Source organism: Vulpes vulpes, chromosome 4, assembly GCF_048418805.1.
Source record: "Vulpes vulpes isolate BD-2025 chromosome 4, VulVul3, whole genome shotgun sequence".
Lineage (NCBI taxonomy): Eukaryota > Metazoa > Chordata > Mammalia > Carnivora > Canidae > Vulpes > Vulpes vulpes.
Window position 1 is genome coordinate 91,340,649 of NC_132783.1, and position 288,358 is coordinate 91,629,006.

General features: G+C 39.8%; 1 protein-coding gene, 1 long non-coding RNA gene, 1 other non-coding gene and 1 pseudogene across 18 annotated transcripts; 2 read left to right on the forward strand and 2 right to left on the reverse strand.

The window, feature by feature from the left end:
- Window positions 1-2,595: 2,595 nt before the first annotated feature.
- LOC140598630 (uncharacterized) lies at window positions 2,596-36,187 on the reverse strand. Its single transcript, XR_012001136.1, has 3 exons — window positions 36,051-36,187; window positions 14,414-14,532; window positions 2,596-3,441 (listed from the first exon to the last, which is right to left on the reverse strand). It is a non-coding gene; the product is annotated as an uncharacterized lncRNA (long non-coding RNA).
- Window positions 11,924-13,244, reverse strand: LOC112925064 (heterogeneous nuclear ribonucleoprotein A3 pseudogene; annotated as a pseudogene).
- A 1,529-nt stretch (window positions 36,188-37,716) lies between the features above and the next one.
- Window positions 37,717-224,678, forward strand: CCSER2 (coiled-coil serine rich protein 2). Of its 16 annotated transcripts, none has more exons than XM_072756389.1 (12): window positions 37,717-37,817; window positions 79,393-80,842; window positions 81,969-82,165; window positions 127,909-127,999; window positions 135,501-135,663; window positions 147,929-148,124; window positions 173,804-173,887; window positions 179,653-179,739; window positions 191,577-191,666; window positions 206,904-206,988; window positions 212,409-212,448; window positions 219,883-224,678. In XM_072756389.1, the coding sequence occupies exons 2-12, from the start codon at window positions 79,432-79,434 to the stop codon at window positions 219,944-219,946; spliced, it is 2,508 nt and encodes an 835-aa protein (XP_072612490.1). In that variant the 5' UTR covers window positions 37,717-37,817; window positions 79,393-79,431; the 3' UTR covers window positions 219,947-224,678. The 16 variants fall into 16 exon arrangements, with proteins under 16 accessions (XP_072612490.1, XP_072612483.1, XP_072612484.1 ...); XM_072756383.1 differs by lacking the exon at window positions 37,717-37,817 and adding an exon at window positions 38,251-38,435 and having other exon boundaries at window positions 206,904-207,036; XM_072756388.1 differs by lacking the exon at window positions 37,717-37,817 and adding an exon at window positions 38,251-38,435.
- LOC112929028 (U6 spliceosomal RNA) lies at window positions 114,271-114,377 on the forward strand. Its single transcript, XR_003236839.1, has one exon. It is a non-coding gene; the product is annotated as a U6 spliceosomal RNA (small nuclear RNA).
- Window positions 224,679-288,358: the final 63,680 nt, after the last annotated feature.

The window sequence follows — 288,358 nt, forward strand, 5'->3', positions numbered from 1 at the left end:
TCTTGGCTGCTCTGGGTGCAGAAGCCTGATGTCTAGTGTTTTCTACCTCAAATGATGATGTGACTCTACGTGTCTCCTTGAGAGAAACACAACTGCCTGCCCAACAGCCAGAGGCCTCCCCACGGCCCTACGGAGCTCCCCTGTCTTTGCCTCCAGAACAGTCACTGGAAACCTACCAAATGTAAACCTCTAAAGTCTTCCAGCACATTCCAAGCACTATGCTCCGAGAGGCAGCCCGAGCCTCAGCGAATGTGCAGGAAATGGCATTTGGTGATGGTGATGTTTCCACGGTAACGGGCACTGGAAGAGCCTTGGGCGGAGGCCAAATCCTAATCCCTGAATCTTCGCCTCTTCTTGGTGGTGGCAACTTGCTGTTCCCCTCCTAAGCTGTTCCCTGGCCCTGACAGCGCACACCTGTTCTTCCTCCATCCTCCCAGGCCGCTCCCACAATGGCCCGCTGTCTCCCTGCCAGGCGCCCTCAGCCCAGCTGCCCATCCCTCTGCAGCTGCCCAAGCACACGCAAGGCCTTTGCTCCTTAGGTGAGCGGCAGCAGGGCAGCTCAGAAGGCGCTCAGGTTCGGGTATTGGAGAGACCCGGGCATGACCCCGGGACGTGCCTTTCATTCAGTGCCCCAGTTGGAGCAAGGCTCTTATCTCTGAATTTATTCCATGCCCCCCCCCCCCCCCAAATGAACTCACTGGGGCAGCATAACTTAAAGCACTTGGCACATAGTGGCTGTTCAACAAACACTAGACTCCCTCCATCAGGGACCTTACCTGCTATTTCTTGCTTCCCCCTGAATTTTCCTATTAGTCACTTAAGAAACGGGTATATAGGAAAATCGTGGTGGAGGAGTGACGATTATATGCAGCATCAAAACCACTACCTCAGTTAATTTCCCACACACCCTCAGAGTTCTCACACTTATCTGCACATTTGAATCATCTGGGTCTGGGCGATTCCAAGTGTGGTCTCTGGACCCGAAACACCACTTTCACCCAAGTGCTTGTTAGAAAGACTCTCAGGCTCCGCCCCGGACCGAATCGGGATGTGCTTTTTAACAGCCCCCCATGAGGTAATCTGTGGGCACTTAGAGCTTGAGAAACGTAGCGGAGATTTACAGACTACTGACGTCTGGGTCCACCCCCACCCCCCCGAGACAACGGTGTAATTGGTCTGAAGAGCTGACTGAGCGTGAGACTTTTGAAAGCTCCCAGGTGGTCTTATTGTGCAACCAGGATCAAGAACCAGTGATGGGAGGCGGAGGGGGGGGGGGACGGGGGGGGGGGGGTTCGGGAAACAGCCGTCTTACAAAGAGTGATTTAGCTGAGATTTACTGAGTCATCTCCGAGGCCATTCTCTGCTGTTTTATATGCACGTCCACATCCACACATGTGCATATTAATATATGTGCACGTATGCATATGCAACACATACACACATGCATATTAGTATATGTATATCACATATACACAAATAACACATACACACATGCATATTAAGACACATGTGCGTATCACATACACACATATGCATATATAACACATATGCACATTAATATATGCACACCCATACATAATATATGTGCACACACATGCATGTATGATATATAGACACATGCATATATAACATACGTGCCTATGTGTCTACAGCACACAGGCGCATACATATTGGTATATATTCACACCCATATTAATATATACACATGTGCATATATAATATACACGGGCATGCTGATAAATTCACACATGCGTGTTAATATGCATACATGTGCACGCACATTTTCCTCCGGAAGCCTATGATTTGTACTCTTCTCCATCCTGTCCTACAGTCTGCTCTCATCTTTCTCTTACTAATTCCCCAAATCCCAAAGATCGTAGACCAGCAGATCCTCAGCCCAAGGCTTTTTGTTTTATCACCATGATATCATTTACAAGCTCATAGGGTCGGGCCTTGTAAGTAATGGAGAGACCGGGGCATACAAAGGTTGGACACACTGCATAAGGTTTCCAGGGCCTGGGGAAGCTCCCCGGCTGGGGGGTTCCGGGCTATGGGTGCAGAGGGAGCCTGAGTCCTCTCGTCGTCAAGCAGCGTGCAGGGTCGCGGGGGTCTTGTTAGGGGCAGAGTCTGGCTTGGCAGCTCTGGGTCGGGGGGAAGAGGGACGAGCTCCCCAGGCCGGGGACGGTGATCGGGCCTGTTCAAGGGACACGAGGCCATCGGGCCAGGGCAACAGGGGCTTCAAGAGACGGCACCCGGCGGGGCTGCAAGGTGAGAGGCGGGAGGTGTGGACACAAGGATGGACTAGGCTGGACGTTGTTGCTGTTGTTGTGTTAAGAACAACCTAAAATCTTGGAAAGGTTTTAATCAGGAAAGCGGCCAGATCTGGTTGCTATTTTTAACTCGTGTCTCTGTGTGGCGACTTCGTGGGAGGAGGCAGCAGGGGAGGCGAGGGGTGCCGACGACCGTGAGGCCGGTTCCGGCTGGAGGTGCTGCGGCGTGGAGGCCAGGACAGTGACGGTGATGGTGGTGGCGGCGCTTATGGTAAGAACTGAACGGACACGACACAGGGTTTTGGAAGCAAATAGAACAATTGGCTAGTGGCGTGGATACGTTTATTGGTTTGAAATCTTTCGATTTCAGGAAACAAAACTCCATCAACTTTCTTCCGAAAATAAGGACGATTTACAGACTTATAAAGTGAAAGCTATGATGGATGTGGGCTTCAAGTAAGGTTTGATCAGGGCTCTAAATGTATTCTTCTGCTTCTCAGTCCCACTCCGTCTGTCCCCCACCCTTTGTGCGTCCCTTTATCCTTACGCTGAGTCCATACCTGGATGTGAGTCCATACCTCTTGGCTTCAAGAGCAAGACCTATACATGGTGGCAAGATGGTCTTATTTGCCTGGGGGAGGGGCAGGCATCGTTCCAACAACTGTAAAATAAAAATCCTGATCTCGGATTGATTGAGCCATCTCTAGACAAATGCCCATTGCTGGGAGAACGGGCTAGGGCTAGCTTCATACCCCCACAATACATCTGTTGCCTGCAGCCTCATTAGCTTAGATGGACGTTACCAGACACGGCGTGGATGAGGGATGAGATTACCCTTGTTGGCTTGGACCGGGGAAGGTATGGGAGTGAGCGGCCCTACCCAGACGGCATAGGGGCTACATGGCCGTGAAGAATCACATGGTGTGGAGGAGGAACTTCCAACTTCCGTTACTGTCAACTATATTAGGTTTGAGGGCATGAAAGAACATGCAGGTGACACCTGTGTTTCTGGAGGTGTCGTGCTGAGATGGGGAGGACCGCAAGCCTTGGAGGGGAATAAGCACAGGTATCTCCTAGACACTCAAGCATCTGAGTCCGGTGAGCATTGGGACATATAAGCAGGAGCCAAAGGGCATCGTCCTGGGTGGAGTCATTCACGTCACATGGCGTCCTGGAGGTATGGGACAGAGGGACAAACGTCAGGCCACGGATGCAGTATCCCCTTGACTCCTAGCCCAGGGATTGGTAGGAAGAGAGCCGTGGCCTAGGATTCTGATTAAAGGTTTGGGGCTAGTGATCTTCCAAACCAAATAGAGCCGTGAGTATCCATATTATGCTACTAAGGGAATGAATGGTGGATCTTCGTAAATGTCTGGATGAAAAAAATTAGAGTGAAGAATCTTTTCCATGTCTTTTATTTCTGTGCTGCTTAGAATAACAAGAGGAGAGAGAGCAGGGAGGGGATTTGGAGCCCCATCTTTTCGATGAAAACAATGAGATTCATACAAGTTAACTGATGACACCAGGTCTTGTGTTTGAACCCCACCCTCTTGATTCTAATTTTAGCTCTTTAAACACTGTAGATCCAAGTGTCTATGGTCAGATAAACGATTATTGGAGATGAGATATGTACATGACTCAAGACAGGGGTCACAGCAGATAAGATGGGAAAAGTCCTGTACTCCCAGTCAGAACAACAGCTACCTTGGAGCTTTGCTGCTCTCTTCCTGTCTGATCTTGGGTGACTCATTGAATTTTTCTGCTCTGTATTTTTCATCTGTCTAATATGGGGTTTGGGTTAGGTTCATTGTTTTCAAAGTTAAAAACAAACAAAAAAAACCACTTTTTTTTTTCTCTCCAAGAAAAGCCATACTAGGAAGTGTCAATAAATTAGAGAGCTCTCAGCACAACTTGCCTCCCATTCTCTTCCCCCAGGACATCATCCTGGAAGGTCTGGGGACCCCTCTGTTTTGCTTTTCAGGAGTCTGTAGGGTTGCTTCTCTTCCTAGGTCAGTCCTGGAGTTCTTGCCTCCCCCAGCTTCAAAGCCTCCAGTCCTCCAGGAAGGCTGCCTCACAATCCCTGACTCCACACCTGGCCAGCACCACAAGGCAGCAAATTTTTTCTGTTCGGAGCCCTGTCAGTACATGAGCCCCATTGATGAAGCACCTTGGTTGTTCCACTTGCATGGGTTTCAAAGAAGGCCTTTGTGGAAGCTCAGGCATGAGGGAGTTGAAGACAGCATTGTTCATCAGTTGCTGTTAGCAGGTGCATTTGCCAAACCCTTGCTCAAATTAAACAGGAAGTGATTAGTTTCCTGGAGTTAGGAAAGGCAAGAATAATAAACACTCATAATTATGAGCAGCATTGCCTTCCACTGTGCTATGGGCTTTATATGTGTCATCTCATCTAATCTTCTGAACCATACTAGGACCACAATGTTATGATCTTAAGTATTATTATCCACGTTGCAAAAATATGGAAAACTGAGGTTCTAAATGATTATGAAAACTGCCTTAGGAAACTCGATTATAAAGTGCCACAATTGGGATGGAAATGACCAGAATTGTCTAGATGCAAATGCAAGAATAGTTTTTCCAGAATTCTCTAGGATTAAGAAATAAGACCATAGTACTCTAAGTTAACATAAACTTTTCCTCAGTGGTTAGCTTCCTTAGGTGTTCAATCACTCATTGCTTCAGCAACAGCCTACTATTTTCCAAAGACCTGGATTTGCTCTGGAAGGGAAAAATAAGGAGGTGAGTGAGACACAATCCTTTCCCTCTAGGAGCTTGCAGCCTAGCAGAGGAATAAAGTAGGTCATACATACCATTTGTTATAAGCGCTATAATGGAGGTTAATTCAAAATGCTATGGGGACACTGCAATGAGAACACTGGCAAAAAAATTAGAAAATCAGAGTTATTACAATCCTGGACATCCACCAAAATCTTCCAAGAATCCAAGAAGTGTTTATTAAGGAAATTTTCCTAAATCTCATTTCCAACAGAAAATTATAAGGCACGCAAAGAAACAAGAAAGTATCTCCCATACCTAGGAAACTAATACAAACTGTTTGAGAAAGCTCATATATTGGACATACTGGACAAAAACTTTAAATTGGATATTTTAAACATGTTCAAAGAACTGAAGGAAACTACAAGATCAATGTCTCACCAGGTATAGAATGTCAATAAAAAAAATTATAAAAAGAGTTAAATAAAAATTCTAGAGTTGTGCAGCGCCTGGGTGGCTCAGTCAGTTAAGCGTCTGACTCTGGATTTCTGCTCTGGTCATTATCTCAGGGTTGTGAGATCGAGCCCTGGATTGGATTCTGCTCTGACCATGGAGCCTGCTTAAGATTCTCTCTCTCTCGCTTTCCCTCTGTCCCTCTCCCCACCTCTAAAAAAATAAATAAAAATTCTAGAGTTGAAAAATACAGTGGCTGACATGAAAGATTTGCTGGGGGGTGACTCATTGAATTTTTCTGGTCTGCATTGTCATCTGTCTACTAAGGGGTTTGGGTTAGGTTCGTTGTTTTCAAAGTTAACACAACAAATTTGAGAAGGCAGAAAAAAAAAGGATCAGTGAACTTGAAGATAGACCACCAGAGATTTTCAAGTGTAAACAGTAGAAAGAAAAAAGAATTCAGAAAAATAAACAGAGCCTCAGAGACCTGTGGGACAGAGTGAAGAATATCAACATGCACATAATGGGAGTCCCAGAGAGAGAGACAAAAGAAAGAAGAGGCAAGGAGAATATTTGAAGAAATCAAAGCCCAAATTTTTATAACTTTGATGAAAAACATTAATCTATCTTCTTAATAGACATAGAATAAGCATTTAACAAGAAGCCAAGAACTTCTTCTGATAAAAAGATTCAACAAACTAGGAATAGAATGGAACTTCCTCCAACTGATAAAGCATATCTATGAAAAACTCACAGTTAACATCAGACATGGTGATGAAAGGATGACTTCTTTCTGCTTAGGATCAGGAACAAGGCAAGAGTGTTCACTCTTACAGCTTCTCTTCAATATTGTGCTGGAGGACGAATAGGCAAGAAATAGAATGCATCCAGATTGGAAAGGAAAAAAGTAAGACTTTCCTATTTTCAGATGACCTGATCTCATATTTAAAAATTCTTAGGATGCCCCCACACAGACACTATTAGAGGTAATAAACAAATACAGAAAGTTTGCAGAATACAAAATCAGAATAAAATTAACAATTGATTTCCTATACAACAGTAGAGAACAATCTGGAAATTCAATTAGGAAAACAAGTCCATTTATAATAGCAACTGAAATTTTAAAAAATATATACTTAGGTATGAATTCATCAGAATAACTGCAAAATTTATACACTGAAAGCCATAAAAAAGTTGTTGAAAGAAAGTAAAGAAAACCTGAATTGATGGAAAGACAGACTATAATCATGGATTAGAAAACTTAATATTGTTAGAGTGGCAGTACTTTCCGAAGTAGCTTTCAAATTTACTTCAATCCCTGTCAAATCCTGGATGACTTTTTTTGTGTGTGTGCAGAAACTGACAGTCCGATCCTAAAATCACATGGAAGTGCAAAGGACCCAGAACAACCAAAATGATCTTTAAGAAGAACAACATTGGAGGACTCACACTACCTGACTTCAAAACTTACTCTAAAGCGACAGCAATCAGAACTGTGTGCTACTGTCACGAGGGCAGGCATAAAGATCAATAAATACAATCAAGCCTGGAAATAATCCTTACATTTATGATCAACTAACTTTCAACAATGATGTCAATAGAAATCAAGAGGGAAAGAATAGTCAACAAATGTGCTGGGACAACAAGGAATCACACGCAAAAGAACAAAGTTGGACATCTGCCATATACAAAAATTAACTCAAAATGGACCGTTGACCTAAATGTAAGAGCTATAACTATAAGACTCTTGGAAGAAAACACAGACATGTATCTTTGTGACCTTGGATTAGGCGCTGGTTTCTTAGATAGGATACCAAAAATACAAGCAATGACAACAAAAAGAAATGGGCAAATTGGACTTAATGATTAAGAACTTCTGTGCTTCAAAGGATATTCAAGAATGCAAAGGCCTCTGCAGACTGCAATAAATATCTGCAAACCATATATTTTATAGGAGATTGGTATCCAGAATATATAAAGAGTTCTTACAATTCAATAATAGGACAAATAATCAATTTTTAAAAAAACAGGCAAAATATTTTTATATATATTTCCCCAAAAAAGATATACAAATAGCAAATTATTCCCCTGAAAAAAATGCTCAACATTATTAGTTTTTAGTTAACAATACCAAACCATAATGAAATATCATTTCACACCTACTGGGACAGCTATAATAAAAAAGATTGACTATCACAAGTGTTCACAGAGATGTGCAGATCCTGGAACCCTCATATATTGCTGGTGAGAATGCAGCATTTTGGAAAAACAATTTGGAAGTTCCTCTAAAAAAAGCTACACAAACAGTTATCATGTGACCCAACAATTCTACTCCTAGGTATACACTCAAGAGAATTGAAAACATATTTCTAGACCAAATATTGTATGTTAATGTTCATGGCAACATTATCCATAATAGCTAAAATGTGAAAACAATCCAAATACCAACCAGCTGACACGTGGATAATGTAGTGTATTCAGCTAATTAAATATGATTCAGCCATAAAAAGGAATGAAATACCAATATATGCTACAACATGGATGAAAGTGGAAAAAGCCAGACACAAATGACCACATTATATATTTTTTCATTTATAGGAAATATTCAGAATTGGCCAACACACAGAGACGGGAAATAGATTAGTGGTTGTCTGACTGGGGGAATCGTGGAAAGGAGAGTGACTGCTAATGGATACGGGGCTCTTCTGGGGATATTGAAGCTGTTCTGGAATTAGATAGTGGTATTGATTGCCCAACTGTGCGAATATGCTAAAAACCACTGAATCATACACTTTAAAGGGGTGATTTTTATGGTCTGCGAATGATATCTCAATATATATCTTCCGATATACCTTAGTTTTGGGGTATGCGAGTTGAAAGTGCTACGGGAGCTCAGAAGAAAGTCAAAAGTTAAAGGGAGGATCCAGGAGGGCTTCCCTGAGGAAGTGACGCAGGTTTTTCTTTTCCTAGCTCACAGGTCTCTGACTATCGTTGGCTTATAATCGTGTCCCAAAGCAGAGCCTCTCCAGAGCAGAAAGGTCCCACTTTGCACTCTGATACTCCTTCCTAGTGCTTTCCTTTCCTCTGTCCGGGCTTTATTTGCATCACATTCACACAATCCAAGGCCCACTTGTCCATCCATTTGTCAGTGGACGTTTCTTCTACATCTGAATACATTTTTTTTCACAGTCATTTTTATATTTTTTGATTTTCCATCATCCTTTTTTGAAATTGAAGTCCAGGTGACACACAATATTTTTTTGGCTTCAATTATACAGCACAGTGATTTGACATTTACATACATTATGAAATGATCACCATTTTAAGTCCAGTCGCCAGAGTTGTTGCAATATTCTCTAGTGGAATTTGTAGCAAAGACATTTCTAGCAAAATAGAACACTTTTAGACAATGACTGGCCCCATTCAATCAAACACCATGGAAAAAAATTATGGTTCCCCTTCCTCACCCGCACTAAGAAAAAATGAGCGAGGAGACTATACTCCCACTCTTGTGAAGCTGTAACAATGCACCCGACTGCTCCTGCCAAGGTGGTATCAGGAAAGGTCAGGGGGAGAGCTAGCACTTTCCTCCTCAACTAAGTTAACCCCCAGGGTATCAGCGGAGAACATGCTGGGAGCCTGAGCATCCACCTCCACCTGGCAGCAATGTAGAGCCTTCTCCCCACTTTGGACACGAACAGAGTCCAGATGGAAACCCTGAACTCCTTCCTCCACCTCTAAATAACAGGGAGGTGTCACCATCCTCTGCCAGAGAAAGACAGATAAAACAGATCCAGAGGCTCCTAACGTAATATGAAAACGTCCAGCTTCCAGTTGAAAATCACTCATTATACAAAGAACCAGGAAGATCTCAAACTGAATTTAAAAAAATAATCAGGGGCACCTGGGGGGCTCAGCAGTTGAGCATCTGCCTTTGGCTCCGGGCGTGACCCTGGGGTCCCGGGATCGAGTCCCACATCGGGCTCCCTGCATGGAGCCTGCTTCTCCCTCTGCCTGTGTCTCTGCCTCTCTCTCTCTCTCTCTCTGTCTCTCATGAGTAAATAAATATATTTTTTAAAAAAATAATTAGTAGATGCCAGGACCAAGATGAGAAGGAAGTTAGGATTATTAGACAAAGATTCCAAAGCAGCCGTGATAAAAATGTTTCAGCAAGCAACTAGACACACGCTCAAAACAATACATATAGCTAGCAAACCTCATCAAACAAGTGGAAGATATAAAGAGAAACCAAATGGACACTTCAGAAGTGAAAAATAGAATGACCGAAATGACAAGTTTGGCAGATGGGCCCCATGGCAGAATGGAGGGGACAGAGGAGAACTTACTCGAAGGAATTCAGGAGGAGCTACATTAATGTCAGATAGAGTTTGGAGCAAAGAAAATGACCAGAATTTTATATCATAAGAAAAGTATAAATTCCCCAAGAAGACATAGCGACCCTAAATGTGTTCACAAAACCCCCTAGCTCTAAGGTATGTGAGTGAGGCGCAGACTGCTAGAACCGACAAGGAAGCTGGAAAGACAGAGTCCAGTGGGAAACAGCCGCGACTCCCTGTCCGTGGTGGGTGGACAAGTGGGGCGTTAGCCGGGATGCAGGGGAGCCCAGATGCCGCCAGGGAACACCTCGGGTCTGCAGGTGCAGGGCACCCCACCCACCGGCAGCGGGATACGGGGTCTTTCGAGCGGTCACAGAACATACACCAAAGTAGACCATGTCTTGGGCCGTAAGATACGCCTTAACAAATTTAAAGCAATTAAACTCCTATACGGTGTGTTCTCGGATCACAATGGAACCAAATTAGAAATCAGTGGCAGGAAGATAAGAGGAAAACCTGCAAATACTTGGAAATAAACACTTCTAAATGATCCATGAGTCCAAGGAGAAGTCTCGAGGGAAATTTTTATTTTTATTTATTTTTTTTTAAGATTTATTTTATTTTATTTATTTATTCAAGGGAAATTTTTAAAAGGCATTTAACCCCAATACAACACATGAAAATGTGTGAGATGCGGCTAAAACAGTGCTGAGAGGGAAACCGACAGCACTAAGTGCATTTATTAGAAAAGAAGAAAGGTGGAATGCAGCGTAGAGGTCCCTCAAAAAATTAAAAATAGAACTGGTACATCATCCAGCAATTTTACTTCTGAGTATTTATCCAAAGGAAACAAAAACACTAACTCAGAAACATATCTGTACCCCTATTTTCATTGCAGCGTTATTTATGAGAGCCAAGACCTGGAAACACCCTAAGTGTCCATCGATGGAAGAACAAGATGAAGAAAATGTGGTGTATACACAATGGAATATTATTCAACCACAAAAATGAAGGAAATCTTGCCTTTTGCTGCAACGTGGATGGAACTAGAAGGCATTATGCTAAGTGAAACAAGTCAGAGAAAGACAAATGCCATATGAGCTCACTTACTTGTGGAATCTTAAAAACCAAGTTCGAAAGAAACAACCCAAGCTCACAGATCTAGAGAACAAAGTGTTGGGTGCCAGAGGCAGGGGGTGGGGGCGGGCAAGATGAGTGAAGGTGGTCAGGAGGCACAAGCTCTCAGGTATAAAACAGGTAAGTCACGGGGAGGCAATGTACAGCATGGTCACTGTGGTTAACAATACTCTGTGGTATATTTGAAAGCTGCTAAGAAAATAGAATTTAAGGGTTCTAAACACAAGAAACAAATCTGTAACTGTGTGCGGTGATGGATATTGAGTAGGCTTATTGCGACGATCATTTCACCATATGTACGTATACGAAATCATTATGTTGAATGCCTGAAATGAGTGTAATGTGACATATCAATCATATCTCAATCTAAAAAATGAAGAAAGGTTTTTTTTTTTTAGGAATTTTGAGATTTTTTTTCATTTGAAGGTAAATCTTAATGCTATATCAAATTCACACATATGCTAATTTAAATACCCAATTCTATTTATCTAAAACACACATTGCAAACATACAAATATCTATTCTCTCCACATGTCAGAGCCCATTCATTTCATGGTTTGGAAATGTAGAGAATAGATTTCCCCCTTAAACTGCAAGTCAGCAGGTATTTCTTTACAGTTCACTTTAGCAAAATTCATACACAATAGTAATTAACAATGATCTTCTTTACTGGTTAACTCACAAAGAAACACCTTCAAAACTGCATTTTGTTAAAGTTTCTGTACTAAAATGTAGAAACACTGAACTACACAAATATTGAAAAGTTAAAAATTCCTTAATTTTTTATTCCTGGTACCATGACCACAATTTACAGGGCAATATACCTGATGTAATGAAAAGAAAAAGACAAAGCTACAAGAGTTAAAGGACCTTGGGGATGCACATCTAATTGACACTACAGTGCATTAATCAATCGATGCACTTTCTGCAAACTGTGGCTATGACAGTCCTGAACAAGAAGGGCTCCTGTTGAAGCTGCAGTAACTTTTCTGACTATGGATCATCGTTCCTCCTGTGGCAGATTTTTATGGTTCCTCTAATGCATTTGGGACGACTGTCTCAAAGTAACCTGTAGCTTTCCTGACAACTCCTCGCTCTCTCTCCTGCTAAGAACTATAGCCCTTTCCTGAATTTTTTTAAGAGCCTTCTGCTACCATATCCACCACTCCCACCACCAGATCCATAACCACCACCATAGCAACTGCCTGAGCTTCTTTCACCAAAACTGCCCCCCTTCATGGGTCCATAATTTGATTGCTGTTGTCCGCTCTAATATCCAAAATCATTATAGGTCCCACCACCACCATAGTTACCACCTCCAAAATTTCCTCCTTCATTGTAACCATCATATCCTCCACCACCACCACATCTGCCTCCTTGGTTTCCATATCCTGCTCCACCACCACCATAGCCTCCTCTACTACCATAACCAGGACCACCACCATAGTTGCCACCGTCACCTCCAAATCCATTAAATCCACCATCGCCTCCTCCATAACTACCTCTGCTGCCACCACCTCCACCACCATAGCCTCCTCTTCCACCAAAGTTTCTACCACAGCCAACATTACCACCACCTCCAAAGTTTCCTCCACGACCCATGAAGTTGCCAGATCCACCTCTGCGGCCTCTTTGTGATCCAGCAGACTGCATCTCTTGTTCAGAAAGGGCCTTTTTCACTTAACAATTATGCCCATTAATAGTGTGGTATTTCTGAACAACAATTTTATCAACTGTATCATGATCATCAAAAGTCACAAAAGCAAATCCTCTCTTTTTTTCCACTCTGCCTGTCTTCCATAACTTCTATGGTTTCAATTTTGCCACACTTTTCAAAGTAGTCTCTCAGATTATATTCATCTGTATCTTCTTTAATACCACAACCAAAAATTTTCTTCCCTGTTAGATGGGCACCAGGCTTTTCAGAATCCTCTCTAGAAACAGCTCTCTTTGGTTCCACTACACGCCCATCAACCTTGTGTGGCCGGGCACACATTGCTGCATCCACCCCTTCAACTCAAGAGTAAGTCACAAACCCAAATCCCCTGGAAAGTCTTGTTTGGGGGACTCTCATTACCACACAATCTGTAAGTGTGCCCCATTTTTCAAAATGTTTTCTTAAACTATCATCTGTAGTTTTAAAGCTCAAACCACCAATAAATGGTTTTCTCAACTGCTCTGGTTCCTTTGGATAATGGCCCTCCTCCCTGCAGCAGCAGTGGTGATGGCTGAGTGGGGCTGGGGGCGACCGGGCTGTGGTTTTACCTCCATTTTGAGACCAAAAAGAAAGGTCTTAACTCACTTATCTAAGTTCTCACCTCAAGAATCTACAAATAGAAGAACAAAATAATCCCCAAACAAACAGAAGGAAGGAAATAGTAAAGAGAAGGGCAAAATCAATTTAGTTGAAAACAGAAAAATAATACAGAAAATCCATAAAACAGATTTTTAAAGTCAATAACATTGACAAAACTCTAATAATAGTGACAAGAATTTAAAAAAAGACACAAATTATCAATATTAGGAATGAAACATGAGTATTGCCACAGACTCTGCAGATAGTAGAAGAATTAATGTGGGAATACCACGCACAACCCCATACACATAATTTCACAGCATAGATGAAATGGACCATTGTCTTAAAAAGCACAAACTACTGCAACTCACTCAATATGAAACGATAATTTAATAGCCCTACAACTATTAAGGGAATTGAATTTACAATTTACAGTCTAACAGAAACAGCATCTCCAGACCCAGAGAATTCTATCAAATGTTTAAAGAAGAATTAACACGAATTCTATGCGATCTCTTCCAGGCAATAGAAGAGGAGGGAACACTTCCCAGTTCATTTTATGAACCTATAATTACCCTAGTACCAAAACCAAAGAGAAAACTATAGACCGATATCTCATTCATGTAGATGCAAAAGCCCTTAGAATATCAGCAAATAAAAATCAACAGTAAATGAAAACGATTTTACATCATGATCCAAGAGGGTGAATTTCCAGATACAAGGCTGGTTCAATATGGGAAAATCTATCAATGTAATCCACCAGATTAAACTGTTGAAGGATAAAAAAAATCACACAATCATATCAACAGATGTAGAAAAAACATTTGATAAAAATCAGCACCTATTTATAATAAAAACTCGCAGAAAACTAGGAATAAAGGGAACTTCCTTAACTTGATAAAGAACATCTAAAGAAACGTAGAGCTAACATCATATTAAAGGCAAAAAACCTAAATGCTTTATCCCCAAGATCAGGAGTAAACTCAATATAGTGCTAGAAGTTCTAGTCAGTGTAATAAGGGCCCGAGAAAGAAATAAACTGCATACGGATTAGAAAGGAAGACACAAAACTGCCTCTATTTGCAGTTGGCAATGATCTACATAGAAAATTCCAGCAAATGTACAAATGTACTCTTAGAACTAACAAGTGAGTTCAAGAAAGATCGTAGGATAAAAGAAAAACATACAGGGGTGTCTGGGTGGCTCAGTTGGTTGAGTGTCTGACTCTTGATTTCAGCTCAGGTCCTGATCTCAGGGTCGTGAGTTCAGGCTCATGCGTTGGACTCTGTGCTGGGCGTGGAGCTTACTTTAAAAAAAAAAAAAAAAAAAGGAAAAAAGAAAAACATACAAAAATCAATTGTATTTCCATATATTTGCATGTGAAATTAAGATACAGTACCATTTACAATTGCTCAAAGACAATGAAATACTTAGATGTAAATCTAACAAAACATATATAGGACTTACATGCTGAAAATCATGCAATGCTCATGGAAGAAATAAAAAAAAGATCTAAGTAAATGGAGAAACACATCATGCTCATGAATTGGAAGGCTTAACACAGTAAAGATGTTCATTCTCAGGTATAATGCAATTGCTGTTAAAATCCTAGCAAAAATTTTTTTATAGATATAGATCTTTAAAAATTGTATGTGGAAAGGCAAGGGAACTTAAATGCCTTAAAATTTTTGAAAAAGAAGAATAAACTGGAAGGAATCCATTCACCCAATTTCAAAGCTTATTATAGAGCCACAGTGATTAAGACTGTCATATTGGCAGAAGTACAGTCACGTAGATCAGTGGAACAGAACAGAGAACTCAGAAAAAGACCCATTTCAGTAGGTCCACCTGATTTTTGGTGAGGGAGAAGTGGTGCAATCGGACATCCGTAGGATTCAGCAAACAAATGAATAAAAATGAAACTTGACCTAAGTGTCACACTTCATACAAAAATCACTTAAAATGGATCATGGACATAAATATAAAGTATAAAACTATAAAACTTTTAGAAAAAAAAAAACAAGAAAAAAATCTATAGCATATAGAGCCAGGCAAAGTATTCTTAGACTAGATAGGCACCAAAGGGATGATGCATAGAAGGAAAATCTGATAAATCTGACTTTATCAAAATGAAAAACATTTGCTCTGTGAAACACCCTGTTTCAAGGGATTTTGACAAGAACACATTGAACAGTCTCTGGAAGAGACAGGGAACCTTGCTTCAGGTCAATAGGGGTTGTCACTTGGGATCCCTGGAAAATGACCAGTTACGACGGTCTCTATGATAGCGCTATCCTGCCCCCACCGCTTGCGTCTGTCGCTGTGGTAACTAGGAGGTGCTCACCTCCTGCCTCGCTGAAGGCCAGACACCACCGTGTGAAGCGCTTCTTTACTCCGCCTGTCTAGTGATCCCATCACAAGTGGCTCGATGGAGTCTAGTCTTGTGCATGGTGTGATTTTCCACACTGTACACTCATAACAGGTGGATGGGACAAATGATCTAATTAATAAAGAGCTGCTTTCAAAGTCTTCCATCCCAGACCCAGTTATATGTCTGTTAGGAGGAAAACATATGGCATTTTCTAGTTGAGAATCCTTGGATTTAAGTCTCCGATATGGGCCTTGGAGGGCATACAGAGCACAAGCCATGGCTTCTTCTTTACCCACATATTTTTACAAGGTGAAGGTTTGTTAACCGCTCACTGTCTTAGGCTCTCCATATTAAAGTTTTGAGTAAAAAATACAGTCTGTGATGTGAAGGGCACCGTATCTTCCTCCTTGGAACTCATTTGTATCGTTGATACTATCAAGGAATCAGTTGTCAATAATCAGAAGTACTGTTATTTTTGAAAAAAATGCCTTCGCTTCTCCTGCCTTCCTTGTACACTGCTCTGAAAATATTTCAAATACTTCCAAGACAACTGTCTAGGGAGCAGTCACAGAACATTTTCCTTCCACCTGGATATTAACCCAGCAAGCAGCAGCTTCAGAATTATGCACCTGTGATCAGACCAAATGTAGTGGAAGCATTTGCCCTTGTCTCCTCAGGGGCAAAGAAACTCTTATTTTGCACATCAGCTTTGTTTTTGTTTGTTTGTTTGTTTGTTTTGTTTTGTTTTTCTCTCTGCTCAGAGACCCAGCCCCACCCCATGAAAAGGCTTTCTATTTAATCAGAGAGACACAAAGTTGGCTTGTGCAAACCAAGCATAAAAGACACAGGAGCAATTTATTCTGGTTAATAAGCTAGGGAGACACATGTAGAGGCCAATTGTACGGTGGACACAAGAAGGGTTTCTTGTCTGGAGAGTGTATAATGTGGCAGACAGTGTCATTTGTTTTTGCTTATCCAATGGCCACCCTCTTTTTTATTGCTTAGAAAAATACTATTTGCTACAGACATCAGGCAGGTGGCCATGGGATTTAGGAGAAAATGATTTGCTACCAGTCCTCTTGGATGAGTAAACTACAATTTCTGTATACAAATTTTGGCAGGCAGCCTTCAAGAACTTCAAGTAACTCTTGCCTCCTGCTATTGACACCCTCATGTAGTCTTCTACACAGAATAGGGCTGATGTGTGACCCACAGGATGTTGTGGAAATGCAGCATTTAAATCTGACTTTCAAAGCTAAGTCATCAAACACATTGCAGCTTTTATCTCACTTTCTTGGATTATTCATTCAAGAGGAACCCAGCTCTCAAGTGGTGACAACATTTAAGCAATCCAGTGATAAAGTCCATGGGGCCAGGAACTGATGCCTCCTGCCAACAGCCAGCATGAAATTGCTGGCCATAGAAGTGAATCAACTTTGCTCAGATCCTCCAGCTCTGGCTTCAGACTGGAAGTCCAGATGACATCTTGCCTGCACTTTTATAGGAGACTCCAAGCCACAACCATGCAGCCAAGTCTCTCCCAAATTCCCGGCCCAAAGAAACTATGAGACATAAGGCACACTATTGCTTTAAGCCAATAAATTTTGGGGCAATTTGTTATGCAGCAATAGACAACTAGTATACCAACCATGTTAATTCCCACTTCCCCTGTGTGGTATAGAGGTGGTTAGAAAAGCACAGACGAAAACCCAGAGGCATGAATGAGAGACTTTGACATTGCCTATGCCTTATTCTGACAGCCTGAGCCAGTGGTGTGCTCATATGCTTTATTTCTCCAATAATTTAGAAGCTCTGGGTTGTAGTATTTATCTTGTTCTGTGGTATAAGTATTCCCACCATGGTGAAGCTCATGCTATCACCGCAGTTGGGAAAAATTGCACACAGTGAGCTCTCTTGAGCCTGTATGAATCAGCTCTAGCAGTGGTGGAAGAATTTTATTCCAGGTCTCTTTTAGTTCAGAGCTCCAGCTCCTCATACTCTGGCTGCTGCTATTTCCAAAAGTTGACAGCACTGTAGACTCTTGACCTACCTAAGAAGAACTAAAGAGCATTTGGATGAGGTAATACATACTTGGGATTACTTCTTATTGTAGGGGTCTGATTGAAGCCAGGGGATACTTCTTCCTCCATAACCACTTCTTCAGCCCTGAGGGGAGCTCGTCTTGGTGCTACAAGGAGCCAGCAAGTAGTTACATCCCTACTCAGTGGGAGAAGGTAAGATCAGCCCTTGAAGATGTGGACTGGCAATGTCCTAAGACAGTGACTTAAGAGCGCCAGTGCTTGACCACAGCCTACGGATATTCTGGTGTGTGGTTAGGTTACCAGTGATTAGAATCGGCTTCACAAACTAAGACCAGGAACCCACCTTGAAGCCTGAGACGTGGTTGGTTCAGCAATCAACAGACATACGGAAAAACCTTTTGTGGTAAGATAATGTGGTGGTTAAGTGTCAACACAGATTGTCTGCATTCACACTGTTTCCACTAGATGTGTAATTTGGGGGCATTTACTTAATTTTATAAGCCTGAGCTTTCCCATATGTAAAATGGGGATAATAGGGTTGATCATGTACAATTAGCTATGTTATGTGCTTGGCCTATGAAAAGTATATAATAAAATGTAGCTATGAGTAGTAGTATTATTATCATTACCACGCAGTGATGCAGGTCACTGAAGGAAAAGTCGCAAATTTTTGACAATAAAAGGGAGACACTCCTTTATATGTCTCTATATTTGCTGAAGTGGAGCTGGAAAGACAAGATGGATAGGGCCTCACTGCCCCAGGCCCTCCCTGTTGAAGTGTCAGTGACATTCCTCTGCAGAGGCAGCCCCACCCACATCCTGAAATATTTCCAACTAGGACAGGAGGACATCACAGCCTCAACCACCAGCTGGGCCACAGTCAATGCCCACTGAATCCCAGGCTACGCCTTCTCTTGTCCTTGTCTATCTGACCTGGTTTCCAACTCATTTTCTCTGCTGGACACTTGTCTGGGGCTGGATCCCCACCTGGATCCTGTGGTCTTTTCAAGAGGTTGGGGGAAGAGTGATGGCAGCTGAGCTCACTCCTATGTGAGGAGGTCAGAAGAAGGATGGCATTATCTGTTTAATGTGTCAGCTGTCCCTGTGACTCCCTCACCCAGATGAGCACTTGCCACCCCTCTGTGGATCCGCAGCTGCTTTCTAGAGAGGCTCTCCAGTCCTCGGAGACCTAATCTGGCATCCTAAGCTTCTCCACAATTTGATATTGCTAAAGTTTCTGTGGATCTTGTAGATGTCCTCACACAGGACATCTATACACAAAGGAAGCTTGTTGTGATTAAACAGTCTTGTTCTTCAGTCCCTGGCCCCTACCTCACACCAGGTTGCAGTCAGCCATCTGATTTACCCACGTGAGCCAAAGGGAGTCAGAAGCGTTCCCATCCATTAAAGCTACCACCTTCCATAATGTTCCACACTTGAGCAGTTGTAGTAAAGCACAGCCTCCCCTCTCCCTCTGCTTGCCTTTCCCCTCCCCGTGCCTGCTGCCAGGCCAGCCTGTGTGCTCTTCTTGATTTTAGCATTTCTGATTGCTATAGGAACAGAGGAAACAGCAGCCATAGGAGAATCTGAGTTTGATTTTGGAATCTAAAATCCTTATAACCAGCCTTGGATTTGGGGCTCGGTATTGCTACAGAGGAATTACTCAGTGGATGCTTGTTAAAAATGACAAGACAGACTTTACTTGATACCATTGCAATAGAAGAGACTAAACTCAGCTCCAAATACAAACAGGGGCAAGTGGGGATTTATAGCCAGGGCGTGGTGATGGAGAAGACACAAACTTACTAGGAGATATTTGGTTAGGTATCAAGTGCAGAGGAAGAAGAGCTTGACTGGATGGTGGGTGGATTCTTTGGTAAAACTGGGCTGGGCAGGTCAAGGATGGGGCCTAGTCAAGAAGAGGACCCAGTCAAGGCTGACTAAGTTTGGCCAAGGAGGGAGTCTCTGCCACGGTCAAAATTCTCTAGAGAAATAGAACCAATAGGTTATATGTATATGGAGAGAGAGTAAGGAGGGTAATAGATGTAGGGCAATGGATGTCGGGGGTGGGGTGGAGAAGGAGGAAGGAAAGAGAGAGAGAGAGAGATTTGTCTCAAGGCATCAACTTACATAATTGTGGAGGCTGGCCCGTCAGAAATCTGTAGGGCAGGCCAGCTGCCTGGAAATCTAGGCTGAACTTTGGGTACAGTCCCGAGGCAGAGTGTCCTCTCTGGGAAATGTCAGTTTTTTTCTCTTAAGGCCTTCAACAGATGGGATGAGGCCAAGTCACATTTTGGAGGGTAATCTGCTTTGCTTGAAGTCAATGGACTATAAATGTCAATCACACCTACAAAATACTTTCATATCTAGACTAACATTCGCCCGGACAACTGGAACGGTAGCTTAGCCCTATTGACATAAAATTATCCATCACAGCATCCAAAGAAAGTACGTGGAAGCCAAGCTGAGCGTGTCAGTCCACGTTGACTTCTGAGGGGGTGCTCACCAGTCTCCCGATTCCATTTTTAGAGAGGACAATTCTGAGGAGTCCCTCCCCCTACAACACCCCTCTTTATAACCTAGAGATAAAAATGAGGTAGAAAGTATTTGCTTCTTGACCTCAAGTGGACATCTTATACCCAGAGATCCATGGTCCAGGGACCCCTGCCGCCCTCATGCTGACTACTGAGCAATGATGTTTGGCAAAAATGATCAGAATACCTAAACAGGCATCATGAAGCTGTCTGGAGGGAAGAACAAGGACAAATTAGGCCACAGGCCTAACAATCAGGGATGATCGAAGTGGCAAGTTCCACTTTCCGTTACAGTTTTGTCTCCTCACCTTCAAGAATGAGCTATTATTAGACTTGGCAAGGTGGGGGAAAGGCAGAAACTGCACTGCCCTCCCCCCAAATAGGAATATTTAAGAGAGCATCCTGCTGACCGTGAATTTTAACACAGCGCCTGAGGCAGGGAAAGCTAAGTGGCTCAGAACTACTCAGCTGGCTCCCTGCCTCACTGAGCCCCTCAGCCCCCTGGGGTGGGCTTCACCTGGCTTTGGGCGGGGCGGGGGGGGGGCATTGCCAGAGAGCACGTGTGGTCTTTGAAGAAGCAGGGCAGTGAACATACCTTCCCTACCTTCTGTGATGCCTGTTCTTGGTGTAGCTGCAAAGCAGGGGGTTGGTCTCCAGAAGTCCCTCAGCTTTACTTACAACACCCTGTTCTCCCAGAACTTTGGGTATTAAACACTGGGCTGAAGGGACAAAGCTGAGGAGGCCAGCCCTGGCCTCCTCCCGAGGATCAAGCTCCACCTGCGGGAGTTCCTTGTCTCTCACTCACTCACCCGTGCATTTGTTTAATTTTAATTTTATTTTTTTAAAGATTTTATTTATTTATTCACGAGAGACCCAGAGAGAGAGGCATAAACACAGGCAGAAGGAGAAGCAGGCTCCATGCAGGGAGCCCAACGTGGGACTCGATCCCAGGACCCCGGGGTCACGCCCTTGGCTGAAGGCAGATGCTCCACCCCGAGCCACCCAGGCACCCCTCACCAGTGCACTTTAAAAACATACTTTGGGGGCCCACTCAGCACCAGGCACTTCTGTAGGTGCTGCGGGTTCAACAGTGGTCAGTCTGTGCCATCACGGAGCACTCATTCTTGGGGAGTAACCTCTGCTCCTATCACCCCAGGGTCAAACGTGTCCAAGTAGACTTCCTTCCAACTCAAACTCAAGATAGGTTCTTTTACTCCTGCTACTTGATAGATAGATTAGATAGATAGACAGACAGGTATTTTTTAACATTAAAAACATTTGTTAGGGGCAGCCTGGGTGGCTCAGCAGCTTAGTGGCACCTTCAGCCCAGAGCATGACCCCAGGTTCCCGGGATCAAGTCCCCCATGGGCTCCCTACATGGAGCCTGCTTCTCTCCCTACCTGTGTCTCTGCCTCTCTCTCACTGTGTGTCTCTCATGAATAAATAAATAAAATATTTTAAAAAAATTTTGTTAGGTAGCATCTCATGGTAGATACCTTTTTTAAAAGAAGAAAATGCAGAAAAGTATAAAAAAAGAAAAATGATCACATCTATATCCAGACCTGGAGATAACAACTGCTAACACACATATGCATTTCCTTCCAGTTTCTTTTTCCCACTATACAGAAAATTGGAAATATACCACACATCCCTCTAATGGGGAGAACTGGCCATTATCTCCCTTTCCTTCTTGGAAAGGACTTGGGGGACCAAAGACCCTTGGGTGAGAATGAAATGAAGGCATTGTTGGGTCATTTCACAGCCCCTCTCGGGATAACCCAGGGGCCCCTCCAAAGGGTAATACGGCTTCTCTATTTTTCAGGCCAGCCCCAAGAAAACAAACCAAATAGGACATCCCATAACAATGCAGCATAATGACTCCCCAGAAAAGGAGAGGTGTGCTACTAATTATAAGACTGGTCAGGGAAGAGCCCTTTCCTCATTGTAGGTTTGGGGACTGTCCCTGACAATTAACATTGGTATATGTCCATGGGACATGTGGGTGTTGGCGCTGGATTTAATGGGTGTATCATTTGAGGAAGCAGAAGAGCCCAAGAGCAGTAGGAATGTGACAAAGGAAAGCTGACCGGATGGTAGGCAGCATACACTTCTGCCACTGGCCTCTAAAGACCAAAGCCCCTCCTTGCCCAGGATTCACAGGGGACTAGGTTATAGGGTAGGAGTTCCCCATCATTTTGCAGAAGCCCAGGGGGCTGCTTGAGATGAAAGACCCAGACTTGCGCAAATGCTGGAGCCATATAGGTTGGGCATGGGGAACAAGGCCTAGCTCCTCGGATGGGGGCTGTGTAGCTCAAATGGTGGGTGGAGGTTTGAAGAAAAGAGACCACAGGGAGGCAGGTGCAAGCAGGAGGCCCACGGCAGGATGAGGACCTGGGTCATGCCCTGAGTGGCCTCCTTCCTGAGGAGCTCATTTCCTTGGTGCTCTTTGGATTTTAGGGAGAAATGCTAATTACCACCTTCTACGAGACACATTTTCTTCCTCCACTGTCCTAACCAAAGCCTCTCAGTGACATCAGGGCTCAGGCCCAGGTCAGAGGAGGCAGACAGATGCCCTAGGAGAGGGCTCTGTCTCCTGGTCAAGGAAGGAGATGACTCCCTACTTGATACCATGAGGCTTTGTCTTTGTGGTTATTATTTAATGAAAGAAAAGCATGTTAGGACTGCAGGAGAGAACGACACGGAGCCATACAAGAAAGGGAGCGGAGTCATAACCCTCTCCCCAGCTCTACGAAGAACATTGTCAACGTAGACATAATAAAGTAGCCACCGTTTATCGATTTAACCAAAAATAGTAATAGAGCTATATTGGGAGAATGGAGGGAAGAGCAGGTGACGTAGGAGAGCTCAAATCTATAGCAAGTGAAGAGAGAATATCTAAAACTAATGTTGTGATTAAAAGTGGTTGTGCGGGGAGAGCTGACGTGCGGTCAGGGGTCCTGCAGGGTTTTGCTTCATCACTGTCATCACCATCCTCTTTGCGCTTGTAGCCACGTTTGCACAGGACTTTTATAAAAACTGTTAAAGCTCTGACGTTATTGAGGAAATGGACGTGCGCCTGCCGAGGGAGCCTGAGAGGATTTCGGGAGTCCTGGCATTGCACAAGAGAAACAGGGGGACGGGCTGGGGGAGCGCTTTGTCTGGCTGTCCCTCTGAGGGGCATCCCGTGCCCCCTCCGGGCCCCTAAAATGATGTGGGAGCTCCCTGTGAGAGGCACCCTTCTGCAGGACCAAAGGGGAAGAGCAACACCAGCTCCCTTTGCTCTAGGCTTCCTCCCTGAAGGGGGTGATTTCCCCCTGTCGTCTCCCCCCCCACCCCACATAAACATTAGAATCCAAATGTGGAGACTGGTAGACCAAGAGCACGGGCACCTGACCCTTTATGTATCTCTCTCTTACCTCTTCCCCACGCCACCCCCAGAACCTTTCAGTGATTTCCCCTCTTGTCTGGAAATCACTTCTCCAGTGTTAACTCCTCCTTCTTCCCGTGGTAGACACTTGGCCACCTTCCCTGGAGCCTTAATGGCAGGGTGGCTGCTGGGGAGCCTGATTTAGAGGACATCTAGAGACACATAGTGCAATGTCTTCAAAATATTGTCCTTAATACATGTAGAAATTATGTTATTTTTTTTCTTTATTAAATTTCTGGACCTTCTTCTATGTGTTTCTGCTTCTTGACTTGGGTTTATTTATTAATTCTACCCTTTTCCTATTTTCAGATTGAATAATTTTGTTAGCTTTATGATACTTCCACCAATGATTCTGGTCATTTCTTTTCTGGTTGTGTATTATTATTATTATATAATTTTTATTTATTTCCCATTTTGAGTGGTTTGGGTTTTTTGTTTGTTTTTGTTTTTGCACAGAATATAATATTGACAAACTCTACAAGGGAGGGGTCCTTAGGCGGCTCAGCCAGTCAAACGTTCGACTCTTGATCTTACTCGAGGCTTGAACCTTGGGGTTGTGAGTGGAGCCTACCTCAAAAAAAAAAAAAAAAAAAAAAAAAAAAAGAAAGAAAGAAAAACCACGCAAGGGTAGAGAGTGAAATAAAGTCTTTCATGCTACATCCCTCAGTAATGGAATCCCCCTTAGCGAAAGCAACCATTGTTAACATTTCTTGAGTGTATCTTTTGGGAGATGGCCTTTGAATTTACAAATATTTGTGCATATACCTATATTTCTTTTTTCCTATGCAAATTGTAGCACACCCTACAAACTACTCCGCACCTGGCTTTTCCCTCTTTCCTTCATGACTTGGAGAGAGCTGCTCATTCCTGTTAATGCCATTACGTTTCTTTGACTTTGACTTTTGGAAAAATGTCTTAGGTCATTCTGAGGACCTCTCAACCTGCCGTCTCTGCTCCCTACATTGCAGCTTCCAGTAATAGGTACCCCTTGAGTTCTCCCAACCCCCAGACACCACCCTACCCCTCCCCACCCCCCACTCAGCGGCTGGCACCCTCCCTGCAATTCTCCTGCTTTCCTACCACTGGTGGACGAGAATGAAGCAGTTCTAACCACAGCACTTTAATTTCTCCCAGAACAGCTGAGCTGAAAAGGGAAATGGCTCTTTCTGGAAGGGAGTCTGTGGACCTTCAACAATGACATGCTGACGCCTGGCAAGGAGCCCAGAGTCACAAAACCTCCCCAGCCATAGCAGACAAATAGCATTTATACAGCGAGGGCAAGGCTCAGCAGTATCAAATCAGCAATCCTTTCTGCTTTATCAGAGTGTTTATCGTGTAATATAAACAAGGGGTCACTTTCCACAAGTCACGGTCAGCAACCTTCTCAGGGCCCAGGGCCGCGAGATATCTCAATTTCCTTACTCCTTGATCATGCAGGTTATGGCATTATCACTTCCTAAAAAGTTAGCCTTTTCCTCCCCAACTTAACTAATATTTTTGAATGCTTACTACATTACAGGTAATTCTAGGTACCAAGAATATAATTGTATAGGAAGGCATGGTCCCTTTTCTCAATCTAGTTTATGGTTTTTTTTCTTCTCTAATCTTGCCTTTTATATGCTCTAAAACCTTCTGGTGGCTGCTTCTTGTATTCTAGTTCCATTAGAAAGCAACTTGATGGGAAGGATGGAAAAGTGCTCAGTCTTTCTGCTTGCTTTCTGTTCCTGTTCCTGCCCCCAGTGATTTCCATGGCTCAGGGGGAAATGGAGGCTCCTGCCTCCCCTGGCTTTGTGTCCTTGGTGCTCAAGATGATGCAAAGGAGTGAAAGGAGTGAAGGCAGAAGGAACCAGACACTGCACCGAAGTCATCTGTGGCAGAGACTGCCCCTGATACACACTCTTCCTTTTTAAAAAAAAAAAAAAATTATTTATTTATTCATGAGAGACAAAAAGAGAGAGGCAGAGATGTAGGCAGAGGGAGAAGCAGGTTCCATGAAGGGAGACCGATGTGGGACTCGATCCCAGGACCCCAGGATCACGCCCTGAGCCAAAGGCAGACGCTCAACCACTGAGCCACCCACATGCCCCACCCTCTTCTTCCTTTTCTTCGGTGGTTATAGATTTTGTATCTGAGCACAGAACTGCAGAGAAGAAAGAACACATTTGCCAGGCTCTCATAACTAGTTGTGATCGTGAATAAAGTTTGGTGGAGGAAATGTAAGAGGAAGTGTCCTGTGGCCACTTTCAGGAACCCACCTTAAGACACTATGCCTTTTGCCCTTCCTTCCTTCCTTCCTCTCTCTGGCCTGCTGTCTAGAACACAGTTGCTGACTTAGACCTTGAAGATGAGGGCCACACCCTAGCGATGGTAGAGACCTGACGGAGTCACACTCCTCCTACCAATGTGGGCCTACAACACCCCTGACTCTTCTACGAGGGAGGAATATTTTTTGGTCTAGTTCCAGCCTCCATCAGGTTGAACTTTGCTGACTTTTTTCTCATCTCTACTCTATCCTAACTAACAAACCACCATCCTTTCTCAGAATTCTCAAGGGATAGATTTTACTGTCTATTTTTAAATTTCTGCTGTTAGTAATGGCAATGGTTAGTGTATAGATGTGGATTTTAAAAGCTATCAGCCATTCTCAGCCCTGTCTTTCCCACCGACGTGGTAAATCCTTCAGCGTGAAACCTCAGGCCTAGTCAGCGGGTGAGCCAAGCGGCGGGTGTGCAGTGTGCATGTGGGGCAGGGCAGAGGGCTACAGGGCAGTTTGAAATTGGTCTTTTGGGAGGCTGGATTCCAACATGCTCGTTTTTATGGAGGTGACGCCTTGGACACTTATGTATTCAGACCCTCAGCCTAACACCTGCCTGACCCACAGAGTCAGAGGCAGACTTCTTGCCTGTCTGTCATGCACAGACCACTTATTCTCAAGGGCACACATCCTCTTCTAATGTCTGTTAGAAGAACCGACTCCTGGCCGGTGGTCTGGGATGGATATCCTCTCCATAATCAGTCCCCAGAACCAGGGAAACTGGAAGCAGATGTGGCATAGGAGCCAGTTGGGATGAAGCGAGAAAGGCCGCCCATGGGCCACTAAGCAGATGGTTTCCTATCACTGGCACCACTGTTGGCTGCTGATGCATGGGCATATTTACCCAGCACCCTGCTCAGCTCTAAATCAGAGGGGTCACTTGGAAGCGCTCAGCTGCTGCCCACAACTTAGGATGTCCATATTGCTTCAAGAAGCTGCCACTAGGCCAGACTGAGGTGCACACCTGCTTCTGCGTAACTCCTGCTACATACGCAGCATGCTCATGGAGACTCCTGTCCCTTCTTTGAGAAGCCCTGTCAACAATGTCCTCAATGACATGAGCTTTGGAATCACCCCTCATCCTTTTCCTCCCTGGCCCATTGTTTAACCACCTGCCCAGGATCACAGACACATTTCAGAGGGTCTTCTGTGTTTGCAGGACCTAAAGAGAGACTAAGTCATCCAAGGAGAACTAGGGAGCCCCATATAAGTCAAGAGAACTATATCTGCTGTTACCTCCTCTGCAATCCTCTGTGAGGGGGGCAGAGGAGGCAGGAGCCATCATGTTTGAGGATCGAAACTCTTCCCACCACCGTGAAGTCTTGAAAGCTGTGGCCCTCCCCCTTGCCCCCATACCTTCCAAGATACCTTCTTAGAGAGAGAGAGGCAGGGAATGGAGAAAGCCATGGAGATATTAGGCCTTTTTACCCAGAATTGATCCAAATTCTTCAAAGGTACTGTTTAAAGGATCAGCTATGTCCAAGTTTTAAACAGTTTGATATTTTAGTAATTTTTTTCCTCCTAAAAAACATCAGGTAAGGACTCAGGAAAAAAAAAAGGCTAGCTTAGTTATAGTCAAACAAAGGAATTTAAATTTCTCTGCTGTTATGGGCTGACCTGTGTCCGCTTAAAATTCACATGTTGGAGTCCTGACCCTGAGGACATCAGAATGTGACTATATTTGGAGACAGGGTATTTCAAGTGGTGATGAAGTTAACATGAAATCTTTGGGGTGATCCCTAATCCAATATAATGTGTGTGCTTATAACAAGAGGAAATTAGGGCACAGGCACAGAGGAAGACCATGTAAAGGATACAGAGAGAAGATGACCGTGTACAGGCCAAGGAGAGAGGCCTCAGAAGAAACCCACCCTGCTGACTCCTTGATCTTGGACTTTCAGCCCCCAGAACTGTGAGAAAACACATTTCTGCTGTATAACCACCCAGTCTACGGTACTTTGTTACGGTAGCCATAGCAAACGAATATATCTGCATATCTGAATAACAGTTTAAATGAATTTACAACCCTGTCACATCTTCATTATTTTTAAATATACTATAATATCTAGTTATTTAGCATTTCCTATGTGGTAGGCATTGTTCTAAGGGCTTATATAAATTAACCCATTTATTTTATTTTATTTTATTTTATTATTATTTTTTTAAGATTTTATTTATTCATTCACGAGAGACACACAGAAAGAGAGAGAGAGAGGCAGAGACACAGGCAGAGGGAGAAGCAGGCTCCATGCAGGGAGCCCAATGTGGGACTCGATCCTGGGACTCCAGGATGATGACCTGGGCCGAAGGCGGTGCTAAACCGCTGAGCCATCCAGGGATTCCTCCCCCCTTTTTTTATTTTTATATATAACAACTTCATTTAATCCCCATTTACGGGTATGAACACTAAAGGACAGAGAAAGTAACTTGCCTAGAGCTTCCCAAAGCAAAGTGTCAAGTGGCAGAGCCAGGATTCAGAGCCAGGTGTTTGGGCTCTGGAGCAACGCGCTCCATCAACGCAGGGAAACTTGGGTGGTTTTCCTTAAACTTAAACTTCCTGGTGGTTTTCCATATCAGTACCCATATAGTCACCACATTTGTTTTAAGAGTCATATGGAATTCTGTGTTTTATTCCAGGGCATAAAAATTAAACCTGCATTGGTGTCTTTGCTGCTTTAGCAAGTGGCCTTGTGCCCAGCGTCAGGAACAGTGACTCATCTAGAAAGAATTAAAGCATTTCCTCTCACCCCTGCAGGAGCAGAGTGGCCATTGTGTTTCTAAGGATTGGTAGGTTCTCCTTAATTTAGCAGACACTTTTGCATTGCTAACAGAACTCCTTTTTGATAATTTTTGCCTGAAAGGACTTTAAGCCGTGTTAGGACAGAAAAGAAGCAAAATGAGAGTTGTTTTTTTCTTTTTTTAGGAGTGATACTAGATGGATTTGGAGTCAGCATCCTAAGAAATGTCTGAGGATAGAAGACAGGAAAAAGATCTTTGGGGCCTGGGGTCCTGTGCCTGGCCCATCTGGGAGTGGTCTCATCTGATTGGAAAGGGTCAGATCTAGTGTGAACAGGGGCAAAGGACCACAAGGGTTTGGGCTGGAGTGCCCAGGAAGGATACCAGACCAGTGAAGGGCTGTCCTGCACCCAGAGGCAAACATCCAGGTCAGGCTGCACAGTGGGAAAAGGAAACTACCGCTGGGCACATACCCTGCCTGCCCAGCCTCCTGGGAGAGCTTACTAAGCCCTTATCCCACAGTGAATCATCTGTGGTGAGGGGCTTCCTCTTGGTAGCTGAGGACTTTGGCAAACTTTACGAGATCTAATTAAATCATTTTATCCCCTACATTCCATCCCTTTTTGTGTTTGTATCAGTCCAGGAGATATTTTTCAACTTTAATTTTCCATCCTTTCTGTTGAGTTTTCAATTGTTGCTGTATCTCTTTCATTTTCAAGGGTTCTTTTGTGTTTTCAGGACATTTCTTTTTTATAATACCTATTCTTGTTTCATGGACACAATATTCTTTCTTCTCTGCACGTATTATTTATAGTTTTTTGGGAGGGGAGTATATGGAGGGGAGTTTTCTTCTTCCTGCAGTTTCTGGTTCCTTCAGGTCTTTTTGTTTGGGTCTCTGTCTTCAATGTTAAAGGTTGCCCTCCAGTGTCTTACAGTTTTGGTTTTCTGTCCATTATTAAGTGGGAAAGATAGATCCTATAAAACATACTGAATTCTGTACCTATAAAGAGAGAATATGCCTTTTTATACAAGTGAATATGGAATATTCCTGAAAATTGAGCAAATGTTATGCCACCAAGAAAATCTCAAGAAATTCCAAAGAATAGAAATATACAAATAACATTCTCTAATCATAATGTAATAATACTTCTAGAAATTAATGACAGAGGGGCGCCTGAGTGGCTCAGTCAGTTAAGTGTCTGCCTTCAGCTCAGATCATGATCCCAGGATCCTAAGCTCCCCAGGGAGCCTGCTTCTCCCTCTCCCTCTGCCTGTTACGCCCCCTGCTTGTGCTCTCTTTCTCTCTTTGTCAAATAAATACATAGAATTTTTTAAAAAAGAAATTAATGGCAATTTCTTAAAGTTTTAATTTTCTTTTCCCTGCTAAGTTAAAAATGTTCAAATAATTACTGGGATAAAGGGAAAATAAAAAATAAAATGGCAGAATTTCTTGAAGATAAAAATGAAAACACACACACAATCTCTGTGATACTGCTAAAGCATGTATCATGTATCACAGGAAAACTTATAGCTTTAAATACCTGGTACAGTCAAAATGGAAACATAAATATAACTTAACATCCAAAATGAAAAGCTAGAAAAAAATTAGATAAGCCAAAAGAAAGAAGAAAGGAATTAGTAAAGATGAACTTACAAATAATAATTTCAAAAACAGAAAAGAGAAGAATTAACAAATCCAAAAGTTGGTTATTTGAAAAACACAAATACAGAAACCATTAGCTAATTTGAGCTTTAAATAGGGAGAAAGCACAGGGCGCCTGGGTGGCTTAGGGTTAAGCAGTTGGGTTCTGCTCAGGTCATAATCTCAGGGTCCTGGGATTGAGCCCCAAGACAGGCTCCCTGCTCAGTGGGGAGTCTGCTTCTCCCTCTGCCTCTGTCTCTCTCCCCGACTCATGCTCTCCCTCTCCCAAACAAATAAATAAAATCTTTAAAAAAGGGAGAAAGCACAAATATACAAAAATAGAAATGATAAGGGGGAAATAGCATGAAAACAGAGAATACGATTTTTAAGAAGAAAATGCTTTGTATAACTATGCAAATAAATGTAAAGACTTAGAAGGCATAGGTATATTTTTAGGCAAACACAACTTACCAAAATTGATCCTAATAGAGAGACATACAGTCGAAAAAACTAGTTAATGTAAAAGAAATGAAAAGGCTGAAAGGTTATTCCCCCAAAAGAAAAACAAAGCATATACAAAAAAGATAAGTGGTTTCACAAAGAAATTCTACATAATCTTTAAGGATCAGGTAATTCCACTGTTAAATTATCTTAGTGTTTCATTTTAGGAAGCATATAAAATATTAATCCCAAACCTGATAAGGATTGCCAGGTTTTTATTCCAATAAACTTCAAATTTATTTGGAAAAAAGTCCAAAGATTTTTATTCAAATAAAGGGAAACCACAGACCATTTTCACTAAAGAATGTCAATGAAAAAAAATATAGAATCTAACAGCAAATTTAAAAAATACCTTGTGATCCAGTGGGGTTTATTTCAAGAATGCAAAAGAAGGCCATATTAGAAAACCCATTAATACATAAGCATCTCCACAGATGTAATAAAGGCATCTGACAAGATTCAGCATCTATTGGTGTGTTTTTTTAAGCCAAAACACTTAGTAAACTAGAAATTGATACCCATATCCTTAACATGATAAATATACTATAGCTCAAAAGTTATCTCCTTACTAGCTTTTCTACTAAAGAAATGAACAAAATAATGTCATTATGTCCTCTATTATATAATATAAAGTTGGAGGCATTAACCAGGGATATTTACAGAGAACAAACTGCATATCTGGAAAACACCAAAGAATTAACGGGAAAAGTAGTACAAACAAGACAATTTAGTAAAGTATCCAAAAAAGTTATCAAACTAATGTATAAAACCTAAAGACCTTCACACATGCAAACAAGAAACAGAAGGAGTCCCCATTTATTACAGCACACAAAATACCAAGGCATAGATATCAGACATAATAACCAAAGAAGGAAAACTGTGAAATGACTAAGAAATCCCAAATTTGAATATGAAAAAATGGAAAGACATCAAGTTGCTGGATAGGAAGATACAACCTCATAGAGATGTCTATTCTCCCTAATTTATAAATGCAGACCAATTCCAATAAAAATATTATGGTTTTTTTTTTCTGAAACCACATTAGTTGATGATAAAATTTGAGGAACAGAGAAGCAAAATTTGACAAAAAACCTCTGAAAAAAAAGAAAGCAATAGAGAGACTTGGAGCTGATCTTATACAGCTTTTATATTTAAAACATTTTGGTAATGGCCCATTAATATACAGGAAGATCAATAAAACAGAATTTAAAAATCCAGAAATAGACTCAATTCCATTTATAAAGGTAATATATGACAAAGGCAGCATCTCAAACTGATGAGGTAACAAAAGGCAAGCTGAGGGCAAAAGGCAAAGTGACACTCCACATACCCTCAACCCACAAGATGGCAGTGGGATGTGTTTCATTCCCCAGGCACTCATGACTGCCCAAGAACAAAGAAAGAAAAACAAATGGCCAACTGATAAAGATCACAGTCATGCAGGACCTGAAATTCTATCAGTTTGTCACTGCCCTAATAATTTACAAGAAAAACACAATCTTAATAGTAGCCAGACTTCCAGGAACCTATAGACTCAATTTCTTGGAGCCCTAATATCACCTTCTCCTTCCATAGGATAAGAAACTACATAATCAGTCATTCCTCACACTTATAATGCAGCTTTTTCTGCCCACAGGTCCTGTCCTATGCTTTAATGAAACCATCTTTTTGCACTGGAAACATCTCAAGAATTCTTTCTTGACCATTCACTTTTGGACCCAAACATCAAAACTCATCATTCTGGTGCTCAACATGGGGCTCAAGTATTCTCACTTGGACTCGGAGCTTTGGTGCCAACTTGGTGAGTAATTCCTCTTCTCTTTCTCTCCTGTCATTTCAGGGGCTATTCAAAGACTATGGGCTTATTGGAAAACTTTCATGTTGATTGTTCAGGCTGTAATCCTCTAGCCCATGGCTACTCTAGAGGGAGGAAAAAAACCTGCCTGTTGGCTGGAAGTTAGTACCATGGTACCGGAATGGTAATAAGACCTAGAAACTTGATGGCCTCTCATCGTTTCTGTCTTTATGCAAAGTTGTCTTTTTTTGGGCACAGGACAGCCATCTAAGTCACTAGGATAGCTGCCAATCTTAAGACTGAGATTTCTCCTAATTGGTCTAATTTGGTCCCCTTCACATTTCTGGTCTAACCACTTTTGGTGGCATGACCTCCACCTGGAGCCAGCTGAAATGAGTACCCAGTTGAGTTAAAACCCAACCAGGGACTATTTCCTAGGGAAGCCAGCTGTAAAAACTACATGTGTTGAAATGTCGCTTAGATCATGGTGGATTTCTATCCTTACTGTTTTCTGTCCATGTCCCTTACTCACTACTTAAATTACAAAATTGGGTAATTTTCCCCTTATAAAACATTTTTTTGTGTGTTTTCCCTGGGTTAAAAATGGCAAGTTCTTCATGGCACAGCATGACATTTTGGACCATTCACTGGCACCATTTGCAGCCTAGGATGCAATCAGGAAGTGGGGGCAATATCCCCCATATCCCTCCTACAAGGCAGGGTGGTGATTATAGCAACTTCTTTTGAAGGGACTGCTCCAGTCCTTTGATACCAGGAATCTCTGACATATCCTTCATGGGATGCCACCTAGGAGTTGGGGATGGATTTTTTTCTGGTAATGGACTTTCTCTACTTTTCTAGGAACATGGGATCTTCTTCTTCAGTTCCCAAGGGTTCTCCCTTGGGATGCCTTTTAACCCACTGGAATCAATTTGGATTGCAAGATTTAAGAAAAAACCTGGTCTTCTTCTGTAATACTGCATGGCCTCAGTACTCCTTGAGAGACAAGGAAAAACGGTCTATTGATGGGACATTAAGCTTCAGTACAATCTATCACTTAGGTCTCTTCTGCAAAAAGCAGGGCAAATGGACTGAGGTACCCTAGTGTCCAGGCCTTCATGGCCCTAAATCAGGACCCTGACCTAAGGCCCTCTTGCAGAATGTGTCTAGCTACCAACCAGGTTAATAAATCTCTCTGGACATATTGGATGATGATTGTCTAAATAGGTCCATTCCTCCTAATTCACTTTGGCTACTGGAGGAATCACTGGCCGGTCCAAACAAAGAGGACATTGCCTCTGTTGCTATCCTTCTTCCTTATAAACCTCAAGACCCCTCAGCTCCCAGCCCCGCTGGACATACCAGGAGCAGAACTATCATCTGGCAGCTCCACCTGAATCTGGATCACATCCTCTTAGGGAGGTTGCTATTGGAGAAATGGGCACAATTGAAATCCATGCCCCATTCTCCATGACACACCTGACTCAGATAAAACAACAGAACAATATTCGGAAAACCCTTCTCAATTTATGGAGGGCTTTCAACAATGATCTATTAAGTTTGATTTGATCTGGCAAGATATATATACATCATATTAACCCATTGTTGCACTCCTGAGGAAAAGAATCATATCTGGGCAGGGGCTCAAGAATTTGCTGATGAGCTAGCAGCCAGAATAGAGGCTGTCATCAGGTGGGGGGTTGTTTCCAATACTGAATCTCCCAGGAATTACCAAAAGAGACAGGGAAAGGAAAGACAAGACCATAATCACCTGTTTAATAGAAAGAATGAGAAAAGGATTCTCTAAACCTGTAAACTTTGATAAAATTTAGGAAGTCACTCAAAGAGGTGATGAGAATCCAGCTCTATTTCAGGGTCAGTCAATAGAAGCCATCCATAAATATACAAATCTGGACACAATCTCATTTGAGAGAACAACCACACTAACCATGCATTTTTTAAGTTGGCACCTGACATTTGCCAAAAAAAATGACTAGAATGACTTTAGGTCCCCAAACCCCCACACAGTGCCTATTAGAAGTAGCTACTGGAGTCTTTAATAATAGAGGTATGGCCTTATAGAAGGAAAAGGGGTGGAGAGCTAAACTGGAGGATAAAATACAGATTCAAATATTGGCTGCTGGTATTGCAGATTCCCTACAACACCAGACCAACCAGGGGCCAAAGAAAATGCTTCTATCAGACAAAGGATCGAGTAAGACCCCACGCAATGAGTGTGGCCAAATGAGACACTGGAGCAAAGAATGTCCAGACAAATGCTTTCCACCAGGGCCGTGTCCTGTTTGTAAGAACAAAGGATATTGGAAGACAGACTGTCCTCAACTCCAGAGAAAGATGAAGACAGGAACTCACTTCCTCACCCAAGAGCAGAAACTGGAGGGTCTGGCATGATGGGCCCCTCAAGCTGGTCTGGCTGCCTTTGACAGCAAGATTACAGAGCCCTGGGTTATCTTGGATGTGGGAGGTAAGTTTATCAATTTTCTTATTGATACAGGAACCACTTACTCTGTTCTTATTTAGCACTCTGGCCCTACTTGTCTTTCTAACCATAAAACTGTTAGCATAGAAGGGTAAACTAAAATGTGCCACCAGACAATGCTTTCCGCTTGCAAATATAGAAGTCGATTGGTTGTTCATATTTTTCTAGTCTTTCCATCTTGCTCCACTCCATTACTCGGACAAGACTTGATATATAAACTAGGGAGCAGGTTTGCTCTCACTAAAAAAGAAGGTGGATGACATGTTCTCTTTAACACCTGGGGAATTAAAACCTTACCCCAATATCTCTTCTAATATCTGGAAGGCAGTAACTCCGCAGGTCTGGGATTCTGACATCCTCGGATGGGCTCTCAAAGCCCAACCCATAAAATAACTTCAAAGGACTCAACCACTATACCTCACAAAAAACAATACCCCTAAAAAACCTGAGGCAAAAGCTGGCTTACAACCACTTATTGTTAAGTTTCTCAAACATGGTATTTTTAAGACCTTGTCAATCTCCTTATAATACTCCAATCTTACCAGTAAAAAGGCCAAATGAGGAATATGAAACGATTCAAGATTTAAGAGCTATAAATGAAGCAGTTGTGTCTACTCATCCTATAGTGCCAAATCCATATACTATTCTCACCCAGGGCCCTGGTTATCCCAACTGGTTTACAGTATTTGACTTAAAAGCCACCTTCTTTTGCATCCCTCTAAATGAAGAAACACAGTCATTCTATGATTTTGAATGGACCTCACTTTTAAGCTCACAGGCTGCTCAATCAGCTCGGATAGTCTTTCTTGCTGCAGGGATTTAGAGATAGTCCTCACCTACTCGGGGCTGCACTTGATATCCATGATATCTCTCTGTCTCAAGGGACTAGAGTTCACTATGTGGATGATATTTTAATCTCTAGCCCCGCAAAAGAAACATCTGATAGTAATTCCAAAACTTACCTTAATTTCTTGGCAGACAGAGGGTATCGCTTCTCCCCTAAAAAGACATACGTATCTAAACAGAAAGTACAATATTTGGGATATGAACTAACACCATGTCACTGCACCCTGTCTACTGACTGGAAAAAGGCTATATTAGACCTTGGACCCCCAGTTAAGAAATAAACAACTCCGTACTTGCCTAGGCATGCAGGTTTTTGCTACTTGTGGATTCCTGGATTTGGGCTCTTAGCCAAACCATTGTATGATTCAATTAAAGGCCCCGATGAAGAAACTTTACTCTGGACTAAAGCCCAGCAGACAGCCTTTCAAACATTAAGAGCTAAGCTTTCATCAGCTCCATCTTTGGCTTTACTAAACCTAGAAAAACTTTTCATTTTATATGTGACAGAAAAAAACAGGGACAAGCTTTGGGAGTTCTTATCCAGAAATTAGGAAGTGAAAAAGGACCGGTGGGCTATTTTTCATAGTCATTTGATAATGTAGCTCATGGGTGGCCAGCTGGTCTTCGAGCAGTGGCTGGAACAGCCCTCCCTCCTGGTAGAAGCAGCTTCAAAGCTTACCATGGGACAATCCTTGACATTGATGACTCCACATCAGGTCCAAAGTGTCTTAGAGACCAAAGGCCACCAATGGATGATGGGAGGCTGACTTACTAAATACCAGGCTATGCTTTTAGACACACCTAACTTAATATTTAAAACCTGTCAAACTTTAAACCCAGCTACTCTTATGCCTGCATCTGACCATCATACTTCTCTGTTAAAACATGACTGCTCAGAGATTATTGATCTTGTTTATTCTAGCAGACCAGATTTAAAAGATTCCCCTATTGAAAATGCAGATAACAATTGGTTTACAGTCCACAGTTGCAGATGGCAGTAGCTTCATGAATAAGGGAGAAAGAAAAGCTGGGTATGTTATAGTTAAACTAAGACCATTGAGGCAAAAGCCCTTCCAATAAATACTTATGCTCCAAAGCCTGGATTAATAGCATTTACCTGTGCTCTTCAATTGGCAAAAGCTCTAAAAGTTAATATTTATACTGACTCCAAATATGCTTTTCCAGTGCTAAGTGCCTACGGGGCAGTTTGGAAGGAAAGGGGATTTTTATCAAGCCTTAACTCCCCAAACATGGGCCTGAAATAATTAATGCTTCTTGAGGCTGTACACCTAAGGAGGCAGCTGTAATTCTCATCCGAGGACATCAAAAGGATATGATCTTAGAACCTAAAGGAACAAAAAAAGAAAAAGAAAAAGAAAAAAAAAAGAACCTAAAGGAAAACAATTTTGCCGGCCATCCAGCCAAGCAGGTAGCACAAAATAAATATTATTTTACACTTACAAATATTAAGTCTTGACTCCAATAAAGTCCCTAACTCCAGTCTATTCAGACCAAGAAATTCACCTAGCTCAGGAGTGAGGATATTTAAAAATGCATAGGACTGGCTTTTTAATCATGAGCGAAAAATCTTTATACCCAAAAATAACACTCAACATTTAGAAGGGGTATCAGGTCAAACGTGTTCTCAAACCACTGTACTGCAGGCCTGTTTTGCACCGATGGGATAAGGCCACCCAGAACCGGAGGGCAAGCTCCAGGTTGGTACGAGGCGGGGGGGCGGGGTCCCTGTGGAACTAACCTAGGTCCGGGCTTTCCTCCAGCGGAAAGCAGGAACCAATTCCTGGCAAGAGGAACCCAGATTGACGGTGCCATGGAGATGCTGCAAATCTTAGCCGTCAGCCTCAGCAAGACCCCGCGGTCTGGTGGGTTCAGGCAGGCTGCAGAGCGCAGCAGGGCTGGGGGCGCAGGGGTGGACAGGATGGGAATGCTGCAGGCGGGAGGGGAGCCCCCATCCGTCCCGAAACTCAACCCTTGAGCTTCCACGGGGTCGGTGGCGGAGTTAGGTCTGGCCGCGGTCACGCAGCGCAGGTTAGAGCACGTTAGAGCACGTTAGAGCAGGGCGCAGGTGCAGCCCAGGTCAGCCCCGCGGCCGACCCCCGAGCCCCGGTGCAGAGAAGCAAGGTCGGGCGGAGGGCGGGGCGGCCCGGGCGGGCGGGGCCTGCGGAGGCAGGGGCGGGGCCAGAGGTGGGCTGAGGCTGGCCCGAAGGCGGGGCCTGGCCGCGCGGGGAGTGCGCCTGCGCGGGGGGCGCCGGGGGCGGGGTTGCGCGTGCGCGGTGCGCGTGCCCCGGAGGGCGGAGTCCAGGGCGGGCGCAGGCCGAGGGAGGGGGCGCGGCGCGTCGGGAGTCAGGCGCTGGCTCGGGCCACGGACGCGATGCTGGCTGCGGCGGGCCGGGCGGCGGGGATGTGACGGGCCGCCCTCGCCTCACCTGCGCTCCTCGGGCGGCCCGCGGGCGGGGAGGCGGCGGCGTGACCTCCGCACGGTGAGAGCCGGGGGCGGGGGCGGGCCGGGGGCGGGCCGGGCCGGGCCGGGGTCGAGGTCGGGTCAGGTCGAGGTCGGGTCGGGGTCGGGGTCGGGGCCGGGGCGCGACCGTCCGGCGGGGAGGGGCCCTGCACCTGCACCTGCGGCGAGGCCGTGACCCCCCGGCGCCCCCCGCGCCCCCCGCGCCCCCCGCGCCCCCGAGCGGCTCGAGGAGGGGCGAGCGCCGAGCCCGGGGCGGGGAGGGTCGGACGCCCCCGGCCCCGCGGGCAGTGACGGGCGCTGGGGCCGCGCCTTCCTGGAGCAGTCAGGGCGAGGCCCCGTCCCCCAGTGATTTCAGAGCCAGGATGCTCGTGCGGGTTGATGGGGGAAAGTACCCGGGTGCCCCGAAGGACGGCTGTTCTTTTTCTTTTTTTTTTTTCTTCTTTTTTTTTTAATGGGCCCCAAACAAAGACACGCCCTAGGGCACATCCTGAGACCAAACTTCGGTGGACCCCACGGTTGCCAGAGGGTCCAGATGCTGCTTCTCTTCTCCTGTGGACACCTGTCTTTAGACCTATCGGTGGTTTTTTTTTTTTTTTCTTTAAATGCTCCTACTTTTTTTTTTTTCTTTCTTTTCTTTTTTTTTTTTTAAATCAAAGTAAAAGGAAGAATGGTTCCTCTGAGGTACAGTCCTTGATGGCTAAGCCCGAGTTTGAATTGCAATAATTGCCAATTCATGTCTGTAGGGCTCCCCAGCCGGGGAGGCTTGCAGCCCCGAGACTAGGCCTTGGCAGTGTGGACCCTACTGACGCACGGACCTCGAGGTCCCAGAGTGAAATGTGCATGTCTCACTCCCATCCGTGAGATGAAAATTGAGCTATAGTCTTTTCAGGATAGACATTTGCGAAGGCATTCCTATTCTCCCGATTAAAATATAATGGAGCCTATTATTTTTGCCATTTTAAAAACAAAACAAAACAAAACAAAAAAAAAAACAACAAAAACAGCACCTCATCTTTTGGGCTGGTTTAAAGATTTTTGGTGGTGGCAGCTCTGCTTTAACCGAAAGGGATTCTCAGGGCACCCCCGCCCCCCCAGGCACAAAACATGGCTTATCTGCAATCTATATACGATAAGGTCTTAAACGCTCCTGAATGTTTTGCCTCGAGTCCGTCTTCTCAGACATTTATTCCTGTTTTGTCTTGTGATTTATTATGGCTCTTTAGTATTATTTGATGGTTTCCTTTAGTGTTCCCAACACCATTGACTTCAACACGCACTTTCCTGAGCCCTTTAGCCATAATTCTTACTCTTTCACCCCAGTGTGATACTGATGTGCCTTGGTAAGAAACTGCTAGAAGCATCCTGAGAGCAAGAAGTCTCCATTTGAAACAATAGCAACAACCAGCCATTTATCCTGTATTTCCACATGGAGACCTTCTTTTTTTTTTTTTTTGGTTGTTGTTGCTTTGGCTCAACTGCTTGGTGTGTTGGAAGAAGGGGACTTTGCTTCCATCAGTGACTCAGTATAGGTTGCTGAGTCCATCATGACTCTACATAATCTGTGTGTGATCGAAGTCAGAGTCCTATACAGTGGCTGTTAACTTGCGTTTCTACCATTTTGCCCACCTCTCCATACAAAGACTACCTAAGGGTTCTCGGAAGATGACATCTTCCTTTGTGATTTTACACCGTTCACTCTGTTGAGAATTCTTCTCTACCTCGTATGCAGTTTGCTCTTCAAGACCCTCCTGAAAATATCACCTCTGGAAGCGGTCCAGACATCTTATCCCCTTTGTCTTGACTGACCCAATGCACATCATTTGTTATGCATTTAGCATTTGTCAGTTAGTGATGATGTGTTTATGTGTCTGTCTCCATAAGATTTTCGGGTTTCTTCGGAAAGGACCTTTGCAACTCTCCCATGTACTGTTACGTGGTACAGGTACTCAACCGTTAATTGAATTTTTGAGGAATGCTCTTAATTCTGAATATAGGTTTAAGATAGGCAGACTTTGTTAACTATCTCTTGTAATATCGGAAAACGTAGGAAAAATGAATATGCAAGTTGCATTGAAATTTCCAAGAACACAGTCAAAAGTTTTGCTGGTTGGGACTAAAAACCCCAGTTATGACAGCAAAAACCAATGCATTCTGTGATGCAAGACTAAAATAGGCATGGCCGGTAAGGATTGCTGCTTTGTTAATTCATAGGACTTTATTTTGAGGCAAAGTAATTTGTTTACTGCTTTGGAGGTAAGGATTGCTGCTTTGTTAATTCATAGGACTTTATTTTGAGGCAAAGTAATTTACCCAAGGTCATGCAGGTAGAAAGGGACAGACCTGAGATACAGCTTTGACTGTATTTTACCTTTGTCCCCAGTTTCCTAATTCAAAGTCTTAATGATTGTTCTACAATTGGAGTGGAAGATTTTGAGGGGCATAGACATGTATTAGTAAAGGGGTCTATAAATAGAATGTTGAATTTGAAGGAATTAATAAATTACTTGGTTCAGCTTTAAAAATTTTACCCATTAAACAACTAACGCTCGAAAGATAAGTGCCTTGTTTGAGGTTGCTTAGAGTCATACCCCACATCTCCTGACCTCATGCTTGTGTCCTTTTCATTACTTCATGGTGCTTTTGGGGAAGATGAGGAGGCTGCCAATTTTCAGAGGGAGAACAAACCAGCTTGTATTTTCTCCCTCCTTGAATACTTAGCTGCCACTCTTGGGACCTCAGAGCCCTTGAGTGGTGAGAAACATGATTATTCATTTGGGGATAGAGGAGAAACCTAACCTTCACTACTCCGTTGGCCAAATAGTTTTTAACTTCAGTGCTTGGGGCCCTCTCCAGATGCCCCATCACAAGTGGCTTCTGCTCGCCATATGGAGATCCCACATATAGTTACATTTTGATGGTAAAATGAGATTTTAATATAATAAGGTTACAGATGGCTGGTAGCATGGCTAAAATTACACGTAGGGCTAGTGTGTGCGTGAGAAGAGCCTATCTGATTACTCTTCCGTGATAGGTTTTGGGGGAAAGAAGATGGACAGTTGTGGTTTTATGCCTCTGAAAAGCCAGTTTCCAAGCGTGTACTTACTCTAGTGGGCCTGATCAATTCCAACAAGCTTTTTACTTTACAAACAACTTAATGATGAAAGAAATAAAAAAAAAAAGTTTACTTTTTCTTCTCATTTGTTTCTCACCAAATCTACGTGATTTTGTACTATAATCAAAGCATAAATATAATGTTCAATATTTACTTTCATATATAATGTTTTCTTTTTTGCTGTGATTTTTGTACATTTCAATTATACAATGTTACAGTGAATTGAGTTACTTATTTTTAATAGTTGGAAATACTAGTTTCTTGTTTTGCAAGGAATGCAGTTATCACATGGTTGTGCTATGTTTTGCTTCTTCCCTTTAGGATAAAGACCTGGGAAGGAGAATTACAAGGGCAAGGGGCAATATTTGAAAAATATTGCCAAATTTATTTCTGACAGGTTTTTTTTTTTTTTAAATTGATTTACACTGCCTCCTGCAGTTTGGTTGACCAGTTTCATCATACTTTTATAGGTTCTTAAGAGTTTGTTTTTTAAAAATAGGTGTAAGAGTACCTACTGGCTAACATCACTATCTACAATAGAAAAGCAAATGCAGTATTTTTCTAGTTTTACTTTCTCCTTTGTATGAGTTGTCTTTTGCCCATAAATTTATTGGAATCTTTTTACCAATTTTCATAAGCACTTAACATCATAAATATTTGAATTTCTTAAAATATGTTTCTGATCTGTTTTATTTTTATTATCGTGGACTTGGCAGTTTTTAAAATTATTAAAATCACTGACTTACAAAAATTTTTTTGTGATTTCATCTTTTGATTGTGAGGTCTGAGAATGAATGTCAGTCCACCATCTGATGTACACTTTTATTTTCCTAAGCTTCTAGAGTTTATTTTATCATATGTATATATCTTTAGAAAATTATATATGCAATTAAGATTGAATTTAGTTTATGTGGATTTTGTTCTATAGAGAATCACATTTTTATAAATATCTGAGTTTCCATTGGTAAGCAGCTGCTTTTTTTCCTTCCTGAGCTTGAATAGGAAACAACAACCAAAAAACTAACTTAGTTATTATTTTTTTAAATGAATGGATACTTGTTTTTAAGTAAATTATAGTAAATTTTGACAAATGAAAATTTCAGGAAAGCATATTTTGGTTAATTGAAGTTTTTGTTGGTTCATGGTTAACCGGAAGGTCATTTCTGATTTAACGCTTATTGTTAATCATTCTAAAATATATGAAAGTAAAGCTTTGGTTATCTGCTTCCTTTGGGGAGTGAGACATTCTAGATAGATGAGCTATCCCAGGGTAATAGTTAACATTTAATGCTGGATACGGTGCTGGTACTTGGCATGGAGTTGCTTACTTACTTATCTCTCATAACAACCATAGGAGGTAGGTCCTTTTTGTATCTTCACTTTGCAAATGAGGAAACTTAGGCAAAGTGACCTGCCAGAGTTAACACAGCTAGTGAGCAGTAGAACTGTTACCCAGTCAACTACTTTTAAAAGGCTCTGTTTGAGAACTGTATTATCTTATTTTCTGTGCTAAGGATTTGAACTTTGTCTTGTAGGCAATGGAAAGATATTAGATGTTTGAGAGCAAAGGGATGATAGGGTATGTTGTTTAGGGAGTTGGCTGATGTGGCAGTGTGGAAATATATTGAATTGTGTTTCTGATAGAAGGTGGTTGAAGTAGGTCATATGAGAAATGAAGCCTGAAATGCAGAGTGGATTTGGAGATCAGGGGATATTATGGAAAGATACAGGACTTAGTTTTTTTTTTTTTTTAATTTTTATTTATTTATGATAGGAACACTGTGAGAGAGAGAGGCAGAGACACAGGCAGAGGGAGAAGCAGGCTCCATGCACCGGGAGCCCGACGTGGGATTCGATCCCGGATCTCCAGGATCGCGCCCTGGGCCAAAGGCAGGCGCCAAACCGCTGCGCCACCCAGGGATCCCAGATACAGGACTTAGTAACTCATGTGCAGGAGAGTGGGAAGCTGGAGTGTTTCCTACCCTATGGAGTAGGGTAATGACGAATGAATCTGTGCTTCCCACACTTTGTTCTATCTTTCATGGCACTGACTATGATGTATTGCACCTAATCTAGTGACACATTCACCCGCCCTATTGGATTATGTGCATTTTTCAAGGACAGGGACTGAGTAGGAGGCATGAGCTAATACAGGATGAACTAATACAAGAAGAAGACCGAAGACTGAATTGGGGGTGGAGAAACACCAAATCACCTAAATCAAAGAGGGCCTGAAGGAGGAGGAGCTCTAGAAGGTGGCAGGTGTCAGGGAGAAGCAGGGAGAGCCATCAGTGCCAGACTGGGAAGGAGTGTTAAGGGGAGGGAAATATTAGCACAAAGGTAAATACAGGATGCCGTTGAGGCTATTGACAGTTCTGACTGTTGTGTCCCAGTGGGATACGCTGCTGTCGGGCGCTTACGCTTACGTACAGCTACGTTGTCTTTGTTACTGACTTTTTCCTCCCTGCCTTTCTCAGTATCTTGTGGTTTTCCTGCGTTTAGCTTCTAACGCCTGCTACTGGTGCTGATGCTGGGATGTGACTCAGCCTATTGAGAGCAACCAGTCAGAATCCTCCTTCCTTTTTAAGTGAATTGACAAATCAGAATATGTTAGATGTAATCTGTGGGTTTTCAGCTCTTCTCTGCTGAGTTGATTGCTTTCGAATGTTCCCCCTGAGTTACTTTTTCTGACTTTCAAGACTTCTGATTGGTGGTTTTGAGATTTGGAACCATTGAGAAGCTAGAGGAGTCCTAAAGACTGGATCCATCCATGAAAGCTGAAGTTTTTCATCTGTTTACTTTTCCCTGTTGATCAGTTTGAATATAGCTGGATCATCTTCGAGGATTGTTGATCTTAAAAATGCCGTAGGGCCATCATTCCAAATATTTATGAATCTCTGTCCTGTAGTTATCTAAGGTGTGGGGCTTGTTTTAAATTTCCTTGGTCAGTTCCCAGTTTATTTCATATGACTGGTTTCGTAGAGCCACTTAGAAAAGGAATTTGTGCGTGATTTCTTCTGCTCTTGTTTCAGAGCATCCTTACTCTTCGCTCTGCTTTCTTCCCAATTTTCATCTGGCCGGTTTCTGTACTTGGTAAGTACAATAAAAAGGGGTAAAGAGGGCGTCAAAAGGATAACTACTTTTCTTTTCCCTTCCTTTCTGTAGTTTTTACCACACTCTTCTCCCCATTCACCGCTCCCAACTGTCCAGTTTATCATGGTCCCCTACCCCATATCTTCAATTCTGGGTGTGGGAGTAGGAGATGCAAGACAGCTTTTTAGCTGAGGAATGCTGGATGTCTCAGGGTTTTGGTCCTTCTGTAATGTGATAATTTATAGCTTAGTAGATCCTTTCCATTCCCTGGCAATCTACCTCTCTTTAAAATACAAAAAATAAATTTAGGCCCTGTTTCTTTGAATTAATTCTCATTCACTCTCCTTCTGCCTCCCTCTCGCCCTCCCTCCTCTCTTTCCCTCCCTCCTTCCCTCTGTCTCTCTCCTTCTCCCCCTCCAGCACCCTTGCCCTCCCCCCTTTTCTTCCTTTCTTTCTCTGTCCTTCCCCCAGCTTCCTCAAACACACCCCTCCCCCCATACCAGGATACCATAATCTTGACGATAGAGTCCCTAGAGAATACACTAGGGACAGCCAACTTAGGCAGACACCAGAAGGTACTTTGAATTGTTGTTGTCATCATATTAATGATACTTGGTTGCAGCCTGAGTGCTTTGGGGAAATTTGAGAGCTTTCTCTGACCATTATGACTTGGCAGCCAGTGTTTACAGTTTTCTCTGACAATCATAGTTTAGAAAAGCAGGAACTATTTGTAACAGTTATTTAAGTGTAGAATGGGTCTGGTGATATTCTGGTGATACTCTGAGTCCATAGGCCAGGTTATAGGAAACATATCTGGGGAGTGGGAAGGCAGGGATGGCCATTTTTTTTCTTATTCTTTTATTTTTATTCTTAAAAAGTTTCTTGGGTTTATTTTCTTCATTTCATGGCCATTTTGCAGTCAGCATTTTCCCGGGAGTTGAGAAGTTCCACACTGTAAATCTTCTCAACCCAGGCTTTGAGACCAGATCCTCAGTCTGGATTTTCCTAATTCATGCCATCCATCCATTAAAGAAATACCCACTGAGCACTTCCTAATAATAGTGCAGTCAAGAAAACACATTTTTTGCTGTTGTGGAACTTTCATTCTAACGACAAGATACAGAAAAGAAGCAAGATTATATGTAATATGTCAGTTATTATAGTGCTGTGGAGAAAAAGCAGAATAAGACAGAGAGCATGCGAGGAGGATGCTGCTGTTTTATATAAGATGCTTAGAGAAGGCTGCAATGATGGATGATATTTGAGCAGATATATGGAAGAAATGAGATTGTGATCTAATCTGCAGAGATTAGGGGAGAGAGTATTTGAGGAAGATGAAAGTAATGCAAATATTTTGTAGCTGAAGCATGCTCATCTTGCTTGAGGAGCCGCACGTAGATCATTGGAGGCAATGAGGGGAATGATTAGTGGAAGATGAGGTGGGGGACTGTAAGGGGTGCTGGGAGACGGGTGCGTGGTAGATCATACGTGGCCTTGGGTGCCAGTAGGACTTTGACTTTTACTCTGAAGGGGAGAAGCACTGAAAGATTTTGGCTTGTTTTAAATAGACCTCTCAGCAGTTATGTAGAGACTATCTGAGGCTAGGTGTAATGAGATCATTCAGGAGGCTCCTGCAGTAATTCAATGTGGGAGACGATAGTGATTTTAGGCAGGGATTGGCAGGAGTGCTCGCGATCTGTATACATTTTGAAAGCAAATCCAACAAAATTTGATGGTGGATTGGATGTGGCTGTTTGTTGGTTTTATCCTAATAAGTGGAAGAATTGGAATTGCCATTTACTATGATAGGGAAGACTTTAGGAAAAGCAGGTGGGAATGAGTTTAATTTTGGACATGTTACGTTAGCAGTCCAAGTGGAGATGTTGTCTGACACAATGAGGTATACATGACTCTGCAGTTCAGGGCCGAGGTCTGGGCTGGAGGTAGAAATTTCCGGTCATTGGCATAGAGGTAGTGTTTAATACCCTGGAAACTGATTAGGATAATCTAGGAAGTATGGCTGGAGAAGAAGCCCAGAGATTCTGCCTTAGGGTCCTGTAATGTTGACAGGGAAAGGGAAAAGGAGAGAGAGAGCTAGAGAAGAGCTAGAGCTAGCAAAAGAGAGCAAGAAGCACTATGAGGGAGGGGGACTCAGAGTGAATGGTATCCCTGAAGCCCGTAAGTGTTTTAAGAAGGAGGGAGAGAGTGAACAGCTGTGTCAGATGTTATTAGATCCAGGACTAGGTTGTGACTGTTAGATTTAGCAGTATGAAAATCATTGGTGATTATAACAAGTTCCCGGTAGATTAATGGTGATGAAAACTTTATTGGAGGGAGTTTAAGAGAGAACTGCAGAGAGGAATTGGAGACAACTGATTCTTTCAAGGAGTTTGCTATAAATTGAAGATGAGAAAAACAGGGTGATAACTAGAAGGGATGTGGAGTCAAGGAATTATTTTTTTTAAAGATGAATGCTTTTCTAGTATATTTGAACAAATACAAAAATGTTTATAGCCGATAAAATGATCCAATAGAGAGGGAAAAATTAAAGGAGCCATGTCTTTGAAAAATAAATGAAATTAATTCTAATCTGTGATCCCACGTTCTATCATTATCAAATAAATATCCTTCTGTATTGACCTATTTCTTTCAAATTAAGACAGTAGCTAGTGGAGAGAGGTATTAAAGAACATCTCCTATTCCTAATTTGGTGGATTTTTATCAGTTCAAAACTAGTTTTTATTTGTGAGTTACAAATGTGTGTTTTTTGTTTGTTTTGCTAACCTGTTTTTGTCTGGTAACTTCTCCCTGTTTATCATTCTCAGCAGTTTTGCACCAAGTGCTTGCCCTGTGGTTCTAAAATCTGTTTTGGTAATCTGTGTCTAATATGGTAGTTTTACTGTGAAGTACCGTTTTTTAAAAAGGAAAAAAATTATTCAGTTAAAAAAAACTTAAAGTGTAAGTGAAGTATTCTTAAGAGAAAGATTTGATGGCCATTCTTTTCCCTTTTTCCTAATGTACTTGGCCACACTTTTTCTGTAATTGCTTCTGATTATTGAGTTGATGTTTGAGATGAGTTTAGAAACTTATGTTGAAAGCCCATATTACAGTTACATTACTTTATATGCCTTCTTCTGTGGTTCATTTATGTTTGAGTAAGTAGTTGTCAATATTTAGTGCTGAAGCATTACTGTAATCGCTTTTTAATCTTCTTCATTGGTCTTCTTCCAGATTTTCTTCCCTTAGCCACTTATCCATACTACTGACTTGAATTTCTGAAACACAGATCTGGTAAGGTCTTATTGTTGCTTAAAAGTCTTCTGTGGCTTTCTGTTGTCTACGGATGTTAGACACCTTTTTTTTTTTTGGCTTCTTCCTCACCTCCTGCCTGCACCAGCACTCTGTGGTAGAGGATTCAGAATGCTCCTTACTTGGTTCTAAGGCATATCTGATGTTTCTTATCACAGAAGAATGGTCAAATTGCTGTCTGTGTACAGAAAGTCCTCCACTTGATGTGGCCTTTATCTTCTGTCATGGTTCCATGAAGAAGGGAAACTCTGACATCTCTATGGTTTTGCACATAATATTCCTTTTTTTCCAGAATACCATCCAACTTCTTAGCTACTTTGTTAAATCACCTCTTCTTTTTAAAAACCCAAATAAAAGTTTCCTCCTCTAGGAAAGCTTCTAGGCATATTTTCATCATGTCTCCTCTATCCTTCCTCCATTATATTCTGTTACTTGTATTCTTGTAACATTTGCACGAAGTTATCTTATTGTAGTATTTGCTGTATTTTTAATCTGTTTGCTTTCATGGCTGGGTCTTCCTTACCTCAACACTAAACTTAGAGTCTCTCAATAAATTTTTGTTGATTGAATAATTGAGTAAAGCAAAGGATTATTCAGTGTTGACCCAGTTTTGATTGACCCATTTGGTTGGGCTTTTTGCATCAATATAATTTGTAAAGATTATACAAATGAGTAATTCAGATAGATTATGTATCTCAAATCTTTTTATGTCTGAGTATCTGAATATTTTTCCTTTGTGGTTTCAATTTTTTTCTCTTTTATGTTTCTATTTGGTTATCCTTCCTCACCGTCTCTACCCTAGACATATCTTAAACTCATTTTCTCTACTTGATCTTGACTTTGCATTAGTATTTTCTGTAGCATCATCTTGTAAGTTGTTTAGGTTTCTGTGTAGTATTTTTAAGTCTCACTTCATATCTTATCATTATTGAGTTCTATTATAATCCAACAAACAGTTTTTGGCCACATCCTGTGTTCCTGATTTGTTAGTACTCGTGATGAGAGGCTGAAGAAGAGAAGGTCTCAGTCTGTGAACTATTGTGATATATGATGAGTATAGTACTTTAGTAATAGTGGAATATCTAGGGCACCTTGGGAGTAGAGAAATCTATTTTTTATGTACTCCTTAATTCTTACTTTGGCTACTACCAGTCCTTTTCAGGCCCTAGATAATTTTAAGACTGCTTAATAGTTTGTCTAGCCTTAACTCTCTTGTCATTCCAGTTCATGAACACTGTCATCAGATTGATTCATTGTCTTTAAGAGAAAAAAACAAAAACAAAAACAACCAAGTCCTTCTTTCTGCTCATGGAAATCCAAAATAGAATATAATCTGGAATGCAAAGGCTTTGGCCCAGACTTCCTTTCTCCTCTTCTGCTACATGAACTCTCCATTCCAGCAAAACTCTTCTACATTCTGTTCTGAACACACTTCATACTTTTCCTTTTTTTGCTTTGTTTGAGCCATTCTGCCATCCGAAACAGTGTTGTTACTTTTGCTTCTTTTACTTACTGAAATTGTATCTATTCTTGGATGTAGTTCCTAGTTGTTAAATATGGTGTGAACCTTTTAGATGACCATGCCCATGTTCATAATACCTTGTCTGCCTTCCTGAAATCATTCCTGTTCCCTTTTCTTACCTATTGTTTCTCAGCTGTCTTTTACCAGTCCCATCCTTTAATGTTGGTGTGTCCTGGGGTTTTCAGTCTGACCTCTTTATCTTCATTCTGTCATGCTTTCTTGGAACACATGTTGTGTTACATTATCTCCTTTGTGTTCATTTCTTCGGCCCTGTTTACCTCTTGAGCACTCCAGTCCTTAGGTTTGCTACTTAGAATGCTCACTTGATTGTTTAGTAGAAAACCTGAAACTTAGAAACATCAAAAATTAAGTACATGTTTTTCTCTAGACTCATGTATTCACCTCATTTTCCTATTTTGGTTAATGATGCTGCCAGTCACTCAGTTACTCAAATTATAAACCTGGGAATCATCCTGACTTCTGGTCTCCTCGCCCTCATTTTATGTTAGCTGGGAAGTTCTGCTGTTCCGCGGTTCTCCATTCCCTTTACAGTTTCCTTGGGCCAGGCTCTAATATCCTGGGTAGACCATTGTAAAAAGTCCTTTAAAGTAAGTTTTCTGCCTGACGCTGGATATTGTATAAGAAATTCATGTTGAGGGCAGCCCCGGTGGCGCAGCGGTTTAGTGCCGCCTGCAGCCCAGGGCCTGATCCTGGAGACCCGGGATTGAGTCCTGCGTCGGGCTCCCTTGTGTGGAGCCTGCTTCTCCCTCTGCCTCTCTCTCGCTCGCTCTGTATCTCTCATGAGTAAATAAAGTAAAATCTTAAAAAAAAAAAAACAAAAAAAGAAATTCATGTTGATTCTATCTGGAGGAATGGCAGAAACAAAATAGTTTTTTGTCTTCTACCCTAAGTAGCACCAGAACCATGGAGTAGTAATCTTTATGTATCCATTAAAGGTCAATTTCCTAATATCTCTAGAAGATGATATTAAGAAATAATTTATGCTTTGTATAAGAAATTTGCGGATTAAGAAAATATTATTTCTAAGGATTAAAGGGAAAAGACAAGGAAAGATAGGGAAACAGAGGTCCAGCAGCGAAATGATTTTATAGGATTATTTTTTTAATGAACTAGAAAAGAGTGGGTGGTTTGGCATGAGTGGAAGGCAGGGTTTGCTGGGTAGTGATAGGAGAGAACAGCTGCAAAGGAATACCATAGCCATATTTGGAAAGCCTTTGTAATCTTAGCTATATTTGCTTACTATCTGTGTGTCTGTGGACAGATTATGTGATTTCTGCATGTTTCAATTTCCTTCAATCTGCAAAATCAGAATAATAAAGTTATCTATGTTGTAGGATTGTTGTGAGATTTAAATGAGGTATTGCAGATACCTGGCACACAAATGCTCAGTAGGTACCGGCTGCTACTGTTAGTACTGCTTTAAGGCATTCGTTCTTTGGAGAGCCATTGAAGAGTAACATGGTCAGATTTATAATTTTGAGTATTAAGTCTGAGATAAGTATAAAGGGTGGATTAACAGAAACAAGGTGAAGATAGGGAATTAAGGAACCTTATGCTAGAATTCTGGCTAATGATGGTAAAAGTCTAGATTAAGTGGTGTTGGAGAAGACAGGATGGATTTGAGAATTACTAAAAATCGACATATATGGGCCCCCAGGTGGCTCACTCAGTTAAACTTCTGACTCTTGATTTTGGCTCAGGTCATGGTCTCAGGGTTGTGAGTTCAAGACCTGTGTTGGGTTCTGCACTGGGCATGGAACCCGCTTGGGATTCACTCTTTCCCTCTGTTCCCCCCGCCTTTAAAAGAAATTGACATGTGCGTTATATTTTATGAGTTGGGAAAATCTAAAGTTAACTAGGAAAATAGCAAGGATGTAGACAGAGTACCTAGCTGGGTAGGAGACATTGTATTTTTTCTTTCATTAATGGGAGAAGGCTGAAGAGGATGGTTAGAGGCACATACTCACCATTGTCAGGGGTCTAATGGCAGAGCTGGGCTGCCTACCATTCTCTAGGTGGGGCTGGAGTATTTGGGCCCCTCTAGGTGAGTCCAGAGCAATAACGTTGGGCAGCACACAGGGACAGTGTACCAAGTATCAGGAAACTCTCATGAGTGCAGGAGAGACACGATATAAACCACAAGTAGACCTAACCAGTATCAAGCTTGAAACAGAGGAAGAGCTAATTCCTAAGTGGCTGGAAAGACAAACTGACGGTTTTAAATTATATTTCAATTTGAATCTCTGGGTTCTGCCCTTTCTGAGTGCTAAAAACAGATCAGGCCCTACTAGGGACTCACCTAAGTTTTGTTACTTTTATAAGTTCAGAAGTGTCTTTTAAACATTGGTATTTTAGCATTTGATATTTGGGACATTTTGAAATGTTAACATATAGTCATTTTTCTTAAGGATGCATATCTGCTTTATAATTTTATTTTTGGAGTACTTTATATTCTCATTTAATCATATATTCTTTGGCAACATTAATTGTACCATTTAAAAAACTACCTTTCATAGTAAAATGATTAGTAAAATAAATTTTATTTACTAAGTTGAATATTCTTACTTTGCATAATTTTGCTTAAAATCTCTTTGATGATATAGAACAAAGTTCTGGCTAGAATATTATGACATGTATTTTCTTGTCACCGAAGTGTCCTTGCATTGATTGGCCATTAGTGAGTATAGGTTAAATATAAATGTACTTTGATTTTAAGGTGTGGTTGATTCTTAGGCCTTAGCCTACAGTATACACTTTTACATTTTATTAGTCGTATTTTATAAAATTATAATTATTTGTGTAATTGAAGTAAACACTATTTGGGGATTGTGTGTAGTATTACTGGCATTTTCAGTTCTTTATCAGCAACACTTAGAAATTATGTCTCCCTTGCTAAGGAATTAGAGTGACTCTTTATACATACTGTTATGTCCAAGGGGAAGAAATAGAATACCTTCTAAGTAAAAGGGCAGTCATGCATATTTAGGTTTTTCAGTAACTTTCATTCTTCACTCAATAGCTTTCATTGGATGTTTTTTCTACATATTATGATAGTATTTAGGAATTGAAAAAACCCAAATATATTGTAGTCCTTATTCTCAAGGAGCTCCCAGTCTAATAGAGACAGTAGAACACATGTAGATATGCTTTTAAAATAAAATGGTGGGACAGTTGCTATTCCCAGAGGTGTATGGGATCATAGAGGAGGAGCACTTACTTAATCCAGGCAGGTGTCACATGAACATGCTGATTCTACAGTGAGTTTATTGCTATATATTACATGAGAAGTAAAACTACAAAACACTGTCATCTAGCAGACTGATACAGATCAGATCATAGGACTTAGTACCTTCCAGAGAGCAGAGATATAGATATTGTATGTCATGGGAGATTACAAATTCCAAGAAGCCTGTTGTTATACCCTCACTTCTTGTCATGCTGTCTTTGTGGAGCTGTTGTGTATGCTTCGTGTCTCCCGATGGGGATACTACTATGGGTAATAGAAAAGACAGAATGACTGGTTGGGGAGAAATACAAAAGAAGTGAGTCAAAAATAATTAGAATTATTTAGTTTTAATAAGATAAGTGTAGTATTGACTGCTTAACATTTAAAAAAAATTGGAGATAATTTCATACTCAGAGGAAAGTTGCAAGAATGAAAATAGTACAAAGAATATTCAAATAATCTTTATCCAGATTCACCTATTGTCAAAATTTAATGCTATTTATTATTTCCTTTCTTTCATATATACGTATGTACATATGCATGTACATACATGTCTGTATACATATATGTGGTCTTTTGTACACACATGCATATACACACCCCACCCAAGCATTTGAGAGTAAGTTGCATATGTTACCCCGAAATACAGCCACATGTATTTTCTTTTTTTTTTTTTTCCACATGTATTTTCTAAGAATGGGGATTAAAAAAAAATCGAACCACTATGCAGTTATGGACTTCACTAAGTTTAACACTGATACAATTAATCTACCATTTGCATTCCATTTTTTTTTTTTCAGTGACCAAGTCTCCTTTATAGCATTTCTTTCCTTATACAGACTGCCTTTTAAAGAGCAGAAAATAAAGAATGAGATTTTTGGTTATTAAGGATCTAAAGAAAATCATAGAAACTTAAAGTTGGATTCCCCTTTTACTCCAAATCTGTCTCTCCTCCAGTCTTTCCGTTTCAGAAAATGGCAGCACCATTTGACTAGTTGTTCAAGCCAGAAACCTGAGAGTCATCCTTGATTTCTCTTTTTCCCTTTTTCCTCATCCCTTGCATTTAATCTATCACCCAGTAAAACAGTTCCCATTTCCTCCTGCCTGGATTTTCAACTAACTCTTCTACTCCTTTCTACCCATTTACTTGAACCTGCTCAGTCCATCATCATTTCTCATCCAGGCTCTTTCCTGCCTAGCTGCTTACTATTTCCCTGCTCCAGTGTTTTCTCCCTTCCAATTCATTTGCCACATAGCAGCCACAATGACTTTTTAGAAATGAAAATCAGATCATGTCACTCTCCTTATAACCTTCAGTGGCTTTCCTTTGGGCCAGAGCACTCTGTCTAGTTACTCTTCTTTCTTTAGGTTATAACTTAAATACTTTTCCTCGAGATGCCTTCCTTGATGCCCATTCTTGTGTTTTCTCCTATAGCACTTTGTTGTTTTTCCTTCATAGGACTTACGATTCATAGTTGTTTGCCTGTTCTTGTCTTTGTTTTCCTTCTCTTTTTCTCTGTTTCCTACACTGGGCTGTGATTGCAAAAGCGATAGAGGCCAGGTCTGTTTTGTCAACTTTTGTATACTTAGCACCTAGCACCTTGCTAGGATCATGGTAAGAGATTAAATATTTGAGTATGCCTAGTAAAAGGAAACATGAGAGGTTATCTGGTCTGCTGCCCGCCCGGTGTAAGAGTCGGCACTCTCTCAGCAAGTGATTATTCAGCTTGTTTTAGAATGTTTTCAGAGGCACACCTTAGTGTTTTATGTGACAGCACATTACCTTGTTCAGTAATTCTAATAGTTTGAAAGGTTTTCTTTATTTTGAGCTGAAACTGCCTTTCAGTTATTTTTATCCATTAATCCTATTTCTGTCCCTCTCTGACACCTTAAACTATATGATAGTAACATATATTCTGTTGGATAGGCTAACACATTTGTAAATGCTTTATATTATGTAACAGTTCTTCACTCTTAGCCCCTCTGTATATATCCATTTTGTCAGAGTAACTCTAAAAGTGGCATATTAAAGAATAAAGATGTTCATAATCTCTGGTCTAGTAATTTGTGGTTAAATGACTTAAGCATATTACCTTGATGTAATATAGTGTAGCTATTGTAGCAATTAAAATAATAAATGTAACTGTAGTAATGTGGGAAATACTTTAAAATAATGTAAAAAGTAAAATGTTAAATTTTATCTAGTTATTATAGCCAACTGACTAGTTTATGGTTAGTTTCATAAGGGGAAAATGTAATGCTTAGAACTGTTAATGTCTTCCCAGCTGGAAGTGAGCCTTCAATAGTCTGCATTAACTCTTCTGATTTAGATACTATGTTCCGTTTAGTGTAGTAGTAAGATTGCTTGTTTTGTGGCCTTATCACACTGTTAACCCCTTTGAACTCATCAGTTAAAATTGTTAACTAAGGAGCAAAATTTGGTTTCTTGAGATTAAAAAATATTTGAATTTTTCATGGTAACATATCAAATTGGGTAGAGACCTGAAATACAGTGAATGACCAAGGGATTGTGTAAGGCATTTTTTGCTGTCTAAATTATTTGTTCAAAGTACTGCTAGTATATTTTTTGAATATTCTGTACCAATACTCTAATTGTCCTAAAATAGGTTAATATTTTAATAATATTATTATTTTTAAAAGATTTTATTTATTTATTCATGAGAGACACAGAAAGACAGACAGGCAGAGACATAGGCAGAGGGAGAAGCAGGCTCCCTGCAGGAAGCTCGATGTAGGACTCAATCCCGGGACTCTGGGATCATACCCTGAGCCAAAGACAGACACTCAACTACTGAGCCAGGCATCCCTAATATTATTTATAATCAAAACTAATAAGTAGTAATTATAACTAGTTTAGGCAGTTGTTTCTGAGACAAAGCTTAATATGCTGAAATTAGCATATTTAAAAGCAATCTTAAAAATAAATCCATACCTTATTTTTACAGAAAAATATCTTTAGCATTGAATTATTTAATGTCCAGGGGCAGCCCGGGTGGCTCAGCGGTTTGGTGCCGCCTTCGACCCGGGGCGTGATCCTGGAGACCCAGGATTGAATCCTGCTTCGGGCTCCCTGCATGGAGCCTGCTTCTTTCTCCCTCTGCCTATGTCTCTGACTCACTCTCTCTCTCTCTCTCTCTGTGTCTCTCATGAATAAATGGATAAATATATTTAAAAAAAAAAAGAATTATTTAATGTCCAAACTTGGAAAGCTTTTTTCTTATGAAAGCATTATTTTATATTTGCGGACCAAGAATAATAGAAAATGACACCATTGGATGTTAGTAATTAAATTTAAAAAATAAAACTGGAATTGTTCTTTTAATTGGTACATGAAAAAAATCAAGTTTTATTAGATGAGATAGGTAGACACTTGGAAAGAATGGGAGCAGGGTTTCTTTCTTATTATTCTTTGTATCTAGTAATTTGTCATAAATGGTTGTTGAGTGAATTCTGAAAGAATTGCTAGACCTATCCTGTATGAGAAAGACTGGCTCTGCGGTCAGCAGACTCTGAATGGCAATTCTCTTAACTTTTCTCGATTCGGTTTCCTGTATGAGCTGTAATTTCCCAATTCTAAAATTCTGCTTTATTGAAGTACATTGTATGACAGAGTAGCATTTTCAATGGTATAGAAGTTAATAGCCCTTTCTTCTATTACATTAAAATATTTCATTTCAAAATACTGTTCTTGCTAAGAAGTTACTTTTATCTGGTTTATCTTTTTTTTATGTCACTTTTGTATTTTCATATGGAGAAAGTAATAAGTTTGTGTGTGTGGAAAATTTTACGTTTTCTTAAAGTCATAAGAAGAGACTCCATTTCTGGTTCTGATGAGCTAGGACATTCCAGCTAACATTCCTTCTAATCATAAATAACCATGCTGGACAAAATATTTTTATAGATTCATTCATTATTTTATTTTTAAGTTTTATTTTAATTCCAGTTATAATACAGTGTGCTATTAGTTTCAGGTGTACAATATATGATTCAACAATTCCATACGTCACTCAGTGCTTATCAGGACAAGTGCCCTCCTTAATCTCATCACCTATTTAATCCATCCCCTACTCACCTCCCCTCTGGTAACCATCAGTTTGTTCTCTACAATTTAGAGTCTATTTCTTGGTTTGTCTCTCTCTCTCTCTCATATTTTTCCTTTTGCTTATTTGTTTTGTTTCTTAAATTCTACACACAAATGAAATTATATGGTGTTTATCTTTGATTGACTTATTTCACTTAGCATTATACTCTAGCCCCCCCATCCATGTCAATGCAAATGGCAAGATTTCATTTTTTATGACTGAATAATATTCCATTATAAATACATACTATATCTTCTGGGTTTTAAATAAATATTTGAAGATTTTATCTATTTATTTATTTTAGAGAGAGCAAGCATTCAAGTGCAAGTGTGGGGAGGGAGAGGGACAAGCAGACTCCATTGTTAGCACAGAGCCTGACACAGGTCTTGATCCCACGACCCTGAGACCATGACCCGAACTGAAACCAAGAGTTGGACATTCATCCTACTGAGCCACCCAGTCACCCTTATATATCTTTTTTATGCATTCATCTATTGATGGACACTTGGGATGCTTCTGTATCTTGGCTATTGTAAATAATGCTGCTATAAGCATAGGGTGCATGTATCCCTTTGAATTAGTGTTCTTGTATCCTGTGGGTAAATACCCTATAGTGTGATTGCTGGGTCATAGGGTAGCTCTGCTTTTAACTTTTTGAGAAACTTTTGTATTGTTTTCCACAATGGCTACACCAGTTTGCATTCCCATCAACAGTGCTTGAGTGCTTCTTTTTCTCTACATTCTCACCAACACCTATTGTTTCTTGTGTTGTTGATTTTAGCCATTCTGACAGATGTGGTTTATCTATTTTTCAAGTTTTATCTGTCTTCCACAGGCATGCTTTGTTTTTGATTCATATCCAGAATGAAAATGAATAAAAGGCTTTTTTCCTCTGAAATAATAACTGGATAAGGATTTAAAAGACAGAAGGGGAGAAGGATAAATACTTTGTTTTTTATGTTTATATGTAAGACTGTGCTTTCCATTATAGTAGCTATTAGCTATACACATATAGCTTTTTAAATTTAAATGAGTTAAAATTAAATAAAAGTAAAAATTCAGCTCCTTAGTCACCCTAGCCACATTGAGTGCTCAATAGCCTCGTGTGGCTAGCGTTTACAGTATTGGATAGGACAGGCATCAAACATTTGCATTATCACAGAAAGTTCTGTGGACAGTGCCACAATAAGAAATTGTATGGTATAGGATTACTTATGAGAGTGAAGATAGACAAAATGGTGACTTGTCTGCATAGTCCTTTTAAGGCAAAAGAGGCTCAGTCTTGAGGATAGAATGAAGGATAGTAGGTGTATAAGCTGGGTCCCTAGACATACATTTCTTTGCACTGGCCATAAGGTGACAATGTCCACTCAGATCAGCTGGTTATGGGACAAGCACTGGGGAAAGAGGAAGAATGAGGGGAACAGTCTTCTGGATGAGTGGTGGCCAAGGTGCAAGAAGATTTCTTTATATGCAGAAGTTTGTTGATAGTCTTTATATTTTAAGCAATACCTATGCAGAAAAAAAATTTCTTAGACATTACATAAAAAGTTTTATCCTGTATATTTTAAGTCTTATGATGTTCAGAACATTTTACAGGCTGCACATGTATATGCACACATAACAAACTAAAGTGTCATGAAACACTTTGTAGTCCTGTTGCCTTATGTTTTTATTCTGTTCTATTATTGTATGTGTAACAAGGATATTGACTTACTACTAAATAGGAAAAGTCTGCTTTAGGATATTACTACAGTAAATCTAATTTCCAAAATATAAAATGACTGAAATGTTGCAAAATTAATTTTGAAAATCCAACTGTACATTATAGAAACTGCTGAAGCTATAACCATCTAAGGTTTTGTATTGGTTTTCCTTATAAGAGACACTTTAAAAGCAAAAAAGTTTACATAAAATAATTTTACTGTACTGCTTTAATTTTAAGAAACATTGTGAACAAATTTCTTACTCTAAGTCCACCGAATGTGACATGCCTTGGTTTTTTGACCTGACAATAAGACCAGTACCGGGGGGTACGTAAGTGGCTCAGTCGGTTAAGCACGTGCCTTCAGCTCAGGGGTCTTGGAGTCCTGGGTTTGAGCCTGGTTTCACAGGGCTCCCAGCTTAGCAGGGAGTCTGCTTCTCCCTCTCCCTCTGCCCGTCCGTACCCCCCCCCCCCCCCCGCTAACGCTTGCTGGCACATGCTCTTTCTCTCTCTCAAATTAAAAAAGAAAAAAAAAGATCAGTAGTATATACAAATAGAATCACTCCACGTGAAGAAACTGTCGGTAACCATGTTACAATCATTAATCTATTTTAATCTTTCTTTTTTTTTTTTTTTTTAAGATTTTTAAAAATATATTCATGAGAGACAGAGAGAGAGGGGCAGAGACATAGGACCCCCATGTGGGACTCGATCCCAGGACCCCAAGATCACTTCCTGGGCCGAAGGCAGGCACTCAACCACTGAGCCACCTAGGTTCCCTACTTTAATCTTTCTTTGACAGCTTTGACAATCTATCTGAATTATAGAATTCAGATAAAGCCTTTTGAGGCAATTGAGAACTTCTGTTCTCCTTTGCTAGTGTTTTCTCTTATAGTGGCTCATTCCAGGGGTATTTTGTAGTTCACCCCAAGTAAGATAATTCTTTTTCACCCTGAGACAGTTTTGATTTTGATTTCTCAGTTACATCAGTTTCCATTTGATATTTTTCCCTTTCAAACAATCAATACCTACATGTATGTGTGTACTCTTCCAACATCTCTTTGCCTTCTATTTGTTCTTTAATAAATTTTAGATTTCCCTGAACTTCACCTCTTTCCTCTTTACAAAAATATCAGTCTTCCTTCATTTGTCTTGTCTTACTGAAAATTTTTCAGTTGCCATTTTATAGCTACTATTTTCCTTATTTGCTCCTAAACTTCCTTAAAATGATGGAGCTGACTTGTTTTCAGTTCAGTATTTCTCCTTTTACTTAATATTTCTTTCTCAAACTGCTTTTCAGAATTTCTCTCTGCATCATCTGGATCAGCCACTTCTTCCAGCGCTCTTTTGCCATCTTCATATTTATTTATTATTATTTTTAATTATTATTTTTGTTTTAATACCAGCATAGCTAACATACAGTATTATATTCATTTTAGTTGTACAATATACTGATTCAACAATTCTACATATAACTCAGTGCTCCTCAAGATGAGTGTGCTCTTAAATCTTTTCACTTGTTTCACCCATTCCTCTGTCTCCCATCACTCATCTGTTTGTTCTCTATAGGTAAAAGTCTGCTTTTTGGTTTGCCCCCACCCTTTTTTTTCCTTTGTTCATTTGTTTCTTAAATTCCACGTATGATATCCTATGGTATTTATTTGTCTTGCTCTGACTGACTTATTTTGCTTAGCATTATACTCTGTAGCTCCATCCATGTTGTGGCAAATGGCAAGATCTTATTCTTTTTTATGGCTGAATAATATTCCTCTGTTGTGTGTGTGGTGTATATACACACAACATCTTTATTCATCTATTGATGGCAGTTGGGCTGCTTCCATAATTTGGATGTTGTAAATATTGCTGCGGTAAACATGGGGATGCATATATCCTTTTGAATTAGTGTTTTTGTATTCTTTGGGGTCATTTTCCAATTTAGCGCATTACTTTTCAATTATTTCTATGATTTCTTAACCACCTCTAATTTCTTTATGGTGAGAAGTATCTTCTTTGGGTTAATGTAGAAGAGACTTTAATTCTTTTCTTGTTTGTAGTATTCTTCTGATTTATGTTTCATATTTAATTTTCTTAGCTTTAGCTATGTTTGCATAAAGAGTTATTTTAAGATACATGGGGTGCCTGGTTGGCTCATTTAGAATAGCTTGTGACTCTTGATGTTGAGGTCATGAGTCCAAGCCCCACATTGGGCGTAGAGATTACTAAAAAAAAAAAAAAAAAACAACTTTTTAAATAAGTTATTTTAAGATACAGTTCCTACCCATGTTACAGTTCATTGTCAAAAAATGAATTTTTTTCTTACTATGATATTCTTGAAAAAGTTGCAGTTTGTATATTGTTTTCAGTTCTTCAAAGGGTCTGGTAACTGGCTCTTTTTTCTTTTAATTTTTCATACTTGTGTTCAGTGGCTATGTTTTATTTTGTTTTGTTTTTTATTAGAGTTAAGTTGAGCATCTTCAGCTTTCTCTTCTCAACTTCCTACCCTTTTCCTCATATTCTTCTAGAAGTTTCCCTGAGGTATTGATTTCTTTAAAAAAAAAGATTTTTTTATGTCTTTATAGTTTGAATAATCTTCAAACATTTTCTCTTATCTATTCTATAAAACTATTACACTCATAAAAGAAGAAAACAGATTTTCTGATTTGTGCTCCATGAATAAGTTCTTGAATACTTCACTGTTAAATTCTTTTTTTTCGTCACCTGTTACAGAATTAAACACATCCATTACTTAATGCTTTTTCTGCAATTTGCCACCTTCAGGATCTCAGCCACCTTGTCCAGTACTAAAGAAGGTACTGGGAAAAGAAGGGCAGGGGGTGGAGGTCCATTTTATTCTAGTCTTTTCATGTACAACAAAACTTGCTTGTCATAAACTAATATATTTATGTCATGATCCGCAGTTTGGAAAACATAGGCATGTTGAGTGTTAGCTTAAGAAAGTGAATTGGAGAGAGGCTATTATAGGGTAATGGTTAAATTTGAATTCTAGCCCCACTACTACTAGTTGTTTGACTTTGGGAAAGCTACTTAACCCCTCTCTGTTTAGTTTCCTTGTTTGTAGAATAATGATATTTAACTCTTAAAGTAGATATGAAGATTAAATAGGTTAATATATGTAAAATCCTTAGAACATTGCCTAACACATAGTAAGAGCTATAAAAATGTTAGATGCTACTTCTGTTGTTCCTACTCCTACCACTAGTACTACTACCGTACTCTATATTGAGTGCCACTGACTTGGGGTCAGTGGTCTTGGTCCCGTAATATCCATATGAACTTGGGCAGGTTACTTGATGTCTGCAAACCTCAGCTTCTTCATCTTTGAAATGAAAATAAATGTATTTCTAATGTGTTGTGAGGTTAAGATACGATAATTCTTATAAACTGCTTAACACAGTACCATGCACATACTGTTCTTGATAAAAATTAGCCATTATCATAAGGCTCCTCACAATCATGTTGTCCTCTCTGGTCTTCAGCAGGGACAATTAGGTCTTTCTACCCTCCTGGTCCCATAGGAAAAAGAGTTTCTTGTTCAAGTCATGGAAACACTGCAGAGTATACCTTCCACAGATTTCCTTCTCTTGAGATTTTGGCCTGAAGTAGCCCCAGAACATCATTCAGTTGTATGTGCTGAGGTCTTTTATGTGTCAGACTCTGTGCTAGATGCTGAGAATTTTTTAAATATGAGTCTTTTAATTAAACTATTGATTATATGCTATAGGCATTTTCATTATACTTAACATTTTTGAAGTTATTTGTATTGTGTAATTTTCCTGTGTGCTCGTAACATTTAGTAAGAGCTGGTTGCTACCTTCTCTAGCTCCGTTCAGCTGCAGGTATAATTCCCGTACCCTACAGGTTCAGCCAGTCCTGACTAAGGTGGGCTGATGGGGCCTACAACTAGTGTGGCTACCATAGTTGCAGTATTCAGTGTTCCTGGGGCTAGAGCCCTGAACCGTGTGCCTGTTACACCTGTTACACTGCCACCTTCCTTGCAACACAGCTATAAATCAGAACCTTTGCCTTGTCTTCTTGTCTGACATTCCAAGCCTTATAATTGGACTGATATCCACCTAGAGTTTGTATCCTGTGAGAGCTTGCTCCAGCTATTGTTCCCACCATTTTTAATTTATTTTTTATTTTTAACTTTCTCTTTTAGCTCTTTCCTTGCATCTTAGAAACAGAAAAGAGAGCACAAAATTAGAAAAAAAAAAAAAACCCCAAACTATTGTATTTATATCCTCTCAAGTTATTGCCTTTTTCTTTCTTGTCTTTAAAAGAATGGGTTATATTTCTGACTTCATTTATCTTTTTTTACTCTTGCACTCGCTGTAGTCATTTGTTTGTGCCTCAACTTGTATCCTGAAACTGCTCTGGCGAAAATGACCAAATTTGTAAACTACCAAGTCCAATCATTCTTTTTAGTTTTTAGATTTTCTTTCCTTATCTATGGAATTTGACACTACTATTCCCATTTAAAAATTATCTTCCAGTTCTTTTCTTTCTTCTTGGGTTATATATTCTTAGCCTTCTCTCTTGCTTTTTTTTCCCCCCCTTCTGTTCATTCCTTAAGTGTTGATGATCCATTCCCTGGACAGTGCCCTTAGCCTTTTTCTCCTTGTTCTGCATCTTCCCTAGGTGACCTCACTTGTTTCTTGTGGAACATTTGACCATATCTCTGTGCTCACAATTCCCAAATCATCATCTCCATTTAGATGTTGTCCTTGCTTTTCAGACTTCTTTACATAATTTGTAAACACCCCACCTGTACCCTTTGTAGGTGCTTCAAAGTTAGGTTGACATGCTAAGTTCATGATTTCTTTTTTCCAGACAATAATGTTTACTCTCAGCTAAAGGTACTACCGTCTGTCAAATCAGACAGCCTGCAATTTTTGAGCCCTATTTTTGCTTTCATCTCCTACATTTAATCACAATTAGTTAGTCATCCATTTATTCCAGTTAAACAATGTACTCTCAGTTTGTTCCCACTGTTGTGATAAAATTCTTAAGGTTCAATATTGCCATAAAAAATACCTTTTGTGTTTGTACCTTTTCTCTAACCATTTTGTTATAATTCTTGCCATTTTTCTCATGTCATAATCTGACCTATCTCCCCTTTCCTCTAGTCTTTCCTTCATACTGAAATCATTTCAGAATTTCAAAAATTTCAATATTGAGGTCAAATCAATGTTTTTCTGGCTTAAAACCCTTGACTTCCTAACTCCCATAGTAAAGTTCATTTCTTAGTATGGCACATAAGGCTTTTTGTGGGCTGTTTTTTCTCTCTAGTGTTCTCCTTTCCTGCTGCATTTCTTTGAAATCTGTTCTCTACTCTTGTTTAATAATAGTTAATAACTGTTTTCTGAATGTGCAAATGCTGGTTCTATGCTTTTGTTTATGCTCTTAGGCTGTATTACTTTTCACATTCAATGTCTTTATTATTATTCGCTATTTATCATTTGAGACCCACCTTAAACATTGCTTCCTCTATGAAGCTTTTTATGATATCCCCTTCTCCCAATTAAGGAGTCTGTGTGTGTGTACTCCCATGTGCTACTCTATGGACTCTCCTATGGCCATTATAGAACTTCGTTGCCCTTTCCTTATCTATGTTTTTCTCTCTGTATGGAATGTCTTATTGTATCTGAACCTTCAAACATAGAACCTGATTTGTAATTGGCTTTCAATAAGCATTTGATGACTGAGTAAATGTAAGTAATTACCATAATAAGACATTCTTTCCTTAGGTAGGAATTCCTTTATTAGATCTTAAGCTTCTCCTAGAAGGTACTATATCTTACCTTGTCTGCTTTTCAGCATCTTGTCTATCAGTATCTTGTCTATGAGACAAGGATGCTTAATAAAAAAGTGTTGTGACCAGAGGTGTAGGTATGCAGTGGCTTAAAGTGGGGCTTCCCTGCAGAGGAGAAAGTTGAATTGTGTTTGTCTTAAGCACAGTAAGATTATTCTTATATTTAATGGTCCTTATGTTTTATCCATATATCATAATTTATAGATGGAAACATTGCACCCAACTTTAATCATTATGATATTTGTCAAATCAAGAAGATTCTCACTGTCAGTACTCTAGGGATTGATTAAATGCTGTTAACCAGTTTGGGGATTTTTACTTTTTAAAAATGTTAAAGTGTGTATATCCTACTTGCTGTTAAAAGTCGTGGGATGTAATTATCTAAAATACTTTGTAATTAGGGCCTGCTAAGTGGTGCATGCAGATGGTTAAGTGTCGGAGCCTTGGTTTTGGCTCAAGTCATGATCTCAGGGTTGTTGGATCCAGCCCCACTTGGGGCTCAGTGCAGAGTCTGCTTTGGATTCTCTCTCTCCTTCTGCCCCTCCTGTTTATGCTCTCTCTCTTTTAACTAAATAAAGCTTTAAAAGAATACTTCTAACTAAATCACGCAAGGGGTCAGCAGGTAAAAAGCACTCTTAGACTACGATTGATTGTGTCATGTCACATTTCTTTTGTAATTTAGTTTTTTTCAATGGTGTCTTATTCCAAAAATTGTAGGTTTCTTCTTGAAAAAGACTAAAGAATTAGGCATCATGGATAGGAGTAGGGATTGGGATTCCAAATTAGAATTAATTACTAACCAAGAAAGGAGCTATCAGGTAAGAGAATGGTTTGTTCACTGGGTTTCATAATCCATTGTGGTTTGTGGAAGGATGAGGAAAAAACCAATATCATGGATTTGGATTTTTTTTTTTTTTTTTTTGCCTAGGAAAAGAGGAGCTTATAAACAGAAGCTTATAAGTCAGTTCTGTAGGTCCTTAGATATTTGTTGAAATATACTGCCTATTTTCTGTCAAGCTGTCTTAAGCTTTTTATACAAAAATGTTAATATTGTGGATTTGAAGTAAAACAATTCTCAGCAAGACATTGTTAAGGGATATGCTGTTCATTTATAAACAACCTACATTTATAAAACACCAGTTTTGTGCCATGCTACATCCTAAGGCCAGAGTGAAGAAACAGATGAGTGAAAGGCATAGAGTCTGGTTTCTCAAAGAACTTGGCCTCCAGTGGAGGGAACATAGACCTGAGGTGGTCTGAGGAGTACTTCTTGGTTTGTTGACAAAATATAAGAGTCCACAACTTTAGCTTCATGGGCTGGGCTCTGCAAAGGTTGCTTGATACTCTGAAGGGTGAGGGGTTGTGCATTCCAGCCAGAAGAAACTCTGTGTTTAAACATATGTTAGTGGGAGACCATGATATTTTGTGGGAGCTATGAGTCCCAAAACTCAACAGATCAACCATGAGCGCTTATGGGCAGATGACTACCTACACTATCCATAGAAACCTTCAAAATTCCCTCACCCCCCTTACCCTTCCATTGGACTTGATTCCTATTGTATGTCCTGATACCATCTTTTATTATAGTGATTACACTTTTATGCATGTTTTACTGTCTTTACATGCATGTCCAGTCTTTGCTATATGAATGCAAGGTTTATGTCTGTTTTAGTCACATCTGTTTCCCCAGGACCTTGTCTAGTGACTGGCTTATAATGAGTGCTCAGTGAACATTAAGTCAATGAATAAATGGTATTAAAGATAACATTGTAAAAGTGTTATGAGAAGCATATAGTAATAGTTTTGTTGGAGAAGAGAGTGTGATTTAATGCATGTTTTTAGCTATGGGTTCTTTTCCTTTTAATTTCAGGTCAGATTGCTTCCCTTACCTGCTGGCTGTAGTTTAGCCATTTAGACTTCATAGAGAACACACATGTGATCTTAAATTGTTTATCTTGATTTCTTCTGCCTCCAGTAATTTGGAAGACATACTACGTAATGACAAAGGACATCTTTGAAATTAGGTTTTAGTTAGCATGTAGGTTAAAAATCTCATAATGTCACAATTGCCCTTGAAAAGTTAGATGGTGACCTAAGATAACCTAGTTTGTTTGTTTGTTGTTTTTGCAGCTTTGCTGGAGCATTAGTTCAAGTAGTTAGCTGATGCAAGAAAAGTCTATCTTCAGATAGTATCATATTCATGGTAACATTCTTTTTTTTTATAATATTGTAGGCATTTATTTTTTTTATTTATTTATGATAGTCACAGAGAGAGAGAGAGAGAGAGAGAGAGGCAGAAACACAGGCAGAGGGAGAAGCAGGCTCCATGCACCGGGAGCCCAACGCGGGATTCGATCCCAGGTCTCTAGGATCGTGCCCTGGGCCAAACCAAAGGCAGGCGCTAAACTGCTGCGCCACCCAGGGATCCCTTCATGGTAACATTCTTATGCTGATGGGCATGTACAAACAGAATGATTGAGGGAAAAAGATTTGTATCTTTTCTCATATCTTCACTTTGCTTCATTCTCACATGTATAGCAGCTTATGAATAGAAAGTGAGTAGAGGAGCCTTGGTATATAGGATCTGTGAACCTTCAGCATTTATTCTTGTCTTGTGGTCCCAGGAGCCTGATTGGCTGTGTGAAGCTTGCTCCTCGAAAGGACTCCTGTAACTTCCTCCCGCTATTACTGATTCAAATGGTGGGGACATCTAACTCAGCTATAGACAGATTTTTTTTTTTTAAGAGCTTTATTTCTAAAGGATTAGCTAATTCAGTTATTTCTAATACTATTGTATATAATTCAAGAATTACCAGAAACTTGATTTATCTGCAACTGTGAAGGAACTAGAAAACATAGATGTCCATTCTTTTGAAGTTATGTAGGAATGGAGGACTGCAATCCAGATATATTTTTTTAAAAGATTTTATTTATTCATGAGACACACAGAGGCAGAGGGAGAAGCAGGCTCCCCGTGGGGAAGCCCAATGCAGGACTTGATCCCAGGACCCCGGATCACTACCCGACCGAAGGCCGTGATCCCGACCAAAGGCTGGTGCTCAACCACTGAGTCACCCAGGTGCCTCAGTACAGCTGTTTTAGTTAGAAATCTCTAATCAGTGAAATCTCTATTCCATTTTTTCACAACAATAATTGAGTTGGGATAACTCTGAGACGGAGCCTGGGGTCTTGAGGTGCTTCCTGAATCATTAGAGAAAGCTTACGTTATGGTGTTACTATAGATCTTGCACCAAGTGTGTATTATTTAATTCCTTATATTACTCAGTATTTGGTTATCAGGAACAATTTGTTACCTAGTTTACAAGATTGGTTTACTATTTAAGTATTTGTTAAGTTACATTTGAGATTAATATTAAAATAGCTTTATGATATAATGTCTTGTATTAAATAGTTTTCTTTTTTAAACAGTATTTTTAAAGTTTTAAACTTTAAAGCTTAAAGTTTTTTAAATAGGGGAAGGGAGCTGGGAGTATTATAGAGAGGTTCTGTGCCATGCTGATAATAAAACTGAAAATGGATACATTGTATTGTGACCTAGATGTTTTGGTGGAAACATTTTGTTTTACTTAAAAAATAAATATTAAGTATCTCACTTTTGTGAACCACAAAGTCATGTGTGACACAACCCTTTTTGCATCATTTCTGAGCTTTGTTTTAGGGTAGAACTCATGTGTGTAAGGGCCAAGGGTGCCTGTTGTTCTTTACTTGATAGTGTTTTCACTAAATATCCCTTTGCAAATGTTAAAAAAACAGGTCCAGACTGGCTTAATCAGATTAGATTGTTAATGTTAATCTAAAAACAGCACAGTCTAAGATAAAAGCTATGATTAAGTACTATTATTTATCTATCATTTACATATGAAAAACATTTAATGAGAGACCAAGTGTTGTCCTGTGCTACACTCCTAGGAAGTGGTGAGTGTAAGATTCTAATCTGGGCAACTCCACAGCCCTCTATCTATTACCTCTATCTATTACCCTTTATCACTTGGCAAGATAGTTTTTCTCTTGATAGAATCTCTCAGGCCTTTGAGGCTTTTGGTGCTGCTAAATCAAGAGGCCTTTGTCGGAGAAGTTAAATGTAGAGATCTAGGCATTGGGAGTTCTCTGAATGGAAGTACAAACTGAGTATTACTGGAGGAAAACAGAAAAGTACTCCTGAGGAGGTTGAGGGGGAGGGGAGGAAGAAAGAGAGGCGGGAGGAGGTTGGAGGGTAAAATGAATGCTAAGAGGAGGAGGGGAACATGTAGAATGTGCTAAACTTTATTATATTTCTCTTCCTCTAATAGAAACATCCTTATTTAAGGTTTACTTTTTAAATTCATTTATTTTTTTAAAGGTTTTTATTTTTTATTTTATTTTTATTTTTTTGGAGTGCACACATGGGCGCAATGGGAGGAGCAGAGGGGAAGGAGAGGGAGGGGGGAAACAATCTCAAGCAAAGTTTGTGCTGAATGCTGAGCTGGACTTGGGGCTAGACCTCAGGACCCTGATATCATGATCTGACCCAAAACCAAGAGTTGGATACTTAACTTACTGAGCCATCCAGGTGCCTCAATGTTTACTTTTTTAAAGAAAAAATTATGTATCGAGTATCAGATATACTTCTCTGTATAGTGACTCCCCCAGTGTCTTATCACTCAACTTTTAGGAGTTGTCAGTATTGTTTTATGTATAACACTTTTTTTTTTTAAATAGAAGCATTATACTCTTTTTTTTTTTTAATTTTATTTATTTATGATAGTCACACAGAGAGAGAGAGAGAGAGAGAGAGGCAGAGACACAGGCAGAGGGAGAAGCAGGCTCCATGCACCGGGAGCCCGATGTGGGATTCGATCTCGGGTCTCCAGGATCGTGCCCTGGGCCAAAGACAGGTGCTAAACCACTGCGCCACCCAGGGATCCCAGAAGCATTATACTCTTAACACTCAACAACAACAAAAAATAAAATCCGTATGACCCAGTGCCCATTTCATGCTCAATTCATGTTTGAATTGTCTCAAAAACAGTTATCATTGGAGGTTTGATTAATTTAGAATCCATGCAAAGTCTACACATTGCATTTGGTTAATATATCTCTTAAACTTATAACATTTTCTTCCCATTTATTTGGTGATGAAAGAAACTAAATCCTCCCTCTTGTAGCATTTTCACACTCTGGATTTTGCTGATGATGTGCTAATGTTTAACGTATTTTTCTGTTCGTTGTCTTTCCTGTAAACTGGTAAGAGGCTTGAATAGATTCAAGTTGAGTTTGTTTTAGGAAGACTATTTCATAGATGTTACTGTGTAGGTCCTGTTGTCTCATAATAGGACATAAGACTGATTCAGAATCAGGTATCTTTTCACCTAATGGAGTTAACAGTCATTAATGATTGCTACTTGGATATATTTATTAGGGATATATTAATTAGGGATTGCTTGCACCCAACAACATGTATATTTGGTTGTCTTATTTTGTGCTTCTGTCATTTTTTCTGCATTTGTTATGATTCTTCTGTAAGGAAAACTTTTATCATCAATTTTTTGATTACCTTGAAATATAGGAAATACTAGTGTAAAGATTTTTTAATTCTTTAGAGAAACTTTTTTTTGAGTTATAACTTCCGTACAATAAAATGTATATACCTTAAATGATGTAGCCCTTGGTGAATTTTTACATAACCATTCACCTGAAAAACACCATCCAGATTAAGTTTATAGCTGTTACCGACACCTCAGTCAGCAAATTCTCACAGAGGTAATCTCTATTCCAACATGTTAACCTCAGATCAGTAACCCCAGTATCACCTAGGAATTTGTTAGAAATACATGTTGTAGGCAGCCCAGGTTTAGCGGTTTAGCGCCCTTCAGCCCAGGGCCTGATCCTGGAGACCTGGGATCGAGTCCCATGTCGGGCTCCCTGCATGGAGCCTGCTTCTCCCTCTGCCTGTGTCTCTGCCTCTCTTTTTGTGTCTCTCATAAATAAATAAAATCTTTAAAATAAAAAAAAATACATGTTGTATTTTAGACATATTTTACTCTTTTTTAGACATATTGGCTTGGAAACTATAGGGTGTGGGTGGGACAACAATCTTGTTTTAATAAGCCCTCCCAGGTGGTTCTGATACACACCAACATTGGTGATCCATTGCTCTATTCTAATCCTTATTATCAAAATTAGTTTGTTCTTGACCTTCCTTTTATATAAATGAATCAATTGAGCATTTTTTATGTTCCATTTTATTTCCCCAGGTGCACTGGATCTTTCCCTGTATCCTAGGGGTAAGAGGGCTTGCTGCCTTGTCCCCAGCAGTTGAAGGCTTTGTTGTATAAAACAGAAGGATGCATAGAAGCTAGTGGGGCTTTGTCCTTGTCCCAGCTTAGCGTCTTATCTCCTGCATGCTTGTGCCACTGAGAGGAAGCTCTCTATAGTGTATTTTCCTTGAATAGTAGGTTAAGGCCCATGGAAAAGAACTTGCTATTCCAAACTGATATTTTACTCCACATTTGGCATTTAAGCATCCATGAAAATGTTAGTGTATTACTCCTTATGGTGGTCATTTATTTTATGCTCTGCTGAAAGTCAAACTTAAAAAAATGTCATGTCCCTTCTTAGATGGTCTTGGCTCCATTTGGAATTTGGCTGATTTGGTTGTATTCTGATGTTGGCTCTGTGATAGGCTCAAGAAAAATTAGGATTTTGAAGATTATCTATTCCAGGTTATTAGGTAGTAGTGACATTCATTGTAGCTTTCTAAATCCTAAGTGGAAGTGACATTCTGATCTTTCTATAAGTGGAACCACACTATATATACTCTTAAACATCTGGATTCTTTTGTGTAAAAGATCTTGCTGGATTCATCTGTATTGTTGTATGTAACCAATAGCTCTTTTTTTTTTTTAATTACCATATTGTATTCTATTAGGTCAAAATTCCTACTAAAATTTATTTTCCTCTTAGAAAGTATTCTTTCAGTAAATCTTAATAAATCTTAATCAAATGTTTCATTTTAGGGTATTTAGTGCGTGCCATATACTGAACAAACATAGGCTTGGGTAATATACACTGGTGTATCAAACTCAGTCTGTGCCGTCCTTGAATTTATAACCTAGCAATGATCCATCTGTATTAATGTTACCCCTGTCACTCTTCTCTCTGACACCTGATTCTCTATATCCCTGTTCTCATTGCCTTATTTAATTTAGAAACTTTACTTGAGCAAGTCCTAAATAGACCAAAATGTTAAAGGATTGCATACTGTGATTTTTCAATACCCGGTGTTTTATAAAATGTCTGGTTAATTGTTGTGCCTGTATACTATTTTAAGAGGCAGCACAACTGGACAGCCCTGTTGGCTCAGGGGTTTAGCACCACCTTTAGCCCAGGGTGTGATCCTGGAGACCCGGGATCGAGCCCCATGTCAGGCTCCCTGCATGGAGCCTGCTTCTCCCTCTGCCTCTGCCCCGCCGCCCCCCATACCTAAAAAAAAAAAAAAAAAAAAAAAAAGCAAGCACAACTAAGATATTAGGTTTGGTCATAATTCAAGCAGCTTGGCACCTGTCATCTTTACCTAGCCGTCAGCACCTTAATGTCATTTGCATGCCCCACATAGTTTTTAAGTTTTATCAGAACTAAATGGTAAAATTGGGAGAGAATTTTTGTGGTTTGGTCAAGGGCGCTTCTGGTTCCTCTTTATCTACTAGTATTCTCCTGTTCCTTAAATTAAAAAACTTCAGAAAATAATATGCCTTGAATCTAAATTTAATAACATTATTTAATATTCCTAAGCCACAAATTAGTTTAAAGCCTCACTTTCACAAGTTGCTTTGATCTCCATATGCCTGAGTAAAAAGTTGTAGCTGGAGGACAGAAAAGTCGGCTTGATACAGTAATGGAGCTTTGTGTCGAGCTTTGTGTGCTCTTTTTAAAACCACAAACAATCTGGATTGAGGTACTGTTTTAAACCTTTACTTTTGGATAAAGGTGTCATTTTTGCTTATTTGATTATTGCAGTCAAGCCTTTGAATCAGTTTATGTCACAGATGAAAGCTAGGAGAAACAGGGCAGAAGGAAATTTGGGGGAAGTGGTTGAGTAATACAAGGTCAAAAAAATTAAATTAATATACAGTTATTTGAATGTGAAAGTGCATATTAAGAAGTGACTGTTCAGTTAATTGCTTTGGGTCTCAGTAGTGAATTTATGCCTATGTAAATCCCTAAAATGCAGGCAGTTCATACCTTCTAAAGAGCTATTTGAAAAACTAAAAAAAGAATGTGAGTGGGTGGTTCCTCAGATGATAAGGTAATGGATATGAAAGGAATTTGAAAAAATGAAAGTTTCTACTGTTGCTTTGCAAAACTTTTGATTTAATTATACCTTGGTTCTTTGCAGTCTTTATACTTCCCAACCTTAGCTATTGAGTCCCTTGTACTTCTCAGTAATCCTCTCAGAATATTTCATTCCTGGGATGTCTGGGTGGCTCAGTCAGTTAGGCTCTTGATTTCAGCTAGGGTCATGGTCTCTAGGTCCTGGGATCTAGCCCCAAGTCTGGCTCTGCTGGGGTAGGAGGGAGTTGGCTGGAGATTCTCTCTCCCTTGGCCCCCGCCCCCTTCCAAGAGATCTCTCTCTGTCTCTCTCACTCAAATAAATAAGTTTTTAAAAAGAAAAGAATATTTTATTCCTTTGTCAGGAAGGCAGTCTGCATGGACTCTGGAATCAGGTAGACTTGAACCTGAATCCATTTCAGTAGTGTATGAATTTTTGGACAAGCATTTTAGCCTTTCCAAATCTATTTAAAATGGGAGGACATCCACAACCTTACAGCGTTATGAAGATTAAACAAGGATAGAATAGTAGGCATGATACCCATCAGGTAAATGCTCAATAAAGTTTGCTTTTTCTTTCCCCTTCTCATCCAATTGTGGATTCCTTTTAAAAAGCATAAAACAAAAAATAAAACCTAAAACCAAGAAACTTTGATTTATTAGGTTTATTTATTTGAGAGAGAGAGAGAGAGGGAGAGAGAGAGAATGTGTGTTGGAGAGGAACAAGCAGGAGGAGAGGGAGAGTGAGAATCTCAAGCAGATTCCCCGCTAAGCACAGAGCCCAACATGGGGCTTGATTCAGGACCCTGAGATCATGACCTAAACCAAAATCAAGAGTAGGGAGCCTAACTGACTGAGCTACTACCCAGGCGCCCCTGATTTACTAGTTTTTTAAAAAGGAATTTATATGTAGTTTTGAAGATTCTTTCAAATGTGAAATACTGACATTATAAATGTGCTATACTGTAAAAATCATTTTACAGAAATTAAATCCGAAAATCTCAGACATTTCTAAGCCACGTGCCAGATATTATTTTTAGTTCACCATTAAATTAAAGCTCTCAGACAATATTGAAGTGTTTCAGAGAAGATGATATCATTATATTTTGTAGCCAGCATGTACTTTTCAAATTGTTATGACTGCATTCTTTAATCACTTAACAGACTACATATCAGGGAGAGTTCATCAGAGGTACTATAGCTACTAAAATGAGGCAGACTCACAGTGTCAGTTTTATTTCATGTCATAGTTATATAAGCAAATGTAGGAGAAAGTTTCATGAATCAACTAATGAAGTGACAATATTCATAATATAAGCCGATATGGAAGCTTTACAGTTGAGCCATCAGATTAGTTTTGACTTAAGAGCACAGCCCAAGATGATGGGTTTCATTTATTAAAATTGTTTGTGTGTTTAGAAATCAATATATACTCTTGATAGGAAATAGTGCAACCAGGTTGTAATCTTTTTTTTTTGTTGTTGTTGTTCTGAATGGCAGCCCCCCAAACACTTTGTAGCAGTAGTGTGTCTTTCTTGTGGGCTTATCTTATGCCTCCAAGTTACTAATACTTAAGATATTCTTGGGAGATAATATACATTATTCTTATTTTAGACAGTAAAATAAAGGAATAGAGAAGTGAAAGAATAGAATTTTCTGTCCTTAGTCTACATGTGACAGGGAAATGTTAAAGCCTTCCTGACTCACAGACAAATTCACCAGAGGACAGAATTTTTAATGTTATGTTATTTAGTGATTTGCAAAATGACCCTTAAATCTAATATCATTACAATCACAGGCCCAAAAAGCAAAGTTATTTTTCAGTCTTGACTTAGTATTTATTCAATTAACTTGCACTAAGAGATTGTGAATTTACTTAAAAGTTTAGGAGCTTTCAAATTTGTGGTCCTGTGGCAGGCCTCAAAGTATTTAAGACTCATTTTATGCTCTTAACAGATTTACTTCCTAATGGGTCAAATAGACATGCCCACAATTATAAGACAGCTATATTAATGTTACAAAGAGAATAGAGAAGGATGTGAAATCAGTTCTAACTGGAAAGGTTTGTGGGTGTAGGGATTTTCAACTTTGAAAGTGGAGCCTTGAGGGTGGTCTTTATAATAGCAGAGGCATAGAAAGTAGAAAATACAGAATAGATTTAGGGGAATGACCAACAATGCATCAGCTTGAATGTATAGTCAGCAAAGATAGTGTAGAGCCAAATAGAGAAATTTGATCTCTGTAGTGGATTCTGGATTTTATTTTGTTGTTCCTGAGCCATTGATAGTTTTTAATCAGTAGAAGGATATGATCAGATCTGTGCTATAAGAGTGTAACTAACTGTTGACAGTTTGAATAAAAGTGAGATGGGAGTCTTTATAACATAGGAAGCCTTTGTAGAAATACTAAAAGAGATGATGAGCGTAAGAACTAGAGTTATGGAATGGAAATCATGAGTTTCAAATACATTTTTAAAGGTAAAATTGATAAGTGAAACATACTGAATTGAGGTGGTCTGGAGAAATAGAAATGGTAATTTATGAAGATGTTCTGTCTGTTGAATAAAAAGTCCTTTGTTTCTTATTCAGACATCTTCTATTTTTTATGTCTTTTAAGTATATTTCACATAATATTGAACTGGATTTTGAGTAATTGTTTTTAGTTAAACTGTTAATTCTTGTTTTCATATTGAGGGGTGCCTGGCTGGCTCAGCTGGAAGAGCGTGCAGCTCTTGGGGTTGTGAGTTTGCGTACCACATTGAGTGTAGAGATTACCTAAATAAATAAATAAATTTTTAAAAAGACTTGTTTTCATGTTGAATAAATGGGTGTTTTTAAGACCCAGTTTTGTAGTTAAAATTTTTTACATTGTAAAAATATGGGCATGTTTAGAATATTTAAATAATAAAGATGTAAAGGTAAAAAGAAGCCTTCCCTTCACCTGATTCTCACTTCTCTAATGATAACAACTATTAACAATTTGTTGTGTTTAAACATACATGTGCACTCACATCTTTATGTGATTTCTGTCACGCTGCCTTTATAAAAATAGGATCCAGTGTACAGTTTCTCAAAGTATCAAAACTTAGTGTGTTCATTTACCTGTCTCAAATGTATAGTCTTTCTGTATAATAACAAGAAGTTTCTGTAATAACAAGAAGGAAAAGCATGTAAACTTGAAATGATGCTGTGTAATTAATGTTTTAGTATTCTGTCTTACTTAGAAATGATCTAGTAAGTTAATGATTATTCATTAGTTAATTCAATTTAATATTGGCCTAACATTTTAGGTTACCTTTAAAGTTCTTGAAAATTATCCATAAAGCTGACACCATAAAACATAATTACTATTGAAATAAAACGTTTGTCAGAATGATCATTCGGTTTAAACACAGATTTACATTTTCATAATCTTAAACATTGTTTTATGAATAAGAATGGCTTATTTGATCACCAAACCTGTATGTATTTCATTAAAGTTACTCTACTGGGATAAAAATATATGCTTACATTATATTTAACACTGACAAAAAATCAGAAGACAGATTTGTTCCATTAAACTAGGTTTGTTTACCAGATACTTACCTTAATTATGTGGACTTGGTTCTTAAAACCTTTTGACTTAGTTTCTGTAAGAATAATTTTTAAAAGTATAACACATTTTAAATATTAGAAGATCAATTTTCTGGGAATTTTGGTAATATTCAATTTATAAATGCATATTTGTTTCTGTAAGCTAATTGGAACAGAGCTACTTTAAGAGACTTTATAATCTAATTTATTAATACTCTTCAGGAGTAGAAAAAGTAATCTGTACTTGGGATGAGAAATAAAGACCTTTTTAAATTGTGGATATATAGCCACCCAGATACTGAGAGTTTATTGTTTCCAATTCTACAATTTTAGCTGTGGCTACAGAGTTAACACAGAAACATAAAACCTAACCTGTCCAGATACCAAAGAGCTATTCTTCTTTCTGGTCAGTGTGAGATTCTTAATTGATTTGAACTCAGAATAGGTAAACGGGAGAGATAATTGAACAAATGACTAATGGATCAAATTCTCCTTTTTCTCTCACTCAACACAGAATAGGTCTCTATAAACCATCAGGGATTATTAGTAAATGGCAGTCCATGAAATCGAACTCCCAGTCATTGTGACAAAGTGATTTTTTTTTCTTGCATTACTGGGGAATTACTTCTTTATCCATCCTTGATATTTTATTAACTTAACCTAGATATGTACTTAGATATGTGGTTTAGTTTTTTAATTAAAATTTTTAAAATTTTCCTTCTGTAGGTTGTTTTCCCTTTATTTTAGGGGTATTGCTATTATGTCGACCTGCTTTTTTTCTTCTATTTGTTTAGCTATTCTGTGTCAGGAAGACTAATTATCTTTCCATTCAATCTCTGTCCTACATCTTCTTTGTCTTTTTTTCTCCTCAGTACTCAGGTTATTTTAAGATTTTTCTCCTTGCCCATTAATTTTCAATCTTTGCTTCTTTCCTTCCTAATTGATTGCCTTAGCTCATCTCAACTTACCTGTTTTGTCTTTTTATATTTGAATTCTTGTTTATTAAATGTTTGTTCTTCCTAGGTTGTTCTCTGTTACAAAGAACTAACTGGGAATTTTATTTTCTTGTGTTGTTGTTTTCTTTCAGGCTGGGTTCTTCCTTTGTTCTGCTTACCATAGTCATTATTTGTTACTTTACCTCCTTCTACTCTCTTGTTTATATGGTTATGTGGCCATTTCTTTTTATCTTTTTATTTAGAGACTCGAATAGCTGGATCAGGACTTTGTATTTGCCCTGGTATAACAGGGGTGAATTCCCATTGGTACCTTTTTCTCCTTGACTGTTACTTTTTCTCCTCCTTTTATTGTACCCCCTCAATATACCTTTTGAGCTGTTGTATGCTGTTCTCTTTTTTGTTTCTCTGAGGTAAGGGTATAAGGTGGTGTGTTGTGGGAGGGACTCTTCTGGTGCTCCAGGCTCTCCTGTCTCCGTAGATTTTGTTAAGTGTCTGCTAGCCTCACTCCATCCTGCTGAGTGTGTAGTACAATTTTAGGGGCTTCAGACCCTTCCCTTAAGTCAGAAGAGTGTCTTGGAAGTCAGTGGGTTCTGGTCCTACTGTGCCTCAGTTGAGATTTCAGAGATTCTGTGCTGAAGATGTTTTCCTGTACTTTTCTAAAGCATGCCAAATCATATATTTCTATCCAAACTGGAGGATGTTTATTACAACTTTGAAGTTTTATCAACTCACTTATTTTTCCCATGACTGCTTTTAGTCAGTGTCATCAGGCTAGGAGCCAGACCACATTGTACACAATCTTTTTCTGGCCACTACTTTTTAAAGTTTAGAGATACTTAGTTTAAACAATTTTTGTTTGACAGAGCTGGTGAGTTTTGGCTAAAAATTACACACACACAGGAATATATATATATATATATATATTTTTTTTTCCTCTCCTTTTATTAGTTATTGGAGTTGGGAAATTCTAGAATTCTGCTTCACCCCTCTGCAAAGTCTAAACCAGAAGCCTCCAAACTTTGATTGTATGCTCCTATGGGCAGAACCACTTAGGATAAGCATGCCTGTTAGACATATTTTTATTCATTTAAAAGTTTTACGCATGTGCTGCTGCACCATCTTTACTTGAATGTATGAGTCCCTAAATGTTTACTTTTGACTTAATAACATGCATACTCTAGAAACTTTGAATTTTTAAAGTATAGGGATGGCTTAGAATCAGATTTTTTTTAATCAAGAAACAAAACCAACAAATAACAGTGTTGTAAGATATATAATTTTAAAAGCCATCAGTGACCATAAGGCATATACTTTTATTCATATTTTGCATTTTTGTATGCTTAGAATTTTTATATAATCATTTTCTGTTAAAGTTAGGATTGGGAGAGATTAGTGGACTAGTCAATTTTATCAAAACTATTATACTTTTCACCATGACACCTACTATAGTGTCTGTTTATATTACCAGTTGAAAACTCTTTTGAGATGGATACAATGCAACTTAACATCAGAAGAATTTTTTTTGGTGCTATTGTGTTCTTTTCCTACATCCTACCATGATTTTAGTGATGAATTTTAAAAATGTATTGTTTTATAAGATCAAATGTGCTTAAAAAAATAATAAAATCACATTTTCTTATTTTAAAGGAGATAATGACCAAAGTGAAAAAAAAAAATAATTTGGATTGGAAATTGGAAGATAGGCGTTCTTTCTAGAGAAGTGTTTCTTTTTAAAAAAATACAATAAAAATTGGCAGTCTAATTTTGTTAATTCTGGATTTTGCTATCATTATGCATAGCCCAGGTTTATAAAAATGTTCTTGGGCAGCCCCGGTTGCTCAGCGGTTTAGCGTCTGCCTTCAGCCCTGGGCGTGATCCTGGAGACCTGGGATCGAGTCCCACGTCAGGCTCCCTGCATGAAGCCTGCTTCTCCCTCTGCCTGTGTCTCTGTCTCTCTCTCTCTCTGTGTCTCTCATGAATAAATAAATAAATCTTAAAAAAAAATTTCTTTACTTTCTCCTAATGACAATTTATTAATTTAGTGCATTCAATATTTATTGAGAGTTTGGTAGGAAGCATAAGTAGGTTTTGAGCTTTGCTGCATTTAATTGTCTACAAATATATATTCTTATTATGTTATAACCCATGTAATTATGCTTATTTAAGAACATTTTATCTCCTTTTTTGTCTCCTCAGATTCTGTCAAATTTTAAGAACAAATGCATCTTATAGCTCATGGAAGAAAAAACACAAATCAAGACATTTTTGGGTTCCAAGTTGCCAAAGTATGGAACAAAATCTGTGAGAAGTACACTGCAGCCAATGTCAAATGGGACACCTGTTGATTTATTGGGAACTTCTAAGAGTAACAATGTCAAAAGTTACATCAAAAATAATGGCTCTGATTGCCCATCATCCCATTCATTTAATTGGAGAACGGCAACCAAATACCAGCTTAGTGCACAAAGTGTTGAAGAGCGGAACAGTATTCAAACTTCACGCGATAAAGTAATTGATCCTGAAAAACATGCACCTACTCAAGGAATGTTTGATAAAAATGGGATAAAGGGAGGCTTGAAAAGTATTTCTTTACTCTCATCAAAGTTAGCAAAGCCATCCACTATGTTTGTGTCATCTACAGAGGAGTTAAACCAAAAGTCTTTGACTGGACCACCTAGTTTGGGTAAATTCACCAAAGGCACATTATTAGGAAGGACTTCATATTCTTCAGTCAGTGCCCCAAAATCACAGTTGAATGGATTATATGGAAACCGTTCAGCTAGTAGCATACAAAGGCCTAGAGCAAGCTCCTGTGCCACCAGAAGCAGTTCTGGAGAAGGCTTAGTACAATCCCTAGACAATATTAAATCTCTTACTTGTGAAAAAATGGTAAGGTCACAGAGTTTTTCACATTCCATTCAGAATTCATTCCTTCCACCTTCATCTATAACCAGATCACATTCCTTCAATAGAGCTGCAGATCTTACAAAGCCTTATCAGAGCCAACAGCTGCCCATTAGAGTACCTCTGAGGTCAAGTATGCTAGCAAGAAATTCCCGGCAGTCAGAGGTACTCAATGGGAATGATCACTTAGGGTATGGATTTAATAGGCCTTATGCTGCCGGTGGAAAGAAGTTGGCTTTACCAAATGGCCCTGGTGTAACTTCCACTTTGGGTTATAGGATGGTTCATCCCTCTCTACTGAAATCTAACCGACCTCCATTTTCTGGCACTATCACAGTTGATGGTAATAAAAATTCACCTGCTGATTCATGTGTAGAAGAAGATGCTGAACTTATGGCTAAGGACAGAACTACTAATAAGGACCAAGAACTAATTGCAAATGATAGTTACAGAACAGAAAATGACCAGACCATGAAGCATGATGCTAAAATTAGATACTTGAGTGATGATGTGGATGATATTTCCTTGTCGTCTTTGTCATCTTCTGATAAGAATGATTTAAGTGAAGATTTTAGTGATGATTTTATAGATATAGAAGACTCCAACAGAACTAGAATAACTCCAGAGGAAATTTGTCTCAAAGAAGAAAAGCATGAAAATGTACCACCAAAGGATATGTTTGATTCCCCCAAGGAAAATGAAAAAAGTAAAACTGACGAGTGGATAGATATAAGTGTCTCTGGTAAATATTAATATCCTTAAGTTTGTTTGCTTTCTCCTAGATAATATAACTGAACTTAAATTTAGAATTACCTTTTGATTAATTCCAAGATACTGTCAATTTTGTGGAGGGATGGATCTAGATAAAATTGGGGCAGGGCAACTTTTATTTTCCTGTGGCTTTGGCTCTGGGTCTTATTTTTCACTATTTAAAACAATGTCAGTAAAAATACTCTTCCCCTAATGTATCTTACCTTTGTTCTTGTTTGACTGTCATGCTTCAGAATTCTTTTTTTTTTTTCCCCCCACTTCCTCGACAGTGGCATGCCAGTTTAGACCATCTATTCCCTTATGGTAATGGATGCTATTTGTTTAGAGTAAGGCTGTGCCAAAGGGTAAATGAACTGGTAATAATATAGGTTATGTCCAATCTAATGAATGTTTTTATCCTAGGAAATATACATTTTTTTAAAAGGAGGACTTGGTTTCTTGTTTAATAAACTTTATAGTTATACTTTCAGAGGAACTTTATATTTTTAACTGAGGAAAGTGAGATTAGTACCTGTTTAAACATTTTCCCTTATATTTGGTTATCCTGGCACTAAAAGTCTGGAGAAATATCTAGGTGCCTGTATGGCCTGAAAAAAAGAACAAACTGAAGGGATTGGGTGTAGGCCTGTGATCTGGTGAAGGGTCTAGGCCATGCTTAAAGATATACATAAACCCTTGACTGTCTGAAGGTCTTCTAGTTAGAAGTGAATACCAGAACAAGTGTTTCCCTTATAAGGAGGTAATTGCAAGGTTAAATGCTATATACAGGGTAAGGAGTTCATGGCCAGTGTGCAAAAGTAAGTATCTTAGGAAGTATTAAAAGAATATGAGGCTTTATTTATAATTCTAGAAATGTTCCAGAAGTGAAAGATAGCTCAATGAATTTTCTTTATGTGTATTGGAAAATATTTCAGTAGGTTATTTAAGATTGATTTTTTTTATTGTTTGGGATTTAGAAAATACTGTAGTTACTAATATTTTTTGCCAGTTTTTTTATTTAATAAATTATTAGAATTTATCTCTTCAGAACCTGAGAAATACATTTTTGTGAATTAACAACTTTTTTTTTCTTTCTCTTTTTAAAAAATCAATTGAAGACAGGAGTGAATGTACAAAACATACTTCTGGGAATAACTTGATTTCACCAGATACAGATTACAGAGCTGGTTCTTCATTTGAGCTCTCTCCATCTGATAGCTCTGATGGAACATACATGTGGGATGAAGAGGGTTTGGAGCCCATTGGAAATGTCCATCCAGTTGGGAGCTATGAATCCTCGGAAATGAACAGCATTGTATGTATGGATTTACATGTCCTTTTGCAACATTTTGTTTACCTTCTTATGGAAAGACTTGTGATACTGATTGGACTTTTTTTAAGTTTATAAATTAGCTCTCCTAGTTTAAGAAAGGAAATTCATATCTGTTAAGAGCCTATAAAACGTCTGACCTTAGTACCTAATAAAGCATATATTTGTGTCATATGACAGTTGAGTTAAATATACTCTCATACATATTAATAATATACATACGTATATGTATATATATATATATATATATATATATATACTGTATTCAGGCTAAGGTAGGCTAGTGGTTCTCAAATTTGGGGAGGAAGGCAATGTCTGGAGCTAATTTTGGTTGTCATATTGAGGAGTGCTACTGAAAAGTAGTGGGAAGATGCCAGGGATGCTGCTTAATTCCCGACAGTGGTACCCACAGCAAAGGATTATTCAGCCCAAGGTGTCAGTAGTGCCACTTTGAGAAATCCTGGGTTAGGCTATGCTGAGGTAACAGTTAAGTGCCAACTCAGTGGCTTAACACAATGAAAGCTTGTTTTTCCTCTTCCCAAGTCTATTCTAAGTCTGAAAACTCTAGGGCAACTTTCTTCAGTGTTCTAAGTTGCTTTCATCTTCACCATCTCCAAGAGAAGGTGGCTTCACCATCTCTTTTGGAGGCCCCGTCTTGTTGCTGTTGTAGAGGGAGAATGCAGCCAGGTTTCGCGTGTGCAGTTACTTGCCTTGGCGTGCAGATGCCACATGGTACTTTAACTCACAACCATTGACCCTAGCAACTTTAAGTACTAACTGGGCAGGAAGTGTAATTTTCCTGTGTGCCTGGAAGGCAAATTTTAAGAGATACTGCAAGTAATGTGGCTAATACGCTGTATGAGTAGAGAATCGTTGGTATGTTTGAAGTGACTCATTATAATTACTCAGTGTATAAAATATGATTTTGCAGTAGTTGTATGGAAAGATTGGTAGTCTTCATAGATATATTAAATTCCAAGTAGATTTCAGGCATTGTAATTTTCTATACTCTTATAAACCTGTGACTTGAAAAGAATAAGCATCGTTACTAGAGGATTGTTTAATTCCACAAACATAGAGGGGACACATATTTAATTTAGAGAGAGTATCTCTATTTCATTAGATAAAACAAGTTTAGAAAAGATTACAGTTTAGGGCTTTATAAGCTTTCTCACTAGGACTTGTTAAAGCCAACTATGATCGACGTGGGAATGAACATTGTGTCCAGCAGATGGCAGCAATAATCCACGTAGTACCTGACATTGTGTCTCCTATATCTTAATGATGCCTCTAAAAGAGTTCAGGACGCACCTGGGTTGACCATTGGTCTTGAAGACCTTAGATCTTCTGATTTAAGAGGAAAACAGTCTGAGAAAGGATGGAAGATTGGTGGCAAATGTTGAAAGTAGTGTTAGGATCTCCTACTGTGATAGTGGATTTACCATTTTCTGAAAATCTATTATTTTTTTGCTTTTTATATTTTTGAGTGTATTTTGTTAGGTAAGTACTTGTTTAGAGTTGTTTTCTTGGTGTAATTGAACTTACAGTCATAATTTAGTGATCTCTATTCCTCATTATGCTTTTTGTCTTAAGGCCTTTTCAGATACTAGTATATTTTATCAGTTTTATTTATGTATATTCCATCCTTTTACTATGAACCTTTTTGATACATAGCAAAAAGGTTATAATTTTTTTAAATTACAATTTCTTCTTTTCTTTTAACCAATGAGGTTAGTCCTTTTATGTTTGCATATATTGATATATTTGGACTTCATTCTGCCATCTTAACTATTTTTATTTAATTGTCTCCCTTTTTCTGTTTCTTTTTTTCTCCTTTCTTTGCCTAGAGTAGTTTAAATACATATTTAAAATTTAATCCCAAAAGAACTTTAACATATTCTCATTTTTCTTGGTCTCCCCAACCCTCTCACCAAAGCCTGTGTCTCCTCTCCCCACACCCCTCCCATCTCACCTAGTTCTCCAATCACCATCATGGTTGTTCTCTACAGTGGTGCTCCTTCCAGCCCAGGTCAAGATAAGGAGCTTTCATTAGAATGTGAGTCCACTGTGTCACTTATTAATACGGTTTAATTCAACCCACTATTTAGTTTAGTTGATTCTGTTTTCATGGTAAAACTTTCTTTTTGAAGAAAGTAATGTGTTGATATTCATTGTAGTGCAAGCTCCTTATCTTGTTATGGACTCTTAACAAGATAGATTTGTAGACTGATTACTTTGCATATCACTTATCTAGAATCTAGGTGATTTGTTGTTGTTGTTTAAATATGCATAGTGTTTTGTTGTGTATTACATTAAATTAAATGCACAAATATTTTTCATACAGCACAGAGAATTTTGAATATTTGTGTATAATTGTTTAAGTCATCCACATTGTGATAGAGAATATTTCTATCACCCCAGAATGTTTCTTGTGCTTGTCTGTCATTTTCTCAACCCCTCCCCGCAGAGATGCAACCTGTTTTGATTTTTATCACTATAGATTAGTTTTACCTATATATACTTATAAAAGTAGAATTATAAACATGTCTATTTTATATGTCTTCTTTGACCCAATATTTTATACTTTTTGTAGTTTGCTTATGGTTTTGTTATATAATATTCCTTTGTGTGTAGATAATACAACTTACTTTATACCGATATTGATAGACATTCAGGTTGTTTCCAGTTTTTGGCAACTGCTACTGTTGGGAAGATTTTGTTACATACTTTTAGATGAACATTTATGCATTTGTGTTGGTAAAATATTCAGGAGAGGTACCACTGGATTAAGTATTTATGTATATAGCTTTAGATGCTATTAGTTTTCCAAAGTGGCTGTACAGTCCTACTATAGTAAATGAGCGTTCTAGAAATTTCCACTTTCTTTTGGTGCTTTCTCTCTCTCTCTCTCTCTCTTTTTCTATTCTGGTGGGGGTATAGTATTGCACTGAGATTTTTGTCTTGTATTTTGTGATAACTGCTTATGGAGTACCTTCACATATGTTTATTTGCCCTTAGGATATACTCTTTTGTGACGCCTTATATTGGACTGTATGCATTTTTTCTTTTTCAGTTTGTAAAAACTTCATATATTTGGAACATAAATTTTTTTACACACACATATACATGCACATTTATATACATGTGTATATATTCCATGTATATGGGTTATTTTTTAAAACTCTTAATAGTGTCTTTTGAATAGAAGTTAACAATTTCAATATAGGGTAGTTTACATTTTTTCCTTTATTGTTAGCACTGTTTGGAACCGCAAAATCTTCATTTACCCTGAAGTCTTAAAGATATATTACAATGTTTTCTTCTAAAAGCTTTGTTTGTTTTTTAATCTTTTGCACTTAGATATATGAGACATCTAAAAGTTATTTTTGTCCATAGTGTGAGATAGAGGTCAAGATTAATTTTTTTTTTCTTTTTTTGAAAAGTTATTTCCCTACTCTGCTGCAGGGTTATCTTTGTCATAAATCAGTGACTATATCAATATATTTCTTGACTCTTTTAGTTCATTGGTTTCTTCCTTTATCCTTGTATTATGCTACACTTTTTATTTCTGTAGCTTTAAATATTGACATCTGGTAATGTCTTACTCTTTGTTCTTTTCCAAGGTTTCCCTAGCTCACTTTTTGCAATCTCTTTAATTATTAGAATGAGCATATCAATTTCTACACAGAACCTGCAGGGATTTTGAGTGGGATTGCATTAACTTTGTAGGTCAGTTTGGGGAGAATTGACACATTTACTACAGTATATCTTCCAATTCGTGAATATGGTGTGTTCTTCCATTTATTTAGGACTTCAGAAATATTTCTTGCTTATGTTTTGACTTTTCTATAAAAATTTATACATATTTGCTTTATTTTTAGGTTTTTGATTTCATTGCTATAAATGGTACCATTTAAAAATTTTTTTTAAGATTTTATTTTATTTATTCATGAGAGAGAGAGAGAGAGAGAGAGAGGCAGAGACACAGGCAGAGGGAGAAGCAGGCTCCATGCAGGGAGCTCGATGTGGGACTTGATCCCGGGACTCCAGGATCATGCCCTGAGCCAAAGGCAGGCGCCAAACCGCTGAGCCACCAGGGATCCCCCACTTTTAAAATTTTAATAAGTTTTTGTTGTATGTACAAATGTATTTGATTTTTGTATTTTGAGCTGTTGTTCCAATGATCTTACTCACTTAGTAAGTAAGTGAATTTACTTACTACTTTTAATAATTTGCCGTGGATGCTTTTGGAATTTCTACCTCTACGATAAAGTCATACCATTTGCAAAGTCTGTATGTCCCCATCCTCCATTTTATTCAACTTGTTAGGACTTCCATCATAATGTTGAAGTGGTGATAGAATTTCAGCAAGGTTTTAATAGTTCACCATTAAAATTTCTGTGTGTGTGTGTACATATGAGGGCGGGGTGATTACAGATAATCTTTCATCAGATTAAGCAAGTTCCCTTCTACTTCATTTGCTGAATTTTTTGTTTTATGTGAGTAGATGTTAATTTTTCTCCACGTCTATTAAAATCATCAAAAAAATTTTTCCTGCTATATGTTATATAATTTCTGTTGGTGTGGTAGATTATTTTCTTGATTTTCAAATGTTAAACCACCTTCTTTCTATTCTTTGAATAAATTCATTTGGTTATGATGTGTTATTCTTTTAAATGTTGTTGGGCTTGATATCCTAATAGTTTATTCAGATTTTTTGCATTTATGTTCATGAGCAAGATGGCTCTATTTTTCTTCTTCTCCTCCCCTCCCCTCCCCTCCCCTCCCCTCCCCTCCCCTCTCTTCTCTTCTCTTCTCTTCTTTTCTCTTCTCTTCTCTTCTCTTTTTCTCTTCTCTTTTCTTCTCTTCACACTTGGTATCAGGGTTGTGCTGACTTCATAAATGAGTTGAGAAGTATTCTGCTTTTTTTTGCCCTTCCAAGGAATTTATGTACAGTTGATATTACTTCTTTCTTAAATGTCTACAAATTCACCAAATGAAAACTTTTGAACTTGGAGTTTCCTTTGTGAGAAGTTTTTAATAACAAATATGTTTTAAGTAGATCTGCCCATTCTTTTTGTGTTGCTTTTTGAGAATTTGCCCATTTCATCTAAGTTGTCATTTGTTGGTTAAAGTTATTCAGGAGTGCCTGGGTATCTCAGTCAGTTAAGTGTCTGACTCTTGATTTCAGCTTAGGTTATGATCTCAGGGTCATGAGATAGAGCCTGGTGTTGGGCTCTGCACTTAATGTGGAGTCTGCTTAAGATTCTTTCTCACCCTCTGCCTCCCCCCCAACTCACACATGCATTCTCTCTCTCTCTCTCTCTCTCTCTCAAAAAAAAAAAAAAAAAAAGGATATTCAGGATTTTATCTTATCTTTTAATATCTTTATGGTATTGTAGTGATGTCTGTTTTTTCATTCCTGATATTGATAATTGGCATTTCCTCTCTTTTTGTTCATTTCAGAAACCAAATTGAGCTTTCCTAATTTCTTTCTATTGTTTTTTCTTTTTCTGTTTTATTGATTTGGCTCATATCTTCATTTCCTTCCTTCTACTTTTTTTTTTTAAGTTTTATTTATTTAGTTTTTTTTTTTCTCCCCCAGAATTCTTGACATGGAAATTACAGTATTGATTTTTCAGCCTTTGTTTTTTTATTATTATTGTATACATTGATTTTTCATAAATAGAAGACTTTATTATATGGTAAATAATGCATTGAATAGCACCCTAGTACTAAATTTAGCAGTGAGTTTTTTCTAATATGCCTTGCTTTAAAGCCATGTTAGGTAGGTAGGCATGTTGACTGACTGGCTTTCTTCCTTTTCTTTTTTTTTTTTTTTTTTAAAGATTTTATTTATTTATTCATGAGAGACAGAGGGAGAGGCAGAGACACAGGCAGAGGGAGAAGCAGGCTCCCTGCAGGGAGCCCAATGGAGGACTCAATCCTAGGACCCTGGGGGTCACACCCTGAGCCAAAGGCAGTGGCTCAACCACTAAGCCACCCAGGAGGCCAATAATACTTCTTTGTGTGTTTTTACAACTTATATAAGTGATACATAATGTTCTGCAACTTCTTTCTTTAGTTTTATGTTTTTTTGGTACAAGTGTATTATAAGTAAATTTATTCATTCATTTTTACTGCTGTATAATATGCTGTGTAATATCACTTAAATGACAGTTTTTTTTCTTTCCCTGCTAATGGACATTCAAGTTATTCCTCACTGATAGTAATAATAATAATAATAATAATAATATTGAGATAGTGCAGCAATGAACATTCTTACTCATATTGTATATAGTGTATAAACCTAAAAATAACATTACTGGATCAGAGGATATTTGGATCTTCAACTTTACTAGATGCTGCTGAATATCTTCCAAAAATGATTTTACCATCTTTCTTAGAAGAAAGATTTCTATTATTCTTCATATTCACCCCACTTGCTATTATCTGACTAAAATTTTAGCCAGTCTGGTGAGAGTGAAATTGTATATCATGTAATTTGCATTTACATAATTATTAATTTTATCTTTTTTCCATATGTTTCTTGGCTGTTTGATTTCCTTGGTGTGAATTACTTTTTTACTTTGCTGATTTTTCTGTTGTGTTGTTTTGCCTTTTTTCTTATCGATAAGGAAAGTTTCTTATGTGGTCTGACTTTAATTCTTGTTAAATGTGTCACAAATAATCTCTTAGCCAGTGGCTTTTAACTTTGTTTTTTATACCTTTTACTATGTCTAGTGTTAAATTCTGATATAATTAAATTTAGCAATTTTTTTCTTTATAGTTTTTACTGTGTGTGTGTGTGTGTGTGTTTAAGACATCTTTTCCTATCCTAGGACCATATAGGTATTTTGCATATTGAGAGGCAATATAGCACAGTGATTAAGAGCCAGGGCTCTGGAACAAGCTAAATTAAAAATCCCATTCTGTCATGTTCTAGCTATGTATCCTTGGATTCTCTAGGTTTATTCCTTTTTTTGAGAAGATGGAGATTATAATAGCACCTACTTCTTGGGCTAGTATTAGGAAGTACATGCCTGAGTAGTGCAACAGCCATGTGATTGTGGTGTTGAGTATTTGAGCATCATCTCTATCTCATGGGGTTGCTGTAAACATGTAATAAGGTCATATGTATACCGTAGTTAATGCCAGAATTTATAGCAAGAGCTTAGTACATGTTAGCTATTTATTATTTTATTATCTTCTAGTTTTAATTGTTCTAAATTTAAGACTTATTTGAAATTGGCATAAGGCATAATAATTTAACCTTATTAATATTTCTTCATAATGTACATGGGGTACCGTGAAGAAAAAAGTTGACAGAGCAGGCCTGATACTGCCTATCCTCAGAAACGCTAGCTCTTTCCTCCTAAAGGGTTCCCCTACAGTGATGTAAACCTTTCCTTAAGAGAGAAAAGTGGCTCACTGTGCCTGAAGTGTTTATACAAATACATAGTTTATGTTGAGCCCTTGCTTTCCTTTAGAGATTTTGGAGTTGTGGTATGTGCTGGGCAGAGGGTGCCCACATGATTAGTCCCCAGTTTAAATCACTACATTTCTTAGGAACATTGATAAGGGGCAACACTTTTCATGTGTTGTCACAGCTTGTGGACGTTGAAAAATTAAGCGCATCCTGTGTGACTGCAATGGGAGAGGGCTTTTAGACATCTTACATGTAATTCTCTTAAACTTTGCCCCATATTTGCTTATTTTGTTTTATGTCCTTTTTCTAGAACAAATCTTAGATGTGAATATGACTGTATATCGTGTCCTGTGAGTCCTTATGAATCATCTAACTGGGGGATGGTCTTGAGGATTCTGACAGCTACTGATACAAAGTTATGTATGTTCACTGAATGACAGTATCTTTTTATTCATCATCTTTTATATTTTTTTATTGGAGTGTAATTAGCATACAGCTTTATAGTAGTTTCAGGTGTAAAATATGATGGTTTAACAATTCTGTACATTACTCTGTGCTCATCAAGGTAAGTGTACTCTTAATTCCTTTTATCACCCATACTCCTGCTCACTTCCCCTCTGGCAACCACCAGTTTGTTCTCTGTATTTAGAGTCCGCTTTTTGTTTGTGTCTTTTTTCTATCTTTTTTTCTTTGTTTTGTTTCTTAAATTCCACATATGAGTGAAACTGTATGGTATTTGTCTTTCTCTGACTGTCTTATTGCAGTTTGCACTATACCCAGTCCTATCCATGATGTTGGAAATAGCAAGATTTCATTCTTTTTTATAGCTAATATACAACACATCTTAATCTGTTCATATATGGATGGACATTTGGGTTGCTTCCATATCTTAGCTATTATAAATAATACTGCAATAAACATAGGGTACATGTATCTTTTTGATTTAGTGCTTTCCTTTTCTTTTGGTAAATACCTACTAGTGGAATTGCCAGATCATATGGTAATTCAATTTTTAATTTTTTAAAAATATTTTGTTTATTTATTCATGAGAGACAAGAGAGAGAGGCAGATACATAGGCAGAGGGAGAAGCAGCCTCCCTGCTGGGAGCCTGATATGGGACTTGATACAAGGACACCCGGATCACGACCTGAGCCGAAGGCAGACGCTCAACCATTGAGCCCCCTCAGGCATCCCTAATTTTTAATTTTTTGAGGAAACTCTGTACTGTTTATACACACACACACAGTTTTATATTTTTTATGATAGTCTTTTGGAGAAGCTATGGACCAATCACTAACCCTTGTTTCAGATTTGGATGAATTTCAGAGGAGTTGAATGAATTAATATTAGTAGGTTGGGAATAATTAGTTTACTAATTATTATATAGTCAGTCTGGTATTCTTGGCTTTCAGCCTTACATCCACTCAGGATAACTAGCATTTCTTTTAACTCAATAAACTTAAATGATATTTAACTTTTTTTGTTGTTGAAAATTAAATAGAGCAATTATTTCCTTAGAATTATCAGAATCATATTGTATGTGCATGATTTTAGGCAAAAACTTTTTTGGATCCCCCTTGTTGCAATGCCATGGCCAATATGCAAGCTCTTACTGAAGAGGGGTTTGTACAGTGTCATGATGACTGATTTCCTAACACTGAAATAATTAGGAACTGATATTTTTTTTTGAGAGAGAGAGAGACAGTGAAAGAGTGAGCGTGCATGCAGTCGTGCCTGTGTGAGGTGGTGGTGGGCAGAGGGAGAGGGAGAGAGAGACAATCTTAAGCAGGCTCCATTCCCAGCACGGAGCCCAGCAGGGGCTTGATCTCACCACCTAGAGATCATGACTTGAGCCAAAATCAAGTCGGATGCTTAACCAACTGAGCCACCGATCTGCCCCAGCAGCTGATAATTTTAAATCATCACATACAGTGCTTTTATTTTGGGAAGGATTTTTATAGGATACCTAGAAGTTTCTGAACCAGATAATCCTTGAAAGTGCCTAGCTTTGTTTTTCTGTTTTATCAGCCTTATCTTCTTCACACAGAAAACAAGTTTAACCTCTTAAAATAGTTTTTTTTTTGGGGGGGCGGGGAGATGCTTGCGTGGCTCACTCAGTTAAGTGTCTGACTCTTCATTTTGGCTCAGGTCATGATCTCGTAGTTGCAGGGGTGAGCCCTGTGTCAAGCTCTGTGCTTAGTGTGGAATCTGCTTCAGATTCTGTCTCCCTCTCTCTGTCACTCTCTCTTTCTCAAATAAATAAATAAAATCTTTAAAAGTATATATATATATATATATTTTATTTTAAAGTGTATATTTAAACTTTGGCTTGAATGCTTTTGGTGCACCAATAAGTAGTTGTGCATTCACTTTTCATGATACCACACTTTATTCCACATTTCTCTACCTGTGATTTAGGAAGGGAACAACTAGCTAGATTTGGGTTTCTACTTCAGTGACTCACATTGCTAGACTTTGCTGAGACTTAAATGTGTGCTGAATATCATAAATGTTCTTAGCTATAGTTTAGGGGAATAGGAGTTCTCTACTGAATTTTAAATTTTTCTGTAGTTGAAAATGTAGGAGAGGAATATCAAATCTGGCTTGTATTTGCTTCATTTGGTTTTACTGTGAATTTTAGAGGAACTCTCAGGAAGTTTTAAATTATTCTCTAATTTTTGTGGTCTTACTCTTAATTTCGCCAGCAGTACTTTTACTTAAGGGAGAGACTGGGGGTGTTTTAATCTTTTTAAAGTGTATTCACATAAATTTTCTCAGGGTTGGTCTTGTCTCCATGTTGCTTGGTTTTCACCCTGTTTAACTGTCTTTCACATTACTGTCAGACTGTTTTCGTTAAACTCCAGTGAGATCATGTTGCTGTTGCTGCTTTAAATTTGTATCTGTGTTCAGGGGCTCTGTATCCTGGCATCCATATACAAAGACCATTTGAGTTTATTTACAGTTCTCTAAATGCTCCTATTCTCTGCCTTTGCCTAAGCTTTTCTATAGCCTAGCATGCCTCTTCCCATGATTCCTCTGCCTATCAAGTCTGTTCACCTCCTAAGGCTTCAGACTTTCCCTCATCATGCCCTTTCCGGAAGGGTTAACTGTTCAGTCATGAGACCCTATAGCACTTTTTCACTCATATTCTGGTTTTCTATTTTTCTTTTTCCTGTTAGATGGTAAAGACTGCCTTTTTTTCCTCTAGTTTTGCCCTAATCTGACTTAATACATGTAGGAACAATGTAAATTATTTTTTCCAATTAGAATTAACTACTCTGTCCTCTCTTCTAACTGTACTGCATCTTCCTACTCCTAGCTTTAGCAACTTTATTTTGCCTTGAGGTATATAGCTTTTTATTGGTCTCCCCACCTACACTGAAGTACTTTGGAAGGCAAGAACTGGTCCGTCTCCTTTTTTTTTTTTTTTTTTTTAATTAAAGAGTTTTATTTATCCATTCATGAGAGATACAGAGAGAGGCAGAGGAAGAAGCAGGCTCCCTGCGGGGAGCCCAATATGGGACTTGATCCCAGGACCCTGGGGTCACGCCCTGAGCCAAAGGTAGAAGCTCAACCACTGAGCCATCCAGGAGTCCCTGGACTATGTCTTATTCACTTTTCTTCCTATCTTGAGGTAGAACTTGCTATTGTGAAGTGAAATGAGTACCCTAGATAAGTGAAGTGCCAGTGATGTGAGTTATATATATAAACTTTTTAATTTACTTTTGTAAAATTTTCATTTTCTGGTATTTGTACCCCCCCCCCCCCAGAGGTTTTACCATAGATTTTGCATCACTATTAAGCTCCTTGTTATTTATGTTTAAATTCTATTGTTTAAGCTTAGAATAAAGTCTCAGATTTTGGCCTGTGGTCCATAATGCTGTTTGCATGGCTAAACTTTTGACCTCATTCATGTTTGTCTTTTCTTCTTTTTTTTTTTTTTTTTTTATGATAGTCACAGAGAGAGAGAGAGAGGCAGAGACACAGGCGGAGGGAGAAGCAGGCTCCATGCACCGGGAGCCTGATGTGGGATTCGATCCCGGGTCTCCAGGATCGCGCCCTGGGCCAAAGGCAGGCGCCAAACCGCTGCGCCACCCAGGGATCCCTTGTCTTTTCTTCTTCTTCTTCTTCTTTTTTTTTTTTTTTTTTGTCTTTTCTTCTTAATAGATTTAAGAATTAATATTTCTTGAGATCTTTCGTCATTCATATTTATAAGATGATGATAAGAGGTTGGGATAAATGGTATTGATACTATCTACAAATGATCCAGAGACCATTTGTACATAATAAAAAGTGACAGCGTATAGTACAAATGATTTTATTTTTCTTTGAACCCTTTGAGAGTAAATTGCCTACCTACTGCCCCATCACTCTCAGATTCTTTAATGAAAATTTCTGAGAAACAGGAACATTCTCCTATGTAACCATAGTATGACCTTTCAGATCGTGATACTAACATTAATACATGACTACTCTCTAATCTTCAGATGCCACTCAGGTTTTTCCAGTTGACTAATAATATCTTCTATTAGCAAAGAGATCCAAGTTAGAATCACATGCTGGTTTTGGTTGTTGTGGTCTTTCTTTAGTCTTCCGGCCAATGTGTAGCTGACTTCTGTGTCCTTTTCTGCTAGATCTGTCATTCTTTGAGCAGTTTTTGCTTTCTTGTACAAAACATTTCTAGTTTCGCTTTACACTTTTTCTGCCCTAGTCCTGGAATCAGCCATTTCTCTAAAAGCCTTGATTCCTTTTAGGGGAAAATGCTGTTTTTGATGCCAAATTCTGGGAGCTAGGACTCACTGCTGTTGAAAAGCTGCTGCTTCCAGGCATCTTCAGTCGACCAAGAACGAGGGAATATAAATGTGTGTGTTTACTTATATACATACACATTTACACCAATATTTGTTTCTACATTATCTTTATGTATTGAAAACCATGAGTTCATATTAATACCTCCAATTCCAATCCAATGCCACAGGGTTCATTCTAGTTTTCCCTTTTCTATATATATATATATATTTTTTTTAATAATAAATTTATTTTTTATTGGTGTTCAATTTGCCAACATACAGAATAACACCCAGTGCTCATCCCGTCAAGTGCCCCCCTCAGTGCCCGTCACCCATTCACCCCCACCCCCCGCCCTCCTCCCCTTCCACCACCCCTAGTTCGTTTCCCAGAGTTAGGAGTCTTTATGATTTGTGACCTCCCTTCTCTGATGCTGATATACCTGACTTCTGTTATCGTTAAAATATTTATTTATGTGATCTATCTTCCTCTGTGTAATGGATTTCTATTCTTTGCCACCACTTCCTCTTTCCCATTTATATCTTTCTCATCCTACTTGGGCTCTGAAGCCCAGTGGGTCACCACCATGCATGGATAATGTCTTTCCCATTTATATCTTTCTCATCCTACTTGGGCTCTGAAGCCCAGTGGGTCACCACCATGCATGGATAATGTCTCTATTCTGTTTGGGCTCTGACTTACTACATCAAGCCATCCCCCACATATTTCTGCTTAAATTCTCATATCTCCTACCAGGCCAACTTCCAGCCTCAGATGCCCCCTTTTCACCCATCTTTACTCCTGATGTGCTCAAGCCCTGATATGCTAGGCCAACCTGAGCATGGATACTCTTTTCACATTACTCAGGTTCCAATTCCCCATGTTCACTGCTGCTCTGTATGTATGTCTTCCTTAGCTTGCCCAGTCTCTGACTCCTCATGCCTCACTCCTCCACCCCCAATCCTACCTGCCCATTTGAAAGAATATTTATGAAGATGCTCTTGGACATCTTAATCTTAATAATACAGTGCAGTATAAATATTTCCAGATCTATACATGTATCTGTTTTATTATCAACGCTAATGACAACAAAATTCATAAAAATCATGGAAAATGCTTCTATATGTAGCAAATTTTATAGAATCTGTTTTATTTTATGTGATTAAAATGGAAATTTGGGTGTAGAAGTGCCCAGAGAGCTAAAAGCTTCATTTTTCAAACACTGGTTACATTCAAAGTTTGACATGAACTGCTCTGATTTTTAGGAAATGTGAATTAGATTATCATAATGTTCAGTGAAATTATAATCAATGAGGAAAGTGCACAGTGTTTTGTGTTGGAAGGATATTTGAGAATCTGGGATGAGCTCAACCGTTAAGATTAAAGAGGCATTTATTGCAAAACTGTTTCAAAGAGGAAAAAAAATATTTATTTGGAAAAAATATAGCACATATAATACTATCTTTGTTGTGTGTTGTAGCAGTAAAGAACTACATAATTGCTATTCTTTAAAAGAAGAATAGGATTCATTATTAAGGATGCTAGGCATTCTGATTTTTATTGTTTTTGTAATCAGATTCAGACTTTAATTAAAAACACATTTATAAATCTATAGGTGTATTAGTTTGTTCTTATTGCTGTGACAAGTTACCAAAAATCTTGATAGGTTAAAACAACACAAACTTATCATACTGTTTTAGGACCCAGGCTCTCAGTGGACTGAAAAAAAATGGTAGGCAAGGCAGTGCTCCTTTTGAAAGCTCTAGAGGAGAATTTCTTTCCTTGTCTTTCTAGCCTCAAGGCTGCACACATTGCTTGGCTCATAGCCCCTTCCATCTATGGAGCTAACAATGAATGGTAGGTTGAGTCTCACATCATGTTACTGTAACCTTGTCTCTCTTCCATATAAGGACCCTTGTGATTACCTTGGGCCCAGTTGAATAATCCAGACTGTCCCTATTTTGAGGTCTCCTCCTTAGCAATAGTAATTCATTTGTAACCTTAGTTCTTCTTTGCCATGTAATCTAACATTCATAGGTTCCAGGGATTAAGATATGGACATCTTTGAGGGGGCCATTATGCTTCTGCATAACATGACTGGAGACATACTTTTAAGTTTTTAAAAAAATAATATGGTTATTAATTTAAAGAAATTATTCATTTGACGTTGATAAATTTAGCTCTTGTACTATAAATAAAATAGTTAAGTTTAAGCACAGTTTATCAAAACTCATTTTTTTTCAGTTTAAGTTATTCTGAACTGATGACATAGTTATTGAAGTGGCCTTCACCAAGGTCTGTTATCACTGAAGCTAATCATAGGTTTTATTATCTAGAAATATTGGAATATTTTTATTCTTAGTATTTGCTATCTTCCAATAAGTGGAAATAACTCACAATAGCTTGTGTGTGTGTGTATGTGTATGTGTTTGTATTTTCTGTAAATTGACATGGAATTTAAAGATTACTGATTTCTAAGAGAGGCAACTAAGAGGATAATGGAATTATTGGTCTGTTAGATATTTTCAATTCAATTTTTAGGAAGAATTGTTTATAGAAATGACTTGAATACAGTGTCCAGTACTGTAAAATAAGTGTAACATGAATTAGCACAGTGTTGATTACAAAGTATAATAGTCTTTATTTGCTAACAGTGCATATGATAAATGTCTATTTGATATTATTGATTGCTTTACATCAATAGCTGCCTTAAATAACTACAGATCTAGATTTCTTCTGAGATAAAAGCATTTTTTGTTATTTATTCATTTTTGTTTTGTTCCTGTGGACTATTTTCATTCCTTTGATTGTTTAATTGTCCTGCATTTCCATTGTGTTTCTGTTGACATGTATCTATTCAGCATGCTTAAGTGTGTTGCACCATGATTTTTTATTTTTACAAATAAAGGAGGATGGGATTACTTTTTAACTCCCAGTTTTTGTTTTCTTGGACATTGGATCTACATATATTGTGACAATTTATACATTCTGAATTTTCATTTTAGACCTATTGGTCATACTTATCACAATGGAGATTGTATACTACCCTTTCCTACCCTTTATTTTCAGTTTTATGAGATTTTGCATTTGTTTTCATTCATTTTCTTGGCTTTTATATATAGAAAAATTAGATACTCTGGAATTGAGGACGTAGAGATCATTTACTCTTATCCACTCATTTTATAGGTAAGGATACTGAAACCTAGAAAAGCTAAGTCACACAATCCCTTAAGAAACAGAGGAATTAAAACTTGGAATAAATTGGCTCCCAGTTTATTATCTCTACTGCACTATGTGGCACCATAAATTTATACTGGGTTTCTTTAAGGTAAAGAAGTAGATGTTTACCGTTGTATTCTGTTTTCTCTTTGTTATTAAATGTCTGCCTTTTGGAAAATTGTTTCTTTTCAGTCTTACTGGAGAATACCTTTTTTTGACAATCAAAACATTCAGATTAATTGCTTCTCCTCTTGTCTCTGCACCAAACTATAGCAGACTAGAATAAAAAGGGGAAAGACTAATCTATGGTTGGTTCATTCGTTTGTTCAGCATGTGTTTTTAATTTCCACTATGTGCTCTGTACTCTGGTTATGAGACATACATATTAATAGAGACAGTTACTGCCTCAACAGGAACTTTAAGATCCAAATTAAGAGAGGAGATAAACTTAATTTTGACCATTAAAGGAAGATTCCATGTATGCTTTTAATTAATGCTTGCTAACTAATTTTGAGTTCAGAGTTTGGGGAAGTTTGTAAGGCACTTCAAAAAAAGTTTCTTTATGAGTTTAAAATGAAAAGAGAACAGTTTTTATTTTTTGCATTTAATTTCTGCCTTCTGTTTCTTTGGGATATATTAATAGGGGCCAGTAAAGCTGTAGCCTGCAGGTTGCCTATTTTTGTAAATAAAGTTTTATTGCAGTGCAACCATGCCTTTTAATTTGCATATAGTATATGTCTGCTTTCATGCTGCTATGGCAGGATTGAATAGTTGCATCAGACTGTATTGCCCGCAAACCTAAAAAAAGTACAATTTGGTCATCTTTGTTTTTTTGTTTGTTTTGTTTTTTAAGATTTTATTTATTTATATATTTTAGGGATGGGGGTGGGGTGACAAGCAGACTCTGCACTGAGAGTGGCAGAGTCCGATGCGAGGCTCGATCCCATGACTCTGAGATTATGACCTGAGCTGAAATCGAGAGTCGGATGCTTGACTGACTGAACCATCCAGGCACCCCTACTATTTGGGCTTTTAAAAAAGTTTGTTGACTCCTGCATTAGAATACTACAAAAAATTTTAAATATTCAGAAATTAAATTTTCAAACTAAATGTAAGTCTGTGTAAACTCTTTAGGCATTCAATTTTATTTCTGTTGTCATTCCTAGCACCATTCTTTCTCTGGTCCCCATGAGTCCATCCAACATATTTGAGTGACTGTTAGGTGCAGGATATTGAGGATGTGTTGATCACGGAGCTAGAGCTTTTATTTTAGTGGTGCTAGCATCCTAATGAGGCAGATATAGTTGTAATACTTAGCTTAGTAACTATCTTCAGTTATTAAGTGGGGAAAGATCTACAGAGGAGAATTGCAAAGTATGAAAGTATGTAATTGGAAAACATGGTGTAGTGTGGGTGTTAGATAAGGCATTTTTTGGAAATGATATTTAGGTTAAGTTGCCCTAGGGCTTTAGCTTTAGGGTATGCATAGTTACAAGTATGTTATGTGTTTTAGTAAACAGCATGTGGGAAGGCTTTGGGGCAGGAAGGGATTAAGGAATGTTTGAGGAACTATGAGAAGGCTACTTACTGTAGCTTGAGCACTGACACAGAAGGGAGGAGTGGCAGGAGAGGAGGCTATAAGTACAGAGCTCTTATGGAGCTCAAAGGATTTGATCTTTGTCCTAAAAATTAAAAGGGGATTCTGGGAGGATTTTAAGCTTGAAAGGGACATAATTTGATTTACATTTAAAAAATATTCTTTATGAAGATTGAATTAGAAGGGAGCTAGACAAGATGCTGGAAGTTATTGTTCCCGAAAGGATGGTAGTAGCTTGTGCTAAAGTGGAAAAATGGAGATCTAGAGAGATGGGTGATTTTGAAAACAGGTTTAGAGGGTACAGTTGGCAAAATTGCATAATTTGTTGAGTGTAGGGGAGAATAGTGTTAAACCTCCTCACTTTTAGAAATTCTGACTAATATTGTTGGTTCTATTCATTCTGCCAAAATTATCCTGAATTGTTGGTTTGACTTGTTATTTTTCTCTTGGTTTTCCCATTACTTATAATGTCAAATCTATACTCCTTTGACTGGTTCTTTGTGGGTTGTTATCATCTTATGCTGGTCTGTCTAGTTGCTTTTAACCTCCTGTTACGTTGGAGAATATACTTGAATATACTGGATATTTCATCATCTCTCTCATCACTCTTAGGTTTCTGGCACTAAGTAAGGGCTTAATATATTCTTGTTGAAATTGGTGTTGTAATGACAAGCCATTTAATTTGAGATAAATAGAAAAACTAAAGGTGCTGTTTAATACTACTCAGTATTTTTCCATTCATATTGTGACATAACCTATTTACAAAATAAGTTTCTAAGGTACCACGTGTCATAATAGCAAGGTACAAGTAACTAAAAATGTGACATTAGCATAGACGTCATAGTGGAGGGACAGCTTACAGAAAGTTGAGACCGTCTTAATATAGGTAAATGAAAATTTAAAACTGATACTTTCAGCTATACTGTGATAGAGAATACAGAATTTGAACACATAGAAGGATCCAAATCATTTTTTGTTTTTTGTTTTGCTTTTACAGATAAGGGGACAAAATGAGATGAGGAAACTAAATTTCTTTTAATTTATATATATTTTTTGTCAAACTAGTAAATCTTCCATTTGCATTTAATTATTGTTGTAGGTTCTTTTTTGACCTGTTAATGTAACTTTTATATATGAAAAAATTTATTTATTTATTTATTTATTTATTTATTTATTTATTTTTTTTAAAATTCCGGTTGGTTCTTTTTTTTTTTTTTTTTTTTTCTTTATTTATGATAGTCACAGAGAGAGAGAGAGAGAGAGGCAGAGACACAGGCAGAGGGAGAAGCAGGCTCCATGCACCGGGAGCCTGACGTGGGATTCGATCCCGGGTCTCCAGGATCGCGCCCTGGGCCAAAGGCAGGCGCCAAACCGCTGCGCCACCCAGGGATCCCTGAAAAAATTTAAATTTAACAAATATAGTTGTGGTGACCCTTGAAACATATTTTTCTTCACTCTTTATTATTTCTTAGAGATTGTCTATTACAATCTGAAGTTAAATTTACTAGTTATGTATTGAACTTTTACTATGTTCCAGGCATACTGTTAAGTGCTGAAGATACTGATATGGATAAGGCTGTCTTTGTCCTTAGTGAATACAAAGTCTAGTATGATTGGCAGATATAAGTAATCAGAGTGTAATTTTATAACTGATATGCACACTATGATTACTATGCATGTGGTCTCAAAATAATGCAGAAGGGAGTTTTAACTCTGTGTGTTCAGGTTTCAATGAGTTGAGTTTCAAAGAATGAGTATAAAATTGACCAGTTGGCCAAGGAAAAGAGAGGGGTGAGCATTCATTTTAGGCATAGAAAGAGGCATATTAAATTCCCTTTGATGTAATGTGCAAAAAAAAAAAAAAAAAAAAAATCTGATGCCCAGCTAAAAGTGAGCACTCACTAATGCTGTAAGTTGAATGGTTTTAAGGACAGAAAATTGAATCTCAAAGAAGGAAATTCAGAATACTGAAGGAGTTGGGGCCATTAAATACATTAGTTTTTCCATCATCCAACAAGAGTACTACACTAAATCATTACTGCATTTGGCATTTCAATTTATTAAGCATTGTTATGATTTTCTTAAATCAACATTTTTAAATAGAACCTTTAAGGTGCTGGATGGTGAGTCAAAAGACCACAAGAGAAACAAAGAGAACTTTTCCACTCACAGGCCCTGGAGAAAGTATACCCCTTGCCTTGAGGTACCACACAAAAAGATCAAGGCAGAAAGAGTGAAGAACTGGGGCATATGCCTTTATTAGGGTCTGTGAGTTAGAGGGCTTTAGGGTTCCTGGGCTAAGGTGGATTGCCCAGTTAGACCCAGTCAAGGTTTTGGTAAGCTTCTCAGGGGTTTTGCCTATGGGCCACACAAGGGGAAGGTGTTGGGAGGCAAGGAACTTAAATTTGCTTGTGACTGTGAGCTGTTATCTAGGGTTTATACTTGCACAGGGGATTAAGATCAGTTTAAGGCCCTTGCTGGCAGTTTGTTTGAAAAATGTTATGCTGAGGCAGCAATATGATGGAGTAGCTCAGCTAAACTGTCAACAAACATACATGTTGACTGAAATCTGCCACCCATGATAATCAGTGTGGCTAAAATTACTCATCTGAAACCTGTAAAGGCTAAAGTAAATTTTAAAAAGGTTTTAAGTCAAGCAGAACTTGACTTGGATTTTTCGCCCCGGTGTGCAGTGTATTATAAGATTGGCAGGGCAGAGACAGTTATCTGCCTCCACCAGAAATACCACACAAGTCACATACTGACTCTTTCCTTTTCAGCTGGGAGTGTGCTTATGTGTTGGCCTTTCTTTCAGCCCTGGGAAGTATCACAGAATGGAGGGAACAGATACTTAAACTACGAAGTTTTCAGGCAATGGGAACAGGATTGGATTTAAAACAGAAGAAACTGAAATAAGTCTTATTATAGAATTTAAAGAAACAGTGTATTAGTTTACTCTAGCTGTTTTAACAAATTACCACAAACCTAGTGTCTTAAAACAATACTCATTTATTATCTCATAGTTCTGTAGGTAGGAAGTCAGACACAGATCTCCGTGGGATAAAATCAAGTTGTCAGCAGGGCTGTGTTCTTTTTGGAGGTTCTAGGGGAGAATCCTTTTTTTTTTTTCTTTTTAACTTTTTCCATTTTAAGCAGCTGCCCTTTAATGATGCTTCCCTCCCCACTTTCTCCATCTTTAAAGCCAGCAACATTGCATCTCTTTGACCATTCTTCCTCTGCCTTTCTTCTGCCTTCCTCTGATTACAGTGGACCTATGTGGATAATCCAGGATAAAATCCCTATTTTAAGGTCAGCTCACTGGCGGACATAATTCCACCTGCAACCTTAATTCCTCTTTTGCTGTGTAACCTAACATATTCACAGGGGTTATTCCAGGGATTATTCTCCTTATCAGGAAAATTATTTCATTTCTCTGCAGTAGAATTCTTAAAAATATTTCATGAGAAATCATAATTTCAGCATGGAGATCCCAAAATGAAACAGTGAGTAGTTATTTGTCATCTGGAGCTCTTAGATTTGTGACCCTGTATACTGTGTTTATTTTTTAAGGTGTTCCTGGGAATTAAGGTAGGTTTGTTCCTGGGAAGGATGGAAGAAAATCTAAGATAAGTGTGTCTTGAGAGCAAAAGAAATTTATAAAGCATTGAGCTATAGCTGAAGTCTTTTCTTTCTGGTTACATAATTCACAGGGAATACAATGATGGTCATTTACATTTTTTTTTTTTTTTTAAGATTTTTGTGTCATTGTCTTTGTAAAGAATTTGAGTAGACATGTCAATAGAGCCTTGTTCTAATCTCTTAGTCTGGGAACAAGCTCTATTTAAGGAAATTTCTTCTGTAAAATATTTGTATTGTAGTGATATTTTACAAGCTTATTTAAACTTGGTCACTGTCATCACCTCTGGCCATTTGGGTTTTCTTTGGGGTTAGACTGTCTTAGCCTTTATTTCTGAAAGAGTCTTGTAGAAGTATTATATCTGAAATCGCTCTGAGCAGAAATTTTTCAGTGTTCTGATGGGAGTGAGAGAAAAGGAAAAACACTGCTTTAGAAGTTACTGGGGCTAAGTATTAGTTTGGATTTATTTATTTTTGCTCACTATATTTTGGGTATCTGTGAGATTATTACAAACTAAAATTTTTCAAGCCTTCTTAAATGATCCATTATCCTTTTCAAATCTGGAATATTTCCTTTTCTTTTTTTTCTATTTTTTCCCTTCCATTGTTTCTGTGCCCTTTTCCTAGAACTTCTAATAGTTGATTATTATATCCTGTTTCTCTATTTCTGCTCATTCTTTATTCATTTTTTTTTAACTTTTTTTTTTTTCTTTTGTCCTTTATCCTTCTGAGGGTAGTCTTATCTTCTAGAGTCTTATCTTCTGGCCCTTCTGTTAAGTTTTAGATCAGGCAGTTACTTAATTTTTTATACAAAGTTTCAGACATAGTCAAACCTAGAGAGAAGAGCCAAGGGGGTTCACTATACCAGGTATTCAACTTAAAGGATGATCAAAATCATGACCTTTTTTCACTTACATCCATATTTACCCATTCCTCTCCCCAAATGGGGTTGAGTGAGTCTTACACACATCATGATTTATGTGGTAATGTAATATAAAATATTTACATATAAATGTACATTTGTACATTTATATGTAGGTATTTCAGTATGTCTTAATAATTAGTTATTTCTGAACGTTTTACTGATAAGGACTCTTATTCAGACATAGCTAAATTTCATTATTGTACCTCTAAAAAATTAAGTCATTTCTTAATATCATTAAGATCCCAGTAAATGTTCAGTTTTTAGTAAACTTTTGAGTTTTAGATTTATAAAATTATTGCCGATATACCTGTATATCCCACATCTCCTTTTCCCTTTTTAGCATATTACATTAATATGACATATTTATCACATTAATGAACCAATATTGATATCTCATTACTCAGTCCATATTATTTAGATATTCTTCATTTTCCCCTCCTTTCTCTGTTCTATGATTCCTTCCAGGATACTGTATTACAATTAGTAGTCATGTTTCCTTAGACCCCTCTTGGTTGTGACAGTCTCAGACTTTCCTTGATTTTGATGACCTTGAAAGAAGAATTTTTTTTTTTATAAATTTTATTTTTATTTATTTATGATAGTCATACAGAGAGAGAGAGAGAGAGAGAGAGAGAGAGAGAGGCAGAGACACAGGCAGAGGGAGAAGCAGGCTCCACGCACCGGGAGCCCGATGTGGGATTCGATCCCGGGTCTCCAGGATCGCGCCCTGGGCCAAAGGCAGGTGCCAAAACGCTGCGCCACCCAGGGATCCCATTGAAAGAAGAATTTTGAAGAATACTAGTAGTCAGATATTTTCTAGAATGTTGCCCGACTGGGATTTGTTTCATGCTTTCCTTATGATTAGACTGGGGAAATATGTTTTTGGATAGAAGACCAAGATGGAAAGGGACTTCTCTCATTTGTCACTTGCTTATTTATTCCATCATTTCTTTATATCAGTACGGACTTATATATTTTATACTTTTGGTTCTAATTTGTACCCATATCATTGTATTTTTTTTTTTTTTTGTGGCTTTGGTTTTGGGTAACTTTTTCTGTTTTTAAACTTTCTGGCATTACAAGATGTTCCAAACTCCCCTTGTATTTTTTTCTGCCTCAGTATTAGAATCAGCCCTTTCTCCAAAGAGCCTTAGTTTGTTTGTTTGTTTGTTTGTTTGTTTCTTTCTTTGTTTCTTTCTTTCTTTCTGAGATTTATTTATTTTAGAAAGTGCATGAGCAGGGGGAGGGACAGAAGGTGAGAGTCTCAAGTAGACTCCCTGCTGAGCATGGAGCCCAGCGTGGGGGGCTTGATATCAGGATTCTGAGACATGACCTGAGCTGAAATCAAAGATCAGACACTCAACCAGCTGAGCTACCTGGGCACCCAAAGAGCCTGTTTCTAATTGGATAATTGTATTAGAAATGAAAATTTGGGGGATCCCTGGGTGGCGCAGCGGTTTGGCGCCTGCCTTTGGCCCAGGGCGCGATCCTGAAGACCCGGGATCGAATCCCACATCGGGCTCCCGGTGCATGGAGCCTGCTTCTCCCTCTGCCTGTGTCTCTGCCTCTCTCTCTCTGTCTCTCTGTGACTATCATAAATAAATAAATAAAAAATTAAAAAAAAAAAAAAAAAAGAAATGAAAATTTGCATCTGAGGTGTGTGGCAATGAAGGTTTGGGTTCTAGATTTTGTCAGCTGAAAGAGGAGATATATGTGTGCTAACCTGTATATATACACCTATCTATAAAAATTTCTGTATGTAACCATTTACATTTTGAGCTAAATATGATTTCACATTACCATGCACATTACCATGTGCATCATTCTTGCTTTTTCCCTTGCTTGTTTGTAACCTCCCACTCCAAGAGAAAGAAAACTGCTTACCTTCAATCATCCATTTGTATAATTATTCAATTCTAGTATATATGTATGTATAGTCATTTCAGGCTTGTTAATTTATACCTCTACAGGAAATACCTTTATCAACTAGAGTACAGTGCTTATAGAATTTCATAGCCTTTAGTCTTAGACTCCGTTTCTGAAGTTATTTAGGTCAGCACCTTATTCCACTCATCCCCTTCAGTGAGTTGTTTCATACACTTGTAATAAATACATTTAGATGTTTGTTATATTCTATACTTCCTCCAGAGATCCTGACTCCTGAAAGAATTTTAAATAAATTTGGATGCATTAAGGTTTACTCCTTGTGCTGTAAAGTTCAGTGGATTTGGACAAATGCTTAATGTTTTGTATTCACCATTGCAGTATCATAAAGAGTAGTTTCACCATCCTAAAATGTTCCCTATACTTCATCTGTTTACTCCTCTCCGCAGTGAGCCCCTGGCAAACACTGATCAATCTCTTTAGTTTTACCTTTTAAAGAATGTCATATAATTAAAATCATACAATATATAGCTTTTTCATACTGGCAATATGCATTAAAGATTCACCCATACCTCTTTGTGGCTTGATACCTCATTTTTTAAACTGATAAGTGATATTACATTGTATGAATGTACCACAGTTTGTTTATCCATTCATCTATCAATGGAAATGTTGCTTGCTTCCAGTTTTTGGCTATTATCAATAAAGCTGCCATAAATATCCACATGCAGGTATTTCTCGGAACAGATGTTTCTTTAAATCACTTGGGAAAATACCAAGGAGTGCAGTTGCTTGATCATATGGTAAGGCTATGTTTAAAAGCCTTATTTGAAAGAAATTGCCAAATTATTTTACAAAGTAGCTGTACAATATTGCATTCCCACTAACAGAGTTCCAGTTGCTCTGCATTCTTATCAGCAGTTGGTATTGTCAGTTTTTTGAATTTCAGGCATTTTAATAGGTGTCCAGTGGTATCTCATTGTTTTTAAAATTGCAATTCCCTAATAATAATGCTGAGCATCTTTTCATATGCTTATTTGTCATCTATATATCTTTGGTAAAGTGTCAGTTTAGATCCATTGCCCATTTTTTAATTGACTTGTTTTCTTATTGTTGAGTTTTAAGAATTCTCTGTATATTTTAGATATAAATCTTTTATCAGGTATGTGTTTTACAAATATTTTCTCCTAGTTTTTGCCTTGTCTTTTCATTCTCTTAAAAGTGTCTTTCACAGAGCAGAAGTTTTAATAAATTCCAGCTTATCAGTGTTTTCTTTCAAAGATAATGCTATTGGTATTGTAATTAAAAATCATTATTAAACCCAACCAAGGTCATGTAGGTTTTCTACTTTAAGAAGTTTTATAGTCTTGTACTTTACATTTTTGTCTGTGATCCATTTTGAGTTAATTTCTGTTTAATACTTGTGTTTGGGTTAATTTTCTTTCATATAATTTTAAGAGTTGCAGCACAGTTTGTTGAAAAGACTGTCCTTTCTATTTTGAATTGTCCCTCCCTCTTTGTCGGAATCAGTTGAGTATATTTGTGTGGGTCTACTTCTGAGTTTTGTTCTGTTGATCTATGTGTCTATTCTTTAGCCAATAACATGCTGTATTATTGTGTTGTTTTGTTTTACAGTAAGTAAGTCTTGTGTTGTATAACAAAGAATTCAGCTGGCTTTTGTATACAGTTTGTGCATGGGAACCAGTACACCTTTGGAATTTCACAAGTGGTAGGAGTGTTTTGTTCATGATGGCCTTGATAGTTAATGCTAATGAGGTGACTCAGGATGGGGGTAAACAATACAAGAAAAACCACACCAGTGACTATAGGGTTAGGCCATTTAGCCATGTGATATTAGTCTGACCTCTGAGGAGCAGAGGAAGTGGGCTGGAGATTGACTTTAGTATATGGCCAGTAATTTGATCAATTGTATCTCTCTAATGAAACTCCAATAAAAACTTTGGACACTGAATCACAGATGAGCATCCCTGGCTACCAATATTCTGCATATTGTTAATCATCACTATACCAAGGAAATGACCTGTTTTGACTCCACAGAGAGAGAACTACAGAAGCTTTGCATTTGGGATCATCCCAGACTTTGCTCTATGTGTCTCTTCTTTTGGCTGGGCATGATTTATACACTTTTGCTGTAATAAAACTGTAATTGTAAACTATATTGCCTTCCTGAATTATGTGAGTTGTTCTAGTGAATCATTGAACCTGAGGGAGTACTGGGAACCTCTGGATTTGTAGCCAGCCGATTATTCTAGGGCTGGGGCACCCGTGAGTTTTAGCTGGCAGTGTCAGAATTAAGGTCAGCCTTTGGAAGACTATACTTTTAACCTATGAAGTTTGTTTTAACTCTGGTTAGCTAGCATGAAAAGACATTGGGAGTTTGTGTCATTACCCTGACTCACTGAAACATGTAGTTTGAGAAGAGAAAGGATGAAGGGGCAAAAGAGTGAGGAATTTTTTATTTTTCAATGGCTATATATATTCACTCATGATATGAAACTGCAGCTGTGGGATCCCTGGGTGGCGCAGCGGTTTAGCGCCTGCCTTTGGCCCAGGGTGCGATCCTGGAGACCCGGGATCGAATCCCATGTTGGGCTCCCGGTGCATGGAGCCTGCTTCTCCCTCTGCCTATGTCTCTGCCTCTCTCTCTCTCTCTCTCTCTCTCTCTCTCTCTGTGTGTGTGTGACTATCATAAATAAATAAATAAATTAAAAAAAAAAAGAAAGCACCATTCAATTTAAAAAAAAAAAAAAAAAGAAACTGCAGCTGTGCTGTGATCCATCAGTAAAGGCAAAAGTTATGGAATGGAATTTAGAAATGATGATAGATTCATCTCCCAATGAGATGGCTCACAGATACATACATAAGAAAGAAACTAAACATACAATTCCCTGATTACTGTTATATGTAATGGCTAAAATGAAAGTAATGTAGAGTTCTGGAGCTGATTCTGATGCTGAGCCAAGCTTAGATTTCAGTCCTATTGAACTACAATCAGTAGTCTTGAAGCCACCTGCAATGGGAACAATTATCCTAGGACGACAGACAGCATTGCTGTGACCCCTGGTTACTGGAAAATTAGTCCTGTTGGAGGGAGGGCAAAACCAAGAAACTTCTGAAACCAGTGGTTACAGTGCCAAGGGGTTGTCTGATTTTGTGGATCTGTTCATTGTCAGTTTCTTGAAGAATTTTTACTGAAATGGGTTGGACTAATTTAGGGGTAGTATCTTTGGTTTTGAATGCTATAGAGTGGAAGAGAATGTTTGGGTGATATAGAACCCACAGCTCACTATGTTACAGTCACAAATTGCTATATACAGTGGGTGATTCCCAAGGGAGCAGGTATCCTGGTAGACTGGATAAAAGCTGCTGTGAAGTTTGTTCACATGAGAAGAGAGAAAGTCTTTCCTCTATAAATGCCTACTGGAAAACCCCAGATGAAGTGCCTGTATACCTTACAGCAGGCCCTGCTGGACTCTATGGTGATTAGGATAATCATCTACTGATATTCCTTACCCAGATTATGGTACCTGCTAGGAGTAAGGGGGCCCTGTTTACATGGGCATCGCATATAAGCATGCTGTAAATCCAAGCAGCTGTTCAAGAACCTTTGTTGTACTTGCTGTCTCAGTTTCCCTTATAGCTATTAAAGACTCTAAAAACAAAGAAGAATCACTAATAAGAAAGGATGAGAAGACAGAAGGGGAGAGCCTGGAGACTTGTCCTTTCAGGGTGGATGTTTATTAGAAATGGGATGAATGTATCGAACATTGGGGAGGTTGAAGCAGAGTTGCCAGTCTAATACTATTGAACATTGAGTGTACCAGTGGGAGCCAGTGCTGGTTCCACGACCTTAAAAGGCCCTAAATAAGGCCACTCTCTATATATCCCAGTTTGGAAGAATGTAAAAGGTGAAAGGCAAAGATGCAAATGACCTGGAATCCCCTGGGACAGTGGTCTGGTAGATAAGTCAAAATGAAGATTGAAGTAGGGTCTGGGTCCCTTGGCTCCTAACACTTCCCCTCTGGGGACCTAAGGCCTTATATACACAAATGGGTAAAATGATGACTGGGTTTAAACAAGCCCTTTCTGGTACTCCTTAGCAGGAGCCGCATATACTTTGGTATCAAAACTTGTAAATGATGTCCTAACTGTGGCTACTTTTAGACTGTGAGACTATAGTAATGTATGGATTGATGAGAAACTAGAGTGTTTAAACAAGCTTTATGTGAAATGATTGATTTCCTTTTCCTGAATGCTTTATGCAAAATAATATCATGCCTTACCTCATATTGTAAAACCAGAACTGCCTGGTGAGGCCTTAAATGATAGAGGCTACTATTGGGGATGCAACAGTTGATGGGATTCTCTTGTTCTGTGAATAATTCTACCACTGACAATATAATTATTGAAAACAGTTTGAGGACCTTTTTCCCTTTTTTTCCTACTTGAAATAGTTTCTCCCTGAGTGGTTAGTCCATGAACTTGATACATAGTTGGGTTTGTGTGTATAGTTCTACTTTGGATTTTTAGGGACTCATTTAAGCATTGTTTATAATTGTGAGAAGATTGGAAACAGCCCAAATATCCAAATAGTATCTATTTTACATAAGAACATAATATTATGGAGGCTAAGTAGTGGAAAGGATATGAATATATTTGTTTTTGTTTAAAATTTTTTAACTTACTTTTTTGTTACTTCAGTGATTTTAGAAAAAGTAAGCAAATACTGTGTATATTTACTTCCTTTCAATTTCTAAGCATATGTATTACGCTTTTATTGTTACAAGCAAATCTTTAATAAATAGCCTTGTCTTTCTGTATTTTGGGGAATAGATACTTAGAATTGTGATGTTGGACCAAAGGTTAAATGTGCAAGTAATTTTGCAAGATATTTGAGCAATAATTTTTAATTTCCAAAAGTTTTTTTTCCCCTTAGGTGAAATTCACATAACATAAATTTGACCATATTAAAACAAACATCTCAGTGACAGTACATTTGCAATATTGTGCAACCACCACTCTTGTCTAGTTTCAAGATGTTTTCATCACACGAAAGTAAACCTCATACCCATTAAGTATTTACTTCCCATCTGCCCCTCCCCATCCTCTAGAAGCTTCCACTCTGTTTTCTGTATGTATAAATTTATCTATTTTGGATATTTATTATAAACAGAATCATATAATATGTGACCTTTTGTGTCTGGCTTCCTTTATTGCCAAGATGTTTTTGAGGATCATCCACATTGTAGCATGTATTGGTAGTATATTCTTTTTTAAAGCTGATTAATATCCATTATATATACATTCCATTCACCCGTTGATGGACATAGGGGTTGTTTCTGTCTTTTGGCTATTGTGAATAGTGCGGATATGAACATGCATGTACATGTTTTTCTTTGAGTACCTGCTCTAATTTTGAGGAGCATGTACTTTGTACTAATTCTGTGTTTAATTTTTTGAAGAACTGCCAAACTTTTTATAGCAGCTGAATCATTTTATAAACCACCAGGAATGTATAAAGCTTTCAGTTTTCTATGTCCTTGACAATAGTTTTCTGTTTTTTTTCCTTTATTTTTTTTTACCTTAAATATATTTTTTTTTAATTAAAGCCATCTTACTAGATGCTAAGTGGTATTTATTGTGGTTTGTATTTATATTTCCCAAATGAATAGTGATGTGTTAAGCATCTTTTCATGTGTTTGCTGGCTATTTTATATCTTTTTTTCAGAGAAATGTGTATTTAAGTCCTTTACCCATTTTAAAAAAAAAATTGGTGCTTGTGTTTTTAATATATTCTGGATACTAGACACTTATCAGATGCACAATTTGCAAATATTTTCTCCTGTCGTATAGGTTGTCTTTCCACTTTATTGATAATATCCTATGATGCACAATTTTAATGAAGTCCAGTTTAATTTTGATGAAATCCAATTTATATTTTCTTTCATTGCTTTTGCTCTTGGTGTCATATCTTAGGAATGCAAAATCCAAAGTTACAAAGATTTACCTCTATATTTTCTTCTAAACTTAACATGGTTTTAGTTCTTATATTTAGTTTGTTGACCCACTTAATTTTGTACAGATTATATGGTGTGAAGTAATGGTCCTTTAAAAAGGAATGGAGTACCCATACAGGCTATAATGTGGATGATCCTCAACTTCCTTCTTTTGCACGTGGGTATTTACCCTCTCTCAGCACCATTTTTTAAAAAATATTTTATTTATTCATGAGGGACACACAGAGAGAGGCAGACACAGAGTCAGAGACACAAGCAGAGGGAGAAGCAGGCTCCCTGCAGGGAGCCTGATGTGGGACTCTATCCCAGTACTCCAGGATCACGCCCTGGGCCAAAGGCAGACGCTAAACTGCTGAGCCACCCAGGGATCCCCTCTCAGCACCATTTGTTGAGGAGATGACTCTTTCCTTATTGAGGGATATTGGTACCCTTGTCAAAAATCAGTTGGCCAGAGATGTATACATTTATTTCTGTTCTCTCAGTTCTATTCTGTTGATTTGTATGTCTGTCATTTTGTCAGTAGCACACTGTTTTGAATACTGTAGTAATCTGAAATCACATGTTTTTGATTAATCACAAAGATAAATTTTAAAAGAAGGAAGTATGAGTCTTCCAAATTTGTTTTATTTTTGAATATTGTTTTGATACTTGGGGCATCTCACATTTTCATTTGGATTTTAGAATCTGTTTTTCCATTTCTACAACAAAAGCCATTTGAATTTTGAAAGAGATTTCATTGAAACTATAGATTGATTAGTAGCTATTTTAATGTCAGTTCTTAGTTTATGAGCACAAATGTCTTTTCATTTATCTAGGATATCTAGGATATCTATCGTTTTTCATTTCTTTCAGCAATATTTTGTACTTTTCAGCATATCAGTCTTTTACTTCTTTGGCTAAACTTATTCTAGACATTTTTTTGTTTTTTGTGTGCCATGTTAATGGAATTGTTTTCTTAAATTTTTTGGATTGTTCCTCTTGGTGTATAGAAAAAAATAGGGGTTGATTTTTCAGTGTTGATATTGTACCCTGCAACGTTTTGCTGAGTTTATTATTAGCTCTAGTAGTTCTTTAGTGGATATGATATATATATATATATATAGTCCCAAAAATATATATGATATAAATGTCAGATATATTATATGATACATATATGTAAATGATATATATAAGTAAAATCATGTCTATATATGGAAGTGATACATATTTATATGTAAAAAATCATGTCATCTGTGAAAAGAGAGAGCTTTACTTTTCCAATTCAGATGCCTTTTAATTTAATTTTCTTATGTAATTGTTCTGGCTAGAACCTTTAGTACATTGCTAAATAGCAGTGGTGAAAGCATACATCCTTTTTTGCTTCTGATTTTAGGAAAAGAAATTTTCAGTCTTTTACTATTGAGTGTGTTAGGTGTGGATTTTTTTATAAAGGTCCTTTTTCATGTTGAAAAAATTCCATTATATTTCTATATATGCTACTTTTCTGAATATTTTTGTTATGAAAGAATGATCAATTTTGTTGAATGCTATTTCTGCATTAATTGAGGTGATGAGGTTTTTTTCCTTTCCTTCTATTAATGTGATATGTTATATTGGTTGATTTTCATACATGTAAGTATCCTTATATTATTGGGATAAATCCCAGGCCTAAAATCTTTTTGCTATGCTGATTGGTTGAGTTTATTAGAATATATTTGTATTTTTATATTCATCTCGCAAGGATATTGGTTTATAGTTTTCTTGTAGTGTTTTAGTCTGGCATTTGTATCAGGGTAATTCTGGGCTCATGGAATGAGTTAGGAAATGTTATATTTTTTTGGAGAGTTTGAAAGGGAATGGTGTTAATTCTTCTTTAAATTTTTGGTAGTATTCACCAGTTAAGCCATCTGATTTGGTAGTTTTTTTATTGGGAGATTTGTGAAGACTGATCATGTCTCTTGTTCTAAGTTTGTTCAGATTTTCTATTTTTTTCTAGAGTCATTTTGGTACTTTCTATGTATCTACAAGTTTGTCCATTTATCTTAATTGTCTAATTTGTGTACTGTTCATAGTGTTCATAATATCCTCTTAAAATCCTTTTTGTTTTAGTAAGATTGGTAGTAATGTCCCCATTTTTGCTTCTGATTTTACTTATTTTTGTTTTGTCTTTCTTTTTTTTGTCAGTCTAATTAATGGTTTGTTAGTATGGTTATTTTGCTTTACAAATAACCAACTTTTGGTTTCATTGATTTTTTTCTGTTTTCTATTTTATTTTGTTCTGCACTAATCTTTCTCTTTTCTTTCCTCTGCTAATTTTGGGGTTTAGTTTTCTATTATCTTTCTAGATCCATACGCTGTAGTTAGATTATTGATTTTTATATTTTTATTCTCTTTTAAAAATTTATTTATTTATTTATTTTTATTATCTTTTTAAGGTAGGCATTTGCTGCAAAAAAATTCACTTTGAGCTCTGTTTTTTAGCTCCATCCCCTAAGTTTTGGTATGTTATATTTTTGCTCTGATTTTTCTCTAAATATTTTCTGATTTCTTCTTTGATTTTTCTTTGATCAGTTGAGTAAGGAATATGTTGTTGAGTGCTTGCTTTAGCAGCACATACATTGAAATTGGAGTGATATGGAGAAGATTAGCATGGCCCCTACACAAAGATAACGTGCAAGTTTGTGAAACATTCCGTATTTTTAGTAAAAAAAACTGTTATAAAGTTCTTAATAAAATGCTTTGTTCAATCTCCGTATGTGTGAACTTTGCAGGTTTCTTTCTCTTATAATTTGTAATTTTATTACATTTGGACCAAGAAGATTTTCTTATGATTTCAGTTTTTAAAGAGTTATTGAGGATTATTTTGTGAATAACATGTATCTTGGAGGAGAAAATGCCCTGTGCACATGAGAATGTGTATTCTGCTTTTATAGGGTAAATTATTTTGTGTGTATACATATATATGTATGTTTATATAATTGAATTTTTATATATAACATGTAACATATATAAAAATGATTATATATTTATAATAATTTATATAAATATAAATATGTTGTATATATCTAAATATTATATATCTGTGTCTACCTATATGTATACTTATCTTTCAGGTCCAGTGGTTTATAGTATTGTTCAAGTTCTCTATTTCCTTAACAATCTTCTCTCCAGATATTCTCTTCATTATTGAACATGTATTATTGACATTTAAAGATATTATTGTAAAACCCTATTTCTCCCTTCAAATTTGTCAATCTTTGCTTTTATATATTTTGCTCTGTTGATTGTTTCATACATGTCTGTAATTATACTTTCTTGATTAATTCATCTATTACCAATATAGAATATCCTTTTTTGTTTCTTGTAGTGATTCTTGACTTACAGTATTTTATCTGATATTAATGTAGCCACTCCAGCTGTCTTCTGGTTCCTGTTTGCATGTAACATATTTTTCATCCTTTTACTTTTTTTTTCTCCTTGTCTATTTTTTTTATAATAAATTTATTTTTTATTGGTGTTCAATTTACCAACATACAGAATAACACCCAGTGCTCATCCCGTCAAGTGCCCCCCTCAGTGCCCGTCACCCATTCACCCCCACCCCCCGCCCTCCTCCCCTTCCAACACCCCTAGTTCATTTCCCAGAGTTAGGAGTCTTTATGTTCTGTCTCCCTTTCTGATATTTCCCACACATTTCTTCTCCCTTCCCTTATATTCCCTTTCACTATTATTTATATTCCCCAAATGAATGAGAACATACACTGTTTGTCCTTCTCCAATTGACTTACTGCACTCAGCATAATACCCTCCAGTTCCATCCACGTTGAAGCAAATGGTGGGTATTTGTCGTTTCTAATGGCTGAGGAATATTCCATTGTATACATAGACCACATCTTCTTTATCCATCATCTTTCGATGGACACCGAGGTTCCTTCCACAGTTTGGCTATTGTGGACATTGCTGCTATAAACATCGGGGTGCAGGTGTCTCGGCGTTTCATTGCATCTGAATCTTTGGGGTAAATCCCCAACAGTGCAATTGCTGGGTCGTAGGGCAGGTCTATTTTTAACTCTTTGAGGAACCTCCACACAGTTTTCCAGAGTGGCTGCACCATTTCACATTCCCACCAACAGTGTAAGAGGGTTCCCTTTTCTCCGCATCCTCTCCAACATTTGTTGTTTCCTGCCTTATTAATTTTCCCCATTCTCGGTGATCCCTGGGTGGCGCAGCGGTTTGGCGCCTGCCTTTGGCCCAGGGCGCGATCCTGGAGACCCGGGATCGAATCCCACGTCGGGCTCCCGGTGCATGGGGCCTGCTTCTCTCTCTGCCTGTGTCTCTGCCTCTCTCTCTCTGTGTGTGTGTGTGTGTGACTATCATAAATTTAAAAAAAATTTTTTTTTTCGCCATTCTCACTGGTGTGAGGTGGTATCTCATTGTGGTTTTGATTTGTATTTCCCTGATGGCAAGTGATGCAGAGCATTTTCTCATGTGCATGTTGGCCATGTCTATGTCTTCCTCTGTGAGATTTCTCTTCATGTCTTTTGCCCATTTCATGATTGGATTGTTTGTTTCTTTGCTGTTGAGTTTAATAAGTTCTTTATAGATCTTGGAAACTAGCCCTTTATCTGATACGTCATTTGCAAATATCTCCTCCCATTCTGTAGGTTGTCTTTTAGTTTTGTTGACTGTATCCTTTGCTGTGCAAAAGCTTCTTATCTTGATGAAGTCCCAATAGTTCATTTTTGCTTTTGTTTCTTTTGTTTGGATGTATCTTGCAAGAAGTTACTGTAGCTGAGTTCAAAAAGAGAATTAGAACAAATTATTTTAAGATTTGTGGAATCAGAGAAGACCCTGAATAGCCAGGGGAATTTTAAAAAAGAAAACCATAGCTGGGGGCATCACAATGCCAGATTTCAGGTTGTACTACAAAGCTGTGGTCATCAAGACAGTGTGGTACTGGCACAAAAACAGACACATAGATCAATGGAACAGAATAGAGAACCCAGAAGTGGACCCTGAACTTTATGGTCAACTAATATTCGATAAAGGAGCAAAGAGTATCCATTGGAAGAAAGACAGTCTCTTCAATAAAAGGTGCTGGGAAAATTGGACATCCACATGCAGAAGAATGAAACTAGACTACTCTCTTTCACCATACACAAAGATAAACTCAAAATGGATGAAAGATCTAAATGTGAGACAAGATTCCTTCATCCTTTTACTTTTAACCTATATGTGTCTTTAGATACAATGTGAGTCTCAGGTGACTATATTGACTATATTGACTATAGAGTTGGAATTTTTAAAAAATTTTTTAACCACACTGATAGTCTTTGTGTGGTTTAAACCATTTGGAGTATTTAACCCATTTACATTTACAGTTGTCACAGATAAAGAATGATTTTATTATTTCATTTTGCTATTTTATTTCTGCATGTCTTGTACTTTTGCTTATTTCCTCAATTGCTACTTTTTTGAGTTTAATTGATTTTTTGCAATATATCATTTTAATTCTCTTCTAATTTTAAAAATTTTATCTAAAATAATTTTTGTGTTACTTAGGAATTAAAATGAAAATCCTAAATTTATGACAATCTAGTTTGAATTGATACAAACTTAACTTCAATAGTATATAAAAACTCTGCTCCTATACAATTTTGTTCCCCTTTTCTTCATGTTATTGTCACAAATTATATCGTAATACATTGTGTACCCACTAACATTTAATTCTTGTTTTATGTATTTGTCCCTTAGCAATCTTTGTAAGGCAAGCCTACTAGTTACAAATTTTGCTTTTTGTTTTTACTTTGTGAATAACGTGTTCACTGTTTTTTTTTTTTTTTTTTTTTTAATGTGTAATCTCGTAATTTCTCCTTCATTTTTGAAGGATAGGTTTCCTGGATAGAGAACTCTTAGTTTTCTTTCAGCACTTTGAAAATGCCATTCCATAGGCTTTTGGCTTCCATGCTTTGTGATAAGAACTTGGTTCTTAATCTTACTGTGGATCCCTTGCACATAGTGCATTCCTTTCCTCTTGGTGCTTTACATCTTTTCACTTTATCTTTGCCTTTTGACAGTTCAATTGCAATATGTATTGATGTGCTGTCCGCATGTATTCTTTTTGTAATTCAGTTTGGTTATTTAATATCTAAATTCCTGTCTTTTTTCATTTGAGAAGCTTTTGGCCATTATTTTTTCAGATATTCTTTCTGCCTGTTTTTTCATTCTCTTCTCTTTCTGAAGTTCTTATCATGCATATTTTGAAGTGCCTCTACTGTGTCTTTGGAAATCTCTTAGGCTTTTAAATTTTTTTTTTTCATTTGAATTCAATTTAGTTAACAACTAGTATATTACTAGTTTTTGGGGTGGAATTTAGTGATTCATTAGTTACATATAACACTCAGTCCTCATTACATCAAGTGCCCTCCTTTAATGCCCATCACCCAATTACTGCATTCTCCCACCCTCCTCCCCTCCAGAAGCCCTCAGTTTGTTTCCTGTAGTTAAGAGTCTTTTATGATTTGCCTCCCTCTCTGTTTTCATCTTATTTTATTTTTCCTTCCCTTCCCCTATGTTCCCTTTCCCTTCCCTCCCCCTACATTTTGTTTCCTAAGTTCCACATATAAGTGAAATCATACAGCATTTGTCTTTCTCTGACTTATTTCACTTAGCACAATAACCTCTCATTCCATCCCTGTCATTGCAAATGGCAAAATTTCATTCTTTTTGATGGCTGAGTAATATTTCATTATATATATGATGTATATATAATGTAAATATGTGTATATATAATGTGTATATATTATATGTGTGTGTGTGTATATATGTGTGTGTGTGTGTGTGTGTATATATATATATATATATGCGATAACTTTTTTATCCATTCATCTGTTGATGGACATGTGGGCTCTTTCCATATTTTGGCTATTGTGGACATTGTTGCTTTAAATATTGTGGTGCCTGTGCCCCTTGAATCACTATATTTGTGCCCTTTGGATAAATACCCAGTGGTGCAATTGCTGGTCATAGGGTAGCTGTATTTTTAACTTTTTGAGGAACCTCCATACTCATTTCCAGAGTGGCTGTACCAGTTTGCATTCCCACCAACAGGGTAAGAGGCTTCCTCTTTCTCTGCATCCTCGCCAATATCTGTCATTTCCTGACTTGTTAATTGTAGCCATTCTGATCCATATGAAGTGATATTTCGTCGTAATTTTGATCAGGCTTTTTATTTTTACTCATTTTTTTTTCTACTTAGCCTGAATAATTGCATTGGATATATCTTCCAATCCTGCTCAAATCTGCTGTTGAAATTCTCGTGATCTTTTTTTTTTCATGAACACTAGATCAAGATAATTTATTTGAAATGCTTATAATACCTGGCATCAAGTAGATATGCAGAAACGTAGGTTTACAACCGTATAATTGCATAAGAGTTATCCGTTAATGGCTCTTTCTTAATTTTTAATTGTGACAAAAAATTACATAAAATTTATAATTTCAGCTATTTTGAAGTATAGCTCAGTAGCATTAACTATATTCATATTGTTGTGCTACAGATCTCTAGAACTCTTTTTTATCTTGCATAATTAAACTCTATATCCATTGATCAAGAAGTTCTCCTTTTCCCCCCAGTCTCTGGTAACCACCATTTTACTTTCTGTGTCTATAAGTTTAACTATTCTAGTTACTTCATATATGTGAAATCATGCAGCATTGTCATTTTGTGACTGGCTTGTTTCACTTAGCATAGTGTCCTCAAGGTTCATCCATGTTGTTGCATGTAATAAGGTTTCCTTCTTTTTAAAGGAGAATAATATTCCATTATATGTATATATACCACAATTATCCATTCATCTTTTGATGGACATTTGGATTGTTTCCACCTCTTGACTATTGTGAATAAAACTGCAGTGAATGTGGGTGATCTCTCTTTGAGATCCTGCTTTCAGTTATTGTGAATATAAACCCAGGAGTTTCAGTGAGTTTTTCATTTGTTGTACCTTAATTCCAGAATTTTTTTTTAATTCCCTCTTCACTGATGTTCTGTACTTGGGTAAATCTTCTTTACCTATGGTTTTCTTGAGTTCTTGAAACATACTAAAACAGTTCTAAAGTCTTTGTCAATAGACAAAGTTCAATGTTTCGGCCTTCTTCAGCGATCATTTCTGTTTTGTTTTGTTTTTTTTTTTCTGTGAATGGATGATACTTTCTTTGCATGACCCTAATTTTTGTTGAAAACTGAACATTTTTAATATTTTAATGTGGCAACACTGGAAATCTTATTCTTTATTCTCAGGGTTTGTTTTGTTACTTGCTGTAGGCTGTAGGTGTTTGCTTTTTAAGTAGTTTTTCTAAACTATTTTTGTGAAGTCATTCTGCTTGTCATATTTGGTCTAAGAAGTTTATGTTACTTTAGCTTGTGTTTGTTTGGTGTTTTATACAGAGATTTCCTCGAATGCCAAAGACAAAAAAAAAAAAAGACAAAAGGAGGAGAGAAGAGTGAGAATAAGAGAGAAAGGAAGGAGGAAAAGAAAAAGAGGGTGGTAGAGAAAGAATGAAGAATTCAAAGCAGAGGAATAAAAATTTCTCAAAGTCAAAATAAAAAAAAAAACCTTCTCATCTTTCATCTTTGCATTTTGGCTCTGTGTTGGGGTGCTCCTTCAGTGTTTAGCCTGTCTGATCATTTACAACTCTTATCTTAACCTACACTTACTACTTTTTTCTGAGCTTAGACATCAGCTACAGTTGAAAGCTTTGGGTCCTCTTAGGTTTTTACTGAGATGCATCCTGCCCTGGGCTTTTTTGTGGCTTTCTAAATTCCCCACAATAGAGGTATCTGGGTGGCCCAATCAGTTAAGTGTTTGACTCTTGATTTCAGCTTAGTTCATGATCTTAGGGTTGTGACATCAAGCGCTGTGTTAGGCTCTGTGTTGGGTGTGGAGCCTGCTTAAGATTCTTTCTCTCCCTCTCCCTCCATCCCTCCCCTACCATGTACATGCATACACCACTTCTCTCTATCTCTCAAAATAAAGAATAAATTCCCTATTATACATGGCACCTTTGAATTATCTAATTTCCCAAGGGAACACTCTCCCTGGCCTTTTTCTCAATCTTTCAGTATTCAATTATATATATCAACTATAATATTTTGCTCCAGGGTAATTGTGGATTGTTTGCCTCACAGTGGTTTTGAGCAATGCCCATTACTTTTCCACCCTGTGTGAATTCTAAGTTAGGCAGAACAAAGACATACACTTTGTGTCAGTCATTCAGGTAATCCCAGACAAGTTAGAACAGAGAAATACAAGTTTTTGGAATAAGGTCTCCACTGAGCTCTATGGAAACAGGAACCAAGGTCCTAAACTGGGAACAAGATCTGCTGTTTTCAGATTTGCAGTCAAGCTGCAGAGAGGCATATAGGAAAGGCCAGACTCACTGATAATTGGAATGCAGAACCTTACAGCAACTCTGAGAAAGGGTTTAGAAGTTTCTTAAGAAGTTAAACGTATATTTACTATGTCACCCAGCAATCCCACTCCTGGAGATGAAAGTTTATATTCACATAAAAACCTGTACATGAATGTTTATAATAGTTTTATTTATAACAGCTAAAAACTGGAAAAGCTGAAATGTTCTTCATTGAGTACATGGATACACAAACTGGTACTTCCATGTAATGGAATACCACTTAGCAATAAAAGTAATGAATTACTTTATGTTCCATGACTTAGGTGAATCTTAAGGGCATTCTGTTGAGTGAAAGAAGCCAGTCTGAAAGAGTTACAAACTATATTTTATAGTTTTATTTTATAGTTTTATTTCAGGTGAGGTGACAGTTCTGCCTCATAATTGTATTGGTATTTATACAAATTAATATGTGTTTTAAAATTCATAAACTGTATTCCATGAGAAAATAATTTTGTTTCATGATAATTACAGCAGATAGTGATATTCATTTGTCAAAAATAAATTAGAGGCTTTCTCCAGTTTATTAGTGAAGGAGGAATTCGTGGAAGGAAGAACTGGCCTACCATCTCATAGCTTGCTCTATTTGAATGGAAAAGTATTCTCAGAGGCCAAGGAAATTCTATGACGATTCTGCTAATATGTATTCAGAGTTTTAATTCCAGTGAGGCTTGTGGAAAGCCTGTAGGAGCCAGAGTGTACAGATTTAGGTTTTTGTTGTCATACTCCCAGCTAATGGTCTTATTAGATGGTCTCCCAACTAAAATAGGTATATGTGGATATTGGCTCTCAAAAAGTGCAGGCTTGTCAGTTAGAGGAGCCTGGCAAAACAAACATGGGAACAGAAACCCTTTCCCATGTTAACCAATTTCCATGCTACATGGTTTTCTTTCTATAATGATATAGCTCCTAACCTGGGCAGATGACACATTTGTAAGCTGGTGAAGAAAAATTACAGTAGATCAATTTTTTTTCTTTCTTTCTTTGTCCAGATCCTTACTAAAAAGTCTTGATAATATCTCTGATATAACTCTGGAAACATAGACCTCCTATAAAGATGAATAGGGGAAAATCATCTAAAACAGATGTTAGAATTCAGTCTTCGACTCTGCACTGTCTCTCTTGTGAAACTCCTTATTCAGCATCTTTCATATGGCATCTGTGTGGTGCTGACTCCCACACCTCAAATCTCTCTGCCAAATGCTACATTCATATATTGTCATTTCCTGAGCATGCCTTCTCTAAGATTCAGTAAGCATGTCAAAATTACTAGGTTCTAAAATTAGATTTGGTTTTCCTTTTTTATAATTTATTTCAGTGAATAGGAATTATCCATTTGTTTCTTAAGCCAGAAACCAAGGAATTATCGATGGCTCTTTTCTTACTTCTCGGTGAGCTTTGGTTATATAGATCCTAACTACCTTGTATATTTCATAACTGCTTATTCTTCAGTTTCATTGACACTGATTAATGTCAGGCTACCATCATATATGTTGCATGGATTCTTCAATAACCACAAAACTGTTTTATCTTTCCTACTTAAATTCATTTTGTACACAGCAGCCAAAATAATATTTCTTTAATGTAAATCTCAGTTTACCACTTGTGAAAACTCATCAGTCATACCCCTGTCATTGACATAAAATCCAGGGTCTTAATTTGGCCTAAATAGTTGTTCGTGATGTAGATCTACTTCTCTGTCTTTTCCTATTATACTCTGTGAGTGTTGTCTTAATCATCTAGGGCTACTATAACAAAATACTGTAGACTGAGTGGCTTAAACAGCAGTTATTTATTTCACAGTTTTGGAGTCTAGAAGTCCAAGATCAAGGTTTGGCAAATTCATTTCCTAGTGAAGACCCGCTTCCTGTCTTGCAGACAGCTACCTTCTCAGGATATACTCACATGGCGGGAAGACAGAGAGTGTGTGCTCTGGTTTCTTTCTCTTCTTGTAAGGATGCTAATCCCATCATAGGGTTCCCACCATCATGAACCAGTCTAAAACTAATAACCTCCTGAAGACCCTATGTCCACATACCCTTGTATTGTGGGCTAGGGCTTCAATATAAGAACTTTGGGAAAATACAAACACTAAATCCATAACAGGTATTAACGAACTACTTCCAATTATTTACATTGAGCAGGTCAGCAAACTGTGTTATGTAAGTCACATCTGACCAACTACCTTGTTTTTCACCACCTAAAAAATAAGGTTTTTTTACATTTTAGGTGGTTACACTTTAAATGGGTATATAAGTACCTGTATAATACGCTGATTTTGTCTGTGGGCCTGCAAAATCTAAGTATTTACTTTTTGTCTTTGAAAAACAAATTTGGTATCAATCATTTAGAATAGTAACATTATGCTTTTACTTCCTTGCTCTTAGCATAGTGTTTATTCAGAAGGCATTCTCCTCTTCCATGTTCTAGAGGCCATATTTGCTTGTTCTTTAGATTTTCTCTGACTTTACTTGATTTTAGATTTTCTCTGACATTTCAAGACTTAGCTATCCATCCATTGTGTTTTCCTAGTAATTGAGCCATTACCATATTGTGAAGGAACTGTCTGCGAGGGAAAACAAGTAGCCTTGGAGTGCTGTTGCCAATTTGTTAAATTAACATTTGTAAAGTAGAGCCTTGGAGTGTTGGATAGTGAACCCCAATTCAATAAAAGACCACACGGGAAATTGAAATAGAGAAGTTTATTAATAACAGGTTCTGAAGGAAGGTAGTTGGCATGCCTGGAGGGGCCATACCAGTGCAGATAGGGAGAGTCACAGGATCTGGGGTATGTGACTTTATTAGGGTTGATGACTAGAGTGCTTTGGGATTCCTGAACTAAGTCTGGATTGGTCAATTCAAACCAAAAAGAGCAGGGTTTTGGTAAGCCCCACAAGGGTCTGTCTAAGGGGTACACAAAAGGAAGACCCTGGGAGACAGGGTGATTATTGTTCACAAGGGCTGTTGAGGAAGTCGTATCAGCAATTTACATTTGCTTCTGATGCTGGGGTTATTACCTAGGGCATGCAGTCACCGGAGGGGTTGGTTTCAGTTCAAGGCCCCTGCAGATCCCTTGGGCACACAAAATGGATGCCAAGGCAGCGATACCATAGAGTAGTTTGGCTCTACTCTTGACAAAGACAGGGATTATTTTTTATGAGTATATCCCATGCCTTGTATATATAGGTTTTTATATGTGTTGAGTTACAGAGAGTGTGTCTTGCAGTTGCGACATGGAGGGACAGAGTCAACTTCCCTGTTTGTTTAGATGTCAAAACTATTGGTGCCACATATGCACTAAGAAGATATGAAAAGATTTATTACTCACATACTGAGGCTTTCTGGGAAGAGCAGGACAGGTACCCAGAGTGGAATAGTTTGAATGAAGCTAAGAGGGGCTGGTAGCTTGGTTTTTATTGTGGTTGAGGGATGTGCTAGATTGATGGGTTCCCACACTCAGGCTATATTTGTGTGGTTTGAACCCTTGCTGATACCAAGGGAGGTAGACTTTTCCAGCATGAAGTTTTGCATATTATAAAAGCTTACTACAGAAAAATAAAAAGGAATATAAAAAGCATAGTACATACTATTTCACATAATGGAAATTTATAATAATCCTTTGGTTTATTACCATCCTGATGTTTAAATGTATTTTTTAGCATTGAAGATGAAGTCATACTGTATATATGCAGTCTTCTTTCCCCTCCCTCCCATGCTATAGACCATTTTCCTGTGTAACCAGATACATTTATGAAACATATGCAATGATTTATTGGTGAGTGTTAACTTGAGGCATAAATCTGGATGGTTTTCTCTCCCTGTCTTCCTCCCTGTTGTAACTACTGTTAACTATATTCTCCTTCCTTTTCCAGTGGGCTTTCTTAGGACCTTCTCAGAGTGATATCATAATCATTCCATCACTTTAAGGCTCATTCTTTAAGACTAATTTTTTAAACCTTTCGTTATAAAATGAAACCTACAGAAAACCACACAAAACAAATGTAGGGTTTAGTTAGTTATTAAAAGTTGAACATCTTTTTGATGGTGGTAGCAGTGCTGCTTTTGCTGTTTGGTGTGTCTCAGCAAGCCAAGACCTGCTCTGGATTTAGAAAACAAGGTTCTCTATTGCCTTTGATTCTTTGCTGTGTCCTTAGTTATTAGAGCTGGCTTGGGGCACCCAGCATTTTTTGTTTCATACATACTTATACATACACAAAAGCCAAATGTTTATATAGGGGATATGATTTTTTTAGTAAATAAGTCATTGCTTATTGCAGAAAATGAGAAAATACAGTTACTATTACAAAAACAGAAGAAAAGAAAGAAAAACTCCATAACCTATGTTTTGGTTTCCTTTCAGCTTTTTTCTATACATATTATACAATTTTTTTTCATGAAATGGATAATTCTGTATATGTTGTTTTATAGACCTAGTTTTTAGTTAATATCTAGGCCTTTTCAGCGGAAAAAATGTATTTTTTCACTTAAGATGAAAAACATTTTGTGTTCACACCAATACTTTGCACTTATATTCAGGAATGTAGAGTTTTTAATTTAATTTCATTGGTTTTTACATCCTTACTTCCTTTTTCCTAATATGAGAATCCACTTTTCAGCAAACACCAGTATAACTGTTTTCATTTATACTCATGTATGCACAGCCAGAATAACACCAGTACTGCCATCCATAATATAATTACTGAAAATAGCTTGAAAATTTTTCCTCACTTGAAATAATTTCTCTGAGTAAAATGCCATCGACTTAATACATAATTAGACTTACTTTATTTTTGACTTATAGGGATTTATCCAAGATTAGAAACAACCTAAGTCTGTTTTTTTCCCTGATTGACATCTTTCCATGTCTATATATTTTCATTATTATTTTTTAAGGAAACGGTATTCTATTGTATGACTGTGTCGTACTTTGCGTTTAGCCATTTTTCCGTTCTTGGGCATTTCTACTTTTTTGCCATCAAATAATGCTGCAATAACCATACTTTGCACATATATTTTTTTCATTTATCTATTTCTGAGGGATAATTTCTTATAAAGGAAAATTTGTCTTTTTAAAAAAGGTTTAAATTTTGACAAACTGTCTTCCATAATGTCTATTAATCTAATCCCATCTGGAATATTAAAGAGTACTAGATTATTTTCAGTTGTGGTAAATCAGAATTACTGTTAGCATTTTTTCCTACATTATATTAATTAGCTGTTTATTTTATATATTGTGAATTATCTATTATGGCCTTTGGTTTTTGTTGTTGTTTTGTTTGCTTTTAGGACAGCTTCTATATTAAGGACAGCAGGGATTTTCATGATGGAAAGAGGTTCTGTGAAATAATCCCTTTATGTGTCAAAGTTAAATAATTATCCAGAGGTGTGTTTTTGTTTCTGCTTTTCCAGAAACAATTATTCCATTTGCTTTTAGACCTCAATGCATCCTGGAAGGAAGGCCAACAACACAAAATTGGAAAGCTATGTATAGAATACCCAACATAGGAAACAATTTCTAATTTTACTCATATCATCTGTAATAAATATTGTAAACATCTCCCTCTATGAGTTTTTCAAGTCCATAATCTCTTAGTTTAAAAATTTGTGGATTTTTAAATCTTTTTATTTATGTTTACTAACAAAAGATCTTGCAGTATTGAATTGGTTCTTGGATTGGAAGGATCCGTTAGTGGGCAACAGGTCAAACTGAGTTTCTGACTTTATTATTGATTGATTGATTGATTTATCTAAAAGACTTTATTTATTTATTAATGAGAGAGAGAGAGAAAGAGAGGCAGAGACACAGGTAAAGGGAGAAGCAGGCTCCATGCAGGAAGCCTGGTGTGGGACTCGATCCCAGGTCTCTAGGATCAGGCCCTGGGCTGAAGGCGGTACTAAACCACTGTGCCACCCTGGCTTGCCCAGTTCCTGACTTTAAACTTAGTTTTTGTTTATTTTGCTAATTAGACTTCAGAACAAAAATTTTTGAAAGCAAAACATTACTTTTCTCAGGATAGGTGGTAGCTGGCAAGGTTACAACTAGAACCCAGGAATGGCGGCTTTTACCAATTTGACTAGTCCAGTCCTATTTGTCTTTTATAGAAAAAAAAAAAAAAAATTAAGGCAAACCAAGCCAAGTTAGTAGTGGTGCTGAAGGTGGTACTATAGATGGGTTTGGCACCAGGAATGAAATGGAATAATCATGTTGTTAAATGCTTTCATTATTTTACATGAGTGGTCCAATCCCTATATATAATAAAGCACAACCTCTTACACCAGATATGAATAAATTTTGGGAGGTTCTTTACCATTTTTAATTACTCATGTTATCAAGGAAATTGGTAAAAAAAAAAAAAAAGCATGGACTCAGGAGGTAGGCTTTTTGTGTTTGCATCCTACTTTTAGCTCTCTGTGCATTAATTTCAAGTAATTGTACTAGTCATTAAATCATAGGGTTATTTTGAAGATTAAATGAATTAATATTAGCAAAGTACTTAGTACAGTATCTTGCAGACAATGAGCATTGTGTAAGTTTAAAAATGAGTTAAAAATTCTTGGTGGGAGGAAGAGTAGGAGAAGGATGTTACAAATAGTTTAACAAGTAAACTAACTGAATCTTTTTTTGTTAAAAATTTTATCTTAAAAGTTGATTTTTACAACACAAATATTAAGTAAATTAAGACTCACAGAGATGTTCTCAAAACTAATGATTAGATACATTTTTTGAAATAGGTTATAGCATTTATTACTGTTTTTGTTCACAGGATATTCTGAATAATCTTGAATCATGTGACCTTGAGGACGATGACCTTATGCTTGATGTGGATCTGCCTGAGGATGCACCTCTTGAAAATGGTAAGTGCAGACAAATTGAAACCCCAGGGACCTATATGTAGTTGGGCTGCTTGTCTATGGTTAATTTAATATTTGTTATTTACAAACTTCCTAATCTCAATGGAGGAAGTCTTTTGAGACTGAGAAGCAGTCTTAAGTGATGTTAAATAGATTCATTTGCAAGCTTATTTAAACATTTAAAACCTTGGTTTTGTAGGTCTTAGATATAATTCTGTATGATCCAATTAAATTGTATATCTCTATCACAAAGTAAGTAGTAGATAGGATTTGTCCTTTTCCCCTCTTTGTGCATATACAACTTTTCTTCCTTTTGTTTATTTTGATTCTAAGAAGAAATACATTTTGAGAAACAGATATCATTTGACTTGTGAAAACAGTGCCAAAACTCGTTAAGTTGATATTTTTAAAAGATCAATTCTGAAAATTAAAAAAAAACATTAATTCTGGGAAAATGGTGATCTTCTGAATGAATCACTCCATTTTTTTTTTTTTTTTATTCCCAAATCCAATCTGCCTTCCTCTCTGAATCCCAGTAAGTGCTGAGGTAGTGATTTAGATGGTCTGTATGTAAAAGGGGCTTAGGTACTCTTGCCTCCAATGACTTAGTATTTGTAGGATTTTCTATCTTAAGGACGGATCTAGAATCAGAGACTAGTCTAAAAAAGTCCCTGGGGCAAGGTTCTAGTTGAAATGGAAATCCTTCTGGAGAGAAGGCTGGCTCCAGATTTGTGGATTCCCTGTCAGTCAACATTTGCCTGGTCTCTCAGGCCTCCCAGGGGTGAGAGATGAACGAACCAAAGAAGGTGATGAAGTCCTTTTAATACATGATGCTAGAAAAATGCCAGGGATATTTCGGAGAGTGTAGGTGTTTGTTCTAATGCTATTGAGGGTACTAGGAGCTCACATTTGTCACTTCTTTCCCCCTCCAGTGCTGCCAGAATGCTCTGTAACAGTCTCAGAATCTCAGTGGCTTTCAAAATAAACATTTATTTTCCTTATTCATGGATCTGTAGATTAGCAGTTAACTAGGACAGCTCCAGCTGTGGAATTGAATTCAGGTCTACTCCTAGTTTCTTCTTTTGAGACCAGAATTACTTGGAGCAAGTTGCTCTCATGGCAGATGGCAGGACAATAGGTTGAGCAGAAACATGAATTTAGTATCTCTTACAGTCTGACTTAGAACCAACATACTGTTCCTTCTGCCCACATTCTGTTGGCCAAAGCAAGTTACATGGCCAAGCCTAATACCAGTAGGACTGGGGAGTGTATTCTGTTTGTAGTGAGAAACTCTGTGACAGGGGACACTGAATATATTATTCTACTAAAGAAGAGAATGAAGAGCTGAGAACATTATCTACTCTACCATAGGGGTAGAGACTGTTACACCTTCTCGAGGTTTTGCTGTCACCTGGGGTACTCTGGTAACCAGAGCTGAGTTCCAGTCAACTGAGAAGGAAAAATCAAGCCAGCATCTGGGAAGAAGAACGGGGAGGAAAAACAACAGAACTCCCAGGATTAGAGTGGCCCAAGGAAATAATGAAAACACAAGGAAATACAGTTGCAGCACAATGCTTTCTGGAGCTATAAAAGATTTCCCAACAGAACAGTTCAGTCAGGACGCCTGGGTGGCTCAGTAGTTGAGCGTTTGCCTTTGGCTCAGGGCGTGATCCTGGAGTTCTGGTACCGAGTCCCACATTGGGCTCCCCACATGGAGCCTGCTTCTCCCTCTGCCTGTGTCTCTGCCTCTCTCTCTCTGTGTCTCTTATGACTAAATAAATAAATCTTTAGAAAAGAAAAGAAAAGAAAAAAGAACAGTTCACTAGATGACAGAAACCATAGCTGGTGTTGAAATCTAAATTAGTGGCCTGGAAGATCAAGTGGAAAAATATTGTAGAACACAGAGGGAAAATATAAACCATTGACAATTATGGGGGGAAAATGAGATGATGATGATCTAGGAGACTTCACATGAAGTCTTAAGGGCCGGTAGTGAGGAGTGAGGGATATACTTCCTTGGAATAAATCACATCCTAGATAATGCATTTTACTTTGACAGATTTTAACAACTCTTTGGAAACTTTATACCCTTTCTGAGCTAAAAGATGAGCCTGCGTCCTCTTTAGAGGACAACAAAAAGTTACCCTCATATTAGATAAAATTAGAATCACAGGGAAATTTAAAGTCTTTGAGTCTTGATTGGGGACTGTGAAAAGTAGGAGGGAACCCTTGAGACATAACATCTCACATTACAGATTTTCCTTGGAGAAGGCAAACAGATATCGACTGTTTTGAGCTAACTGAACACTGAAGAAAGCAGAACATGGGTCTAAAATACGTAGCCTTCACGGGCACCAGACATAATATAGTATTCAGTTTTGGTACCACTGGGGAGTAAGGAATGACTATTCTCTTTATAGCTCTGAGGACCTGGATGACTATATCCACCCACTGAGTTTTTAGATTGGGAGGATAAGAATATTACAAGGACTGGTACTAGGTTTAAAGGAGATTTGTAATCTACTTTTGACTATTGATTTTCATTCCCTTTAGCTTTGGTGGCTATTAAGCAAATTTGGATTGAGTTTTGAATGGGTCATACCAGTGAAGCTGGTATGATCAGCATCACTAATTCTGCCAATATCAGTGGAATTTTTACCAACAAGAGACTGAAACCTTGTTGAGATCTTTAGTTTGGGTTTGATTTTGGACACAAGCTTGTTATGACTTCCTTATTCATAAGGAATCTTCTGGGATTTCAAGGAAGAGTCCATGAGGAGAATATTCAGGTGGCAATTACATTTGTGTAGTAAATCATGACCTATTAGGTAGCATATGTAATAACACAGAGGCGGAAAGAATGTTTGTTGGTCAGGTGTTTCTTGGATTATTAGGGGCTAGGATTTGGGAAGTGAGAGTTACTGGAAGTATCCATAACTGAGTTGTTTGGTGACACTGAGGGGGAGATTATATAATATAGGGTTTAAGATTGATACTGTACTTCCTCTAGCAGTAAAACATTTGCAAGATCTTCTAAGGGGTAAAACTGGAAATTGAGTACTTGATTTCCCCTGCAGAACACTTTGATTAATCACCTTTATTTTTTCTTTTATTTCTTAGGTGATACAGAATACATGTTTTTTCAATACTCTGCTATTATAAGCATACTGAGAGACTTCTTTCTCTAGTGTTTGATTGGCTGTGGTGGAAGCATCTAGTTGTTATATGTGGAGGACATTATTTTATTTTGCATTGTATTCTCCACTTTTCTAAGGCTCTTTCTGAGTATTAGAAGTCTGGCAATGAGGCTATATTTATCCTATTTCTGCCTTAAAAATCTGTTATAGAACATTAGGAGACAGACAGGTCACACCTCTTTCAGTATATATCCCTGAATGCTACCTAAAGGCGTTAGTCTACTCTTAAAGTCTGCAGTGGATTTATCTTTTCTTTCTTTACAGAACTGAATCAGAGCCCAGTCTGCATTCATAAAGACTTTGTTGACAGCATCTGGAAGTCCTTTTCTAAACCTCTTCTAGTTTCCTATGCAATTGATGGGAGTTCAGTACATATTACCCCAAAATATGGCATTGTGGTGTATTGAATATTTTAAGCTCAAGGATTTGAGAAAATGGCAGAAGCAGGAAAGTGACTTGGACCTCTTCCCCACCTCACGCTCCTCCCCAGAAGGAGGTCATATAACCCTCACTGAGAGGTACCTTCCCTATACCCAGAGGAAAGGCACATTCTTAATTCCAAGACAAAGGGATTCCCAAGAAGAATCCCAAAAATATAGGGCTTGCTAGGTTTCTTTCAGTTTACTGCAGTTACCTCTTACTCCTTAAGCTATAGTATTCCTCCATGACTGACCATTTTTCATCAGCCTAGCATAAAAATACATAGGTCTGTTTCTTTGGGTCTTTATTTCCTGGGAAGGCTCCCATGTCACATATCATATTAAATAAGTTTGTATGCTTTCCTTCTGTTAATCTGCCTTGTCAGGGTCAAGAAAAACTCTTCCTCTTCTTTTTTTTTTTTTTTTTTTTTTTTATGATAGTCACAGAGAGAGAGAGAGAGAGAGAGAGAGGCAGAGACACAGGCAGAGGGAGAAGCAGGCTCCATGCACCGGGAGCCCGATGTGGGATTCGATCCTGGGTCTTCAGGATCACGCCCTGGGGCAAAGGCAGGCGCCAAACTGCTGCGCCACCCAGGGATCCCAACTCTTCCTCTTCTACATAATCAATCACAGGTCCTTAAGTCACGTGGCCTTCAGATTCTTCACACTGGCCTCTTTCATTTTATTTTTTGCACCTGGGGTTTCCTCTAACGTATGAACTAATAGACCTAGGGATCCTGGGTTATCAGTTCCTGAAAGTATTCTAAATTCCTCTGCAAATTGCTTCAGTCTTATTTAGACCTTAGAAAACATACAGCCATGACTCTCAGCTTAGAATGAGACCAACCTTAATGGGGTTTTCCTCTTCTGAAAGATGTTTAACTTTAAAAGATGTAGTGAGCCTTTGAGGTTTCTTGCCAGCTTCAGGGTAGGGAAACAGGTCAAGGGAGAGATGGGGCAGAGCAAAATGGAGGAGCATAGAATGAGGGAAGAATAAAGGGAGAAAGGACTTTAGGCTTCAGTTGTGATTAGGAAAGATCTGAAAGACACAGTTGTTTTAATTTTCTTACTTTTTTCTTTTACCTTTATCAAGGGATCTCTCTCTCTCTCTTTTTTTTTTGGTTTGATTTATTTATTTATTCATGGTAGACGGGGGGGGGGGGGGGGGGCAGAGACACAGGCAGAGGGAGAAGCAGGCTCCATGCCAGGAGCCCGACGCAGGACTCGATCCTGGGACTCTAGGATCATGCCCTGGGCTAAAGGCAGGCGCTAAACTGCTGAGCCACCCAGGGATCCCGGCATTTTTTCTTAAAATTTTATTTACATTTTATTTTCTGTAGCTTACTTTATCATAAGAACCACAGCATGTAGTACATATAATATGTGAAATATGTGTTAAATGACTGTTATTGGTAAAGCTTCCAGTCAATGGTAGGCTATTAATAGTTAAGTTGGGGGGAGTCAGAAGTTTCACGGATATTTGACTATGCAGGAGGTCCCATACCTCTTTCACATTGTTCAAAGGTCAGCTGTATAAAGCAGGACCCTTGAAGAGTCTTGGAGTAGTCATTTATCTGAAAATTTAGGCCCCTCTATCTCCATTTCTACCAATAGCCTTTTGTGGTCATGGCAAATGTTTGTTTCCAGTGTTTATTTGCCATAGTGCCTGTGGTTGAGCTCTTGTTTCAATACAGGTGCTTTAATTTGTAGCCTGTGTGTAGTATCAACAATCTCTCTAGTAAACACAAAAATGGTATGTCAGTTTTAGGCACTTTAATTTCCCACAGTTTTTAACCCCATCTCCTGGCCTATATGCCTGGTTTATTTGCTTATTACTCTGCATGTGCTGTGTTGGTGATATCCTAGTTGCATATCAGATTTTTATTATGACAGAATTTGTTTGGGAAGTGAGTAGAAGAACTTCACTTGCTTTGAATTAAATATGATCTCAGATGAAAGTAGATACAGATTAACCCTCAGCTGTATAGAATTGCTTAAATCAAAGTAACATTTTAATGCCATGAGAAATACTTGATGAGCTTGAGAAGTACTTGAGTGAGCTTAACTGAGTCTCTGAGTTCTCATACAAATGTGAACTAAAATCAGTGTTAAGCCTTTTTGAGATTTTTTTTTTTAAGATTTTATTTTATTTATTCATGAGAGACAGAGAGAGAGAGAGGCAGAGACACAGGCTGAGGGAGAAGCAGGCTCCATGCAGGGAGCCCGATGCGGGACTCGATCCCGGGGTCCCAGGGTCACGCCCTGAGCCGAAGGCAGGAGCCAAACCGCTGAGCCACCCAGGGATCCCTATTTCTGGGATATTTTTAAGTTTATTTTTCTTTTCTGATCTCATCTTCTACACCTGATTTTTTTCATTATTAATGGTCACCATGCCTTTATTTATCTAACGGTCAGGTTTTCTGTAATTGAACTTAAAAAAATTAAAGAAATAGATTATAATTAATCTCAATAAAATGACAAGAAATTGAAATAATTTCAAATGTAAGGTTTTTTAAAAAAAAATTTCCTTTAAAAAATTTTAAAACTATAAAATGTATAGTTTTTCCCCAAAGTTGATTTCTCTAATGATTATAAACAAAGTTTCAGAGTCTTTTAAAAAGTTATGTGAAATTATTATGCATTTAGAAATGTTACAGTGAGTTTAATGTTTATGAGAATTAAACAGTTATACTTTATTTTAACTACTTTCTTGGAGTGGAGAAGTTTGTTTTTATCTGGTGTACTGTAATGAAACACTTTCATATTTCAACTTCAAGTTTTAGGTTAAGTGAAAATAATCTTTTAAGTAATGAGTTTTTTTTAAATTGGGGATTACATTGCTTTCTAATGTCTTTATCAAGGAATTTTGAGCATTCTGGGTTTGAACTTTCTCATGTGATAATTCTCAGAGAAACCTTTCCTGTTCCTGGCTTGAGTTAGTGTTTGGTTGTATTTTTAGTAACAGTCCTAACTCAGTAGCTATGTAACCACTGAGCGAAGATGGAGTCACAGGGTAAACTGGGCTTGCTTCCCACAGGGAGGGCTGGGAGTTGAGCAGGAAGGAAGGCCTGTTTGTCAGAGCCTTGTATGCAACTATGTCTGAGTAGGCAGCCGGCGACACAATGTCTCCCTTGTACAGAGTAACTCTCCTAGTGAGAGCTCAGATATGTGAGGAAAAAGTGTTTGGGTAAGTGAAGAAGAGGCTTGGGGTGTTTCAAGGAGATTCTTTCCTTGTTTTTGTGGCATTTGGATTTCAGGGAGTGTACTGTTTGTTGCTGCAAAGTACTGGCTTTGTTTTCAGTGGCATTTTAGACTTTTTGAACACGCTCTACTGTAGGCAGATTGAAGCCTCTTACTTTCTAAACTGTGAGCTTAATTTAAGAAATAACGATCTGTTTGTGACGAAAACTTAGTTTGTGCTTCTTGAAATCAGTGGAAGCTAATTGTAGCGTTCATTTTTGGGAACGAGTTCTCTGCTAGACTTAAAATCTTCTATTTTTTCAGATCATTTTCATTCTGAAGTCAGAACCAGCCAGTGATAATGATGAAAACCACTAAAAACTGATTACTGGTGTTTAAAATGTATAATGTTCATAACAAGGATAATTTGCTTGTTTTAAAACACTGAGGCCGTTGTTACTTAAGTGCCTGTGATATGAAAGTTTTATGATTTACTTCAGTTTGAATACTGTAGAGTTCAGTTTTTACCAAAAGAACTGGTTACTTCTCCTCTGGAAATGTTGATTTTGTAATTAGCCCATATAATTGGCTGGTATTTTTAGCATATCATTTTTATATTCTCTGCAGCATTTAATTATCAAGCTATAAGTAGTTAACTTTTATAGAGTGTGTACATGTTTATAGTGTTTTGCTTTTGAATCTGTTTAGTGGAGTGTGACAATATGAACCGCTTTGACCGGTCAGACAGAAATGTTCGGCAGTCTCAGGAAGGATTTTGGAAAAGGCCGCCCCAGAGGTGGAGTGGACAGGAGCATTACCACCTCAGCCATCCTGACCACTATCATCACCATGGAAAAAGTGACTTGAGCAGGTGAGTCTAATTTAGATTACATTTCTTATCTTTTGATTAATTTTGAATCATACTATTCCCCTGCCCCCACAAAACTGTCTTTTAATCTGGTTTTTAGAGGCACCAAAAAATACTTCAAGTTGTATGCGGTGCTAATTAGATGATATGTCTGATTCTTTCTTTTTGGCCCAAATCTTTTTTCATTAGCTTTATCATAACTAAAAATATTTATGTTTGCTATTTGGGCATCATGTTTTGGTGTGATTTTCTAGCTCTCATTTGGGAATGATTATACGTAGAATTTGTTAAAGTTAATTATTTAAAAATGATGTATGAAATTAGTGCCAAGTGATTTGTCTTTTTTTTAATCTTCTTTTGCTTATATAAATAAATCAAAACTTAGAAGGTAACTGAAAAGTTAATTTAAAAGTTCTCAAGTACAATTAGAAACAGAGGAAGATACTTTAAATGCTAGAATTCTTTGCCTCTTTGAAGCATTGCATAGTCTTTAATTTGATAAGATTTTATGTGTAATATGGCTCTGTAGACAGTCAAACCTGGGATCAAACCCTGGCCTGACACAAATAGGTTTGTGAGTTGAAATAATTTATTTAAACCTTCTCTACCTCAGTTTTCACCTGTAAAACATAATTAATAATACCTTTCTCTCAGCGTTCGAGGGTAAGGGACACAAGTACTTGAGCAGTATATGGCTTAGAGTGTGCACCCAGTGGTGATAGTTATTAATTTTCTTCCTTTCACTTCCTCATCTCATTTCACTGGGGATTTGAGGTCATTTTGAGACATAGGTACAATACAGATAATAAAATTGGATAAAGAAACAATAGAAGGGAAATGTATAACCCCATATAGTTCTTGAAGTGAGAAAAAAAAAATTGGCTCTAAGACTCCTTGAAGCAAAAACAAAGACCAAATCTTGATCCATTACAAGATTTATACTATACCTGAGATAAAGGATGTATTTCTCCTGAATTGATTTGCTTTAATGAGACAGAAACCTGAAAGAAGTTGCTTTGCATGAGTTCTTAAAAGGGGGATGCTTTGTGATATAGTGGACAGGTCTCAGCTTCTCAAAGTAGAAATAATGACAAATTCCTCAAGACTGTTTTTTACTTATGTTCTTCAGTGCAAGCTACAAAGATCTCTACACTAGGTGGGAAAAGGCAGTGCTGCAGTGGGTCACAAAATAATGAGGTTTAACTAAAGATTCTTATGTTGGTTTAATTTGGTGTAAGGATAAAATATAGAAGATCTAGAAGAATACATGGAGAATATATTTTTCTAGACATTATTTTGGCTTTTGTTTTTTATAGCTGGGATTTTGATAAGGAATGGACATTGGAGAGTTCTTATTATCAGGCAGGAATATGATGTAGATAGTCGTGATTGCAAATAATGAAGATTATGCTTCTCTCATCTTTGATGGTTGGTTTATAGAAGGTAAATTTAAGGCCAACTTACGAAAATTTAGAAGCCTAACTAAAATGTGAGCCATTGCTTATACTTATGATAAGATTTATTCATCCATTTAACAGTTATTCATTGAGAACCTGTATGTTCAACTCTGTGCTAAATTCTCAAGCTGGGATGAATTTGGAGATAGTGTGAGAGGTGATAACTGTGGATTGGTAATGGCTTCTTAGAGCATTGTTCTGAGGATGCTAAAAATGCATGAGCTCAGTTGGCTTCATTGCAGTTATTGGGTATGTAGAAGATTGATTTGCCTCTTCCATCCCATCCACAGTTGAATGAATAGTAAATACCTCTTGGATGTTGAGTCTGTGGGAGAGGCAGGTATGTAGGCAGTTATATTGCAGTATTAGTGCAGTACAGTGTTGATAGGTGCCTTAGTAAAGTGATTTATATAGATTCCAGAAGCATGCAACATCTGATGTTTGTCTAGGGTACTGGTATGTAAAGGAAGTTACTATTGAACAGGTAAGTATGACTGTAGAGATTGCAGAGGAGTAGTTTCTGTAGGAGAAGGATGAGTATTTCGATGGAAAAAATAGCATGTGCAAAACCATGTATCTGTACTTTGGCATTTTCAGTGAACTGAGTTCATAGCTGGATTGCCAGGTCATTTGGAGGATTGAATAGATGTGATCTTTAACTCTTAACAGCAAAAGTCTCTATTTTAAGATAGAATAGCAAATTTCAACCTGAAATGGAACAATAAATCAGACTGTCCCAAATGGATGAATTACCTGGATGGAGGTAGTAATCTCTGTCCCTGGGAATAATAAAGCTGAGACTGAGTCATCCTTCAGAAAAGTTAAAGAACACTTTCCAAAAACCATATTCTTGGATGTTAATAGGTATAGAAGAGCAATTATCTGATCAAATAGTATAGGAATAAACAAATTAATGTTAAATGAGTTTTTTTAATAGTGGGCTTTACATTGCCTTTAAGATGTAAATATAGTACTACTATTTTGCAAAATGTAATTAAAGATAGAATATATAGCCATTTCACAAAACATAGGACCACAGATCCCTTTTAGACAGTGTAGTTTGCAGGACTAGTGATTTGTGGATCTTCCACACTGGTGATTCTTAGTGAGGAGAGAGAGATGCACCATATTCTTGGGGGTTGGTCATTTGACCCAATGGAGAACTTTTCAACAAGTGGGCACTGGTTCATCATGAATAGTTATAGGTTAACCAGTTTATTGATCCCTTCGGGGGGGATGACCCTTTAGGATGGCCATCTGGGTTTGGGACTTCTAGATCCCCTAGAGCTAGTTATGGGTTGGGTGGTACAGAGAGAAACCCCATTTAAGACAAGCATTACTCTCCAGTATACCTTAAAACTATTCTTTTCTCTCCATGCCTTGATTTTTAAAAATCTGGATGCACTAACCCCAGAGCCTTTTTAAATTTTTTTTTTATTTTTTTATTTATGATAGTCACAGAGAGAGAGAGAGAGAGAGAGAGAGAGAGAGAGAGAGAGGCAGAGACACAGGCGGAGGGAGAAGCAGGCTCCATGCACCGGGAGCCCGATGTGGGATTCGATCCCGGGTCTCCAGGATCGCGCCCTGGGCCAAAGGCACGGGCCGAACCGCTGCGCCACCCAGGGATCCCTTAACATTACATATGCAAAAGTATCTCTTTCCCATTCTGTGACTTCTTGAGTGTAAGTTCCCTTTCCTTTCTGTCCTTTAATTCTCATCATTGTCTTTTTTTTTTAAATTATAGAAATATGTCTTACCCATATTTCAGAGGACTGGTAGTTCAGAACCACGGTTTCCTTTATATTTTTTTTTATCATAATACTATGCTCTCTTTTCATCTGCCCTAAGCTTTCACTCCTCTCTCTCCCCAACCTCATTCTTTTTCTATACCTTCCACTATGCTATATGGAATTCTCTCACATCCTAAAAAATTCGCATTCTTGACCTCTGCCTACAGATTGTAGCTGAAATGTTAACTTTCCTAAATGTACTAATTCCCCCAGTAGTATTTTTATATGAAGGATTCTTATTTTCCAATCACTCTAGTAGCTTACTGTTTAGAGGTGAGGTCTTTGTCTTCACTCCTTATTTGCTTCTAATTGTAGTATTCTTCAGTCTTTTTCCTTTGAGATGTAGGGTATTTGGCTGAGTAAAATCCTCCTTATGGTCCCTAACCCATGCTGACAAAAATCTTTACCCTTTCCTCCTCATCTTAAGCTTTGCTGCAATCCTGAGTGCTTCCAGTGTTCATGCCATGATTCTCAATTGAGGATTTTCCCTTCTATTCATATTTTGTTGAGAGTTTTTGTCATGAGAGTGTTGGGAGTTTGTCAAATGCTATTTCTGTGACTGTTGAGATAATCTTTTTTTTTTTTTTTTTGCCTTTATTCTCTTAACGTAGTATATGACATTGACTGATTTACATTTGTTGAACCGCCTTTGCATTTCTTGGATACATTGTACTGGTCATGGTATATAATCCTTTTATGTGTTGCTGCATTCAATTTGCTAGTATTGTGTTGAGGATTTTTGTGTATATATTCATAATAAGTATTAGTCTATAATTTTCTTTTCTTGAGATGGCTTTTTATGTATTTTTGGTATGATGATCATATATATTGAATAGGGAAGTGTTTCTTTCATTTCTGTTTTCGTAAGACCTTGTAGAATTCACCAGCGCAGTTATTTAGGCTTGGACTTTTCTTTTTGGAAATTTTTTTGATTACTAATTTAATCTCTATAGATGTTTTATAGATATCTGTTAGGTTTTGTTAGTTTGTAGTGTCGCTCAAGTCTTTTGTTTCCTTGTTGACCTTTTTCCTTGTTCTATCCATTAATGAGGAAGAAGTATTAAAGTCTCTAACTACAGTTTATCTTATAGGGAAGGTTGGATAGCAACACATTCTCTCAGTTTTTGTTTATATGGTGATGTTTTAATTTCTCTTTAATTTTGAAGGCTAATTTTGTGGGATATAGAATTCTTGGTTGACAATCTTCCTTTTAACATTTTGGACCCCCATGCTTTCTTTCTTTCTTTTTTTTTTTTTTAAGATTTTATTTATTTATTCATGATAGACACACACAGAGAAGCAGGCTCCATGCAGGAGCCCAACGTGGGACTCCTTCCCAGGTCTCCAGGATAACGCCCTGGGCTGAAGGTGGTGCTAAACCTCTGAGCCATCCGGGCTGTCTGACCCCCATGCTTTCTGATGAAAAGTCAGCAATCTTAATCTTACTGGGCATGTCTTTTGATGAGTCATATTCTTCTTGATTTATTCAGGATTCTCACTTTTTCTTTAGCTTTTGACAGCTTGTGATGTGTTTCTCTTAATATATTTTGGAGTTGAGCAAATGACTAGACAGCAGGTGTTTGTTTTGTTTTGTTTCGTTTTTAAAATGCCTTAAACCAATAAGTATCCCAGCCTTTGCCAAGGGGCTCTTTATGTGTGTGTGTGTGTGTGTGTGTGTGTGTGTTTAAGGATACTTTCAGCAACCTGGTAAGCATTTTGCAGCTCTGCCTTAGCCTTCTTTTCCTCCTTGCTCGGAGACTCAGGGTCAGCCAAGGGTGAGAGGTAAAGGCCTTCTCAGGCATTTCCTCAGCATGTGTGCAGCTCTATACAGGTGTATGGCCTCCTCTATGTCCAAGAATATGTTGGGGCTTTTCAAAGCCTCCTGTGGGCATCTCCTTCCTCAGTTTTTTTTTGTTTTGTTTTGTTTTTCTTTTTTAAGGTATTTGATTACCTTCTTGTTTACCCCAATTGCTATTGCTATTGCCATCTCACACAGCTTAAATTTTTAAGCAATTGCACTATTTTTTTTTCAACAAATGTGCTAGAGATAAGGCTGTTCCCACTGAGAAACCTCGGAATTAGGTCAAATAAAACAACTGAGAATGGGCCTTTTCTAGGGAGGTGCTAGTTAGGTCAAATAGTAACTATTTTCTGGAAATGGTGCTTTTCAAAGAATTCCAAACCCAGTTTACCATCTACCCCTCCCCCTAGTGATTGCTGCATTTCACTGCTATTATGCTTGTAAAGCTCTTGTTTTTCAAGCTAACACAGAGCTGGGGAGATAGGCATGGCAACAGAATAAATTAAAATCCATAGACTTGTTCTCACCACGATTAAACTGGGTTTCTTTCCTTTTCTTCTTCTTCTTTTTTAATAAGTGCTCCTTAGTTGTGGCAAGCATTTGGTTGATTTCCATAGTACTGAATAAGTTGATTTTGACAAATTTGCCAGTATTTTCAGTGCTTTTATGGAAGAATGAGCTTTTTGGAGATCTTTATTCTGCCATTCTAGAAATACCTACTCTCTTTTTTTTTTTAATTAATAGACTTAATTTCTTAGAACAGTTTTAGGTTTAGAAATACTGAGCAGAACGCAAAGTCTCCTTGTATACTACCTCTTTTATACAATTTTATACAATTTTTCCTATTATCAACATCTTGCACTAGTTGTTACAATCGATGAGTCACTATTGATACACTTATTAACTAAAATCCATAGTTTACATTAGGGTTCGTTTGCTCTGTGTATACATCCTGTAGCCTTTGACAAATGCATAATGATCTGTATTTGCCATTACCTCTCATACAGAATAATTTCACGTCCTTAGACTTCCATGTCCTTGTATTATCCCTTCCTTCTCCCCCAGCCCCCATCAATACTAATGGCAACCACTGATCTTTTCACTGTCTCCATAGCTTTGTCTTTTCCAGAATGCCATGTAGGTGTAGTCTTTTCAGATTGACTTCTTTCACTCAGCACTATGTATTTAAATTTCCTCCATGTCTTTTCATGGCTTGATACCTCATTTCTTTTTATCACTAAATAAGTACATTGTGTGGCTGTACTGTAGTTCATTTATCCATTAACCTCCTGAAACACATCTTGATTGCTTCCAAAATTTGGCCATTATGAATAAAGTTGCTTTAAGTATTTACATATGTAAGTTTCAAACTTGTTTTGATAAATATCAAGAAGTACAGTTGCTGGATCATATAAATAAGATGTTTAGTTTGGTAGGAAATTAACAAATTGGCTGTACATTTTGCATTTTGTTCAGCAGTGAATAAGAGCTCCTGTTGTTACACATCTTCACCAGCATTTGGTGTTGTGTTTTGGATTTTAGCCATTCTAATAGGAGCCGTAGTGATATCTCATTGTCTTAATTTGTAGTTCCTTAAGGATATATAATGTTGGACATTTTTTTCATATGTTTCTTTGCCATTTGCCATTCTTTAGTGAGATGTCTTCGTAGAACTTTTGCTCCTTTTCAAATTTGTTTTCTTGTTGAATTTTAAGAGTTCTTTGTATATTTTAGATACGAATCCCTTATCAGACATTTTACAAATATTTTCTCCCAGTCTGTGACTTGCCTTTTCAAATCTCCTAATTAATTTTTTTTTTAAAGAGCAGGTGTTTTAAATTTTAGGCAGATTTTTAAATTTTTTCTTTCATGGATTATACTTTTTCTATTGTATCTAAAAAGTTATTGCCCATCACAGTGTCACCTGGATTTTCTTCCTTGTTATCTTGTAGTTTTACATTTTCCATTTAGATCTTTGATACATGTTGAGTTAATTTTTGTGAACTGTGTGAAGGGTCATTTTTTCTTTTTTTGCATATGAATTCTAGTTTTTCTGTTATCACTTTTTGAAAAGATTAGTCTTTTTTGTTTTTTATTTTTGTCTTTTCCTAGTTTTTCTTATCTCTTTATTGAAGTATAATTAATATACAATGTTATATTCATTTCAGGTGTACAACATACTGATTCAGCAGTTCTATACTCAGTACTCACCATGATAGAGTCACCATCTGTCAACCAAAACAACATTATTACAATGTGACTAATAGTATTCTTTGTGCTGTGACTAATCTCTGTGACTTATTCATTTTATAACTGGAAATTTGTTCCCTTAATACCCTTTGTTCATTTCACACACACACACCCCCATCCCCTCTAGCAACCATCAATTTGTTTACTGTATTTAAAAGTTTGTTTCTTTCTTTGACATATTTCACCTAGCATACCTTGTAGGTCCATTCATGTTGCAAATGGCAAGATCTTTTCTTTTCTTTTTTAATAGCTGAGTAATATTCCATTGTGTGCATACATATGCGCGTGCACACACACACACACACACACACACACACACTACATCATCTTCATTCACCTGTCAGTGGACACTTAAGTTGCTTCCATATTGTGGCTGTTATAAATAATACTGCAGTAAACATAAGCATGCATATATCTTTTCAAATCAGTATTTTTGTTTTCTTGAGTAAATACTCAGTAGAGGAATTATTAAGTTAATATGGTATTTCTGTTATCCTGTCTTCTTTGAAATGACTTTGTTCTTTTGTCAAAGATCATTTGATTATATGTGTGGATACATTTTGGATTCTCTTTTTTTGTTCCGCAGATCTATTTTTTCATCAGTACCACAGTCTCGATTACTGTCACTTCATGTAGTAAGTGGAAATCAGATAGTGCCAGTATTCTCTCTTTTTCTTTGGTATTGATTATTCTGGCTCTTCTTCCTGGGCGTGTAGACTTTAAAATCACTTTGCTTGATATTCACAAAATAATTTGGTGGGATTTTGATTGAGATTGTGTTGAATCTAACATTCAAAAAATATAAGAACCATGAATATAAACATAATATATTTATTTTTAATATACAATTTTTATTAAAGATGAGAAAAGAAACATTAATGGTTTTGTGAGGTCAAAATGTGACTCAGATTAGGAAATAAAGAAGAAAAATTCTTTCTCCTTGTCTTTTACACACACACATCTCTACCTACTAGTCTAATGTGTGGGTCACAAGCCTTCAGATTAGCACAGAATCACACATTTTAGTAATCAAGAAGCTTGAATAGAAGTGAAGGATATAAGTATATGGGTATGGCCACATAATTTGAGGAGATTCCTTTAAAACTGCAATTAACATAAAGACTCCTAACTCTGGGAACTAGGGAACTAGGGGTGGTGGAAGGGGAGGAGGGCGGGGGGTGGGGGAGAATGGGTGACGGGCACTGAGGGGGACACTTGACGGGATGAGCACTGGGTGTTTTTCTGTATGTTGGTAAATTGAACACCAATAAAAATTAATTTATTAAAAAAATAATAAAAAATAAAAAGAGAAGGAATGAGATCCTAAAAAAAAAAAATAAAACTGCAATTAAGGAGGGACGCCTGGGTGGCACAGTGGTTTGGTGCCTGCCTCCAGCTCAGGTTGTGACCTGATCGAGTCCCATGTCAGGCTCCCTGCATGGAACCTGCTTCTCCCTCTGCCTGTGTATCTGCCTCTGTCACTGTGTCTCTCATGAACAAATAAAATAATAAAATGAAATGAAATAATAAAATAAAATAAAATATAAAAAAATAAAACTGCAATAAGGATTATGCAGTGATGTGATTATTAGGTGTGTGGATTGAATATCAGGTGCTGCTAATGTATGGATTCAATTTAAATGGGTTTTAAAAAATGCTTATCTCTTAGAGATTCACTTTTTTTTTTAAGTTATTCTGATCCCATTTTGGGGGGGATGATTTTATTGGCTATACTTACAGAACAATATTAAATAATATTGGTAATGGTGGACATTTCTTTCTCATGCTTCTGTAACTATTGAACTCATTTTTGCCTTAACCATACCTGTATTTGTTCAGTATTCAATAGTCTACCTAGCCTATGGTCAGCTACATAGAATCTGCCTTTGCTAACACGCTGCTAACCATCCAGTGTATTGCCTAAAACAGCATGCAGTCTTCTGTTGCATTCACCGTCTAAGTTCTCTACCAGAAATCCACAATTGTTAAAATCTGTATACAAATACAGATTAATGCCTGTCAACTTAATATGAGTATTGTGTCCAATAATTCCTCTATTGTCTCATGTTTATTTTTCTTTACTTTCTTTATGTATTCATCCCTGGGTTTCTGCTTGCACTCTTGTAAAGTGATTTTACCTCTCATTCTGTTTCAAATGTTCAGATTCAAATGTGTGTTTCATTTCAAATGTTCAGATTCAAATGTTCAGATTCAAATTCATCCTTTCAGAATGTGGAATCTCAAAATCTTCATTATCTTTCTATTCTATTTTTTTCCTTTCCTGTTTTTAATAGTGTCCTCTTATTTCCTGAAAATAACCCCTGTTACCTATTTGCTTTCTGTTCCACCTTTGTCTTCTTTTGCCTCTTGATCTTCTCAGTTATCTTCTTTTTATCCAGCAAAGTTCAGTAAGGTGTTATGTTATTTCCAATGTATTGTCAGATGGTTTTACACCAAACACTCAAGTATAAACAAATCATGTAAAATTTACCAATTTGGGAATATAAGTGAAGGTTATATGGCATAATAGTGTTTTTTTGACACTTATATTAGAAAATTTTTTCAATATAAAGAAGTTGGAAATTATTTATAGTAATAATAATAATACAATAGCAATTAGTTTTTATTTAACATCTATATATCAGGCACTGTTCCACGCACTTTAACATATATTACCTCATTTTAGGCTTATATCAACCTAATGAGGTGTAAGTACTCTTATAATCATCATAATAGAGATCAAGAAAATGAAGGATATATAAAGTAGGCTTGTCCGGTTACTAGCTAGTAAGTGACAGAGCTGAGATTTGAACTCAGGTTTCTGTGTAGGCAATATAATGGCCCTGCTTTCAGAGGGCTTGTGATCTAATTAGAAGTGTGGTAGGTATATGGATTTCTTTAATTTGTATTAAATAAATTAAGGATCCTAAAGTGCTAATTTTATCTAGTTGAGGGAATCAGCAAGGGCTTTTATTTTATTTATTTATTTATTTATTTTTTAATTTATTTATGATAGTCACAGAGAGAGAGAGAGGGAGAGACACAGGCGGAGGGAGAAGCAGGCTCCATGCACCGGGAGCCCGATGTGGGATTCGATCCCGGGTCTCCAGGATCGCGCCCTGGGCCAAAGGCAGGCGCCAAACCGCTGCGCCACCCAGGGATCCCAGCAAGGGCTTTTAGAGGAAGTAACATTTTAGTATGCTGAGAACATGTAAGTTTCATTTTAGGTCTCATGGTAGAAGTATTTGAAATGCAACCTAAGGTAGATGAACTTTATTTGGTGTGCACTGGAAAACATTGAGAGTTAAAGAAATTATGGCCCAAAGGCATTACATGTATTTTCAGTAGCTAGTTACTGTCTAGTCAGGATTTAAACCTTAATCTTAGGCAAGAGGTGCCTCTTTTATACCATTGTAGTTTTCTAGATACCAAATCTTTGATCCTGTATTATTAGTGATAAAGATTTGTGGCTCTTCCTTTGAAAGTTTTTAATTCATTAGTTCCTTGCATGTGGTTGATATTTAGTCAACCTAAAATAAGCCTTATTCTGTACCTTATTCTCATATTTAGATTGCTGACCAGTCTCCTTCAGTCTCTTCCTCGCTAATCTTTATTTTACAGATTACATAGAAAAGTAAAGTTTATACATAGAAAGTAAAGTTTAATTTGATTATTAACTGGGACTTTTTAATGTGACTGCTTCTAGATTATAATTTTAAAGTAGTACTTTTTATGTCACAGCTAAAGAACTTTAGAATTTCAGCAATGGAAGCTTGAAAAGAAACAACATAGTGCTTAAAATCCATGTTCCTTAATCATTCAGTGAAAGCAATAACAAAGATAAATAACAAGTAAAAAGCCTCCTGGTCTCTGATACAGAGGAAAAGAATACATGGTCTGTGTCTTCATGAAGTTTATAATTTGGCACAGATTGCAAATGAATACAGTATACTATGTTAAGTACTATGGTGGGGCATACTAGAAGGGTCTATGAAGGACACCTGTGGAAGTACCAAGCCCTGCTTTGGGGGATTAGGGAAGCTTTTCCTGAGGAAATGCCAACTACTTTTAGATGAAGAGGAGTTATCTTCTCCAGATCAAGTGTGCAGTGGAGGGCAGGCTGGGCAGCCTGGCCAGGAGTACAGAGAGATTGATACAGGTTTGGAGATGAGGGAGATTGTAGTGTGCTTCAGGCAATCTCAGATAATTGGCTGTGGATTAAGAAGTCCGTTTGAGGGAGGCAGATGTGTTGAAGGATGAAGTTAAAGAATAAATTGGATTCAAGCTATCTGTGGCCTCATAAGCCATATTTAAAGAGTCTCCTTGTCCCTGGAAAACATGCCTTGCACTTTGTACCATTGCTTTTCATTTTCTTTTTCCAGAAAGCCTTCACTTTTCATTCCATCATATTCAAACCTGATGCTTTTATAGTTCATTCCAGGTTCTTTCCTGTCCAAGAACCCTTCCAAAGTATGTCAACTTTTTTCTCTGAAAACTTCTCTTTATATGCCAGATGACTCCATATTTTTGTTTTACTGCCTTGCTAATTTATTATTGCTGTCTTTTTTTTTTTTTATCATGCCATGTATCGCTTGGCCAATTAAAGTCAAAAGCTAAAGAGCAGATGATCTATTCAAACAAGGAAAATAAATATAATTTTTTTTTAGGCAAGGCCTGTCCCTAGAGTTTTTTGTTTCTCTTCTTATGTCCTAAGGAATAAGGTTTATTCATCAATGTGTAAAATACACAAAAAGGGGGAGGAGTACAGAAGATAATTGTGTTAATGAGAACTAGAACTGATTAGAAATTTTGGTAGAAACAAATTGAGTGTCTGAGTTAAGCAAAATCAAAGGCTATGGGATAATGATGAATGATTTGTAATAATCTCTGCAATAATTTCATTACCCTATTTCTTTCTGAAATTATATTGTATATCTTTTCCCTCCCAACTTTTTCCCCTGCCCTTCTAGAGGCTCTCCCTATAGAGAATCTCCTTTGGGTCATTTTGAAAGCTATGGAGGGACCCCCTTTTTCCAGGCTCAGAAGATGTTTATAGATGTACCTGAAAATACAGTGATACTGGATGAGATGACACTCCGGCACATGGTCCAAGATTGTACTGCTGTAAAAACTCAGTTACTCAAACTGAAACGTCTGTTGCATCAGGTGAGTATATATGAACATTTTTAGCTCTAATATTTTGAATTGCAAAATGGATTGACTTTACTTTTTTTTTTTTTAAGTTAACTGGGTTTCTAATGTCTTCAAATTTCTGTAGAAATAATGCATGTAAATAGTATATAACTTTGGTGGGAGAAAACAAAATGGGATTTTGCATAATGCTCTCAGTACAATCTCCAACATTTATGAAATGTGTGATATTTTTTAGTAACCCAATTTTTCTCCTATATTCTTTTTTTATTTTTATAGTACCTACATTATAAGGTTGTTGACAGAATTAGAAATAGTAGTTGTAAATTTAGAGATCTAATACCTGAAGTATAGTATTCAGGCAGTTAGTCATCAGTGGCTGCTACTATAATTTCAGCTGAGTAGGAAATAAACAGCAGTTTTTACTTATATAATCATAGTCATATAATTTAACTTTTATTTGAAACCTTCAAGTTTAGTCTTCCTCAGTCTTTTCATTTCTCACTTGAGAAAATCTAGACTCATAGCAATGATAGGACTTGTCCAAAGATACAGGGTGAGCTGATGGTAGAACCTGGTTTCTCATTCAATAGTACATTTTTTGTCTGAATATAGGTCAGATACATAGCAGAAAACTAAGGAATAAAACACTAATTTAAAATCATGAATATGTTTTGGTTAGTTTTAAACCTATTTTTATTTGTTGTAGACTAGCCACATTTTGCTTAAAATTATGGTTGAGGAAGAACAGTCTAGCTTTTCTGCTGAACTTACTTTCTGGATTACCTTTGTCAGGCTTGTATGTTACAGCTTCTTAGGAACAGGGACCAATTCTAATAATTTCTGGTGTCCATCAAAACTAAACTCTTGATATATGCTCAGTTAAGGCTAGCCGAAGTGAAATACAGTCCCTGTGTTAGTAATAGTAATGATGTTTAGTATAAGTATCCTGTTAAAGTCATGTAAATTGTTTTATAGATACTTAATTATGGATTTTTTGGACTAGTCTTCTCCATTCTTTATGGATGTTGGATTACTTTTTGAAAAGAAACCTTTCTAAATGCTAGCTAGGAGCAAGAAAGGGGAAGATCTTTTTCAGGTCTGAGATTCTTGGACTTCTCTAGAGGCAGAAAGAGATTTTATGATTGAAATATCTAGACATAGAGCATAGAATTTTAACTGTAACTAGGAGATAGACTGGTTTATAGTGTTTCTCTGCTCATTAGTCTGGGGAGATTTTTCTCATCAGAAGCTTCAGAGTCAAAGGAAGAGAAAGCAGAAGGTGTGGGGAATGGCTAAAATATGTTAGGTATCTACTTTGAATCAGTCATTGTATATACCACATAGCCTCTTTTGTGTCTGGGTTTATTGCCCTGAAGCATGAAGCATGATAAATACCAGCTAATCAGACCAGGCGTAATGGGAAAAGTAGCATGATTCAGGAGAGAAATACATGAATTGATAACCAGTGATAACCACCATAAAAATAGAAAACTTTTTAAAGAAAAACTGTAACTCTCTTAATAGCTCTTTTCTGTCATTGTATGACTTCCGAAGTTTTATAGTAAACACTGGCCAAGTTAACTTTACTTTTTGTTTATGCAGTGAAAAAATTATGAGAAGAAAAGTTGCAGAATTTTTTTAGGGCACCTTTGAAATTTCCCAAAATGGTAATAGAAATTAAAAGCTGAATGAGTCTAAGGTTTCATATAACTACCTCTATTTTTTCCCTATTCAGTATTACTAAATTTAAAGAAATTCAGTGTGATATAGTTTTTAAAAATTCACATAGTATTCAGAGACAATAAAAATGCAGTATTTTTGTCCTTCTCTCCATGTCAGCCAACCATTCTAGTCTGAACAGATAACCATCTGAAGATTTCTCTGGAGCTATCATGTAGGGCCTTCCTTTTGTCCTAATTCTGGGATTGGGTTCACTGTTTTTTGTATACCTTCTTTTTTGTTTGTTTACTCCCTCATTTTGCGAGAGTATATCTTTACTTTCTAAGAGTGGGCAAATGGATGGTAAATTTTTTTTTTAGTTACTGCTTTATGGAAAATTTCTTTTGTCTACTCTGATATTTGATATTAATGGTTTGGCAGGGGTAGAAATGAATTTTCCCTTAGAAATCATTACTTTTCTAGGATTCAGGTTATCCACTGGGAAGAGTCTACATTCTGATCCATTTTACATCTTATGTTGCCTGTTTATGTTATCTCTCTGAGGGATTTGTAATATTTTTTTTTTTCTGGCACTTTAATCTTTTATTTCTGGCATTATGTAATTTCACAATGATGTCCTGAGATTTGAGTTTTGTTGTAGTTGTTTGTATATTTCCCTCTTAATATATGAGTAATTTAGTAGACTCTTTAGAGATTCATATAGTGTGAAATTTTCTTATTTCTATGATTTTTTTTTACCCCATTTTCACTGTATCTTTCTGGAATTCTTATTAATTGCTAACTAGGACTTCTGAATTGATACTTAGTCTTTTATCTTTTTCTTTCATACTTTCCTTTGGATTTGATTATCTTTTCTGGTATAGTTCTTCAATATCATTTTCCAGCTCTCCATTTCTGTTGAATTACTTATCTTGGCAATTGTATCCTCAGTTTCCAAAAATTCTTTATTATATTCCATTCCTTATGTATATAATTTAATTTTTGTTTTGTCAGTAACTATATTGAGTGTTTCTGTTAGGTTTTGTTAAGATTTCTCAGGTTCCTTGAATTACATCTCTTTTCTAAGTAGTCATTTTGTTCTTTGTGTTTATTTTGGTTTCTTTTGGAATCTTTCCTCAAATATCTAATGATTATTTGTTTATTAATATTTAAAAGTGAGGAACTAAAAAATTGATTCAGGGCTCTTTGTACGTGGGCTGGGCTGGTCAACCGGCTGGCCTGATTTTGTATTACTGGATGGATATTGGGAGACCTTCAATATCTAGTGAGCAGAGGATTTTTCCTTCTTAGTTCTATTTTCTCCAGAAAGGCAACCTGATTTTTTTTTTTTTTTTTTTTTGCTTGGAGTAGAGATAGAAGACTGGAAGTTGGTTCTTGCCTTATGCTGACTTCCAGTTAATTCCCATCATAAAACGTGCCTTCCTCCCCAGTCAGGCTCTGTGCTCAGTGGAGAGTGTGATTCTCCCTCTCTCTGTCCCTCCCCCCCTTGTGTGTGCTCTCTCCCTCAAATAAATTTTTTTAAATCTTTAAAAAAGATTGAATTAAATTTATAGAAAGGAAACTAAAAAGAAACTATTAATGAAAATATAAATAGCATAAAAATGATTTCTGTAGCCTAATTCTTAAGTGGAAACAACAGAATTTTATAGAGCTCCTAAGAACTTTACATATAATTATGTAAAAGTCCTATTACCTACGACTCAGTAAATGTATGTTAGATTGATTTTAATCCAACAGTTTTGTAATTGCCTTACCTGCCTTAGTTGCTGGTTATTCCTTAATCCAGTGACCTCTCATTGCTGTCTTTATTTTCTTAATCACCAGGACCTGATCAAGAGGCCTTGCTTGATAAAAACAAATAGGAAACCACCTTTGCATTTTCTAGATTACCCCTGAGTGTCTATTACTACTTTGAAGGAATTGCCTTTGAAATTAGTCTGGGTTCTCCAAAGAAAAAGAACTGAGAGAGAGAGAGAGAGAGAGAGAGAGAGAGAAGAGGAGAGATGAGATGAGATGAGATTTATTTTAAGGAATTGGCTCATGTGATTATGCTGGTTGAGAAATCCTAAAATCGGCAGTTGACAAGCTAGAAACCTAGGAGAACTGGTGGTATATAGTTCTAGTCTGAGTCTGAAGGCCTGAGAACCAGGAGAACCAACAGTTAAGTTGCGGAATGAGTCTGAATACAAAGGCAGCAGAAGACTGCTCAAAGGCAGTCAGAGAGTGAATTTTCCTCTACTCCACCTTTTTTTCTATTCAGCCCTTCAGTGGGTTGGATGAGGCCCACCCACATTGGGGAGGCATTCTTTAAGTCCATGGATGGTAGTTTTGATTAGAAGCATTGTAAGCAGAGAAGCAAATCCATATCTAGTGTCAATTCCAGTAAGGACAAAACGTTGTCCTTTTCATGATGGAAGTAGCCTAGTGCAATCAACCTGCCACCAGGTAGCTGGTTGATCATTGAAGGAGTGGTGCCATATGAAGGGCTCAATATTGATCTCTGCTGCTGGCGAGTTAAGCACGAAGCAGTGACCATAGCCAAGGTGGCCATGTTGCTGACTCTGTGCATAACCTCCATCTCTACCATCATTGCCATTTTTTTCATGAGCCTGATGGAGGATGACAGAGGTGGCTGGGGAAAGAGGCTGACTGGTATCCGTGGAATGAATCAGAGTATCCACTTAATTCTTTAAATCCTCTTTTGCTGAGGTCACCCATTGGTGAGCATTCGCATGAGACATAAATATCTTGCTATTTTTTGCCCAGAGTTCTATCCATATATACTTCTTCCCCATTCCTTGTCTCCGGTTTTTCAGTCATGTTTCTTCTAAGTCCCTGACCATGGCCTGTATATTGGTATATAATTGCATTTCTGGACATTTCTCCTTCTAAGCAGAGTGAACAACCACATGCAGTGCTTGAAATTCTGTCTACTGGAAAGATTTCCCTTCAGTGCTATCCTTCTGGGATGTACCTGAAAGGAGCTGTAGTGTTGCACTGAACACTTTGAGATGTTGTCTGCATATCGTATGGAACCATCTGTTAAATCAGACCTGAGTCTTCTCTTCCTCTGTCAGCTGATTCTAGGAAACTCCCCGTGAAGCCATAGTGTAGTTTGGGAGAGAGAAGGCCGTGTAGCAGGAGTGGGGACAATGGGCATTTGAGCCACTTCTTTCATGTAAGTTATTTGTATCCTTAGGGCCTATTTAGGCCCAGTCAAATTTATACCACTTTTGATTGATGATGGAATGTTTCTGTGCACCCACAACTTTATGAATTTGTGTGTCAGATAATAAATACCCTGTTCATGATGGGCAGCTCAGGTAGCATGGTAACTTGGTGGCTCAAGATTAAGCATTCAGTCACTACTAAGACACAGTAACAGGCCAAAAGCTGTATCTCCAAAGGACTGTAGTTATCTGCAGAGGATGGCAGGGCTTTGCTCCAAAATCGTAAGGGCCTGCACTGAGACTCATCTTTCAAGGGCCTGCTGTAGTCTCCAAAGGGTATCCCTATCTGTCACTGAAACTTCCATACCATACGATCCATGGAGCAGAGCAGCTTGCACAGCAGCCTGGACCTGTTGTAGAACCTCCTGGGTCCTACTCAAAACTAGCAGCTATTTGGGTCACTTGGTAAATGGGCCAGAATAACACATCCAAACAAGGAATATGTTACCTCCAAAATCCAAACATGCCTACTAGGTACTATACATCATTTTTGGTTATAGAAAGATATAGATAGTGACTTATTCTTCACCTTAGAAAGGATATTGTGACATGCCCATGGTCCTTACTCCTTCTTGCTGCCGCCTTTTTCTACAAACAATTGTTTATATTCCTTTTGTGTTCCTGGCAGTTAAGGGTAAATTGATGATTGGACAGTGCTATTCAGAGTAGCTCATACAAGTGTTTGTTATTAGTCCATGGGGAGTTAAAGTAGCTCTTGCCAGAATAGAAAACACATTTCATCCTTCTTATAGAAATTCTTGCTATCAAAGAAAAAACTGAACCAAAACTTAAACTGTGTTTAGTGACTAGTTGATTTATAGTTTGGTGCAAGCTTTTTTGCGTATCACAGACAGAATATAGTTTGTACCAGAAATGATCTGCAAATCAAACTGTAAATCACACTGGTGAAAGTTACTATCCTTACTTGTGAAAGAGAAGTCCAGGGAATGAAAAAGATATGCAATCAAGTATTACACTAGAGGTATCTTTATGTAGTATATGAAATAGAAAAATTGCTCTGGGAATGGAGATGAAAAAATTCACTCTATGGCATTATGGAGATGTGAAACTGTAAGCTGAATTTGTTAGGTGCAGAATTTGGGGAAGATAGTATGAATATAGTTATAGTTATAGGTTCTTGAGAGCATGAGCTACATTTGTCATAATGACTATGGGAAAACCAATGAGTATGTAAGATAATAAAGAGAAAGCCAGAAAAAGCAGTGCTTACCTGATACACTTTGAGGTAACTATTAATACAACTTCTTACTGTAAAAATGTTTATTAAGAAGAATTAAGCATTTATACTGCATTTATATTGGGATCTGTATTTCAGTAACTAAGTCCTTAATGAAATAGGGTGGAAGTTTGCTGAAGAATGCCATCAAATAAATGTAGAAAGTGTGATAAAATTAGAGAAACATTATTTTACAAACCCTAAAGAAATTTCTGCTTTATGCCAAGATTATTAGTTGTTGTTATAACTGTTAGATAAATGGGCAGTGGGTTCCTAGTCAGTTAGTGTGTCAAAATAACATCGTATAAATTATTTGTAGTTACAAGAGAAAAACATACTTGTTCACTGAAGAGATCAAACTGTCATTACCCCAATCCTGAGATGGTTTTCCCATTATTGAGTTGAGTTATCCTGAGAGTATGTATCTGCTCATGTGATACATGTAATTGTGCATACTATATTCTAGCAAAACCATTTAATTTTAATTCCTCAAGCCATTGCTTAACAACTTCCTTTTTATACAAGAAAAAGAGAGGAAGGAACCAGACAAATTCACATTTGGAAATTCTGTAGGAAAAATAGTAATATTCTTTTTAGCTTATTAGTGTCCAAAAAGTTGGTGCGGGGAGGTGAAAGTGCTACACTGAAAGAAATTTAAGGGACAACTAGATGTAATGTGAGATTCTAAATTTATATTTGTTTGACAGATCAACTATGGCAGACATTTTTGGCCCATTGAGGGAAGTTTGAATATGGCTTATGTCTTAAATGAGGTAAAAATTTTCTGAAATGGAAAGATAGAGATTGTTGACTAAAGGCATGTTATAAAACAGTATACGCATTAGAATCATATATATTTACATATATCTATATATGTGTATCTCCAGAAGGAAATGCACTAAGGTGTTAATAGTGATGATACCTGGATGGTGAGCATGCGATGTTTTTTTTTTTCTAAATCTACATTTTTTCATTTCTAAATTTCTATAATATGTATTACTATTTTGGAGTAAAAAAGTTATTGAAATAGTACACATCCTATTCAAAGATCAGTTTGTAATGGGTTATGGTTTCACTGTAGGATGTTAGAGAAGAAGCAATAGTGATAAGCTTAGGGCAGATTGTAAAGGGCCTGTGGGCCACAAAAGGTGCTTGAACATTACTCTTTAGGCAGTAGTAAGCCAGATGAGTGGCTTGGCCTGCTTGGTATTTTAAAAATATTATTCGAAGGGATTTTCAGAAAATGAATATCAGAGGGAATGGGTTAAATCATAATATTTAGGAGAGTGTTTCAGAATCCAAGTTTTAGCCTAAATTTGTTAAATTTAATTGCTTTGAAAATCGTTAAAATTGTGTTCTCTTTCATGCATATGTCCTACAGAATTGTGTATGTAAAACTTTTATGTAGTTGTCTGTATTGCATACCGAGCATTTTTCTAATGCACATTATCTCTAGTCATTGAAAAGTAGGCGAAACTTGCTTTATCTCACAGCTGAAGAAGCTGAGGCTCAGAAAGCTAATTAGTGAGGCAGCTGGGTAGCTCAGTTGGTTAAGTGTCAGACTCTTGATTTCAGCTCAGGTCATGATCTCAGTGTCATGAGAGCGAGCTGCATAGGGCTCTGAGCTCAAGGAGGAGGAAGAGTCTGCTTCTCTCCTTTCCCCTCTGGTCCCCCAGCCCCCCCCCAACACTCCCTCCCCCTGCCCACAGGCTCGCTCTCCAAAATAAATAAATAAATCTTAAAAATAAAAGATAGCTAATTAGTTATAAAACTAGGATTTGGGGATCCCTGGGTGGCGCAGCGGTTTGGCGCCTGCCTTTGGCCCAGGGCGCAATCCTGGAGACCTGGGATCGAATCCCACATCGGGCTCCCGGTGCATGGAGCCTGTTTCTCCCTCTGCCTGTGTCTCTGCCTCTCTCTCTCTCTCTCTGTGACTATCATACATAAATAAAATAAAAAAAAAATTAAAAAAAAAAATAAAACTAGGATTTTTTTTTACCTCAATCTTCATGATTGCAAGGCCTGTTGCACACAGTGGCATTCTTAGGCGATTCACTGGGGGACAACAGGGAGAGGAAGGAAAATGTGAAGGCAACTTCTAGCTATCACATCACCCTGCATCCCCTCAGCCAATCCCACAGCTTTGGAATCTTTATTAAATAGGCCTCTATATTTAAGCATTCACCTGAACAGAGTTCTCGTTGCACACAATGAGAAAATTTTAAAATTTAAAATTGTAAACCATTGTATTTGGCCTTTGATCTGGTTTTTGTTATATGTAGTTCAAGGTTATTTCACAGTTTAAGCAACACTTCATGTACCCTATTTTCTTTATTACAATGACACCATGGGACAGAGAGGATTGCAGTAATCTTATTTTAATGACAGAGCAGTGAGATTCCCAGATTTAATTATTTTTATTAAGGTCACACAGTTGCATTCTAATGCAGAATGATTTTTAAACTAAGGGCTTTTGAAATCTTTTAGCTTAGCACTTAGTGTGTTGCCTAATTTAGGGAATTTTAAATAAGAATTTTGATCTGATCTGAAGAACATGGGGACATACAGAAAAAATAATTTTTAGTGTTTTGTCTCGTTTAATTTTGTATGTCCTGTTTCAAACACTTGAAGCATAATATACATGTAGAGAAGGGTATAGTTAATAAATGTCTATTTCAGTTTTCACAAACTGAAAATATACATGTAGACAGCACCCGATAAGAAATAGAACATTACCAAAACCCCAAACAGAAGCATCCACTGTCCCTCATTTTTAATGATTATTGATTTTTGAAAACAGATTTGTTTCTTTATGTTTGAACTTTATATAAGTGAAATTATTTATACTCTATTGTGTTTGGCTTCTTTTGCTCAACATTTTGTAAGTCATCCATTTTCTGCATTCATTCACATTGCTATAAATAAGAATATTATATGATGTGAATATACACAGTTTATTTGTTCTACAGTTAATATTTAGCAGTTTTTTAGTTGGGATTATTATGAATAATGCTGCTATAATATTGGTGAACATATGTGGTATGTGCATTTTTGTTGTGTCTATGTGAGTGGAATGGCTGATTCATAAAGTATGTAGATATTCAGCTTTAGTATGTAGTACAAAAACAGTTTTCCAAAGTTGTTATGCTCATCCATTTTCTTGCCTCTCATTTCTTTTTATTATTTTCCCTGTTTGCTTTTATCACATTGTCAGTATCTCTTTTGACCCTAGGGTAGGAAGTGAAGACTCTTAAAATGGAATAATGAGAAGAGCATGATGACACCTCTGACATTTTCTTTGGGATTGTAAAATAATTGATCCTGATGATTCATACCCTATCTACCTGTTTGGGGGATAAAAATAAATGTATAATTGTGTTTTATGAACTGTCAAGTGTAAATACAAATGTTTTATTTAATTATTTCCTTTCACCTTCGATGTTGAGAATAAAACCAGCAATTTTCCCCTCATATAATGCTCCTGTCTGCCCTCTACCATCACTCTTGCTCTCTGTGTGAGTGTGTGTGTGTGTGCACGCGCGCATGTGTGCATGCGTGTGTTCAGGAGCAGCGGCGGCAGCAGCAGCAGCAACAGCATCCTAGGTGAGTGTACTGAATTAAGGAGCTGCTGAAATAATGCCTTTTGATCGTGGAGAACCACAGAAAAGCCAGGGAACGCATGCTTCTCTATCTCCAGACTTCTTTCATCATTCCAGGAGAAAAAAAAGTTTATGAAATCTACATGGAAAGCACATAACAACATAAGGGTACAGTTAAATGAGTAATGTGAACAGGTTTATACTTAATACCCAGGCTAATAAATGAGGCATTGAGAAGCTCCTGTATATTCATTCCTTCCTGATGGCAGTGCCGTCTCTTCCAGAATCTAGCATTTCCCTTGTCTGTTAATTTTTAACCATCTATATTTGTAGTCCTGTGGATACTAGTTTTGTTGCTTCTTCTTTTTTTTTTAAGATTTTATTTATCCATTTTTGAGAGAGAGCACGCACATGAGTGGGGAGGTGGGGAGAGGGAGAAGCGGGCTCCCCATGGAGCAGGGAGCCCAATGCAAGGCTTCATCCCAGGACTACAGGATCATGACCCCAGCTGAAGGCAGACACTTAACCATCATGCCCTGAGCCAAAGGCAGATGCTTAACCGCTGAGCTACCCAGGCGTCCCTCATTTTTCTTCTATATGAATAATCATATAGTGGATCCAGTACTAAAACTATTAAGAGTCCACTCTTTTTCCTCTGACGTGCAGTGCTGGTCCATATAAGTGATACTATCCCTGTTTCAAGAAACACAATCTAACTTTTATAGTAGGGCTTGATAATGCATTATCATGGTTCCCTATCTTGTTCTTCTGCTTAAGTATCTTAACTATGCTAAAGTCTTTTGTTTTTTCATAAAATGTTGGAATCATTTTGTTGAGTCCTATGAAAATTGTTTTGGGATTTTAATGGGAATAACAATGAACTGATAATAGATCAATTTCAGAAAGAATTAACATCTTACAATATTTAGACTTACTATCCAAAACCATGATATATAGGTCCATTGATTCAATTTTAAGAGGTATTTTTAATAAAGTTTTATAGTTTTATTTAAAAAACTTGTATAATTTTTTTAGATTTATTTCCAGTTCTTAAAAGTTTTTGTTGCTATTTTAAGTCCTATCATTTTCTAATGGATTGTTACTGGTTTACAGAAATGCAATAGGCTCTTGATATAAAGAGTTTGTATCCAGCAACCTAGATACAGTTATTACTTATTTAATAATTTATCCATAGATTTATTTGGATTTTTTTATTTATATTATCATATAATCTGCAATAATGACAGTTCTTTTTCCTTCTCAGTGTTTGTATTTTTCCTTGCTTTATGTGCTGGCTGGGAACTCCAGTTTAATACTGAATTGTTCCTGTTTTGCTCCAAACTTAACAGGAGTGGTTTCAATGTTTCAATGTTAAGCATGACATTTTACTGTATCCTTTTTGTGGATACCCTTTATGAGGTGAAGGAAATGTGTTTTTTATTTTGTTTTTAATGTTTTAAAAAAAAACATTCTCCTTCTTACAAAAACATTTTAAGTACTTTCTTCATTTCATATTTCTTCCCCTGAACAGTATGAGAGTAAGTTGCTTGCTGAAGTACATCACTGCCAAATATTAAATGTATATTTCCTACAAATAAAGATTTTCTCTTGTGTAGCCACAATGTAGTCATCAAAATCAGGGAGTGAACACCGATGCATTATTACCATGTAATCTTCACAGCTTGCCATTAGTTATGTCCACTATAGCAAAAAGATCCAGTTTAGAATCACATACTGTTTTTAATTGTCATTGTCTCTGGTTTTCTTCAAACTGCAATACTTCCTCAGTTTTCCCTTAGCTTTGATGACCTTGACACTTTTTAATATTATAGGCCAATTATTCTGCAGAATGCCCCTCAGTTTGGGTTTGTCTGTGTAGCCGTATGATTCAGGTTCTACATCTTCAATAGGGATGTCACAGAGAAACAGCGCTGCATTGTTCTCATTGCCTTTTGCTCATTGTCAGGTGGCTCAAGATTTTGGTTTTCTCGTTAGTGATACTACCTTTCATGACTTGATAAAGGTATTGTCTGCTAGGCTTCTCAACTGTAATATTACTCTTTTCCCCTTTATTAGTATTTTGTTGGGAAGAATTTTGAAACTATATAAATATTGTATTCCTTGTCATATTTCCATATAATCCAGTGATTTATTTATTATAATTATGCATATACTCATAGTTCCTTATTTTATGTCGTCAAACTGTGAATATAATTTATTTCGATACTCACACTGTCCATGATTTGGAATTTGAGAACTCTTTTGGGTTGGCTTCTTTGTATTTTTGACTTGTACCCATCATTCTTTTAATACTTTTTTGGAAATGTAAGATATCCCATTCTTATTAAATATTTTCCCTATTCCGGGGATCCCTGGGTGGCCCAGCGGTTTAGCGCCTTTCTTTGGCCCACGGTGTGATCCCGGGGTCCCCGGGATCGGGTCCCGCATCGGGCTCCTGGCATGGAGCCTGCTTCTCCCTCTGCCTGTGTCTCTGCCTCTCTCTCCTCTCTCTATGACTATCATGAGTAAATTTAAAAATTCTTTTTTTTTTTTTTTAATTTTTATTTATTTATGATAGTCATCAGAGAGAGAGAGAGAGAGAGAGAGAGAGAGGCAGAGACAGAGGGAGAAGCAGGCTCCATGCACCGGGAGCCTGACGTGGGATTCGATCCCGGGTCTCCAGAATCACACCCTGGGCCAAAGGCAGGCGCTAAACCGCTGCGCCACCCAGGGATCCCTAAATTTAAAAATTCTTAAAAAAAAAATAGAATCTTTAAAAAAAATTTTTTTCCCCTATTTCTGTCTGGAAACAGCCATTTTTTCAAGGAACCCTGGTTACTTCTAGTGGAGAATGATATTTAGAAGCCACGATCTGGGGGCTAGGTGTGCTTATTGTTAATGACTTGTCAGTGCCCTTAAGCCCTCTCAGGGCCTGTGAGTATGCATGGATGTATTTGTGGGTGTTTATATGGATACTTCTGACTATATTTCTGTATCTGTCTCTATGTATTGAAGCTGTGGGTTTATTCTCATAAGCTTAATTCCAATGTAAATACAGCATTTCTCTTTTTCTGTGTTTATAATTCTCTCCTCCAACAGTGAGAACTTTTTTTTTTTTTTCTTTAATATGTTTATTCATTTCATCAATCCTCTGTGTTCACCTTCCTTACTCTGCTTGGGCTCTGATGCCTTGTCATCCAGCCCCATGGATTTGGACACTCCTTACCAGTCTCACTCTCCATTTGGATGCTTCCTTACTCTGCTTGGGCTTGATACCATATGTCCATTGATACCAGCACATGGACACCTTTCTTGTCCTAGTTGGTTCTGACACCTGACACTAGTTCTTCTCCTGTATAGATGCCCTCTTCAACTGTTTGAGTTCTAGTAGTCCTCTGCCAGGCCACACCATGTGTGTGTGCCCACCTCAGTCTGCTTGGATCCTGGCAGTCCATTCCAGACTGCCCATTAGTGCATGTGCCCTTCTCATTCTACTCAGGCTTGACTCTGCTATCACATCATCCCCTCCTCCCTCTGTGAATGTCTTTTTTACTCCTGTGGACTCTGACATGCCTGGTAAACTGCCCCTCTGCAGGAACATATTCTTTACGTAGGCTTTTTTAGGGTAGAGGCTTATCTTGCTCTGTCTCACCTAATGGCTTGTTGAGGAAGGGAAAAGATAGTGAAGAGGAAGAAGGAGCAAGTTAGAAAAAGAAATTTTATCAGCTTCATTAAGGTAGAATTACATTCAAATAAAGTACACCCATTTTCTTTATACAGTTTACATTTTTAAAAAAATTTTTATTTATTTATGATAGTCACACAGAGAGAGAGAGAGGCAGAGACATAGGCAGAGGGAGAAGCAGGCTCCATGCACCGGGAGCCCGATGTGGGATTCGATCCCGGGTCTCCAGGATTGCGTCCTGGGCCAAAGGCAGGTGCTAAACCGCTGCGCCACCCAGGGATCCCTATACAGTTTACATTTTGATAAATATGTCTACATTTGTAGATAAAGAGTTTTTTTATAGCTGCAGAAATCCTCTTATTTCCCTTTGGAGACTCTCAAACCTGTCCCAGGGAGCCATTGCTCTGCGTCCTGTTACTAAGTTTTGTCTTTTCTAGAAATTTATCTAAATGAGATCATCCAATGTGTACTCTTTTTGTTTCTGGGTTCTTTCACTAACGATCATGGTTTTGATATTCATCTGTGTTACTGAGGTTATCAGTAGTTCATTCCTTTTTATTACTGAAGAGCATTTTGTGTGTGTATACATATACACATATATAGATACTACAACTTTGTTTTTACTCATTTACCTGTTGATAGACCTTTGAGTTGTTTTTAGTTGTGGGATAATTGGGATAATGCCGAATTTCTAGATATTAATGATGAAAATTAACAAAAATGAATGTAATTTCAAAAAATAATAAGTGAATTTAGACCAGTTCTTCCACTTGTTTGTTGTGTGGTCTTGGACAAATTACCTATAAAAGATACAGAGAATATAATAGCTCCTATTTTGGGACTGTTGTAAAGAATACATGAGGAAATTTGGATAAAGTGCTAAGCATAATGTCTGATACATGGAAAACAATGAATAAATGTGAGGTATTACTAACAATATATAAGATGTGTAAAATAAAAAATGTGAAGGTCAGGGATTTTTAATTGCTTGCATTGCTCAAAATTTTATGTGGCTACTCAAAAAGCTAATTCCATTTACTTTAGTATTCATTTAATTAGTGTTATTCCATCATTTAGTATATTTTATTAAGCATCTGTTGAGTACTAAGACTATAGTAATAATGAAGATAAAAAGAAAGGCGGCACAATTCTTGTCCTTTTTTTTTTTAATATTTTATTTATTCATGAGAGACAGAGAGAGAGAGAGAGAGAGGCAGAGACACAGGCAGAGGGAGAAGCAGGCTCCGTGCAGGGAGCCCGACGTGGGACTCGATTCCGGGTCTCCAGGATAACGCCCTGGGCCGCAGGCAGTGCTAAACTGCTGAGCCACCAGGGCTGCCCACAATTCTTGTCTTTTATGTAGTGTTTTCTTCTTAAAATTATACATTACAACTGGCTAGTGGGTTTTGAAATAAATTTTGACCATTGTAACTAGAATTTTTTCCTAATAAAATAGTCTAGGCACTATCAGGGGGCATCACAAGTAGCAAAGACAAATATCACTTTTGAATTTGTTTTTAATGTGATATTTATAACTGTCCACTATCTGTTCATACATCCTTATTTAGATATATACACACATACATGCACACATATTCATGAATATGTATACTTGGTGTGATATGAAATGATTGCTGCATCAATAAAACATTAAATCATTGGTAAATACTCTAAAAGATATTTGTGACATTTTATAAAGACTCCTGCAAAATTTTGTATAAAAGAGTTGAAGGAAATACGTATGTTCTATAAGAAGACTAAGTTTTGCTAAGTGTTGCAAAAATTAACTTACTCCTACGGATATTAATATTGTAACCAAGACAGCTACCTTATAGTCTAGGAAAACATATAAGCATTAAATAATTATAAAAATGTTGTGTTACAAAGGACAAAAGATAAGTTACAAACTGAATAAATGGTTGGAACTTAATAGTTCTTCCCAGTACTATTTTTATAGATGTAATATCATTTTAGTCAAAATCAAAACACCTTTATTTGTGGTATTCATGAAAGTGGCTCCAAAATTGTTAACACCAAAGAGCTTATTCTTTGCATTCTTTGAAAAAGACAAGAAAAAGACAAAAAGAGAAAGGGGGGTGGGAGGGAACTCTTTAGAGCTACTACATAGTACTGACACAAATAGAAACATAAAGCAGCAGAAAAAAATAGAAAATGCAGACACATGGGCTGAAGGATCTACTAAAAAACAATTGGACACAGTAGGATTATAAAGTAAATGTTGAGGAAAAACCTATATAGAAGCAGTTATTTAAAAATAGAAGCAGTTATTTAGTTCATACTATAGTAAACAGATGATTTAAAGAGTTTATTTTTTAAATTAAAACAAAGTAGAAGAAATTTATAACTAACATTTTCAAGTGACAAAAGGAACCTATAGGAAAGGATATCCTGACTCAGATACATACAATTTGGTTCAATATGAAAGTCTAAGCAGAAGAAATTTGAAAATAGTGTTTGCTTACAATATTACTAGTCTATCCGTATATAACAATTTGAATGCCAGATTTTTATGTTTTAAAAATATCTTTTTTTCCACCCATTTGTTAGGGTCCCCTCATCTCTGAAGCACTTATTGAAAATCAGGCTTTATACGTTTCTATTTTAGAAATCCTCTCAAATATAGCTTGAATGATTAGATGTTAAATCCCTTAGGTGAATTACAGCATAACTCAAAAATTATTCTCAGTGCACATTGTAGAGTCTATGTGATGTGATTGTTCGTCCATATACTTTTGTTTTTAAAAAGAGCAACTTTTCAAAAAGAAAATGAAAAAATCAATCTCTCCTCTTCCTCTACTCCCTTTCCTAGGATGCCTCTTGTGATTATGTTGTAGCATATCTGAAAAACAAGGCAGCTTTGTTGACATCACTGATGATGCTTGTCAGCAGAGATTGGTCAACGCTGCCAAACTTTTTTGTTAGTCATTTCAAGTATCTATGTCCATTGCAGCTGCTCTGGAACTCCTAGGAAGATCCCAGATTTTGCAAACTCATGGAAGAACCACCTGGGTAAGATGGAGTTTGTTATAGGGTTTTCCAATAAGTTAATATGTGGAAGATTCATAATATTAGAACAAAAGTTTATCTTGATGCTATGTCAAAATAGAAAAGTGGAAGATGACTTGCAGACAGCGGTCTCTTAATGCTCTTAGAATAAAGGAAAGTTTATCTTTTTGAATCTTTAATAAAATGTAAATGGCATTTGAGTTAATTAAGGTTAATTGTATTTAGAGTTCAAAAATCCTAACTAGAACCCATAGAAACTGCTGAGACACTTTACTCAATAAAGCAACCCAGTATACATGGACAGTCTGTTAACTATGAATTGCTTATTTTTTGTGTAGTAGTGTGTTGTGGTTATTAGTATTTTGCATCTGTGCATTTGTTAAATATGTTTATGCAAAATATTTAGGACTGTGACAGCATTGTTCAATAAATGTTAGTTTCTTAGTATATGTAATATGAAGCACAACCATCACATGCATGATTGTTACTCAGTTTTTTAAAAAGAGAAAATTTTCTATCCATTCCCCCTCTAATGCTTAAAGAAGCTCTTCCCAATTTTGGTTTGGACACTTTTTATTTGAGTCAAGGTTTAATAGTACTACCATTGGTTAGTGTCAGTTATTTGGAGGGGAGATGGTTTTATTAATTGATTCAGTTGGAGATTTTATTAATGATCTCTAAGCTCTTGTGCTTTGATGGAAATAAATTTTTCCCTCTTTGATTGCCTAAATCTAGACTGCTAGACAGTTTATGTTTAAAAAAAAATTGGATTTTTTTTTCCTTTGAGGCATTGTAAATAACTTAAACATTAGTAACTCTCAATTGTTTTTGGCCTGTATTATAAATTTATTTCATTTAGAATAATTCTTTTTCAATTTTCAAAAATAGTGGTTTGTGTATGTGCTTTCATTTTGTATTGATTCCTAATCTTGGTACATTAACAATAAAGGATATCTATCTGATACAAGTTCTTTGGATTGTGTCGATGTTTGCTTTTGTATCCTAAAGCAGGAGCTAGAAAACTTTTCCATAGAAGGCCAGCCACATAGTAAACATTTTAGCTTTTTTCTTTTCTTTTTATTATTATTATTTTTTAAATTTATTCATGAGAGATACAGAGAGAGAGAGAGAGAGAGAGAGAGAAAGGCAGAGACAAAGGCAGAGGGAGAAGCAGGCTCCATGCAGAGAGCCTGATGTGGGACTCGATCCCAGGACTCTGGGATCACACCCCGGGGCTGAAGACGGCGCTAAACCACTGAGCCACCTGGGCTGCCCCACATTTTAGCTTTTTTGGGCAAGAAGCAAAATTGCAGCTCTTAGTCGATATTTATAAAATCATTTAAAATTCAATCATTTAAAAATGTAAAAGCCATTCTTAGCTCATGGACTATAATAAAAATAGACCTCTGGCTGGATTTGTCCTGTGGACCATAATTTATTATTCCCTGGCTTACAGTATGCTCAATTTTTGTGACTTTCTATGTCTGTTTGTAAAGAACATATATTCTCTACATTTAAGGTAGCAGTATTTCTATTATATTAAGCTTTTTAATTGTATTATTTGCACCTTATCCTTACTAAAGTTTTCTCTTTGATCTGTGAGTTTCTTAGAGTAGTGTTAGTTTCCTGCTATAATTATAGATTTTTCAATTTATTCTTTTAATGCTATCAATTTTTGTTTTAGTGTCTTTAGGCTGTTATTTAGGTATATAAATGTTTGGAATTGGCACATCATCTTGGTGGAGTGTTTCTTTGATCACTAAAATCTTTTTTTATCCTCGTTAATACTTTTTAATTCTACCTTGTCTCTTGTGTTATAGTAATATTCTATCAGGGTTTTTTTAAGATTTTATTTATTTATTCATGAAAGGCACAGATTGAGAGAGAGGCAGAGACAGAGGCAGAAGGAGAAGCAGGCTCCCTGCAGGGACTCAATCCCAGGACCCCAGGGTCATGCCCTGGGCTGAAGGTGGTGCTGAACCGCTGGGCCACCCGAGCGTCCCTATCTATATTCTATCAGTTTTATTTTTCTTGTGATTGTTAAGATTTATCTGGTGTTACTGTCTCCTTTTGTTTGCTTTTAGTTTTTGTTTTTTTTTTAAAGTCTGGTCTTTTATTAATTTTCTAGGGCTGCCATAATAAAGTACAACAAGCTGGGGGGCCATATAACAACAGAAATCTGTTCTCTCACAGTTCTGGAGGCTAGAAATCTGAAATCATGGTGTTTTTAGGGCCATGTGCTCTGAAGGCTCTAGGAGATGAATCTTTTTTGCTTCTTTAGCTTTTGCTGGTTGCTAGCAATTGAGGGCATCCTTTGCCTTGTAGGTGCATGACACCTGTCTCTGCCTCCTATTTTCACATGACCTTCACATTACCTATATGTCTGTGTGTCAAATTTCTCTCTTCTTATAAAGACACCAGTCATATTGGATTTAAGCTTGATGCTAATCCATTATGACCTCAACTTGATGATGACATTTGCAAAAACCTTATTTCCAGGTGAAGTCACAGTCACAAGTTTTGGATTGGCGTGGATTTCTAGGGGGACACTGTTCAATCTAGTACAGCTATTTTGCGGTGTAACTTCCATACACTAAAAACTAAAATTCAGCCTTTTTCATTGTATAGTCTGTAAACTTGACAAATCCGTACAATTACATAGCTGTTACAGTCGTCCCCCAAATTCCTTTTTTTTTTTTTTTTTTTCAAACTTTTGCAGTCAATCCCTATATTCACTGCTAGCTCCCGGCAAGCACTGGATCTTTTTTATGTCTCTGTAGTTTTGGTTTTTCAAGACTATCACATAAATGGAATCATATCTAGTCCTTAGATTCTGGCTTTTTTTCACTTACCATAATTAATTCTAAATTCATTTGTGCTGTCCTCATATTGCTGATCTTTTCTTTTTGCTGAGTAATATTCCACCATATGCATGTATCATAATTTGTTAATTTATTTACCAGTTGAAGGATTCTTGTGCCACTTTCCAGTTTTTGGCATTTATGAATAAAGCTGCTATAAATATTTCTGCACAGGTTTTCGTGTGCACATGTTTTCATTTCTCTTGGGTAAATACCTTGTTGTAGGATTGTTGGGTTATACGGTAAGTATATATTTAACTTAAGAAACTGCTGGAACTGTTTTCCAAAGTGGCTATCTGATTTTATATTCCTACCAGCGATTGATTAATGAAAGTTGTAGTTGTTTTGCATCTTTGTGCCTGTTTTTCAAAAGCCTTTCATGTAGATGTGCAGTGGTATCCACTGTAAATTGAATTTGCATTTGCCTGATGATTAATGATGTTGAGCATATTTTCACGTACCTAATTTGCTATTTGTGTGTCTTCCTTAGTGTCTGTCATTTTGCCCATGAACAAAAATGTTGTCTTATTGATTTTTGATAGTTCTTTATGTATTTCTATGTAAGTACTTAAGCAGACATGAAAATGATGAAACAAACGAATATTGAAAAAAATGGAATTTGCTTTTTAGGTAACTTTGTAGAATAGTGAGTTAATGAAGTCTGTTATAAACCCTAGAGCTTCATATTATTATTATTATTTTTGTTGTTACTATTGCTTAAAAAATAGTTAACAGTTTATATTCTTTTTTTTTAAGTTTTTATTTATTTATTCATGATAGACATAGAAGAGCGAGAGAGGCAGAGACACAGGCAGAGGGAGAAGCAGCCTCCATGCCGGGAGCCTGATGCGGGACTCGATCCCAGGACTCCAGGATCACGCCCTGGGCCAAAGGCAGGCGCTAAACCGCTGAGCCACCCAGGGATCCCCAACAGTTTATATTCTATAAGTTAGACACTATGCTCATTATTTTACTTGAATTATTGCAAATATTTTCTTCCAGTTCATAGCTTCTCTTTTTATTCTGTTAATAGTTTTTTAAAGAGCAGAAATTCTTCTCTTGAAGTCAGATATCTCTTGTGGTCATAATCTGTGGTATCATATTTAAGAAATCTTTATCCAACCCAAAATTACAAAGATTTTTCTGTTTATTTGAAGAATTTTTGTGGTTTTAAGTTTAACATACAGGTCTACAGACTGTTTTGAGAATTTTTATATATGCTGTGAGGTATGAGTGAAGTTTATTTTATTGCATATAGATATTTTAGTACCATTTGTTGAAAAGGCTTTCTTTATTGAATTGCTTTGGTACTTTTGTCAGAAATGCCTTTAAACATATATGTGGGCGTATTGCAGAACTCTGATTTGTTCCTTTGATCAGTGTTTGCCCTTTTGCCAATATCACATTCTCTTGATTACTATAGCTTTATAGTAAGTCTTGATGTAGTATGGTGTCTCTCAACTTTATTTTCAAAGTTTGTTTTAGTTCTATTACCATACCATATAAACTTTAGAAGCAGCTTTTCTATTATTGCAAAAAATTCTAGGAATTTGGTGGAGTTGGGGTACTCATCTGTAGTTGAATTTGTAAAAGAATTGACATTTCAAAACTACTAAGTCTTTAAATTCATTAATAGAATATACCTCTCCATTTATTTGTCATCTCTGATTTCTTCAATTGATTTTTTTAAATAGAGAGTTTGTCTATATTTTGTTTGATTTGTACCTAAATATTTCCTTTTTTAAAATTTTGGATTTTTATTTTTCCCCTAGATTTTGTTTATTTCTTGGATTTTGGTTTAATGTATGTAAATAGAAGTCATTTTTCTAAATTTCAATTTTCAGTTATTCTTCACCATAGAAATAGTAGATTTTTGTATATTGATCTTGTATTTTGTGACATTCTTAAATTCATGTATTCTAGTAATAGTATTGTAGATACTTTAGAATTGCTACAGCTAAAATTATATTACCTGGAGATGGTTTCATTTCTTCTTTCCTAATTGTCTTTTGTATTTTTATTTTTCTTGTCTTACTGCAATGAATAAAATTTTATTTATTTACTTATTCAAATAATATGCCGTAAACTCCAGTACAACAGAATGCCTTGTTCCTGGTTTTACGGGTAAAACTTTCAGTCTTTGACTTAATACGATGTTAATTCTGAGGATCGTTTAGATGGATTTTATCAGGTTGAGAAAGTTCCCTTCTGTTCCTAATTTGCTGAGGTTTTGTCCATGAATGGATGCTGAATTTTGCCAGAAACTTTTTCTGTATCTTTTGGGATAATCATATAGATATCTCTTGATATGTGGAATCACATTGCTTTTTAACTATTGAATAAGTTTTATCTTCCAAAGATCAACTTAACTTGTTCATGATCTTTTTTCCCTTTTTATATATTGTTGGATTTTATTTAAAGATACTTTGTTAAGGGCTTTTGTGTGTCTATTCATGAGAGATATTGATCTGTAAGTCTTTTTTTTTTTTTCTTTTTTAGAGAGGGAGAAAGTGGGAGGGGCAAAGGGAGAGGGAGAGAGAGAGAGAATCTTAAAAAGGCTCCATGCCCAGCTCAGAGTTTGACATGGGGCTAGATCTCACAACCCTGAGATCACGACCCCCAGACAAAATCAAAAGTTGGATGCGTCAAGGCTCATTAACTTGATTTGATTAATTTTCTAATTTAATTTGATTTATGTTTTCTCTAAGATTATATAGAAATGATATTATTCCTTAAACTTTGGAAGAATTTGCTAGGAAAACATCTGGCCTTCAATATTTCTTTTACAGAAAGATTAAATTGTGAATTAACTTTATTAATAATCACAGATCTACTCAGATTGTTTCTTTTGGGTGAGTTTTGATAGTTTGTGGTTTTTGAATAATTTCTTCCTTTGATGTAAGTTGTCAAATTTGTGTGTATAGAGTCACTCATAGTATTATTGCCTTATTTACTTTTTTTTTTAAGATTTTATTTATTTGAGAGAGGGAGAGAGCAAGACAAAGGAGGAGTGGGGTTGAGGGGAGAAGGAGAAGCAGGCTCTCTGCTGAGCAGGGAGCCCAATTTGGGGGCTCAGTCCCTGGACCCTGGAATCATGACCAGAGCTGAGGCCAGATGCTTAACCGACTGAGCCAGTTGGTTTGTTTTCCACCTTACTTACTACTTTTAAAGCCTGAGACATCTGTAGTGATATCCCCGGTTTCATTCCTGGTGTATGCTTTCTTTGTCCTGGTATGTATCTGATTTGTGCCTTCTAACTTTGTTCTTTGGCAGTTTTACAATTGTCAAATAATTAGTTTTTGGTTTCATTGCTTTCTTTCTATTTCTTGATTTTCAATTTCATTTAATTTGTGCTCTTTATTATTTTTTTTCTTTCTGCTGTTCTGGATTTATTTTGCTTCAGTGGTACATTTGACACCTTTGTTTTATTCTAAGCATTTCTACAGTAATTTTCCCTCTAAGCATTGCTTTAGTTGAATTCCACAAATTTTGATAATGTGGTAACTTCATTTTCCTTCAAATCAGAATAATACCTTATTTGTCTTCAGGTTTCTTCTTTGACCCATGGATGATTTGGAAGTTTATTATTTGCTTTCTAAGAGTTTGAAGATTTCTAATTAAATTCCCTTGTGTTCAGAGAGCATGCTTTGTCTATTTTCTATTCTTTTAAAATGAGCTTCTCAAATATGTAATTTATGTCTTTCACCATATTTGAGGTGTTTTTATCCATTATTTCTTCATTTTTTTCTGCCCCTCCACCCTTCCTTCTGTGACTTTAATGATGTGAATATTACATCTTTCCTTCTTGTTCCATAGCTCCTTCAGTAGGCTCCGTTTTATTTTTCTCCTTTTTTCTTTTTTCTCTTCATTGTTCAAATTGCATGATTTCTGTTGATCTGTCTTCAAGTTCAGTCTGTCATCTCAAATGCTGTTATTTAGTCCTGCTAGTGTATTTTAAAATTTAGTTATTGAATCTTTGTAATTTTAAATTTTGTATGTGTTTCCACTTTATATATTGTTTCTTTGGTGAGACTTTCTCTTTTCATTTCCTTCAAGACTTCTTACTTTTGGAGAATTTTTGTAATAGCCCTTTTAGAATCTCTTTCAATGAATTCCAACCTCTGTCTTGTTTTGGCATTGGTGTTTGTTGATTGTCTTTTCTTGTGTGAATTGAGATTCTCCCTGTTGTTTGTAGGTTGAGTACTTTTGGATTATATCTTAGATCTTTGCATGGTTTGCTGTGAGACACTTAATTTTGTTTAAATGCTATGGAGAATATTGTGGTTCTTGGGGTTTTTGTTTTTGTTTTTTGTTTTTATTTTAAAGCAGGTAAATACTCTGGTTGGGTTCAGGCTGTAAGTTCCAGCTGGCCAGCCACGTTTGGGTTATGGTCATAATGTCAGTTCTATTTCAAAGGTTTTGTGCCATGCTTGTCAGATCTGTTCTTAGTATACATCTTTCAGAGGCTAGATTGGGTCTGGGCAATGTTATTTCTCAGTCTTTAATATACTGTTTAGGATCAGATTTAAGCCAAGTGCTGCTGAACCTAGAAATTTACATACAGCTTTCTGGAGTCACTTTCCTCAGTCTTTAGTATACTGTTTAGGATCAGATTCAAGCCAAGTGCTGCTGAACCTAGAAATTTACATACAGCTTTCTGGAGTCACTTTCCTGTGCTGGTACTTCATGATCTCCCAGATATTTTTACCTGGGGCTCCCGTTTTTGTTCCTCCACCCTAAAAGCTGGTGTTTTATTTTTCCTGTTCTGCTGCTTGTTTTCCACTGTTATACCCATGTCCAAGGCAAAAGTGGTGTATACTTGTGTTGTGTCCCATTCTTTAGGGTTCCTGCTTTGCAATGGGCAGGAAGATGATGGAGATGTTTAGAAATAAGTCAGATTTTACAGTTCCTTTTATACTCAAATATATAGTTAGATGTGGGATTGTCTTTATAGGTCAAGTTGTTTACGACAGAGATGAACTTTTTACTGAGATGAATCTTGTAAAATTTCTTTCTTTGTTCTTTTAAACATTTAAAGAGGCATTTTAAAAACATTTGTTATTCAGTAGGACATTGCCTCCATTCTTATGTCAAATTCTTTGTCTTCATATAACAGCACAATAAAAATATATTTATTGTAGAAATTTGACAGATCCTTATTTTTTGCTGTCAATCAGTATTACCTATTGAACTTTACTAAATACACATTTGTAGACCCCATACCTAGAGATTCTGGTTCATTGGGTATACAGTAAATAAAAAAGAAAATGACCTACATGATTATGTCTTATACTTTAGCACTCTTGTTTTAATACGGGACATTTCTATGGTCTAAGAGATTTTCTCAGGATAGTTATGTCTGAGGAAGATTGTGATGGCAGTGATCTTGAAGCTTGTTGATTCAGTAGGTGTCCCAAGGCAGCTGGATACCATCTGAACAAACCAGGTGTCCGGCCACATTTGTGCTGCCTTGGTCAGGGGCTCAATCCCTCACCATTATTCCAGGCATATTCTTTACTGATTCATCTTTCTTGAAATTGTGAATTATTTAATATGTCATTTCTTAGTTGGTTATTCCTAACCAATACAGCAAGAGGTAGACCTTAATTCTTATCTTGTCATTTTCTTTATTGCATTTAAGGACAAGAAGTTTCATTTTTTTTCAACTTCTGTTGAAGTATAGCGTACATCCAGTAAGGTACTTAAGGCATACCAATCTTAAGTGTGCAGCTTAAACTTTTCATATGTACCTACTCACATAAACACCATACAGTCAAGACATATCCAGCATCCTAGTAGGTTTCCTAATGCTCTTTCCCAGTCAATAGCCCCTTTCCCCTGAGTCAACCCCTGTTCTGACTTCTAACACCATAAATTAGTTTTTTCTGCTATCAGGCTTTGTATAAATATAGTCCTGCAATATGTATACTCTTATCTAATACTTTTGATCAAATGACTTTTGTGGCCACTCCTTGTTGAGGTATTGTTTCTGACTTAGAAAACAACATACTCAAAACCGTATCTAAACCAAAGCACATATAATTTGACTTTCATTTTGCTTTTTGTAGTTAAGATAATCTTCAAATTTTATAGGAAATTTTCCATATTCTTTTTCCTACTCTAAAACTTTCAAGGGCTTTTTATTTCATCCACTCATGTAGTGTCTGTTATTTATTTGCACAAATTATTCTTGCCCTAGCACTCTTCTTTCCCTCCTCCACATTGTCTTCTACCTCTGTGTAGGTATAAAAAGAAGATTTCTAAAATTTAATTCCTGTTCTTTGCCATGCTAGCATTTGGTCGGGGTGAATTCAGGTTGAAGTGAGTGTCTGCAATTACTCTATTAATCTCATGTTTTCCTTCCCTCTGTAGCATGATGGAAGTGGTTCGCTGCATGATATTCAGCTATCATTGCCATCCAGTCCAGAACCAGAAGATGGTGATCAAATATATAAGGTATAAATAGTAGTCATGCTAAATTTTTCAAAATTCTTTTTTATTACTAAAATTATAAAGCAGTAACCATTAAAACAGTTAGTAGTAAATGTATCAAAACCTGAAGCTTTGCTGTGTTGAGTTTTAATCAGGTCTACTTTTAACTTTTGTTACCTTATAAAGTTAAAGTGTTATCACTGTAGTATTTTAATTTGAATTTATTTTATCAGTTGGATTATTATTTGTCTCTATTCAGGATTCTTTTTCTTAAATCAATAAGTTATTACATTTTAAAATTATTTTTTATAATTATGAATAAGTTTTTAAAATATAACTACCAATCAAAATGATTAACAGGTACTTCTCATATAGAATCACAACACTGAAGATATAGACTGAAAATGAGATTAACTCATCTTTTTTCATGTTTAAAAAAACAATTATAGGGATCCCTGGGTGGCGCAGCGGTTTAGCGCCTGCCTTTGGTGCAGGGCGTGATCCTGGAGGCCCGGGATCGAATCCCACGTCAGGCTCCCGGTGCATGGAGCCTGCTTCTCCCTCTGCCTATGTCTCTGCCTCTCTCTCTCTCTCTCACTGTGTGCCTATCATAAATAAAATTAAAAAAAAATACAATTCTAGAATATGGATGCATTTTAGTGTTTGAAAGTATATTTTTATAATTCTCATTTTTTGTTTATTTATTTATTTTTAAAGATTTTATTTATTTATTCATGAAAGACCCAGAGAGAGAGGCGGAGCCAGGCAGCAGGAGATAGGCCCCCTGTAGGGAGCCCAATGCGGAACTTGATCCCAGGACCCTGGGATCATGACCTGAGCCAAAGGCAGACGCTCAGCTGCTGAGCTACTCAGGCACCCCTCATTTTTAGTTTAAAAAAGCTTTTTTTGGGGGGGGGGCAGTTATTTCTGAAGTACATAAAAGTATTCTTGATTTAATGTTTCCAAGTTAAAATTGATTCTTTCTTTTACATTCTATTTTCAGGGTTTGGTAGTCAACAAACAATCTTGAAGTACTGGTTGCTTACAATGACAAAACTGTATTTTTCACTTGTTATTTTTTAACATGTTGCATACTGGCTATAGATCAGCTGGAATTCTATGCTGCTGCTTCATTCTGGGACCCAGGTTGAAGGATTAGCCCCTACCCTGGGACATGTTTTTGTAGCTAAGGGAGAAGATCATTGGCATAACCACATTTGGATTCTGCTTGCATGTTATATATTTCACTTCCAAATCAAGTCAAGTAGCCAACCCTGGCATTAGAGATCAGAGAAGCATGATTTTCTCATAGGATATGGGGTGACTTACTGGGAACAATATTGTCTATAAAAGGGGATCCCTTGGTGGCGCAGCGGTTTGGCGCCTGCCTTTGGCCCAGGGCGCGATCCTGGAGACCCGGGATCGAGTCCCACATCGGGCTCCCAGTGCATGGAGCCTGCTTCTCCCTCTGCCTGTGTCTCTGCCTCTCTCTCTCTCTCTCTGACTATCATAAATAAATAAAAAAATTTAAAAAAATATTTAAAAAAATATTGTCTATAAAACAACCAAAAAATCAAAAGAATATAGCGTTAGTAGTCACGTCTGGTTTTGTAGTTTTGGTTTTCAACATGTTATCTTACCTGTTCTTGCAAATTTCTTCCTGTCTCTGTGCTTCCATCCTGTTGTGAGTATAGTATTTTAAATCAGCAGATCTGCAGTAGGACAGGTCTTTAAAAAAAAAAAAAAACTTTTACATATATAGCGGTTGAGAACCATTGACTTAGGTGATCTCTGATCATCTCTCAATTTTAAGGTTTGTGACTGACATTTTCAAAGTAAAGTGGACTTTTTCTGCATTCTTTTGTGAAAAATTTTGCATATAAAGAAATAATTTTTAAAGAAAAAATTTAATTCCAACTTTTTTACACAACTAGTGTCAATTTTTTTCAGTGTTCCTTTTAGTTTGTCTATATATTTAATGTTACGTGGTAGACATATCATTACACAATATTTATTTTTCCTTCCAAGTCATTCCTAGTTTTCCTTTTCTAAGGTGAGATGCTATAGCTGATTCTGCTCCAGTATACTAGACTCTTGCACATCAAATTCCCAGTTATGTCCCCTTCTTGTCCAAGAGGGTTTAGCAGTGTAGTTTTAAATGATACAAATATGGTGACTTGTGTCATTGGAAATTTAGGGTCTAAAATCTCTACTGGACCTGCCATGTCTCTAATCTTTTTTATCTCAGGACAGCTCCCTCTCCCATTCCCCTGATGAGCTAGTCTCAATATTGACCACTCTCTTCAAGCCTCATTATCGGCCACTCTTCTCCATTTCTGCAGGTGGCCTTGTGTTCATCAAGCAAGATCTGGTACATGCCTTCCTGCCCTCTGACTTACCTGTATCTGTTATCATTCTCATTCACTTTGCTCCAGTTACAGGGCAAAAATAGCCACTATATACTATAGAAGACCATTCTTTGTTAGGTTCTTGACTATCTTCTGCTGCTATTAAGGACCTAACTACCTCCTCTTCTCTCATCTCTCTTCATTGTGCTTTCTCTACTTTCTCTTTATCCTCAGTTTATAAATTTCTGTATTTTTACCTATCATAAACCAAATAAACCTTCCCTGACTCTCCTTAAACCTTTTTCCAGTTAACCTGGAAACCTGGAAAAATGAAAGCAGCTACTGGTTTTAATGCTATAGACATTTGGGGTGACTGTTGTCTTAAAAGCTTTATCCTTGATTTTTATGTCATTCTCTCTAAAATTCCTTATATTCCTCAACATTTTCCCATTTTTCCTTTTCTTTGTAGGTTCCTTCTCTTCTTTAGGATATAGATTTATATCTTTTATCTGGTTCTTTTTGAACTTTTTATTGTCATGATTTCCATATATGACATATCTTTTGATAACATATAAAATTTCTTCTTCATACTTAGTAATCCAGTTGCCCTGTGGACATTTCCACTGTGTCCCACCCACAGGTATCTCTAATAGTATATCTAAAACTCACAGATATTCCTCTTTGGATATATTTCTCTTCTTTTATTCTCTGTCTCTCTCTCTCTTTTTTTTTTTTTTCCAGTGACACAACTAATCACCATATTACCCTAGAAATAGAGGTAGGAAGCTAGAAATATATGTCTTACTCTTGACTGCCCCTTGTACTTTTTCTTTAACATGAAGAGAATCACCAAAATCTCCTAATTTTGATTCCTGCTCTTCTTCCTTCTTCTCCCTATTATCACTCTATTGGGTCAGGCTCCTTCTGTCATCTGGAGTATTACATCTTGGTAACAAGTTCCCTAGCCTAATTGTGTTGTCGTTGTCAAGTTTATCCTCCGAACAGCTGTCAAATCCATCTCCAATGCACTGGCACTCCCCTGGCTTATTAGGCCATGCTTGGTATTCATGGCTGTCTATGATTGGGCCCTTGCCTAATTTACTAACCACATTAGTACCTGTTGTTCACTATAGCCTTTGCGCAGTGACATCACTGCTTGTAATTCTCCAAATATGGTATGCTAGGCTTGCCTTCATCTCTGTATTGTTGTATAATACAGAGGACTGTATAATCTCTGTATTGTAATACAACAATACAGAGCATCTCTGTATCTGAGAATCTCTTACTCTAAAATCCAAAGCCTGATACACTTCTGTGTCTTTGAAACTCATTCTCATCCTTTAAGGCTTCCCTGGAGTTACCCATTTCCTGATATGTTCTCCTTTGCCCATCATTATGTGTAAAATCCTTAGAGCAGTGCCTGTACTCTATACATGTTGGCTCTTAATATGTTATCACATTGTATTTCGATTTTATTTTCAAGTCTATTTCTGCCAACACTGGCAGAACCTAGTAGTGCCTGAATGATGGCTATGTTGTATTTCAGTATTTCAGTAGCCCCACCCCCTTTGAGACAATTGTGAATTTGTAAACTTTTAGATAATACCTTGTCATAGGTTTTTCCATACTTAGGATTGTTTCTTTGAGTGAGATAACTGAATCAGAGTGCAAGCATTTTTATGACTCTTCTGTGTATAGCCATGTGTTTCCCAGAAAGGCTAGTTTTGATGTCTGATAATGTACCATTCTTTCCTGCAATTTTGTTAATCACATTGAGTATTTCACCCCCAACTTAATACCCATAAAATAATACCTTAATTCTTGAATTTGTATTTCTTCAACAAGTCAGATACAACATTTTGCCAATTATCTGTATATTGATGAGTACTGGTTTATTTTCTTGGGGCCTAGAAAATGATCCTTTTATGTTTGAACAGGCTCTTCATATACTTGAGTATAAATCCTTTATCATATTTGCATAGGTTTTCACCAGCTTTTAGCTTTAATATTAATTGTATGGATGCTTTAAAATTTTATATAGTCAAATATACTTCTTATATCTTAATAGCTTCATTTGCCACATAGCTTAAAAGTGTATCCTTCATAATCTGCAGTCTATCTCTTTTTTTGGTCTTGATTTATAATTAAAAAAAGTTAAACTCTTTGAATTGGAATGGAAATCATTTTTTACTTATAATAAACAGTCTTGCTCCAGTTGACAGTATATACATAACAGCATTACAAAAATCTTTTCTTCCCCATTGTTTGTGATACTTATGTGATATGTTAAAGCCTTTGTGAAATGTCTCTTTCTGATCTCATTAAAGAGACTGTGAGATTTTGTGTTTGTTCCCAACGTATTTGCAAGAGATGACATCCTTTGCTCAGTAACAACATATTATAATTATTTGCTTACATATTTTTCTCTCTGGAAATATATATCATTCACAAATATATCCTAATTTCCTTGCTGGTGCTATTTCCTCAGTATATACTTCTGGATAATCGAATAGTAGTAAGTACAATGAACTATAACTATAAGGTAATGATACTTTACACCTGGAAATGTAACCAGATTCCAGCTTAACTTGATAGTAGGTTTCCATTTAATACTATTAGGAATTTCTTATAAACTAAATTGGCAGGGTATTTTGTCTTTGAGTAAGGCAGTTTTTAGGAAAGTAGCTCATGGAAAAAGAATCTCGCTATTACCCTGTTTATCCTTTTGCTGATTACTGAGCCAGCTGTGAAATGGCTCTGTGCCTTTAATTATGCTGTTCCTTCTGTTTGTTGTGCCCTGCATTGTTTTTGATAGGCAACTCTCATACATCCCTTTAAATTTATCTGAAGTTACTGTTTTGTCTGTAATATATTTTACTATATGGCCTATGTCCCAGTGTCCTTATCTGTAAAAGGGGGATATAATACTATCTACCTCAGGGTCTCAGGTTTGTACTCAGGATCAAATGCTTAGATATCTAAAAGTACCTGATAAGTACTTAATGAATGTTAGCTGTATTGCTACTGTTATTCATTTTTCTGCATTTTTGAACTCTGTTACACTATGAATTCTTTTTTAAAGATTTTATTTATTTATTTATTTATTTATTTATTTATTTATTTGAGAGAGAGACAGAGTATGAATGGGGTGAGAGGCAAAGGAAGAGGGACAAGCAGACTCCCTGCTGAGCATGGAGCCCCACAAAGAGCTGGATTCCAGGACCCTGAGATCATGACCTGAGCCAAAGTCAGATGCTTAACCAACTGAGCTACCCAGGCTCCCCTACACTATGAATTCTTAGAAGACCAAAATGGGTTTTTGTTTGTTTGTGTATAGCTGAATTGCTGGCATATTTAAGAAAAATTTTCCTCTTCACAAACCATCCATTATTCACTCTTCATCATTGATTTAATGCTTGTTAATTTTTTTAAATATTTCAGAATGAAGATTTATTAAATGAAGTAAAACAACTTAAAGAGGAAATAAAGAAAAAAGATGAAAAAATCCAACTATTAGAACATCAGCTTGTAAGTATTATAGTATAGTACATAAAAGTAGAGGCTTTTCAAACTGCACCATACATGTGTTTTGTTTTGTTTTTTTTTAAGGTCTAGCCAGAATTGAAATTTGACTTTATTTTTGCCTTTCAAAGTTGCACTATTGTATTATATTTAGATTATATGAACTCTGAAAGTATGTGATTTACTTCAATCTAAATACTAAGTATCAAGTGTAAAGAAAGTCTTCATAAAATAACCATTTTTAGTAGCCTTCATTTGGAGATTTTGAAATTCACCAACTTATATTCATGTTATTGATGAAGGCCTGTCCTCCTTCATATATGTTTAAAGAAATGAACTGGTGAATTGAGAACAGGGCGTTTATTCTCTCTGAGAGCAGAAACTAAACTGGATAGTAGGCTTAGATTTCTGTCAGTAAGACTGTCAGAGTGAGTGGTATTCTAAGAAAATACTTCCTCCCCTTGGATATATTGCAGGATCTCTCAGAGTCATGTTTGGATCTTTGTAATTTTATAATTGTTACAATTTCAAGTGTCAGTCTCATATAAAAAGAATATGTGCAGCGTCTTGAACTTAATTATAATTTAGTTCGTAAAATCTGAAAGCCCAGGATAATAACATTATGGCATAAAAATGACAACAGGCCAAGGAAAATCTTTGTTGCAAGGCAAAAGCATGTTTTGGTATAACAATGGAGTTCAGCAATATGAAATATTAATCTCACTTAGAATATAAAGGTTATTATAAACTCTGAGCCACTGAGGTCAGATTACAGAAATCAGGCTGATGAATAAATAATGACAGATGAATCAGATGTTATGTTTTAAGTATATGAAGAAAACTTACAAATCTGAGAAACGAATGAATGAATATTGCAAATTGAGGGCCTACCAAATATAAAATTAAAAAGGAAAATAATAAGACCTAACACTTGTATTTTAAAACTAAAATAGGAACCTAGCTAGTTTTTAAGAAGAAGAAAAAAGCATCAGGAAATTAAGTAAGCTTCAGATTTTGCAAAAATGTATTACAGAGCACAAGAATTGTGTCTAGTACACTTACATTTTATATCTAAACATATTTTTATTCATATACCAAGGTAAAATTTCAGACCTTTAGTGTCTTGAAAACTATGCCATTCAGTTATCTTTGTAAAATTGCTTAATAATGCATTCCAAATACCTGAGGGAGGAACTTAAAAATAACTCAAGAATTGGGAGGTAAAGATTAAAATGCGTGGCTCAGTTGGTTGGGTGTCGGCCTTCACCTCAGATCATGATCCCAGGGCCCTGGTATTGAGTCCCACATTGGGCTCTCTGCTGGGGGTAGGGAGAAGCCTGCTTCTCCCTCTCCCTCTGTCTGCCACTCCCCCTGCTTGTGCTCACTCACTCTCTTTCTGTCAAATAAATAAATAAAATCTTAAAAAAAAAAATAAATAAATAAAGGAAACCATTTTCAGGTAGGATAGATGGGCTAAACTTCCCAACCAGTAATGGGAGAAAACTTTTTGCTCCTTATTTTATCTTATGTAATTATATATCATTTGAATGTTGGACATTTTTGAATTTATACATTTTATTTTCTGAAATGAAAAGTTTTTTTTAATTTTTAATTACTGTTAAATTCTTGAAAATGTTTAAGTAAAATGCAGGTTTGAGGAACGAAATACGGAAAATCCTGAAGAAGTCAGAAGTACTGAAGTTTTTATCTTCTACAAATGGATTTTTAAAATTATTTTTATATACTTAAATTATAAAATGTTTATGAAATGCTTTTAAGATAACTGTTAGGTTAGAATAATAAATCTTGCAAAAGATATTTAAAAAGACATAAAAAGTAGAAAAATACCAAGGATATCTAAAAACAGCAAAACCAAGGTGACAGATTAGATCAAATTTAAGAAATATAACAGTAGATGAAAATGGTCTTATCTCCCACAGTTTCATTGAGGATTTAATGCAAAATCCATTAATTTTCTTTGTATATAAAGGAAATTTAGATCACGTAAAATGGTATAATAGTGCTGAACATAAAAAGGTTGAGTGAGACAGAATGAAATTATTCTCATCAAAATGCTGGGGTTGCACTAGAAAAACAAATTTAGTTTGGAAAAAAATTATGAAAAGAGCTCACTGTATATTGATATATGATTAATAAGTAATGAAAATGTAAAGCTTTTTATATTAAGTTTTAATAGTATTCTGTTAATATATTTCTTTAGAAAATAAGAACAGTTCATAGCTGAAGTATTACTGTCCTTAACCACTTAATAGTGAATCCTTAATGTCTTCTAATATCCTAACATCTTTAGGTTGCCCTAGTTTCAAAAATATCCTGTGCCTTTGTATGTTACATCTGGTTACATCTCTTAAATCTCTTTTAATTTAGAACTGTTCTTTTTCCTTGTTGTTGTATTGACTTGTTGAAGAGACTGTACTGACTTGTTGAAGAGACTTACCTTGCAAATAATTTTTATAAAGATTGTAGAAATGTCTAAGAGAATCCTAAAGAAAGAAAACAGAAGAAAAGTTGAAAGCATTACTTCTCAGCAAAAGGTTCTTTGAAGTTCTCTGTATTTGCTATATTAAACCTAGAAATTATATTTATTTTAGAAGAGCTCATTACCTATCTTTAGTTTAGTAATGGAACTCTAGGAAGTCACTTGTTCAAATCAAGAGAATTTAGAAAGATATAAACCACTGTAGGTAGAGATCAGTAGCAACATTTTTCACATTATAAAAATTAAAATTGTCTTTCTCTTTAAAATACTTTTTCTTTCCTCACATCTCTAAACTATTTTTTTAATAGCAAAACATCATCATAAATTAGAGGACTTTGTTTTGACTTCAGTATTAATTAGCTGAATAACATTGGCAGTTTCTACCATTTTCCAGTGCTTTTCTTATCAAAAATGTGAAGGTTTTGGAAGCTGCGAAGATGGTGGAGTAAGAGGATCCTAAACTTAGCTTATCCCACAGGTGTACCTAGATAACACTCATATGAGTGCAAGTAATACAGAAAATGAGCTGATGACAGGTGGAAGAAACTCCATAACTAAAGGTAGAGAGGAATCCACATTGAAGAGGGTAGGGGGCAGCCCGGGTGGCTCAATGGTTTAGTGCCGCCTTCGGCCCAGGGCATGATTCTGGAGACCCAGGATCAAGTCCCACGTCGGGCTCCCTGCATGGAGCCTGTTTCTTCCTCTGCCTGTGTCTCTGCCTCTCTCTCTGTCTTTCCCTCTCTCTGTGTCTCTCATGAATAAATAAATAAAATATTAAAAAAAAAAGAGGATAGGAAGAGTGGAGATGTGGTGGGGAACAAAAGAGACTGCAGCCATCTGTGGAGAAGAGGGAGGCCCAGGCATGGAGAAGAGAGAGAAACACACTATCACATTGGGATGCCTGCTCAGGGAAGACAAATCCCCATAACATTTGGCTTTGAAAGCAAGAGGGACTGAATTTCATGAGTTCTTACAGGGAGACTTAAAGCCTGGAATTTTAAAAATCCATGGGCTTGGATCTGAGAGAACCTGAAGGGTGAGAGGAAGTGGAGTCCCTGCCCTTCAAGAGATAACATGATGACCCACAGAGATACAGCATAAAAGCAGCAGTTTGAAAAACACAACAAACAAAAAGGAGAGTAGTTTACTCATTTTGGAGCATGTCCTTGAGGGGCAAGGATTGCTGAGGGATTTCTGCAGGAACAGAGGAGATGGCGGTGCTATCTGCCTCCTCCACTCCCCCAGCATAAACACATGGCCACCTGTGTGAACCAGCCAAGTACTGATATTCACTAACTAACTTGCTAACACCAAGCCCTGCCCACCTCCCCATGCTTTGGGAGATCCATCCTTCCCAGTCATACTTATTTCAACTGCAGGTCCCCTCCCCCAGAAGACCTATATAAACCTTGCCAACACTGTCTCCTGACCCAGGCATTTTGCAAGGGCCCATTGGCAGTAGGCCCTGTGGAAGCCCAAGGTGTTAAAATTGTGCACTGCACCCTAGCCAGGAACCAAGCACTGCCCACAACAGGCAAAGAGAACCTCTGCAGACAAAAGAAAAAGTGAACAGGACACAACACCAGGGCATACACAACACACATAGAAGAAACTCCACTGGTGAAATGCCTGGGGAACAGGGAGCACTGCACTGCAGGGCACTCTAGACCTCTTCTTCATAAGAGCTTTATTTTTCAAGAGCAGGGGACATTGCTGAATTTCCTAACACTTAGAAACAGACACAGGGAGTTAGACAAAATGAGGAGACAGAGAAATATGTCCCAAATGAAAGAAAAGGACAAGACAACAATAAGAGACTTCTGAGGGAAACAGATATAAGTAATATGCCTGATAAAGAATTTAAAGTAATGATGATAAAGATACTCTCTGGACTTGATAAAAGAGTGGAAGACATCAGTGAGATCCTTAACAAAGAAATGAAAAAGAACCACAATCAGAAATAACACAACAAATGAAATAAAAAATACAACTAGATGAAATAAATAGCAGGCATAGAAGAAGCAGAGGAATGAATTAGTGGCCTGGAAGAGATTAATGGAAGATAATCAATCTGAGCAGGTGAAAGAAAAAAAAAATTATGCAAAATGAGAATAGACTTAGGGAACTCAGAGAGTCCATCAAACATAATATATGGGGATCCCAGAAGAAGAAGAGCGTAAAGGAGGCAGAAAATTTATTTGAAGAGATAGTAGCTGAAAACTTCCCCACTCTGGGGAAGGAAACAGACATCTAGATCCGGGAAGCATGAGGATCCTCCAACAAAATTAATCCAAAGAGGTCCACATCAAGACACATAGTAATTAAAATGGCAAAAAGTAGTGATAAAGAGAAAATTCTAAAAGCATCAAGAGGAAAGAACACAATTGCATTAAAAGAGAAACCCCCTAAGGCTATCAGCGGATTTTTCATCAAAACTTCAGGCCAGAAGGGAGTGGCATGATATATTCAAAGTGCTGAGAGGTGAAATCTGCAGCCAAGAGTATTCTATCCAGCAAAGCTATCATTCAGAGTAGAGAGAGAATTTTTCAGACAAGCAAAAGCTAACGGAGTTATTGACCACTAAACCAGCCTCACAAAATATGCTAAAGGAGACTCTTTGATAAGGAAAGACTATAAGTAAGAGTAGAAAAAGTAGGACACATAAAAGCAGTAAAAAATAAATGTATCTATAAAAATCAGTCAAGGGATTCACAAAATAAAAGGATGTTACCTAAATGTAGAGAGAAGAATAAAGAGTTTGTTAAAACTTAAGCGACACATCAACTTAATATAGACTACTATATGCAGAAGATGTTACATACAAACCTTGATTTGTAACCACAAATCAAGTCCCAGTAATGGATATGAAAAAGTAAAGAGAAAAGAATCTAAGTATCTCACTAAAGAAAGCCTAAAAGAGAGCAAAAAAGAAAAGATCAGAGAAGAACTGTAAAACAAGCAACAAAATGGCAATAAATATATGTGAGTACTTACATTGAATGTAAATGGACTAAATGCTCCAATCAAAAGGCATAGGGTGACAGAATGAGGACAAAAACAAGACTTACCTTTATGCTGCCACAAGAGACACATTTCGGACCAAAGGAAATTGCAGATTGAAAGTTAGGTGATGGAGAAACATTTATCATGCAAATGAGTGTGAAAAGAAAGTCGGGGTAGCAGTACTTATATCAGACAAAATAGACTTAAAAAAACTAGCAAGAGATAAAGGACACTATATAACCATTGAAGGGACAGTCCAACAAGAAGATATAACAATAGTAAATATGTATGCATCCAACATGGGAGCACCCAAATACATAAAATTGTTAATAACAAATATAAAAGAACTAACTGATAATACAGTAATAGTAGTGGGCTTAAACACCTCATTTACATCAACGAACAGATTATCTAAACAGAATCAACAAACAGTGGCTTTGAATGACACTCTGGGCCAGATAAATTTAACATATGTGATTAGAACATTACATCCTAAAAGCCAGAATGCACATTTTTTTCAAGTGCACATGGTACATCCTCCAGAATGTATTACATATTAGGCCACAAAACAAGTCTCAACAAATTCAGAAAGTCAAAGCCATACCATACATCATTTCTAACTACAGCACTATGAAACTGGAAGTAAGCCACAAGAAAAAAACCTGGAAAGAGTAAATACATGGAGGTTAAATAACATACTATTAAAGAATGAATGAAAAATTACGTGGAGAGAAATAAAAATTGCTACATTAAGAAGCAAGAAACATCTCGGGACACCTGGATGGCTCAGTGGTTGAGCATCTGGCTTTGGCTCAGGGCATGATTCTGCATTGGGCTCCTTGTGGGGAGCCTGCTTCTCCCTCTGCCTGTCTCTCTGCCTCTCTCGGTGTCTCTCATGAATAAATAAAATCTTAAAAAAAAAAAAAAAAAAAGAAGAGGAATCAAGAAACATCTCAAATAAACAACCTAACCTTACCCCTAAAGGAGCTAGGAAAAAGAACAAACAATACTCATAACCAGCATAAGGAAGGAAATAATAAAGACTAGAGCAAAAATAAATGATACAGAAACTTAAACAGTAGAACAGATCAATGAGAACAGGAGCTGGCTCTTTGAAAAGATCAGCAAAATTGATAAATATCTAATAAGTCTAATAATCAGACTTACTAAGAAAAAGAGGACTCAAAATCACAAATCTAAGAGGAGAAATAGCACCCAGCAGAACAGAAATACAAATGATTGTAAGAGAATATTTTGAAAACTTTTACGCCAACAAATCAGACAACCTAGAGGAAATGGATAAATTCCTAGAAACGTCATCTTTCTAAACTGAAGCAGGAAGAATAGAAAATTTGAAAAGAGCAATTATCAGCAATGGAATTGAATCAGTAATCAAAAAACTACCAATAAACAAATCATATAAAGACATCCCAAAAAGAACCATAGGATAAGATCTCTGATGAACATAGATGCAGAATTCCTCAACAAAATACTAGCAGATTGAATCCAACGATACCTTAAAGCAATCATTCACCATGATCAAGTGGGATTTATTGCTGGAATGCAAGGATGGTTCAACATTTGCCAGTCAATCAACATGATACATCACCACAATAAGACAAAAGATAACCATATCATTTCAAGAGATGCAGAAAAAGCATTTGGAAAAGTACAACATTGGTCAAGATAAAAAAACCTCAAGAAAGTAGGTTTACAGGGAACATGCATCAACATAATAAAGGTCACATATGAAAAATCCATGGCTAACATCATACTCAATGGGGGAAAACTGAGAGCTTTTCCTCTAAGGGCGGAGCAAGTCAAGGATGTCCAGTCTCACCACTTTTATTCAACATAGTATTGGAAACTCTACCCACAGCAATCAGGCAACAAAAAGAAATAAAAGGCATCCATATTGGTAAGGAAGAAAAACCTTCACTTTTTGTAGATAACGTGATACTTTATGTAGAAAACCAAAAGACTCCACCAAAAAAACTACTAGAATTGATAAATGAATTTAGGAAACTTGCAGGATGCAAAATCAGCATACAGGAATCTACTGCATTTCTATGTATTAATAATTAAGTGGCAGAATGAGAAATTAATAGAACAATCCCATTTGCCATTGCACCAAGAATAAAATACCTAGGAATAAACAACCAAAGAGTGAAAGACCTATACTCTGAAAACTATAAAATATTGATGAAAGAAATTGAATATGTGACACAAAGAATTGGAAAAACATCCCATGCTTATGGATTGGAAGAACAAATATTCTTAAATTGTCTGTATTACCTTAAGCAATCTCCAGATTTAATACACTTGCTATCAAAACACCAACAGCATTTTTCACAGAACTAAAATAAGGAATCCTAAAATTTGTATGGAACCACAAAAGACCCCAAATAGCCAAAACCATCTTGAAAAACAAAACTTGTGGTATTTGAGATGTCAGGTTATATTACAAAGCTGTAGTAATCAAAACAGCATGGCCCTGGTATAAAAATAGACACATAGGTCAGTGGAACAGAATAGAAAACTCAGAAATAAACCCGCAATTATATGGTCAATTAATTTCCAAAGGAAGCAGAAATATGCAATGGGAAAGACTGTCTCTCTTCATCAAATGGTGTTGGGAGAACTGAAAGGGCTACATGCAAAAGAAGGAAACTGGACAACTTTCTTCCACTCTACACAAAAATAAACTAAAAATGGATTAAAGACCAAGGCACCTGGGTGGCTCAGTTGGTTAAGCATTTGCCTTCAGCTCAGGTCATGATCTCAGGGTCCTGGGGTCAAGCACCACATCGGGCTCCCTGCTCAGTGGGAAGTCTGCTTCACCCTCCCCTCACTTATACTCTCTCTCCCTCTCTCTCAAATGCGTAAATAAAGTCTTCTAGAAAATGGATTAAAGACCCTAAATATGAGACCTAAAACCATAAAAAGCCTAGAAGAGAGCACAGGCAGTAATTCCTCTGACATTGGTCATAGTGACATTCTTCTGAGGCAAGGGAAACAAAAGCAAAAATAAACCTATTGGGATTACATCAAAATCAAAAGCTTCTGCATGGCAAAGGAAACAACCTACAAAACTAAATGACGGCCTACTGCAAGGGAGAAGATATTTGTGTGTGACATATTCAAGAAAAGGTCAGTATCCAAAATATACAAAGAACTTAAACACCAACACCAAAAAGACAATCCAATTTAAAAATGCACAGAAGACATGAATAAGCATTCCTCCAGTGAAGACCTACAGATGGCCGACAGACACATGAAATAATGCTCAGTATCATTTATCATCAGGGATAATCAAAGTCACAGTGAGATACCACCTCACACCTGTCAGAAGGGCTAACGTAAGAAAACTCAACAATAAGTGTTGGTGAGGATGTGGAGAAAAAGGAACCCCTGTACACTGTTGATGGGAATGCAAACCAGTGCAGCCACAGTGGAAGACAATATGGAAGTTCCTGAAAAACTTAAAAATAGAATTACCATACAATCCAGTAATTACACTACTGAATATTTACTCAAAGAATACAATAATTTGAAGGGATATATGCACCCCTATGTTTGTTTCAGCATTATTTACAATAATCAAACTATAGAAGTAGCCCAAGTGTCCATCAAAAGATGAGGGGATAAAGAAAATATGGTTTATATATATGCAAGAGTGCATATGTGTGTATGTGTATACACATAAATATGTATTCCATTAAGCACACACATATATGTATATGTATTAGAATATCATTCAGCCATAAAAAAGAATGAAATCTTGCCATTTGCAACAACAGAGGTAGAGAGTATAATGCAAAATGAAACAAACCAGTTAGAAAAAGACAGATACCATAGGATTTCATTCATGTGTGGAATTTAAGAAAAAAATAATAATGGGGGGAGGGGAAACAAACTGTTGAGGACAAACAGATGGTTACCAAAGGGGAGGTGGATGGGGAGGGTGAAATAGGTGAAGGGAATTAGGAGTGTGCTTGTCTTGATGAACACAGTAATGTATGGAATTGGTGGATCATTATGTTATATATCTTAAACTCATTTATCCCTGTATGTTAACCACACTGGAATTTAAGAAAAAAAAAAAAAGGAAAAATGTGAAGGATTTTCTCAGTGATTTCAAAGTCCTTTTCTAGTTCTAGCTTTCTATGAATTTTACCTTTTTTTTTTTTGAAAAAAGCACCCCTAGCCTGTGTGTGCATGCAGACTTTCAGAAAAGTGACAGTATAAAGTGTTGAATTCATATTTTGTGTGAAATGTGCATATATAAAATCAGATTGCAATGCTCCAAGAATTTAACTGGAAAGTATAGAAGCTCAGCTATCTAACCTTATTTAAAATGCTGAGAGTACCCTTTTATTTTCCCCTCAATATACTACTTATGTAATAGTTAATTTAGATACATTTTCTCATTGAGTCCTTCAAATAATCTGGTGAAATTACTTGTGTAGACTTTCCTTTATAGAGTCATAGAAAATGGAACTCAGCTTAATTAAGCAGGCTAACACATAGACAACAAAAAGGAAATTAATTCTGGAATTGCAGTACTCAGGATAGAATACATAATGTGTTTGCATTAAGATAAATGTTTTAGGGCGCCTGGGTGTCTCAGTCGGTTAAGCATCTGCCTTCAGCTCAGGTCATGATCACAGGGTCTTGGGATCGAGTCTGGCATGAGGCTCCCTGCTTAGCTGGGAGTCTGCTCCTCCCTCTCCCCTTCTACCCGGCTTGTGATCTCTCTCTCTCTCTTTCTCTCTCTCTCTCTCAAAATCTTAAAAAAGAGGTAAATGTTTTATCTTTACATACCTCCCATATATATTAAAAGTTATATCCTATTACAGTGAATTCTAGGATACTTTTTTTTTTTTAAGATTTTGAGAGAGAGAGAGAGAGAATGAACAGGGCAAGGGGCAGGGGGAGAGAGAGAATCTCAAGCAGATTCTGTGCCGAGCACAGAGCCAGAGGTGAGATTCCATCTCAGGACCCTGGGATCATGTGAACCAAAACCAAGAGTCAAGACGCTGAACCACCTGAGCCACCTGGGTGCCCCATTGAGACAGACTTTTCAGTTGTCTGCTTCTTTAGTGAATTCTGTTTCAGTGACTATCCCATTTCTTAGGAATGGGAAATATGTCTGTACTATAAGGAATGGAAAAATGTCTATACTACAGAGCTGTTTTTAATTAGATCTTTTATATATGGAAAAGGGAACAATCTGATTAAAATTAAGAAAAATTCTGAATTTTGGTAAATATTTTTAAACTAGACACATAGTTTTAATTTGATGCAGTAATCAAGAATTTGCTATGTGATGGGACGCCTGGGTGGCTCAGCAGTTGAGCGTCTGCCTTCAGCCCAGGGCATGATCCTAGAGTCCTGGGATCGAATCCCGCATCAGGCTCCCTGCCTGGAGCCTGCTTCTCCCTCTGCCTGTGTCTCTGCCTCTCTCTGTCTTTCATGAATAAATAAATCTTAAAAAAAAAAAAAAAAAAGAATTTGCTATGTGGGTTTTCGTACAAGAGAGTAAGAATGTTTACCTCCAGTGAGGTTGTTTAATACATAATATGGTTATAGTCCAACTTCATACTAGGGAGAAATTCTCATTATCATTGTTTTCATTCTTTCTTAAAAATTTGATATTTATTTGAGAGACCAAAGTTCACACAATTAGGTACATTGCTTTGTGTTGTATAAATGACTAAATGAGTATGCTTTGAGTGAAACCATATGTAGAGGATTCATTTGTGAACTGAAATGGTCAGATGGATCTTATCAAAAGGCAGTGGTCCTTCAAATTCTTTAGTCCAGTAAGGTTAACACATTATTAAGGAGGCTTAAAAGCACTGCACGTATAAATAGACAACCTAACTTGTGGACGGGTGGTATTTAATATCCAGTTTATTGCCATCAAAAATATATTTAAGAAACTGTGGTGTAGTGTCTATAGTACCATTATAGTTTAGAGAAATACATTGTATTTTGCAATTGTATTCTTTATAAACTGTATGTTGATATATATATTTTACATTCATATACATAGTATTGTATATATTTATATACATAGGATCATAAATAATGTGTTCATGGACAATGAAGAGATTCCCAAAGTTCTTACTGTTCAAAATTTTAGCTTTACTGACTGACTCTAGAACCCAATCTCTGAATCAGATGGGAAACTACTGAATAGACCTGGCTGTTTGCCCTGTTTCTGTGGTGGTGGTCTTGTACCCTTTTGTACCCTTTGAGAGATCCTCTGATTACTCTGTATGTAAATATGTGTATATGGAATTACACCGGTGTCAACATTTGTGACTTTATTCAGGCAACCCGGTGTAACTGCCACCAGAAATCTAAAGAGGAAAAGTGCACATATGCTGATAAATATACTCAAACACCCTGGAGAAGAATTCCCGTAAGTAACATATGTCCTTAACCTCTTCGCATGTCATTTACTCTTTCAATGTTTATTCCACTCTTATTCCTCTAACCTAATAATTTTGAATCTGCCATGACTGTAATTTTTTCTAGGTAAGTTGATTTTTCTTGTGTTTTAGGTGTTTATGTGCTTTCTAAAGCTTCTCTTGTTTGTCTTATATAAATGAATGTGCATTTAATAGCTTTTCTGTTCTGCACACTGTAGCCCATTTTATTTGAGTGTCTAGTCTCTCATTGCATGTATTTATGAGAGTAGTATTTCCCCATGCCCTAAAAGAAACAGAAATCCACAGAATGCAGTCTTCCCTTTTTAGCAGCATGACTCTGGAAATACGTGATGTAGCTTATTCTTTTGTTGTTGTTGAAACCTTTCAAATATATTCTATTACAATTACTCAAGTATAAAGGCATTAAGATATAGATAGTTAAGGTTATGTTTAAGGCATGATTTGGGAATGATTTCTTCTAAACAGTAGAAAGTAACCATGCTTTCTTATTTTTTGGAATATATTTAGTCTAAAATACACTGACCATAATTTAACCTGAGTTCTGAAACTTAGTTCAGGGTGTTCCTGAGCCAGAGAATCATCACATGGCCATCCAGTCATCATAATCCTGTTGTTGGGTGCCAACTAATAGACATTATTTGTTAAGAAAATGCCTAATAAGCCACTTTTGACTCTTCTTTTGCCTTATTTTAGCAGTAGAATCCTAGTAACATAAAATGAACAGGGAACCATAATGGTTAATGTAATCAGCAATCCAATTTTTTAAAACCTAACTATAGGCTTTAAAGTTTATTACTTTTTTTTCATTTTCATCTAATAAGTAATTTTCTGTGTGTGCTCTAAGGTACAATGCTAATAATTAATTTATTAATTATTAATTAATTAATGATTAATTTATTCAACAGAAGTTTGTAAGCTCCCATCTCAGTTACTAGGCTCTTGAAGTAGAAGTAGGAATTGGGGAAGAAAATACACAGTCCAATAAGGATTCCTTCTTCCACTAGCAGGTACTTATCAAAGGAACTGGTGATGTGATACAATTAAAGTGAAGAGAGTTTTGTTAGGTTCAAAAGATGAGGAAGGTCTAGTTGGAAGAATCAAGGAGCTTGTTGAAGAAGGTAAAGGTTGTGGTTGAATTCTAGAAAGTGAAATATACCGGTAGACAGAGATGATGTAATATTTCTTTAAAGGAGGTGGAAACTTACAGGTTTGAGGAAATTGCAAAATAAGACTACCTTTTGCTTCTAGATAGGAGTTTGGGCCTCCCCCATTTCTCCAGTTTCCTCACAGATATTTGTGCCTTCTGATACTGTTACTAAGTAGATTGGTAATTTCTTTAAGTGTGAGAAGTTCCATTTTCCCATCCTCATGGGTGTTTTTATACCATCTCTAGCTTCTTCGATCTTATTGTTCTGAAAACTGGATATTAATCAGACAAAGGTAAATGGTGGGAAACAACCCCAAGACATTGCTTAGTTTACTATAATTTTGGGTGAAATGAAGGTCCGTTTTTCAGTCCAACACTCCTAACAAACCCAGACTTTAGGCTTTCTTGCCATCTACTATTTTAGAATCACCTAGCTTAGGACTTTTGTTTTATACTTATCTAAGCTAACAAAAGGCAAGGAGATTAAGTGGGATATTAAAGTTTCATAATCAGTGACTGAGACAATACTGTAGCTTCAGACTGTTCACTGCTAGTTCAAGGTGCCTTCCCACAAAGGTACACTGAGGAGCCTTGAAGGATTGAGAGAGGTTTTGCTATTGAAATGGGAGAAATATTCTTGACAAAAGGAACAGTACAAGTAAAGGTGATGATGAGGTAGAAAGATACATTTAGGCAATAGTAAGTACATGATTTCAGCTGCAGCACAGTTGTATGTTTAGGGAAGTAGTTGAAGTTGGTGTTAAAGCCCATTTGAAAGATAGAATTAAAAATTTTATCCAGGAATTACTGAAAAAGTAATTTTACTGAGTTGTATTTAGGTAAAGAGGTAGTTACATATATTTATTTACTTAGTTAATGTAATGTAATACATGATATTAAGACAGTTATTAACTTATTAGCATTAAATATTGAGTTTATTTTTAAAGTTGATTTTTAGGTTTTTGGCACTTAAGATTCATTTGAAATAAAATTATTGTATCTTAGAAATCATTTTACAATAATAAAGATTTTCTTTTCTCTCCTAAAAAGTTATACTTGACTCTACATGTTCTTTTTTTAGCAGGAACTCAACATATTTAAAAAAGATATTGATGTTGGGTAATGCAGTTGGGATTCTTCTTTGGCAACGAGTCTGTTAGGTAGTGATTTAGAGAATCAAAACATGTTGTATTTCAAAATCCCCAAGTTTAGCATAGGCAACATTTTTTTGATCTGGCTCATAAGAGTTTGGGAAGATTGAAAGTTATAGTCTGAGCCCTTGTTCTTTACCATTCCCTAAATATATTGAGAAATTTAAATGACACTCTCTGAGTTAGTTGAGGATCTGAAGTAAAATGTAAATCAGGTTTATGAGGCATATGTAAGCATGTCCTCAGAACATTTCCTGGCATCCGAGGAAGAAATCTGTTTGTAGTAGAAAGCATTGAAAGATGGTGGAGAAAAGAGAGATACCATCTATAATACTTGTTGGCAGCCATTTAGGAGGTGGAAAGAAACATAAAAAAAAAAATAGACATTTTTGGAAGAAATAAAGGAAAATAAAGGAAGTGGATTTCAGATTTAGGGAGGGAAAGAAAAAGGGAAAAGAGATAAGAATGGGCTATAGGAAATTATGGTACCGTCGGAGGAGAATGGAGAAGTCTTGCTTCTGGTGAAATATTCTCATCTGAGGGACAGAGTACCTGATAAAGTGGCGAGATGGGTAACCTGCAAAGAACAGCAGTGTGGAGCGTATCTAATCATTCACACAAAAGTAGTTGAAGTAAGACTAAGAATACTAGGAAGATGGTGATTATGTGAGAAAAGATGGCGCTTATGTGAAAAGATTCATTTAAAATGTTTTAGATGTATTTCCAGTATTGTTTCAAAGCATTTAACATCAGTGTTTGAAGATTGCACATTAAGTAAATTCTAAATTTTCACAATATATACATTTAAAGCACTTGTTTAAACATCTTACTGAACTAGAGAAGCCAAAATACCAGAAAACCTTTCTAGACTCACACTATCAACCTTCTTATTATTTATCCCCTTGAATCTCCAAGAAGGGATTAGAAGATGGACCCAAGGATCCACCTGACCTGTCACATAATGGCTCACATGGATTACTCTTAAAATTGAGTGTAGAAAGAAATGCTGTTATAGTAGTATCAGTGGGAAAGTTGTCTACCAGTTGAAATTCGGAATGTACACAATTAGATCTTTACTAGTTTTCTCTCGTATCGTAAGAACTCACATTATTATATAGCAAAGAGGTGAGAAAAGATGATTTTATATACATTTTTAAATGTTCTCTTAGAATTAGTTTCTAGTAGTGAATCAAAGATTTAATCCATTTTATGGTGTATTTAATAGATATGTATATAACTAAAATAAGTTGAACAATTAGAATGTGGTCCACATTATCAGCAATTTTTGTGCTTAGAATTAAGATCTAATGTCTCAGATTTACTGGATTATGCATATATCTCAAAATGTCATAGTTAAGTATGTTCCTATCATAACTACTTATAAAATAGAAAAAAAAATCAGAAAACCTTATCATAAACATATCGCAGAAATCATGTCAACTGTACATAATTTCCAAAGAAAAAGGAGTTTGCCAGGGGCAGCATGATGTATGTACTGTTAAAGAACTCTGCTCCCTCCCTTTTTTTTGCTTGCCTGGGAGATGAGACAAAATATTAAATGAAAGGAACATCATAACCCAAAGATTTGTCTTCAGATGACTTCTACCTAAGTCCTTTTTCTTTTACACTATATGCCTTCCTGATTTGGGAGTGGGTAGCATTATTAGTTAATTTATGTGAGATTAACGTCCTGATTTTATTCTTCAGTATTCCATTTTATCCCAATTGGAGAGGTGTCCTTTTACTACTCATATATATTCTGAAGGGAATTAAATGATTTATTTCTTTGTGGAAGTGTTTATTTATATTCACTATTGTTTATATATAGCATATGCCACTAGAAGTATTTTAAGTGAAATATTCATATACTTTGGTGTTTAAACAAATAATAATTATAATGTTTCACGTAATTATTTTTAAATTGTTAATGTCTAGTCAGTCATTTTTAGAAATGGGCCATTGAATATGGCCTGTTTCAATGAGCTAAATGCTGACAGGAGCCATCTGTGTGGCTGAGCTATCACATTCTAGCTGCATGTATTTATGACAACACAACAAGAATTCTGTTATATGTATATGACTATTATATGACTATTTTATTTTAGAAGTTGAGTGACTTGTCTGGTCATAAATTTAAGGGTGTCTAAATTTGTGCCCTTCAGTGCCGAACCAAATAGGGCATTTTTAAAGCTTTGTATAAAGTATCCATTGAAAGAAGCAAAGTTTGTATCTGCAGTGTAGCTAGAAAAAAAAGGATAGCACCAAAGTTTTCTACTACTGGGATCCATTTCATTTGTGTAATATAGAATTTAATTTATTGACTTGTACATCAAGGGTATAGATATAGAAAGATTTTACTCTTAGAAATTTAATGATAGCAATCAATGAGAAATGGATAATTCTATTAGCTTTCAAGAAGTAACTTGATCAAATCAGTCTTTCAGAAGAAATTAATCAGAAGTTAAGTGGAGATGTAGATTCAGAGTGTGGAGGGGACTTGAGTATATGAAAGACAAATCTTTGGTGATAGAGTTTCATCTACTAGGACAGCTCAGTATTGTTAGTGCTAAGTGCCACAGGCCCTTTGCAAGCAAGTAAGAACATTCCAGGAAGCTTCCTAAAGTCTTCCAGAAAAGGGAGAAATAAGCGAACTAATCATGAATCAGGAAGTTTTAACAATTCAGTGTTAAGTAAAAATCCCCACACTAAATTCAGGTGAAAACTGTCATCTGTTCTCACCTCTATGTTAAGAAAAAGCAGCTGTTTGAGGGAAGAGCTACAAGTGTTCTGGAGGAATTGGCTCACAGCTCCTTATCTTATCCCACACGGAGTTCACACAAATGTTTTTACATGAAGACTTGGTCTTGTTAGGCTTTATGAAATGAAGTTGCCTCTAGAACCCTGAATTCAGACGCTTTTATTTTTCGTGTTTTCTTTTTCCTTTATTTTGTTTTTGTCCCACCAACTTAAAGTATAATTAGAATATTTTGTATATTGTTAAAACTATATGTCAGATATCCCAGGTATGTTTTTCTACAAGTATATTTTATTTTTCCTCTTGGATGGAATATATTCATATGCATACCTCCTGCTCTTTGTTTTTATATAAAACAAAGTGTTTTAGAGAAACCACTGTGATTTCTCTAACAGAAAGCACCTCCTATCTACCATTTCATCTAAAAAGTCATCAGAAGTTTAAAGTAGACTCAGAGGAGCAAAAAGATACTTTTCTGGCTAAAGTTAGAGAACTTCATGAGTTCATAGTATCAACTATGAAAAAATTAGGCACTTTGCCCTCTAGATTCGTGCTCCAGTAGAAATATAATGTGAGCTACACATATAAGGTAAATGCCCTACTATCCAAAATAAAGTAAAAAGAAACACACAGAATTAGTTTTATTTATTTATTTTTTAAAGATTTTATTTATTTTTTTGAGACAGAGTGCACACAAATGGGGAAAGGCAGAGGGAAAGGGAGTAGTAGACTCCCTACTGAGCAAGGATCTGATTGAGGCTTGATCCCTTGACCCTGAGATCATGATCTGAGTTGAAGACAGACACTTAACTGACTGAGGCACCCAGGCACCTCACACAGATTTAATTTTAATAAAATATTTGATTAACCCAGTCGTATCATTTAAACATGGAATCAATATAAAGATATTGAGATATTTTACATTCTGATTTTTGGGTTTGTTTGTGTATCTTTACCATTTGAGGGGTATTTTCCATTTCTACAGCATTTCATTTCAGACTATCCATAATTCAGTTCTGTGTGGTGGTCATTAGATTAGGCTTTATATTTTTTTTTAAGATTTTTTTATTTATTAGAGACAGAGAGAGAGAAACAGACAGAGGGAGAAGCAGGCTCCATGCAGGGACCCTGATGCAGGACTCAATCCAGGGTCTCCAAGGTCATGCCCTGGGCGGAAGGCGGCCCTAAACTGCTAAGCCACCAGGGCTGCCCTAGATTAGGCTTTAAACCTGAACTAAGTAGCTGGAATTGACGACCCCCTCCCAGAAAAAAAGTACATTCCTTCTGGTTTTAAACCATAAGACCATTCATTCATTCATTCATGAACTTTGAGTAGTTTATTCTATGTTTCAATCCAGTGTGCTAAGGGTTTTGGATACTAAATCAAAGACATTGCTTAATTCTTAGTTTATGAGGAGGAGGGGCAAGATGGCGGAAGAGTAGGGTCCCCAAGTCACCTGTCCCCACCAAATTACCTAGATAACCTTCAAATCATCCTGAAAATCTACGAATTCGGCCTGAGATTTAGAGAGAACAGCTGGAATGCTACAGTGAGAAGAGTTCACGCTTCTATCAAGGTAGGAAGACAGGGAAAAAAGAAATAAAGAAACAAAAGGCCTCCAAGGGGGAGGGGCCCCGCGAGGAGCCGGGCTGAGGCTGGGGTGAGTGTCCCCAGGACAGGAAAGCACTGTCCCGGCAAAGTAGGAGCTTCACCAATTCTTAGTTTATGATGCTCACAAGCAGACAGCAAAGGTAAATCAGAGATGATAGGAGAGTTAGGCTCTGTTTCTGGACCAGAGGGTGGTAGAAATGTGTTCCAAATTTGAGAACTAGACCTTCTGGCTCTCAGATCCATCCTAAAACTGCTGTAACTTACAGTATACTTGAGTTCAGGAGTGTGCTGTGTTCCAGCACTCACCGCTAAAACAGAGCCATGCATCTGGGAACTTGTCTTGCTTCTGCGATCTTTTTGCTGAAGGTCAGGTCTCCCATCCTTTCCTTACAAATTATAAATCTAAGTCTAATAAGTTTCTAAGTTAAGTTCTTTCCACAAGTTCTCTTTTGTTTTAGAAACACTCCCAATAGATAGGGAATCATGGGGAAGCAACACTTGCTCTTAGTGCTGCTGCTTAGTGTTGCTCAGATGTCCAGTATTTCTGAACTTGCCTGGTCTCATAGTTTAGTTAGTCATGTATTTTACAGCTATTTCCATTGTTTACTGTTGAAAGGAGTAAATTATCTTTATTCTTTTTCATACTTAGGAAATTACCTTTAGTTTATAGAGATGAGAATTTTCTTAAATATGTTTTCCATCCCCCCCCAAAAAAAATATGACCCTACCACTATAATCAGTGTTTTGAATAATTTTCCTCTGTATTCTTCTAGTGTGCATTATAGTTTTATTACTCTATTTTTTTTACTTTTTTTAAAAAATACTTACAGGTTCATGAAAAGTTATAAAAATAGTACAGAAAGATCCTTTGTACGGTTCACCATTATCCCACAATAATTTCATTTTATGTTAGCATAGTACAATATCAAAACCAGGAAATTGACATTGGTATATGTGTAGTTCTGTGCCATTTTATAACTGTGTAGATTCCAGCAACTCCACCATATTTAAGATGCAGAATTATTGTGCCATTACAAAGTTCTGCTATGTGTGCCTCCTTTTAATAGTCACAATAATTTCCTTCTTCCTCTACCATTCCTAACCCCTGGCAATCGCTAATCTGGTTTTTCATACCTATAATTCAGACATTTCAAGAATTTTGCATAAGTGACATTATATAGTGTGTGAGCTTTTGAGATTGGTTTTTTTTTTTTTTTCACTCAGAATAACACCTTGGAAATTCATCCAAGAAGTTGTGTCTGTCAATAATTTGTTCCTTTTTATTGCCAAGTAGATTTCCCTGATATGGATGATCCACAGTTAGTTTAACCACTTCATCTATTGAGAGATATTTTGATCATTTCTAGTTTTTGGCTATTAAAAATAAAGCTGCTGTGAGTACTTGTGTAGAGGATCTTGTATAGATGTAAATTTTCATTTCTCTGGGATAAATGCCCAGTAGTGTAATTTTTGGGTCATATGATAACTCTGTGTTTAGCACTCAAAAAAATTCCCAAACTGTTTATCACAACTGCCAGAACAGTTTCTCATCAACATTGTATGAGTGATAGTTTCTCTGCATCTTTATCAGCTTTTAGTAGTGTTATTATTTTTAAATTTTAGCCATTCTGAGAAGTGTGTAGTAATATATCAGTGTAGTTTAAATTTCTATCTCCCTAATGGCTAATAGTGTTAATGTCTCTTTGTGTGCTTATTTGCCATTTTCTTGAATATATCTTCATGTCGTTGTATTTTCTAACTTGATTTTTATTTTTTTTTACTGTTAAATTTAGAGTTATTGATATATTCTCTGAGTCCTTTACATAAGAGTAAAGGCTGTAGTTTGGAAATATTTTCCCCCAATAGTTCGTCTTTCCATCTTCTTCAAAGAGTCACTCAAGAGTAAAAGATTTTAATTCTTAAGTCCAATTTATCAATATTTTTTCTTTTATGAATTGTGCTTCTTACATTATATCTAAACTCTTCACCAAGGCCAAGACACTGAAAATTTTGTTTTCTTCTGAAGTGTTTCTAGTTTTACATTCTACATTTAAATCTATGATCCATTTCGAGTTAATTTTTATGTAAGGTATGAGACTTAAGTCAGGGCTCATTATTTTCCAACAAATATCCAATTGCTTTGAATCAATTTTTAAAAAGATTATCCTTTTTCTATTGAATTACTTTTGTGTTTTTGTCAAAGATCAGTTGATTATATATTTGTATGGATCTACTTCTGGGTTTTCTGTTACATTGATCTATGTGTCTACCCCTCCACCATTACTACATTATTTTGATTGCTATAACTATAAAAAGTCTTAAGTTGAATGATTCCTTGTACTTTTGCTTTTTCATAATTGTTTATATATTCTAATTTATTTGCTTTTCTGCATAATTTTAGAATTAGCTTGTGTTTATCTAAAAAAGATCTTGCCAAGATTTTGACAGAAAATGTGTTATACCTAATATCCTTTTGGAGTTAGCATCTTTAGTGTGTTAGGTCTTCCAGTCCATGAATAAGGTATATCTCTCCATTAATTTATATCACTTTTTTATTTCTTTAATCAACATTTTCTAGTTTTCAGAATATAAGTTCCTCATATGCTTTCTTAGATTTATTAAGTATTTTATCATTTTGAGTAATTAAAATGATAGTCTTTTAAATTTCAGTTTCATGTGTTCATTGCTGGTATTTAGAAATACAATTGATTTTTGTATATGGATCTTTTATCCTATGAACTTAGGAAACTCACTTCCTAGTTCTGGGAGTTTTTCCTGTAGATATGGATTTTTATATGTGGACCACATGTCATCAAAATAGGAACAATTTTCTTATCTGCAAATAGGAACAATTTTCTCACTTTTTTATCTGTATGTCTTCTATTTCCTATTCTGATCCTATGCCACTTACTGTATGTTGAATAAGAATGATGAAAGTGAAGATTCTTGCCATGTTCCTGATGTAGAGGGGGAAAAGCATTCAGTCTTTCACCATTAATTAAATGTTAGCTATAGATATTTGAAAGATGCTTTTTATCTAGTTGAGGGATTTCCTTTCTATTTCTAGTTTGCTGAGAGTTTTCATCATGTATGTTGGAGTTTGTTCAGTCCTTTTGCTATGCTAATACATATGAATGTGTCATTTTTTTTCACTTTAGTCTATTAATTGCATTGATCATTTTTTAATCAATCTTGTTGACCTAAATGCCACTTACTTACAGTGCATAATTCTTTTATATATTTCTGAATTCTAATCAATAGTATTTTGTTAAGGTTTTGTTAAGGATTGTTTATGTTTGTATTCATGAGGAGTAATAATCTGTTGATTTCTGGTTTTTGTTTTTGTTTTATACTATCACTGTCTGGTTTTTTGTTAGGGTAATTCTAGCCTCATAAATGAATGGGGAAGCATTCTTTCCTCTAGTTCTATTTTCTGGAAGAGAATGTGTAGAATTGGTATTAATTCTTTAAACACTGGCAGAATTCTCCAGTGGACCATCTAGGCCTGGAGATTTCTTTTTGGGGGAAATTTTTAGATTGTTATAGACCTATTCAGATGATCTCTGCCATCTCAGATGAGTTTTCTTAGTTTGCGGTTTTGAGAAATTTGTCCATTTCTTCTCATTTGTCAAATTTATGACTGTAAGGTTACTCAGAGTATTCCCTTTTAATGGTTGGAGGATCTGTGTTGTGACCCTGTTTCATTCATGATTTTGGCAATTTGAATCATCTTTCTGATACTCTTTATCATTTGTAGTGGTTTGTCAATCTTATTGAACTTTTCAAAGCACCAGCTTTTTGTTTCATTGATTACTTCTACTTTTCTGTGTTCAGTTTCAGTGATTTCTGCTCTTGATTGTATTCTTCTTTCTACTTACTTTTGGTTTATTTTGGTATTTTTTTCCTAAGTTCAGTTACTGATCTGGGGTTTTCTTCCTCTTTTCTGTTACTGCTATAACTGTGTTCCACAACTTTCAATATGTATTTTTTTTGTATTCAGGATGTATATGCTGTGTGTGTGTTTAATTTTCCTTCAGACTTCCTTGATCCATGAATATGTTGTTTAGTATCCAAGTGTTTGGAAATTTTTCTATTACTAATTTCTAATTTGATTCCCTTGTGGTCAGAAAACACATTCTGTGCAATTTCTGTTATTTTAGTTTTCTGTGGTTTGTTTTATGGCCTACACTGTGGTAATATTCTATGGTAAATGTTTTGGTAAATGTTCTATGTACTCTTAAAAAGAATGTATATTTGGCTGTTACTGGATGGAATATTCTGTACATATTGAATAGATCCTCATTGTTGATGGCATCCTTGAGTCCTGTATCATTGCTAATTTAATTGCCTAATTGTTTTATCAATTAAGAGAGGAGTGTTAGGACTATCCAACTGTAATTGTGGATTTGACTGTTCTTCTTTCACTTCTATCAGTTTTTACTTCATGTGTTGCACAGCTCTGTAGTTTGTTGCATACACATTTAGGATCACGATGTCTTTTTGGTAGATTGACCCTTTTATCATTTTATAAGATCACTTTTTGTACCTGGTAATTGCTTTGAATCCTCCTTTATTTAATACTAATTTATAACCACTCTTACTTTCTTTTGCTTTTTTGCATGGTAGAACTTTTTCTTGTTTTACTTTAAAACAACTATATTGTTATATATAAAGTGAATTTTTTGTGACCTGCATATGATTGTGTCACGATTCTTTATCCACTCTGCTAGTTTCTCTACTTGGTATATGTACATTCTTTTTATTTAATGTATCAGTATGTTAAGCCTGCCATTTTATTTTTTGTTTTATTTCCTCTCTTCTGTTTTCTTCCTCTCTTCTTTGCTTCTATTTTTTTTTCTTGCCTTTCTGTGTGTTACATATATCTCTTAGAGTTCCATTTTGGTTTATACATAAGTGTTTTGAGTGTATCAGTTTGTATGGAACTGTTACAGTTGTTGTAGGTATTATACCTACATAACTTATGTAGTCTACTAAGTAGAGAACCTTACTACCCTTTAAGTCCCTTTCTCTCCCCCATTTGTAATGTAAGTGTCTTAAATATTTCCTATACACACCTCAAGAATGACATATGACAATATTAGAGCCATGCAAGGATGGAAGCCTAGGCTCACTTGTTGGTCTTTTCTGTTGGGATTAGGGGCTGGGGCTACAGTTTCTCCTGTGACATTTAGCAGGTCATTGTGTACAGGTTATATGAACTGCTAGGCTGCCTCTTTCCTGATTCTTTGACATGGTTCAGGATTCTCTTGACACTGTTTCTATTTTTGTTTTTGTCTTCACTCACTGGCATTTCTGTGTGCTGGCTTCTCCATCACCTAGTCTAGGATACATTAAGCAAAAAGATAACCCAGGCATTCTCTACTATGTTTGTCCTCAGATTTCAAGATTCCTAGCTGTTCTATCTTCTTAGCTCCACCTTTCAGAGTTTCATGTTCATTTCATGTATAATGTCCAGAGTTTTTGCCTGTACTTTGCAGAAAGAAAAGAGGGAAGTGTTACCTATTTCATCTTTTGATGGAACTTTCTAGAACTGGAAGTACTGCTCCTATTAAATTTTAATCAAAGTATATTTCTACTCTCTGAAAGTCACATAATGAAGCTGTAGTTGACACTCAGAAAAGTGAGAAAGCTATTCTCAGGATGGTTATATTTCATAGAAGAGGGAAATACTCAAATCAACACAATGAAAAGCAGAAGAAAAATTCCTTAAGACAAGTGCCCATTAAATGACGTAGATATTTATAAACAAGATTGATCATAATGAATTTAGGTAGGATCCAGAGAAGCTTTTAGGGAATAGGTTTGAAATGGGCTTGGGTTTGGAAGGCTTGGTAGGAATTAGGTAGATGGGGGTGGAAAAGTGAAAGGGAGACTAAAGTAAAATGAGTAATATTCTTTGCCTTTCTAGGCATAAACTGAAATGACAGCTCTTCAACCAATTCAATAAACAGGAGCCCCTTGGCAGGAGCAGGCATAGCTATTTACGTATTTCTTTCACAAGATTGTCTCTCTTTCCCTCTCATACTCAAGCCCATCCCAGAGATCATGATTTATTGGTCTTGGGTGAGTAAAGATGGGTATCATTGTTTTGTTTCTAAAATTCTTAGGTGCTTGCAATGTGTATCCAGCCCTGATATTATAGCTTCATCTCTAGTTAAATACAATAATTTCATTTATGTTTTAATAGCTTTATTTAATTCAGTTTAAATCCATAAACAATTATTTAGAGTCTGCTGTGTGTTAGGGACTGTTAGGCAAACAAAAAAAAGTAGGACATTGAACATCCTTTAAAACTCCTGCCAGGTTCTAGGTATTGTGGCAGATACTTTGACTTAAGTTATTTCAAAGAACTAATTCAAGAACATTTAATACCAAGTTGATTGTTTTAAATGCCATATAAATAGTTATAAAATTAAAGGATAACCATGATTGGAATGGGGATAATGATTCTATGAACTTTCTAAAAACTGAAAGAATCTTAGAAATGAACCATTTTGTCTTAGTCTATTTGGGCAACTGTAACAGAACACCATAGACTGGATGGCTTATAAGCAATAGAAGTCTTTATCCCACAGTTTTGGAGGTTGGGAAGTCCAAGAGCAGAGATACCAGCAGATTCAATGTCTGGCAAGGGCCTGCATAGACAACCATCTCCTTGTGTTCCTTTTTGGTGGAGGGGGCAAGAGAGCTTTCTGGGGTTTCTTTTATAAGGGTACTAAGATTACCATTCATGAGGTTCCACCCTGATGACCTACTTGCTCACCTCCCAAAGTCCCTACCTCCAAATACCATCACACTGGGGGAATAGGTCTCAACATATGAAATTTTGGGGAAACACAAACAATTCATTCTGTAGCACATTCCAATCCTGCATCTTACAAATGAGGAAACTGAGGCTTACAGAAGATTAGTGACTTTTTCAAGGTTTCAGGACTTAGGGAAGATCCAAAGAAAAACAGTTCCCCGACTCCCAGTTAGTACTATTTTCACAAACCTTCAGAGAGAATTTATTTCTTAGAAAAGGAATCTCTGACTGCTGGTTTAGCTCATCTACAAAATACCCATCTGAAAGTGTGTTTACCCAGTTCAGTGGGTAGAAGCTTGGCCCTGGTGAAACTCATAGCAAAAGTACATGTCCCTTCTTGGTTGAAGACTTGTTTTGTGTAAAACTTTTGAACTAAAACATTTCTGAAACAGCAAAATACAATTGTATCATGCTTATCTTTGGAGAACACTTGGGATTATCACCCTATTAAATATTTTCTAAGCTCTTTTCACAAATATCTGTGGCTAAATTACTGGAGAAAAGACAATAATTTCAGAAGATCAGATTATGATATACTAGGATATTCTAAAAATAATTAATTCCACATGATTTCTTGGAGCTATTTTCCCCCTTCATTAACAGAGAAAGTGGATCATTTTGTTTTTTATAGTGAGCCAGTATAGCTATGATTACTCTTATATTTAAATAGTATCTGATTATACTGAACTGAGCCAAGAAATATTGATACAGAAGTGGAAAAAAATTTTATTTGAACCAGTGTTTATTAAATCTGTAAACACCAATAAAAACTATATTAGTAATTTTCTAATGAATTATTTCTATGTCAGATTAATTCATCTGAAAAATTATGCTTACCTTCTTTTGCAAATTGAACTGGATATGATGATGATGATTTACAGCTTATTTTCCTTGACAGTTTTGTTAGTGTTTTAGTAGTTTTATTTGTGGTTATATTTTAGTTGGTGAGGGAGCTAGGAACCGACCTGAGACCCAATCTGGTTCTATTTATGAGACATTGAACAAATTTTTTTCTTGATAACCCAGTTTTATCTGGAAAGTGAGGAAATTGAAGTAAATGCTATTGCAGATATATTCCAATTCTGATAATGTTATTAAGTAAATCTAAGAAGCCATAAGTTACTCATACTAAAAAAAGCATGCATGTTTAACCTGTGGCCTGTATGTCAGATTCTTGACAATACTTACTCTCAAAACATCCTAAGTCTTTTTAATGCTGTGTTGGTTCTGCTATCTTCAGCCAATGTTCTTTATTTCACCTGCTAATCCTCTGGAAACCTATGATTTAAAAAGAAATGAAAATTTTTTGTATGATAGTTTTTTGTTGCCTGATTTATAATTGATGCAATTTCTGTGTTTGACGATTAAAACTCTATCTCCCCTTTTAAATGCTTTCACGTTAAAAGACTGGGATCTGCTGTTTAAAAAAGAACTATATGATGATAAATGTAACCTATGCCAAAAAGAATAATATTTTATTTCTTATGTATTACTATAAATACTCCGGGAAAATAATTTTTTCTTACAATATTTGAAAAAATACCTAGGTTTGGTATGTTGTATTTTTAATCATTTGAACTATCTGTGTTTAAAAAAGAATGAAATCTGTCTTCTTATTAACACTATTGTTATTTTTTTTAAAGTATGACTTTGGTTTCTCTATTTTTCGGTTCCCTTTTTTATTATACCTCCCTACCCCATCTCTCTCTGCACAGGGTGGGTATTGTGCTCCCTCCTTCTCTTCTTGGCAGGGCTCCTTCCAGGGGATCCCACGGACTGTTCCGCCGCACCGCAGACAGAGTGAGTCTGTGTCTCTCACTCCTCTCCTGCTCTGGCTTCCCGTTCATGGTATTTCCCCTCTGCATGACCTGTCCCTCCCCCAGCACCCCGCCTCCCGTCCAGAGTGACCTGCAGGCATGTGCTAAACCAGCACTTCCTGGGCTCTCTCCTATTAATTAACCCTTCCTTTGACTGCATGTGAATAGACTTCTACTTAGAGCCTTAGGAGAACTACCTGAAGTTAATTTCATTCTAATGCTGTTTAAACCTATTGCCAGTGGCCCTAGACCTTCTGACATGCATCTGCCTTAAATGTATTTTCTTTTTTTGTGACCTTGAGATATATGAATAACAATTTTTTATCTACATCAAAAATATACATACTGTATACAGTGATATGAACAGATGCATACTGTTTGAGGGAGCAGGCTTACTAGACCATTGCACATTTCTTTAAATATTACCTAATCAAAAAGCTGTGATTGCATTTCACTGTCATCTAAAAGAAGTCTTTAATCATTTAAAGGACTTTTTTTAACGACTAATATGTTTTTGTAATTCATCAGCTGCTTTACAGTCCAGAAGAAAATGGCTTCTGAAAATGCATGGTTTACTAACATTTCTAATGATTTAGTAATGGTTTGACTTTAAAAAAAAAAAAAACAAAAAACTTTGTTTACATTGAATCTGCTTTCCAGAACAGTGTTTTATTATTTATATTATGTACTTAAGTACACCTGGTAAGTTGGTTATATTTTATCTTTTTTGAAAAGTCACCCAAAAAAAGCTAATATTAATAAAAAAGAGGTATTAATATTGTCAGTCAGTCACTTTTATGCCTCCTCCATGGATTTACCCTGATTTTTTATTCAGATCAGTTTTTCATAAATTATCTTTATCCATGTGAAGTATCAAAGGTCCCAAAGGGAGAAATTTTAAGCAGTTTAAAATTAAGAATGTGATTTATTTAAATAAAAATTCATTTATTGAATTAGGCAAAATTACGAGGTATCAGTGTGAATTTGAGACAAGGTTTGAGGTTTATTTTTTGACTTTTTTGCCTTTGCTTCCTTTTTATGCTTTTTGTTTTAAAGAAAAATAGAATAGAAAGTTTGTACAAGCTTTTATATCAAATTATTTAGTAGCAAGTTAATTTGTTTAGTGGAAGCAGTGAGAAGAGGGATTCCTTCTCTTCCTCCTTTTCCATCTCCTACCACTTTTGTAGGTTTCCCTTTTACTTCTCTTGTCTTCAAGTACTTCCCTTTCCTTCCTCCTCTCTGTAAGTATTCCTAGCACATAAGAAATCACTTTAACCCGCTAGTGAACTAATCTTTCAAAGGCAGCTATAACAGGATAATATATTTTTAGGCTTATAGCTAGTAAATTGCATCATTTGACAGATTTACCTCAGATTAACATCCTTGCCTTGAATTTGCTCTAGCCCCTTTTTAGTTCCTGTCCTCTTTCTCTGCCATTCTTCTACCTCATTCTTCTTCCCTTCAGCTAGCTATAATGTGGAATTGAAGTTTAAGGTTGATTATTCTGTATTGCAAACAAAGATTTACGTTTATTTTAAAAATATGTCACTCATTTCACTAGTTTCTTATTTGTATAGCTTTAGAATTTTCTGGTCCTTTTGTTTAGTCGTTGGCCCTCCATTTTCAAATGTTTCTTCCTTCTTGCCTCTTGGGTTAGAGTTGCCTTTTTCATTTCCCAACTATGAAGAAGCACTGTCTTGCAACCCTATCAAGATCTGTCTTTCTGACTTTTGTAAATCAAACCTCCTTTCTCCTCATCTTCAAATTAGTAAGGAGAAAGTTTTGGTTCTCTAGAATTTGGATGTGTTAGCCACCTATCAGAAGATAATTCACAGCGTAGTCTTGAGTAAGTTCTAACAGCTTAGGTAAGAGAACTGTCCCTGGAACTTGATCATCGAGACTTGTAGAACTCCTTTATGGAAAGTGATAATTTTCCATAGTGTTCATGGCTTTCTGATATTTCTTACTGAGCTTGGGAAGATTCCTAAAGGAAAAATATGTTCTAAACACTACACTATTTTGGATTTATCCTGAGAACAGCTAAAGCAGTTTACTAATAACATTATTATTATTGTAATTTTAAAAAATATTTTAAATTTCTCTAAAATGCAGAATTTTTATAGAATGTAAAATATAGAATTATATATAAATTATATAAATACAGAATTTTAATTTTTAAAGAATATTTTGAATTTTTCTAAAATAGAGAAAAGAAGGGTATGGAGTCCAATGGTTTTTCAGAGGGTTTTGGATAGATCTCCCCTTCCTACACTAAACTTAGTGAAATAATATTTGTCTCCATACTTAGTTAGTATGTGATTCAAAGGGCTGATTTTTGGATGGGTTAATTCTGTAAGTGATGGTAGATAGTGGAGAGAGTTCTCCTTTATTATAATCTGTTTCATTAATAAGTTCTTTCTGAGGCCCTCTTAACATCAACATAAGTGAACTGCCTTTTCTTCTAAATGCAAAAGTCAGGCAGGCTTTAATAAGGGCAATCTGGTTTTGTTTATGTTTTTAATTATAAGAGTAGTAGATCTTCCAGCATAACGAGATAGCCTGTTCTGGATATGTAGAAAGTGAAATAATTAATATTTACAGGGAATGTTTAGCTCTGGTCACTCAGGAAAGCTGCACTGGCCAAGAATGTTCTTGGTGAATTTAAGAATAACTCTAGAAAAATGGAGAAAAAAGAAAATCCTGGTCTTCTTATATTTTTATCTTTCTCAGGAAATTTTGACTTCCATTTCTTTTCTTGAGTATATCACCAGTCTTAACTTGATGCTTGTCTTCTAATTTCAAATTAAATTTTTCTCTGGGTTATTAGAAAATATCTAATTTTAAACATAGAAGGGGTCTTTTTCTTGTCCTGACTTCACCTTTTGTCCGAATTGACTTAACTAACATTGGTTTAGTCTTTTTGATTTCCAGCTGTGTAAAATTAGGAAAAATAAATAACCTACCTCAGAGTAGGAAAATTGAATAAAAATAATGGCTTTTGGCAGGTAAAAAGCCCTAATCATAATCTCAAGTAGCACTTCTTGCCAGATCATATGCTTTTAGGAATACTTGATTTCTCCAAAAGTATATTTTGAAGTAATACCTACTTCTTGTCATGCCTAAAAAGACTATTAAATGTGCTCTTTAACACCTTGAAAGGATTCACAAACCTTATGAACCTTTACCTTTCATGTGCAATCACTTAGATGAGACAAAAATAGTTTTTAAACAATAAAAATAATGTAAGTGCATCTACATTAATAGCTCAGCAGTTTCTTGATGTAGTGTTAGTATTGCCTGACTTCTAAATTTATGTTATGGTAACTATCTGCATTCCACCCAGAATTACATTAAGAATGATGATTACATTTTCTTATATCCTCCTCTTCTTTTTATAACCCTCAGAGAGTGTTTCACATACCTTTTTGACAAATGACACTTAAGAATTCATTTTATATCACAACCCAATACATGTTTACTAAACGAAACTATGTACTTACAACCCCAGCACACAAGTGTATTTGAAATTAAGATAAAAGTTGAATGAATAATACTTTCTCTTAGAACATATAATACTCTCATATTTTCTTCTTAAACTTTTGGGTTTTTTTCACATAGTATCATTATATGAACATTTTGGTTTAGTAAATATTGAAAGTATCATTTTAATGGGTACATGTTAATACATTATTATGTGACTGTACTATAATTAATCTTTTCCTATTGTTGGGCATTGATGTTGTTTCCATTTTTCCCCACTAAATAGAGATACTCTTGCAATGCCATTTATACTTGTGTATAGATCAGTATCATCATCTCTCTTACATAGATTCCTGGAAGGAGGTTGCTTAATCAAAGGGTTTGTGCACTTTCTAGAAACACTTGATGTGTATTATTGAACTGCCAAACGTGTTCATAAGGCATATGTTAATGTGGCTCACTCTGATTGGCTCTACCATGTGACTGTAATCAATTTTATATGTAAGGGTAGCATTAGCTTCAGTGCTTCAATGAGAAATTAGCTCTGGGAGTGACTTTTCATAAAAATAAAATATTTTCAGTGAAATGGAAACTGGGATAACTCAGTAAAAATTGAACAAATAATATAGAATATGACACTGTCCATTTTTGCAGCTAATTCCAAGTGCTGTTTAGTTTAGTCATTGGTTGATTGACTAGAAATGTGCATCAAACTCATGGTCCAGGAGGCTGTCCCATAAACTAGTTTCTCTGGGCACTTTGCAATGATGAGAAACACAGCAGTTGCTGTTTTTTGTATAAGCCTTTTACAACAACCTGCTCTGTAGATTGTGGAATTGTTTTGTTAGCTGTATTTGTTGTACCATATGCCTGCAGTATCTTACTCTGGAGAACTGTATCATGTGATATTGATCACAGCAATGGAATGGTACTATTATGTTTAGTTTTGTTTTCTGAACTACTCTGAATCCCAGAGGTTAAATGCTAATGGGTTCTATGTCTTAGAGATAAAGACCCATGAAAATTAAGCACCTCACACTGATTGTGCTTGGGTAATAAATGCTTATTACTTAAGTGAATGTTAATCAGTGTGATAGTTTTTAAACAAGTTAACTGATCAAATTTAAAAAGCCATTGAACTCCTTATCTCAGAATTTGTTTATATGTAATTTCTATTTATCAATCAGCTATCTTCTCTAAATTCTCTGAGATCTAGAGGCACCGTTCTGAGATCTAGAGGAATAAGAGCATTCCTGATTCCCAGAAAACTTTGGAAGCTGTGATGGGTTAATGTGAATTATACAGCAGAATTCCTTGAATCTAGTTATATTAGGGATCCAGTCATGTCTTCCATCTTTGTAGTGATGTGAGGATAAGTTAGAACATCATATTTAAGACAGACATACGTGAAGATCAGATTATACTTTAATTGGTCTTTAATGCAGCAGTTAATAATAAACGTAAACTAATGTTGAATTATATTTAGCTTATAATGTGCAAGACTTTCTGAAATTATTAAAGAAATTTCTACTTGATTTGTAAGGGATTACATGTGCTAAACCTTTTTAGATCTTTGGAGTATAAATATTGTGTCAAAATCCTTTCAGTACTTTATTTGGTAAGATTCTTCAAATGATTCCTTTTAAGTGTGAGAAGTTTTATATATTTTGTTCTGTGATTATGAATATTTATATTAACTTGCAAACCTCTTTAGCAAGAGAGTATAAATTTATTAAAAATGTTTTCATTTTACATAAATATATTAAATAAAATAATACTGCCTGGAAAAACACAACAAAAGCTAAGCAAATACTGTTGGCTGCTATACCCAGTCATGGCAATTCCTTGGTGTTGTGTGTGGTCTCTGACAACCATTGTCCTGTCTTTTTCTTGTCTCTGCTCTCCCATTATGCCATTGGCAAGGAGTTGAGAAGTTAGTCCATTACTTCTCTGACAAAGCGTGGTACAGTACAATTTCAGATTTTTTCCTACCACCTTCCTCATAGTTACCTTTTGTTTTTGTTTTTTTTTCCAATTTGCATGATGCATGTCAGAGCCTGCATGAAAATACAGGCATGTTACAGATGGCTCCATTTCCATCTTATAGCTTAAAATGTATTTAATGATAATAATAATAATAGTAATAAACTTATACGTACCAAGAAAATAATTTGAGGTAATTCCTGTGTCTGCTATGCAGTAGCATTATTATGCATTAGAACATTTCCTGCTTTCTACCTTACACACGTTGACATATTTTTCTCAGTCAGGACTTGTTGTTCCTAGCTGCCATCTTATCTTTGGTAACTCTAGAAGAAAATGTTTACAGAAACTGCTATGAGTATTTTTTCTTATGCTAATACTAGAAATCTTTCAAATGGTAGGACAACAATAAAGGTGAAGTTTTTCTCAGTGATGAATGCTAATTTGCCTTTTCTTGTGTTCAGTGTATTCCTCCAGTAGGGCACTTGGAACCATTTTTTTCCCACAAAATATTGTTGCATATCGTGACTTGAGTTTGGTGTCTAAGACTTAATCTGTGTAGGATAGATCATCTGAGGAAGAAATAGGACATTTTCCAGGAAAGTTAGTCCCTGAATGTTGGTATTGAATTTTCCTATTATGTTTTTATTTTTTATTTATTTTTTTAAGATTTTATTTATTTATTCATGAGAGCCACACAGAGAGAGAGAGAGAGGCCGAGACACAGGCAGAGGGAGAAGCAGGCTCCCCGCGGGGAGTCCAATGTGGGACTCGATCCCAGGACCCTGGAATCAGGCCCTGAGCCAAAGGCACATGCTCAACCGCTGAGCCACACAGGTGTCCTGCCTATTAAGTTTTTTAAATAATCACCGTGCTATACTTGCGTATTCTGAACATCTGTGAATTCATTGGAATTACCCACATAACAGAATAATAGTTTTAGTGCCGCATTTTAAGTTCTCTGTTCCGTTCAAATTGTGGCTTTACTATTTGCTAAAGCATGTGAATTTCAATATGTTACTTAATTTCTTTTAACTAAGTTTACTCATCTGCAAAAATAAGACAGTACTTTCTACTGAGTCTCTTGTGATAAACAGAGATCACACACGCAAACTTACATATAAACTTAGTGTTTGACTATTTACCCTTGGAAGAAGGGAAACTGTTCTCCCAGAGCCCAGAATATAGCATTTCTCAAGTATTTGTAATGTGTCAGGTACTATATAAAGCACTTTGGTAGGCATGTTATCATTTATTATTTACAACAATTTGGTAAGGTGTAAATACTGTTACTATCCTCATTTATAAATTACGAAATTCCATCTCAGAGTAGTAAGACAATTTACCAATATCTCACCAGTAGTAAGTGATGGAGTCAAAACTCAAACCCAGGTCAGTCTGATTTCAAAAGCTAAGTGGTTCAGTATTGTGTTGTACTAGCTCTGCCATATAACCGTATATAAATTCTTTCTGTACTTTAAAGTGCTTTGCATGTCCTAGCTCTCTTTTATCTTCAGGAAGGCACTTAAGGAATCTTGACTTCTGTATCATATCAGATATGCCTGCATTGGGTTTAAAACACTTAGATATAACTGACATTACTGAAATACTATTTGAAGCCTAGAAAGCTCTTACCGTATAGCAACTAGTTTTTATTCTGCTATAAAACTTGCCTTTTCTATTTCAAAACCCTGTTACAAAAGGACAATGGCTTGAATTCATCATTCTCACACCTTTTAATAATTATAGGTGACATTTATTGAGCACTTTTGATATGCTAGGAGGTCCTATGCTAAGTGTTTTACGTGTATAATTATATTTAGTTATTAACATTAGAAATGGAAAATTGTTGAATGCTTGTTCAGAATTTTCCCAATTTATTTCATCCAGAAATGTCTGTCTGTAGGTAAAAAATAGTTGTAGCTTAGCTAGTATCATGGGAGGTGCTGTGTCCTGGTTAATTTATAATTCTTCCTGCTGCCCTTCTAAACATTAATCATTATGCTAACCCCAAACTTGTTTAGAAAGAACATTTTTTTTTTCTGTTATAAGATTTTTCATCAGTGTTTTTTTTTTTAACTTGTTTTTATTGGTTATTAGCGCTGCATCCCTGACCTAATAGGAAAAGTATTATTTTGATTATTTATTACCAAAGAAGCAGTTCTGGAATATACCAGTTACTAATATTCATTTATTTATTAATTTATCTAGAAAATGTATATTTAATCCCTGCTATGTGCCAAATACTAGGAACACCAACTATAAGAACAAATAAAGCTTGGTACATACCTATAAGGAACTCGTATCTCTGTTTATTTTTGTAAGCAGCCCAAAATAGACATTTAAGATTATCAATGAGGAGCCTACCAATCCCTTGCACAGTTACCCAGTAGTACCTGTGGCACTCTTGACCTTCATACCTGTAACCGTTGCCTCTGAGAATTCTCAGAATGGTGTGCTGAGGTGATGTATCTAACTAAAGTAAGGCATGAAGTTGCTGAGTCTGGTTAGAAGCGCTTAGCTCTGCAAGGGTGGAGGACTAAAGCTCTATGTATTTGTGACTACAGGCTGTTTCCTGAAGTCTGCCCCACTCCCCAGTAGTGGGATTCCTTTTGTCCTGAGTCTTCTGGGCTGCTGAGCCCAGGAAATGAATGGGCTGGTGGACTACTTTTTTGGATACAGATTAGTACTTCATCATGCATCTCCAAAGCAAGAAACCTGTAGCTCATCTTGAATTCCTTCCAAGTAGCTGCTTACTTGACCACTTAAAAAAAAAAAAAATCTCTTTTACCCTTTTCAGTTTTGCTTTCAGTGTATTAATTTTAGGCCCTTATAATTTTTCATCTAGGCTATTAGTAATAGCATACTGCCTGGCTGTTCTGCTTACAATCACCCCTCCTGAACATTGCTCACTAATTCCACCAAAATAACATCCTAAATATATATATATTGGATCTTACGATTCCTCTGTTTAAATTTATCAGTGTTAGTCAGAACCACTTAGCCTGACAGGAGTTTCTTTATGCGCTGTCCCTTGCCTACGCTTTCCCGCCAGCACTGGGATCTCCCAATTCAGTCTAACAATTTGAAGTTACTAAAACATACCATATTCTTTTTTTGCCTCTGTGTTTAGCATGTGCTGGTGCTCAGCACTGAGTGTTTTTCCCTTCTTGTCTACTTGGCAAACTCTTAACTCATCTTAAAACTCAGTTCAGATATTGGTGATTCTTGGATGCCTTCTATGACCCATACAATCAAGCATATTTTTCCTTTTGTTCTCATATGTTGTTATGCTTGAGACATGGTCTCATCATTTGTTTACGTATCTCCCTCACTAGGTCTCTCAACCTAGTGACCGGTTCATCTCATAAGAACCGCATTGTATTCACCTCTGTATTTTTCTGTACCTAGTACAATGCATGATGTATTGTAGACATTTATTTTGTTTTGTTTTTTTTTAAAGATTTATTTATTTATTATAGACATAGAGAGCAAGAGAGGGAGAGAGAGAGAGGCAGAGACACAGGAGGAGGGAGAAGCAGGCTCCATGGCAGGAACCGGACGTGGGACTCGATCCTGGGACTCCAGGATTGCGCCCTGAGCCAAAGGCAGGCACTAAACCGCTGAGCCACCCAGGGATCCCCCTATTGTAGACATTTACAAAAAAAAATGAATAAATAGTCTTTGATATTCATTCCCGTTGGTCTTATCCATGAGAATATGGGATCATTTTTTATTTATTCAGAATTCGATCTAAGGGTGTCTGAGGGCATAGAAGCAGTAATGAATGTGGGCAGGAAGAATTGTTAATATCTTGCCTTTGTGTTAATATAGTTGAATGTTCAGAAATTAGGGAAAATTGTGCTGCAAGCGACAAGGTCTCAGAAATGCATCTTTGCTTTGTTTGGTAGAGGTTAAGAGGCAGTTTGTCATTTAACTCGCCAGCAGGTAGCTAATGACAGTTCAGTCCTTAGTGGGTAACCAGTTCTATGCAGTCATCCACCTTGAGGAGAAGTTGCCTTGGTCCTCACTATACTCATTTCTCCATCTTCTTTTTTTTTTTTTTTTTTTTAAGATTTTATTTATTTATTCATGAGAGACACACAAAGAGAGAGGCAGAGACAGGCAGAGGGAGAAGCAAGGAGCCCAATGCGGAACTGGATCCCCAGTCTCCAGGGTCATGCCCTGGCCTGAAGGTGGCGCTAAACCACTGAGCCGCCCAAGGATCCCCATTTCTCTATCTTCTTTAAAAGACTTTTTTCTTATGGTAGTGGAATTGATTTCCAAACTAATTTTCAAATAAATAATAAAACAGGACATTTATTTGGGGATAGGGAAATTAGATCACACTGCTAAAATTAACTTTTAATAAAAATACAAAATCTGCATTATTTATAAAGCATTTAGAAACTACTAATTTATTCACTGTAATTAAGTAATAGGCGTCTTTTATATAATTGTTCAATATAACTCCTCAGATGAGTCATTTTTATTATTTTAAAAAACCTTATTATTTTTAAATTCTTTAATATTTGATATGCAGCTTTATTGCATTTAGTACATGCAGTACATCTTCCTGCTATACTTCTATTTAGTTTTCTGATAAGCAGTGGTCAATTGAGTAATAAAAGTACACTAGTCCTCTCTGCCACCACCCCCATCCAAAGCTTTGCTTTATTTGGTTTCAGTTAACTGCTGGTTATTTTGGAGGTTTTTTTTAAGATTTTATTTATTCATTCATGAGAGCCACAGAGAGAGAGGCAGAGACACAGGCAGAGGGAGAAGCAGGCTTCCCGTGGGGAGCCCAATGCGGGACTCGATCCCGGGACCCAGGATCATGCCCTGAGCCGAAGGCAGAGGCTCAACCACTGAGCCACCCAGGTCCCCCATCAGTTACCTGCTGTTGACTGCCATGTGGAAGCAGATGATTGTCCTTCTGACATATTGTCAGATCAATAGTAGCCTAATGCTATGCCACAACTCTTACATCATTCACAACTCCTACATCACTCACCTCTGTTCATCTCATTATGTAGGTCTTTTATCATCTCACATCACAAGAAGAAGGATGAGAGAGACCACATTCACATAACTTTTACTATAGTAATTGTTGTAATTGTTCTTTTATTATTAGCGATTATTGTTAATCTCTTATTGTGCCCAATTTATAAATTAAACTTTATCATAGGTATGTACGTATAGGGAAAAACATAGTAAATACAGAGTTGTTACTACCATGGGAGGTTTGGGAACATATTCATGCAGATAAAGGGGGGACTACTATAATGAGAATAGGACTAATGGATAATTTATCTATAGTTCACAGTGCTCCTTTTCTGGACGTTTGGCTGTCTTAATCTTAAGTTTAATACTTAATTAGGAAATCATACCTTTTTGTGCTTTGAGCTGATAGCACATCTATACCTTTTTTTCGTACTAGCAATAGGTATGTTACAATGAAGTCATTTTTAAATTGTTACTGACATTTTCAAAGGTCTTAAGTTGCTTTAAGATTTTTAACTCAAGATTAGAATATCTTTTGATATTTTTGAAGGTGAAAAGGGAAAGCAAATCCCCATTTCAATCAACCTTTCCCTTCTTTGGTTGCTTTTTGATGCTGCACCTTTCCCTTCTTTGGTTGCTTTTTTTCCTTTTGGTAGATTTTGGCTTGCTTAATATGGTCCTACTCTATATTTTTACTAATCTTTCTAAAATGTATGGTTACTTTGGCACTGTCATTTTTTTCTAGGGATTCCCAGCCAATTGTAATTACCTGGTGATTTTGGTACCTTCCTTCTTGAAGGTATTCATCTCTGTGTGGTTTATTGTGGAAATGCGCACTGCCTTTGAAGTTTAGGACATTAAGCTTGAAACTTGAATAAGACATTTAGCTTAAATAAACTGAGATGGCTTATTTGTTTTAAATATTCTAAAATAAGAGTTAAATGTAATACTCTATATGAATTTTAAGTAGTCATTGTCTTGATTTTACTGTTTTTTTAAATAGCCTGTTGGCCTTAAACCATCCTGGCCAGCCATCCCTTTTCAAGTCATTGTACTTGGCTCTCCATTATCTGTTATCCTGCCCTAATTGGCCTGACTCTCCTGGCTCTGCAGTCATCCTCCAGTACTGGTTGAGGAGGTGAAAAAGTGACAGAACACGAATGATGCAGTGTAAATAGATTTGCCCCTTTCATTGGAGAAATCAGAGATACGGTGTATATTTATTTGTGGATTAGCATAGCAAAAAAAGAAAATATCAAAGTCTGTATTTCAGAGCCCTTTGGCAAACTTTTTTATATTTTCAGTCCATATTATTTAATAGAGCATGTGTATGTATTGTGTTTATACATTGATAACAATAGGCTCTGCCCCATATGCTTTAACTATTTGGGCCATTGAAAGAGAACTTTCTTTACTGACTTCCCAAAAGTAATAGTAGTAATTACATGTTTGCTCTGATTTGTATGGAATATGATCACACAGTGAGCTCCAGAAAAGTGTGTGTGAGGCACATTGACCTAAAGAGTTTTGCTATTATAAGCTTCTCAGCTTTAGTTCAGATTAGGGGTAATTTCAAATTTGTTTTACTCTGAGTTGTTTATTCAAAAGGCTGATCATTTCAAATTTTAAATGGGTGTTCACTCTTGGGAAGGTTAACTGTTCTCCATTTACCAGAACCCTAGTTGATCCCTCATATGGCAGTGAGACAGAACAAATAAGCTGTGAAAACATTTTATTCTGAAACTTTTCAACAAGAATGTTAAAGATAGGTTAATATTAGCTAACTGTATTGACCTGTTTTTGTTTGAGTAATTAGAATTTCACGTCAACAAGAATATAACCAATCTAAGCCTTGTTTATCTGTTGGTTGATTTTAACTTTGATAGAAGTATAGCAGCTTGACACTTTTAAATTAATACTTTCTCTAGCCAAGTGTGTTAAAGTGTTATACAGCTTTCCTTAAAAAAAAAAAAAAAAAAAAAGTCTTCAAAATGGGTAATATTCCAAATGATCACAGTTTTTATCTGTGGTTTATGAAGATTAAATCAAAGTGCTATAGAAATCATTCTCTCAAGCTATCTTACCTATAAGTTTTAAATACTTAATGAATCAAGGCAGGAAATCTTTTTTCTACAGTAAATAAGTACTTTAATATTTTTCTTTTCCCCTGTTTTATTTTTAATCTTGTTTAGTGTTTATTGCTTGTATCATTTTTTGTTTGCATTATCACTCTTGTGTGTCATGAATTCACCTGAATATTGCCCTTTATTTTTCAATTAAAAAAAAAAAACCCTCACATACTTCTTATATTAAAACATAAGTATCAACACAGCTTAATTGGAACTTATATTAATTCTGGGTGGCATATGTAAAATAAATTGTTGCTTAATATTGTTTTTAATTTTAATAGCCTCAAGTACTACAGCCTTCCAGCAGCCTTCCCAGACCCACAGACCACGCCCAGGGAAAACTAATAAAGCCGCAACATATCGAGGCCCACAGTGAATCCACAATCCAGGGCATACATCAGGGTGTTGCTCATCTGGATGAAAGCTTTACACATGGCTTACAACAAGAAAGCAGCTATGATGTGGAAGACCGGCCTTTTTCTTCAAGCCCACAATTCACTGAGGATGTGGCTGAGAGTACACCTTCTGAAGCAAACTTGAACATGACCATGAATGCTCAAGAGCCTTATCATTCGGCAAATAATCAAATTAGTGACGTGCAATTTGTACCTACTTCTCTTCAGATGCTTCCCCAGTCAAGTGCAGTAGACCAGACTAAGAGAGTTGAAAGAAATCCGTCTTCACTGGAGGGCTACACATCCCAGCCCAAGTCTTTACCACTTTTTAAACCATCTGTCTCAAATTCTTTGGTACCTCCTCCAGTTTCTGAATCCTCTCCAAGTAGGACTCCCTCTTGTAAAAAGTCACCAGTAATCACACCATGCAGTTCATCAAAACTTCAGCCAACATCTAGTCAGACAAATCTTGCAAGTAATCCGAATCCAAAAGCATCTAAGCTCCGCCCCCCTTCTGGCTCTTTCAGACAAAAACAAATAAGCAACTCCCAACTAGAGCCTCAAAACTTCCAGGCCAAGACAAGCATCCCACGGCCACTAATAAGAAGAAAGGAAATCATGCAGAATCTGAACGGCAATTTGAATTCTGGGGATTGTTTGGCCTCTAATCGATACTCCCGTCTTCCTAAACCAAAGATACATTAAGTACATAGCCATCACCTGCCAATTTGTTTTTTTTAAAAAAACAATCTGTTCTGTAATAGCTTTACGTGCAGTTTGCTACCATGACGGAGGTTCCATTGAAAGCTTGCAAATCTTAAAATTAAAATGTGGAAGCTTCTAATAGTTTGGCTCTTCCATTTTATATCCTGGTTGATATATTTGAGCATTTGAGCGTATTTGTCTCAGGTAAACACAAAAGTTTGCTTACCCATTTCAGCGGCCTACAGCGGGCTCTAATCATGTTATCCATCCCTCTGCACATCAAGAAGTCCCCGATATCCCATGTAGCAGGCAAGCAATGTGCTTTGTTCATTTAGCCTTTTGAAGGCCTGTATTAATTGTGGTTCTCAGAGCCTAACCCCTTTTCACCTGTGTCTCCTGTGAATATGGTTACTGTTTTAACTAAAGATAGGGTGATAATTGAAGATGGTAGACTGTAAGTAAAATTCTGGCCAGTGATTTGTGTATTCAAAAGGTCTATGCAAAAGCTTTATGATGAATAAAAGATCAGGCTTTTAATGGGAAGTCTATGTAAGTTTTATTTTTCCTTGCTAGGATCAGCCAGTTAGTCTCAGTATTTATTTATTTACCAAATTCCCCTGGCTAAAAATGTTTCATGTGATGTAAAAACCAATTATATGTTGCTTGAATGTCTTGTTTTGCAGGCTCACACACACACACACACACACACACACACACACACACACACAATTTCTATTTCTTTTTGCAACTCCATAAGTTTCAGAAAGCCTGGGTTGCATCTTGAAGCCTGTACCTAAAGATGTATTCATTTTGTAACATGTATTGTTGGTGCTAGAGTTTTGCTGGTAATTGTTTTGAACCCTATAGGCTTATGGATCCAGGATAGCTGTTTTAAGGTTCCACAGCGTATATTTTAAATTAAGTCTTTATTATAATATTTATATTTATTGACTTTCTGCTAATATCTGGAGACTGGAATAATGGACTTGAAATGTTTGCACAAACCTTTGATGAGATATAAATACCCTAAGGACAGGGATTGAAACTATTTTCTATAGCAAAACAGTTAAAGTATTTTGAGAATAATTATAAACTTAGTAAGACTATCTTGAGGAAGCTGGAACTCTTTTTTTGTTTTTCTGAGTTTTCCAGGTTTCCCTTTTATGTTGGTATGTTTGAATGGCAGTTTCTTGAAAAGTAGATTTTGGGATGAAAAATAGAATTGGAGAGGGGACATTGTGTTTTATTATAAAGTATTAAAAGCTAGCTTAATGTTCTAGGAAGGTAGCTGGGGAACCACTTAGGGACCATATGCACTAACCTAATCATGCTGCGGGCCACTTGTCAGATGGTTCAGTGAATTTGACCTCTGTTCTCCCAAATCATGTCATCTTTAGGCTGTTCACCTGTTGCTGCTTTAATTAGAATTAATGCTTTTCCGACAAATAACCTTTTACAAAGTTAATCTTTGTTGTGATCAGCTGACCAAAAATGTACCATAAGGGATTATGACCAAGAAGTTAGTCACTCAGAGTTCTTAAAATTTCACTTTAAAAAATGTACACTGGTGAAATTGCCCCTTTTAGGAAAAACAACAGCAAGTGCTTTAGTGGAAATTTTGAAAGAGCCGTTTACTGTCATTTTGGTGCAGTCTTCCCTTACCTACCGGAGGACCATCCGAGTGAATTTGCCATTCACTGCATACAAAAACCATTCTTGGATTTGGTAGCAGGTGAGCAACACAAATCTAGTCTCCTTCAACAGCACATTAGTTGGAGAAGCACTAAAGTTCAGAAAGGTTTTCACATAGTCCAGATATTGTTAAAGTGCTCAGACATATCAGCAAAGCTCTCTGTTCATAGAGGCAAGAAGTCATGGCTGGCAGCCGTAAGTGGGTACATGTGGTGTTGTTGCATATTGAGGAGAAAGAAAACTGATGTCATATATTGCAAATGGAGTATCACACTGTATTTTCCTAAAGTACACATTGATGAATTAATTTCTGGTTTATTTGGAAGTTAGTGTAGACTCTTGTGAAACATTATTTACAAATAAAAGTTTAAAACTTTATTTTTAACTAAACCCCCTAGTCTGGGGGAAATACCTTTGTTACATAAAAATGTTGACTCCTGCAATTTTGTTTATTCCAGTCTTTTCCCTGCTCGATTTTTTTTCTCCCTGATGAATTTACAGAAACATTAACCCATCAGTTTATCAACTTCTCTGTGCTTTTGTTGAGCCTCTGCCTTGGCTCAGCAACATAATTATTGGAGCCTAATATATTTAAGAGAAAAATTCTAGGATGCTTGTGCAAAACAGGTTTTGCCTGCAGTTTGCTTTTAAAAACTGCATGAATATTTCTTTAAAAACTGCTCCATAGTCCAACGTTAAGTGAGAAATGAGGTGAGGATGTAACTTGCCTGAATAATCAGGGGTCACTCTCAGATTTGGCTTGATCTCTGTTTAGTGCTTCTATAAGTCAACTCTGTGCCGAATCCTCCTCTACGGGAACTCGGATCACTTTTTTTTCTGAGTTCTTATGATTGCAATGAAGATGGCTGCAGTATATGAATTGTAAATCCTGAAGAAAAAGTTTTGTGGGGGTTGGTTAAGTTTCACATTTGTGAACGAGAAAAGTAATAGAGCATGTAGAGTTAGACATTTGGCTGTTGGTGGGTGGATGTTTGTCGAATTCTTTAGAGAAAGCTTGGCCTAAGGAGTTCATCAGTACAGGTGCAGATGATTTTAAGGCATTAAACAAAGGATTAAATAGTTGTGTATCATTTAGAATGTTTCTAATAACTGAGACCCTCTAGCATTTTTCTTCTGGAGTCTCATTTTCATTTGTGCAATGTTTTCAGGCATATAGACTACTGTTCATTGTATTTATATAGATGTTAGGGAATTTTAGTAAGTATTCTAACAAGTAAAAATCTGAATAATGAGAGAAAGTATCAGATTTGCACTTTAAATGAGCTTAATTGCTTGGAGTTGTGCCTGAAATATCGAAATGCCTCCTCTTGGGCGTGGCTTTCTTTGTTGAAACGAATTTCTCTGTAATTGTTGCTGTTTGAAGTACAGCCTTTCACAGAATTATATCCTCAGCATGTCACTTTACTCATTAAAGCACTAAGTTCTTTGAATGTTTCATGGTTCCCTGAAGTATTTTACTCAATGCATCAAAGAGAACACGATTCCCCCATAGCTGTCACTTCTGGGTCTTCCTGTCACATAGGTGATGGTTACAGACACAGAAGTGCACTTTTCATTTCTGAGCAGAGTTGTCACAATGATTTCCTGGTCTCTGGGGCACGGACGATGTGATTTGGAGTCACTGACTAAGCCTGCAACGAAGTTCAGTAAGACTGCAGCATCGTTTCAGTTCACTCTTCACCTCACACAGTAGTTTTCGTGTTTATAAATTAGTTCGGGTGGTTATGTTTGCATGCCTAAGCACACATTCGAAAATTAATTATAACTGTAGTACAAATACCTGATGTTTTTCCTTGAGGATGATGGCCTTGCTATTTTTTCTTAATTCTGATGCTTGAATTCTATTTTCTAATTTTCTTTCCACACCTCCCTTCAGTTTTTCTGCTGCAGCAGTTTGAAAGAATACACTCGGATAAATGATTATGATGGTGGGTGCCAATCTACAATTATGCTGTCAATTAAAGATACGTCATATATTTTAACTGTGTTGGGGAAAAGCTACCCACTTTCTCCTCATTAGAGCGTCACCATAACAAAATAACACTGACCCTAAGAATTTAAAGTCTCTAAGTCATCACTAACTAAAAACAAAAACGCCACAGTCTTTAATACCTGCAGTATTGTTTTCCCCATTGATTTTAAAAACCAGAGTAAATACTGTATATTAGAATTTGCTTGTAAAATGAGTTATAAAAACTGGATGTAAAGTCTCTTTCCTGAAAATGTTGGCATAGTAAATAAAAATAAAGTTCATAATTATAAAAGTTTTCTTGTCCTCACCACTGCCTTCCATAGTGTACTTTTTCTTGGATATCTTCTCCACAAAGATCCAAAGTGTGATGTTCACTCGGTTGATTTTCAAACTCTGTGTCATGTTACACACTTCCTTCTACACACACATCACACTCCAAATCCTGATTGAGTAGGAGGCAAGCAATAGTTCAGCGTTTCCACAGACTCTATAAGTGATCAAATACATCACTTTCCATTTTAATCAAATGCCTGCTTTTTAGCTCAGAAAAATATTGGGATAACGGATAATTTTTACCTAAAGTAATATTAGCATCTTGAGTGAGGAATGCTGCATACAAGAGGAAGACATTGTAATTTTAATTATTTTTTAAACCTGTACAAAAAAGCTTGAAGCAACAAGACTGTTTAACGAAATTTTACATAATTTTTAGGAACAAATGGAACAGGGTCTTTATCATTTATTTTCCAATTTAACTATATGTAATAGTCATTATATCAAAGATTTAGGAAGTTGACAGTGATAGGATTAATCCAAGATGGTTATATAAATGCAGGAAAAAGAAGGAAATTTCATTACGAATAAATCTGATAATGGCATTTACTACCTCCTAAGACCTCTATCAGCTTTAGGGCCCTCTGCGTTTATTAGCAAGTACTTTCTCAGACTAACTCCAGGTTCTTTTTTACGCTGTCACCAAGTGTAGTAATTTCATTTGTTTCTCGTGCTCATTCCACATTTTCCATTCTGAACATCTCCCCCTCCCCCCAGAAAAGACAAGTACATGCTGAATCTGCTCCTTCTAGTAATGGGGTTTAAGGAATTTTTGTAGCTGCCTGAGGATGTCCGTCCCTGTGCGAGCCGCCTGGTGAACTGAGGTGAACACCACACGGTCCTCGGCTCCTGGAGCTGCGGAGCCACAGGTGGTTTTTACCTCACACGATCCTGCTCAGGAATGCCCTACTTCTCTTTTTTAGAGCATGACCCTAAAACTCCTCTCCCCTCACCTCACTTCATTCTGGGTTTTAACTGCCTGCCACCGTTCTCATCTTTGCTCCTGTATTCCTGGCTACATGCCTTCATTTCCCTTTGATAATCTGATTTAATTCAGGAACTTCTTTAGCCATATCAGATATTCCTAAATTCTCTGCCTTTTCTTTCATAGGTCATTAGTCAGGATTTAATTTTGGGACGTCTCAGCTCTCTTAAGCCACCCTCCCTTTTAGACCTTGGCCCATAGGATCCGAAGTCCACCTTTAACCTTCAGTTCACATCCAGGCTTCGTTTTCCTTCTGTCCCATTCTTGTATCTACTATGGCCTTGATAGTTGATGTTTTTGGTTCCCTGCCATTTTTTGCTATGTGACCTCTGAGGAGAAATTTAGCTCATCTCTCCTCCCCCCCAAAATCCTCAAATTCTAAAAAGTGAAAGAAAAAGGAACAGTTCCTCACCGGCCTCTCTGATTTTCCAGCCGTAGAAACAGTATTGCTGTTTAATTTGGGAACATGGCCTGTTATCTGATCTAATCCACCCATAAATCTTCAGGCATCCATTTTGAGTAGGAATAATGCTTCTTCGGTAATATTTTAGGTGATTATAGTTTTCTGTAAAAGTACATCTCAAACATTCATCTGCTGAAGTGAAAGGTACCCGCTTTTCTTTCATTCCTCCCAATAAATATGGTTAAAATGCTGCTTGTGTGCCAACCCCTGGGATTCGATCTTGCAGTCGAGGCTGAGTGAGACCGTCCTGCCACAGAACAGGCGACATTACAGCACAACAGACAGACGCTCAAACGATAAACCATCCTCCCTTGGCAAATACACATTTGTGTTAGATTTTTTTATTATTATTACAGCTAAACGAAAATTAGATCACTGTCACATAATCTGGAGTGGGTAATGATACATCAACCACCTTGAGACCTTTTTAAGCCCATGATGAGCTCAAAATACTTTTGACTTCTAGGGAATTTTCACGACGATTTTAGTTGAAATGTTGCATTTGTGTAATTTAAAAGTCGTCATGAATTTCAATGAAAAGAACAGGATCTTTGATGAGTGAGTGATTCGTGTTCAGTTGTATTCCAGACTAATGTGGAGATGCGCACACTCGTACCCCGAGCACCTGCTACCTCAGTTGGGTTCAAAGGTCCAGGGCTGGAGGGAGCTTAGGAGCAATGCCTGGGAATGGGCTTGGGCCTGACCCCACGGCTCACCTCCTGCCCCCCTGAGAGGCCTGGGCCCTGGTCCCACGCTCTCCCTCTCCAGGGACGGGGGGCAGAGCGCTGTGCCTGACTGCCTCCCAGGGCCCCCCAGGACTGTAAGGGCCAAGAGGGGAGACCGTGGACCTCTGGTCACCGGTGAAAGTCGCAGCAAGCATTGCCCACCGTGCAGAGCGGCCCAGCCGCAGACCAAGGTGCCAACAGACGGGGACACTTGACCTTTGCTGGCTGAGCCAGGCAACATGGAACGGCAGGCCAGCCACCTACCTTTGCATGCAAAGAGCTATTTAAAAGTGGAAAATAAATTTGACAGGAGGGGAACGATCAAATTACTCACATGTGAAAATCCATCCTGAAAATCATACTATAGTCCCTTAACATCTTAGTATTTCCTCAGCCGGTCACCTTGTGACCTTCGCTCCTTGCTAGTATGCGCAGCGCATGGGGACAAGAGCCAAGTAAGCAGCACAATCCCGTATGGTTGGGCTTCCAAATCCCTGGTAAGAAGCAGAGTTAACAGTCCTGGTAGGATTATGGGGGGGTTCACGTTATCTTCACCGTACATGTTTTCTTTTTAAAATTTTTAATCTTTACTTTTTTTAAGATTTTATTTATTCCTGAGAGACCCAGAGAGAGAGGCAGAGACCCAGGCAGAGGGAGAAGCCGGCTCCATGCAGGGACGTGGGACTCGATCCCGGGACCCCGGGGTCACGCCCTGGGCCAAGCGCAGGTGCCAAACCGCTGAGCCCCCCGGGGATCCCCCCCTTTTTTTTTTTCAATTAAGAGACTGCTCTTATCAGAAAATCGGTTTTTGGTTTGTTTTAAATAGCGTGGTCTTGCCGGCTCCTAGGCAGCATCCTCCCCTGCGCAGCGGCCCTGAGCCTGCAACCGAGGCCGGCGGGGGCGGGGGGGGGGGAGGGGGGGGCGGCATCTCCGCACGCCTGGAAGCCGCGGGGAGCCCCGGGGACCCCCAGAGCCCTGCGCAGCCCCCCCCGCACGGACCGCCCCCCCGCCCCCCCCCACCGGCCGTGGAGCTGGGTCGGGCCGCAGGGGCCGAGCGGGACGCGGGGGCAGCGTCTCCAGGGCAAGTCACGATGTTTCCCGGGGACGTGGCCGCGCGGGTCACGGGGGGGGGGGGGGCGCCTGGCCTGGCCCCGCGACCCCGCCAGCGCCCAGCCCAGGGAGGGCGCCCCGGCCCCGGCCCCGCGCGCGGGTGCGGGGGACGCGGCGGGGACGCGCGGAGCCCCGGCGGGTGGAGCCGAGCCCGCAGGACCCGCGCCCCGCGCCCCCCACCCCGCCCCTCGCCGCGCCCCGTCCCGCCCCGCCCGGCCCGGCTCTCTGCCTGCGCCCGAGGTCGGCGGACCGGTCCGCGCGGGGCAGGGGGGGGGGGGGGGGGGGGGGCGGGGAAGGGGGAGAAGGGGCCGCCCCAGACCTGCCCCGACGCCCAGCACCGGGGTCCAGCGCCCACAGCCAGGGTTCCCCCCCACCCCCGGGATGCCCGAGCCGCAGGGACACAGGGACACGCAGCGCCCGGGGCAGGGGGGATGCCGCACCCCTCCCCCTCCTTCCCCTGCCCTCCTCCCCCTTCCCCCCCACCCCTCCCCCTTCTCCTCCTCCCCCTCCTTCCCCTCCCCCTTCCCCTGCCCTCCTCCCCCTTCCCCCCCACTCCTCCCCCTTCTCCTCCTCCCCCTCCTTCCCCTCCCTCCTCCCCCTTCCCCCCCACCCCTCCCCCTTCTCCTCCTCCCCCTCCTTCTCCTCCCCCTCCTTCCCCTGCCCTCCTCCCCCTTACCCCCACTCCTCCCCCTTCTCCTCCTCCCCCTCCCCCTTCCCTTCCCTCTCCCCCTCCTCCTCCCCTCCCCCTCCTTCCCCTGCCCTCCTCCCCCTTACCCCCACCCCTCCCCCTTCTCCTCCTCCCCCTCCCCCTTCCCTTCCCTCTCCCCCTCCTCCTCCCCTCCCCCTCCTTCCCCTGCCCTCCTCCCCCTTACCCCCACTCCTCCCCCTTCTCCTCCTCCCCTCCCCCTCCTCCTTTCTCCCCCTCCTGCCCTCCCTCCTCTCTCCCCTCTCCCCTTCCCCCTCCCCGTCCCCTTCCACAGGCTGCAAAATTTAGGCCCCAAGACAGGACACTCTTCGGAGCCCCTTGTACTCCTGGTGTCTACACCCCCCGCTCGGCTTCTCGGCTTCTGAGCCTTCGTTCCCAGTAGGCAGCTTCCCGGGGTTCTCCGTGGTCCAGGGTCAGCAGGCGTCTGTGAATCAGGTAAGGACGGAAAGTAGATCGTTTTTCCCAAAGCTGTGTGGCCTCATTTTCCTTTTTTGTTTGAATGCTACTCCATTAAGACATAACTTTACATTTCGTATAATGCACCCATTCCAAGCACACAATTCAATGTTTTGGGTTTTTTTATTCTTTTTATTTTCATCACATTTTCTAAGATTTAAATTCAGTTTGGCAACATACAGTGTAACACCCAGTGCTCATCCCGTCAGGTGCCCCCCTCAGTGCGTGTGCATGTGTGTGTAACACACCGGGTTGTGCAACGTCGGGTACCTCAGCTGCAGGACACGGTCCTCGCCCTGGTGAGCTCCCACGGCAGTGTAATCTACTCCGGGCCCTGAACTGTCCTGGGCATCACCACTGTGCTTTCTGTCTCTATAAATTTGCCTTTTCTAGACTTATTTACTTGAGAGAGCGAGCTAGACTTTTTCATATTAATGAAATCAAATAAGGGGGCCAGGGTGGCTCATCAGTTTGCTGCCTGCCTTCGGCTTGGGGCGTGATCCTGGACACCCGGGATCAAGTCCTACATGGGGCTCCCTGCATGGAGCCTGCTTCTCCCTCTGCCTGTGTCTCTGCCTCTTGCTGTGTCTCTCATGAATGAATAAATACAATCTTTAAAAACAAAAAAAGAAATCAAATAAGATACAAATCTCGGGTACCGTGTCTTCCCCTCAGCATAACGTGTGGAGCTTCACCAGGTGCAGCAGGAACCCGTGCATTATTGCTTTTTGCTGCTCAGTGATTTTCCATCCAGTAGAAATGCCACCTTCAGCGACAGACGGACAGACAGATGATATTGTTTCCAGCTTGTTGTCCACCAGGGTTGTGGTGAATCATGTTGCTAACCGCAGTCATGTGTGCGTGTGCGGACCGTGGCGTCCTGTCTCCTGGGCAGATGAAACAAGGGCCCTGCTGGGCCTCAGGACAAAATCTTTGCTTAAATGGCCAAGCTGTTTTCCAAAGTCGTTGCACTGTTTATGTTCCTTCCAGCAACGGGCAAGGTGCTTGTGTCTCCACATCCTTGACAACAGTTGTTATTGTTTGTCCCGATCACAGCCACCCTCGCAGGTGCCAAAGGGCGTCTCATCGTGGTGCTGCCTTGTGGTTTCCTCACGACCGCGCTGAGCGTCTTCTTCATGGGCCTTTTCACCATTCCTACACCTGCTTTGATAAAATGTCTATTTAAATCTTTTGTCTTTTTCTTTGTTTGGTGGGTTTGCTTGTCTTATCATCGAGGTATGAGGACCCTATTTATATTCTAGGTACAAGTTGTTTACTGGATACGTGTTTTGCAGATATTTTCTCCCTATCTGCTGGCTTGTCTTCCTTTCAGAGTAATTTTTTTTTAAGTTCACAGGTTTTCCATTTAAAAGAGATCAACTTTGTCAATTTTTAAAAATATATTGTGCTATATTGTGTAATATATTATGTATCGTATCTAAGAAATCTTGGCTTAATCTAAGGGCTTGAAGATTTCCCCCTCTGTCATCTTTTATTGTTTTAGCTCTTACGTTTAAGTCTGTGATTCATTTTGCATTAATTTGTGTGTAGGGTGTGAGTTAAGGTTTTAAGGTTTATCTTTTCGCATGTGGATATCCAGTTGTCCCAGATCCATTTGTTAAAAAGCTATCCCTTACCCGGTGGATTATCTTGGCACCTTTGTTGAAAATAAACCATAAATACAAAGAACTTTTTGGGGGCAGTCCACTCTCTTCTATGGTCTATGGTTTCTTTCTTTCTTCCTTTTTTTTTTTTTTTTTTTTATGGCCTATGGTTTCATGTCTGTCCTTTTACAAGGACCTTGCTTTTACCCTATGGCTTTATAGTAAGTTTTGAAATAAGGAAGTTAAAGTTCTCCAAATTTGTTCTTTTTTTTAAGGATTATTTTGACCATTCATGTCCTTTTATAATTCCATATGTAGTTTAGGATCATTTTGTCAGGTTCTGCAGAACACCCCTCTGAAAATGAATGCAATCCATTCAATTTGGGGAGAATAGTCATCTTAACACCACCAAGTCTTCTAATCCATGAGCATGAAATATCTTTTCAGTTATTTAAATCTTTTTTTTTTTTTTAAGATTTTACTTATTTACTTGAGAGAGCGAGCATGAGCAGGGGGAGGGGCAGAGGGAGGGGGAGAAGCAGACTCCTCGCTGAGCAGGGAGCTCCATGCAGGGCTAGAACCCAGGACCCTGAGACGGTGAGCTGAGCCAAAGGCAGATGCTTAACTGACTGAGCCAACCTGGGGCCCCTTAGATCTTTTTAAAATTCCCCTCAGCAGTGTTTTATAATTTCCAGTGTCTCTTTTTTTTATTATATTTATATATTTATGAGAGACACAGAGAGAGAGGTAGAGACACAGGCAGAGGGAGAAGCAGGCTCCCTGCAGAGACTCGATCCCAGGACCCCAGGATCATGCCCTGAGCCAAAGGCCGATGCTCAACCACCGAGCCCCCCCAGTGCCCCTCTTATACTTCCTTTGTTAAGTTTATTTTTTCTTCTTTTTGATACTATTACAAAAGGAATTGAATTCTTAATTTCTTTTCGGATTATTCATTGTTCATATATAGAAATAACAATTTCTGGATCTTGCTCTGGAATCCTACAACTTACTATACTTCCGTATCCGTTCTCATAAAACCTTTCTGGGTTTCATGGGGTCTTCTACATATAGGGTCATGTCACCTGCAAACAAAACAAGCAAAACACAACAAAAACCCGTTTTAGTTATTCCTTTGCAATGTGGATGCCTTCTTCCTTCTTCTCCTTGCCTGATTGCGTAGCCCTCTTGAGCCTGGTGCCGCTGATGTGGGACACACTTGACAGACTCCCATGGCCACAGACTCCTGCTGTGGTCTTCAGGGGCCTGGAGGACAGCAACAATGAATCAACGCAGCCTTCGACCTTTGGGGGGCAAGGAGGGTAAAGCCCGTGCTCACTTGGTCAGCGGCCTGTCACGTAGGCCCATGGAGCCAGGAGGCACATAAAGTGTGCAAGGCCTCTTAGTTTGGGATTCCTGGATCGGAGAGCCCCACTGAAGGCTTTAAGCATTTTATTCCTATTTCATCCCTCCAAACACACGTTGCAGCAGGGGCTGACCACGTATGCCCCAAATGGTGGCCCTAAATTTGTTTTAACAAAATCCATCTCGTATTTTCCCTTACCGAAATACCTGGGATCTTAGAGATAAAGTACAGAGGCGTTTGAAAGCTGAAGCATGCCAGGGTGTAGAGCCTATGGCTTGGATATATGCTCCCCAAGCTGAATATAGAGCCTCGTGCCTGATACATATTTATTTTTTAGCACAGTAAGAGGCACAGAGATGAGGGGTAGGAGTCAGGGGAAGGAGGTGACTTTTCATGGGAATCGAGAAGCTTCAAGGTAGACGGGGCTGCTTCAGTGGGGTACGTTACAATGTCTGACGGGTACACTTTAAGGAAAGAATATTCAAACCTATAATTTGAATTTTTGTTTTCCAAATCTGAACTTATTTTACTTCAATACAAACCAAAAAAAAGTTAAATTCAACAAAGTCATCTTCGTTACTGAAAACTGCAGGGAGTCTCAGAGGAAACATAGAATGTGGGGGTAGAGCTTACGCTGGAGAAATGCGGTTATCGTCTCCCCGGGTGGGTGCCCGATGAGGACGAGGAGACTCGGCCCATAATAAGAGTTAGTGTTTGTTGAGGGCCTTCTGTTTGCAAGAATAGGATTAAATGCTTTATAAAGGCAAGGGTCCCAAATGAAGGACCCATTCGTTCCGTGTCGAGTCGAGGTTAAGTGGGAAACACACAACACGGTCTGGCTGCCAAAAATAATCGTGCAATGGTGCGATTTCTTTCCTTGCCCTGGGAAATACTGTGACGGGATCTGAGTACAAGGTCTTGGCAGCAGCAGTGCCCCAGGGGTGGCTTCAGCCGCCCCGCCAAAGGCCCGAGCCTTCCCCAAGGCTCGAGCCCCTCAGGTGTCTTCCTGCCCTGATCCCCCTGCTCCCCGCCCCACAGCATCTCCAACCCCAGGCCAGGGTCGGGGTCTGTCCTGCAACCTCACACACAGAAGAGCCTGTGGGCTGCAGGGAGGCCCCATTTCGAGCATCCTGGGGAGGGGGGGTACCGCACCATGAAGCTGGGCGTCCAAGGCCAGGGTGGGCGGGGGATCACCGGCCGCGATGAAAGCCAGCGCCCCACAGTCCCACGTGTGCAACCCTGCAAGCACCTGGGCTGCCCCAGGCCCTCCCGGAGCCCTCACGGGCAGGCCGCCTGTCCCCTGGGCAGCGAGGAAGCGGAGGCTCAGTGACGGCCCCAGAGCCCGCAAGGCCACCTGGCTCGGCTGCGACAGCCCACCCCGGGCTCTGGCTGTATTTCACCGCGGGTCATGGTCACCATAGCCCTTCCTTCCTCGTAGGACAGACGGACCCTCGGGGCTTGAAAAGATCCACCCCCCCAACCCACCCCCCAACCCCACCCCACCCCGGCCACACAGGAGAGAGCAGAACAGGCCCACGGGTGCAACCAACACATTCTGTTACCCGATGCTGCCATCTGGTGGGAAACCGTGCGACATTTTGGGCAATGTCCTTAACCCATTTCCTACTCGGCCCACTCCCCAAAGGCTTCCAAGTTCCCTACAATTTCCGAAGACAGAAACCCTGAAAATCCCCAAGGTATTGCCTAGTGCAACAGTGAGAGCACAACTGGATAAGACTGGGGGTCTCGCTGGAGCGTGTCTTGGCACTGAGAACACCCCTGACCCCGAGTTCCCTGGGAGCGAAGGCAAAGAAGGAAACCCGTGCGGTGGCTGTGCTCAGGGTCCAAAGCAGTAGATCGCTCCCGAGCGTGCGCCTGACCTTGGGCCACATCGGGAACTCGACGGCAGCAGCGGTAACAGACGGCCTCCGGGTGGACATTCACTAGCTTGGAAACGCCCCGCTCGGGGATCAGTGTGACAGGTGCATGCCCGTGTGCAGAGCGGCCGCCCCGCCTGTCCCTGAGTCCCGGCGCCCCCGACCTGGGGACCTGACGCCCCGGATCAGACCTCGGGGCGGCCGTGATGCTGCCCAGTGTGCCCTGAGTCGGACCCGCCCTGTGCAGGCAGGAAGGCGAGGCCCACGGAGCTGCAGCGCGGGAAGCGGGCTAGGGCACCGAGGTGGCCCGTAGGTGTGCCGCCCGCAGCACAGCTCCTCTTGAAGGAGGGCAAATATTTCATTAACGATTTTCATTCCCATTACATTTCGACATGAGTAATTTCCTGAGGTTGATTAAATATGTGATGAAAATCAATTTCTCTTCCTTTTAAATTTTTAAATGCGTCCTCTACAAAGTCGTACGTGACCGACGCGGCTGGCATCGCATTTCTGTGAAGCAGCAGGTGCAGACCCTCTGTCCCCCTCGCCTGGCTCCTGCCCGAGGCCCGGCCGGAATGGGCTACGTGGTCGCCGCAGGAACTCTGTCCTCTAGACGGGGCGCTTCCAGAGCGGATTTTCTAGACCTTGGTAGGAACCGCAGCAGAGCTGGGCGAGGTTTGGAGAATTCAGCTCTGGTTTTCCTCCCAACAGCTGGGCTGCGTGGTCGGGACTCCTGGTCGCCTGCAGGTGCACGCCCAGCCTGGGGAAGGGGAGTCCTGGGGGGGGTGGGGTGGGGTGGGAGGGGGGGTCTGGGATGGGGAGGGAGGTCCAGGAATGGGGAGGGAGGCCTGGGATGGGGATGGGGAGGACGGCCGGGCATGAACGGCCCGTGTGTCCCTCATGGATCCCCTGTGAGGAGTCACTGGGTCCTGGGCATGTGGCTCAGGGGCCGTGGCCGGTCTGGGCCCGGGGTGGGCGCCCACCCACCGGGCAGCCTCGGGGTGGCCACACCCACTGCGACTTTCGTCTGTGGCCCTGCCGGGGGCCTGTGGGCTCTGACACAGCGGCGGGCACTCAGAGCGCAGGGTGGGCTGGGCACCCTCGGGCCCCACTCACAGCCACGAGTCTGCGTTTTGCGCGTCGTGTTAGGATGTTAAGAGTCAGTTTTGCAGAAGTTCCAGCCCCTTCCTGTCGGCACCAGCGCCACGGACACCAGGCCATCGGCCCACTGGGGGTGATGCATGTCCTGGGCACTGACCCTGCTGGCCCAGGGACCCAAGAGCAAAAATCCTTTAGAGACAGATGTGCTGGGGCCCAGAAGGTCACAGGGAGAGACAGATGTGCTGGGGCCCAGAAGGTCACAGGGGCTGGAGTCTCCCACGACACCCGGAGGGCGGCACGGGGCTCCCGTGTGCGTCCTGGGCACAGCAGGCACAGTGGGAGCAGTGGGCACCCCCGGGCACACCAGGCAGCCCATGACGCCGCGCACCTGCAGGGGCTTCTTCAAACCTGCAGGTTTGCTTCGGGTGCATGTGACGTCACACCTCAACTCGCAGGTGACACGGGTGGCAAGGGTGCTGTGTGCTGCCCACAGGACACCGCCTGGGAACCGCCTCAGGGGGTGGCTGTCCCAGGAGAGCGGGTCTGTCAAGTGGCTGACACGGACGGGGGGGCTGCGGGCCCAAGCCTGGGGGGGCCGGAGACCCAGTTCCCAGGCACGGCTCCCTCTCTGGAGCAGCTTTATCTTGAGTCAGGATGGGGAGGGCAGGAAGATGGGGATGGGTGGGAGTACGGGGGGGGCAGGGGATGATGGGGAGTGAGGGTGCACGGTCTTGCTCCCCCCAGCACCCTGCGGCCAGGTGCATGCTCTGTCCCCCCCAGCACCCTGCGGCCAGGTGCATGCTCGGCCCCCCAGCACCCTGTGGCCAGGTGCACGCTCCTGCTACCCCCCAGCACCCTGTGGCTGTGTGCACCCTCCTGCCCCCCCAGTACCCTGCGGCCAGGTGCATGCTCGGTCCCCCCCAGCACCCTGCAGCCAGGTGCACACTCGGCCCCCCCCAGCACCCTGTGGCCAGGTGCACACTCCTGTTACCCCCCAGCACCCTGCGGCCACGTGCACGCTCCTCCCCCTCAGCACCCTGTGGCTGCGTGCACCCTCCTGCCCCCCCAAGCACCCTGCAGCCGCGTGCACACTCCTGCCCCACCCCCTTCCAGAAGGGCTGTGTAAAAGGGGGAACACAGCAAAACGGGCAAAAAGTAAACAAGAAGTGAGGAAAAGCTGAGGCACAACCGTCCTTTGCATGTGGGGAGGTTCAGCCCTGCTTGGGTTTGGGGCGCGGGTTGTGGGCGGGGTGACCAGGCCCCCGGGGGGGGGCGCCACCGAGAGGAGGCCCAGCTCCAGGGTGGCACGGCCACGGCCCTCCCGCCGTAGCCCCCCACGGCCAAGGCTGAGGTCACCCCGGGGTCCCGTTCCCAAGGCCTTAACCCCAGGCACAGGGGTTCCTTGCTGGTGAAGATTGCATTTACTTCTTGGAGAGCGCGGGCCTGAGCGGGGAGCAGGGGAGGGGCGGGGGGCGGGGACGGCGGGTGCTGGGCAGGGGGCCAGGGGGCCGGGGCTCGGGCCCCCCTGAGCTGCACCCCGGCGCCCCCCGGTCACAGGGATCGTGTCCATACGGGGGATCGCCCCCCAGGCCCCCTCCAAGGACTCCCACCAGGGTTTCGGATTCGAGGTAAGACATGTGGAGAGGACGGAGACATTGTGTCTGAGGTGGGACTGGGGGTCCAGCCCTGCTGTGTGAGGCGGCCTGGGGGTCCCCATGGGCTCCTCCCTGGGCTTTGGGGTGCAGCCCGAGCAGGCGGCGACTGCACTACTGGACGGGCCAGGTGGGCCTCCGCGCCCCCCGGGGACACGGGCTTGTCCTCACCCCGCTCACCCCGGCTCTGCCCTCCACCTCTTAGGTCAAGCGAGGAGGCCACCCGTGCAGGGGACAGGCTGCCTATGACATCGCTGTCGTTCCCCACTTGCTCACTCACAACCTGGCCACCGCCCCCGAAATGCCGGGCTTCCCAGGGATGAGTCCTTGAGCCCAGCCCCCCGATGGCTACCCAGCTAAACAGTTCATTTTCTGCACGATGCCTAGCTTCAAACTCCTGAGTCCTCGTGGGACTCCCTGGTTGTCCGTGAACCGCCTAGAAATCCTAGGATCTCCCCCAAGCAACCCCGGGAAGCTCCCCCCCACTCCGGAAGACCCAAGGACTGGTCCTAAATCTCGCCAGCCTGGGATAGGGTCCTGCAGGCACCTTGCTACGGCCTTGGCCTTGGCCCTGGAGTGCGAGCAGCCGGGAGGTTCGCAGGGGCTCCCTGGCCCGCGAGCCGCCCGGCTTCAGCGCCTTGTACCCTGGGGGTCACATGTGAGACCAGCGTCCCCAGGTACACGCTTGGCCCCAGAATGAGTGCCCGCAGCAGGACGGGCCTGATCCACGCTGGGGAGGGTGCGGGGCGGGGGGGGGGGGGGTGGCGCCGGGCAGGCCAGCCTGGCCCTCGGTGTCCAGCAGCGTCCCCGCGGGGAGTGGTCGCTAGATGCTCATTTTGTTTTCTTTCCTCGCCGGTGGAGGCGGGCAGTCGTCCTGTCTCCGTGGCGAAGTCACAGAAGACCCCGCTGCCAGTTAGGCCAGAGTTTCCAGGTATCATGAACGTCTGGCCCTCCTGTGATTTAGTGCGACCTGTCCTGGATTCCAGTTTGCCCTGAGCCTATACGCCGGGTAAGCGGCTTCCTATCCAACAGCCCAAAAGCACGTGTGGGGGAGCCGGCAGGGGGGGCCTGCGGTGGGGACCTGCTGGGGGGGACCTTCAGGGGGACCTGCGGAGGGGTGGGGGGGACCTGCGGGGGAGCCGGTGGGGGGACCTGCGGGGAGGCCGGTAAGGGGGCCTGTGGAGGGGATCTGCGGGGGGACCTGCTGGGGGGGGATCTGCGGGGAGGCCGGCGGGGAGGGGCTGGGGGTGGACCTGCGGAGGGAGGCCCAGAGCAGGTGCTGCACAGCAGCCCAGCCCCAGCCTGGAAAGTGGGCCTGGGTGTGGCACTCAGGCCTCAGCAGCACATCTTTGCCCCCAGAAGTCAGAGAAACAGGCGGCAAAGGGACCCCCCTGCTGTGCCGGGGGGACACACAGACCCCCGCAGGCTTGATGCACGTGACAGCTGGCCTTTGGTCACCACTGTGGGCTCCCGCCCCAGACTCACTGCAGCTTGGATGCGGTGGGCGACGGGGGGGGGGGGGGGGGGGGGGGGCGGGGGCTTCCTGGCCATGGACCCCTCCTCCCCCTCCCCCGGCCCCTCTACTGCATCTTGCTGGGCGTTGTTTTGTGCAAAGACACACACACCAGGGACTTGTCATCAGAAAATGCAGCTTTAAGCAGGGGCCTCATGAAATCACTGCACGTGACCCCCAGGCTCCTGTTTTCATGTGCGGCTCCTAAACCCCAAAACGCGGGAACAGGCTTGGGCAGCTGCTCCGGTTCCTCCAGGTGTGAGGGACTGTGGGCTCCTGCCCCGACGTCTGGCACGGGACGCGTCCGTCTGCAGTTTACCCAAACAACCAGGTAGTTCCAGTTGTAGTGAGATGAGGGGCTGGCGGGGCTCCACAAGGCATTGCCGTGGGGCTGCTTCCATGTCAGAGGCGCTGGCGAGGGGACCAGAGAAGTGGCCGTTGCAGCTGGAGGGGGGCCACGGTGGGGCCACAGCTATAAGGCGGGTGGCGCTGGGGTGCTTCCTGGAGAGCGGGGTGTGGGCACCTGAGCTCCTCTCTCCCCGCATCTGCCCAGCGAGGCCCCAGTGCAGGGCTCCTGGCCACGGCCCAGCCGCGATCTTGTGATGGTGCGCACCGCGGGTCACCCGCCTGGGCACCAGCAGGCCGGGAGGGGCCGCCGTGGTCTCGGGGGCCAGATAGGGGCCCCCAGTGATGGGTGCGGAGAAGCTGTGGGCGGACCAGGGGATGCCTCCAAGGAGGCCCACCTGGCTCGTACCGGGCCGGGGGGAGGCCCGGGGGGCTTGGTCTGAGCCTCGGGGAGCCAGGCAGGCCGTCTCTCGGGTTCCCCCTAGGCGCCCCATTCTCTGCCACGTGGGGCCTCGTCTCAGGCTGCACCTCCGGGCGCTGCCCTGGCATCCTGTCAGGCTCTGGGGACCCGGGGAGTGTCCCTTTCTGAGCACACACCGATGGGGCCACGTGTTCACCCCTGTGCCCACCCCAATACTTGCTGTGCTTGCCCCATGGGGGCCACGGGCTCCCCTGAACCCAGGGGGTGGTCCTCCATGAGTCCCTGTCTGAAGCCTGGCGAATCTGCTCGCCCACGATGCTTGCCGACAGGGAGGCAGGCCTGGGGCCACTGGAGGGTCTCGGAAGGGCAGGCCAGCAGGACCCCACAGACGTGGGGGGCCTTTCCCGGCCTGCAGCACTGCTTCGTGTACTTGGTTTTCTGCTGCTCTCCCTCTGGCATCCCTGTTGTCTGAGAAAGCGTCGAGGAACAAAGTGCAAGGGTGCCACTCGCGGCCAGATTCCCCAGTGGCTCCCACCCCCTAAGATGGGGCCTGAGGACCTTGGTGTGTCAACAGGGCCTTTCTTAGGGTGCTGCCCACGTCTCCAGCCTTCTCGGACCAATCTAGGTCGCCTAAGCATCATGCTTTCCGCATGCTTGGGCTCTGCACCTGCATCTACCTGAGGAGTCCCGCCATCCGCCCTGCCCCCTGCCAGCCGGAGAACTCCTCTGTATCCCTCAGCACCCCGCTCGTGTCCCGCCTCCTGTGATGCCACCGTCACGGCCACCCCAAACCTGTCTGCTATCTGGCCTATGCTCTGGCTCTCTGTGCTGGCCCTTTATTTATCAGTTGTTTTTTTTTAAGATTTATTTATTTATTTATTTATTTATTTATTTATTTATGATAGACACAGAGAGAGAGAGAGAGAGAGAGGCAGAGACACAGGAGGAGGGAGAAGCAGGCTCCATGCAGGGAGCACGACGTGGGACTTGATCCTGGGACTCCAGGATCGTGCCCTGGGCCAAAGGCAGGTGCCAAACCGCTGAACAACCCAGGGATCCCCTATTTATCAGTTTTAATTGTTGCCTCCTTGTCTCATGTCCCCAGGAGTCCGGAGACTTCTTAAGGACCGTTCTACAAAATATTCCTTTAAATGTTTTATTCTGGAACACTTCAAACATTAGGAAGCCACAGAAAACAACAAACATGTATTCAGAACCCAGATTTACTGGATCACAACAGCTTGCCGTGTTCGGTTCGTCAGAAAGAAAAATCAGAGGATGCAACTAAAACCTGAATTCCACTTCCCCCTGCCCCCCGGGCTCCTAAAATCGGATGGAGTCTCTACTCAACATCACAGTCTTGGGAACCGTCCGTGGTTTGTGTAAATGCTCAGTTCCTTTGTGCAGTGGGTGCCTCTGATCTTCCCAGCGGGCCCTGCTGGCCCTTGCTCCTCCCCACAAATGAACCCATTGTGACAGACACTGTGGTGTGTTCACCAACTGGCCTGGCACGTGCCTCCTGGGCACCCGGGCCAGGTGGCCTCATAGGTGTCCCCGGAGCAGCTGGGCCCACGTGTACGTGGGGTCTGTGCACCCTCAACCCCGACAAACGTGGCCTGAGGTCCACCCCTTCATGGGCCCCACCCCAAAGGATTTCATGTCTACACCGCCTTCAGATCTCACCAACACTTAGTGTGGTGAGACTTTTCCATTTTCGTTTCCCTGGCCAGCAGGCAACGCGGTTTCATTTGCGTCTCCTTGGGACTGATGAGGTTCAGCCTCTTTTTCTTTTTCTTTTATTTTTTCAGCCTTTTTCTTATGTCTGTCGGTCATGCAAGTTTTCTCTCGTGAGTTGCTGGTTTTCCTACTGGCTTGCTTGTCGTTCTGGGCGTGTTTTGAAGCGGACTTCTTCGTCCGGGGCACACAACCTTGCCTTACCCATCATTGCATCCCTGCATCTCCCCCCGGGGCCAGAGACAGGGGAAAGCCCTTGGTGATTGTCTGCTGGAAAGGGTCATTAACCTCAAAAAATGAAATAGTTATTTTACCAGCAAAAAAAAAAAAAAAGTGCCTGTTTGGGAATAGCAGGGAATTGCAATTTTGAGGACGTGCACCCTGTGGCGAAACCATAAACGAGTCCAAGGAACAAAGGAGAAGAATGTTATTTTATGAAGAAGGAGGAAACTGGGAGGAGCTGCTTTGGACAGAGAGCCATTGCGGGACCTCACAGGGAGGATGGTGTCTCAGGGGCCGAATTGCAAGGGGATGCAACATGCACCTTTCCTGGTTGGGACCTGACGCTCATCCCAGTCTGGGATTCTTCTGTTAGCGTCTGTAACTGCCACCGAGTGGTATGGCTCCCCCCTTCCAAGCCCTGGATTCCATTTTCCTGAGGTTTCCTCCTGTTAGTTTTCCCAGGGAGAAGGAAGGAGGTGAGCCCATGGGCCCAGAGAAGCCAGTGGCCTCACCGTGCTTGCGGGTTAACCCGCGTGAGCTCAAGGCCGGCTTAGGAGATGGGATCGCCCAGAAGTCACATGCCGGCGACTAGGATCTGAGTGCTTAGGAAGGAGGTACTCGCCAGACGGGGCGGGACGATGGCAGTAGAGACCCTGGGAAGGAACGCAGGCCGTGGGCCGGGGGTAGACAGCTGTGCTGCTGGAGTGATCCGAAGGGGCACCTGCACCCCAGTGTTCACAGCAGCGATGTCCACATAGCAAGACTGTGGAAAGAGCCCAGCTGTCCACCCACATGATTGGATAAAGAAGATGTGGTCTAGATACACAATGCACCACTGCTCAGCCACAAAAATAAAATAAAATAAAATTCAAATCTTGCCATTTGCAACGACATGGATGGAACTAGAGGATATTATGCTAAGTGAAATAAGTCAACCAGAAAAAGAATTATATTGTATGTGGAATTTAAGAAATGAAAACACAAGATCATGGGGAAGAGAGGAAAAAAATTAAACAAGATGAAATCAGAGAGGGAGACAAAGCATGAGAGGCTCTTAATCATAGGAAACACACTGAGGGTCCCTGGAGGGGAGGGGGGTGGAGAGACGGGGTAACCGGGTGACGGGCATGGAGGAGGGCACGTGATGGGACGGGCCCTGGGTGTCATATGCAACGGACATAAAAAATAAATAAAAAATAAGAGATGTATTTTTATTTTAATTAAAAAAAAAAAAAAAAGGAAGAAAGCCTGTGTTGAGGAGGGCTCGGGAGGGGCGGAGCAGGAGCAGCTCCAGGAAGCCAGGACGAGAGGCGGGGAGGCTGGGGAGTCTGCTGGCCCTTCACACGTTTACCCTCCATGAAGAGTCTCTGGGTTCACAGGTTATTTCCCAGCTTCCTGGGGCAGCAGGAGGGCCAGGCTCTCCGCCCCCTTCCTCAGGTGAGCCCATCTGTGACGATGCTCAGGGCTGGGATTTGGACACTATTTCCAGTGTCTTCCTGTGTCACTGCTGTTCCGAGTCATTAAATGGGCTCCTGGGCGCTCTCCATTGGATCACAGGCTCGAGGACGCGCAGCCCCTGGGTGCTCCTCGGGGACGGCACCTAACAGCCCTGTCTTCCTGTAGGGGAGGCTGGGGATGGGTCCTGAGTCCTGATCATGTCCTTTATTAGCCAAGCTCCCTGCTTTGCTCTCACAGCCAGAACTCAACTCTCACCCATGTGTGAATAATTCTTTAAATAAATATAAAGTTCAAAACAAGCTTTGAGAGGACGGGGATCAGAGCTGACAGTGCCCAGGTGCCAGCACCTGCCTTACACCTGGCACCTGGGAGCCTCGGTAATGACTTCCTCAGCCAGTGAACGAAGGGACCGGAACACTCAACACTGTGAAGGTGGCAGTTCCCCCGGAGCCGAATATAAATAGGATTCCAGGTCAATTAAAAAATATTACCGGGGCCTCATTTTATTTTTTTGACATTTAATGACGTTCGTCTAAAATAATGAACACAGACCAGCCAAGAAAAAAAATCCCGAGATGAAACATTCTCAGATATGAAGCTTCTTCCAGATATTAAACCTTATTACAAAGGGACAGTGATTGAAAGAATATGGTCCTGGCAGAGAAGTGGGCGTATTAGTGAGCCCTCTAAGTGGGCGTATTAGTGACGTTGAAATGCAGGAATGGACTCAGTGACGTCAGAGTTTTGTTCACAATCGACATGGCATCGCAGGACAGTGGGCACATCGTTTTCTTTCCTGACGGTGTTGCAACCGCTGGCAAAATATTTGGAAAACAAGAACGTTGACATCTTGGCTTCGTCCCCCTGGACTCTCGCAGGGTGCCCGCCAAAATAACTTCAGGCCCGGGGCGCGGGCTTTGTGTCGGGGAGAGCGCGGGGCCAGCTGCGTCGCCCCGGTCCCGGTCCCCGGCTTTCCCGGGAGAGGAGTCTGGGCCCCTTTCTCGGTCTGTCTGTCGCGGAAGGACAGATGTGGATCTCTGGATTCACATTTGGCCTCTCCGCTCCGGAGGCTCCTGTCGTAGGGGGGCCTGAGGGGCTGGGGGGCCGGTCGGGGAAGAAGATGTGGCCTCAGGATGGCACCAGGCCGTGAGCTTTGTTGGGTGAAGCCTGGACCCTGTTGCACATCAGGGATAGCAGCGCCCTGCGGCAGCTGGGGTCACGACTCGGGGAGGAGGGCAAGGCAGCTCGGGAAAGAGCAGTGGAAAGGGGGCCCGGCCGAGGAGGAGCCGATCTCATCAGCAGGCGGCAGCTGCCGGGGCAGGGCGCGGCCTCTAACTGGTGAAACACTTGCTCCTTGGGACGATTTTTAAAGATTTTTAAATTTATTTTTATTTTTCATTTATGACAGACACACAGAGAGAGGGGCAGAGACCCAGGCAGAGGGAGACGCAGGCTCCGTGCAGGGAGCCCGATGTAGGACTCGATACAAGGACCCTGGGGTCACGCCCTGGACCAAAGGCAGGTGCCAAACCGCTAAGCCCCCCAGAGCTCCCCCTTGGGACGATTTTGCGTGCCCGTGGGAGCTTGGTCCCTGCAGGCCCTTGAGCTCCGGGAGGGCTCGCAGGCTGCGGTGGGGAAAGGCGCGGCCTGGAGGCTGCTGCGTGGAGCCCACGACGTCCGGAGTGAGTCCCCCTCAGGACTCTCAGTGGCCGGGGGCCGCGGGGTCACCCCCTCCGTCGCCAGAGGCCTGTGTGGAGCGGACCCCCATAGGCCCAGGAGCTCAGCGCTCAGGTGTCTCTCGGGCTCGCCACGCTGGGTGTCACAGCCCTGTGTCAGTGCCCAACCCCGCGGGTACCCGACTGTTTGGGGCGGGGCAAGGGGTGACAGCGACAGAGCTTTTTTTTTTTTTTTTGCAACAGAGCTTTCAGGGCGCAGTGAACCTGGACCCTGTCCCCCGAGGCCGGCGGGGCGTTGGAGGTCCTGTGACGCTGTGCAGGCCCCACGGGGCCAGAGGTGCCGGGCGAGGCCCTGCCTGCCTACACGCCCCAGGAGCCTGTCCTGTCACTCGGGACACTCCCCGCAGCCTCTCCTACTCCCTCCCCGCGTCCCCGTGGCCCAGGGCTGGGGTCCCCTGCTGCGTGCTGCCTGCAGAGCCCCTGCTCCCCCCAGGGCATTGGGCCTCCAGGTTGGCCGATGCGTGGCCCGCGCAGCTTCGTAGGGCGGGCGGTGGGAGGTGGTCCTGTCCCGGGGACACGGGCCATCGAGGAGGCTGGGCGTGCCCACCGGAGCCCATGCAGCCCACTGCCCCCCGCCCTGTGTGCCTAGCGCCCTGCGCTGTCCTCCTTACCCCTTGCACCTGCCTGTCGAGGATGGGAGGCACCTGCTGCGCGGGTCTCCACGGACCCCGTCCGCGCCTCCACTCAGCACAAGCCAAGGCGATTTAAGTGGCCGGGACTGGCGTCACCTCTGTCCTAGGGGCAAGGACACTGAGGCATAGAGTGGCCAGGCCACTCGGCTGACGCCGCCCGGACAACGAGACGCACCGAGCCTCTGCCCCACACCTGGGCAGGTGGGTGGGCACCCTCGCCCCTCGTTCGTGCTGGTTGTTCAGGCTCAGCTGTTTCCTCGGGGGCCCGTGGGCCTGCTGGCGGCCCTGCCGCAGTCCTTGTGGGCCAGCCAGGCGCCCCGAGGGCGCGGGAGCGCGGAGAGCACGGCCTGGCGAGGACTCTCGCAGGGTGCCCGGTTGCTCACTGCCTGGGTGCCGGGCTCACAGGCCCTGGGGCGGCTCAGGGAAAGCGGCTGTGCCCCTGGGGCTGGAGCGGGTCTTGGAGGAGCTGGAAGGCAGACGGCCCGGGGGCGGGGGTGTTGGGGGGGTGGGGCATGCTTCTCCTGCTTCTCCCTCCCAGCCTGTCCAGCTCCTTTCTGTCACATGTGCTCGCCCATGCGTGGCGCCAACACCTCCAGTGGAGCCTGACCTTTGCAGAGAGGAATAATTTGATTTCTCGGGGAGGTGGAGACCAGGAGGCCGACCTTAGCCACATCAGAGCAGCGTATCAATTAGATACCTGCCCCCCACCCTATATTCTGAAAGGCTCATAGCAAATTAACCGCAGAGTCACTGAACTGAGGAACGTGCAACTACTGTCCCGTTGGCGCAGTACAGTGGAAGGGACTGCTTGGGCACCGAACTGGCGTCCAACTACAGGCCGCAGCCCAGTAATTAGTCATCAATTACCCGATGCACCAGCCCACACCTGCTCAGCATCCTCACTCACAGGCCGGGTTGGCTCTGCCATATTAAATGTCTGGGGGTGGGGGGGCTGACCTCGAGGAGGAGGTTGGGAGAGGACTGCAGGTGCCTGCGGCCTCCAGGAGGCAGGGGCTGTCCTTGGAATATCCCCCCCGCCCCGGGCCGGACACCCCGGAAGGGTCCAGTGATTGCTTTCCGGTCTTGGGTTTCCTCCGGACGCTGCCCCTGGGAAAGGGAGTGGACCTCCCGAGGGGACGGGTTGTGCCTGCCTCGGCCGCAGAGACTGGCCGTTTCCTATCTTCTCAGCCCCAAGCTGGAGCCCACTTTCCGCAGGCTCTAGAACCAGACTGATCTGAATGTCAGCCCGGCTCTACCACTTGGAGGCTACGGGCCCTGAACAATTCTCTGGGCTCGAGTTTCCTCCTCTATGCAGCTGGGACATGCCGCAGCACTGGGACGCTTGGGAAGCAAGTGCTGGGCACAGTTCCCAGCCCAGAGCAGGAGCTCAGTGGCCTGCACTCCTCTCCTTCCCCCTCCTCTCCCTCCCTTCTCCTCTCCCATTACTACTCCTGGCCCTGCCCGTGGTTTTGTTCCACTGTTGGACGGTGGCCCAGGCACCCTCTTTCCCAAGGGCCCATCTGCGCTGAGATCAAGCTTTGGCTTCCCCCAGAGAAACGGCGTGTCTTGGGCTCTGGATTTATTTGTTTGCTTGCTTTTAAGATTTTAATTTTTATTTATTCATGAGAGACACAGGGAGAGAGGCAGAGTCAAAGGCAGAGGGAGATGCAGGCTCCCTGCAGGGATCCCCATGCGCAATTTGATCCCAGGACCTGAGCAGAAGGCAGATGCTCAACCACGGAGCCCCTCATGGACTCTGGATTTAAATGCAGGTTCCACCACTCATTAGCCGTGTGACATGGAGCCAGTTAATTCACTTCTCTGTTCTTTGATTGTTGGGGGGAAAATAAGAATACTCACCTTCCAGAGTTGATGGAAGGGCTCGGATGATGTCTATACTCCTAAAGTTCTCGATAAATGTCGATTACTGTCATCATGAGACCCAGCCATCAACGTGAAGCCACTGAACCTGATTCTCAACCAGGTAATGTGTTTATCTCTTTGCAACCAACTCTTGAATATATCTGGGCCTCCACAGCGCCTTGTCCCTGGGTGGCAGCATGGGAATGGCCTCATCCCATCCCCTCCACCTCCCTTCTCCCGAGGACGGCCAGATCAGATAGACTCCGGCTGCCGCAGTGTGGCAACTGCATCCTTCGTTTAAAAGAGCGTGTGTGTGAGTGTGTGTGAGTGCACTCGCATGCTGGCGCTCACACTCATTATGCGTCAGTGAGTCCTCGTTCTCTTAGAGGATAAGAAAAATGTGACTCTTTCTTTGCTACCAGTTGGCATTTTGTTCTAAAATATCACTTGGGAACCTAGATTGCCAACGGAACTAGGTCGATTCAATGAAAGCTAATTTATTGAGTGGCTAATTGCCAAAGCCAATTCACCAAAAGTTAATTTGCTGAAAATAAATTTGCTGAATCATTAAATAACTTACTGACCAATTCACTGAATACTGTCCAGCCCTCAACCGTGTTTCGGATGACTGGCTGCCAACGTTGTGTCACCAGAGCAGGAAGCACATGGAAAGAAGATTTAGATGCAAAGTAAGGGTTAGAGAAAGATACTTAACAAGAAGACAGGAGCCTAAATCTTTTTTTTTTTTTTTAAAGATTTTATTTATTTATTCATGAGAGACACAGAGAGAGAGAGAGGAGCCTAAATCTAACCGAGAGTCCAACTGTTCAGAGTCAGATGCTGCTCATTTTAAGCAGCGCTCTGCCTCTGAACTGTGTGACACTGAAGGATCTCCCATCCGGTTGACCTGAGCACGCTGCTCCGTTGTTAAATGGCTGCAAGAAAGCTATGATGCAACGAAGATGAAAATTAAATTAATTCTCAGTAATTCGGTGGCTCAATCGTTTACAGATTGGCTTTGGCAAACTGAACTTCAGTGAATTAGTCCACTTTCATCCCTACTACAGCTTAGCCCTTAGGTGTGCTGAGGATGAAGCAAGAGAGGCCAGCCAGGAGAGGCCAGCGACCTGTCCACAGAGCATGGGTGGGGGGGCGGGGAGGAGGCTTTCTGTCTCGGCTAGGGCTGCACAGGGAATCCTGAGGGTGGGATCGTGGTTCAACAGCTTGGGCCTCCGGGTGGTGGTGGCGTTGATGATGAAGTCAATAGCGGTTCCCTGTTGGGGCTATGCCAGAGCCAGATACCACCAAGACGGGGACCTGTAAAAGCATGGAGGAGGTGACCTGAGCTCAAGACAATAGGCAGGGCTCTGGGAGAAGAACACTTTTCAGCCCCAGAGCACCTATTAGAAACATAAAAGAATGGCAGGGACCCGGGGATAGCCCTGGCACACCAGGCTGAGCTGGGGACCTCGGGCTCTCTAGGGACCCCAAGATCCCTGAATGTAGGCTTGCTGATTAAGGAACGGAAATCTGTTGTGTGCATCTGTGGCAAAAAGAAATATTACCTGAAAACATTGCACGTTCAGATTGTCCCAGAACCATGCTAAGTATTTGGGTGCATTGTCTCCCTTCGTCATGGCAACCACTCTGTAAAGGAGTTGCTGCTGTTACTTCCATTTTACAAAGAACTGAGGCTTAGAGACAGGAAGTTTGCACAAATTCACAAAGCTAACAAGAGTCAGAGATTGTTTTCACATCCAGCTCTGTCTGGTCCTAGATCTAGGCTTTGGACCCAAACCTCATCTGGCCTTCTCCTCAGGAACCCGCCATTGACCTGGGCTCTGGGAACAGACCAAGCGTACCTGTTTTCTGCTTGGTAGACCTTATGTTGTCACCAGACCTCATCCTGTGCCAGGGGGTCCTTTCAGGCATTCGTAGGCCTTGGACAGAAGGGGGTGAGTCCTGAGGAGGACCGAGTATGCAGGGGGCTGGTCTCCCACATCTTACCTACTCAGCCTCATGCGACTTGTTTCCCAGCCAACAGTCTAAGTGCTTCTGGAGTACTGCTGGACACTGGGTGGGGAAGTGCCCAGGCAGGAGCTGTGATGAGCTAAAAGACTGGCCGAAAGTGAAGGGTGGATAGGGGAAACAGAAAATTGTAATCAGTAAATACGGCCTCATATCTGGTGGCAGAAGTGAGGAGACATACATATTCCTCTTTATGTTGATATGTGTAGATTTTTATGTGTTGATCAATTTTCTCTATCTTCTCTCTATACTAGTTTGTATTATACATGTTATTTGAAGTGAATCTTATAGTTTTAGGTCACCCACAAGAGCAAAATGGAATCAGGACTAGTGATATGATGAATAAATATCATCCAAATGTGGTTTTAGCAACCCGTGGGCTTTGGGTTTCATCTCTCTTTGAGGAGAGGGTTCTTGTGCCCTTCTTTGTACTAGTACACGACATTAGGTGGAAGCACGGTATTGTTTGGAAGTATAAATACAGGCACTTTCTCTTCATAGCATCATAGATATAATGGTATATTGTAGCTAATTACATGCTTCCTTCGTCTTCCTTTTTTTGGTAATTTTATGTAGGATTATTACGATGTTGAACTCTACTGTTTAGTCCATGATTTGCAGAATGTCAATACATGATTATCACAGGACTAGAGGAGGAATGGACATTATTTAGTAAGCCTAGATAAGGGGATGGGGGAAACATCTAATAAGGTTTTGCATTGTCTGTTTTCGGGAAGAGCACGAGTACATTTTTTCTGGGGGGCAGATAGTTTGGTAGGATCATCATTATTGTGATTTGGAAGATTAAGAAAAAAGTCATATGTTGATGTTGAATGATTAAAGAGTGGACTACGGTAGACATTTCTCATTCTCTCTGGCTACCCAGAACATTGAACTTATTTTCTATCTTTGAGGAATTTCCCACTTTATGCATCTATGCAAATTACCATCTCCCATATGGAAGTTTCCCTGCCTCCCTTGTAGCTGGGACTCAGGCAGTTTACTCTGGCTTTGCCACTTAGTATATTGTTCCAGACTTTGAGTCAGAAGCTAATGACCTAGAAAGATGTACTAAAGAATTCTGGCACAGTGGGAAGGAGCTACACAAAGTTTGCTGAAGCACATTTTCTAGTTGTGACATACAGTGCCTAGTACCCGTGGGGTTGATGATGCAAGCTGTAATGTTTCTCCCAGCAATGGTGGCTCTATTGCTTCAGTTCTGTGAAATAATTTGATTCTGATTAAGTGCCAAGCCTGATTCTCTGGCCCTCTAAGAGATTTCATATTTTTTAATACATTTACTTTTTGTTTAAACTAGCCCATGTTGCTTGTGTACATTAAAGAATTCTGACTGCACAGGCGAAAAAAACCAGAACTAAACCATCTACTGATCTTTGTATAATTATCCTGTATCTAGCAACCATATCACATTCACTTATTTATCGTAATAGTACTTTTAATTTAAAGTTCTTTGATTATCAAGGAATACTGTTATTTTATATATACGTTTAGATAATTTGGTGTTTTTTTTGTTTTTATATTTTATTTTTTATTTTTATAAGTCATACAGTTAGTGAAAGTACAGATGGTAGAATTAGCCCAATCACCATTCCTGAGTTCTGCTGGACTGACTGCGAATCCTAGGCTCTGATACACCTTTGCTTAAGGTAGTCCTGTGAGTAGGGTAGGTATGCTATGGTCTTGGAAAAAGCAAGTTCTGCCCAGATAAAATCAGTACTAAAACTCCCTTGTAGATGCAGACTTAGCTTGGTGGTGGCCGAGGGCATTAGAACTGTGATTTGAGTCTTAAATAGTAGAGAGTGGTTACCTATCCAAGTCAGCTAAACATTGAAGGAACCAAAGTGTTTAGATACAATAAAAGGCAAACCAAAAAAACCCAGACAGCTTTGAAATAATAAAAATTAGTTAAAAGCAGAGATAAAGCTAAGAAAATGAACCCAGAGTCAGGAAGGACTGGGATGAATCAGGAATAAGGTTAAGATAGAAAGAAGGGGAGTAGTAGGGGATGTGCACTGATGGGTCTGGGATTTCTCTGGATCACTTCTATTTACCATCAGTAGAATAGTGGATGAATTATTTGGATAAATAATGGGCATCCAGAGTGTACTAAGCTGAACCCTCACTCCCTCTAAACTTGTGCTTTGACTCTCCACTCTGCAGTTATCTTGGAGACCTGCTTGTGGCAGGATTATGCTTCTGAATGGGATGAAACGTTTCATTGCCCTGAATGAGCCTGTCCTCAGAGGCAGATTGGGCTATTATCTTAGTCATTGCCAGAATTAGAGCACTAGATTGATATTCTAAGCCCAAGCCATTTTTTAAAGGTTTATTTATTTGAGAAAGAGAGAGAGAGAGAGAGAGAGAGAGAGAGGACACACATGGAAGGGGGAGTGGGAGCGGGAGAGAGAATCACAGACTCCATGCTGGGCACAGAGCCCAACATGGGGCCCAATGTCATGACGGTCAGATCAAGACCAGAGCCTAAACCAAGAGTTGGACACTTATTTTTTTTTAAGATTTATTTATTTATTTATGATAGACAGAGAGAGAGAGAGGCAGAGACACAGGAGGAGGGAGAAGCAGGCTCCATGCCGGGAGCCCAATGTGGGACTCGATCCCGGGACTCCAGGATCACGCCCTGGGCCAAAGGCAGGCGCTAAACCGCTGAGCCACCCAGGGATCCCCAAGAGTTGGACACGTAACCAGTGGTGCCACCCAGGTGCCCTCCAAGTCATTTTACAATAAATGTCAGCCAACATTTAAAAGTTTATAGTAACTTTCAAAAAAGGTTTAGACGTTGCAGCAAAGAGTGTCCGCATAAATGTGTTGTGTACATGTGGATGATATATATGGGCTTGTACACACACAAGTACACGCGATGAAACCTATGCACATGTTACATTCAAACACTGAATTATAAAAGCCTCCCTTGATCCTCAGTCCTATTCCTTAAGAGAAGCTACTACTAACCCTTTCATGTGTATATTTACAAAAGTTTATATCCTTATACTATTAATATATGTAAATATGTACACATACCTGTATCCTTTCATTTTTAAAATATGCATGAGATAATATACTGTTCTTCCTTTTCCTCTTCTCATTTAAAAACAGGCGTTGGAGTTCTTCTTATATAAGTACGTGTAAAAGCACCACACTTTTTAAACACCTGGGTATTTCATTGTGTGGATCTATCAAATCATAATTTATTTAAATGTATATGACGGTTCCGCTGGCTATTCTTGACAACGCTTGGCATTGCTAATTTTTTAAAGTTAGCCATTCTGGCGGGTGTGAAATCCTATTTCATGCGGTTTTAATGTGTAATTTCTTAATCAGTATTGTGGAGGCTTTCATGTGTTTATTGGACATTAATCCACACTTTTTAATGAAGTACCTTTTCTATTGCATTGTCTTATTCCTCTTTACTTGCAGCATCCTATTCTGGATTAAAGTCTTTCATTACTTATATATGCATATTCCAGAAGTTCTCTCATTCTATGCTCTGTTTTTTCTTTTGTTTTTGGTTTTGACTCTTAATAATATCTTGTGGAGAATGAGTTCTTAATTTTAATCAGGTCCAATTTAGCAATTACTTCCTTTAAAGTTAGTGCCTTTTGAGTCCTATTTAAGAAATCTTTCTTTATTCCAAGATAATGATGAAATTTCCCCATATTATTATCTAGAAACTTTATTGTTTTATGTTTTTAAATGTGTAATCCAAATGTGTTTAATTTTGTGGATAACGTAGAGGTCAAGATTTGATTTTTTTTCAAAATTTTTTTCCTTTCCCCATTTTACCCAGCACCATATCGACTAAAGAACCATCATTTTCTCCTCTGGCGTAGAACGTTACCTTTATTATAAACCAGAAGTCAAAGTGTATGAGCCTTTTTCTGGGCTCCATGTTCTGTTCTATTGGTTTAATTACTGCCTTAATTATTTTGGCTTTCTAAGTTTTCATATTTGCTGGGACAAGCCCTGGCCTGGGACTTGCAATTTGGGAAGGAAGGAGCAAAAGGAAGACTCAAGCAGTAATCTCTGGGTCCAGCTGGTAGCTCTAAACCAGCTAGGCTACATATATGTTAAGTTCCTGGATGGTCTACTCTAGCTTTGAGGAAAGGGAAAATGAACCTCAACCCATTCTTCAGGAAAAGTTGTTATTTAATAAATAAGTGAAGATGGAAAAAAAATCTCACTGGTTCTACTTCAAGAGGTTCTTCACTTTCGTTGGACATTTGCATTTCAATATGAATTTAAAAATCAACTTAACAACTTCAAACTGAATTTGAAAATCCTGCTGTAATTTTGATAAGGGTTATATTGAAAATCTAGGCCAATTTGAAGAGAAATTAACATCTGTATGAGATTGTCTTCTGGTATATCTATATATCTATATAGTGGATATAGTGCATATGTATTTAGGTCATCTTTAGTTTCTCACAATATTTCGTAGTTTGGAGCATGAAGTTCTTGTGACTTCTTTGTTAAATTTATTTTCAGATTTATATTTATATTTTGTAGTATTTTTATAATGCTATAATTGGAATATTTTAAAATTGTATTTTCTGCTTGTTGATTGGAGTATAAAGCTACATCTACTTTTTTTGTATATATACTGTGCATTGTGTATTGATATTGTATCCAGTGCCTTTGCTGAATTTATGTATTAGTTTTAATGGTTTGTCTATAGATTTTCATAGATTTTCTATCATATATATCAAAGCCTATGTAGTTGTTTGTTATGACTTTTACATATTTCTTTTCAATCCTTAACTCTTTCATTTATAGTTCCTGCTTAATTGCACTGTTAGGATGTCTTGAATTATGTTAAATAGAAGTTGTGACAGCAAGTACCCTTGCTTCATTTCCAACTTTAGAGGGAAAACCTTTAGGGTTTCACCAAGTGTGATGTTGGTTGTAGGTTAAGAAGATTCCCCAGTAAATCTAGTTTGCTATGAGTTTTTATTATGAGTGGGTATTGGATTTATCAAGTGACTTATCTTTATTTGTTAAATTATGGGGCACTTAGGCAGCTCAATCAGTTAAGCATCTGCCTTAGGTTAAGGTCATGATCCCAGAGTCCTGGGCTCTAGCCCAACATGAGGCTCCCTGCTCAGTGAGGAGTCTGCTTCTCCCTCTCCCTCTGTCCCTCCCTCCTGCTCATGCTCTCTCTCTCTAAGTCAATAAATAAAATCTTAAAAAAATTATTATGTGATTTTTTTCCTCCCCTATTCTGTTTATGTGGTAAATTAAATTAATTGATTTTCTAATGTTCAATTTTCTTCCATTCCTGGAATAAACACATCTTGGTTATGATGTATTATTATTATTATTTTAAAGATTTTATTTATTTATTCATGAGAGACACAGAGAGAGGCAGACACAGGCAGAGGGAGAAGCAGGCTCCCTGCGGGGACCCCATGCGGGACTTGATCCCAGGAACCGGGGGTCACGACCTGAGCCGAAGGCAGGTGCTCAAGCACTGAGCCACCCAGGTGCCCCTTATTATTTTTATATATTGCTAGGTTTTTGCAATTTTTTATTCTATGTTTATAAGAGAGATTAACTTGTGATTTTCTTTTCTTGTAATGACCTTGTCAGATTTTGGAATCAAAGATTATACTTGCTTCATAGAAGATGTAAGGAATTGTTTCCTATTTGCTATTTTCTGGAAGAGTTTGAGCATGACTGACATTATTTCTCCTTTAAATTTTCAGAAAAACTACCAGTGTAGCTCTCAGGGCCTGAAGTTTTCTTTGAGGAAAGATTTTTAATTATGGATTCAATTTCTTTAAAAATGCATAGTATGACTCAAGTTTTCCATTTTGTTGAATCTTTTAAAAACATCCTTTTCATCTACATATTTAAATATATTGACAAAGGATTTTTATCATTATTTCCGATTATTTTCTTTTTAATGCCTGGCAGGTGTGTAGACATATCCCCTTTTTCATTCCTGGTATCGATTTATTTATTGTGCCTTCTTTTCTCCCCATCATGTTTAGCCTTCCCAGGGATTTATGACTTTTATTAGTGCCTTCAAAGAGAAAGCTTCGTTTTAAGTTTTCTTGACTTTTCTCTGTTCATCATTTGTTTCCTTTTTATTAATTTCTGCTCTGTTATTTTCTTCCACATTCTTAGAGTTTAATTTATTTTCTCTCTTTAGCTTCTTAAGATGGATGTTTAGATATTTCTCTTTTGGTATTTTATCTTCTCTCATGTGTACATTTAATGATACACTTTTCCTTCTATTCATAGTTTTCACTGAATTGCAATACATTGTGCTATGCCACGTTCTCATCTCCATTCAGCTTCAGATATTTTCTAATTTCTGCTGTAACTTTTTCTTTCATTTATGTGCTGTTTAGAAGTATCCTGCTTAATTCCTAAATATTTGAGAAATTCCTAGTTATATTTTTTGTTACTGAGTTCTAACTTGACTTTCATTACAGTTAAGGAATATACTCTGAGATTTTAATCTCTTAAAATTCATTGACATTTGGTCTAAGAATATGGGTTAATATTGGCATATTTTCTACATGTACCTGAAAATAAGTATATTTTGCAGTTTGTGATACAGTGTTTCATATGTAAGTTAAGTAAAGTGTGCTATATAAGGTTAAGTATTCTGTATTTCTGAATTTTTGTCTACTTATTCTTTGGGTTATGGAGAGGTGTCTTAAAATTTTTCACACTAAAATCGTGAATTCATGTTTTTTTCTTTTAGTTTTGTCAATTACCAAATTATATATTTTGATACCATGCCATTAGCTACATACAATTTTAGACTTTTTCCCAATGTTATTGATGATTGTCTCTTTTATCATTATGAAATATCCCACATTATCACTTATCACATATTATCCCTGAAGTTTGCTTTATTTTTCTGGCATTATTATAGCTATACTAGCTTGCTAGCTTTCTTTCTTTTTTTTTTTTAAGATTTTATTTATTTATTCATGAGAGACACACAGAAAGAAGCAGAGACACAGGCAGAGGGAGAAGCAGGCTTCCTGCGGGGAGCCTGATGCAGGACTCGATCCCAGGACCCCGGGATCACGCCCTGAGCCAAAGGCAGACGCTCAACCACTGAGCCCCCCAGGCGCCCCTGTACCAGCTTTCTTTTAGTTAGTGTTTGTATGGTGCATTTCCCCCTTTAATTCATATAAACTTTATCTTTTAATCAGAGTATTCAGTTAATTTATTTTAATGTAATTGTAATATTTAGACTTAAATCTATTATCTTAATAGCATTTTTCTATTGATTCCAGAAATCCTAGATTCCATTCCTTTCTTGCTTTCTTTATTCCTTGTAGTTTTTATTTATTTCCTTCTTTTTCTATTAGTTTAATAGCTTTATGTTCTTTTACAGTTTTTTAAAATGGTTACTGGAGACATCACAGTAGGCATCCTAAATTTACGAAAGTCTAAGAAATTATCTCACGTTCTAGTTAAAGGCTTTAGAGTACTTTAATGTACCTTTGGCCTTTTGTACTATTTTCTTTTAAAGATTTATTGAGAGAGAGAGAGAGAGAGAGAGAGAGTGAGCAAGAGCATGTGAGAGCATGAGTGGGGGGAGGAGCAGAGAGAAAGAGAGATCATGACCAGCCACCCAGGCACCCCCATACTATTTTCTTTATGTGTCTTAATTGCATGTGTTCTTTTGCATGTGTATTTTTAGGCCCCATATGATGTCATTATTATTGTTGCCTTATACAGTCAGTATTCACTGAGATCTGTCTTTCCTGATATGTGTAATTCTCTTAATTTATTTTTGAAAATTCATGCTTCCATCTAGAATTATTTTTCTTCAGGCTGAAGAATTTCCTTTAGTGTTTCATCTAATGCATCTCTGTTTAGTTTTTTACTCTCTGGAAATACGTATTTTGTAGGATACAAAGGATGTTTATTCTGATGCAAAATTCTTAGTTGTCAGTTATTTTGTTTTAGCACTTCACGTATATCTTTGCATTATTTTAGACATTCTTTTGGTGTTCCCATTAGAGAGCGGCAATCTTTTTCCCCCTTGATAAGCAGCAATCTTTTTACCCCTTGATAATCTTTTCCCCCCAGTCTGTATCATTGGTTCCTCTTACTGCATGCTGCTTTACTGGCATGTGGAGCTCAAAATTGCCATGTGGGAATGTCAACTTCCAGCTGTCTCCAGTAGAATAATTTCTCCCTTTGTCATTATAAGCTTGAAACTATTAGAGCTCCACATTATGTCATATTTAGACTCATACCCCTGGGTAATGCTGGGATCTGGTCCTAGTAATGGGTGTTCAAGACAAGGAGTGGTGGAGAGTAGATCTTAAGGAGAATGAGACTCCCCTTGCAATTAGAATCCTCTTGATCCCCGATGAGTTCAAGAGTCTTTAAGGAAGGCAGAGTAGGCACAATCACTGAGGGGAGAAGGGAGACTTATTTTGGCAAAGGATGACTCAGAAATCCTTCTGATTCTTTCTGGGGAATCCCAGGTGGCTCAGGGTGCTTCACCATTATTACCCTGACTTTCCCATAAGAGACCTGGTAGGGGTGTGAATTTAACTTACATTGTGATTCTGGTCCTTGGAGCTACTGATGCTTTGAATCAGGAGACTGCAGGAGACTATTGCTTACCTCACAACAATTACACAGCCTTACGATGGATGAAATGGAAAGTTGTTTGCAAGTCTGAGGAGAGCAGAGTCATAGGCAATACCAAAAACCAAATGGTAGGGTTAGCATGTGTGCAATATTTATGGTGACAGCAGCTAATACCTTTTTTTAAAAAATACAGTACTTCCATACATTGTTAAGTGTAGTAGGCAGACTCACGGGTCCCAAAGATACCCATGCTGCAATCCCAGGCCCACCAAGATACCCAGGGAACCTTTGAATTGGTTGGTTTATGTGGCAAAAGGGCTTTGCAGATGTGATCAATGGACTTTGAGTTGGAGATACATGCCTGGATCACCCAGATGGGCTCAATTTGGTGAATCCTTAAAAGCAAAGAACCTTCCCTGGTGACAGAGAACCAGGGAGAAGGCAGTGTGAGAAGGACTTGATTTGTCATTGATGGCTTTGATGATGAAGAAAAGGACCACAATCCAAGAAAGGTGGTTTGCCTCTAGCAGTTGGAAAAGGCAAAGACACAGATTCTCTCCTAGAACCTCCAGGTGGGAACACAATGTGGTCACCACCTTGATTTTAGCTCAACGAGACCCATTTCTCATTTCTGACCTCTGTAACTGTAAGATAATGACCTTGTGTTCTATAAGCTACCAAGTTTGTGGTAATTTGTTATGGTAGCAATAGAAAACTATATGGTAAGAAAAGACAAATAACTCAACAGAAAAACAGGCAAAGGATAGGAATAGAAAATTCACGGAATTATCCAATTAACATTTGAAGAGATGCTTCATCTTACTAATGAAGCAGGTAAAGGTAAATGAAAATGAGATACCATTCCTCATCCAATTGGCAAATGTTAAAACCATTGATGACACATCTTAATAGTGAGAAATGAATACTTTTAGATATGGCTGGTGGGACTGTGAATTCCTGTAACTGTTGGGAAAGTAATATAATGATATGTAGTAATATACATATTACACAAATCCTTTGATTTAGTAAAACTGATTTTGGCTACTGTTGTTATAGAAATTATAGCTTCATTCATTTTTCTGTAAATATTCAAGATGATTTATTGTGGTGTCAAAAAGCTGAAACTAATCTTAAGGTTCATTTGGGGAATGGTTAAATAAATTTTGAAAACATCCTGAGTATGAAATATTATGCATAAGGTAAAATTAACTACATCTCTATGCAGAGGTCTGGAAAGCAGTCCATTGTACACTAATGACTAAAAAAAACAGGTTGTATGAATCCATTGAGATTAAAAATAATACAACCAAGCATCTGTGTACATATGCTTATAGACACTTTTGTTTGTGTAGAGAAAGGTGCAAGGAAACACACCAAGCAATTAACATTGGTTATCTACAGGTATGGTGCCGGAGGAGAAGGGCATGTGGGAGAGCAAGAGAATTAACTTTTTCCTCATGTAGTTCTATTGTTTAACTTTTTAAAATGATCACCTAGAACTTCTATAAAATTAAACATTTTTTTAAAAGACTTTACTTTTTGAGAGACAGAGATACCAAGAGAGAGCATGAATGGGGAAGAGTGGGAGAAGCAGGCTCCCCAATGAGCAGGGAGCCTGATGCAGGCTTAATCCCAGGACTCTGGGATCATGACCTGAGCCAAAGGCAGATGCTTAAGCAACTGAGCCGCCCAGGAACCCAAAATCAAACATTTCTAATACAGTCTTTAACAAAGGAAGAAATCTTGCATTATTGAACGTACACATTTGCCCATTAGCTGATAAATGACCCTTTCAGCTGGTACTTAAGGCCCACCTGCTAAGGGCCTAGTTTTGGCGACAGCACACCTTCTTTGTCTACACAGCAGTGTACCTTTATGCAAGTACTTTAAAAAATAAGGGGAAGATGGGAAAAAAAAGTACAGATAGAAGTGTAGGTTTCATAAGTTTAAGGAAGTAGGATCCAAGACCCAAATCATTAGGCATACCAATGTAATCCGTCTCTTACCTGAATCAGATACTCAGTGGACTTGAACCAGCTGACTGTGAGTTTGGCTGTGAAGGAAAAGAACAAATTTAAGGAACAGAGGCAAAGAGGCTGTATCTCTGAGATAACTCACTGGGGATTACCTAATATATTTATTTTTCCTCTCCAGGATGGAACTGCCCCTAACCACACCTATGTATTGTAGGTCTATTGCAGGTTTCTCTCACGTGAATATTTTTCAGGTATGTGTTTCGTGTGTACGATAGTGATTTGAAATATTATTCTTATTGCTTTCCCCTGCCATTTCTTTGTACACATTGCCTGATCTCTGCCTCTAGTCAATCAAGATGCTCATGTGGCCTTCAGGATGAATAAGATAAGTAGGAAGAAATAGTCAGATTTCAACTATATGATTCCCCAAACAGACTTTTAAAGATTCAAAAGGACGAAACCAAGTGAAGGTACACAATTTGTACCACAATGCTAAGACTGGAAAGAAGATAGAGGAAGGTAGAAGCCATGTATCTCATGCCACATGGGAGCTGAGAGAAGGGTGGCCTGGGCTGGAGAAGAGAGGACTAGGAGGAGGTCCTTCACAGGGGTCTCTGCGTGACCAGGCAGGGAGCTATGACAGCTGTTGGTCTTTGCTTTCAACAGTAATGAGTATGCACACACACCCTTTTTATTTTTTTTTATTTTTATTTTTTTTTATTTATTTATGATAGTCACAGAGAGAGAGAGAGAGAGAGAGAGAGAGAAAGAGGCAGAGACATAGGCAGAGAGAGAAGCAGGCTCCATGCACCAGGAGCCTGATGGTAGGATTAGATCCCGGGTCTCCAGGATCACGCCCTGGGCCAAAGGCAGGCGCCAAACCGCTGCGCCACCCAGGGATCCCTCACACACACCCTTTTTAAAACACAAATATCTTTGTTTACTTATCAAGAGGCAAATCTGAGGTGCTCAGTAAGATTATTTATTTAATATTATTTGCATTTTTTCCCACTTCATTCTACTATAAGCATTAGTGACCTTGTGACTCCTTTGCCTGCCTATACCCACCACATTCTCATATTGCTGATGGAGGAGTGACTAAGGCAGCCACACCCCTGGCTATCACCCTCATACATTGCTGGTAAGAATGTAAAATGGTACAATTACTTTGGAAAACAGTTTGAAAGTTCCTCAGAGTTAATTATGCAGTTACCCTATGAGCCCCTAATTCCACTCCTATGTATATACTCAAGAGGAATGACACCATATGCTCACAAAAAACCTTGCCCATGACTGTTCATGGCAGCATTATTCGTAATATCCCCAAAGCAAAACCCATGGGAATGGCCATCAATTGAGGAATGGATAAGCAAAGCGTTGGTTACCTGCACAATGGAATATTATCAACAATAAAAAAGCATGAAATACTTACACACACTTCAGATGGATAAACCTTGAAAACATTATTCTAATTGACATAAGGCAGTCACAAAAGACCACATATTGTATATTCCATTTATATGAAATACCTAGAAGAAGCAAATTCACTGAAACAGTAGATTAATGTTGACTGGGGCTTGGGGAGGATTCATGGATAGTGACTGCAGTTGGGCACAAGGTTTCTTTTTTAGGGTGATGAAAATATTCTAATATTAAATGGTGGTGATGGCTGTACAACTCTATGAATATATAAACCCACTGAAGTGTACACTTTGAAAGGATGAATTTTACGCTATGTGAACTGTGTCTCATATATACTTATGCACATACTTGGTGATATGAAGTGGAGGTAACCTATGTTTGAGGACGTCAACAATAAGTGAAACATTATCACTTCCTAAACATCTCTTCTAATTATTTTTTTAAATTTTTTTCCATCTCTTCTAATTAAAAAAAAATTGAAGGCATACGAGTATTTATACCAATACTTATTTCAGACAGTTTATTTCGTCAAATAATATGTATTTTGAGAATCTATTTCCTCATTAAAACCCTTAAATATTTTAAGAGGCACTTCTTTTGCCACAAGGCAGCATCCTGAGAAACTATGAAGAAACAAAAATGAAGTATTTGAGATGAAGTAAAATGAACCCAGACACTTGAATGAAATGCTGGAGTCGTGAGGATACGCAGATCACACTGAATTTGGAGGACAGTCCCTGGGGAAGCGAAGAATGACAAGTCCTGCAAGACCAACCAGGTGACAGCAGGCTGGAATGAGCAGAGAAGAGCAATGAGGGAAACGTGTTCCATCCCAAGATCAGCAAGGGAAGGCGCTGCAGATAGCAGTTGAAGACAGCCGACACCTGTAGGACCATCTATTAGTCACGACTGGGATCTGCCGGAGCTGTTTAAGTTCTAGCACAGCTGGTCAGATCAGGACAGGCTTGAAGAGCAAGTATTCAATAAATGTTCTTTCTCTCCCTCCTCTGTGCACATTTTCCTCCCTTGACTTCCTACAGATCATGTTTTGGGGCCTTAGGTTGTCCATGCTTTAAGCCATCGTCAGGGGGCTTGTTCTCTACTGACGACGTCCCCCGCACCGCCCGGCTTCAGCTGGGGAGACGGCTCACGGAGAGCCAGGTTGGCTGCCGCAGCGGGAGCCGAAGTGCTCGGTGGCTCCTAAAGCCTTGGTGAACGGACCTGTGTGCATTTTCATGTCTCCCTTCAAGCAGATTCATCGGAGATATATTCTGGAAAGCTTGGGCGGCTGCAAGGGTCACCCTTCTTTCTCATCTCTCAGGGCCACCCAGGTGGGCTGCGGTGCCGCTGCAGTCCACCTCTGCGATGGGCACAGCCTGGGGAATCAGCTGTTGGTTCTCCTCCTTGCTCTGTTCCTCCTCTTCTCCTTCTCCTTCTCCCGATCGCCTCTTGGGCAGTGTTCACTATAGCGAAGAGCAGCCCCCGCATGAAGCCCACAGCACAGACGCCCTGCACAGGGGTAGAGTGGAGTGACGGTCTTGAGTGCGGCCAATCAGCGTTAATCTATTACCTCTTGACTGGTCTCCGCAAGGTCTGTGCCCAGTCCCTAAGGAGAGGTGTCCAGTCATCCAAAATGGAGCCAAGTGAAAGAGCTATAAGAAAAAGTTCTTGGGATGCCTGGGTGGTGGAGTTGGTTAAGTGTCCGACTCTTGGTTTTGGCTCAGGTCATGATCTTGGGGTCTTGGGATCAAGCCCAGCATCAGGCTCTGTGCTCAGCTTGACTCTCCTGGAGAGTTTTTCCCTCTTCCTCCCTCTTTTTCTCTCTCTCTCTCAAATAAATAAAATCTTAAAAAAAGATGTTCTTTCACTGGTCCACTTGGTTCTTTCACTGACCAAGGAAGAGAAAATCCAAAGCTGGTGTGTTAGAATGCTTTTTCTTGAGTGTAATGATGGGAATTAGGAATGAAAGAATCCCAGCGGCAACAAAGCTACGGGTTCGGCCAGGAAGGGTGAGATCCACTTACTGGCCACCCAAGGGTGAGTAGATGGGGGCAGTGAGAGCAGGAGTGTGACAGCTACTGAGGAGCACCATGGGATGCCTGGCACCGACAGGCAGGATCTTGATTGATAGCTTTTGGGGATTTCACACTCAGAGCTAAAATCTGGGACCGTATTTCATGGTTTTGGTTTTCCAGCCTGGCTTATGGGAATGGATGCTATTTCTGGCCTTGTTGGACGCTTCTTCCTCTAATTCTTGAAGATGCCTTCCAGCCATGCCTCTCGTGGTTCACACTCACGTGTGCGCGCGCACACACACACACACACACACACACACACACACAGGTTGATCAGAAGTCTGCCAAATACCCGAGGAGACCATCTGCACGTCTCCAGGGGTCTCTCCCTCTACCTGTGTCCTCACTGGCCTCTGTCGTGTGAACTCCAGGCACTTTGGTCTTCCTTGGCTCTCACTGCTGTCTCTCCACTCTGAGAGGGTGGTGGGCTCTGCTGGGCCTTTCCCTGGAAGCTCTCGCAAGGCAGTAAGCTCACCCTGTTGGTTGCCCATCTTTCAGGGACCATAGTCCTTCCCGGCCATAGCCAACATGTTGAAAGCCACTGTCTCATACATTTTTATCTGCTGCTTTTTTGGTTGTTTCAGACAGGAGAGTAAATCTAGCCTGGAAGCAGAAGAAACCAAATTTGAACTTGAACAAAGTCTACACCCGGTGCATACCTCACCTACACAGTTCCTCAAGACCCTCTCCATATAGACTATTTTTGGAGCCAATGTCTGCCCAGCAAAGCTCAGTGGACACATCACCTCCCTAGGCTCTTCCTGGGCCCTGAGTTTGAGTTTGGCCTCCTCCCTCCATGCCCCCACAGCTCCCCCTGGCCCCTGTGGGCTGCCCACTGATAAGAGTCTCCCCCGGCCTGAGCTCCTGGGCTTACCAACTCCCCTCACACATTTAGCAAAGACTGGCCCATTGAATAGATGAATGAAACACAGCTCCCTGGTGAGGTGAGGCCTGGGCAGACTGGGCAGGAGACACTGTGGAAAGGAAATGAGCTGTTTTAAGCCTGACCTAGCAATCCTGGAAGAGATTCCCTCTGGGAGGCATAGTGTCTAGGCTGGTTGGCCAAGCCTGGGGAGCTGTACCTGTGAAAGCAGAGGGGCATTGAATAGAGAAGACTACGCCTTTTTTCGCCCAGCTGGCATGTTTTCAAATGGTAGGGCAACATCTAATGGGGTCAGAGCTGTGGCTCATGAAAATAATCTGTGTTGGGGGCCACTTCCCCGTGGAGGACAGGGAGGTAGGATCAAGCTTGAGAATGTTTGGCACAATTCCCAATGTCCAGGAGAGTGTTGGCAAAGGCATCACTCATGATGACAAAGCCAGGCTCCGGAGGGGCGGAGGTGGGGGAAGAGGGCCTGTGCGGAGTGGTGTGAATCGGGAAAATAAAGGAGAGAAAGACGAGAATGGTGTGTTTTTAGGCAGGGCAGTGTACTCTCAGACTCCTCGTGACATAGAGGAGAGAGTGTGACTCATGTCGGACGTGCCTGGGAGTAACGTGAAGAGCGTTTGGGCTGATTGCTCCACCTTCCGGAGGCTCGGTTTGCCCGCTGCTGAGTGGGTTGCCTGCGTAAGGGGGACGACGCTGGGACACGCCAAGCTTGACACCATATGAGTTCCCTTCCTCTCCCCACCTCCCGTCTCCTTCTCATTCACAGAAGATAGGGGGGAAAGGCGCCAGATGAAGATGGTTTCAGCTCCTTGAGGGATGAGTGACGTGGGTGCGAGTTCTACCAGCCCATCTAGAGCCTCAGTGATTTAGTGACTGAGTCACTCTTCCCCGTACCTGGCTGGCTACATACCAGAGAGGGTTACATACCCACAGGGCTAGGAGCAGGAATGGTTTTATTTTTCCCCACTCACTTCTTTTGTCCCTACCTTGCTGCATCTCTTTCCCCTTCTTAAGAGCATCTTGGTCAGCTCTGTAGCTTTCAGATCCCTTTTGGGTATTAGAATTTAATCCCAATTTATACCGTCAATGTCAACCTTGATTTAAATCTCATCTCTTTAGAATATAGAATCTATGTTGATAGTGGGGGCCCTAATGAGTGTGCTTTGCTCCTTTGAGAGGAGAGAGCGGGGATGGGCTCCCATGGGGTTCTTAGAGAGGCTGCACCTTTCTTGTCGCCTGTAGCTGCTGGTGACTGCCTGGGGTGGGGGGGGGGTGGAGTCTGTCAGGTGTGGTTGTGTGTGGGGAGAGAGCACTATCTCTTGCTCTCGTGCTCTATCCCTAGGCACGTGGCTCTCCATCTAGGAACTGGGCAACATCACTTAAGACTTATTGAAACCATCTCCACCCTGTGTTCTAACTAGAGAGTTCGGTTCTCCTCCTTCCTGGGTCATATCTTCTGCTGAACCATCAAGAAGTGTGTTTACCAAGTGAAGAGGTGTCTGGTTCATAGACCCACCACCCCTTTTCTTATCTGATGGTAATTGTAGGGTATCCAGTGAAGGCTCCCAGGAGGCCATTTGGTCCTCTTTTCTGCACCGTCGAGCACCCACATTCCTTCTTGAGCTAAAAACCACCTATCCTGGCTCCACAGGGGCTCCTGTCATGGTCCCTTGTCATCTGATCCATTCATCACTCCTGACGTAGTGTCCACTTGTCTTACTGCCTCTCCAGGCAGGCCGGGCCCACACAGGTCAGGGCCTGGGGTCCAGAATGAGTCCAGTGGTAGTGTGCTGCCTGGGACCAAGGAGGGTGGCCCAAGGGCACAGTGCCAAAGGCACCCTTATCCGGGGGCAGGGGGGAGAGTGCAGTTCTGGGTAAGACAGAGGGGAGACTCCAAGGGGGTTGGAAAAGGCAAGAAAGCTCAAGAAAATAAAAAGGTATTTTTCTGGTTCTATGCCTCAGGCTATCTCAGATGAGCTGGTGGGACTGGCTTCCTCTAGCTGCCAGGAGAGGCTGTTTCCCATTAGACAGGTGGCAAGGGCCCTTTTCTGTTCCTGTGTGTGTGGGGGTCCCATGCCTGTGGGTTGGTCCCCAGCCTTGGCTGAGTTCCTGGTTCCCCTTGGACCTACTCAATGCCTGCCCTGCCCAGATATGCAATGACTTCTTTCTAGGTCACTGCTTGGAGACTCATTGCACTTATTTTTATCTTCACTGTCTACACCAGACATAAAACAATCTAATTTTTGTATCTGGAACTGAGTGTGGTCAGGACCCTTCACTTCCTCTAAAGGTAGGACCACCCCCTCTTACCACCTACCAATCGACTTTAATGTTGGTAATACCATTTCTTATGGTTTAGGATATTGTAAATTTGGTTAAATATTCGGCCAAACTCATAAGCGACCCCTTCTCTTTCTCTTGTCTTCCCCTCCAGGGTTAAATAAATTTTCAGTGTGTGTTTGTGTGTTGTGCTGGCTTTGGAGGAAAGCTGCAGGTCGGGACTCAGGCAAATACCAAGAAGGCAGGGTCCTTCCCTTTGTGGATGATAGCTGGGCCCTTTTCAACTTGGCCGTGGGCATTGCTGCCACCAGATTGCTGGACTTCGTTCCACCTGGGCCACTTGGAAACCAGCTACCTGACCCTGAACCTTCACATCACTCAAGAACCAAGACCTGGTAGTTCACCTGCTTGGCCACACTCGGACCACATGTCTACCCTAAGGGCCAGACGGTAGGAAAGGGAATACTTACCCCCTTTTCCTCCACCCCATGGCTTCCGAGGGAGAGCCACCTCTCTTCTGTCTTAGGATTCCCCCAAATAGGACAGATGCTCAGATTCTGGGTGGCCAAAAGGAGAAATATTTTCTGGAGCCAGAAAGGGCCTGAGCTAGCCTTTGCCCTCCAGCCCTCGCCTCTCTTAGCTCCCATGGGGCCTGGAGAAAATCCACAACAATTTCTCCACCCCTGGGAGAGGGGTGCGGAGCTTGGGCCAGCCACGGACCATCAGCCGTGGCGTCTTCAAGGGCAGAGACCAGAGGCTGGGGCGTCCCCGCCAACCTCAACCGGGGCTCGCCTGCCACACACGCCTTCTGTCCATTCCGTGGGGCCTCCAGTCCTCTGTCAATCAGCTTCTTTTCTAATTCTTTAGCCAGAACTGGCTTCTTGGTTTGAAACCAATAATCCTGAGAAATGTGTCCACCAAATATGGTGTGGTGCCAGCCTCGATGCTCCCAGGTCCTGTGCAGCTGCAGAGCATCTAGGGGAGAAGATTCCAGAATCTCAGGCAGAAAATGGAGCGGCCTCCTGCCCTCCGCTTTCAGGGCCCCCCTCAATATAATCTAACTCCTCAATCCCTTCAAAAGGACACAGGCAATGTCCCATTCTTTGATAAAATATTTATTTATTTTTAATTGTTTATGTATAGTTGACATAAACTTTATATTGGTTTCAGGTGCAAAACATCGTAATATGACATTTATGTATATTATGAAATGCTCACCACACAGGTGTACCTACCATCTGTCACCACACAAAGTCATTACAATATTATCGACTATATTCTCTACACTGTACTTTACATCCCCGTGACTTATTTATTTTATAACCGGAAGTCGGTTCCTCTTAATCCCCTTTACCTCTTTACCCCTCCTCCCAACCCTCTCCCTTCCGACAGTGATCTCTGGCAAACCTGCTAGTTTTTGTTCTTGAGATTCCACATTTAAGTGAAATCTTGTGTTATTTGTTTTTCTCTGACTTATTTCACTTAGTGTAATATCTTCTAGGTCCATGTTGATGCAAATGACAAGATCATCTATCTATCATCTATCTATATCATCTATCATCTATCATTTATCTATATCATCTATCAATCATCTATCTATCTATCTATCATCTATCTATCATCTATCTATCTATCTATCTATCATCATCTATCATCTATCATCTATCTCCCACATCTTCTTTTCCCATTCATCTATATTTTTTAAAGATTTTATTTATTTATTCATGAGAGACACAGAAGGAGAGGCAGAGACATAGGCAGAGGGAGAAGGAGGCTCCCTGCGGGGAGCCCAATGTGGGACTCGATCCTAGGACCCCAGGATTTCGACATGAGCTGAAGGCAGAGGCTCAACCACTGAGCCACCCAGGCGCCCCCTCCTTTCACCTATTGATGGACACTTGGATTGCTTCCATATCTCAGCTATTGTAAATAAATGATGCCACACAAATGTAGGGATGATATATGTCTTTCTAAATTAGTGTTTTCATTTCCTTTGGGTAAATACCCCCAGCAGTGGAATTACTGGATCATAGGGTAATTCTGTATTTAACTTTTTGAGGACCTTCCACACTGTTTTCCGCAGTGGCTGCACCAACAGTGCAAGGAGGGTTCCTTTTTCTCCACATCCTCACCCATACCGGTTATTTCCTGTGTTTTTGATTCAATTTTACGCTGCATTCACAGAGCTCTGATTCTGGATTATCCGAGTCAAATATATCCTTTGAAATTCAAAGGAAAACCTTCCCTTTAAAGGACCCAGCTCTAGAATGGGGCTCATTTACCTTCCCTCTTTGTTCCGGTCTAAATCTTACCTCCCTCCGCCAGGGCAGCGCTGGGAAAGAGCCAACATTCCCAGAAAGGGGGGAGAAGGGTCATTGGACATGCAGCCTTTTAATATCTGCAGATATTGTACTATTACATTTTACTTTTTGTTAGGTCACATTTTTATTAATTATCTCTGGAGGGCTTATTAAATTTTGAAGATTATGGTATGAAATCATTAAAGACGACTTTATAGATGGTAATGCGTTTTCTACTCTAGATATTAAACTCAATCAAAGACACTCAGTCCCAGTTGGAGATGCATTTGTGGGAAAGTCAGCTGCACACGCCACTTGCCTCTGGGAAGCAAATGTGCTGGAGCCCGGTGTTCCCACTTGCCCTGGCTCTTCCCTGCGACCCCTAAACCAGCGAGCTTGAGGCTGCTGCCTCCATTGGCGGCACCCTTGTCACTCAGTGTCCCTCTTCTCCCCACCCCCCAGGGCCAGCCTCTGCGATTTACAGAAGTGGATTCAAGCAACGCAGCCACAGTGAAGCCATGATGAGGAAGTGCAGAGCCCCTGTGGGGGAGATGGAGGGGCTGGACGGGGGGAACAGGTGCCAGTGGATCAGAGGACCCTCATAGGAAGCTTCCAGGTCTGTCTCCTGTGCCCTCAAGCCACAGTAGCTGAGACCAGAACGATCTCTGGGGAGAGGTAAGAAGCTTCTAGATCTGCTGTTGAGGAGAGCTTTATGGGCTTGTAGGGCCAACCAGGAGCTTGCGTCATAAATGGTGTGAGGGGACCGAGGCCGTGTGACCTGGGATGGCCTGGCCGCGGGGAAGCCCTGCCTCGGGCAGGGGTGAGAGACGTGACCCAGGAAGCAAAAGGGTAAGCTTTCTGGCCACAATGTCCAAGGAGCTGGTACTCCCCTGGGCAGAGGCCCCCATCCCGTTTTCCTCCCCGCCCTGGCTGGAGGGCCCAGAGATCGGTTCCCAGGGCTGGATCTCCGTGGGGTGTGGAGCGGATGAGAGGCACTGGGATGGCTGGGCTGACTCACAGGAACAGGGGCGGACGGGGAGGCTGGGCAGGTGCGCAGGGTGCTAGGCTTCTGGCTCTGCAAGGAACAGGGTGTAGGGAATGGAGAGAGGCACACGTCAGGGTCCAGCCCACCTCCTGCTCCGCTAAAAGGGGACGTTTGCAGCAGGCCAGCCCAGAGGCCTCCCCTTTGCACGTAGGAAGAGGCAGGCACTGGACAGGTGGGACCGAAGGTCGAACCCCTCTGTCCGCGCCCCCATCCCTGGTGCCTTCAGAAAGTGGAGGCCCCCGAGGACTGTTTGGAAGGATCCAAGCAGGAGCTTCTGGTCTACTCCTGTGTCCACTGAGAATCTTTTTTTTTTTGTTTTTTGTTTTTTGTTTTTTGTTTTTTTTTGAGAATCTTTAAAAGTACTAGAGAGCCACTCACACCCATTGAAATGAAAAGGAGGGGGGAGATGTTTGGAAAAAGCCTCCCCGAGAGGCTACTGGGGCTGTCAACCCAGGTGACCTTGGAACAGGGGATGACGCATCCTGCAAGACTCAACCCTCCTGGGATTTAACCTGAGAAAGGCTCTTGTCTCTCAAGAGAGATGGACCCACCTCTGAGTGGCAAGCGTCACATCCGCTCCCCACCTCCCGCCTGTGTAGACGGGGAACTGAGGGGAGCGGCTTCATTAATGGGGATGGAGGCTTCAGGGAAGATGAGGACAGAGACCAAAACCAAGAAGGCTGTTTTCAAATCTGTGTGGCGGAGCATAGTTTCTGACCCTGACCCCTAAGCACAGGGAAATTGTTTTTAAATAAGGCCGGGCTGGGGGGGAGGGGGGCAGAGGCTGAAAGGCCCAGGAGAAGAGCCTCCCCCTCCGCCTCCCTCTCCGTCAGCTCGGTTGTACCTTCATAGTTGGTCTTCATTTGCTTCGCGGCCCGTGGGATGTGAAACCGGTCAACCGCAGTTTCACTTTATTTTTTCTCCATTTTTTTTTTTTTTAAGATTTTATTTCTTTATTCATGAGAGGCACAGAGAGAAAGAGGCAGAGACACAGGGAGGGGGAGAAGCAGGCTCCATGCGGGGAGCCTGACACAGGACTCGATCCTGGGACCCCGGGGTCACACCCTGGGCCGAAGCCAGATACTTAACCAATGGGTCACCGGGGCTGCCCCACTGTTTCTCCATTAAAAGCCCCGACTCTTTCTCCTAATTCTGAATTTTCAGACACAGACTCTCATCAGTTGGCTCCACTTCCAGGGCCATACGGATGTAACCGGCGCGGTGTCCCCCTGGGGAGTGTGCTGGGGACACGGGCTCTGACGTTGACGGGTGGCCTCATCGGTTTTGATCGGTTGGTCCCATGTCATAGCAGTGGTCGCGTGTTTCAGCTGCGCCCCTGTGTGACTCTGTGCGTGCGTGTGTGTGTTAGGGTTTAGGGTTGCTTCTCACACACGCACTCAGGACTCACCTCTGTGGCATTCCCGTGAGCTCAGACTTGAGATTTTCTGAGCAGCCGAAGCCTTGAGAGCCGTAGAGACCCCTGGGCGGCCCCAGAGTCACATGCAACCACAGGCGGGGAGGGGGAGGGCGGCCTAGGCCCGGGACATCGGGCCACGCTCCCCCTTGGCTGCGGTCCTGATGGGGGTGCGTCTCCTAGGGTTAGGGTTAGCCCCCCCCCCCCCGCCGTGTGGAGCAGGCGGGGCTCCAGGGCCGCGTTGTCCCCCTGGCTCGCCAGGCCGGGGACAGGTGGGCGGCCGAGGGGCTCCCCAGGGTCCCAGGGGGCTGCAGCTGGGGCGACCCTGGGGCTCCAGGGACCCGGTGGTAGCCGTGGCTGCACTTGGAGATGCAGGGTCCGTGTGTCCTCACCCACACCTGCGATGCCTCAGCCCCTCGTCTGCACGGAGGGTCCCACGATGTCCCCTCGCCCCACGGGCCTGAGAGGCGGGGTGGGCGATGCAAGCGCTGAGCTGCACTGTCCCTGGCCCCTGAGTACCTGCTGGCGCCCCCTGCCCTGCACAGAAGGGACAGCTTGGTCGCGAGGCGCTGGACATGGAGGACGCCGCTGGGCGCCACAGCCATGGCCCAGAACCCACTTTCCCTGAGGGTCCCGCAGCTGCTGCCCTCTCTGGGTGGGCCCGGGGCGGCCGGGGGTGACTGGGCCCGAGTGCGGGGACCTTGGCAGCCGGCCCCGCTCTGCTCCTGGTGCCAGGTGGGCAGGCCCGACCCGGGGTCACCTGTGGGTGGGCGGGGGGAGGCAGGTGGGTGTGCAGGCAGCGGGCCTCGCTGGGGCTCAGGTGCTTGGCATGGGCCTGAGGGGCTAGCAGGCAGCCCCCGTGTCCCTGTGTCCCCCCATGGCCCCTATGGCCCCTCATGACCCCCCGTGTCCCCTCATAACCCCCCGTGGCCCCCATGTCCCCCGTGTCCCACATGTCCCACATGACCCCCTGTGTCCCTCGGTGTCCCCTGTGTCCCCCCGTGTCCCCCTGTGTCCCCCACATCCCCCTGGCCCCCTGTGGCCCCCCTTGTCCTCTGTGTCCCCTGTGTCCTCCCGTGTCCCCCATGTTTCCCGTGGCCCCCGTGGCCCCAGCAGCTCCCAGCGCCCCGAGCCTTTCCGGCCGCGCCGCCCGCCGCCTGGAGCACCAAACACCCCGAAACCAGTTTCACTGCATCAGAAAATGATGGACCCTCCGAAGTTAATGATCTGGAACAATAGATTGGCCTTGGTCAAAAATCAATTCTTATTATTTGGAGAAGGGGCTGGAGAAAGTCTCCTTTTCATGATCAGGGCCGCAGATGACAATCCTAAATTACGATTGTTCAAGGACAAAGCTTCATTTGGATTGTGGTTTGGGGCACATTCGCAGTTTTTCTCCTTTCATTAATTCTTAAAGCTTAAATCCATACTCGGTGATGACTTGTGTAAGTCTCACTTAAAATAAATCAGTTAGATTTGGTTTCCGCCTAGAGAAGGGCGCCCGGGTGCTCGGGCCACAGTCCTGACCGGCCCAGTGGTGATCAAGCGGGTTGTTGGCTTGCCCCCCACGGCCCAGAGCAAGCGGGGCCTCCCCGGGCGCCCCCAGAGCCAGACAGCGCTCGGAAGCCTCTCGCAAGTCGCCCCAGGACTCCCACCAACCACAGCTCACTGGGTCCTTCCATTTGAGGTGATGAGGAGTGGGGGCAGGTGGCTTCCCCCTAGCAGAGCAAGAGCTGGAGCCCCGGGGGAGGGTAGGAGCCTGGCTGCAGCGCACCCAGCCCAGGTCCCCCAGTCCTTCCAACTGGAGAACCTCTCCCCAGAGCCTGAGTCCCGTTTTGCACTATCGGGACTCAAAGTCCCCCCTTTCTCCCCAGCCCACCTCCCACCCCACAGACTCCATGGGCAGACCCGTTTGGGGTCTGTTGCACCCCCTACCCAAACCGTCCCTGCTCCTTTGCTTTAAGCCTGGAACAACTGTCACCTTCAGTGCCCCCCTCCTACCTACCTGCATGAAGGGCCTCCCCGTGCCCCCAGCCCCCGTAGGGACCTGAATCAGAGAGATGGTCACCAGGACACAGTCACTTCTTCCTGGAAGGCCCTGAGCCCTTTGTGGGCAGCTCTGACTTCTGCCCACGTCCCCGGAGCTTGGAGCAATGTGTGGCACTGGAGCTCCATAAATGTTCAGAGAAGAGAACAAACACACTTTTTTTTTTCCTCCCTAAAATGCCTTCCTGGATTCCTCAGCACACCCTGACCTTGAGCTTCTCTGAATTTCAAATTTCTTGTTGTCTGTGCCATTCCTGTGGCCTTGGACTGTGGGTTATCGCCGGCCTCCCTGGCCAAATGTAAACTGTACCTCCTGCAAGCGGTGGTGACCTTGGAACCACAGCTCGGTGCCTAGGGGTACCTCTTGTCTTTGAATCTCCTCGGAGGGGTGCTCGCCCGTGAGTGTGCGTGACCTGAATGGCCCCAGGCCCGTCAGCAAGCGACCACAATAACTTCTGCCTTAATAACCCAAATGCCGCTGGCTGAATTCTTCCCATGGCCAAGGTGGGATCTCGGCCTCCTGATGGTGCTTAGAAATCCCGGAGTCCCCGGGGGGTGTCAGATGTGATCTCTACACAGCCACTCATTTTCTTCTGTTCTGGGATCCTTGTAGGGTCATTGTTGGCTGTCCCTTTGGAGAGAGCCCTCACCACTGTGACCCCTGCTGCCCTTTGTTAGAGCCTCCTTTTTGCTCTGCCTCCTGCCTCCCAGTGCCCTCCAAGTGGGGCTCAGCACTCTTGCATATGCTTCACTTTTCCTGAATCAAAGTCGGCCCTGGGCCAGGATGAAATGGAGCCCACCCTCTGCGCCACCTTTTCACCTGAGCCCCAGGCAGCACAGCCTGTGTCTGGAGCCTCATGGATGCTCATGAAAGCAACTGTTGGCTTTTACGTGCAGTCACTGTGTCCCCGCAGGCTGAGTTAGAAAAAGACCTCAATCTAGCTTTCCTTCATCGTTTCCTCCCTACTTTTCTCTTTTGCCTAGAAACCCGAGTGCCAATTTATGCAAATAGGTCCTGGGGCACAAAAGAGGCTGGAGGGAACTGGTTTACCAGGAGTCTTGGCTTGTATCTGGTGAGGACCCTGGCTCTGTGTGGATGGGACATGCCTCTAGCTTTTGATCTTCCGAAGCTGCTTCCATGGATCCTTTGAATTGTTTATTGAAGCATTTTCCCTTCATGGATGAGATTATTAGGGACAAGGAGGTTGTGCCAGGGAAAAATGCCAATCGGAGTCTGCAAGCAGCATAGGGAGGAAGGCCAAAGGATGGGACTCACTGGAGAGGCTGAGCTGGCCAAGCGCTCAATGGCATGGGGGGCAGTGCTGGAGTGGCTGGATGTGAGGTAGAGGACAGGTGTGTGGACAGAACAAGGAGGCCACCCCTTCTGGGACCTGGTGACCTCCCCCTTGAGTCCACTAAGATTTCTTGTAGTCCCTACGTTACCCTCCACAGCTCTCTTTTTGTTGTCACCTTGGCCATTGTGCTGCAGCTTTGACACCATCTCTGGGCTCACTTTGACTCTGGGTCTCTTCTTTCTCACCGCGGAGATTCCCACTGTCTTTACTGTCTTCCATTTCCAGCGGGAAGGAATTTTACCTCCTTGGGCCCTTGCCCTGTCTGGACCTCTTTTCAATATTTATGTACATCATCTCAAGCCTCATGAAGATCCTGTGAAGGGTAAGAGAGTTGAAGAGAGTTCTGCCCAAGGATCACACTGCTGGTCAAAGGCAGAGTGAAGACCCGGGTTGGCCTGAGAGCAAAGGTTGTGTGTCACCACCGACTCCTATTTCTGCTCAGTGACTATCCAGGCTTTCGTTTACTGGGTGGGGCCAACCGCACTTCCAGCTGTAGTGCTGCTAGGCTGAGGGATTATCAGGAGAAGAGTTGGGGAGCACCCAGCAGTTGGTTCCTTTAACAGGATGATCACACATTTGGAGAGTCATCTGCAACAGGTATGGGGAGGCAGGTGATAGGAGACACTAAGCAAAAAAGGAAATGGAAGTACATAGGAGTTTTTAGGTTAGGTGATATGAATGGGAGATTTCTCTCATCAGATGTTTGTGTTTACAAATATTTTGTGTATTATGCTTTTTGTTTTTCTAAAGGGGTAGAATTAGGATGTATTGATTCAGAAGAATCAGGCAAATGTATCTAGGTCAACAATATATTAAGAGAGTCAGACATGAGAAAGTGGAAGAAACTACCTCTCCTTTTATTTATAAGAGCCTTTCCATTTTGAAGGATTTGACACCCACACAAAGGCAGAGAGGAGAAACTCATCTCTATGCATCAATCACTTAGCTTCTGTAATTATCAACAATGGCCGACCTTGTCTATTCTGTTTCTGGATTCTTTTGAGCAGATCTCTGAAAAATGATATGGACTTTCGAAAAAAATATATATATAATTATTACATCTAATAATTTAATAATAATTTTTTCAACATAAAATTCTGTTAACACTTAAACTTCCCTGAATGTTTAAGAAATGTTATTTTTTTAAAAAAAATTTTACGTGATTTTTTTAATGGTTTATTTGAATCAGGATCCGAACGAGGTCCCTATTTTGAAATTAACTATAGTCTTTTTAGTCCTTTTTTATTCATTGCTTTTTGTTTTTGTTGTTGCTTTGTAGAATTTCCTTCAGTTGGTTTGGTGAATGGAATCCTCATGGAGTTGATTCCATGTTCCTTGTCCCTTGCGTTGCCTATAAATAGATACAGACCAGCTCAGGGGAGATTTGATGGCAAGGCTCCTTCGTTGGGTGGAGTTATGACTTGTGTTGGAAGACATGACACTCGTCTGGCTGTTTCTTTTTCGTGATTAGGACCAAGATGATCGTAGCCCAAGCCCATTAATTCATTAAGGCTTACAGCATAGTGTCATTCTAATTTCTTCATTTTCTCCATTTGTAAGCTGGAAAATATCTACAAAGAAAAAAAAAAAAAACTTCAGTTCATTGGCTGTTGGGTTACCCAGAAATCAAGTTTATATAGGAAAGAGAATTATGCTTAGTTCTTTCCCTTTACTTATAAGCTTTCAAAACAGCGATTCTATAATATCATTCAAAGGTGGCCAATGTAGCTCTTTCCCTTCTATGGAGCATTATCGTGGAGCCTAGTTTCATGCTGCTCTTGATGCTGTTGAGCACCATCATGGAACTCAACTGATTGAAACATATTTTGTTGTAGCTATTATCCTTGCTGATGCTCAGATTGTCTCATCTTCGCCTGTGAGAACCTATTCAAATTGGCTTGAGTTCAGTTGGTGTGACCTGACTAGTCACTGATAATTTCCTTACTTTCAGGTTGGGTGAGATGTAATAGACTAATCTTGTTCATGTCCTGATCTGGAATCTGCCATTTCTCCTTGGAAATCTGACTCTGACTCCATTCATGGGAAATGCTATTTGAAAACCACCATCTGGGACGCCTGGGTGGCTCAGCGCCAGCCTTTGGCTCAGGACGTGATCCTGAAGTCCTGGGATTGAGTCCCACATCGGGCTCCCTGCTTGGAGTCTGCTTCTCCCTCTGCCTGTGTTTCTGCCTCTCTCTCTGTGTGTCTCATGAACAGATAAATAAAATCTTTAAAAAAAAAGAAAGAAAACCACCATCAGAGTGCTAGGGATGCTCATTGCCTTTGGATCAGTTGTTTTTAGATGTTTTCAGTAACCATGGCTAGGAAATGTATGTTTGTTTTCAAATAAAAGGCATCATGAATCATATTGCTACTTCCAATTCTAATCCAGGATTGTTGGGTTTTTGCTTAACCATATCTACCTGATATCTGTATTCCCTTTCTCTTACGTTGGAAATTCCAAGACCCACTGAGACCAACATAGTCATCTAGTGTTTTTCCATAAAATGCACAACAGAGCCTGGGTTTTTAATTTTCTGGCAATCATAGGAGATGAAGGAACTGGTTCATGAAAGGAGTCTACAAGAGTATGTTTAATGATTTCACATGTATGTGGGCCAGTTTGATTTGGGGGTAGAGGAAAAGGAGCATGCTGGACCGGAGATATTGAAAGCTCTTAAGCACTGTCTGTCTGTGGTTTATCCTACCAGTTGGGCCTCAGGTCACTGAGTGTTTCTGAATGCACCTGTTCCACCTATCAGCGCTGCTTCATACGGAAGCTGTCCTGGGAGCAGCAGAGCTCATGTTGCTGGTTATTAGCATGGGTTACTCATGATGGTGGTAGGTTGGCTGCCTCCATCAATCTTTTGTCCATGTTTCCACCAAAGGGAGTTGAACTTATTCATCCCTCAGGAGTAGGATAAATAGGATAAACTTCCTTCAGGCACCATACAGATGAACTCTCTGGTTCCCATTGCCAGCTCCTTAGCAAAATCATACCCTTGTTGCCTCTCTGGGGGGCAACATGCCTATTTTTACATGCGACAAGCACATTTGAGGCCCTTCTTATGCTATTAAAATAGTTGCAGAAACACACAGTTACCTTCCCATATGCCAAAGCTTTTCTGTGCTCACAATCTTCCTAGGATTTCTTTGAGGAAGGAGAAGGAACGATGCTGATTTTGCGTGTTTTTTTTTAAATTTTTTTATTTACTTATGATAGTCACACACACACACACACACACACACACACACACACACACACAGAGAGAGGCAGAGACACAGGCAGAGGGAGAAGCAGGCTCCATGCACCGGGAGCCCAATGTGGGATTCGATCCCGGGTCTCCAGGATCATGCCCTGGGCCAAAAGCAGGTGCCAAACCACTGCGCCACCCAGGGATCCCTGATTTTGCGTGTTTTACTAGGGCACAGGGTCATCATTCACTAATGGTTATGCACGGAGTGGGAGAATTTTCTTTGGCACTTTCAGATTACACTCCAGAGGATCACTCACTATCACAGAAGTATCCTGACCATAGCTCCACATGATGACCAGACAATGATAAGGTCACAAGTTTTGCTTTGCGACATAGGAAAGAATTGAAGGACTGGCTTGTGCTCAACCTTAAGCCAAATATTGGAGCCAGACTTATTGGAGCTCTACTCTTTGGTTCCTGTCTCCTATTGTCATTACCTGGGTCTTCAGGATGCTAGGAGTTGGGCAAGACTTTCACATCTCCTATATCCTGAACGTGATGTTATTTAACAGCTTCCAAACACTATCCTTCCAAACACTGTAAGAATCTGCAAGGTTTGAATCTTAAAGGAATTGTCTAGTACACACCAAGTCTACTTTATGGGTTGGGACACAATGAGCTGTGGAGGTGGCACCAATTTGTCAGTGGGGTGGTTTCAATTAGGACAGAACGGAGATAGATTCTGATACTGCCACTTACTAACTGGATGACTTTGGATAAATCAGCTGACTTCATCAGGTCCCAGTTCTTTATCCATACACAGAAATGTTAGTATCTACTTTATAAAATCCTGAGAGCTCAGTAAGTCAATGGCACAGTACAATTGCACACTCAGCAGATGTGAATTTCCTTCCCCATCCAGATTGCCACCTGAACCGTTGAATAAAAAGAATAAAGTTTTTGAATAAAACACCTTCCACTTGTGAGGCTACCCAAAGCACACCAACCTTGCTCTGGAAGAATCAGATGAGGGCACCATCCGTCTTGTTCCTTCGTCCCTAAAAGTGCCAGGCAGGTCCGGGAGGTGAGTCCTTCTACTCTCTTCCCTTGCTTTGAAGCTGTCTTCGCCTCTGTCTCTTCCCTCCTCTCATTTTCTCTTGGCCCTCTCTCTCTGACCAGGTTATCTCTCTCCCTCCCTTTCCCTGCCTCTCTCTCCATTGAAGCTAAAATGGAACCATAGTATACACCGTGCTATGGCTCTTGATTCAACAGTAATGCTACAAGCTCTGGAAGTGCTCACCTCCAGGGGCTTTCTGGAATTTCCAAGATAAACATGATCCGTTTTGATCTGCTGCTTTTCTTTGTTAGAGAGTCAGTGAATTTGGCAGTATCACAATGCAGGATGTGCAGAAAGACCATATTCTACAACAAATCTACTTTGTTTGTGGCTTGTGTTGTAGGTTGCCTTCACTCTGTGTGCAGAAACAGTGCCTGGACGCCCGGCAAGGTTGCTGCCTGGGTCCCCATGCTTTCTCTGTCCCTCTTCTAGGAAGACAATTTTTTCCTCACCCAGCCTTCTGGGGCAAAAAAGTCAGAGGCTTATCCACATATGAACTGGTAAAAGCTGAAAGATGAAGTCAAACTCATGTCTTCTCAAGTTCAAGAAGCAGAAATTCCTTTTTAGTTTCCCCCTTTGCATATGTAAGGTATTTCAAGCCCTAGTCTTCACACTTACATAGAGATGTCTTTTCAAACACTAATTTGGGGTAGACTCCATTCTTATCTATAGGGCTGAAAGACCAGCCCATCCATCCATCCCATTCATTAACACATCGAACCAATATTTACTATGGATCTGTGTTGTACACATTAGTGTGAATAAAATTCATACTAATCGTTCCTCAAGGAGTTTTCAATCTGGTGGGGAAGTGGGGAAAAATGTACATTTCTTTATAATGAGACAGACCGTGATCATCTCACAGTGGTGTGGGCAAAGGTAGATAGGAGCACAGACTAGGGAGAGATCACTCCTGCCTGGAATCAGGATCCAGTCGTGTGTCATAAAATAGGTACCCCCCTTCAGCTTGAGGAACCGGGTGGACTTCCAACCGGCGGCAAAGTAATGAAGAGCGTTACATGCAGGGGAAATGAACTTGTAAAGGCACAAGTGAGAAAGGCATTCTGAAGGAGGATGTGGGGCTTCATGAAGGCAGAGACCTTGCTGAGGCTTATGAGCAGTAAGAAGGATTAACAATAAATGAAGTTGGTGGTGAAGCTAAGTGGGCAGACGTTTTTAAATCTGCCCTGGTCTGGTTATCTGGCCTTCAGAGAAGCTTCTGGCGGTCATAGTTGTGCTCAGGGGCTTTTCTCTCCTCCCTCCTCCTTTCCTTCTCTTCTTCTTCCTTTCCTTCTTCTTTCTTCCTTCCTCTTCCTGCTCCTCTTCCTGTTTTCCTTCCTTCCTTCCTTCCTTCCTTCCTTCCTTCCTTCCTTCCTTCCTTCCTTTTCTTCCTTCCTCTTCCTTCTCCTCTTCCTCTTTTTCTTCTTCTCCTTCCTTCCTTCCTCTTCCTCACTTCTGTCTTCTTCCTTTCTTCCTCTTCCTTCTCCTCTTCCTCTTTTTCTTTCCTTCCTTCCTTCCTTCCTTCCTTCCTTCCTTCCTTCCTTCCTTCCTTCCTCTTCCTCACTTCTTTCTTCTTCCTTCCTTCCTCCCTTTTCTCCTCTTCTTCCTTTCTTTCTTCTTCCTTCCTCTTTCTTCTCCTCTTCCTCCCTTTCTTCTTTCTTCCTCTTCTCCTCTTCCTCCTTTCTTCTTCCTTCCTTCCTCTTCCTTCTCCTCTTCCTCCTTCCTCTTTCTCTCTCTTTGTCTGTCCCTCTGCCTCTGTTTCCATCTCTCCCTCTTACTCTGTCTTTCATAACTGAATTCCAGAACTTCTTGGCCAGGTACCCAGCCCCAGAGATACATAAAATTTCCATAACTTGGGGTTCCAGAAACACAATGGTAAGCTTATCGGTGGCATTGAAAACTGAGAATATCCAAGAAGGTGACAAATCTCCTGGACAGGATTTCACCAAGACCCTCTTTGGCTGCCCACCTTGGAGTGGGGCAAAAGCAAGGATCCTGAGAATGTTGACCGAGTCATAGGTTTGCCTTTCTGTAGTTTGTTCTCAGACAAGACTTTCTCTGATGCGTTTTTACTTAATCTGCCCAACAAATCAGCAAATAAGGTGTTTTTAAGGTCTTCCTCCTTTTTTATTATACCAACTTTGAAACTATAGAGAATTTAAGAGTCTATTATAGTGAATTCCTATATATCTCTCACCTAGATTCAACAATTGTTAACATTTTGCTGAATCTGCTTCTTGTCCTACCCTTTTTGTTCTGCCCTGAGCCATCTCACAGGAAATTGCAAGCCTCATAAAACTTCACCTCTAAATACTTCAGCATGCACCTCTGAAAAATAAGGATCTTCTCCCACATAACCATTATGCTGTTTTCACACTTGAGAAAATTAATAATACCTAGATATAATTTAAAACCCAGTTCATACTCAAATGTCCCCAGATGTTCCTCAGATATCTTTTCTGGCCTTTTCATTGTTTTTTAATCAAGATCTAATTAAGTTTTGCACATGAAGACATCCAATTTTTTTTTTTTTTTTTTTAGGATGCGAAAACTAATGTTTCCCCAGTTGTCCCCTTGAAGCAAATAAGCTTGCCTAAGGTCAAGCAGGTCCCCGGGCAGTGAACCTGGGGTTTCCAGCATGGCTGTAGGAATCCAAGTCTATACATCCCCTAGGATCCAAGTCTACATCCCCTATATTAGGAGTCTCCAGATATGGCTTTCACAGGTATCTGGAATTTCCGATACCAACCCGATGTTGTCAACCTTTTCTTATGTCACATGTGGGCATTAAAGAAAAAAACCCAAAACCCAAACCGAACAACAACCCAATCATCTATTATTGCCATCACTTAGCCCAAATCATCACATGTTAATGCCCAAATCAAAGACTGAGTTCCAGAATATAGCAAGGTCTTGCAGGAGCCCAGTTACCTGGTGGCTGGGGAATCGAGAGCTGGGCTGGAGAAGATGCCACGCCCGCCAGAGGGCTGCGCTCCTGGGGAGGGTGTCTGAGGGCGGGGGGAGTCCGTTAGCTGATAGTTGGTGGTGGGGGGCCGCGGAGCCGAGGCCCAGTGCCTGAGGGATGTTCACATGGACTGCCGCTGCCCTGTGTCCCCTCTGCCCCCCCGAAAGCAGCATTTTGAGCATCGTCCACCACGGCCATCTTATTCAGTGCTCTCAGCTGGAGCCTCCCTGTGTTTTTGCTCAGTTCCTAGTCGTCAGCCCCTCGGCTGTGGGGAGGCTCTGAGCCCAGAGTGTCCTGGGGGTTGGGGGCCTGGCTCTCACCCCGTGTCTGGGAGGGGGTGTGATGCTTCCAGGGAGCCTGACGCTAGCTCCTGTGTCACCCACACACTCCCAGGAGCCCTCCGAAGGACACAGAGTCCCACCCCCTGCCAATGCAGGGGGTTGGCTTGACCCCACAACGTGACCATTTGGCCGCTTCTGGACCAAAACCAGCAGGACATTCGTCGCATGTACCTGTTCTGCGTGGCTTTCTTCGCTGGAGGTGTTTGAGGGGCAGACAGACTCCGAGTCCTGAAGACGTGGGCTGGCCTGGAGTGGAAGGGGCAGCAGGGGCATGAGTGTCAGGACCAAGAGGGGGCTGGTGTGTGCTGCGTGCTCAGCAAACATTCAGTGAAGGCACAGGGGAGATGCTTTGCGAGAAGAGATGAAAAGGCTGCTGCTAAAAAAAAAAAAAAAAGGCTGCTGCTGTTTGCAGCACCCGGCCACGCTGAGAGGCTCTGCACACACTGTCAGAGGACAGGGCCAGATGGTTTCACGAGTCCAGTGGGCCATCTTCTCGAAGCTCTGCAGTCTCGGCGGCTGCATGGCACCTGAACCACGAGTCTGCTCCAGTAGGAAGCTTCGGGGCGCCAGTGAGCAAAGGCCTTGGGGGTCCCAGGAAGGAATTCCTGCAGCACCAGGAGAACTGGCCGCCCAGCCTCGCCCCGAAACCCCAGGAGAGAGAGGAGCGTTCCCTTCTGTTCTGCAAGAATGGGCGGGAGGCCCTTTCAGCTTAGGGAGGAAGGACCTTTGTGCCCCAACATCCCTGGAAGCTCTGGTTGGCGTCTAGAGGGGGAGTCCGCTGCGAGCCTCGTGTCTGATGCTGGGGGGCTTTGTCGGGGCTGAAATGAGACGCTTGGGGTCCCGGTGTCCAGGTACAGAGGCTGCAGGGCCGGGCGGGCCCCCCTGCTGCATGCACCTACCTGCCCGCTGCCGCACCTGGGGTGCAGGTTTGGGTCAAAAGTGGCAGGACTACATCCATTTGGAAAGGCTCCACCTTTTCTGGGGTTTGGAGGCTGTTTCCAGAAGCTGCCGGTGCCAAATCGCGGGAGGCTGAATCTTGGCTGTGCCCCCTTCCCGTTCTCCTAAATGGGGCCAACCCATGTGCTGCTGTGACAAGGCCCGAAAATCCGGAACAGGTACAAAATCCGGGCGGGACATTTTATTATTTATTTATTTATTTATTTATTTATTTATTTATTTATTTATTTTTAAGATAGACGACTTCCCCAAATCGAGCTGCTGGAGCGGGTGGAGAAAGTGTGAATAGAGAGGTTTCTGATGGCGGGGATAAATGACTTGTGAGTGACATTTGACAACACAGGAGGGGAGGGGGGAAGCTGGATGTGTTTAGTTATTTATTTTAAAATATTTTATTTATTTATTTGAGAGTGAGAGAGCGAGCAGGGTGGGAGCCGAGGGGGAGGGACAAGCAGACTCCACCAAGAGCAGAGCCCAGCGTGGGGCAGCCCTTCCCATGGGCCCTTGTCATGCGCGGCGTCCCTGCTGGCTTTCCTGACACCCTGCGCCCGCTCGCTCCCACCAGCCGGCCTCTATGTGGTTAGAGCACGCGGCCCCTTTGTGGACTTTCTAGATGTCCCGGGAGGGTGTGGGAAGGGGGCCATGTGCAAGCAGCTGAGCTTGACCAGGGGCCAAAGCAGCCGGTCTTCTGTCCTTCGACGTCATAACCAGCAGGGCTCTCTGATATCCCCGTCCCTTCAGCCCCACTATACCGCCTTACCTCATGCTCACACTTTTAAATAAAGCTTTATTATGAAATTTTTTTGTTTCTTTTTTGGTTGCAAGTAACGGAAATGGAACTTCCAACTTAGCAAGCGAACAAAATCAGACTTTGCTTCCAGCCTTGTGGAATGCAAAGGAAGGGCTCAAGGGGGGCCCCAGAAATGGGCCAGAGCCCCGACAGCCTGCACGCGTGACCTCTCCCCTCTGTTTCTCCCGCATATTTGCATCATTTCTTTTTTAGATTTTTAATCCTGGGATCGTTAACACACAGGGCGACATTAGTTCAGGTGTACAGTGTAGTGACTCAGCACGTCCATGCGACACCTGTGCTCATCGCGGGTGCCCTCCTTGACCCCCCCACCTGTTTCAGCCCTTCCCCCAGCACCCTCCCCTCTGGTCACCAGCAATTTGTTCGCTGAAGTTAAGAGTCGGTTTCTTGGCTTGGTTTGTCTCTTTCTCTTTTACCTTTGCTCACTTGTGTGTGTGTGTGTGTGTGTGTGTGTGTGTGTGTATGTGAGAGAGAGAGAGAGAGAGAGGAGAGAGATGGCAGGGGAGGAGGGGCACAGGGAGAGAGAATCCCAAGCAGGCTCCAAGCCCAGCCCAGCACAGAGCCTGACTCGGGACTCGATCCCACAACCCTGAAATCCCGACTTGAGCCGAAATCAAGAATCGGATGCTTAACCAACTGAGCCACCTGAATGCCCTTCACTTTTTTTTTTCCTTAAATACCACATATGAGTGGAATCATATAGTATTTATCTTTCCCTGACTGACTTATGTCACTAGCTCCATCCATGAGTCACAAATGTCACGGTTTCTTTCTTTCTTATGGCTGAATGATATTTCATTATATATACATATATATCACACATATAAAATATGTATTTATAATATATTTATATATGTGTATATATACCTTTTCTCCTTCCCCCTCTCCTCCTCCTTCTCCTTCTTCTTCTTCCTCTCTTCCTTCTCCTTCGTCTTCGTCTTCGTCTCCTTCTCCTCCTCCTCATCTTCCTCCTCCTCCTCCTCTCCCCCCTCCTTCTTCTTCTTCTTCTTCTTCTTCTTCTTCTTCTTCTTCTTCTTCTTCTTCTTCTTCTTCTTCTTCTCCTTCTTCTTCTCCTTCTCCTTCTTCTCCTCCTCCTCCTCCTCCTCCTTTTTCAGAGAGAGAGTGAATCTTAAACAGGCTCTACACTCAGCATGGAGCCTAACACGCAGCTCAATCTAACAACGCTGAGATCTTGACCTGAACCGAAATCAAGAGCCACACCCTTAACCAACTGAGCCACCCAGGGGTCCCTACACCCCACATCTTCTCTATCTATCTATCTATCTATCTATCTATCTATCTATCATCTATCTATCGATGGACCCTTGGGCTGCCTCCATAACTTGGCTATCGTAGATCATGCTGCTATAAACATAGGAGTGCGTGTATCCCTTCAAATTAGTGTTTTTGGTTTTTGTTGTTGTTTTGTTTTTTTTTAATGGCTTGACAAATTTTATTTATTTTTATTTTTTTATAATAATAAATTTATTTTTTATTGGTGTTCAATTTACCAACATACAGAATAACACCCAGTGCTCATCCCATCAAGTGCCCCCCTCAGTGTTCCCAGTAATGCGATTATTGGATCATTGGGTGGTTCTATTTTTAATTTTTGAGGAGCCTCCGTACTGTCTTCCACAGTGGCTGCACCAGTTTGCACTCCCACCAACAGTGCACGGGGCTCCTCTTTCTCCTCATCTCCACCAGCACCTGCTATGTCTTGTATTATCGATTCTAGCTATGAGGTGACATCCTGACAGCTATGAGATGACATCGCACTGTAGTTCCCATTTGCGTTTCCCTGATGACGAGGCATGTGGACCATCTCTCCATGTGCTGTTGGCCATCTGGATGGATGTCTTCTTTGGAGAAACGTCTATTCATATCTTCTGCCCATTTTTTAATTGGTTTCTCTGTTTTTTGGGTGTTGACCTTCATAAGTTCTTCATATATTTTGGTTACTAACTGTTTATAGGGTATGCTATTTGAAAGTACCTTCTCCCATTCTGTAGGTGGCCTTTTAGTTTTGTGGATTATTTCCTTCACTGTGCAGGAAGAAGCTTTTCATTTTTGATGCAGTCCCAATAGTTTGTTTTGCTTTTATTTCCTTTGCCTCAGGAGGCATAGCTAGAAAAAAGTTGCTATGGCTGATGTTAGAGAACTTAGGGCCTGTGTTATTTTCTAGGATTTTTATGGTTTCAGGTCTCATACTTATGTGTTTAGCCCATTGTGAATTTATTTCTGTGTACGGTGTAAGACAGTGGTCCAGATTCATTCTATTGCGTGTTGCTGTCCAGCTTCCCAACGCCGTGTGTTGAAGACACTGTCTTACCCCCATTGGATATTCTTTTCTGCTCTGGCAAAGATTAATTTGCCATATAATTGTGGGTTTGTTCCTGGGTTCTCTGTTCTGTTGTCTGTCTATTTCTGTGCCGGGATGCCTAGAGCTTTGTCTCATTTCTTGCAGAATAGCTGTCTCTATGCTCTGGTCTGGTAAGTAGGGCCACCAGCTTCTTCTAGGGTCACAGTCACAGACCCGGCCAGCGAGCACGGTCCCTTCCCCCCTTCCCCTCTCTCCCAAGGGACACTGCCGTCCCGTGGCCGTGTTCACCCTCAGACACCCACGTGGACACGCGCATCGTGGCACATACACGTTCAGGGGCAGCGCCCACCCCTGGCCACATGCGTGCACGCACATGGGCACACACACACCTCACACACACATGCACATACGGCTGCGCACGCGCTCACACAGTGCCACACACGCGGGGGCACATTCACGCAGTGCACCTGCCAACACGCACACACGCCGTGGTCCTTGCACATCTATCCGTTCAGGCCGCAACTGTGTGGTGCGTTGTCACATCCGTGTGCCTCGGAAAGGACGGTCTGTCACCAGGAAAATCTCTTTGGCCCTTTGCCCAGCATGCTCCTCCTCGTCTTGCCCGGCCCACGGCACATGTCCCAGCCCCTGGGAATCATTTTCTGGCTTTGTCAGAGACAACCACCAGCTCCTTCTTCGCTTCTCTGGAAACTGTGAGCACCCCGGGGCATGTGGCATGCCCTCGGGGTCCCCGGCCCCTGATGTGGAGCTGGGCTCCCGATGGCTACTGAGTGAGGAGCAGGCAGCGGTGACCTTTGCTCCATCAGATTCCTCAGTCGGGGATCCCCTTAGAGGTCTGGGGGCCAATTCCTGGAAGAAGTGCTGTTTGAGAAGCACTTGAGGGACAGGTCGCTGGCAGGACACAACAGGTGGCAGGAAACAGGAGAGAGGGAAGGAGGACACGCTGTGCCAGGAATACTCTCCGCCCAGCCCTGCCGGGGCCAAGGGCACAGCCTGGGGGAGGGAACAGGTGGGGGAGAGAGGGCGGCAGGAGACAGGGTTGGGGCAGGGTCAGAGACAAGGGGAAGAGGGAGCACCCGCTGGAAAGGCGCCGGATGGACCTCCTGACGAAGGGGATGACAGAGGAGGACCATCCCCTGCAGGTGCGGAAGCTGGCGGCCACCGTGTCAGGGCCATGATGAGCTGGAAGTCAAGTCAGAGGTCCTCAAATTTTTTGGTCTCAGGATGTCTTCACACTCATAAAGACTAATGGCAACCCCAAAAGGGTTAGTTTGCGTGAGTTACATCAACCACATGAACGAAAGAAATGCAAAATTATACATATTTGTGAACTTATTAAAAATAAAACTGGACTTTATATATAATAACACTTAAAACGCCTAGACTTCCAAATTTAAAAAAATTAGAATGAAAACTGAGAAGAGTGCGTGGTTTTAGATCTTTGCAACCGCCCTGCAGTGGGATGGCAGGTGCTGGGCCTGGGCTGCCTCGCCCCAGGGACATCAGGCCCTTGGGTGCGCCCCGTGCTGTGCGCCATTCGCTTGACACTCATTTCAGACGTGACAGGGTGGGCGGGTGGCCTTCGGGAGGGTGCTCGGTGTGCTCACCGGGGAGGAGTGCCTGACGCCAGCGCAGCTCTGGACCAGCGCAGAAGCAGCTCGCTCTGCATAGACTCGCAGCACAGTGCTCCCGGGGGTGCTGGGGCCCTGGACCAAGTGGCGTCCCGCCGTCCCCGCTGCCTCCTGTTGCAAGCCAAGCTCAGTCTCAGTGTGGCCGAGGGATGGGGCGACCTGCCACCACCCCTCCACCCCGGGGCCTGGCCATACCTGCCGTGCACTCCATGGAGCTGTGGGTGCTGCAGTGTGTGTGCCCCGGGGGGGCTGCAGCTGCCACACCGGAGTGAGCCTAGACCCGAGTCCAGGAGGGGCTGTGTGTCCTTGGCTGCGCCCCGGCCCTGGGACCCTGAGGTCAGGTGATGCCCAGGTCCTCCCACGGTGACCCCCGCCCCTGGGACCCCGAGGTCGGGTGATGCCCGGGTCCTCCCACGGTGACCCCTGCAGAGCCCCCAACCCTGGGACCCCGAGGTCAGGTGATGCCCAGGTCCTCTTGCGGTGACCCCCAAACCTGGGACCCCGAGGTCGGGTGATGCCCAGGTCCTCCCGCGGTGACCCCCGCTGCGCCCCCAACCCTGGGTGTCCCGAGGTTTCCTGCCCCCGCGGTGGGTGGGGGGAGCCTGACCTTCACGGCGAGACCCTGATCCCGGAACTGGTGCTGTTCTCCCCTTCGTTCAAGAGGGCGGCACCAGGTCATCGAAATAGAAAGATCAGGTGGACAGACAGACAGACAGACGGGAAAGCGCGGCCAAGCACATGCCCCAGAGATGACCGCCGCCAGCGTGAGCACGGGGACTGGCGCAGGGGTTCTTCTGCCCCCATAGGACACTTTTTTTTTTCTGTATTATTTCTTCTTGTTTAAAAATATTTCTTTCTTTTAGCGGGAGA

What these genes read in the sequence shown, in the direction of transcription:
- CCSER2 (XM_072756382.1), top strand. Translation starts at nt 79,432, where the DNA reads ATGGAAGAAAAAACACAAATCAAGACATTTTTGGGTTCCAAGTTGCCA. An exon ending in CCTCGGAAATGAACAGCATT is followed by an intron (nt 82,166 to 127,908) that starts GTATGTATGGAT and finishes TTTTGTTCACAG; the next exon opens with GATATTCTGAATAATCTTGA. An exon ending in GGAAAAAGTGACTTGAGCAG is followed by an intron (nt 135,664 to 147,928) that starts GTGAGTCTAATT and finishes CTGCCCTTCTAG; the next exon opens with AGGCTCTCCCTATAGAGAAT.